This window comes from Carettochelys insculpta, chromosome 27 (genome assembly GCF_033958435.1).
Source record: "Carettochelys insculpta isolate YL-2023 chromosome 27, ASM3395843v1, whole genome shotgun sequence".
Classification (NCBI taxonomy): Eukaryota; Metazoa; Chordata; order Testudines; family Carettochelyidae; genus Carettochelys; species Carettochelys insculpta.
This window is the reverse complement of record NC_134163.1, coordinates 16,332,333-16,589,020: the sequence shown is the minus strand read 5'-3', so window position 1 is coordinate 16,589,020 and position 256,688 is coordinate 16,332,333. Positions and strand designations below refer to the sequence as shown.

At 43.0% G+C, this 256,688-nt stretch overlaps 4 protein-coding genes across 17 annotated transcripts; 3 read left to right on the top strand and 1 right to left on the bottom strand.

Annotated features, from left to right (window-relative positions):
- Positions 1-23,641: 23,641 nt before the first annotated feature.
- Positions 23,642-40,022, bottom strand: HAUS8 (HAUS augmin like complex subunit 8). 3 transcript variants are annotated; one of them, XM_074978011.1, is made up of 11 exons: positions 39,887-40,022; positions 37,762-37,829; positions 37,337-37,392; positions 36,595-36,700; positions 34,344-34,421; positions 32,418-32,497; positions 30,221-30,295; positions 28,270-28,428; positions 26,514-26,655; positions 24,826-24,967; positions 23,642-23,997 (listed from the first exon to the last, which is right to left on the bottom strand). In XM_074978011.1, the coding sequence occupies exons 2-11, from the start codon at positions 37,814-37,816 to the stop codon at positions 23,880-23,882; spliced, it is 1,011 nt and encodes a 336-aa protein (XP_074834112.1). In that variant the 5' UTR covers positions 37,817-37,829; positions 39,887-40,022; the 3' UTR covers positions 23,642-23,879. The 3 variants fall into 3 exon arrangements, with proteins under 3 accessions (XP_074834112.1, XP_074834113.1, XP_074834111.1); XM_074978012.1 differs by having other exon boundaries at positions 39,876-39,998; XM_074978010.1 differs by lacking the exon at positions 39,887-40,022 and adding an exon at positions 37,940-37,977.
- A 129-nt stretch (positions 40,023-40,151) lies between these two features.
- MYO9B (myosin IXB) lies at positions 40,152-123,094 on the top strand. Of its 7 annotated transcripts, none has more exons than XM_074977972.1 (42): positions 40,152-40,258; positions 56,434-57,327; positions 70,429-70,523; positions 82,142-82,204; positions 84,485-84,584; positions 85,308-85,408; positions 85,745-85,874; positions 86,429-86,518; positions 86,978-87,094; positions 87,434-87,568; positions 90,625-90,746; positions 91,387-91,528; positions 91,799-91,994; positions 92,582-92,657; positions 93,305-93,394; positions 94,597-94,710; positions 97,051-97,090; positions 97,755-97,877; positions 98,768-98,848; positions 100,462-100,572; positions 101,198-101,320; positions 102,020-102,169; positions 102,259-102,425; positions 103,510-104,487; positions 105,202-105,268; positions 105,688-105,818; positions 106,682-106,839; positions 107,854-108,044; positions 108,913-109,011; positions 109,619-109,795; positions 110,347-110,388; positions 111,228-111,339; positions 111,913-111,986; positions 112,684-112,876; positions 113,200-113,328; positions 113,933-114,038; positions 115,751-115,882; positions 117,853-117,976; positions 120,235-120,282; positions 120,816-120,955; positions 121,262-121,389; positions 121,534-123,094. In XM_074977972.1, the coding sequence occupies exons 2-42, from the start codon at positions 56,491-56,493 to the stop codon at positions 121,974-121,976; spliced, it is 6,675 nt and encodes a 2,224-aa protein (XP_074834073.1). In that variant the 5' UTR covers positions 40,152-40,258; positions 56,434-56,490; the 3' UTR covers positions 121,977-123,094. The 7 variants fall into 7 exon arrangements, with proteins under 7 accessions (XP_074834073.1, XP_074834078.1, XP_074834076.1 ...); XM_074977977.1 differs by having other exon boundaries at positions 121,262-121,401; positions 121,534-121,667; XM_074977973.1 differs by lacking the exon at positions 40,152-40,258 and adding an exon at positions 52,541-52,681.
- A 2,190-nt stretch (positions 123,095-125,284) lies between these two features.
- Positions 125,285-150,841, top strand: USE1 (unconventional SNARE in the ER 1). Of its 4 annotated transcripts, none has more exons than XM_074978020.1 (9): positions 125,285-125,401; positions 131,575-131,624; positions 133,401-133,479; positions 133,969-134,121; positions 134,667-134,685; positions 135,280-135,310; positions 135,916-136,078; positions 136,645-136,743; positions 137,265-150,841. In XM_074978020.1, exons 1-9 carry the CDS (start codon positions 125,300-125,302, stop codon positions 137,322-137,324), a joined length of 756 nt encoding a protein of 251 aa, XP_074834121.1. In that variant the 5' UTR covers positions 125,285-125,299; the 3' UTR covers positions 137,325-150,841. The 4 variants fall into 4 exon arrangements, with proteins under 4 accessions (XP_074834121.1, XP_074834119.1, XP_074834118.1 ...); XM_074978018.1 differs by having other exon boundaries at positions 136,645-136,757; XM_074978017.1 differs by having other exon boundaries at positions 136,645-136,764.
- Positions 150,842-152,336: 1,495 nt separating this feature from the next.
- Positions 152,337-249,507, top strand: INSR (insulin receptor). 3 transcript variants are annotated; one of them, XM_074977983.1, is made up of 22 exons: positions 152,337-152,696; positions 167,070-167,621; positions 214,911-215,226; positions 219,421-219,566; positions 220,122-220,266; positions 220,522-220,736; positions 221,333-221,459; positions 223,525-223,775; positions 224,831-224,998; positions 226,801-227,002; positions 230,244-230,279; positions 231,616-231,890; positions 232,319-232,461; positions 235,811-235,970; positions 236,814-236,913; positions 237,502-237,569; positions 238,737-238,966; positions 239,318-239,428; positions 239,519-239,678; positions 240,076-240,205; positions 240,423-240,557; positions 242,464-249,507. In XM_074977983.1, exons 1-22 carry the CDS (start codon positions 152,621-152,623, stop codon positions 242,816-242,818), a joined length of 4,101 nt encoding a protein of 1,366 aa, XP_074834084.1. In that variant the 5' UTR covers positions 152,337-152,620; the 3' UTR covers positions 242,819-249,507. The 3 variants fall into 3 exon arrangements, with proteins under 3 accessions (XP_074834084.1, XP_074834085.1, XP_074834086.1); XM_074977985.1 differs by lacking the exon at positions 152,337-152,696 and adding an exon at positions 153,518-153,620; XM_074977984.1 differs by lacking the exon at positions 230,244-230,279.
- The last annotated feature ends 7,181 nt before the right edge of the window (positions 249,508-256,688 follow it).

Here is a 256,688-nt window from a genome sequence, read left to right as displayed (position 1 = left end):
GCAACCTCTCTGCCCTGCCCTCATTCACCTACTTGTGACCCCAGTCACCCTCTCAGCTCCCCTGCACTTATCTTATGATCACCCTTGCTTCTTCTCAGTCCTAGAGAGCCCCCCCAGCATTAGTTTTTACCCCTCTGCATCCCTCACAGGTCACCCCACCTCTCCTCAAGTCCTCCCTCCACCACACTCCTCACCTCAGCCATAGAGCACGCAGGCTCAGCATTAGGGCCTCACCTCAGCCCTGCCCCCTTAGCTCTGGAACCTTCACCCCAGTCATCTCAGTTCTCCTCCCCTCACTCCCCAATCACCCCTGCTTCCCCACAGCCATTCCACTGGCTCCAGATGCTTCACTTTGCAGTCACCTGGCATCACCTCAGCCTTGAGCCCCAGCCCTCTGGCCTCAGCACTTATGTTTCAGCTATAGCAGTGTCCACGCATCAGCCTAGCTTACCTAAGCCCTGACCCTTAGTTGTGCTCTTAACGTTGACTCCACTCCAACAAATCAGCCCCTCACATCCCAGTGAAGACTCAAGTCTCAGCCATCTTCCTGGAACCCTCACACCCCACCAAGAGTTCCAACTCCTAGCTACCACCCACCCACCGACTGGAACTCCTCCAACCTGTTATCTTTCCTCAGCCAAAGGGAGTGGCTGAGTCACTAGGAGAATGTGAGCTGCCTGATCCTTTAAGGCTGGCTTACATCCAGTCCCATTGCCTGTCAATATTCCAGGATGTCACACGTACACTGCAAGTACTGCCAAAACATCCAAGCTTTCAGACCACCTGAAGCCTATCGAATCCAAGGCAAGGTCACAGCACAAATGGCTTCTCTCCACTTATTATCTAAACCTAGCAACTGACACTGCTTGGCAAGGTCTCATTAAGCATTGTTATAGAGGAAGAACCAGATTAAAGAGTTGTTATCTGACTTGCAGACCAGCGCTAGCATTATTGCTACTTGATGTCTCTCCATCACTGGGCCCTAAACCTAAACCTGGATTCCAGCTAGTAACTAATGCAGGCAGACAGGAGGGGGAGCTCTCGCTACATCTGATATTGAGGAAAGGGCGCTGTGGGGGAACACTTGCTTAGCGAAGCAGGGAAACTCCCTTCTCAGCAGGGGTACCATACTTCTCCCACAACTGCCTCTTTAATTACTGATTCTAGATTACCCTAACATCTTTCTGTGTCTACTTGATCCATCTCTATTTGTATGTACTGTTGATCAGTAGGAGATGCCCATATTGTCTATATTTTTTCAGTATCAGTACGTAAATTCTTTAGGACAGGGACTGTTTTGTATTGACAGTATCAGAGCACACTGTCCACTAAAAATGCAAACTATTACAATATTACTAATCTTTTTAAAAAAATAGTTGTAAGCAGATATTCCTCCACTTCTTGTGAAGAACAGGAGCAGATCAAAGTCTGGTCAGAGGCAAGGACAAAGCATTCATGTCCAAGACACTGGGGGTATTCTAGGATCACAAAATAAATGCCCAGGTTCCCTGTAAACACGAGAAGCAAATGAGAGCTCCATGCCACAAAAATGACCTAATTAAGTCTGTGTCAATTTGTCTAAAAGCAATCTCCATAAAACTATACCTTTCAGGGCAAATCACTTCAAGGCAGCAAGTCCAAAATGCTTCAATCCCAAGAGAAAATTAATAAACAGTACAAGGGGTGTAGAACTGGTTTCCAAGGTATTGACAGACTGGAAGACTCATGATGACAGGTGTGTCAAGTTTACTTGGCACCCAAATGTTTGGGAGAGGCTGTTTTCCCTCCAGTTTTCACAGTGACAATTGCTTTGTGTCAGATTAAATACATTAACTGAGAATGGATAATAGCACAGTTTACTAAGGGAAGAGGAGAGATGCAGAGAAGATGCCCATGTTTCTTTAGCTATCATTTTTCATTGTGATCTGGTGGTCATCATGTTTGTTTGGAAGAAAGCCAGGGAAGGAATGCTGCCTTGTGGTATCTTGTGGGCCTGGGAGGCAGTTCATTGCTCAGAACCACAACAGGTATAAAAGGAGGCAAGTCAGAGCAGGAGCAGAACACCAAAGTCTGGTCAGAGATCCCTCATGAAAGCAAAAGGATTTGGCCTGGCTGTGGAAGAGTTCCCGTTTTAGAAGACATCTGAAGAATGCAGCAAATTCCAAAAGAGCTGGAGGAGGAACAAAAGGGGAGCAGTCTGTAGAAGGATGTAAGCAAGTTCAGTTCTGGCAGTGTTTCATCCAGAAAGAGAAATGGAACATAGAGCCTTTTGCCATAAAGGCACTGGTTCAAATCCACCCAAGATCAGTACTGCCTAAATGTAAGACCTTCCTGTGACCTCAATTAAATGAGTCTGGGGGTCTAAGTCTCATTCAGAAAAAACAGCTGTCACCATCACAGTTAAAACAACATTGCAACCTTGGTACAGAGGACAAGGATTTAAGTAGGTTTTGTAAACTGAATTGCCCTCTGATTGATAATGACAGTCCTTCTAAGCAAGAGTTGAGCCATACTGAAAGGGCAGTAGTAAGGCTGTTTCTGCTGCAGCTGCCCATGATGGTTTGCAGATAAATAGAAGTCTCTCTTCTCCAGGGCTATTAATCCCCCATCTTTCACTAGTGCTAATTTTATGTACACAAAGCCCTGGATTTCCTAATAATTGAACACACTGTCTTTTGTAGAAGACCCTTGCTTCCTAGGCTAGTAGCATTTGAAAGGACTGCAGAAGCAGTACATTTCAGCCCCTTGGAAAAACTAGCTTGAGAGAAACATCTCTAGTCAATTTAGGAGTTGTGCTGATACGGGGCCCTTTTTCTGCCAAAAGCTCATTAGTCATAACACGTAATTTAAATGGATATGTAAAAGCCCTGATCACATCCCTTATTGGGAAATGGTAGAGTTCAAACTTCTTGGTCACTACGCTATACACATCCAGGAATACATAATCTCCACTAACACATTTTGGATTTGAAATAATTTATTTTGAAGCACCATAAAGTCACTTTGGCTGTGTCTACACTTACAAAAAACTCTGAAATGGCCATGCTAATGGCCAAATAGAAGAACACTAATGAGGTGCTGAAATGAATATTCAGTGCCTCATTAGCATGCTGCCAGCTGTGGCGCTTCAAAAGTGCTGTGATTTGCTCACATCACATCTCAGAACTGGAAGGGACCTTGGGAGGTTATTGAGTTTAGTCCCCTACCCTCTTAGCAGGACCAAACGCCATCTTTTTTTTTAATCTATTTGCCCAAGATCCATAAATGGCCCCCTCAAGGGCTGAACTCACAGCCCTTAGTTTAGCAAGCCAATACTCAAACCACCAAGCTATCCACCTGCAACTCATCTACATGGGGTTCCTTTTTCAAAGGACCCCCATGTAGATGAGCTGCAGGCAAGCGAACTGTGGCACATTCAAAGTGCCACAGCTGGCAGCATGTTAATGAGGCATTGAATATTCATTTCAGAGCTTCATAAGTATTCTTCAATTTGGCCATTAGCATGGTCATTTCAAAGTTTTTTGTAAGTGTAAACATAGCCTTTCAAGAAATAGTGACTAAGCCCTTAGGAAAGAGGGCAATTCCATAAATCCCCATTTCTTCAGTGGTCATCCCAATCATTTCATCTTAGAATTCTTTCTTTCTGTAAATATCTGACATGAGCTCTATTATTTAGTCTATCTTACAGGGGCCCTTCTGGTTCAAAACTTAGCTAAGAATCAGAGTCATTTCCCTGCAAGCCATGTTTGATACATGATCTTGCTAATTGGAGTGTTTGATTATGTATGACCGTTTGCTAACTCCTAAAATGATTTCAATAACCATAAAGCTAAGGAGGAAACCCATACATAAAGCATTAATGAGCAAGTTTTCTGCCACTCAGTCCACTGTCCCAAAATACAGTAATAAAAATATTGGAAAAAAACTATTAAACTTGTAAAAGAACATGAAAATTCAGCACATTAATTGTGTATTTGGGGATGGTTACAGACTGGTTTCTTGTTTAATCTCTGAGGGATGATCTACTGATTTTTAATATGACCACCATAAAATACCAGTAAATAGTTTAATAAATTTGCAGTATTCCTCTATAACTGATGATACTTACATTGCTTGATGCAGCTTAATTTTTCTGGTCACCCTACCCTAACTTTGGTTATTTCCTTATCATTTGTGGCAAGACATATTGAATCTAGGTAAAAAAAAAAAAAAAAGACAGCAGATAGCCTAAATGTAAAGCTTTGGAGGCACATTTAGGAACTGGTTAAGAAAAGAGCTAGGCGGGTACTTAAAAGAGCTGCCACAACTATATCCTAAAAGCTGTTATATGCTTTCATATCAGGGAAAGCACCAAACAGCTTGATAAACAAAGATCTTTAAAATCAATGGACTATGCACACTAGCAAATAATAAGCTGGATAGTATTTGTAGTACTGGGCCCTAAATTTTTACTGTTTTCAGAGTACTTCACTGTAGTTGCAAGGAACATACAGTACAGAGAATTCAGAAACTGCCATAATGTCCCACACACAGTTATTTAAGGAAAATGCATGGAACAAAAATCCTTCAGGGAATAATGACACTAACCTACATTTTATTCCAATATTTTGCAAATGGCTTAGTTGGGATGTATATATCCAACATTTTAAAATAACAGAGAATTATATTACTCTTCTGAAAGATTGTAGTATTCCAACATCTATATCTAGGATCATGTGCCCGGGAATCCCTCACTTGACTATTCCAAGGACATCCAGAGTCACAGGTGTTTTCTGGTCTCAGATACACAGTTCACTTTTGTTATATAATATAAAACAAAAATGCAAATCTTAGCTTTTGTCTACTCACAGGGCCTAGTAGAAAGCAAATGCTTAGAATTTAGTAATATTTGAAAGACCTAGACATTTGTAATACAACAGGTCCCCGTCATGGGGTCTTCTAGATTAGTTAAAAATAATACTAACAATAAAGAATCTACCTGTCTTAGATACTTAGATCTCCACCAATTATGAATCTCCCGCAATCTATAAGGTATTTATTCTCAGAACAATTCTGAAGTAGGAAAGTGCTATTAGTGCCACTAGACAGATTGGGAACTAAGGCACAAAGTCTAACTTATTTACCCAAAATCTCACAGGAAATCTGTAAAGGAGCAGGGATTTATGCCAATTGCCAAGAACTGAGCACAAAACATGGAGTAAATTGTGCTAGAAGAGAAGATCATTACAGGAATATTCATCAAGGGGATTTTGAAGAGGATGCCGATGTCTACAAAACAGGGTGTTGGTAGGAGAAAAGGAGCAATGTTAAACCTAAGAGAAGGATATGAAAGCAGTAATGAAGCAAGAGAAGTGATTGATTGTAGTAGGATACTATCCCAGAGAACACCCTTGCAGGCAATCTGCCCTCAGATCCCTCCAGGTTCTTGCTGTAATTCATACATACGCCAGAATATTTAAAGCAGGACTCACTTTGAGGGAAGTTATTAACTTTCTTGAACACACTCTTCAGATCCTTGATTCTGCATCCTCCTCCTTGACTGAGGAGTCTCACAAACCTCCTCCTTGGAGCTAGTCTTCTCTGTAAGCTGTCTAGCCTCTCTCTTCCTTTGCTTTTATCATCTCTGGACCTACACTGATTTAGGCACATTACCTTCCTGTCATTAGCTACTTAGTTTTCTACACTTCAGGAGGACAGTGGAATGAGTCATAGGTAGGACTGGATCCCTTACTTACTGAATGGGCAAATCATGTCATTAAATTGGTGCCCAGGGGATGAGTCCCATGAAGTGAGATCAGAGAACCAGGCAGGATGAAGTTAAGGAATAAGGAGATACAATGATCAGAAGGTTGACCAGATAGTTTAGAACCTATGTGAAAACAGCCAGACAATAAGCAGCCCCTTTCCAGCATGATCAAATAATTTCTGATACTGAAGCTGGAGTATAGCAGTATATCCAGCAGTCTATTGATTCCCGCATCTTGATGGCCTGACTCTATATTCCCAACATGCCTCAAACTCCCATTGAGTGCATAAAGAATGCACAATTATATATGGGCTCAGATCCTGAAAATTTATATATTTTTTCATTTGGACATAATGGAGGCAAATGAGTATCAGCTTCAGCAAGCCCTTATTTGTGCATCATTTAGGACCCTTCTTGTCAGCTGAGGATGGGGCCTCTGAATAAATCAGACTATTTAAGCCTGTTCAATAAGTGGCCAGGAACAGTGGAATTGCTCACATTTCTCATTTTACGTTATCTCCCAGTACTCTGTCTCTTCCCTACAATATGAGCGCTCCCATTTTTCAAACAAAACCCAGTACCAAGCCTTTGGTGTGTTTGAGAAACTGGCCCTCTGGAAGGGGTGGGCTCCATTTTGAGAACAGAACATGTATCAAAAGTTAGTTGGCAGAGGTCTCAGAGGGAATCCCAACAGCTGATTGTCAGGAATGTCAACTTAAGGTGATTTTCGAAGTATTTTATTGGGAAAATAGAGGCTACTCATAATTAAAACTCTTCTAGTGAATACTAGGACCCCAAAACTGAATTGTATGTTATATTAACATTTTTAAAGGGTGTGATATGATGCACTGCCATCAAGCTCAAAGTATTAGCACCCAACTCTTGTCACCATTAGGCTAAGTAATTGGCTTTCCATGTGACTAGTCACGGAGTTAGGTGCTATTCAATGCACTAAAATGTCAGTATTAGTCTCAGTGCTGAGTGTCAAGAGCTACAGAAATTGCTCACAGCTTAGGGAAAAATAACAACCAGACATTTTTTTAGCAATAGCTCACATGTGGGATGATGTCCCATGGCAGCTTTCATCTCATAAACAGCTTTCCAATGTAAGGTGAATCTATTTTGATTGTGGTCCTGGCCACTCGGGCACATGTGCTCCCCTCTTGCTTACTTCACTGTTCACACATCTTCACGTGATTATTACCAGCATGAGAACAGCCAGGGCACAGCGTCATTTGCAAGAAATCCAGAAAAGGCCTCAGAGTACATCTTATGAGGAAAGTCCTTCTCTTTTGACTTTTACCATGTCATAAAAGTATGATCATAGACCAGGGATGGCCACACTTACTGACCTTCTGGGCCACATATGACAATCTTCAGAGGTTCAAGAGCTGGAGCACGCCTGACAGAGCTCAAGGCTTCAGTCTTACTCCTGCTGAAGTCCTGAGACCTGCCTCCCTCCTCGGCAGATGTTCCTACCTCACCACTTCACTGAAAGGTAGAAGTCTCAGTTCCCCCTTCAGTGTGGTAGGTGGAGAATGAGGGGATGGGGAATATGATTGGGCTCCACAAGTCACACTTTAATGGTAAAAGAGCTCATGTGGCTCATGAGCCAGTTAAACCATCCCTGCCATAGACTAACAACATGGTTATTCTTCAGCACAATGCTACTATTGTGTAGCATTGGACAGTCATTTTCCTGTGTAGAATTAAATACAACACATACTATTCAAATTTCATAACTAATTTAAGATGTGAACTTTTCTACTAATTTCTAGTAAGTGCATTAATTTTGCCTCTCTCAGAAATGAATGCATGGCATGTATGGTCCTAGTCACAAGTCACTTCAGTTACCTTGGGTTACTTAACAGAGGTTGCATTTTAAATTGTATAAACTTCTCCTTGCTAAATTAAAAAACATTTTGGGACATAATTTGCCCCTAGTTTCAAACTAAGCCATGAATTAAGTCAGCTGAATTGTCTAGTGGAACACAGTGGGCTCTTTCATACCTTTGGCATTCTTGTTGCATTTCTTGAAACTCATTCAAATTATAGGACCACAGAGGACATCTTCTGTTTCACTAATTAAGGACTGTTAAAAGTCATCTTCTAAAATATAACATGAAAAGGGAAGAGTTTAAAACAATTGGAACAGAATTGAAACATACATGGAGAATGTTCAAAGATTTGAACACGTGTCTGGAATTCTGGGTAAACAAGGTTGATTCAGTGGATATAGAGTACTTGGACTTTCAGAAAGCCTTTGACCAAATTCATCATGAAAGGCTCTTGAGCAAAGTAGGCACTAAATAAGAGGAAATGTTCTCCTATGGATTGGCGACTGGTTTTGGGAGGGGAAAAAAAGCAGAAACAAAGAGGAATGAAAAATCAGTTTTCACAATGAAGACAGGCAAATAGTGATGTCCCCAAAGATCTGTACTGGGTCAGTGCTGTTCAACATGCTAATAAGTGATCTGAAAAAATGAGGTAAACAGTGAAGTGGCAAAGTTTCCAGACAATACTCGAGATAACTAGGTCCAAAGGAGACTGCAAAGAATTACAAAAAGATCTCACAGAACTGGATGACTGGGAAACAAAATGGCAAATAAAACAGTGTTGATAGAGGCAATGTAATGCACATGGGAAAACAATCCCAAGTACCCATTCAAAATAATGGGGTCAAAATTAGCTGTTACAGCTCTAAAGAGATCTTGGAGTCATCGTGAATAGCTCTTGAAAACACCTGCTCAATGTACAGCAGAAGTCAAAAAAGCTAACAGACTGGTAGGAACCATTAGGAAAAAGATGACTAATAAATCAGAAAGTATCAATGACATAAATAAATCCACAGTAAACCTACACCTTGAATCCCACTTGCAGTTCAGGGTATCCCATATAAAAAAGTATATTGAACCTGGACAAAGAGAAAGGGAACAAAATTATTAGGAATACAGAACAGCTTCCATAGGGGGAGAGATCAGAAGACTGGCACTGTTCATCTTGAAAAAAGATGAACATAGAATATGTTAGAATATGATAGAAGTTTATAAAATCTTGACTGTTGTGCATAAAGTGAATAAGAAGAAGTTACTCACCTGGGTAGCAATGATGGTTCTACAAGATGTGTCTCCATGGGTACTCCACATCAGGTGTTGGGCTCGCCCCTGTGCTGCAGTTTGGAGATTTCCAAGCTGTAGTTAGACAGACTGAGCATGTGTAGGAGTGTGCTGGGCCCTTTGCGTGTTTTTGGTCACGTGCACGATCCTGGTCCCAGCCAGTTCCTCAAACCTGCCTCTGGAGCATCTGAAAAACATAAAAACAGAAAACTCTGAAGCGGGGAGGAAAGGGTGGGTAGAAGAGCACTCATGGGGACACATCTAGAAGAGCCACTGTTACTACCCAGGTGAATAACTTCTCTTTCCTCTTCAAGTGGTCCCTGTGGGTGCTCCATATCAGGTGACTACACAGCAGTGCCCCTAAGACATGGAGGACGGTACCAGAGTTAGATGCTGTCTGCCACAGAAAGCACAGCTGTTGAGAGTCATGCATCCTTGGTCATCTGGCGATGTATCACATAATACTTGGCAAATGCGTCATAAGACGACTGTGTTGCTGCCCAGCAAATGTCCTTCAGGTAGACTTCTCTGAAGAAGGCTGTGGAAGCCACCATCACTCTGGTAAAATGCGCTTTAGATGGAGCTGGTGAGATGGCTTTATGCAATGAGTAGCACATTTTGATACAAGATGTGATCATATTTGAAATCCTTTGTGATGACAATCCCTTACCGTTTGATCTTTGGGCGAGAAACACTACAAGTCTGTCCATTTTTACGGAAGGGTTTTGTTCTGCCTATATAAAAAGCCAGAGCCCTTCTTACATCCTTTGAATGGAGCCTCATCTCATGGTTTGAAACATGTGGTTTAGGGTAGAAAGATGGCAATACTATTGGCTCACTTATGTGGAATTCCTTGCAGACTTTGGGAACAAAAGCAGGATGTTAACAAAGTAGTACCACCTCTTTAGTGAATGTTGTATATGGTGGAGTTGCCATCACTGCAGCCAATTTGCTAACCCTGCAAGACGAAGTGATAGCCAGTAGAAAAACTGTCTTTAGGATCAGCAGAGGGACTGAAATAGTAGCTAGTGGTTCAAAAAGTGGTCTGGACAACGTGTCCAGCACCAAGCTGAGGCTCTAGGGGCATGAAATGAGTTTGCGAGGATGGTACAGGTTTGCAAGACCTTTCAGAAAGCGGACTGTGATGGAGTGTGCAAATACTGTTGATCTTTCTATCATATATCTAAAGGCCGATATAGCTGTTAGGTGAAACCTTAGGGACAGTAGGGTAAGTCCTCCTTTTTCAGGTTAAGCAAATAGTGGGTATGGGTGCCTCCAAAGGTGTAGCTGTGTGGAGGAGCACCAGGAGACAAGTCTCTTCCATTTATAAACATAAGTCTTCCATGAAGACTACTACACCTCAACACATTTTTGACCTGCTCAGAACATAGGTCTTCTGAGGCATTGAACCAAGTGTCAGCCATGCCATGAGGTGAAATGTTTGTGATTGTGGATGCGTCAGAGCCCCTCGATTCTGTGCAAGTAGAGCTGGAACAATAGGAAGGGAACATGAAGGGCAAGATGACAGCTGCTGTAGAACTGGGAACCAGTGCTGACAGGCCCATGCCAGGGCTATGAGGATCAGATCATCTGTCTAGACTTGTTTTTTCCAGAACCTTGTGTATGAGTACTGTTGGGGGAAAGGCATAAAGTAAGGGCCCATTCCAAGATATGAGGAAGGCATCACCAAGCAAACCGTAACCAATGCCCACTCTGGAAAAATAATGGGGGCATTTTTTGTTGTTGCAGGTTGCAGAGAGATCTATATGGGGAGTGCCCCAACTGCAGAAAATGCAGTGAAGAATGTCAGAATGAATCTCCCACTCGTGGTCTGGTGCAAACTGTCTGCTAGACAAGTTTGCCATGACGTTGTTGATGCCCAGTAAATATGAGGCTATTAGAGTTATGTCGTTTGCAATGCACTAGTTCCATAGGTGGATGGCCTCTGCACAGAGACCGTGAGACCCAGTCCCACCTTGCTGTTTTACATAATACATTGCAGTGATGTTGGTGAAGATTCTGACCACTGTACCACGGATAGACAGTGGAAAGTGTTTGCATGCATTAAACGCCATTCTGAGTTCCAAATTTATGTGCAGGGCCATCTCTTGTTGCAACCAGCATCCCTGCACTGATTTGTCACCCATATGGGTCCTCCAACCTATACTGGAAGCATCTGTATTTATAAGGGCAGAAGGCCAAGGTAGGTCGGCCCAGGTCGTATCCATGTTGGTGATACGGCTGCCACTGAGAAGGATAATTGTAATGGCTTTGATAATGGTAGTACCTCTTTCACCGAGAGGGAGGGTATACATACCCAGTGTTCTTAGTGCTATTCTAGAGTAGGACTGTATTGGTGGGCTCAGCGAACAGCTTTCCTTTATCAAAGGGAAAATCTCCAACTTTTGTTTGTAGCTCCTTGGGTACACTCGACATTTGTAGCCAGGAAATCCGTCTCATTACCACAGCAGTGCCAGTGGAGCACCCAACTGTGTCAGCCACGTCCAGGGCTATTTGAACCCCTGTATGTGAAGCTGTATGTCCTTCTTGAACTATAGCCTTTAAGATAGGCTTCTTATCATCCAGGAAATAGTCCATCAGAGCTGTCAATTTTGTATAGTTGCCAAAGTTATGGCTAGAGAGGTGTGCTGCATAGTTAGCCATGAGTAGCAGTAAGGGAGAAGAATACACCTCTTTTCTTGAATAGATCAAGCCTTTTTGCCTCCTTATGAGATACTGTAGATTTGTCCTGTGGTGTTTTTGACTTCTGTTGGGATGACTCCACCACAAAAGAGTTTGGTTGGGGATGGTTAAAAAAGAATTCCATCCCTTTTGATAGAACAAAATACTTTTTATCCTCTCTCTTATTGGTAGCTAAAATAGAGGCAGGGGTCTGCCAGATGTTATCTGCAGCCACTGTCATGGCATGGTCCAGTGGAATGGCTATCTTAGATGATGATGGAGGCCTCAAGTTCTTTAAGAACTTGTGTTGTTTTTCCTGAACCTCCAAAACTTGGATGTCTTGTGTCTGGGCAAGCCTTTTGAAGAGCTCCTGAAATTGCCTAAGATCACTGGGAGGGGAGACGTTGCCAGGTACAGCTGCCTTATCCGGGGAGGAGGAAGAAATCTCCATACGATAGGCCCCTGCCTGCTCCTCCACAATTTCTTCTGACTGTTCCTCCATAGGTTCTGAGGGAGCGGTAAGCACAGTCTCAGGATGATCTCTAGAAGAGGAAAATCAGTGTTGCGGTGATGGTGGAGTTACTGAATATCTGTACGGAGGACATGAGTCTGGGGATCTGTCCCTTGACCTATTAAGATAATGGTGTCCCTGGTACCAGTCCTTGAGACAATAAGAGTGTGGGTAGCAGTGGAAGCAAGACCCTGGTGAAGATGAATGGGACCATGAAAGCCTTCTGTGACTATAATGATGGAAAGAGTAAAGCAAGTGAGATTGCCTTGATGATGGAGGAGATGGGGATATTTGATGAGTGGAGCTGCAAGGATAGTGCCATTGTTGTAAAAATGCAAAGGAGGCTTGAGAAAAGGAGATGGAGGTCTGAGGAAGGGAGATGTAGGCATAAGAAAAGGCGATGGAGGAGTCAGAGGCTGTTCAAGTATGGTTAGCTCTGGACGTGAGTTAGGAGATAATGTTGATGTCATAATAACCAAGTCAGGAGAAGGGCTACGGTGCCATGTTTTAGTTTGAGCCTTCCTGGGATGTTGAGACAACTGATTGCTGGAGGCTAAGGAATACAGTGATGAGAAAGTTGACACCATAGTAGGTGCCATTGGCCTCAGTGCAAAATCCAGCAGTGCTGTGGGTCTCAATGTTAGTTCTGTTGGTGCCAATTGTGGTTCCTTCAACCTCGGTGCAGGCACTGAGAGTGCTTAAGTTTGCCGCGCCATAGGCCTTGATTCCAACTCCATCAGTACCAACGTTACTGTCCTTGGTGCTGGTGAGGACTGTCTCAGTGCTGTACTATCAGATGCTGGCCTCTTCGAGGTATGAGAGCTCCTTGGTTCCAAGGTGTTTGTGCGCCTGGGTTGCAGCTGCCGATTTTTTTCCTCTTTGGATCGTTTGTCCCTGTTAGATAAGGAGGGATCATAGCTTTCAGACTAACTTGTCTCACTCACAGATAGCACTGGCAAAGACCAAGTTTGGGATTACTTTCTTTTCTTGTGGCTAGGCAAAGCCAATGAAGCAGCCTTGCACTTCTGAGGTGCTGGTGACCCCTCAGGGGGTGTAAGCTTGGAGGTAGTAGGCTGAAGAAACTTATGCAAGAAGACCATCCTTAATCTCGTCTCTCTATCCTTCTGAGCCCTTCAAGTGAGTTTAGAACACTGGGGACATTTTTGAGGCATGTTAGCCTCTTCCAGGCAACGAATGCATTTAGCATGGCCAGCAGAGGCCAGCACTGCTTCTCTGTATGACTCATGCTTTTAAAAACCTGCCACAGGCATTTCCAGTTTAGATTGCTTAACTGTATTTAACAGTACTTAAGAGTAGTTAACAGTTCTCAACAGCAGACAAAAACTCCTAAGTTTTCAATGTAACAGGTCTCTCTCTTTTTTTTTTTTTTTTTTTTTGGTACTATAAGAGAACTATGTACAGTATAAAAGTAGTAACATTCAAAAGTTAGAAGTCAACTATTAACATGCAAAAATTCTTTCCTTTTAGACATGCTGTTGGAGTGCAAGTGAGAGGAACTAGCTCAGACAGGATCACGCACGTGACCAAAAGTGCGTGAAGAGCCCAGCATGCTCCTGCACATGCACAATCCAGCTAACCATAGCTTGGAAAGCTCCACACTGCAGTGCTAGGATGAGCCCAACACCTGATATGGAGCACTCCTGGGGTCCACTTGAAGAAGGAAATGTTATTGGCCCCGTCACAAAACATAAGAACTGGGGAATGAAATTAATAGGCAGCATGTTTAAAACATACATAACAAAATACTTCTTCACATGACAGACTATCAACTATCAACACGTGGAACTCAATGCCATGGGATGTTGTGAAGACAAAAAGTGTAATTGGACTCAAAAAATAATCAGGTAAGTTCATGGCAGATAGCCCCATCAAGCCCTATTAGCCTAGATGGTCAGGGATGTGATCCAACGCTTTGGGTGTCCCTAATCTTTTGATAGCCAGAAGCTGGAATTGAGTCTTGCAGTGAGGTACTGCAGGAGTCGAATTCTACAATGCTGAAATCAATGGGAGTTTTATCTGTATGAGAACTCAGTCTTCGAGGAGCTGAGCTGCACGATCCAACAGTGTAATGCATGTAACAACAGACATTGTAAATTATAGACACAGTAGATCTAGTGCAAAGTTTTAAAGAACACTTTAGCATTGAGCATTTTTCTACCTTACAGAAATTTCCATTTGATATTTACTGGCTCTATGAAATAAGTCAATTAAAACCTCTAAAGAGTACAAGCTGTCTTCTAATTATGAAACTATGTGCTTTTTCTACATAAGGTTGTGATCAGCAAGGTCTGAAAAAAGGAGGCTTTAGATATCTTTTTTGAACTATTTAGTTACTAAAATGGAATTTTCAGTGCTTGCCAAAATGAATCCTATTCAGTATGATGCAACAGGTGTTGGAATTCCAGCAGCTGCCTGCAAGTCACATCTGGGAACAGTTAGAAGTTTAAAGGGAGTTCTATAAGAACTGCTTATTTATAAAAAAAAAAAAAATATTTATTGGTCAAATCTATAGGTAATATTCAGCCACCACTTGCATTGCACATTGCTCAGATATTTTATGTAGTTCCCAAAAAAAAAAGTGCCCTGGAATTCTGCTTTTCATTAAATTGCAGGAATCACAGGCACTGTTTGATAGCATGTGTAATTAGTGTGATGGTGTTTGTGTGGCATGGAAGGAAAGTAGTTTATTGTACAAGGTGCAGATACATATAAGTTGGTCTGAAGAGATCTAAATTACATACTGACTGTATACATCCAAGGCCACCCCTACTAATATGCAACTGTGTAGGGCACTATGAAATTTGAGGTCCCACATTTTGAGGTGACCTACACAGCTGCATGCTGCGAGCACCATCCCTCAGCTGGCCCTCCCATGGGCTGAACCCATCAGGACTGTCCCTGAGTGGATGTGGGGCCCAGGAGTTGAGTTTGGTATCTGATTAGCTTCAGTAGGAAAAACACAGTTACTCATATGACCACCTTGTGGATGGCTTACAATTGCTAAGGAGGATGTGCACCATTTGTTCCAAACATGACTGTTTGATGGGGTTTAACGACAAAGCTGCCACCCCATCAGACCAAAGGAGCAAGGATCTGGGTGGTGGTGATGACCATGGTTCTGCATGATGAGATCCAGAAGCAGGGTATGCAGAATAGGAGGAGCACCAAGAGCTCCATCAGTGTGGGGTACTCATGCTGACGAGCTTAAGTCGGGGATATCAGGATAACGTCTGCCCAGTCCCTGTAAACCTTGAGGAGGCCAATTGGATCGTCACTTTGGGCATGTCCCAGATGGTTCAGGATGCAGTGTACAAGGAGCCTCTTTGGGTGGAGTCCATACAGGTTGAGGGTCCAGCAGTGGACAACTAAACAGTAGCCGCAGCTGCCACGGGGGTAGCCGAGGATTGAGGCTGGGAAGGAAGCTTACTGCCCTGTACCTGATGGTATGCCCAAGGCATCCAAAACTGCCATGGGGAGAAGGCCACTGAGAAGCTCCCATGTCCTAGTGCAGATAAGAATCCCCTGGGGCTGAGCAGTCAGAAAGGACAGAGGCCTCACAGAAGGAAGCAAGTGAAGCCAAGTGAGAAGGCCATGGTGGTACTGATACAGCAGGAGCCATATGAGGGAGTCAAGAGCGGGACCAGTGTAGAAAACAGAACTGGCATGGAGATGGGGACTGGAGTACCACAGGAGATGAGTACTGAGATTAGGATTGACGAATCGAACAAGAGAGGTCTGCCAAGACGGACCAATAAGAAGATCAAGACCTGCATGCCAAGTGGGAATAGTGTTGAGAAATGCCTGCAGGTTCTGGAGAACAGGGCTGAGTCCGCTGGCCACAAGGACCGGCACATCAGGGCTACGTCTACACGTGCAGCCAACATCGAAATAGGCTATTTCGATGAATAACGTCTACACGTCCTCCAGGGCCGGCAACGTCGATGTTCAACTTCGACGTTGCTCAGCCCAACATCGAAATAGGCGCAGCGAGGGAACGTCTACACGTCAAAGTAGCACACATCGAAATAGGGATGCCAGGCACAACTGCAGACGGGGTCACAGGGCGGACTCAACAGCAAGCCGCTCCCTTAAAGGGCCCCTCCCAGACACAGTTGCACTAAACAACACAAGATACACAGAGCCGACAACTGGTTGCAGACCCTGTGCCTGCAGCATAGATCCCCAGCTGCCGCAGAAGCAGCCAGAAGCCCTGGGCTAAGGGCTGCTGCCCACGGTGGCCATAGAGCCCCGCAGGGGCTGGAGAGAGAGCATCTCTCAACCCCCCAGCTGATGGCCGCCATGGAGGACCCGGCAATTTCGACGTTGCGGGACGCGGATCGTCTACACGGTCCCTACTTCGACATTGAACGTCGAAGTAGGGCGCTATTCCTATCTCCTCATGAGGTTAGCGACTTCGACGTCTCGCCGCCTAACGTCGAAGTTAACTTCAAAATAGCGCCCGACGCATGTAGACGCAACGGGCGCTATTTCGAAGTTGGTGCCGCTACTTCGAAGTAGCGTGCACGTGTAGATGCAGCCCAGGTGAAGGAGTCCAAACTGGAGTAGTCCCAAGAAGGGTGTTGTCCTGAAGTGACATTGTGCCAAGTGTTGGTGTGGTGGGCAGAGTGTGTCAAAGATCCGATGCCAAGCCAGAACTGTCTGCCACAGAAGCCCTTGAATGGGAGTGGCAATGTGTGGAATGGAATGGAGAGTGGTGCTATGACAGGACTCTGAGTGGAGCTGGGACTCTTAGTGGCACTTGTGCTAGAACAGGCAGACCCATCAAGGCAGGCTTGCCCCTGGAGATGCACCCAGGGACAGAAGCCTCAATCTGCACTGGGGACTGCATCATTTCAATCAGTACCCACTCCATCTGGTACATGTCCAACATGTAGGAAGGGCTGACTGGAACCAGGTCTCCTTGGTGTGTAAGGAGAATCAGACTTGGTGCATAGCATGCTGAGGCATCGGTATCATGGGCCCTTGAGCTTTCACATTGTCACAGCTCTAAACTTAGAACTATAGAATACTAGAATTGGAAGAGAGCTCAAGAGATTGAGTCTAATCCCTTGCACTCACAGCAGGACCAAGCACTGCCTAGATCATCCCTAACAGATGTTTATATAAACTGCACTTAAATACCTTCCTAGGCAATTTATTCCAGTGCTTAACCACCAGGACATTTAGGAAGCTTTTCTGCAATTTAAGACCATTGCTTCTTGTCTTACCTTCAGAGGTTAAGGAGCATAATATTTTACCCTCCTTCCTGTAACAACTTTTCAGATATTTGAAAATTATCATATCCCCCCTCAGTCTTCTCTTTTCCAAACTATACAAACCCACTTATTTCAATCATCCCTCATAGATCATGTTTTCTATACCTTTACTCATTTGTGTTGCTTTTCCATGGACCTTTTCCAGTTTGTCCAAATTTTTCCTGAAGTGTGGTATCCAGAACTGGGCACAATACTCCAAGTGAGGCCTAATCAGCGCAGAGTAGAGTGGAAGAATTTCTTTTCATGTCTTCCTTATTACACGCATGTTAATGCATCCCAGAATCGTGTTTGCTCTTTTTGCAACAAAGTCACACGGTTGACTCATATTTAGCTTGCGGTCCACTATGACCCCTAGATCCCTTTCTGCAGTACTCCTCCCTAGACAGTCACTTCCCATTTTGTATGCATTAAACTGGTTGTCCTTTCCTAAGGGGAGTACTTTGCATTTGTCATCCTTTTTATTTCAGACCTTTTCTCTAGTTTGTCCAAATCATTTTGAATTATACCCCTATCCTCCAGAGCAGTTACAACCCCTCTCATCCACAAACTTCAAGAGTATAACCCCTCTGATCCACAAACTTCTACACCATTATCCAAGTAATTTATGAAGATACTGAACAGGATCAGTCCTATAACTGATTCCTGAGGAAGTCAACATATATACCCTGCCAGAATGACCAACAGCATAATCTTTGAGAATGGTCATCCAACCAGTTATGCACCCACCTTATAGAACTCCCATCCACTTTGTATATCCCTAGTTTATAGGTAAGGAAGTCATGCAACACTGTATTAAACGCTTTACTGAAGTCTAGGTACACCACTTCTACTGCTTCCCCCTTACCCACAAGGCTTGTTATCTCATCAAAGCAAGCTATGAGGTTGGGCTGACATGATTTGTTCTTGCCAAATCCATGCTGATTGGATCACCTTATCTTCCAGATGTTTTTTGCAGATGGATTCCTTAATTATTTGCTCCACTATTTTTCTTGGCACAGAAGGTAAGCTGACTGGTCCGTAGTTTCTTGGGTGGTCCTTGTTTCTCTTTTTATAGATGGGTACTACATTTGCCCTTTTCCCACCTTCTAGAATCTCTTCCATCTTTCATGACTTTTCAAAGGTGATAGCTAATGACTCAAACACCTCCTCAATCAGCTCCTTGAGTACTCTAGGATGCATTTCGTCAGGCCATAGTGAGTTTAAGACAACTAAGTAATGTTTAACTTGTTCGTTTGTACATTTGACAGACTGGGCTAAACCTTTGCCAAAAAAATAAATGGACACAAAGCAGACATCAAGAAACTCCATATATATAAGCTGGTCAGTGAACAATTCAATGGAGTGGGCTATTCGGTTAGAGACCTGAGAATTTGTGTCCTGTAGCAAAAAGAATTTAAAACGATTACAGTGAGAAATCTGAGTTGGGATACATATTCAGATTCGACATACCAACATGTGATATAAACAGACATCAGTTACCTCACACATTACAAGGACTGCTTCCCTTCCTTTGGTGCTTGTAATTATCTCAGGCAGAACAATTAACATCCCCCCGCCCCTCATCCACCTCCTTCAGTTCTATGTATTTGACGTGTCAGTTTTCATTGCCTTTTTTTTTGGTCCTCTGTACTTATAAATGTCAGTCTGTATTGGAAATGAGATGGATCTGTCCCACGAAAGTTCATCATCGAATAAATCATTTTGTTAGTCTTTAAAGTACTACATTTCTCCATCTAGTGGTTGGTCTTCGTAAATACATCCTTCACAATTCAACAGCAGAGATTTAGAGAGCCCTCTTATGAGCCGTACGTATCTGTAGTAAAAGATCCAGATTGTTGCCACCCAAGATTAGTGCCAGCAGGAGCATGAAAAAGCATTGTTCAGGTGGGAACTACTGAGTGCACATCCTACAGTTTTAGTGGAGTAAGTGCTAAAAGATTCACAGTTTGAAAGAATAACTTACTAACCTCTCTTAGGTTTTACTGCAGTAGAAACCCTTCATATGATACCAAAATGATACATAATAGGAATCTTAATGGATTTTTACGTTCTTTCCATACAAGGCATTGCTCAAGTTACAACACAGAAAGTGATGCAAAAATTTAAAAATGAATTAGGTCTCCATCTTAAACAACTTGCTGGAAAAAAAAAAAAAAAAGCTTGTTTGCTGTTCAAGAACAACAAGAAGTCCTGTGGCACCTTATAGACTAACAGATATTTTGGGGTATTAACTTTTGTCAGTAAAGACCCACTTCATCATATGCATGAGTGGGGGGAGGCGTAGTTCAGAGGGGTATTTAAAGAGTGGAGTCCCAGTAAAAAAGAGGGTCAGAGCCGACCAGGTCTATTCAGTCAAGGAAGAAATGGCCCATTATCAGTAGTATGTACCAAGAGGAAAAAACAAGTCAGATCAGACAGTGGGGTGTGGCTCACTGTCAGAGTCTGCAGAGAAGCTGCTTTTGTAAGGGGCCAGCCACTCCCAGTCTGTTTAATCTTAGGCTGATGGAGTCAAATTTGCAAGTAAATTGCAGCTCAGAGATTTCTCTCTCCATTTGATTTTTGAAAATTCTTTGTTTTAGGACTGCTACTTTTAAATCTGTTACTGAGTGGCCAGGGAGATTGAAATGCTCTCCCACAGGTTTCTGTACATTACCATTCCTGATGTCTGATTTATGTCCATATATTCTTTAACATAGAGACTGTCCAGTGTGGCCAATGTAAATTGCAGTGGGGCATTACTGGCACATGATGGCATATATTATACCAGTAGATGTGCAGGTAAAGGAGACCCTGATGGTATGGTTGATGTTAGGTCCTGTGATGATATCACTTGTGTAGATATGTGAGCAGAGTTGGCAGTGAGGTTTGTTGCAGGGATTGGTTCCAGGTTTAGAGTTACTGTGTTGCTGATGAGAATTTGTTTAAGGTTGGCAGGCTGTCTGTCGGCGAGTACAGGCCTGCCTCCCAAGGTCTGTGAGAGCGAAGATCATTGTCCAGGATGGGTTGCAGATCCCTGATGATGTGTTGGAGAGGCCTTGGGTAGGGGCAATATGTGATGGCCAGTGATGTTCTCTTGTTTTCTTTATGAGGCCTGTCTTGTAGCAGGTGGTTCTGGGTACCCGTCTGGCTCTGTCAATCTGTTTCCTCACTTCCTTAGGTAGGTATTGTAGTTTGAGGAAAGCTTTTTTGCCATTCAGTCATTCCCTATACATTCTGTATTCATCACAACCCTCTTCTTTACATTTTATGCTCATATGCAGCAATAACCACCACTCTGGATGCTTAATCTTACTAAATTACAGACAGCAGCTGATAGAGACTTTCTGAATTTTTTCTTGAGTGATCAACACTCTTCAACCCTATTCTAGAACAAACCAGTCCAGTTTTGCATCCCCAGACCAGCAAATGGAAACTGCTGACTTGATGTCACTCCTCTGCTCCCATTTCCAGCCCTAGCAAGAATGACATTCTATCCATGCTTGCAGTTGCTGTGACATAAGCTCACTGAGCTAAGATTTGAATTTAGTTCTCAAGAGATGAAATACTACAGACCCAAAACCCATGGAATAATTAAATTAGCAGGAGTCCTTAATGGAAGGACAGATTACCCCACTTCTAACTTTGGCATTTCTTGAACCTTTCGCTGAAGCATTTGGTGCTGGCCACCCTTGGAGACAGGATATTGCACTAAACAGACCATAGTATGAGCCACAGTGGCAATTCCTGCACATTTAATTTTCAGCCATCTCATTAAAAACAGAGGGAGACAATTAAAATTTAAAAATCCAGGTTCAGAAATGAACTAGTCTCTCTCCTGGCTTGTTGAAGGAACCTTTTTCATGAAGATTAATATATACAATTTTTGGAGCTAACACTAAAGAGCAGGAGAAAGTTAAAGTGGGACAGACTAGAAATAAAACTAATTTATCATGCCATGGAGTATTTTGATCCCTACATGAGACAAACAATAAGAAATTAAAAGCTGCTCTAATCTGTTTACATTATTAAAGATATGGCAGCATTCTTTAATACTAAGTATTCTTTAGAGCTTTGCTGGATCAGAAAAAGAAAAAGCAGTGTTAAACAAGTAAACTCATTTTCTTTTAAGAAACTAATTTAAAGGGCTAGACTAATTGGAAGGAACTTACTGTAATAAGAAGAACCTGTGTCTGTTCTTTGCACAACAAAAGAGAACTGAAGATGAAGTTTTATTACTATGAGGGACAAGTGTAAAGGGCCAACAACTGTGAGGAGGTGCAGGAAAATACCAGAGAGTGGGGGAGGAAGATGCTCTTCATCTAGACTGCTCTGCTTATTTATAGCAGGAAAACAGCACGCTGGACAAACACAGCTTCTCTAGAGATGAACATACAACAAAATAAACCAAAGCATGGGATCAATGTTGAAGAGTATTCTCCACAGAGTTCCAAAAATGGTAGACAAAGGTGATGAAATCAAGTTGATTTCACATTGCTACTAATCAAATTAGACAAGGCTTTTGTATACTTAAAAATTCAAAGTTCTAAAAGTAAATATGCTAATCTGTACTCATACCTATTATAAAGTAAAAATAATTATCTAACCCTTTCATCTATACCAGTCCACATGTAACAAAATTTAAGTTGTCACCTTGACACTACGAGAAAATCCGAAGTATTTAAAGTACTGCTGTATTTAGGGTCTGTACATAAATTGATATTCCAAAAGCCAACAGCTGGATCTAGCATTGGATTTTAGAATAGACAGTAATGCACTAATTAGTCATTTGGCATTGTATTGAACAAAAATCACGTAACAAACTCTCCTTTGAATAGTCACAGAGAGAGAGCCATATTAGTCTGTATCTTTACAAAATAAGAAAGCATTCATGTAGCACTTTACAGACTAACAAAATATTTTATTAGGTGATGAGCTTTCGTGGGGCAGACCCACTTCTTCAGATTTGTAAACAGTCTCCTTTGACTACTAAGTGATCCTAAATTGAAGAATATGCTTTCTAGGGACCTGGTGATAGATCAGCCAATTGTAGAGACTATAACGATCTGCAGGGCTCTTGTTGACAGCCCTAGATTTGAACTTGAACAGGAAAGGAGGGATACCCAGGAGAGGATCCCTGACTGCTCCTTTTCAGGACAGAGTCAACTTTTTCTTCCCTAAGGAATTGCATGCCTTTGTTTTTAGGCTGTGCAGGTCCTCTTAGCTTCTCCCTCCCCCCAAAGATGAGAGAATCAAGCTGTTACTAGCACAGGATGATTGGGTGCAAAATACCTGGGAACAGTGAGCACTCTCTTCTGGCCCTGACACAAGTCAATCAGCCCCACTGCTCCAGGGATGCAGACAGGGGATGGCAGAAGGAGACAACTGCCTCAGGCCTGGCAATTCAAAAGGTGTCAGGGCTCCCAGCTGCAGCTGCTGCAGCAGTAGCTGGAGCCCCAGTTCCTTTAAATTCCTTCTAGAGCCTTGGGAGCATCCCCAGGCAGTACTGAAGGGCTGGCAGGAGGAGGCTAATGCTAGTTTCACCCCTTCTGCCCAAGGTATTTCCCCAACCAGGAGCATCAATCCCCCTCTCCCCACGTTCCCAAGGGTCCAGGTAGTCTGTTGGCCTCCCTGCACACCTAACACCACATAACTGTGTAAGCATGTGACCATACAGAGACTTCAGAGACCCTCAGGCAGGAACAAGACTACAGGTCAGTCACCCCTTATAGGGCAGCCACTTCTGTGGGGACTGCAAGGTCCAGCTGGTGTCTCTATTGCCATTACATACACTGCTTGAGGTACACTGTGTGCTGACCTGGGGAAGCTGGGTAGACTGGCATCTGCTACTGATCCAGTCATGGGCACTGGCGCTTCCTTTGGGGCACTCCAACAGCTTAATGGCCAGACCCCCTCTTTGCATTGGCCTGGACAGGAGTCATTAGTCTTTCTGTTGTCTTCCAATAATGTTATTAATTGCTGCCTGAAAATCTGTTGTAGTTTCCTTTTAAGTTTAATGAAGTGTACGCAGCAGCTAGAATTGGCTTTATGGGGGTCCATGAACAGTCTGGAGGGGGTGATTGGCAGTCTGCATTAGTGAAAAGGTTGGGAATCACTACAACAGGGGAAACACATTTGAGATATAGGGAGAGCACAATAGACAGTGGCACAGAATAGCTTTGAATCACGCTGTAAAAGGACAGATCTTTCTGCAGCACAGGATATACACTGGCTTTCCCTTCAAGGCATAATGATGTAGCTTGCTCCATTACTAAAAGCTTGTTGAAAGTAATAATATGGAGAAACAGAACAGTTCAGGAAATAAGTTTATTTTACATTCGTGTTTACTTAAAAAGGCTCTGAGAAGTCATATGCAACCGTCACTAAGACCTGGCAAAAATAAGAACCATACAATAAGACCATTAATGACAAGAGTAAGTTTAAGATATTAGATCTCCTTCAAAACAAAACCAAAGGAATAGAATAAAGTTAAGGACAATCTCACTGGCCTTGGCTTAGTGTCCACGGGGTTTAAGACACTTAGGAAGTTTTCAAAAGTACCAGTGTTTCAGTGTCTCTATTCCATGGGTCTCTTCACAGATTTTTTGGTTATGTAAAGAAACTTCCTTACTGACTTCAGAGGACAGGTCCTGCATCTGCTTGAAGCTCCTGAAAATAAGTCAGACAGACTGAAGCAATTACTATCGCTAAGTGTAACTTCATTAAATAAGCAGTAAAGTTACAGAAGATGGAGGGTTTGCTTTCCAACAGAGGAAGAACTTGGGTCTGTTGTAGAGGGAGCTCTCCCTGGGTACAGTCATGAACATCCCTGAGACACTACCCACCCCCTCCACCTCCAATTCATGTTATTTCAGCTCTAAACTGTTTCTTATTTACCCTACTGCATTATGTCCCACTCCCAGCTTTACTGAAGTAGTGACTTGTGGGAAACAGACTGGATCCAGGATCCTCCCATTGACATTAATTGATGCAGAGGGGACACATAATTCATTATTTTAGCCTCTCTGCAAAGCCACCAGGAAGAAAGGGAGAGAACAGGCATATTCTTTGCATTCTTGTTCGTGAAGACAGTGTTGTACAGCCACACCGCTGATTCCTAGTACCTGCAGTAGTCCTGTCTTTCCAGACTTTAGGACTGCTATCCTTGGTTGAAATTTGTTTGTGGGAGTCAGAATGGGTCATGCTAACCACCCCCCATCTTGTGAACCTTTTTCCGTGGCAAGATGTTTCCTCACTGACCTCTGTGTGCGGATAGATTTTGGAGATGGGAGCGAGGGGATAAATAAGGGTTTGTTACTTGCTTTGTAGAGGACGGGGTGGAATCTGGGCATTCCTGGCCAGTTCTAAACAGGTACAGAGCTAAGCTTAGTGGCACCAGCTATTTCATAAATAGATTGTCTGAAGAGGTTACACGATCTACATATTTTTTTTAAATCCATTACAGAACTGGCGCCTCCAGCTTGATTTGGTAAATACCTTTGAAGTTCTGCATCCATTTTGAGAGCAACTTCCTTAAGATCTTTCAGTATGGGGAATACTTTGGCATTTTCTTCCAAGTAGCCAGGCTCAGCTTCAAACAAAAGATTATGTGTGACAGCTAACTGCTTTTGTAAGTCATCTACAAAAGAACGAATGTTACAGCTAATATCACTGAAGGCACAATGGCATCTGTTAGTAACATAAATTTTAAGGACATCAGCAGCTTGACTGATCATACAAGTGTCTTGAAGAACTAAGAACATCTAAGTGTACTGGTGAACATACAGCCTTCAGGAAAAGGTAATGACAGGATATTGCTATAAAAGCAAAATTATCCTGAATTAGATTAGAACTAATCACAACAGGAAACTAGGTAACTTGCTAAATCAAAGTTCTATTTGGGATATTCATAACTTCTACAAAAAATTAATTGCTGTAACAGGAACATAAGCTTCATTTATTCAAAATTCCTTGACTAGTCGTATGCTGCTACTGATATTATCAACGTGTCAAACCTTGTAGATATTGTCAGAACTAACCAAGCCACAGAAAGCATCATCCAAATGCTACTAATCTGTTCATTCAAAAATTCCTCAGGCAAAAAGAGTTCAAGTTTTTCATCTACTTTCTTTTTGTTAAGTATTAATCAATGCTCATAATTTAAAAAATTAAAGACCAGCATGAAGTTGTGTTGAGCAGGCCTCCCATGCAGTTCTAGATCATGATGGAAATGTGTTGGCAGAACAACTCCTTGCCAAGTCAGTTTAATGTCCACTCAGTTATACTTGTGCATACCAATTCCCAACTTTATACATCCCAAACACTTATCTGACCCTAGTTCTCAGAGAACAACAATCCTATCCAGAGGTGCAAGTCATTGATAAGCCAAGTAGTGTCTCTTGAGCTAAGATTTTAAATCCATCAAGTGATAAACAGCTGAAGACACTATCCAAATTTTTGTATCCACCTTGGTAAAAGTTATCATTGACATACAGGGAAGGAAGGTGAAGAGGACAGTTGAACCCCCAAAACTAGAAATTACACATAGTATGAACCCTAGATTCAACTAGACAATGAATGAAAGAAGCTGCTCAACTCAGTTTACAGTGTGGAAGACAAAACAGCATTTTGAAACAAAATAGGACTAAGAGCACTTTTGAAAGGGAGTTTTCCTTTTGAAGGAACCCTGTCCACACGGCTGCTTTTACTTCCAGAAATGGCTCTTCTGGAAGCCAGATCATGCCCAAATATGCATATAAGGCATGAGATATTTAAATCCATACCTCATTTGCATTTCTGATCTCACTTGTTTGCACGTTCCTTCCGAAAGGGAGGGACCATGTACATGCAGCTACAGGGTCTAGGGAACAATAACTATTTGGCAGTGCAGAAACATGCCAAAGACCATGTTAAAAATATGCTTAGTTTAGAGCGCCGTGCTCATCTTACAGAAAATGAAATTGGATGGATGCAGCTTATTAAATACTGATGGACAAGCACATAGACAATATAAAGCAAGGCCTGGGCCTAATGTTTCAGTGTGATCTTCACAGAAAACCCAAAGGAATGAACAAGAGTCATGCTGTGGATTTAATAAGGCTAAACTTACATTTCAGGTCACAGAAGTACAAAAGAGTCAAGTATAATGAAAAATGCAAAAGCCTGCAAGTATGGAGATTTCATACCCAAATATTTGTGTCTGTTTTCTTCTATATGAATGTTCTTCACAGGAAGCTCATGTCTTGTGGCATCCAGGGCAGTTGCAAAGGCTTTATACTCTTTCTTAAACAATTCACAAGCAGTAACAAGAGGTCCAAGCACTTCAATCTGAAAACAGAAAGGGACACATGATAATCCCACATCTTGATGCAGAGAAGCCACTCTGAAAGTAGTCAGAATTTGTTATCTGATTTGTGTCTCCAGGAAGAATAAAATGAGATTTGAGTCTAGTTCAGAATTTAAAAACCCAACATCAGTATCATTTAAAGAGATCAATAAATGCTGCATCATTGTCATCTCAGATTCCTATTTTTAAAAGTGCTCCCTCCACTGTGTTTATTTTCTTTGTTTGAAGCGCTGCTCATAAACAAAATAAATAATATTTTGTTCTAACCTGTTTGGGTAATTTTAAGGAATACGTAATCACTATTAAAAAGATTCTTGGTGTTTAATTGTATTTTTACAATGTTGTCATGAATGAATACAGGGAAAGGGTTAACCTTCACAGAGACCACTCTCTGCAAGGGGTGGCCAGGGAAGCCAATGGGAGAAAGAGAGATTTTTCTCAGTTCAGAAATAATCGCAGTCTGAGGGGTCTTGATCTGCATGACTGATGCAGAGGAAACAGAAATGATTACTCCTAAGCAGTTGGAATGAACCCAGTAAACCCCCTGGTGCTCTCAAAATCAGCCAAAGGTATGTAAGCAGAAGGGAAATGTGTAGACAGATGCCAACAGGTTATGGTTATTTTGAAAATGGCGGAGACATTTTTTGCAGTCACTCTGGTTAATAAATTGATTCTTACTGCTGTACCTTGTAACTTCTAAGTTGACTTCCAGGGAAGTAATTCTCTGTGCTGTAACCAGTATGATTGAGTTATTTTCCCTTGTTTTGTGAATAAATTACTTTTTTTAAGGCAATAATTTGATGCTTGTGTCCTAGAGAAGAGTCTGTGTATATTCATGCAGTAGACTGAAAGGTCAGCTATCAGATTACAGATCTTTGTTTCCAAGCTCTCTCTCTCCGAGGGAAGGTTAAGAGCTAGAGTCTTACCCCACAGGGAGACATCCCAAGTATGTTTTCCTGGGCTAACGTATTTTTTTTCTAAAACACTTGTGGTGGTGGCGGTGACAACCACCCCCCCAGGGTCAGGGAATCTTTGACCTTGGGGACCTTTTTAAGCAGAACCTCTATAGGCAAGGTATTTTAAGGTCTCTTGGGCCCTCACTTTCTGCACTTGTGTCAGAGTGGGGAGGCAGCCCTGACAAATGTGGTCCCAGTAAGTGATGTTAAAAGTTCCCTCTGCTACCAGTGCCAAGGTGGAGCTGGTATCCCAATGCATCAAGGTCCATTGCAGCTTTCCTTATGCTGATCCCATGACTTAAAACAGAACACACACAGCAAAGAGATGCCATTATGTTACATCCCACAACCCCGGAGATGATCAATGCCCCTCCCCTAGCCCCCATAACTGTAGTAGCAGCTTAGCACCCTTCCCACAGGCCTCCATGTGCTTCCTACAATCCATACATAACAGGCTACCAAACCTGGTGTCATAGGTATTCTCTCTACTCCACACTGCCTGAGAAGCACAAGGCGCCACTATAGGGTTCAAATCTGATGCTCTCTTTGTCTGAGGCACAAAATGCATCTAAATGCCAGAGGCTGCCTCTTCAGAACACGTGTAAACTGCAGAAGAAGCATGAAGTGTGAAAAATTAACCTGTTTATCTAGCATTTCTTCAAGCTGTTGCTCTCTCTTGTTGAGCAGTAGTTGGCATTTCAGGTCATACAACTTCTTCTGGTGTTTTTCTTTTTCTTCACACAAGATTGCCAAGTTTCTTTCTGCTTTCTTCTCCAGCTGGGAAATGTTTTTTTCCATCTATGAAATCCAAGAGTATATTTCGAGGCAATATTAAACCACAGCTAAGCAGTTCAAAAATATTTTGGAAAAAACTTTAACACACTTTTAAAGTGGAGAAATTCAAAAAAGTTTTAATTCAGAAGTTAACTCACGGTATGCAATGATTTTCTGAACCTTATATAGTTACTAATATGCTATTATATTCTGTAAAGAAAAGTTTTAATTATAATAATTTAGTATAGGTCTCTGAAGTCAAATTGGCAGTCAGTCTAAAAGGGGCAAACTTTGCAAATTTGCTGGGACAGAGAAAAAGAATATATCTGAATTTTCAGAGAGATGTGTCACATGCCTTACACAGCCCCTCTGACCCTGGCCAACCCTTCTTCAAATATTTTCACAGACTTCCCCACATCTTCTGGATCACATTGAACAGGCCTTCAGGATCCTGTACCAGTCTCCTACCTCCACCTTGTCCACTTCACTTCATCAAAATCAAACATTTAACACTCTTTAAGGTGGGGTGGGCAATAATTTTTGTTGGGGTGGGGGGAAGGGGGAGCACTCCAAGATTTTAGAAAGTGGTCCAAGGCTGAAAATTTTTATAGAGTGGGTGCAGGGTCTGGGATGGAGGCTTGGTGCAGAAGGGAGCTCAGGGTTGGGGAATGGGGCACAGGAGACAGCGGGCAGTCTGACAGTTTGGATGAAGGATAGGTTGTGACCTGCCGCAGGTTATTGGTGTGCATAGGCCAGGTGGGCGTATGGGTGCAGGAAAGGATTCTGGCCCGGGGGGAGGGGTGTAAGAGTGGGTGAAGGGCCTGGGTAGGAGCTCAGGTGTAGTGCCAGAGGCAGGCTCTTGACAGGAGGCACTTACCTAAGCAGCTCTCAGCCAGATTTCTCTGACTGCCACCAGCTCCAGTCCAAAGGCTGTTCTATGTGGCTCTATGCACAGCGGGGCGGGGGGGGGCTACCTACTCACACCCCAGCAAAATCTCTCATCTCCTATTGGCCAGAAACCAGCTAATAGAAGCTAAATTTGTGCTGCACTGCGCCTACCCTCAGCAAAATCTCTCAGTTCCCATTGGTCACTTTTGTGGCCAATAGGAGCTGAGAGATTGGGCAGCGTAGTCCATTTTCTCAGCTCCCATTGACCAGTTTCCAACCAATACTGCTGAGAGAATTTCCCTCAGGGCCTGCTGCAGGATAGATTAAAAGGCTTTGGAGAGGTCTAAAGAGGGCCTATCTTGTCCACCAAGGCTCTAAGAGAGTAGATGACATTTTGCTTAATTTTCCATACAGCTCCTAATAACCAAGCCCCTCATTTGACACTACTCTCTCCTCCAAATTCTCTCCCAAACATACTTCTTCCATTAGGTTTGTAAACCATTATACTATATTAAGAAACAACTATGTAAGTCTGTATCATTTACCTCAGTGACTATGTAACCTACTGCCAGGTCTCTTGTTCTTCTAATCTTGTATTCCCATCCCACTATGTTGCTCTTCCTCCTTGAATCACCCTAATTTAGATTATAATCTCTTGGGAACAAGGGCTCAGTATTTTCTTCTATAGTGTACCAGGCACACTTATATCATAGCAGAAACAGTCATTACTCCAAGTGTATACTTTGTCTGGAAATTGGAGGCTTCTATCTCAGAAGGTCTCTGAGCTTGAAGCATGTGGGAAGCCATACATGGAGAAGTGCCTGAAGTGAATCACAATTGCATAACCAAGGCTAATGGAAGCATAAAGAAAAGTAATTTCAGTTATACTTAGAAAGATTTCCAGTAAATTTGATTATTTGAATCTTACCTTGATTGATGCATAGGTTAATAGCAATGCCTGAGATTCCATCATCCCAATCACATCATCAGGATCAGAAGATTTCTTAAGGAAATCAATTTTTTTTAATCTATGATAGCATGTATATTTAGAAATTCAACACAGACAAGTATTTCTAAACTAAAGTTTGAGTCCCCATATTTAAGGTAGCATCTCTACTTGTTTGCAACCAAAGCCAGCCATATTATCACTAGGTGTCAGCTACATGCAGGCTTTTTAAAATGGGCAATTTCTTAAAATTGGAGCATTTCTCACTTAACAGCATTTAGCCTGGTTAACTCTTAACTCTTTTTTATCCTGTAACTCTACCTAGCGTATTCTCTGCAGGGTTCACAATACCACCAGAGAACATGAAATTTCTGTGCTGTGTTGGATGAATCAGTCAAGTACCATGCTACACAAATTGTAAGGTGTAAGTAGCCTACATGCAGATCACTGGGGCATCCTTAGAAAGTCTTGGTAAGAGTACAGCAAGCTGAAAGACTAACTTGAAAACTAACCAAAGTAGGAGTCTGTTCTAAGAAAAAAATGGAAGCCGGACTCACAATGGAGTGGTACAAAAAGCAAATCCTCACCAGCAGAAGCCATAGGAGTCTTTACTAACTGTAGCTGTGTCTACAAGTGCACGCTACTTCGAAGTAGCGGCACTAACTTCGAAATAGCGCCCGTCGCGGCTACAAGCGTCGGGCGCTATTTCAAAGTTAACTTCGACGTTAGGCGGCGAGACGTCGAAGTCGCTAACCTCACGAGGGGATCGGAATAGCGCCCTACTTCGACGTTCAATGTCGAAGTAGGGACCGTGTAGACGATCCGCGTCCCGCAACGTCGAAATTGCCGGGTCCTCCATGGCGGCCATCAGCTGGGGGGTTGAGAGATGCTCTCTCTCCAGCCCCTGCGGGGCTCTATGGTCACCGTGGGCAGCAGCCCTTAGCCCAGGGCTTCTGGCTGCTGCTGCGGCAGCTGGGGATCCATGCTGCAGGCACAGGGTCTGCAACCAGTTGTCAGCTCTGTGTATCTTGTGTTGTTTAGTGCAACTGTGTCTGGGAGGGGCCCTTTAAGGGAGCGGCTTGCTGTTGAGTCCGCCCTGTGACCCTGTCTGCAGCTGTGCCTGGCACCCTTATTTCGATGTGTGCTACTTTGGCGTGTAGACGTTCCCTCACAGCGCCTATTTCGATGTGGTGCCGCGCAACGTCGAAGTTCAACATCGACGTTGCCAGCCCTGGAGGACGTGTAGACGTTATTCGTTGCTACATCGAATGATGTTGGCTTCACGTGTAGACGTAGCCCATAAGTACTAATGGTACTTATTCACCCTTTAGAGGACAGGTATTGCTTGGTGACATACTAGGGCTAGACCTTGTTGGATAGTGACATGAATAAAGCAACAGACTGCATTACACATTCTCTCTTTCACCATTCAAAAATAACACCAGACTGGCGGTGATCATTGAGACATGGCAGCTCTCAGAACAAAGGCTATCTTCATGATTTGATGGAAGTTTTATAATGCTTAGGATAGGGTGCATTTCACTGGCAAACCCACAGACTTTTCTTAGTAACAGAGAGTAAGCCGTGCTAGTCTATATACTATCAAAACAAAAAGCAGTCAAGTAGCACTTTAAAGACTAGCAAAGTAGTTTATTAGGTGAGCTTTCGTGGAAGTGGGTCTGTCCCACGAAAGCTCACCTAATAAACTACTTTGCTAGTCTTTAAAGTGCTACTTGACTGCTTTTTGTTTTGATAGACTTTTCTTAATGTACATTTTTTCATATAGGGTTGAGTTTAGCATGGTATAAATAGGTCCAAATCCAAAACTTTTTACACTCACGGCTGAATTTAGTCTATTATATTGTCTTGTGAGCATTTACCAGACTATTTTTAGTGGAGCTGCTTATACCAAATGCTTTTAATTTTATAGGCAGCTTCTTCTAAGCCTTTGGGAACTACTGCATGAAACTTCTACAACAGCTCTTCAGCCCACAATAGTCCATAGTGCTTTTAAGACCACAAACTACAAAAACACTGGTTACCACATGGTCTCTAGAGACAAGTCTTAAGACTTCCTGGGAAGACTGAACCCTGGCCCCGCCAAAATCAACGATTAACAAAACTGCTTATTTAGTACCTTCCCAGTGTCAACTTCCAGCTAATATAAAGTGTCACTTACTGACTTCTGCTCTTTTTTTCTTGATCTTGATTCTGTGAGGACAGACTTTGAACCAGAAGTCTTTTTAAACAGATTTTTGTCTAAACAACAAAAGAAATTTTATTTTTATATTAGTGCTTCTCTGCCAAATGCTTTGAATTAAACAGCCATCAACTTCTTACATATTTTTAATATGATTTTATGCGGGGTGGATGAAAACTGATTAAATTCAGGTTTCATTTTAAGACATTTAAACAACAAGAAAAAGCTGATTAAAAATTAGTGTAAAGTTACCGTCTCTTAAAACATTTCAGTGAAAAGATATGCTGAATCCATCAGCCACTAGCTAAAATTGACTTAAAGGCTAATTTTCCATGTAAAGAAAAAGTTCTGATTCCAAGGTCAAGCTTTATAAATATGGCACGGTAGGGCTGTGTCTACACATGTCTCTCCGTTTCGGAAGGGGCATTTAAATGCCAGATTGAAACTGGGTAATGAGGCACCTATATGAATATTCAGCACCTCATTAGCATAACAGCAGCTAGCCACACTTCGAAAGTGCTGCTTTCAAAATGCAAACTGGTCATGTAGACGCAGGTGTTTCAAAATAAACCCCAGACTTCAAAATTCCCTTATTCCCAATTTGGGAATCAAATTTCTTAAACACTTTTGAAGCGTGGCTGGATGCTGTTATGCTAATAAGGTGCTGAATATTCATATCAGTGCCTCATTACCCAGTTCCGATCCATGTAATTTAAATGCCCCTTCCAAAAGGGAAGGGAATATGTAGATACAGCCTTTATTTTGTACTATATTAAGGGGTGCTTTGTTTAGCAGAAATGAACTTTACATAGTCTTGTGTTTAATTCTGGTTACCATCCTAATGTAGTTTGACACAAATTACAAACAAAAACTGAAATCATTTTCTATCTTCAAACATACTTAAAATGTACAATTAACTTATAAGAATCTGAAAATACTTAGCTATATATGGTAAACCTTCCTACGTAGCAAAAATATACATATAATCTAATGCACAGGATTTATTTAGCTATAAATGAACATCTTTTAATGGAACAAAAAAGCAGTCCTGTAGCACTCTGAAGACTAACAAAATGATCTATTAGGTGATAAGCCTTCATGAGACAGACCCACTTTAGATTTGGAAGAAGTGGGGGTCTGTCCCATGAAAGTTCACAACCTAATAAATCATTTTGTTAGTCTTCAAAGTGCTACAGGACTGCATTTTTGTTTTGTGAAGATACAGACTAACATGGTTACCTCTCTGTGACTATCTTTTAATGGTTATATCAATGAGAATGCATGTTTCCTTAGAAAAAGAAGGAGTACACAAATAGAAATCCTGACTAAAATCCATTATTTAAATCAAGTCTTTTCACGTCAGCAAAACAGCAGAAAGGTAGCACTTCAAAGACTAATATGGCTACCTCTCTGCTTCTTTTCACTTCCTAATTTAAATTGCTGGTTTTAATTGCCTTGATTTATAAAGATAAGAAAGCATATTTCTGCTTGGGCTCTATTCCAGGTTCTGATCCTGACACTTATGAGCATGACCATGCCATCTTTTGAAAACTAGCCTTTGATTTTACTACTTTTTGACACCTGGAGCATAATTTTCATGTGTGAGTGCTTATCACAAATTGAATTTGTTACTTCTAGTCAGAGTGATGAATGCTCTGAAAATCAAGTCTGAGGAATCTAAAAGTAGGAAACCCCCCAATCTGTGGGTTTGAAGATTAGAAGGCACATTTAACAAGGTGGGTACCACCTCACTATGTCTGTTTCCACAGATATAGAACAACAGTGACTGTTACTCTCTTTTGTATCATGTTTGAGATATTCACATGAAATTTGATAAATACCATTAACACACACTATAATTTCTAACATAAACAATGTTAAAAGGAGAGTTAAAAGAGAATTTACCATTAATAGCTGAGAGATCCAGGTCAGGACGAGCAATTTTATGACCCTCTAATAAAGTGGACTGCAAGTCAGTAGTGCCTGTAGAAACGGACATGTTACCTTACTTCTGCACTAAAGAACCCACCCCAGGGTTACACGCATATGTATTTTATTAAATGTCCCTACCGGATTAAAGGAAAAGGCGGGGGGAACTAGCTTACAATTTTACACATACATACATACATACACACACACACACACACTTTCCTCATGCACACAAATGAAAGCTCACTTTAGAAAGAATAATTTCTTTCACAAAAGGAATAGTCAGTATTTGTTATAAAACTCACAGTATTAATAAACAATTTCTTATTAACTTACAATACTTAATATAAATCTAGTAGCTACCACAAAATGAAGTTCATGAAACAAAACAGAATGATATAGAACAAAGCTACAGCTAGAAAACAAAGCTACTGTTAGGAAGAGGACTTAAAACCAACAGTGACTGGAAGTTACAGAACTTACATCTGCATTGTACTGGACAGAGCAGAGGCTTTATACAACAAGAAGTAGGGCCATAAAATTTTTATGGCCAATTTTGGCCACCTTCATAATCATAGGATTTTTGAAAATCGCATATTTCAGCTATTTATATCTGAAAATTCACAGTGTTGTAATTGTAGGGGTCCTGATCAATGTTCCCTCTAACTTTTCCATCCATGTGCAGAATAAATATTATGTGCAATGAGGCACATGCAAATGTGCACCACCCATTTTAAAAAAATGCTGCTGGCTGTGGGTACTCTGGGCACTCAGCTAATCAGGTGAGCAGTATTTGAATCTCTTCCAGATGGCCACTCTACTTAGCAGGAACACTGATCCTGATCCAAAAAGGAGCTGTGGAGAAGTCACAAAGGGGATTGCAGTATTGCTACCCATCCTTCCATGCTGCCAGTGGTGCTGCCTTCAGAACTGGCCAATTGGAGAGCTGTGGCTGCTGGCTAGAAGCCTGGCTCTGAAGGCAACACCTTACCAGCAGCAGCTTAGAAGGAAGGACAGTAATACTGCAACACCCTCTACGATAACTTTGCACAACTCCTCCCTGGGGTCAGATCTCCCAGTTTGAGAAACACCGATCTTCCTCCATGAATCTTGTATTGAATGGTCTTACGCTGTACTTAAGAGGAGATTTCAGGCAGGAAGACTTGATTTCCGAATCTGTGATGCATTTTTCATGGCCATGAATTTGGTGGGGCCCTGAATGCAAGTTATTATAGTATGGTAGAATTAAGTGAAAAGCCCAGAACATTTAGGGCTTGTCTACTTTGAGGAGTAAGGGGACTTCGAAGTTGCCCGGGGACTTCAAAGTATCGGTGGGTGAGCCGCGGCTAGACGCATGCCAGTACTTTGAAGTTTAAAGCTTCCAAGTTGCTGCGGGGGTGCAATTTGCTTAATGAAGTGCTGCCTATGCACAGCAGCACTTCATTAGTAAACCCCCAACACCCTAATTACCATCCTTCCTTCGAAGGAAGGTGGTAGTATAGACAAGCCCTTAGTTCCACAAGTTTAAATGTTTTCACAAATAGCTCATTTATTAAAGAAAAACCTTCCAGAAGTCAAACACAGCAGGTATAGCTTACTGCAGAGTGCTTTTTGGCTGGCCTTCAATTTATTCAGAACACTGCTATCTTAGACATTTCATAGCTTGCAAACAAGAGCAGAGACCAAATTAAGTGAAAGGTAATGCATCTGTGATTAAAGCCCTAGAGAAATAATACTGAAGTAAAATAATTTTAAAATATTCCATGTCAACAGACTAAACTTGACAATTTCCTGGACAAGAGTCACAAGATCACTTTACAACCATGTAGATTTGTAATTAATGATTTATGAGTTGTGGGGGTTTATTGTCTGTCCATCTAGGTTTTTATAAGAATTATTTGAGGGTATTAAAGTAGAAGCCCAACCCATCTACAGAATGACAGATACCTGTATATTCTAGAGAATTAATATGGTGTTTCTCTTACAGTGAGAACATGTAGAACTAATCTACACATATTATATTAAATCCATTGGCAATAAACACCAACACAAAGTTGCTATATTGTCAGATAAGGAGGAAAAAGCTTTTTTATGCTTCTAGACTATCTACAGAAAGTTTCACAGTCGTCCCTGATACTCTGGTGAGCTATAGCAGCACAGGTTGAGAGAAGTCCATGAAGAATAATTTTTTATTGTTTTCCTTTAAAAATGCACCAAACCTACTTACCTGTGATGGCTTTGCATTTCTCAAGACCGCCTGTTCTTCTGGTTGGGGTTTCCACCTTTTCCAATCTTTTTACACAAGAAATTACAGAGGAATTTATGGAAGTGTTCTGCCAACCAGAAAACAGATATTTCAGATCAGTAATGACTGAGGTGTTATGCCCTATCTTAGTCCAACTCACATCCTACTGAGTAAGGTTCACTGTCCATTGTATTGACACCCAGACAGATTTTAGCTTCAACTGTAGAGACTCATGCACTAAGTTCCAAAGGTCTCAGACTCAAGTCCACTTATGGTGGTTACGTGGGCTCCTACTTTGTTACAATATTTCATAGCCAATTAATACTCCCACCCAAAAAAAACCCAGCTGTCTTCAGGCATCATAATGCTTTACAGTCACATAAGAGACCTGGGTTTGGTTTTAACACCTTATACTGATTTTGCTGTCTGGAACTTGGTGAGAGCTCACAGGAATGCAGGATGGATTTGTGTCAGTGACCAGAATGAAAGAAACCCTTATTGTTTAGCCGTAGGCAGAGTAGATGCACTTACAGCATCAGAAGCTGTCAGGCTTATTTCTAAGACATATTCTAGAGGTTTAAAAAAAAAAACTTGGTTTTTCACTTGAAGTCTCATTTTACACACACACACACACACACACTTTTTTGCCTCCTAAAAATTTTCTTTTATTAGATTAAAAGCCAGTATTTTTTTTAAAAGTAGGCCATTTGAACCTAGATGTCACCTTCTTAACAGGTTTCTTATCATATTGAAGGTAGCGAGCCTTCACAATTCTTCCTCCTAGAAAAGAAGTGGGGGCGGGGGAAGGAAAATTTGACCAACAGGAAGACTATTTATCTCCAAGTAAGTCACACCAGTCTCGGCACTGCAGCACATGATACAACATGCAACATTAACTATAACAACTGAAACTGAACTATTAACTGAAATCCCACATTTCAGGTCCAGGGTAGTTACTAGCCCCGTACTGAACAGACACAGCAAGCAAGGGCTACGCAGAGGGGTGGCCGATCCCCGGACGCAGGCTCGCCGGGGAGCAAGAAGAACGGCCAGCGGGCTGGAGCAGACGTGAGACTCTATGAGGAAACCGGAATCAAAGGATTTCCAAGCGGGGCCCTCCAGGACCCCGTCCTCACCGCCCCCGCCTACCTTTGGGCCGCGTCCCCGTAGCCTCGGAGCTGCGATCCAGGTCGGCAGCTCCCATTCCTGGCGGACCCCTGCATAAAAATTGCACAGGGTCAAAGCAGCCCCACGAGCAGGACGAAGAGTCAGATCGAGCTCCGCCTGGCAAAAAGGAGCAGGAACGGGGACACCGACGCTCACTCACCCCAGCGGGCTTCCCGCCGCCATCCCAGTCAAACTGCCCGCGCAAGCGCAACCCCTCCTCCGCTACGTCGTTGAGTTTCTAACGGAGCAAGCAGAACGCCCACTACCGACTCTCGCCCCCCGTCGGCTTGGAGGGGGAAGGCAGGGAGAGCTGCTTCCCGACCCTCCCACCGCACTCTACATCCTTGAACGTTCGCCCCCACGGACAAGCATAGGACAATGCATTGGCTGTGACCCCTTAGTTCACTAGCCAGCTCATGGTATCCTTAGGGACGGAAAGGGGTGGGGAATCATCCCCGCTGCTTATAGGCTGCTAGGATTGCTACTGATCCTGAGCCTCCCCTCTGCAGCAGGCCAGACCCAGCGTTGCCTACCCTAAATGTTCAAAATCAGGAGTCACCTCTGCCACCAAAATCATGAGCTAAAATAATGTGTCTTTCTTAGTCTTTCAAAGTGGGGTGGGGAGCATGTATCAAGGTTTATCTCCAGTCACATATACTAGGGATTTGTCTCTTTTTAAAGCAAAATCTTGAACTTTTGTGCATTAATGCTGGGATTTATGACATTAAGGAAAACATCTTAGTTATCATGAGATTCGAGTTTAAAATCCTGAGCATTGACAATGCTGTGGATGGGAGAAGGCTCCTGATTTTAGCCACCCTATCCTGCAATCTGAAACTCTCTAAGAGAGATACGTAAGGGATGAAGATTGGGATGATATGCTGCATCCCACAAACTGTGGTCTCAATGGACTGAGGATAATCTACAGGTGAAATCAGAATGTCTGAGATCACGTGAGAGAGGAAAACTACCAATTATAGCCCCTTTTCCACATTGCCAGGCCCAGTCTAAAGGCAGAAGGGGCAGCATGGACCTGCCTCTTGCTGCTGAGCTGCCACTTGGTGGTCTAAGTGCAACTCAGCATAAAGCAAACCCTAATAACGGATGATGTGCTGGGACTCAGCCTTTTCAACATTCATTAACAGATACAGGAAGCCCAGAAGTGTTAGAGCTGTGCACTGCCAAGCCCAGAAATGCTAAGGCTCAGTCCCTAAACAAATTAAAACACCAGCAAAGCCCAAAAGCCTGCTCCTCCACGCTACCCGCTCTTCCCAATCCCCTGCCTCCTGATACCTCAAATATTGCCTTCCAGCTGCTGAACTCTGCTGCTTTCTAGGAGGGGGTGGGTTGACTGTTTTTCACATCATGTTCAGATTTGTAAGAGTCTCCTACAGAACTTGGCAATGAAGCAAGGACAGTTGGAGTAATCAGCTGTGTTTTACAGCTACCTGGTAACATCACCACCTACAACAACAGCCTGTATTTTTTTAAGTAATGCTTTTTAAATGGCAATTTCATCAAGTATATGTTTAATTCCTCCCTCTGAATGCATCTCCTTTGCTATACTGTAACGAAAAAGGGCAAGAATAAATTTGATTTCTTTATTGGGGCCTACTGAAAAACTGGGAAAGTGGTCAAGCACAAGCCTGCCTGCTGCTAAGGCTTCTCTGCCAGCCTAGTGGAAGAGACCACTCGTGACAAGCATCAAATGAGCATGGGGGACAATTAACGGAAAACTGTCAGAGGGCAGGTCGAAGTGATGTGGGAGAGCACTGAACAGAGAACCCCCAGATAGCACCCACAGCTCCTGGAAGCTGCCAACAGCCACCATCCAGAGGAACTCTGCCTGGAGACATGACATCAAGGGGGAGCAACAACGGGCCCCCCGGTCCCAGCATCCTCTCCCTGGTGCTGTGGCTGGAAGGTGGCCCTGGCCAGGCCCCACAGGAAGTTGCCAAATAGGCCCTGACTTTGAGGCCTGTACGGCGGCGGACGCAGAGTTTTTCTCTGCCGGCCCCGTAGCCTATCCCAGTCCCCACGCTCCTTTGGGGGCGGCAGCCCAACCCACCGCCCCCTCCAAGCCGGTAACCGCCTACCCAGGCCGCACCAGAGACTAGGCTCCCACAGCCGAGGCACTCGAGCTTATTCCTCCCCAGCCGCACTACCCCACGCAGGGACACTCGCGCCCGGGATCTGTAGGCCTCGGGCGATGGGCGCTAGGCCCCGCCCCCGCCGCCTCCCGCGGCTCGCCTCAGCTGCCAAAAGCGATCACAAGGCGCGCAGCTTCTTCGCGCATGCGCAGTAGCGACTCGGCGCTCTGTAGGCTTTGCCTGGCAATTGCCCAGTCTCTTCCTCCCCCCCTTCCCCCGATGCGGAAGAGAGCGGGGCCGCCGCCGGGCTGGGAGCGATCAGCCCGTCCGCGCCGCCGGAGCAGCCCCATGGAGGGCGGGCCCGTGCCCCACCTCACTCCTCTTCCTCGGTGGGTGAGCAGGAAGGGGCTGCTCGGGGGCAGGTTGGGCGGAGTGCGGGGGTTGGGGGAGGCTGGCTGGGTTGTGTGGGGGAAGGGGGCGGAAGTGCTGTAGAGGGTTCTTCAGGTGGTAATTGCTCCGTGAAAGCGTGTAGTGGAGAACTGAAGAGTGTCATGGGGCCCCGTCATGCAGGGGGCGATGGTGAGAGGAGGGTGGACTGGGTCACATTTTCTATAGATACACGGGGGATCTGTAGCTGGTGCAGGTCTTGCCCATCGGATTTGGGAAATCAGGGAAAGGACACGCTCTGGTTGCTCCAACTCTCAGGGTTTACTTGGGGAATCCAAGCTATTCGATTCCATTATTAGCAGCGGAGTTTGGTGTCTCAGCTCATAGCTGTTTCCTAAGCTGTTGTGGTGCCTGGCCTTTGGGAGTCAACTGAAGCATGTAGGTGTGATTGTGGGTGTTTTCTGCTCTGCAATTGGACCAGTGAACAGGAAGCACGACAGACCGTTTACTTCACAGGCTGCCTTAGGTCTGGGGTGATGGGCAGAGTCTCTACACTGTGCTCAAAATATAAGGGAAAGTGCCTGTAGACTTTACTATGCTAGATACCTCTATCTGTATTGATGGGTTGAGCAGACAGGATTGCAGAGTGTTTACTCCTGGCACTGTCTCATGTCCAAAGAATGTTAAGGTCTTAAAGCTAAGAAGCATACTGTTTTTTCCTAGCTTCCTCTGTTTTGACTGGGAAAATGGCTGTAGACTAATATGCACATCATACGCAGTTCCATTTGTGAACATCATGGGGAACTCACAACTTAGACTTTCTGAATTTGGTGAGAAACACACACTGCCCGCAACAGTTCTACAATTGCTTTTTTCCAAGATGGTGGTAGCATAACAGAGGTCTAGGAGATGGTCTTAGATTTCTGACGTGATCATTTTTGCAAAGATGGGGGCATCAGCACACTTCCTGTCCAGCACTTCAGAGTGGATTAATATCAGTTTGCCTTTTGTCCTATCTGCAGGTAAAGCATTTATTGCAAATATTCAGAAGGGCTCAGGAGAAGTTGTCCTAAAATTATCGTGAAGCAACCCTATGTTCTAGTTAGCATGTGATTAGCCACACCTGTTAACTTCAGTAGATGTTTGGTTTCTTTATATTGTATCTCATCAGGAACAGATTTAAATAGGAAAAAACATTGAAGGAAAAACAAGATAGTTGTGTTTCATAATTCTCCACAGACTCAGAATTTTGTAGAGAAGAGTATATATGTTTATTTGCCTAAAAAGCTGCTGCTTCTTCAAAAGTTTTCCCTTTAAAATTGCATGATGTTGTTATTCAGAATTTATAAAAATAGTGCCTCTAAAATTACAAAGTTTTAAACACTTCCTTTCCTAAGAAAAGCACTAAATTCAGTTATTCCAATTGGGTGTGTCATCTGATTGCAGTGTAACTAATACATTAATTAAAATTAAATAGATTTTAAAAGCAGTTGTTGCTTCATTTCAATTTATTAACTCTTGCTATGCTTACATTGCTTAGGACTCTGGCAGTATGCTCTAGAACAGAGTTCCTTAAAATTTGTGAGAACAACAAACAATAGAATTTTTTTAATGCGGAATACCTATGAAAATGTTCTAAATAAATGGTTGTCAGAACAAAAAAACAACCACCTCCAAAACAGCTACATATACAGCATGAACAAAACATCTGAAGAAGTGAGTTAACTCACGAAAGCTCATGCTCTAAACTTTTCTGTTAGTCTATAAGGTGCCACAGGACCCTTCGTTGCTGCTACAGATCCAGACTAACACGGATACCCCTCTGATACTAAACAAAATTAAGTAATTTAATCAGGTATCATAGAAATGAAGAAGTAAGAGTGCATCTGGTTTTAATGAAAGAAAATACATACCGTCAGTATATTTTTCCAAATGCTCGTGGCATACTTGCAAGTTGTTCACAGAACACCAGTGTTCCATGGAACATAGCTTAAGAAACACTGCTCTAGAAAGATAGCACTGACCTGAAGTTTTAGAGACCTGGGTTCTTTTTCCAGCTGTTTGGACTGCTGGGTAATCTTGGACAAGTCACTTTGCACCTCTGTGCCTCAATTCCACCATTTGTAAATGGGGGATAATGATGCTGGCTTGCTTTCTGAGCTCTAGTAATAAACATTACTGTAACAGAGTAAGAGGTGGTGATGGTATTATTAATCAGCATCCTGTATTTAAATGCTTTCCTTTTGCACTAGTCACTCAGTTCTATATTTTACACTAATGAATTTTGGTGATGGAGGGGCTGATTCTCACTAGAGTCAATGTGGGAGCTTCTTTTTTATTTATCATGCCATTGCAGCACCAATGCGTTCTGTTTGCGTTCTGTTCTCCCAAATCCAGGGAAACACCTAAATTTTAGTTCTTAGTGCTCAGGTTTAATCCCAAGCAGGGGAGAGCCCACTATGATATGTACTAGAATTGTTCTGCTTTGCTTCCTCACTGTATGAGGCTGAAACATGCTTTCTTGCTATTCTTGCGAATGAATGACTGGCCTGCCAAAGAGCTTTTTCCAGAAGTTGATTCAGTTATGCTGTAAGCCAGTGGCATGGGGCACTCCAAAAACTCAGATGTCCTAGCCAGCATAGGAATAGGGGAGTTCCAAAGTCTCTGTTCCAGTTTTGCTGTGGAACTTAAAATGCTTGTACCACTGAATAATTTAACAACAGCAAACACAGCTGATGAAAAATTTAAATGAGACTTATCCATAATTGAAACTTCTTACGAACTGAGCTTTATGACAAATAGTGATCCAAGCACTAGACGTGTTGAACTATCTGATGCATGAATAAACTGTTTTGTCTGACTCATATGCTTATGACCAAGTCTGCTCAGCTTAAAACTGACCTTCTGTTAGTTAGAAGGACAAATGTCTTGTTTCTCAGATCTTAGGAATTCTGAAAGAAAAATCCTTTAAAAATTGAGACAACCAAGATTACATAGTTAAACTTTTAACTGATTTTATATCAAGATTGCAGGATTTGGTGCTTGTTTTTACACATTTATGGGGTGGAATATGTGTGTGTTTTTTAAAATAACACAAGAAGAATTTCTGTAGGTAGATTGCTTATGTCCCAAATAGAAAATGTCTTTAGCTTTAAATCTCAAAGACAAAATATTTCTCTTTAAAATTAATTTGGTAATTCTTACTTCTATACTAACACTAAGAATTGACATTATTCTAGCCTTTTTAAGGTAGAGCTGATTGGAAGGGAGGTTTAGGTTGGACATTTGGAGAAAGTTCCTAACTGTCGGGCTGGTCAAACACTGGAATGATTGCCTAGGGGGGTTGTGGAATCAGGAGATATTTAAGAACATGTCAGATAAATGTCTGTCAGGGATGGTCTAGACAGTACTTGGTCCTGCCATGAGGGCAGGGGACTGGACTCGGTGACCTCTCAGGGTCCCTTCCAGTCCTAGTATTCTATGATGTTTATATATAAACTGATTGAAGTAGTTTTCTTGGCATTATACAAAATATATAAATAATTGCATTTCTAGGGACTTAAAGATAGTATAAAATAAGGCCTTTAAATAGATATTATTTGAACTATTTTAAAATAGACATTTACTGTCCAGAATTCCTTTCTGGTCTTTTAAAGAATTTGTATTTACTCTGTTAATATGGTGATAATTACAGGAACTTCTGCTCTTAAATTACAGTTGCTTGGCTATATAGCCAATGTCCAGTACTCCTCCAATAGAAAACTTGTGGATGAGATACATTATACCACTTCAGCACCCTCCCATTGGTAAACATACAAGCATCCATTTAAAATAAACTTGTGCACTTTATTCCTCTGGTGCTATGAACTTTAGCTGCTAGAACTAACCTTCAAGGCCTGATATTTCCAGTACTCCATTCACAAATATGAGCATTAAAGTAGATTAAAAGCTTTCTAGAAGTCCTCTCTATCAAGCGGAGAGAGAGAGCTCTAGACATTAATAATACATTATCATATAAAGTAACCTAATGAAATAATAGTGGATGGCACATTTGTGAGAGGATTAGTAGAACCTGTCCATTTTGCTCTCTGACTTGCCTTCTCACATAGGTCAATTTCTCTTGTGTGCTTTTCTGTTACTGATTAGATCAAGTGCCCTTTTAATACGTTCATCCCTCGTTAAATGAGTACTTTATTTACGAGTACTCGCTTAAACTAGGGACACGTATACTTCTCTTAATTCACTCAACGAGTGAACTCCCTCTGCTAATACAAGCCTAGCCCCCTCCCCGCGACTCCACCCCCCACATAGTCTGACCCAGCCCTTCAGCCCCAAACCACAGCAGCCTGACCGGCCTTGCAGCCAGACCCCCCTGCTGGCCCCATGGCCCCATACAGCCGCAGCCAGACCTCCCTGCTAGCCCCACAACCCCATACCACAGTAGCCTGATGCCCTGCTGACCCTGCGGCCCCAAACCGCAGCAGCTTGAATGCCCCGTGGCCCCACAGCCCGACCCCCCACCCCCTCCAGCCCTGTGGCCCCAAACCATGGTAGCCTGCAAGCCAAGTGGCCCCAAACCGCAGCAGCCTGAAACCACCCCCCCACCCCCACCGGCCATAGACCCAACCCACCACCAGATTTTAACCCTCCCTCCCACTCATGGCCCCAAACTGCCCCCAGCCTTTAACCCTCCCCAACCCAAGATTCACTTACGTTTCAAAAGCAGCGCCACATGCTGCCACTTCTTCCCCGAGTTAGGAGCACTAGGAAGCAATCAGAGACTTTTACATGTATTTCAGTGGTAATTTAGCGTCTCTCTTACGAGTTTTCGCCTACGAGCAGAAAGTTGGGAACCAACTGTGCTCATATAGCAAGGGCTGAGTGTAATGAAGTGGAGCATGTAGAGCTGGATTTACTTAGGCTTTACTACATGCTACTGTATGCAGTATTGAGCATTTGGTAACATGATGCAGATCTTTGCATAGATAATGTCCTCTGCTACTTGAAAGAGAAGCAGCCTTTATCAGCACAGTACTTGCGAAGCTGTTTCAGATCTGCCTAGATTATGGGTTGGCTGAATAAATTTTTAAATCCACGTGAAACTTAGAGTGAGAAAGTATCTCAAGTGACATTTCATTGATCTCTTTCGGGAAGCTAGGCCCTAAGAGAGTAGTACTAATAGTATAAAAATCTAAGGGAAACTCAACATGGTTTTTATAAAGGGAACTCCTGCCTCACCAATCTGTTAGAATTCTTTGAGGGGGACCAGTAAACCTAAGGCCAAGGCGATACAGTAGGTGGAAAGTACTTAGACTTAGAGAATATATGTGACAAGATCCCTCACTGACTCGTAAGTAGGCAGTCTTAGGGTCAGAGGGAAGGTCCTTTGATGTATCAATAACCGATTAAAAGATAAGAAACAAAGGGCATGAATAAATACAGTAAACCCTCGATTTAATGGACCCTGATATAATGGACTTTGGAAATAATGGACACTGTCTGCCAGCCCCCCTGGACTCCTGCCCCACTTCCCAAATAAATGCTGGAGACTCACCAGACCACTGTTGGGGCTAGAGGAGCTGCCAGAATGGGTGGGGTGGCCACTGCAGCAGCTGGGGCCACCATGGCCAGAGGAGCCGAGGGAGTGGACTACAGAAGGTCTCATCCCGCAGCCCAGCATTCATGGTGTATGTTGCCGCCAAGCTAGCAGGATGGGGTCGGCCATGCTCTACCTGCATGTGAGCGGCTTGGAGCCAGGGGCTGGAGGAGCTGCAGCACTGAGAGCTGCAGGAGGTGGAAGAAGCTAGGCTAGCATTCAGTTCTTTTCCTGGTAAATGGGAGAGGGAGATGGAGTTGTGAAGAGAAGAATGAGGCAGGTGGGGGGCAGAGGACAGGAGCAAGTGATGGGCTAGGAAGGTCATACAGTACAGTGAGGTCTCGGAGTACACAAGGGTTCCATTCCATGCACCCTCGCATAACCCAGATTTTGCCCAAGTTGTGGTCTGGCCTTTTCCCTGGCAGACCACACGTTCTTCAGCTGGGGAAGCAACAGAAAGGTAAGTCCTGGAGTTTGGGGCGGGGAGGGGGAACAGGTGGGTTAAGCCTGGCAGTGGGTTGGGGCCATGGGAGGTGAGTGGGGGGGATAAGGTTGGAATGGGTTAGGGCTGCAGGGGGGAGAGGGCTGGAGTGAAGCTGAAGCTGTGTGCGGGGTGGTGAGGTAGGACGTGGTGGGAGGTTGAACTGGAGCTAGAGCCAGGCATGGGCGGTGAGATGGCAGGGGGTGAATTGGAGCCACTGTGGCAGGTTTAAACCGGGGCAGGAGGATGGAAACGGGGCCACATGTGAGAGGTTTGCATTGGAGCTGCACGTGGTGGGTTTAACCCGGGGTGGGGAGTGGAGGGTGGTCCGGAGCCACACGTGAGGGGTGGTGAGCCAGAGGTGAGGGTGGCAGGTGAACTAGAGCTGCAGGGGGTTGAGGTGGAACCAGAGCTGGGGGTGGGTGGTGAGCTGACATGGGGGTTGAACTGGGGGTGGGGTGTTGAACTGGGACTGTGCATGGGAGCCTGGGGGGAGGGGGTTGAACCAGAGCTGCGCATGGAGGATTTGAAACGGGGCTGCATGTGAGGGGTTTGAATTGGAGCTGCGCGTGGGGGGTTTAAACCAAGGCAGAGGTGGAGTGTGAACCGGAGCCATGCGTGAGGAGTGGTGAGCCAGAGCCACGGGTGGGGGTGGCAGGTGAGCCAGAGCCACATGTGGGTGGTGAGCCGGCAGGGGGTGTTGAACGGGGACCAAGGAGGTTGAGTCGGAGTCGCACCTGAGGGGTGGTGAGCGAGAGCCAGAAGCAGGGGTGGGGGCGTGAGCAGGAGCTATGCGTGGGTAGTGAGCGGGGGTGGGAGGCTGAGCCCGGGCTGTGCAGAGCCAGTGGGGTTGAGCCAGGACTGGGGGAGCAAGTTAAGTGCAACTGGAAAGTGTGCTACAGGGTTTACAATAGGAATTGGGGTCAGTCGTGTGAGAGCAGGGTCACGTATTCTGATTTCGCATACTCTGAGACCTTACTGTATAACCATTTGGACATAAGACTTTCGGCATTAACGGGCAACCCTTCCCGCCCCCATCAGTCTGTTAAATCGAGGGTTTACTGTAATCATTTTTGACAGGAGAGAGAGGTAGATAGCAGGGGCCACTAATACTCTGTACTGGGACAGTCCTGTTCAACATATTCCTAACTGATATGGGAAAAGGGATACAGAATGAGATAGCAAGAGTTACAAAAGGATCTTGCAAAACTGCATGATATGGCAATTTAAGTAGCAGGTGAAATTCAGTTTTGCTAAATGCAAAGTAATACACATTGGAAAGCATAATCCCAATTATACATACAAAATGATGGTGCTTACATTTGCTCTTACAACTCAAGAAAGAGTGGATAGCTCTACGAAAAGATCTGATAAATCCTCATCAGCTGTCAAAGAAGCTAACAATATTAGTAACTGTTAGGAAGCGAATAAATAATGAGACAGCAAATACCATAATGGTACTATATAATTTCATGATCTACCCTTGAATACAGCATGTAGTACTGTTCACCCCATCTCAAAAGAGATACATTAGCATTGGAAGAATTACAGAGAAGAGTATCAAAATGGTTAAGGCATCCATATGAGGAGATTAAAGAGACTGGGTCTGTTCAGTCTGGAAAAAAGCCCAAAGGAGAGAGAATATAGATCTTTACATTTATAAGAGTTATAGGGAAGCGTTATTTACCCCTTCACATAACAAAGGTACCAAGGAACACCTAATAAAACTAATAGGCAACATAACTGGGCTCAATAGAAAATTGAGTGAGTTCATGGACTATAGATCCATGAATGGCTGTTAGCCAGGATGCTTAGGGACGATTATCTCTAAGCCTTTGACTGCCAGAAGCTGGGTCCATACGATGGGATGGATCACTCAATGACTGCCCTGTTCTGTTTGTTTTCTCTAAATCAGGCTGCCATTTGTATGTTCTTAAGAAAATCATCAGTTAAGACAGTATTAATATCCAGGCCATCTTGATTCACCAACCTTGCCTCCCAATCTTTATATCCGAATGTGTTTCAACTCTCCCTCCACACACACATCCATTTTACTTCCCCCATGCAACTACACACATCTAACTTGCCTGACTCTCATTTAATAAGCACTGCAGTCTTAATACTGATAAAAAATACTTTAGATTATAATACCACAGATTTTTGAAGTAAAATTATATCCGGTAGGGCATCTTAATTTAGTTGTGTTCAGAAATAAATGTGTATTCAGAAGAGTTGTGTGTGTGCCTTGTCCATGGTTTGTATGAATGTTGGGAAATGGGCAGAGTGGGGCTGTGATGCTGGGGCTCGAGGGTCAGTAAAGAGTAAAGGGTAGTTGAGAGAGTGATGATTACTGTGCGTTATCCAGCACTGAGCAGCAAAGCTGAGTTTGGGGTGGGGATAGATGAGGCAAGGAACATGCACCCTTCCTTTCCCCCTGCAGCGTCCTCAGTAGATTCCACCCTGTTCTCCGTTAGGAAGCCCATGGCAGAGATTCTTTGTCCCTTGGTTGCTTGATTACACCAGTTAAGAAAAATGCAATAGCATTGTTAAGCTACCATATACTTCTTTCAAAAAACAATTTGTGATGGTTTTTGAGTCAAGATTAGCTAATGTGGGAAATTACAAATAAAATATTAAAGTTGATGTGAATCCAATAAAATCTTATATTTGCACATAAAGTCTCCAGAAAGAAGGATTTCAAGATGCTTAGCCTTCTCAATGTGCAGCTAAATGTAATATGAATGTTTGCAAGAGATCTGAAGTTTGTTTCTGTTGAAAGAAGTGATACCAGTTTGGACGGCTCAGTGTTAATTTAAGGAATTTAAACCTTGCTTGAAGTGGAAAAACTCAGGGCTGCCTTGGAATTGTTGGGGCAGTGCTGTAATATCTTAAAGGAGACGAAGAATTTCTCCTTTTCATTTACGCGACAGGGCTGATGTAGTAGTCAATAATTGCATGTTGTTGAAGCAAAGAAATAATTGAAAATTGGTGTTTCACGATACCCAGTGACATTAGTATCTTGTAAAAGCTGATGCTTGTGCTTTCAATTACATATTTTGGCTCATATTTGGCTTTTGAGGTTAGGCACATATTATTGCTATCTTCATGTTGAAAGTACATAACAATAAACACTTTAAAAAATCATCCATCTTTGAAACTGTGAAGTATGATTAAGATACTTTATGTTACATTTTAAAACAATTTTTACCAGAAAAAAATCCCATTTTATAAAAGGTATTATTTATTGTTTCAGATTTCATGCCCTGCTTTTGTATAATTCAAATACATAAGAATAACCTTTGTTATTGGGGAAATACAGAACATTCCATGAGATATATGTATACACAAGTGTGATATATAAATGTGTGGGGATATGCAAATCTGCCAGCTGAAGTAAGGCCATATGTTTAGTGTAGAAGATGCTCCCAATAAACAGGCATCCATGCAGGCACTGAAGTGCATGCACATCTAAGCATACTGATGAATTTCACGCCCCTCGCCGGTGTATACATTTCAAGCCATTAGCAGGTAACGGTTTAAATATTTAAGGCACTAAAATGGAAAGAAAATGAAAATCTGTGTCATAGGCTGTGTCTACACTAGCCTAAAACACACATTCAGCGCCTCATTAGCATGCGGGTGGCCGCGGCACTTTGAAATTGATGTGGCTCGTCCGGACGGGGCTCCTTTTCAGAAGGACCCTGGCTACTTCGAAGTCTCCTTATTCCTATCTGCTCATAGGAATAAGGGAACTTTGAAGTATCCAGGGTCCTTTCGAAAAGGAGCCCCATCTGGATGAGCCACGCGGCGGCGAGGCGCATCAATTTCGAAGTGCCACGGCCGCCTGCATGTTAATGAGGTGCTGAATATGTATTTCAGTGCTTCATTAGTAAACTTCGAAATGGCCATTTGCATGGTCATTTCGAAGTTTTGGGCTAGTGTAGACACAGCCATAATGTTTCAGAGCACAAGCTTAAAAAAAAAAAAAAAAAAGAGGAAGGATGAAGCTGAGGAAGGATGAAGCTGAGTGTATGTGCTACAAATGGTGGGGCCCATAGGCTGATAGTTCTAAGTCTACAATAGTAAAATGTTTATTCAAATGAAAAGGTTCACGTGGGGATTAGAGAAATGTTTTCTTAAACTCAGAAGTAGCACTCTTGATTATAAGGAAGTCCAAGTGTACATGAAAATGGAAAGAGCTGAGATAGATGAACAGTTATTCCTGGATATTTTTGTTGTAATGGTAGCTTTCCCTATTTAGCTTTAGTATGATTCATTGGATAAATACGCAGCTTCAAATTATGGCCTTATTTAAACTAAATAGCTACCCTGTGATAGTTGGGGCACTGTCTTGTTTTCCCGTAGTTTACCAGATTGCAAAATACAGTTCATTCTTAGCATTTTCCAAAACTTAATTGATATTATTGAGGCTCAAGAACAGTTTGAAACTATCTCTGTAACTACACATTGAATATTAGCCTATTTTCCGAATTCCAGTGTCTTTCTTTTCATGTTCCCTGTGGAAAAAGAGAATTGAAAAAGGTCATGCTAATCACTTGGTAAAATTAAAGTGTGTTGCTTCCCCTGTCCTCCACCCAAAGAAAATAATTGATTGCTGTAATGAGATGTTGTTTTTATCCAGTGATGTAAATGGCAGCTACTCCCTTCTTCTGTGAATGAGACATTCCCATGTTGAATAGCTTGGGGAAATCTTCAGTATACTCAGTGCTGAGCAATTGCATGTACTTAGCATAAAAATGAGTACTGGGTTAAGCAGTGCTCCGTGATAAATTGATTATATTAGTGTTAATTGTAAGTATTCTGTTCATACTTTGTATGTTATATAGTAAGAAAGGGGAGAGGTATGAAAACTGAAACAGAAAAAAAAATTGTTTTTTTTCATGTTCTGTTGCTTTTCTTCCAATCTGGCAAGTGTACTTGTTCCAAATGTGTTGGTCAGAGAAAGAGAGCCTACAATTTTCTGTAATTTCTGCTTCAGTTTACCTGCCTTGCCCTATTGTTACAGATTCCATTTACCTCCAATCCCAGCAGTCACCTCAGTTTGGCTTGCTGCCACTTGAAATTATTTCCAAAATATTGGAGGAGGTAATAGAGATGACTGAAGTGTAGCGTTTATAATAGCATTTCAAGCTGTGTTTAAAAATAGTGAGCTATCCTTTGTGTACTCCTTTGCAGCACACAGATCTCATTCCTCTACTTACGTCTGTAGGGGCAAGAGTCTGGTGGACTGAGAGCCAAGAATTCCTTTGTTCTTTGTCTTAGCCAGTGACCACAACCAAGTCACTTATCTCTGTATTAGCTTCCTCCTCTGTAAGATGAGAGAAATACCTGCCTCATAGCTTTGTTAAGATTCATACTTCTGTACAGTGTTTTGAAGATATGAGGGGCTAAATGTTATTTAAATTAATAGTTTTTAATGTTGCCAAACTCCTTTTGTATTGATAAAACTCTGTGAAAGAAAAGTAAACAAGAACAACTGTATGTGAAGTCTAAGACAAAAGGCATTTGTTGGTCCATGATGTCAGCCTGTATTGCCCACTTGCTAAATGTTCAGACGAGTATCTTTAGTACTTTTTCCCATACTGCCCCACGGGCTTGTTAGGTGCTCCCTTAAAACATCCACAAAGCTACCATGCCATTCTCCTTTAAATTCTTCCTTAGAATTCTCGTGTTCTATGACAGTGTTGTTGCTGGTGCACAGAAACCACTGCCTGTAACAATATTGTCTCATGGTTTTCTTGTACTCCCCAGACTGTGGGTGGCCATCTGTTGTCTTTTGTCATATACTTAGATTTTAAGCTGTTTGAAGCACAGGTATTTTTGTTCCATCTATGACTAGGGCTCCTTCAGTGTCACTATAATGCAAATAATAAAGTTGCTTGGGTCAAGTGGCAAATGTCCTACTTTAAATCAATAAGGAAATCAAGAGAGGACAAAGAAGATAATGTTATATGAAAATCTGTGTTTTAGTTTCTTTTGAATGAACCTAGAGATCCAGTAGTTCTCTAGTAGTTCATCATGAATTCAGTTCTGTAATGTAATCTACTAGCTCTAGTAGACTCATGCTTTTTCCATTTGAAATTCTGCAGGTTAAACCTCTCTAGACCAGCACTGTTGGGACCTGACTGGTGCTGAATGACAGAATTTGCCAAACCACAGGAGGTCAATATTGTCTAGCAGCATTACAAACACTTCCACTGCATGCTGGGTTCTTAGAAGATATTTAGGGGTAAATCACAGATAAGTAACAACACAGAACACTGAGAGCCAGGACAGGTGACTGTAAACAAATTTCATGGGACCACAGGAAACTTGGACACATCCTTGGTAAGTGATCTTCTGGCTCACTGAAATCATGCTGGATTGCAGATTTTGTCAGATGAGTGTGCTGGACTAGAGAGGTTCAGCCTGTAGTAACAATCAGTGGCAACATACGTTCATTTTAGTAGTCTAATTTTCTTCTGTTTTCAATGTCTCTGATATGGGTCACCTCAGTTTTGTGCATCATTTAGGACTCTGTTCATGCTGTGATGATAAGTGTCTCTCTCAGTTTACAAATCTGTTACAGGCAAATTCAGAAACAATTTTTAAATATGGTTTGCATGACCATTGTTCACTAGTTTCTACCAAGTCTAAAACACGTGCCAAAAGACTCACTGGTGTGCAGAAAAGGCCTATCTATTTGGGCAGTCCTTGGAGCTGTCACTGAGCACAACATGAGGGGGAAATAAATCCAGACAACCCGCCAAACCCATTGCTAGGTCCCATAGGGCTATAGGGTATATCTCCTCTTGGCTTGATACCTAGGCTTATTGAAAATGTTAGATTTCTCCTGTGTGAGTGATTATAAATGTTTATCCCAAGAGAAATATATTTCAGGCTGTAGGTTATGATGTAGTACTACCTCTGAATTTAAAGGCAGAGAAGTCTTCAGGAAATCAGTCTTCAGCTGATGGGGTGAGCATGAGTTGCATCTTTTGCTGGGATCTTTAAGCAGATTAATGGCTAGAACAGTAGATATTTACATCTTACTTTATTGATTGCCTGTCACTTCACAGAGCATCCATGTTCCTTTCCACCATGCTTTTGGAGATTTCATGAGACCGCTTTGACCCTTTTTAAAGGGATGATATCGAGATAATTGGACCTAACAGTTAATGACATTGCATTGAGGTTCTCCTCCTGTTTGTATTTTGAGTGGATTATTGCAAAATTGAATTTCGTACCACTCTAAAGTGAACTGTGACATTTGAATTTTAATGGTTTTGGTCACCTTCTGGCAAAGAAATTATTGAATAATTTTATCTGCAGTTTTCAAAGGTGAATCAGTTCAACAGGAATTCGGTGAAAGCAGGGTACCTAATTCCCTTGCAGTCCTTTGAAAATCTCAGCTTTTAATATTAACATAACCTTTAACAGTAATATTAAATAACAATTTTGCATGAGGTGGCTGTTTCACTAGGAGGAAGAGGACTTCAGAAAATTCAGCACCATTAAAATAAAGCAAAGCGCATCTGGATTTCATGTTTGGTTGAAATGAAGCAACCATTATGGTGGCTGTTCCTATTTTCTCCCTTAGTGAATGCATGTAATAATCATGTTGCAGCAAGTTCATTTCACTGAAGACTCTGTGCCATCCCAATAAGGAAACAGAACTGCCTTGTTTTATCCTTAACGCCGATGCCTGTGGTGACTGCACATTCTGCAAATCTGCCTAGCATAAATACTTTCAGGTTGAAGTCTATCATATGTATGTCACTTTGTCAGTGGTCCACCTTCCCCCGGATGAAAAATACAAGTTTTTCAACTTTCCCAGTCTTGGACATCTCCTAAGTTGAGACCACCAGCTTTCCACTAAACAAGCAGTGTTTTATGTTACAAAGGGCCTCTTGTCTTCCATGAGCAGATTTGAGAATAGTAGTGTTCCATTTCTCCCAGCATAGTAGATGAGGTTACGTGGAATTCATCGACAAGGTCAATGCCTAGGTAAGAAAAGCAGCCTCCTGGCTGAGAAGGGAAGGTGAAGTGGTCATTCTTCATCTTCTGTAGCCTTGGTGGATTTTTGGACCCTCTTCTGTGAATAATTCTAGGATCTCTCTGTTGTTTTTGACTTTCCCAAGCAGCTGCAAGGTGAAATTCAGATTCTTAGTAGTTTCACTGTTGATGGGGTTCTGAGTACTGTTGTGAAAGTCTTATAAATTTCACTTTGCTGTGTTTGGCATAGCTTCTCTCTTCAATATAGGTACTGCCTCTCACAGTGTGGGGTGACACACCAACAAGAGCCCTCTCCTGTTGCTTTAGAGCATCTTTTTAAAAGTGCTACGGTGGCAGAGCTGCACCAATACAGCTGTGCTGATGCAACATTTTAAGTGTGGACTTGCTCTTGCCTAACCCTTTCACCTTTGTGGTTAAGTTTCTGCCACAAGTCAAAAATTAGTAATAATTATATATTTAAGAAGTGGAGGGGACTTCCTGAATCATCTGAGCCTGTGTGAATGTCACAACGAGCCTCTTGAGAAGTAAAAGATAGACTTAATTTTTGTGCAGAATCAGGAACCATTCTGGAAGGGATCAAACCAGAGGAATGCCATTTTTTGTCCCCTTTTGTGTTTCATTTGGTCTCTTATTAAATAAGTGTGAACTAAAACCATCTAAGAAACTTGCATAACAGGAAATGTTTCAGTAATTCTTGCTTCTATGCAGAATTACATAGAAGTGAATTTCTCCATTGTTAGACTATGTTCATGAGTGGCAGAACTGTCATGTGCTTTTCTGGAGTGATTCATTGTCTGCCTGTGGTGGAAATGTCAATGGCAGAATGTTTCAAACTTTCTGTGTATCTTAGTGGTGGAACCCTTTGGCCTAATGTTATCTGCCATTGAAAATGCCTGCGTGTTAATTTGTAAACTTAATTGACTTTTTTATGTTGTACTGTGTTCTAATTTAATTTTTGACTTGTATCTGGGTCATGTTCAAATAGCATCCTCTGAGACACAACAAAGATAGAGCTTCATTGTCTGTCTGCCTAAGCTGTAAGGTTTCCCTTAGGAAACTGTTCACCAGTGATAAGTTGATAATGGAGGTAATTGGATTCCGGATACCACAGTCATAATGGTTTAGACTTGTAGTGTTAGTATTATTTTTCATGAAATTGAGCTAGATGGCAGTTGAATGCTGGGTGAAGAACCACCCTGGGTGAAGGACAGTGATTTAGCATGGCTTGCAATTCCAGTAGAACAGACCAGCATCCTTTAACCTGGCCACCAAGAGGTGAAGGTTGACTACCCCCTCAAACTCATCTTATGGAAGAGAGAGCAAAAGCTCAATTGCAGGGGTGCAGCAGGGACTGAGGATGGGAAATCACGGTAATGGGAATCGGTGGTAGTACAGGAGCTTCATGCATAAGGAGCTTGAGGGCAGTTGAAAGGAGAGAGATGAAGCAATAGCTAGAAAGACAAGGTTAAAGACATGAATGAAGAGGGGATTCTTTGGTTGTGGAATGACAGTTCAGAGTTGTGAATCATAGGTAAGCTAGTTACAAAATTGTAACTGAAATGTGTTTTAATTTAGACTAATTTTAATTTCTCTTCCTCAAACAGGAAAAGGAAAAAAAATACTTTTGGAAAGCAAGGATGTGGTGGTTGGTTGTTAGAGTTAATTTCCTTGGGTACATTATATTACTTCCCAATAATTGCTGTGTGTTTTATAAAAGACATAGTCACTGTGTTCCTGTGCTTGTGTGAGGAGGGAACTATCTGAGAAAATTCAAGCTGGAAGTAACAGCTTGTGAAATCCAGATGCTCAAAATTTTTTCCACCCCAACTTCTGCAATCTGAGTCTCACTCACAAAGCAAACTTTTCCAACAAGAGATCCCAAGTAAAAGTGGGCAGTTCCAGTTTGGAATAACGTCACTGATGTTCAGGAAAATACCTTACTTTGTATATATATTTGACTATGTAATAACTTCATCTTATATTTCAGATAACTTTTTATTTTTTTGTTTCCTTACTTTTCTATTTCAGAGGAAACCTGTTCAAAAGGATACTTTTTAACATCTCTCATCACTCTCTTTTTGCAGATAATGGGCATTGAGCAACAAGCTGGGGCGGTATGCTGAAACCAGGTTGGGGGCAGAATGAGTTTAAAAGATGCTGGCAGTGCAGTTTGCCAGGAGAAGGCGGCCTATAATCTTCATATTTACCCCCAGCTCTCGACAGAAAATGCCACCTGCTGTAGAGTGACTGCAACTAAGGATAGCACCACTTCAGATGTAATCAAGGATGTGGTACACATTTTGAACTTGGATGTCTCAAAGCATTATGTGCTTGTGGAGGTGAAAGAATCAGGAGGTGAAGAATGGGTACTTGATTTGAATGACTCTCCTGTTCATAGGGTTTTGCTTTGGCCTCGCCGGGCCCAGGATGAGCATCCCCAAAATGATGGATACTACTTTGTTTTGCAAGAGAGGGAGGCTGATGGGACCATCAAATACGTCCATATGCAATTGGTGTCGAAAGAGAAGGATTCTCGACGGTTGGTTGAAAGGGGTTTTCTTCCATGGCATCAGGAAGACTTTGATGACTTATGTAATCTCTCCAATTTAACAGAAACAACACTCCTAGAGAATCTCAAACGCCGCTTTCTAAAACACAAGATTTATACCTATGCAGGAAGCATTCTGATTGCTGTCAACCCCTTCAAATTCTTGCCCATTTATAACCCCAAATACGTCAAGATGTACGAAAATCACCAACTTGGAAAACTGGAGCCCCATATTTTTGCCATAGCTGATGTGGCTTATCACACAATGCTTAAAAAACATGTCAACCAGTGCATAGTCATTTCAGGTGAAAGTGGATCTGGAAAAACTCAGAGTACAAACTTTTTAATTCATTGCCTCACTGCACTGAGTCAGAAGGGGTACGCAAGCGGTGTTGAGAGAACTATTTTGGGAGCTGGTCCAGTACTAGAGGTAAACATAGGCTGAAATTTTTGTTTGCACAAATAACTTCTTAAAATATTTCCAAATAATCACTGATATGTGCCATATCTAGTGAGGATTTTAAAAACCTTTCTCTTGCAGAGATATTTAAAATCCATGTTGATGTTGATCTCTTTTGAAAACAGATTTTTAAAATTATTTTTGTTTCTCATCTCTAATAGTTCCTTTTAACTAACTTTCTGTCTAAATGGAATAGACCATTTAGTATTCCTTTGATTACACTATTACTCTGATTTGCCTTTGCAAGTTACATTTTTGTCTTCAAGGATGTCCGTTTTGAGTGGTTATATTTTTACAGCCAGAACAGGGATGTAAACATTTAATTAGTTATACAGTTATTTTTTCAACTGATATTTACATCCCTAAGCCGGAGCTCAGTGTGCTGGGGTGAAGGATTCACTGGAGTCTCTCATTAAAACACTGTTGATATCTGAGTTTAGGGTCAAGCAGAACTAGTCACTTAGTTCCACTGAATTAGGAATACAGTGAATGTTTTTGTAACTAAATAGCTCTCCATTGAAGAAGTAATGACTTTCAATCTGTTGGTGCTTTTTGGTATGATCAGAAAGTCTAGCAGTTCTGTTGTGAATTCCCTTTCACGGGGATTTATTTCTCTGCTGTAAATATTTTTTTTTCAGGCTGAAGCATTCTCATTTTGGGGAGAAATTCTGATTAACGCATAAATATTCTGAGCAAATCTTGTCATATCTACTATGTAATTTCCAGTGATAGGAAAAACAGAAACCATTGGTCTCCTACAGAGGTGCAATAGTCTAGAACAGTTGAGATAATGAGAGAGCACACATTAGGACTTCTTGATTGCAATTTCTTCAATTTTTTTCCAAATAGTAATTTTGCAGGGTGCAGATGATGGTGTGTGCAAGATCATACAAGTGATGGAGTGAGCATTATTGCATCCTTTTGTCAGATACTGGATGAAACCATGCCTGGTTTTGTGTCCACATGGGACAGAGAACATACAATATAAAAGGAGAACTTTTTGGTTTAAATACCCAGCGAGTGGCCTGTCTAGTCCGTGCTGAATCAATTATCTTTTAGTGTCTAGAAAAGTTAAAAATTTAAGCTCTCACACTCACCTTTGGAAGTTGGTGTGCAGGCTTCATTTGAGGATGAAGGCTGAGAATTCAAATATGATTGTTTTGTGAAAAGTGTTCATAACCAGTGTTTTTGTCTTAACTGACTCACATAGAAAAAGGATAGGTGCTTTTGAAAATTTTATCCATAATGCTTTGCAGAACAGGGAACATATGCAAGCACTTTGCCTTGCTGTTTGTACTTGAAAGCAGAAGTAGATTTGAGGTTTGCTAGTTGCTGGAGCTCAAGTTTGCAGTTTAGAACAGAAAACAGGAAGGGGTCACTGTGGAAAGCACTATTCAATCAGCTAATCTTGCTGCATTTGATACTGTTAACTTTTTTGGATTCTAGTTTGCAAGAGGAGATACAACATAATCAGGTCAGATAGAGAGGCCTGAAGTCACGTTATATTGTGCCAACTGAAATACAAATGCAAATTTAGCTGCTGACATTGAGTAATTTCTAAAATTGCTGTTTTAGAGTCAATTTCTAAGAATGATTGACTAACTTCCATGTTAGATATGTCAAAGAATGACGTCTACCTAGATATGACTAAAGATTGAAAACTAAACTCAGAAATTTTCTAAATAAACCTGCACATAAAGGTGACATTTCAACATATACCATCAAAAATTTAAGCTTTATGTTCATAGAATGATAGGGGTGGATGGGACCTCAAGAGGTCGTCGAGTCCAGCCGTGTGCTTCAAGCAAGATCAACCCCAGCCAAGGTATCCCAGCCACGACTGTGTAAAGCCAGGACTCAAAAACCTCTAGAGATGGAGATTCCACCATTTGTGTAGGCTCAACACATTCCAGTGTTTCACCACCTGCCTGGTGAAGCAGTTTTTCCTAATATCCAACCTACTGCTCTCCTTCTGTAACTTCAGACCATTACTGCTTGTTCTGCCATCTGTCACCTCTGAGAACAATTTCTCTCCATCCTCCTTAGAGCATCCCTTCAGGAAGCTGAAGGCTGCTATTAAATCACCCTTTAGCCTTCTCTTCTGCAAACTAAGCAGGCCCAAATCCCTCAGCCTTTCCTCATAGGTCATGTGCTCTAGTCCCTTAATCATTTTCATTTCCCTCTACTGAACCTGCTCCAGCATATCCACATCCTTTCTATACTGGGGGGCCCAAAACTGGATGCAATCCTCCAGATGTGGCCTCACCAGTGCCGAATAGAGGGGAACAACTACTTCTCTAGATCTGCTTGAAATGCTCCTCCTAATGCAGACCAATATGCTGCAGGCCTTCTTGGCTACAAGGGCACACGGTTTACTCTCATCCAGCCTTTCATCCACCATAATTCCTAGGTCCCTTCCCACTGCGCTGCTGCTTAGACAATCAGTCCCTAGCCTATAACAGAGCTAGAGATTCTGCCATCCCAAGTGCAGGACTCTACACTTCTCCTTGCTGAACCACATCAGATTTCTTTTGGACCAATCCTCCAATTTATCCAGGTCACCCAGGATCCTACCTCTACCCTCCAAAGTATCTACTTCTCCCCCTAGTTTGGTATCATCCACAGACATGCTGAGGGTTCAGTCCAGTCCCTCATCCTGGTCATTTAATAAAAGTGTTGAACAACACCATCCCTTGAATTGAGCCTTGGGGCACTCCACTTGAAACCAGCCACCATCCAGATATTGAGTCATTGGGCCCGACCATCAAGCCAGCTTTCTATCCATCTTATAGTGCATGTATCGAATCCATACTTCCTTAACTTACGGGCAATAATGTTGTGGGAAACTATCAAAAGTTTGCTGAAGTCAAGGTAAATCACATTGACTGACTTCCCCATGTCCACAGAGCCTCTTACCTCCTCATAGAAGCTAATCAGATTGGTCAGGCATGGTTTGCCCTTGGTAAATCCATGTTGACTACTTTTGATCACTTTCCCCTCTTCCAAGTGCTCCAAAATGGATTTCTTGAGGATCCCTTCCCTTATTTTCCCAGGTACAGAGGTAAGACTCAGCAGTCTATAGTTCCCTGGATTGTCCTTCTTTCCTTTTTTAAAGATGGGCACTACATGTGCCTTTTTCCAGTCATCTGGAATCTCCCAATATTCTTGTCTTTATGTTTTTGAAATACTCATAAAAAGAAACTCTCGAGTTTTAAGGGTCCCTGTCAATCACACATTTCAAGCTAAATTCATATCTTGGCATGAACTTTGTTTCTTAACAAAAGCAACAAAATGCAATACTGCTGTATCCCAAAATGTCTTGCAAAGCTGAGCAGAAGTTTGTATGAAAGCTGTCACCTCATCAGCTTGAAACTAAAAAGGATTAAATAAAGCATTTGTAGAAGCATGAAAGTTAATAAGCCAGCACAATCCTGTGTGTAGAGACGTTACTAAGGCACCTGTGACTCTAATCAAGAAACATTTGTAGGGTTATTTTTAGGTATGGGTTAGAACCCATAATTCTCCAAGAGTGCAGTTTCAATGTCAATGGGAGGAGTGAATATTTGAAGTATTCAGACAAGTCTAATTTTTACAGTAGTGTTAGACATCATGATGATGAAAACTGCTCAAGTCCTGTCTGTATTCCTGCCTCCATTGTTATCACAGCTGGAGTGATCTGTTGGAGAATTTTTAAATCTAGTTTTCAGCATGTGGCTGTCTTCTAATCTGTATGATGACAAATTCTTAAATCAATTGAGTTTAATAGAATGCGATGAGAACTTTATAGCAAACTTTCTGTCTTACAGAAACTGAAGTCTTAGCAGTGTCCTGTTTCAGAGTTGGTGATTTGGCTACAGTGAGTGTCACCTGGGCTTTTCATTTAATAGAACCAATCAAAACAAGGGGATTTTTCTCTTGAAAATTAAGTTTTCCTGGGAATTTTGGTGCAGAAAAACACTTAGAAGGAGGTGTTAGTCATTTGGAAGTACTCTTTCATTTTTTGCTATGTATTTTGGGTCCTTCTGAAATTGTTTGTAAATAGAAAAGCCATCAATGTTAATGAAGTCTTCCTGATTTCAGTAAGACTAGGAACCTTTTTCGGTAACTTCTTAGGTTCCCAGGCATCTACTTATGGGCTGACCTTTTTCATAAAGTTGAAGGGAGTCACATCAGCATTTTTAAAGGAAAAGGTGAATGGTGGCATTGTACTGACAAGTTGAGCCTGTAGTTGTCTTAAAAATTCATATACTTCAAGAGTAGCATGTCAGAAAACCTGCAACTACATTGTTTATTCCTTACCACGTTTGTTCATTTTGCATGAAGGTTAGCCAAAGATAGCAACTCAGCTTTCCTCAAGTTAGTAGAAAGTGTTGAATAATCTAATCATTTGCTCAGAATAACCAGACTATAAAAAGTATAACTAAAACTATACTTTGCCATGGGATTAATTTAAATGTTTCTTGCATTTACTTTCTCCGAAGTCTGAGATGTTAGATTTGCCAAAATGATTCAGAGGTGTCATAGTTAATGATTAAAGACATTGTGTATCAAATAAAAGAAAAATCAGTCATTGGCAGTGTTTCTTCTAATTTTTTCCATCCATGTGCAGAATAAATTTTATTATATCTACTGAAGCATGTGAAGATTTGCCCCACCAGTGGAAACACACATACTGTGGATGCTCTGCTGATCAGGTGGGCAGCACTGGAATTTCTCCTGGATGGCCACCCAAAAGCTTAGCTTATCAGGAACACTGGTGGTCATGGTTTAACATGGACTTAGTGCGTCAAAGATCATGGCTCTCAGGAATGTAAGTTAGTCAGAAAACAGACTGCTGTTGCTTATCCTTCTACAACACTTAACCAAAGGAAATATAACAGGAATCACTTATCTGGCATGCTGTCTTCATAAATAATTTTAGCAGGGTCTATTTTCTGCTACATACAGTAGTACTATAGCAATCACATGTGATATCATAATAGGCTTGAAAAACATTACGGGTTTATACTAGGGATGTAAAATCCCGTTTAATTGGTTAACCAGCAGGTTTGCTTCAGTCACCGCCAGTTAACCATTAACATCCCTAGTTTATACTCCATAGCTTCCTCGTGTGTATTTCTGTGTAGGAAATTGTCAAGTGCCATGCTGAAATAGTCTAGTAAATTCTCAAATAGTAACATGCTTAGGAGGCATATTTGGTTGAATTTCCAGCTTCTAAGAGGTAGTTGTTAAAGGCTGTTTAAAGATTGCAAGGGGATCTTGAACATTCAGGATTTAGTAGCTATCATAGAGCTGCTGGAGAGGAAAAGTTAGTCAACTGAAGCATTTAGTGCTGAGAAATATAGCCAATAAGCTGGCAAGTACATCAGAAAATACTGGGGCTAATTGAAAGATTTTTTCAGCATAACTCCTTGTCTCCTTCTCAGAGCTCAAACCAGAAGTCGAATAGTTTTTATTGATGACATTTGCCTGCCTTTACTGGGACAGAACTCGCCTAACTATTAAACTTTCAGGCAGCTTTGCCTAGGTAACTTTCTTGATACTTTTCCTGTCAGCTTCTGCTCTTGAAAAATAGATTGTGAGGGTTCTAATGATTCGTTTTCTGTGGAGGACAACATTGTGAAAATGAACTAATAAATCTTACAGTTTCTCAGAGAGAGAGAGAAAAAAATAGACTGAAATATTTTCCTTCACTGCACAGCTCTTGTTAACATGCAAATCCTAACAAAACACTATATTTAAAATAAACTATTACTTTTTTTTCTTAAGTAATACACTGATTTCAGTATATCTATGTGTAACATATTGTGGACTATCAAAAATGCTTTTTTTTCTCTCTCCTCCCCACTCTCAAATTGGTGACTACACCTGTGAAGGTAATTTTAAAACTGTTTTGTGATAATGTGCAAGACACTGGTTTGAAAGCAAATTTAAGAATTCCTAACCTTCAGGCAAGATGTGACCCGCCTCCTAACTGATGAGGCACCTGTATCTTACTTGCAATGGGGATCTCTCTAGTAGTGGACCTATGTCTACAGCAGAGGGTTTTGTCAGTAAAACCCAGGGAGTATCCAGATTCTCAAGGCGTTCTGTTGACAGTAAATTGACAGAATGCAGCACTTCTGTGGATAGTTAAGCCTGAGGATGGGGCATGGGTTGGTGAGATGCAGGGTAAAGCTTGGGGATGGGGGGATTTGGGGGCTGAGGTGGGTAAAGCCTGGAGATGGGAGCCAAGGGGGATAGTGCCTGGGAATGGGGAGCCATGGAGGATTGATGTGAACATTGCTCCTTGCTGCTTGAGAGCTTTAGTTCATTATCCCCAGGTGCAGTAGTTTTCTTGTCTTCATTTGCTCTCCAGTCCAGGGGTGAAAGTAATATAAAGATTTTAACTGGTACAAATCATTGTGTGTGCGCTGTTCTTAAAATAGGGGTGACAAAAAGTTCAGTTTGATGTTACTTATTAAGGACTGTCTCATACTCACATGCATTGTAGCTCTTGAAGTATTGATTTTTGTAACTGAATTTGAAAAAAATGGCTCTTCTTGGTGTTCTGGTTGCAGACCCCTGGGCTAAATTATAAGAACATAAGTGCTGCCATACCAAATCAGATCATGGTCCATCTTGCCCAGTATCTTGTCTCTAGCAGTGGCACATACTGAGCTTCAGAGGCAATGTACAGAAGCAGCAGCAGCAGCATACTTGGCTTAATCTAATTCTTGACTCCACCCCCTTCCCCGCCCTTCTACTCTCTGATTTGCTCACCTTGATAATTTTTTTTCTGATTTGTCAATGTTGATTACTATTTTTGTTTCTCTGTGCCTTAAATATTGACTTTGTTCTGGTATGGCTATGGTCTGAAGAAGTGGGTCTGTCCCACGAAAGCTCACCTAATAAATTATTTTGTTAGTCTTTAAAGTGCTACTTTACTGCTTTTTTGTTTTGATAGTATATAGACTAGCACAGCTTTCTCTGTTACTAATGTACAGAAGAGGTCTGTTATGGAGTGATGTATCCCCATCTCCCTCGGAAAAAATTTGCATCTCCTTGGGACCTTTTTATAAGGACAAATTTTGGGTTGGTTAATCAAACTTTTGCACTAGACCTGCTATAAACTGAAGTTCAAGGCTTATTCCCAATGATTGGGAATGCTTTACTTCACTGCATAATTTTGGAACCCTCAGTAAATTCTGTATGGTCACTTTGTTAAGGGAAAATGTAATACGTGCAGTGTTTAAAAGACACACAATGTGCTAGAGATTTTGTGAGATTGGTAAGAAGATAAATACTGGCCTTCTAAAATGCTGATAAACTTCACTGGGAGCAGTTTCACAATAAAAGCCATTCTTGGCAAACTAACTTGAATAATTTGGGAGTGGTAGAAATTCATTGCAAATGCCTACTTTTGAAAGACTCAGCTAAAAATCAAGCCAGCTTCTGAAACCAAATATTGGTTCATGTGAATATCTTGGATTCATAACAATAATGGCCTTCCTAATCCACTGAAATAATAAAGTGTGGTGCCTCTGAAGTTGGAGGGTGGTAGCAAATACTTTGGAATAGATTGATTCCTGTCTTAGTATGATTTGATAGGAAGATTCCAGGTTATTCAAAGGTATTATGGAGATGTGAAATGAAATAAAAACAGCACTAAGCAATGTATTCCTGAAGGCATTTTCATAAGACTAAATTTTCTTCAAAGGATGGTTCCGAAGAAGCATAGCCCAAACTATTAATACTGCCTGTGAGTGTTTCTCTTGTCAGCCATGTTTTTTAATAAAAATTGCATGAAGGAACTAATGTGACAGCAGAACCCCAAAAAGAAAAGAAGTGGAACTTCCCAAAGCCTAGCCAATTCGTACGAGGGAGAAGTTGCTAGATTTACTTACGGAAAGTAAAGTTCTCAATTTGCCAGCCCACTAGGAATAGAAAACAGTAAAACAGGCTTGCTGCCAGCCCTCAGTCTCTGTTATTACAGATCTGCTGAGCCTGTGATGTTGGTATGAGGTGGGCCAGACTAAGTTGTACTTGAGCTTTGGTCCATTCACATTTGCCACAAAAGCCCACATAATATATCCAGTGGGTGTAGACTAGGCTCTATTTAAAGTAGAAACATTGTTCTTTTTTAAAATAACCATATTCACACAAGGCATGGGAGTTCCCTTTTTTCATTCACTTAAACTTCAACAGCTTTTTGTAGCATGATGTCAAATGTGGCCTGGCATGTAGGGTTTTTATCCTACCGATAAAATACTTTTGTCCTTAACTATACTCAACACATAATTTGTCTGTACTTCCCTACATTCAGATACCTAGCAGTGTTCACGTAATTAGTCTTTACAGATCAAGGCTGCACTATTCTCTCTGCTTAAGAACAGAAGTATGGCCAGGCTGGGTCAAACTGACCATGGCTAGTAACAGAGGAAGCTGTGCTAGTCTATACACTATCAAAACAAAAAGCAGTCAAGTAGCACTTTAAAGACTAGCAAAATAGTTTATTAGGTGAGCTTTCGTGGGACAGACCCACTTCTTCAGACTCAATATTGAGTCTGTTCTGGTCTGGCTATGGTCTGAAGAAGTGGGTCTGTCCCACGAAAGCTCACCTAATAAACTATTTTGCTAGTCTTTAAAGTGCTACTTGACTGCTTTTTGTTTTGACCATGGCTAGTGTCACTGCTTCAGAAGAAACGATCAGAACAGGGCAACTTATCAAGAGAGTGCATTCCCTGTCATTCAGACCCACTATCTGGAAGTCCGAAGCTTAAGGACACCCACAGCTTAGGGTTGCCTTTCTGACCATTTCTAGCCATTGATGGACCTTTCCTCCATGAACTCATCTAATTCTGTTTTTGAACACAGTTACAGTTTTGGCCTTCAACATTTCCTAGCAAGGTGTACCACCAGTTGACTAGTAACAGAGAGGTAGCTGTGGCAGTCTGTATTCTAACAAAACAAACCAGCAGTCATGTAGCACTTTAAAGACAAAATAATTTATTAAGCAATGAGCTTTCATGGGACAGACCCGCTTCTTCAGATCAATAGCATTTCCAGTACAGACTGACAGTTACATAGCACAGAGGTCCTAAAACATTCAATACTTTGACTATCCATTGGCCCTACTTCTTGTTTCTGATGTACTTTCTTAAAAAAACTAGTTTGTGTTTATTGCTAGTTGCTCTTCATATTCTCTCTCTTTTTTTTTGGGGTGGGGGGTCACCTAATTATTCTTATATAGTCAACTTGCCCAAGTTTGTTCCTTTCTATTTTCAACAGTAGGATTCAACTTCCAATTTTTAACAGATATCTATCTATAATGGCTTCTTTCATTCTGTTCAACTGTGGTGGTGTATTTTTATATTTAAAAAAAAACTGGGAATTTTAAACAGTTTAAACCTCTAATTATGGTTTCATTGATATTATTCCCTCTCCCCCCCATGTTAAATTTAATTATATTTTGGTTTCTATTACTAAGTGGTTCAGTTAAACTCCCCTCTTGGACCACATCCTGAGCCCCACTTTTTACTAAATCAAGAATCGCTTCCTCTCGTGTGTGTTCCTGGCTAGCTGCTCCAAGCAGTGGTCGTTAATGGTGTCAAGAAATTGTGTATCTGTATCATTCCTGAGGTGAAATGTTCTCAATCAATGTAGGAATAGTTGATATTCTTACATTATGATTGAGTTTTCTGTGATCATATGGTGACTAATTCTGAAATGCTCAGGGAGATTAGAGAGCCTACAAAAAGAAGTGAAGGCCTGGATGGGACCTCAAGATGTCCTCTGCTGTATTCCCTTGCACTCAAGCCAGGACTATGTAATAAGTAGACCATTTCTGCTAAATGTTTGTCAAGCCTCTTCTTAAAAACTTACTGTGATGAAGAGTCCACAACCACCGTATGGAATTTGTTCCTAGTGCTTAGCTGCTCGTACAATTGGAAATTTTTCCCCATGTCCAAACTAAATCCCCCTTGATGCAGTTTAAGCCTATAGCTGCTTTCCTATCATCAGAGGTTCACAAGAACAAGTTTCTTCCTCCTTCTAAAAACCTTTTGTGTGTTTAAAGATTTTTATTATGTCCCTGTGTTCTCTTCTCCAGACTGAACAAGCTCATTGTTTTCAGTCTTTCTTCATAGGTCATGTTTGCCCAAATTGTAATGTGTGTTGCTTACGGTGGTCTTAATATAGTAGACCCCTGACTTACACAATTTTGACTTGCATGTTTCCTGGAATATCGCAAGTCGAAATCAGCAGTTACTTCCCAGCTGCTGCGTCTTCCCGCTGGGCTCTGCTGCACCCCTTCCACCTTCAGCACACCCTGGCTGCCCCTCCCGCCAGGCCCTGCTGCACCCTTGACCCCACCTCCACTTGCTGCTGCCCATCTGAAAACTTAAGGAGCTCAGCAGCTGCAGCCAAAAGTGGTGCTGGCTCTGTGCACCCCCATGCTGGAATGGTGGCACTGCTTGCAATGCTCACCCTGCTGTTCTTGCAGCCCTGATCCTGCATGCGCTCCATGCACTCGCTGGCTGGCACAGCGGTGCTGCTTGCAGCATTCACCCGTCTGCTCTCACTGCCCTGGTCCTGGCTGCATCTGGCTCCCTGCTCCCATCAGCAGTGGGAACCTGGAGCCAGGTATAGCAGCACTGGTCAGTTTCCCAGCTCCTGCAAGCAGAGTTGAGCTGGGAGCTAGGCACAGGTGCTGGGAGCTAGGAATGCAAGGGCCTTGCTGCTGCCTGTTTCCTAGCTCCTCACCACTCACAGGAGCCAGGAAACTGACCTGTGCTGCTGCGTCTGGCTCCTGCAAGCAGCAGGGACCCTGGAGCCAGATGCAACATCTCTGGTCAGTTTTCAAGCTCCCCCAACCAGTGGGGTTGTGGGAACCAGGCAGCAGGTGAGCAACATGAGTAGTGCCACCGCACTAGCTCATCAGTGCATGGAGCCAGCACCATCTTTGTCGTAGTTGCTGAGCCCCTCCACCATTTGCAGCCCTAGCCAGGTTGGACCCGAAGGCAGCAGGGTGCCCCACTGTCTGGGCTAACTCTTTGCCCTTCCGCCCGTCCCAACTTACACAAAACTTGACTTATGAGTGGTTGCCCATGAGCACAACCCGCGTTTTAAGTCAGAGTTTTACTGTACATCCTAGAATGATTTTTTTCAACAGTGTTGGTTCATATTTAGTTTGTGGTTTACCATAATCCCTTAGATCTTTCTGCAGTACTCCTTCCTAGGCAGTCATTCCCCATATTGTATGTGTGAAACTGATTGATTGTTCATTCCTAAGTGAAGTCCTTTGTTTTGTCCTTATTTCATTCTGTTTACCTCAGATCATTTCTCCAGTTTGTCCAGATCATTTTGAATTTTAATCTTATCTCTCCAAAGCAATTGCAACCTATTGCAGATTGGTATAATCCACTAACTTTATTAACGTGTTTTCCATGCAATTATCTAAATTGTTGCTGAAGACAATGAACAGAACTTGATGCACAACCAATCCCTCCAGGACCCCACTCAATGTGTCCTTCCAGCTTTACAGTGAGCCTCTGATAACTACTTTCTGGGAATGGTTTTCCAGGAGTGAATCCACATTATGGTAGCTCCATCTAGGTTGTATTTCCCTAGTTTGTTTATGGGAAGGTTAACCATCCTGGTCAGGTTGTTGGTAGTATATTGCTGTTGCTAGAGGACTATTGGAGCATGGAGTCTCTCTCCATAGAGGTTCTACGGTACAGTTTGATTGATTTAAAATGTTTACTATTTTTAGCACTGCTTTTTCACATAGTGCCAGTCCCCTACTGTTGCAACCTACTCTGTCATTCCTGTGTATTTTGTACCCTGGTATTACAATGTCCCTTTGATTTATATTTGTTCCACAAAGTTTTTATGATGCCTGTTAGATCAATAGCTTTATTGAATGCCAGACACTCATGTTCACCTATCTTAGTATTTAGACTTTTTGGTTTTGTATCAAATACTTACAATATTTGTTAATATTTAGTTGTCTACCTTTGATACAATTGGATAGGACATTTTTGTGGGTGGGAGGAGATTGTTGACTTTAGTTCCTAGCTGTGCTTTTTCAACTTCCGTACTTGTCCTCTCCTCTTTAGTAGCATATAGTGTATCTCCTTAATAAATCCTCCCCTAAAGGACACGTTTGGCTGAACCTTGTGCTCCTCTGCCCCTGTCAGCTTTCCTTCAGCCCTTAGTTTAATACTCTTGTATGACTTCTTTTAATTTTACAGAGTCGGGTAGCAGGGATGAAACCCTCTGAAGTTTGTGGCAGAAAATTGAAAGCAAACTAGTACTCTCCGATATCTGAATTCCCCTGAGGCTAAGGCTAAAAGCAATAAGATTACTGCTGCAGTATTTCAGTTTGCAAGTTTAGCTGTCAAGGTTAGGTAATGAAACTAAACTTCATTCATGAGTTGACAAAAATATGATGAAAGGACCAGTTCACTCTGAGAGCACTTCCAGGATGAGTTTCTGCTCGCCAAAGCCATTTCTGTGAACTTTCATTTTTCATACAAGATTAATTTGGATGAATCCTCAGAATTCAAAAAGGCTAACTTTCCAAAACAGACTTAAATTTACTATTTTTTCTTTAAAGACAGAGCAGCTTTTATATTACTTTGTAATGGAGGTGAGATTCAATTTTGGGTACAGGAAGCTTGCTAACATTGCAGTTTTGACAACAGGAGGGGTACTTCTTTGCTAGTTGCAGCTTTCTTCCCCTGTACAAGAATCTCCTCTAAGCTCTTAATTGCTTTCTAATGGAATTCAGACTGTTTAATTGAGGTATCCTGTGTTAAGCTTTCTTCAGTCTTGACTGTTGTATGGTAAAGTAATTTCTAATAAACTTCCCTTTCTTCAGATCCTGAAATATCTTCTGATGATCAAGGTAGGACAAAAAGTCATTTTAGCAACTGTTAATGATTACAGCACATGCATCTTGCTCTTTGATTAGGATTTTGGATGTTTTGTACCAACCAGTAGTTGGTTGAACAATGAGAAGTTCAAGCTATGTACTAGTTCACTTTGTTTCATGATGAGAAGATAGACTCATCCCATGCTTTGTTACAGGCCTTCGGAAATGCAAAAACAGCCCATAACAACAACTCTAGTCGTTTTGGAAAATTCATTCAAGTTAACTATTTGGAGAATGGTATTGTCCGAGGGTAAGTATGGCCTTAAGTTCTTTCTGGGGCTAAATTGTATGTTGTGAAAACTTTTTGCAGGCTGGATATAATCTTAAATAGCTTTTCATTTCAGCATTCCTCAGGTGATTGGTTTCTGTGGTTGGTGATTTCAACAGTATATAACATCATTCATTTGGATTTGTCATGGCTTATGTTAAAACAATGCCTGCTGCTTTTCCTCAGTATATCTGAGGTCAGTATCCATCTCATTATCCCAGTTTGCTGAGGCACAAACAGGGGAAATGGCTTGCCCAATCTCACTCAGCATGCTACTGGTGGTAGGAGTGGGAACAGGTTCAGGTGTCCTGAGTCCAGTCCAGTGCTCTGTCTGCTAAGCCATATTGGCCAAGATAATTAATCTTATTCAAAAATATCCCTACAAAGCTATAGTTTAATAACACAATTTAAATTAGTAGTACAATTAGCCATTTATTATTACAAGTTAAAATTTTATCTAAACATAGTAAAAGAAGCAGAAGCAAAAAGACGTCTTTTAAAAATGGACATTAACTCCAGTTGAGGTAAATAGAAGGGGGCATAAAGTGTAAAAATATAATTATGGAGGCGAAAAAAGAATTTAAAGAACAACTAGCCAAAGACTCAAAAAGTGATGTCAAAAAAGTTTAGCACATCAGAAAGAGAGAGTCTGCTGAGCAACCAGTGTGACCACCTGATGACTGGGTTGCTAGAGGAGCACTTAAGGAAGATGAGGCCGTTATGGAGGAGCTAAATGAATTAGTCAGATTAGTCTTCACAGCCGACGATGTGAGGAAGATTCCAACACTCGAGCCATTCTTTTTAGGTGACAAATGTGATGAACAATCCCAGATTCAAGTATTATTTAACAGCAATAAGTCACCTGAACCAGATTGCATTTATCCAAGAATTCTGAAGGGACTCAGATGTGAAATTGCAGAGCTACTAAATGTGGTATGTAACCTTAATTAAATCAGCTTCTGTACGGATGACTAGAGGACAGCTAATGTGATGCCAATTTTTTAAAAAAATGGTCCAGAGGCAATCCCAAAAATTACAGGCCAGTAAATCTGACTTGATCAGATGTTTTCAGAGAACTATACGAGGATTCCAAAATCTCAGTAGCAGGCAGAATAGCTGAAACTAAAGAAAAGAATTGTCAGACACAGATGAACATCATTTGTTGGGGCAGAGTCAACATGTTTCTAGGAAAGGGAAACTGGTGAGGTACAATCTAATAGATTTCTTTGAGAGAGTTAACAAGTATGTGGACAAGGGTAATACAGTACATAGTGTGCTTAGATTTTCAGAAACCATTCAGTAAGGTCACTCACCAAAGGCTCTTAAGCAATGTAAATTATCGTTGGATAAGAGGGTAGGTCCTGTCATGCGTCTGTAGCTGGTTAAAAGATCGGAATCCAAGGGCAGGATTAAATGATTCGCTTTCAAAATGGAGAGAGGTAAACAACAGTAACTGTAAGTAAACAGTGGTAACTGTAAGAGGTTTAGTACAATTCAGTGTATTCATAAATGATGTGCAAAAAGGGGTAAACAGTCAGGTGTCAGAATTTGCAGACAATATAAAGCTACTCAAGATAGCTAAGTTCAAAGCAGACTGCGAAGAGTTACAAAGTGGTGTCTTAAAACTGAGTGACTGGGCAACAAAATGGCAGATTACATTTATCACCATTGAATTTTGAGTAACATGCATTGGAAAACATAACTAATTATATATGCACACACATATTGGGATCTAACATAGCTCTTTACTGCTCAAAAAAGAGATTGTGGAGCCACTGGATAGTTCTCTGAAAACATCCACTTAATGTAAAGCAACAGTCAGCAGTCAAAAAGCAACAGTCAAAAAAGCCAAGAATGTTGAGAATGGAATATCATATTGCCTCTATATAAATCCATGAATATTGCATGCCGATGTGGTTGCTCTATCTTAAAAATAGATATATTGGGATTAGAAAAGGTATGGAAAAGATTAACAAAAATAAAGGGTATGAAACAGCTTCCATTTGAGGAGAGAGTAATGAGAGTGGAACTCTTCAACTTAGAAAATAGACAACAACTGGAGGATGGGGAATATGATAGAAGTTTATAAATTATTACTGGGGTGCGGAAGGTAGGTAAGGAAGTGTTGTTTACTCCTAACACAAAAACAAGGGACCACCAAATGCAATTAATAGATACAGTCAACCTGCATAAGTCCTGGACACAGGGACTGTTGCAAAGGCCAAGACTACAACAGGGCTCGAGAGAGAAGTTGATGGAAGAGCAGTCCATCAATGGTTATTAGCTAAGATAGCAGGAATATAAAACCATGCTGTGAAGTATCCAGAGCTTCTTGCAATGGGGCGTGACTCGCTGCCCAAGTGCCTTTTGCTGCTTGCTAAAGGAATTAGCTCAGCCTAGCCCTGAGGTGCCCTAACCTGGCTTGTGTCTCATCTACTGTTACCTGTTAGTTCTCCCTGCTTGTAACGGACCTGTATTCCTCCCAGATCACCATGCCCTTTCCTCAGGGTGCTGCCCCATGGCAGCACTCCACATTCTGGGGTCCTCCCCTTCCAGACAACTCTAACCCCATAAACCTACCTTGCCTCAATGATCCACTGTCAGTTGTCATCTAGCCCTTGCCTAAGGGGTACACTGCAGTCTGAAATGGCCTGTCATCATTGGCAATGGGGTAGGGACCTGCTGCTTTCTTCTGTCCTGGCTGCTTCCCTGTAGCCCTAGTACCCTCAGGCCTTGTCTCAGGGTTTGCAGCCTGAGAGTGGGGTAAGACCAGAGCTCCCCAGGTCAGCCTGCTCTTCCTCAGCCCCACTGTCTCTCAGGGAAACCCCTGTAGCTTCCTCAACAGTCAAGTCCCTTCTGCTCCGTAGCTGGAAGAAGAGCTTTACTGCTTCTCTCCTGGAGCCCCTTTTATACAGCCCTAGCTGGGCCCTACTTGGCAGCTAATTGCCTCAGCTGCTGGCTCCACAATTTAACCCCTTTACAGCCCAATTCAGGACAAATCTCCCTGTCAGACTTCTGTTTGCCAGAAGCTGGGAATGGACAACATGATAACTTGACCTGTTCTGTCCATTCTTTCTGCAGCACCTGGCATTGACTACTGTTGTCAGATAGCGTGCTAAGCTAGATGGACCATTGCGGACATTGGCCATGTCTACACTAGCCAAAAACTTCGAAATTGCCATGCATTTGGCCATTTCGAAGTTTACTAATGAAGTGCTGAAATACATATTCAGCGCCTCATTAGCTTGTGGGCGGCCACGACACTTCGAAATTGACATGGCTCGCCACCGCGTGGCTTGTCCAGATGGGGCTCCTTTTCGAAAGGACCCGGGCTACTTTGAAGTCCCCTTATTCCTATCTGCTCATAAGAATAAGGGGACTTCGAAGTAGTCAGGGTCCTTTCGAAAAGGAGCCCCGTCTGGATGAGCTGCGCCAATTTCAAAGTGCCACGGTGGCTCGCATGCTAATGAGGCGCAGAATATGTATTTCAGTGCTTCATCAGTAAACTTCGAAATGGCCATTTGCATGGCCATTTCAAAGTTTTTTGGCTAGTGTAGACGTAGCCATTATGTTGTTAATTTTGCCTTTATTTAATTTCCTGTTAAGTGGTAGCTGTTCCATGTCATCCATTGTCCTCTCCATGTTGTAATTTAAAATCATTTCAACTCTATTATTTGTAGAGAGTTTGGTAAGAAGTGAAATACAAGTGAGGAAGTCTTGCTTTTTTTTCTTTAATCAGAGAGGTAGCCGTGTTAGTCTGTAGCTTCGAAAACAACGAGAAGTCTTGTGGCACCTTATAGACTAACAGATATTTTGGAGCATAAGCTTTTGTGGGCAAAGACCCATTTCATCAGATGCATGAGCTGGGGGGGGTGTTTTCAGAGGGGTATTTAAAGAGTGGGGTCCCAGAAAAAAGGGAGGGCCAGAGCTGACAAGGTCTATTCAGCAAGGTGGCAATGGCCCATTATCAATAGTAGGTATCATATTTTTCTGGGACCCCATTCTTTAAATACCCCTTCTTGCCTTTTTTAGAGAATTCACACAGCAGTTGAAAGACAGGAAGAAGGTAGTTAACACTGTACAGACTAACCCTGCTACCTCTCTGTTAGTATGTACAGATTCTTCTTCAAGTGGTCCCCATGGGTGCTCCACAATAGGTGTCGGGCTCGCCTGGCGCCACAGATCGGAATTCTTCTAGCAGTTTCTATTGGATCGCGCATGCGCCGACATGCGCCGCTCCCTTGCGCGCCCCCGGCCATGTGCGCAATCCGGTCCCCACCAGTTCCTTCTCAACCGCCATCGGCGGCAGATGGAATCTGCTCCGGCTAAAGCCAGAGACAGATAAGATAGTTGTTCTTATGTGTAGTTTGTTTGTTTTTGTCACTATCAAATAAAAAAAAAAAGAAAAGAAAGAAATTGAATATTAGACAGCAGAAAGAAGAGGAACGAAGGAGAGAGGGGCGGACAAGAAGGCTAGTTAAGCCGTCTGCTGCCCCGCAGGCCGGTGAATGTTATTTTGGGTTAGAAAGCACTGATTAGTTGCTAAGTACCCTATTAACAGTAAAGACTCACCATGATGGCCGCCTCAGGGTTTTAAGAAGTGTGAGTCAGGCCGTGAGGCTATGCCGGCCTCTGATGGGCATAGTGAATGCATTCGCTGCCTGGGAGAGTCACACGTTACCCAGAAGTGTTCCCACTGCGCTAAGCTTACAGCCAGGGCCAGGAAAGACAGAGAGATGAGGCTCAAAATCATCTTGTTTGATAAGGCTCTCCAGCCAGAACCGCCGGAGAAGCCTCGTGCAGAAGGGCCCTCTGAGTTGCATAAAAGGAAGGCAGCCTCTTTGACCCCCTCGGTGCAGAAGAGGAGGAAACTCTCCCCGGCTTGATCCTTGCCGGCGGGCCCAGCGGGCAGGACGAGCGGAATGCAAAGCCCCCAGCCGCGAGCTCATGAAAGCAGCAGCGCAGCAGCGCACGTGGCAGAGGCTGAGCCTCCAATTACACAACAGGCGGCATGGAAGGGGCCGCGAGCGCCAGCGAGGCAAGCGCCGGAATCGGTGGCCGCCGACGGCGCAGGGGCACCCAGCACAGAGCCTATCGGCGCCGGAGGAAGCTACCTGCATGGCACCGCCGCTGACTGTGCCAAGCGTGGCGCCAACAACAGGGCCGAGATCCCCGGCACGGGAAGGGGCGGCACCCACCCCGCAGGGGAGGGGCAAGGCAAAAACAAAAACTCGGCACCTCAGTCCATCTCCAGGCAGGGCTACGCTGCCCTTATCTTCTAGCCCCCCCTGCCCCCCCCACCGAGATACACACACCGCACCAACGGGCTGTAAGTCCACCAGCTTATTTAGGGCCTCCTTCTCCGTTCCTCCAACCAATTTTGCCATGGCTTGGGCCACCTTCACCATTTCTGGGCATGGACCCCTTGAATACTATCACAAACCAGCTTCACCACTATCTATGTCGTCGCGGAGGTCCCGCTCTCCCAGACATCATGGGTACACTCCCCAATCGTGGCCCAGGTCTCCATCACCGGGCCCTTGCCCATGCTGCTATGGTCGTCCTCATCACGCTGAACACAGACACCGCAGGTCTAGATCCAAGGGCAGGTCCTACCCTGCTACTCGTCAATACTCCCGTGTACACTCTCACTCTGGGACGGGAACACAGTTGTCTCGGGGGAATTAGGTCCAGAATCCCGAGACTTCCCTTCACAGTCCTCCAGGGAGCAAGTATATCCCCGAACTTGGGAGCCAGAGGATTTGAGGGAGGTGTACACCAGTGGTTCCTCCTCATCCTCCCCAGATGAGGCCGTGGCCCCCGGGGATGTTCCCCCCGCACCCCCCGGATGACCTTAAACAATTCCAGGAGCTGTTCAAAAGAGTAGCTTTCACACAGGACATTCAAATAACAGAGGTGCAGGAGAAGCATCATAAACTCCTGAAAAATTTGAGACCCCCAGCTTCATCTAAAATCGCTATCCTGCTGGACGAAGCCATTTTGGAGTCAGCCACTAACATATGGCAGACCCCGGCCTCTATTCCTCCTACAAACAAGAGAGCGGATAAGAAGTACTTCATCCCAGCCAAGGGCATGGAGTTCCTCTTTAGTCACCCGCAGCCCAATTCTTTGGTGGTCAAATCGTCCCAGCAGAGGTCGAAGACGTCTCAGCACAAGTCGGGGGGCTCAGATAAAGATGCTAAGAAGCTAGAGCTGTTTGGCAGGAAGGTATATTCCTCCTCTACCCTATTATTGAGAGTGGCAAATTACGCGGCACATCTGTCAAACCACAACTTTGACAATTACTCTAGACTCACTCCCCTCATGGATTCACTCCCGGAGGACAAGAAGCCGGTGTTAAAGGCGATTGTCCGAGCGGGCTATGCGGCGTCGCAGATGGGAGTCCAGATTGCCCTGGACGTGGCGGACACAGCGGCACGTTCAACAGCTGCAGCAGTGGTAAAGCATAGGGAATCCTGGCTCCAGACATCTGGTATCCCCAGGGACCTGCAGGCGAAGATCGTGGATCTTCCCTTTGATAAGCAAAAGCTATTTGCGGACTCAACCGACTCAGTCCTCCACTCCAGCAAAGAATCGAGGGCCACACTTAGGACCTTGGGTATTTATACTCCCCCATACAAGAAGAAGAAATTTTATCCTCAGCAAAGACGCTACGCTTACCAACCACAGCGTGCTCAATATCAGCGAGGCTACGACCAAGGGCGCCATCAACAGCAGCAGCAATACAGGACTCCCAGGCGACGTTCTCAACAAAGCCATACACCCTCGGGGCAGGCCCAGAGACAGCAAGTTTGACGGGTATGTCGGGGGCTGCGCTATCAACACCATCGCTCAATGCCACTTTCATCTCATGTTCCATCATCGCCTCAAACCATTTCACTCCCAATGGCAAAAGATCACCACAGACAAATGGGTGCTAGAAATTATAGCCACGGGTTACACGATCCCTTTCCAGTCACTTCCACCGACAAAGCTTCCCACCAGGCCTCATCTCAGGGACGCTGTCCACGAGGCGAGGCTCAAGCAGGAGGTGGATGACCTCATGTTCATAGGGGCAGTGGAAAGAGTGCTGAAACAATTCCAAGAGAGAGGTTTTTATTCACGCTACTTCCTAACAGAGAAGAAAACAGGAGGCTGGAGGCCGATCTTGGATCTACGGGGCCTCAACTGTTACTTGCACAAGCAATGCTTTTGGGTGATCACAGTTGCCTCCATACTTATGGCACTGGACGATGGAGACTGGTTTGCAGCCCTTGACTTACAAGATGCTTACTTTCATATAACAATCCACCCGGCACACAGACGCTTCCTCCGCTTCACGGTCGGCAGGGAACATTTCCAGTACAGGGTTCTTCTGTTCGGCCTATCCTCGGCACCCAGAGTCTTTACTAAAACCCTGGCAGTAGTATCAGCCTACCTGCACAGACAGGGGGTGTTTATTTTCCCATATCTGGACAACTGTCTGCTGAAAGGGGCCTCAAAGGCAGAGGTCTTACGCATGATACGCATCACCGCGAACACATTTACTTCGCTAGGCCTAGTTATCAGCCTCGCAAAGTCAAAGACCGAACCCACACAAGATATAGAGTTCATAGGGGTACGCATAAACTCTATCACAGCAAGAGTATACCTGCCCAATGCCCGCTTCCGCACCATCAGCTCCCTGGTGCAAGTTGTGACGTACAGCCCCACGTCGCCGGTCCTAAAGTGCCTGCAGCTGTTGGGGCACATGGCGGCAGCGACGTTTGTGGTACAGAATGCCAGGTTACACATGCGAAGCCTGCAGCATTGGCTGGCGAGTGTTTACAAACCGGCATCCCACACTGTCCATAGGGTAGTGTCGCCCACAACGGAGGTGCGCAGATCCCTAGCATGGTGGGGAAAATCCCAAGAATCTGCTAGTAGAGGGTGCCTTTTCACCAACCACAAATTTCTATCTTTCTTACTACCGACGCCTCCCACATAGGATGGGGAGCGCACATTGGCAGCAAGGTGACGCAAGGGCTATGGTTCCCTGCGGAACAGACACTGCACATAAATATACTGGAGCTCAGAGCAGTGTTCAACGCATGCAGACATTTTGGAGATTACCTGAATGGCAAAGTAGTTGGGATCAATACCGACAATACCTCCACTATGTTCTACATCAATCGACAAGGAGGGGCACGGTCCCGTGCATTATGTGCGGAAGCAGTCCGATTGTGGAACTGGTGCATTGCCAACAACATAACGTTGAAAGCCTCATACTTGCCGGGTGCTCACAGCGTGAAGGCAGATCAGCTGAGCAGGCGCTTCACACTGACGCACGAATGACAGATCCGCTCCGACCTGCTACGGTGCATATTTCGTACATGGGGGTTTTCCCCAAGTCAATTTGTTTGCTACCCAGTACAACAAGAAGCGTCCCCGGTACTGCTCCAGAGCAGGAATAGGGCGGGGGTCCCTGGGGGACGCATTCATGATTTCATGGAATGGCCCTCTACTCTACGCGTTTCCCCCCAAAACGCTTATCCACAAGGTTCTGCAGAAAGCCAGAAGGGAGAGAGCTCGCATGATACTCATAGTCCCAACTTGGGACCGGCAACAATGGTTTCTCTTGCTTCTGCTCATGTCGGATCGTCCACCACTTCCCCTACCGGTGGCGCCGGACTTACTCACGCAGGCTCAGGGGTCCATAGTGCACCCGCACCCTCAGGGTCTGCGCCTACAAGCATGGTTAATCGATGGCTCAGCGCCTTAGAGAGCACGTGTATGGAGGGAGTACAACAAGTCCTGGAGTGTAGCCGAAGGACCTCCACCAGGAGGACTTATGAACAGAAATGGACTCGATTTATAGCCTGGTGTTCCGCCAAGCAGTTAGCTCCCCTTGACATTCCTATAACCGTAATACTAGAATACCTATTGGACCTCAAACGAGATGGGCTTTCTCTATCCTCGCTAAAGGTCCACCTCGCTGCTGTATCAGCTTTTTGGCATACAGAGGAAGGGCCCACTGTATTCGCCCACCCTATCGACATAAGGTTCTTGAAGGGGCTGGTAAACCTTTACCCCCCTCGAAAACCGCTTCCGCCGTTGTGGAATTTGGTCTTGGTGCTCAGCACGCTATCGGGACCACCCTTTGAACCATTAGCCACGGTGCCCCTCCGACTCCTTACGATGAAAACAACCTTCCTCCTTGCGATTACATCAGCCCGCAGGGTGAGAGAGCTCGCAGCAGTGATGGCAACGCCACCCTGCACAGTATTCTCAAAGGAGGCGGTAACCTTACGGTTACACCCAGCCTTCGTTCCAAAAGTTTCCTCGGAGTTCCATCTTAACGAACCAATAGTTTTACCCTCGTTTTACCCGAAGCCTCACAGCTCCAGCAAGGAGGCGCGCCTACATCTCCTAGATGTGAGAAGGGCGTTGGCCTTTTACATAGACAGAACTAAGTCCTTCCGGAAAACGGACAGGCTCCTAGTGTCTTTCACTCCCAGGTCGAAAGGGGAAGGCCTCTCTTCACAGAGAATTTCAAAGCACATTGTGTCCTGTAGAAAAATGTGCTACGAGCTTCGAAAGACCCCTTTGCTGGCCCCGCCTAGGGCTCACTCCACCAGGGCGGTGGCGGCGTCGGCGTCAACAGCCTTCTTCAAGGGCATCGCGTTAAAAGACATCTGTAGAGCGGCGACCTGGTCATCCTACGACACCTTCGCCAAGCATTATGCCCTACATCAGGTATTCGAGGAGGATACCCGTCTGTCGACAGCAGTCCTCTCGGGGGCTAGCTGCACATGAATCGATTACCCACCTCCTTACTTGGGTTACTGCTGGGTAGTCACCTATTGTGGAGCACCCACGGGGACCAATTGAAGAAGAAAGAGAAGTTACTCACCTGTAGTAATGATGGTTCTTCGAGATGTCTCCCCGTGGGTGCTCCACCACCCGCCCATCCTCCCCGCTTCGGATCTCTGTCTAGTGTTTTTCAGGAGCATTCGAGGCGGTTGGTCAAGGAACTGGCGGGGACTGGGTCGCACACATGGCCGGGGGCACGCAAGGGAGCGGCGCGCGTCGGCGCATGTGCGATCCAACAGAAACTGCTAGAAGAATTCCGATCTGCAGCGCCGGGCGAGCCCGACACCTATTGTGGAGCACCCACGGGGACACATCTCGAAGAACCATCGTTACTACAGGTGAGTAACTTCTCTTTCATTAGTTATCACTTGCACTCTGCATTTTTTTTTCCCTCAATACCAGTACTTGCTGGCACTGAGTACTAGCACCACTGCAGCCCCAGCTGCAGGATTGGGTGGCGTTGGGAGGTGGGGAGCTGGCTGAGTACTGGCTCCTTTTCTTTTTTTCTTTTACTTAAAAAAAGGCTCTGCTTGCACTTAATAGATCTGAAGAGAAGTGGAAGATTCCATGTATCTATATACAGTACTGACAAAAAGTGTTCCCAAACGCAGATTGATTTTAGCTGGGATATCATAGTAAAATATAAATTGAGCTCTGCAATAGACACTACACATTGCAGATCACTATTTGGTAGTGCTCCCAGCCAAAAGTGGAGTAACTTGATATGATTTGATATCAGATGTGTAAAGTGATTAAAGATTATTTATCACAACTGTAATTAGATTTAATAATATATACGTCATTACGAGTGAATAGTTGTGTCCAAAAGTTGCTTCCTATATGATGTCTTTGCACTTAATTATTCATCTGATGTCATACACTGAATTCTGTTTGTCTTGGTGAATGACCTTTGTGTGTACGTATGCAGAATATATAGCAGTGTTATAGTACATTGAAGTTTTGCTTTCAAGAGGTGGATTGAGATGGTTTAGAGCATTAAAAGGGAGTTCTGGTTTATCCTGCATACCTGTGTATATTATGCCAGATGCTGAAACTATAACAGCTAACCATTTCTATGGTTCCAATTCAGTGTTCCACTGAGAAATCTTGTTTGTCATTTCTGTTTCTTAAATACATCAGAGGTGAACAACAAACCTCTGCTCTGTTTCAGTGTTTTGAGTATTACAGTAAACTCTTTCATATCCATTCTATCATCCAGAAATCTCTAATAACCAGCATTTTAACCGTAAGTAAACTTTAGTTACATTTTCCGTAAGTACAGTATCGTGAAAGTAAATTACAAATAAATACAGCAAATACAGTGTAAGTTTACAGTGTACAATACTACTGTTGTTGGTAAATAAAGTAGTCTGCATACATTTTTGTTTGTTCTTAATATCTAATTTTATTTTTCTTTAGTGTTATTCATTGCTAGGTACACTTCTCTGTTTATCCAGAATATTTGACTATCTGGCAAACTCCTGGTCCCAAGGCTGCCGGATATGAAAGACTTGATTGTATTCTGAATAAATCTGGCTTCTTTACAGTTCAAGTCACACCGACTCAGGAGATTGGTACCATGTAAATTCATTTGTTTTCTGTCTTCAGCAAGAGAAATGGCTACTTTTCAGCTCTGGCTTTATTCTTTGTCCATTTGTATCCCCTGTGTAAGAGTAGATTTGATATGCAGATGCTCTATTTGACACTCTTGACCCATTCATGTTTTATTTTGGGGGGCGGTATTGCAGGGCTGTTGTCGAAAAATATCTGCTTGAAAAATCTCGCCTGGTTTCTCAGGAAAAGGATGAAAGGTAAGAGGAGATGTATAGATTGTACCGTTTGTTTGAATGTATTTTGCTCAGTCAGTCACGTCCACCTTTCTCTCTGGGTGTGTCTACACTTGCATTCTTCTTTCGAAAGAGGCATGAAAATGAGGTAAATCAAAAATGCAAATGAGGCATACAATTGCATATTGTGTGCTCATTTGCATGTTGTAAGTTCGAAATAGCTTCTTTCGAAAGAAGAAAGCCAGTGTAGATGCTGCTCTTTCGAAAGTAAACCCCATCTTCGAAAGAATCCTTCTTCCGTTAAATAAAGGGAAGACGGATTCTTTCGAATATGGGTTTACTTTCGAAAGAGCAGCATCTACACTGGCTTTCTTCTTTTGAAAGAAGCTCTTTTGAAATTAGAACATGCAGATGAGGCACTGAATATGCAAATATATGCCTCATTTGCATTTTCGATTTACCTCATTTGCATACCTCTTTTGAAAGAGGAATGCCAGTGTAGACGCACCCTCTAAGTTCAATCTTTTGAAATAAATGAAATGCCCCAATAATTGTCTGATTTCTTCTGTCAAGAAGAGACTATATTACAATGAAAAGATTGGACTGAATTGTTGGTAGGTGGGTTGTCAACAGTTTGTGTATCTGTCAAAAGGCTGGATTGAACCCAAATTAATACTGGCTAAATGTGTAGTAATCAGAGCTCTCTATAAATATACTCCTAGGAGCATGATGTCTGTCACTCCTGGGCTACGTCTACACGTGCACCCAACTTCGAAATAGCTTATTTCGATGTTGCGACATCGAAATAGGCTATTTCGATGAATAACGTCTACACGTCCTCCAGGGCTGGCAACGTCGATGTTCAACTTCGACGTTGCTCAGCCCAACATCGAAATAGGCACAGCGAGGGAACGTCTACACGGCAAAGTAGCACACATCGAAATAAGGGAGCCAGGCACAGCTGCAGACAGGGTCACGGGGCGGACTCAACAGCAAGTCGCTCCCTTAAAGGGCCCCTCCCAGACACACTTTCATTAAACAGTGCAAGATACACAGAGCCAACAACTAGTTGCAGACCCTGTATATGCAGCACGGACCCCCAGCTGCAGCAGCAGCAGCCAGAAGCCCTGGGCTAAGGGCTGCTGCCCACGGTGACCACAGAGCCCCGCAAGGGCTGGAGAGAGAGTATCTCTCAACCCCCCAGCTGATGGCTGCCATGGAGGACCCCGCTATTTCGATGTTGCGGGACGCGGATCGTCTACACGTCCCTACTTCGATGTTGAACGTCGAAGTAGGGCGCTATTCCCATCCGCTCATGGGGTTAGCGACTTCGACGTCTCGCCGCCTAACGTCGATTTCAACTTCGAAATAGCGCCCAACACGTGTAGACGTGACGGGCGCTATTTCGAAGTTACTGCCGCTACTTCGAAGTAGCATGCACGTGTAGACGCAGCCCTGATCAGATAACAATGATAACTTTCAGTTGCAAAATACAGTTAGCTCAGTCATGTCATGGATCGGTACTTCTTACAAATTGAACGTTAAACATTTTAAAGGTGACTCACAAGATTTTTTTCACAAATTGGGCTGTGTCCTCTTTTTTTCTTTTGCTGCTTATGACTTGTGTAGGAAGTTTTTCAGAGCTCTTTTCTGCTTCCTCAGTTGTTTTTACCTTAAGTATCTGAAGTATAAACCCTGGTTTCACTAGAAGAACTGTTGGAGGCCGGGATGTGTCGGTCATCCCTTGTGAGCTCTTTGATGTTATCAGGAGTGGAAGTATCCAACATTTTAACAAACAGTTGAAGTTAAAATGCAGTTTCTTGCCACTAGTTTTCCAATCATCATAAAAGCAAAAAGGATGCCAAATCTTTTCCCTTTGCAAGTTACCTTTGAGCTCCTTTCCTTTGTGTACTTGGACACTGTTCCGTACAAGTGAATTGGTGACCTTGTAGCCAGAAGGAGGAAATACTTGAGCCATTCTGAGATTTCCAGATAAAGTAACCCTTATGTGAACCAATGCTGCTTATCTGAGTGAAGATACCAGGAAAGAAAGATTCTGCACTTTTGCTTTTTTAAAGTACATTTTCTGCAATAAAAGTACAATTCTTTATTACTTCTAATAAAAAAAATTAAAGGATTAGAGTAATTTTCTTAGGATTTTTTCTGAAAGCTGTATGTGTCACTAATTATATGAAATGTAGTAATTATGGCAAAGTTGCCCTTTTATCAATTTGGAAGCACGTAAGGATTAAAGAGAAACCAATGTCACGTTTTCATTAAGTAGAAATATGTTTTATCCTGTAGGAACTACCATGTGTTTTATTCTTTGTTGCTTGGAGTCAGTGAGGAAGAACGTAAAGAATTTCACCTCAAGCAGCCTGAAGATTATTTCTACCTCAATCAGGTAAACGTTGGCACTCGGTGTGTAACTTCAGTGATGAAGGTGCTGTGTCCTCCCTGAGGTCTTGTAGTGATAAAGGACACCAGAGCAGAGAATCTTTGTTTCCTCTTGTGTCCTGTGATGATTCTCTGCTTAGAAACAATTTCAAATGGTAAAGGCAACTTTTTGACAAAACTTTGCTTTTTAGCTATGCGGCAACATGAGCACCAACTACACAAACTGTAGTACAAATCATTCATTACTCTTCTATGTGGACAAGACTTAACTATCACCAAACTTATCTTCACTTCAGCTTTGTAGGCCCCATATTAGAGATTACTACAGGTCCTAAAGATGACCCTAAGAGCAGCATAATGACATGACACAAAATTACCTTTGTACAACTATTTTAGAGATGTTTTCAACTGTAGCAGCGGTGGACAGACTGAACTTTCTCTTTGAAGATTTGGGTGGCTGTTGAATTGTGCTTATAGCCTTATTCAGCTGGATAATGGTTGGAGGAATGGGATTGAATATACCTTTGAAGTAAAATGTTAGTCTTACAGTTGCTGTAAAAAAAAATTGAAAGAAACAAAATTCTGCACTTTGTTAGAGCAAATAAAAAATTGCTTCAGGACTGCACTTTAGATAGTACATTTTCTTTCATTAGAGTTGTTGCAGAAGAGTTGTGTCAATATCTCTGCTTTTCAATGTGTTTATATGAGTTATTTTGGGACTTTTATGTAGCATAACTTGAAAATAGAAGATGAGGAAGATCTCCGCCATGACTTTGAAAGATTAAAACAAGCCATGGAAATGGTTGGCTTTCTTCCAGCAACTAAAAAACAGTAAGTAGAATTTCTTAGCCTCTTCCTGGAGTACTGCAGTGAAACTGATGTGAAGTATCTCTGTATAGCTGTGTGTTCTGTAAAATGCACTATGAACAGAATGGTGTGATGTGTGCTAAGGTGTAAGACATCAAACCAGTTTACTTTGCTAAGCCCTTTAGGAAACAAAGAAAATAGAAGGCTGTTTTTGTGGACTGCTAAAAGCCAGTTGTATTGCCACAATCTCTTCAAGGAAAAGTGGCATGTTTCTGTTACATACTCTGGGCATATTAACATGTTGTTGGTCAACTTCAACCAAAACATTAATTTTTTTTAAAAAGTCACTTTTTTCTTCAGGATCTTTTCAGTACTCTCAGCTATTCTGTACTTGGGTAATGTTACCTACAAGAAGAAAGCTACAGGTCGGGATGAAGGGTTGGAAGTGGGACCCCCGGAAGTACTGGACACCCTCTCTCAGCTTCTGAAGGTAAAGTATTCCCTTGAATGTGTGCCGTAAATATTAGGCCAATGTCACATTTTCCCTCAGTAATTTCATGGGAGCATTTTGTTTTTTAAGTTCAGCATTCCCCAGAACAGGCATAGTAGTATTGGGGCCATATCTTCTTGGAGGAAGAGAACCAGCTTGCTATGCTGAAAGGAATGCACATTCTGCGTCTGACTTTCTTGGGATAGAGAGAGAGAAAGGGATAAAACATATCCCAAAAATATGGTGGTAATAAAATCTGGTTACTTTATTAGCTCTTCAGCTCTGTATCAGGATCAGAGGAATGGTGCTTGGCTTGTCAGCAGTGGGGCCTTTTTGTCACAAAAAACAATCCTAACAGCATGTAAACTGAGAAAAGGATTTTTAAAAAGCCCAAGAACTTGTAAAACTTATTCAGCCACAGCTGTAGTTGTCCTAAGGTTTTGACTTAAGCATCTGAGGAATTAGTAACTACCTCTGGTGTCTTATTGCTGTTTGTCATGTATCTAATATTTAAGATTGTCAATTATTTTGTTGTTCTTCCTTTTTACATGAAGGTCAAACGAGAAATTTTAGTGGAAGTGCTGACAAAAAGAAAAACAGTGACTGCTAATGACAAACTTATCCTGCCATATAGTCTCAGTGAGGTGAGTGTTTAAGAAGGAATTTGGCCATTTACCTTATAGGTGACACTGCATTGTGATTCTGTAAGTGTTTTTTTAAAAAAAAGTGGAGGGGGCAGCTAGACCACTTTTCTTGGACTTTTCTTGCTCTTTGAAATCACTAACCAGATTATATTTCATGATAACATCTAAGCTGTGAAATACCATGTTATTGAATCGTTATGGGATTTTTATTTTATTCATTTAAAGATATATTTTTAATAGACATGGCCAAAATCTCATTGTCATGTAGTGATAAAAAGTAGTGAGTCACAACAAATGAATGTTACAATAAAAACAAACCCAAAGTTAGAGCAATGCAAAAGCCCTTATAGTGTGTCAGTGAAAGGTTCAAAGGCAGAGTAATTCTATCTTTTCTGACTGCACCACTGTTGGAAAGTCAAGTATTTCAGGGCAATGTAATGAACTGTTTTTCATCTGCAGGCTATAACAGCACGTGATTCAATGGCAAAGTCACTGTACAGTGCCCTGTTTGACTGGATTGTTCTGCGAATTAATCATGCACTTCTTAATAAAAAAGATATGGAAGAATCTGTTACAGTAAGTTCTTCACCAGAAATAATATCCTTCTGTTCTGAGCTGTTGCAGTTCTTCACGTAGTATTACCAAAAATCACCTTATAGGATAGTATGCTGAGGCATGTATGGTGAAATCCTGACCAAGTTGATGGTAGTGGTAATATTCTCAATGACTTCACTAGAGCTGGTATTTCAGTATAGGTGTTAAAAAGGCAATGATAGCCTATAATCTTGAAAAGAATTTGTTAGAATTGTAAATGCCATTTATTTTGGAATAGACAATATTATTCAAAACTATAGTTGTATGATTAAGTCAATTTAATCATGCCTGTATAAAAATATTTCTGCATAATTTTCTTAGTGCTTGTCCATTGGCGTGCTTGATATATTTGGCTTTGAAGATTTTGAAACTAACAGTTTTGAACAGTTCTGCATAAATTATGCAAATGAGCAGCTTCAGTATTACTTCAATCAACACATTTTCAAATTAGAGCAGGTAAGAAAGCACATATTGAAGGAATAGGTCTCCCAGCAAAAGTGTAATTAAGGATGGTCTGGAAAACCTTTTATTCGTATATTAACTTCTTACTTTATAAAGCACCTAATCATTACACAAAATTAAACGCATCCCTGCTCCAAAAAGTCTGTGCAGTAGTATTAAAGTTGTGAAAGTACTGAGTAAAAACCCTGTTTTTGCATCCTTGTTTATTTTGTAATGTGGGTTTGTATAATGATAGAGGTCCTATTCAGGTACCAGCACTGTACATGCACAACAAAACAACTCCTACCTCAAAGGGCTCACTATAAATAGAAGATGGGAAATAACAGCTGGATACAACACAGATGAGGGAAGCACGAGGTAACAATAAGACTAAGTTACAAATTTTGAGACTGAAACTCGATCAACTTCCTGTAGCCAAAAAGGGAATTTGGAAAGGACTGTGAAAGCTGTTGCGGTTCAGTTCAAATTATTTCATCAGTTCGTAAATACTATGTGCTTGTACGTGGATATCCTGCAGTGAACTAGTCTAAATGCAGTTAAAATAGATGGGACATGCTTTTGGGTGTCCTGCATACAGAGTGAAATTACCATTCTGGGGCATAGGGTACTAGAGGCAAACAAGGCGGCTTGATGGTAGTGGAGTCACATGTATACACTGGCATATTTTTCATTAAATACAAGGTATCTGGTAAATTTAAAATAGTATGGTCAATAGTCTAAAAGAGTAAGAATGAGGAGATTCAAAGTGATGCTTCTCTGTGTGTCCATAATTTGGTTACATTGCATAAAGATGTGAAACCATTGAAAGCTGTTATATTTGCCATAGCACCTAAGAGCCCTAGTCCTGGACCAGGACCTCTGTTCTGCACAAACACAGAATAAAAAACCATAACAATCATAATAAATCAGATTATATACTATATAAGCAAGAGGGTGCTCTATGGTTACCACAGAGTGGCTGTGTCTACACTTAGGAAAGACTTGGAAATGGGCACGCTAATGGCCAAATTGGAGAATACTAACGCGGCACTGAAATGAATATTCAGCACCTCGTTTGGAAGTGCCGTGGCCAGCAGCATGCTAAGTGCTGTGTTTCGATTGCATACGGCTTGTCTACCTGAGGGTCCTTTTTGAAAGGACCCTGCAAACATCCTATCAGGGGATGTCGAAGTTTGCAGGGCCCTTTCAAAAAGGGCCCCCGTGTAGACAAGCCATGTGTGATTGAAACGCAGCACTTTTGATGTGCTGCAGCCAGCAGCATGCTAATGAGGTGCTGAATATTTGTTTCAGTGCCTCATTAGTATTCTCCTATTTGGCCATTAGCATGGCCATTTTGAAGTTTTTCTTAAGTGTAGAAGTAGCCAGGATGTAAATTTCTCTGTGACTTTAACCTCTCTGCAAAAACTTCGTTGTCCAGAAGTCTCTCGACAGGTGTTTCTCCACTCTCAGTGACTTCAAAAGCTAACCATATAAAAGTGGGCTAGCATGGCTGTTTTTTCCTGTTTATTCGTTTCTTTATTAACTTGTACAGAACTGCTGTAAAAGGCTTGAGAAAAGTCTGCTTTGATTGCTAAGTGGGATAATAGAGATTTTATCTTTCTGTGCCCTAGCTTTCACTTACGCTAGATATGGCATAAAAATTAGTAATCTTTCAATTATGAAATCTCTACAGCATAGAAATAGCACCCAATAAAAAGGTACACTGCATCTTAGGGTTGCAAAACAGATTCCTTTCCTCATTTCAAACATTTTCATTGACAAATTCAGTATTTCTCATTGCTTCCCCCACCACTCCCCCAACCAATGCTTGTTAGAGAATGTGCTTAACTGCATGGATACTTATCAGTTACTTGTGTGTCCTGTAAAATCAGCTAATGCACTTTGTTTGTGCGTGATACTTGATATTACCAAATGCTTTGAAGTGTGGTGCAGCATTTGAGGCTAGAATCTGGTCTTGTGTCCTCAGGGTAATGTGAGTTTTTTCTTTGTTTTCTTCTGCCATTAGACAAAAAAAGCCAAAAGCATTTCTTGATCGTGCCAAAAAAAAAAATTGTCCTGTGGTCAGTCTTAGTGAGGTATTGACTTGCTCTGTATTATGTATTTTATGAACAGTGTGTACACAGCTTTACACAGAAAGTAAAGGAAAAAGTTGCTCCAACACACACATTTGACATAAACAGCAGAGCCCATAGTGTAGTAACTCACAACAGGAGTTACAAAGCAGTCTAACTAAACAGGAGAATGTACTTGGGCTTTTCTAATTCTGTTTTCCCAAAGAGCCTTAATCCTTCAGTAATTAATTTTCCATGTTTCTCTGTGTGGATTCACTCGGGAATTCTTTGTATATCTTTTTGAGAAGAGACTTGACCGTGGAATTTAAATACCAATTTATGTTGTGTGTTGTGCATATAAATCACACAGAAGTCATAAATTGGACAGATTTAGTCTCACCCAATTGAAAAAAGTGACTTTTTCTAAGATCCCTCCTGTGGGAAGCACCATCTTGTTGCATTCTGCTGCTTCTCCCTTTTTGAACATGCACTTCCATTTGACATTGAACCATAAATACATTTTTCAAGAATGTAAGTGTGTTACCTCCAAACCAATTTGCCTCTGGCATTCACAGCATGAAGAAAAGCTGATTGTGGAGCTGGCATTGCTACGGTTTTTGGCCCAGGACTATACGTGGGAGTACTTTGCACAGTTTTACCAAACAAAACTCCAAACCTTCTAAACCAAGACAGTACTTATTGTGGGCAAGACATATCAGCCAGTCACTATATATCACTCTCCTGTTTTGTAGGTCTAGTTAGTCTGTTTTATGGAGATTATTATATGGAGATTAAATAGAATATTAATCAGAGAATCTAGGTTTTATTATCTATAAGTGAATATTTTTTGCTGTTTCTAACTGCCCCTGTATGAACTGTAAACTTCGAACCTGGCAAGATCTATCGAAGGAAGCCCTGATATGGGATGCAGTGTGTAGTTAGCAATGCTGGACATGGTTGGCTGCGGTGGTGACATGCAACTTTTGTTGAGTTGAACAGGAGGAGTATCAAAGTGAAGGGATCACTTGGCATAATATTGATTATACAGATAATGTGACCTGCATTCACTTAATCAGCAAGAAGCCCACTGGCCTCTTTTATCTGCTAGATGAAGAAAGCAAGTAAGTATCAAGTTTCTTCCTGGTGATTTGCTGTGTGTGTCAAAAGGGAAAAGGTCATAAATAGCTACAAAAGTAGAGGAAGTTAATGGTTATGGTAGGTCACAGTTTGTGGGGAGGGAGGCAGGTTCTTTGTATATGCAACGTACAGCTAAATCAGATTCCTTTTTGAGAAATTACTCTTGTATGTTGGTATTCTCTAGTGTTGTAAACAAAACTTAGCTTAACTGCAGAAATTCACACTTTAATATTATGGGGTTTTCACAGTATAATTATGCAGATAGAACAAAGCAGATGGCTGGGGAACTTAATTATGAAAATTCTGTAAGATGTAACTACTTAGTACAAGTGCTACAGAACTTTATAGTGGAAGGTAGGTAGAAAATGACTCTGTACAATAGATGTTTCTAAATATTCTGCTTTGCTGTGGACTGCTTTCTGCTTAAAAGGTAACTCTGTAACTCACTTCTCTAAGTGCCATAACATGACTACCCCTGAGTAGGGCATATTTATCTAGTTTGTCACTACTATTGATATCTTTGGATTCTACCAGCCTGCACCTCTCTGTATGAGCAGGCCACCTTCATTTGTGCTAAGAAAGCAAGAAGCTGATAGTTCCCACTGTTTCCTACTTTGTCTCTAGCTTTCCACATGCCACCAATCACACCCTACTTGCAAAGTTCAAGCAGCAGCACGAGGAGAATAAATTCTTTGTTGGAACACCAGTGAAGGAACCTGCTTTTATCATCCGGCACTTTGCAGGGAAAGTTAAATATCAGATAAAGGTACGCAGCAGATTTTTGGATGGTCACCAAAGGCCTCTGTCCTTCCCTTTTCCCTTTCCTGTCACACAATTCAGTATAAATAGAAGACTTGTTTGGTCTAGTTTAAACTTGGTGTATAACTAGACTTGGATTCATTTTTTGTCAGTCTTGGAGTGCAGACCAATACCATGTTAAGAATTATTCAAGCTGACCTATCCCCTTAGTTAAAACATAATTCCACAGGAATCCTTTGTGCTTTAGTGTTGAGGGCTTGATGATTCTGTTCTGCAGGATTTTCGAGAGAAGAACATGGATTACATGAGACCAGATATTGTTGCTTTGCTGCGCAGTAGTGACAGTGCCTATGTTCGGGAGTTGATAGGAATGGACCCAGTAGCTGTGTTCCGCTGGGCTATTCTGCGGGCAGCGATTCGAGCAATGGCTGTCTTTGCAGAAGCAGGACGTCAAAGAGCCCAGAAAACTGCAGGTACTGAGCACAGAAAAATCACTCTGGAAAATTTTTTTGAATAAAAGCAATTGCTTGTTATCTTTATATTACTCTAAGGGATTTTCTCTCCTACAGATGTAAGATATAATTATCAAAGCTGAATGCCAAAGGGGAAACTCATAGATGTTGTTTTACCTGAGTCCAGATGTTAGGAATTCCTGCCTTTAAGCCCTATCTTATGGTTACTCCCAGCCCAAAAGCCTTTTGTCACCAGTGCATGCTTTAGAAACAATGTGGGAAATATGATAAAATATTTTGTAAAGCTAATTGTGATATAAGTAATTCTAATGTATAGCAGGTAATCGCTGCCTGACACTGCTTATATAAGTGTGCTTCATCAGGCTTCATCCCTTCTGAGATTACAATTTTATAAACTAGGTTGTTTCCCCTTTAATACTAATGCTTAGTCTTAAGAATATTCTTGAACAGATGAGTTCACCAGTTATAGCTGTAGCAAAACTTAAAATCCACACGTATATTTCCGTAGGCATTGAAATGCTGCTTGTCCTATTGTGTGAATAAATTAATCAAAATTAACGAGCACTGTTCTTTACTTTACACAACAGGCGTAGTACGTCATGGACCTCGGGTTCCCTTGGGAGAACTCCAGAGAGCAAATACACCAGTAGAAAAAGTTTATCGGTGAGAGACACATACTTGGCCTTTAAATCAGTCATTTACAAAGAACAATGGGCAGTATCTTAAACATAGTAGGGAAGAGTTGATATTCCCTGTGGGGAAGGGCACTACGCTGCTGGGCCATGTTGAACACATCCACAAGCTAGGCTGACAACTAATTTGTTTAGTTAAGCTCTTGACAATTATGTTCGGTTCTTCCTATTCATACAGTTGGATGTAGTATTAAGCAATAGGAGATTCATTAAATGAGGCATAATTGCTCTCTACTTAAAATGCTTAGGCTGTAACAATTGTGACGAGAAACTCAAATTGTTGTTCACTTGGAATATAAGAAACTTGCTGCCAAATATCACTGGCATAAAGTCTGAACCCAGCCTTACCACTAAGTTTCTAAACTCTCCCTTCTGTAATTACACTATGTTGCTTTCTGTGTTGTACATTTCTTCTTATGCTGCTGGACTCTGAAAACTGAAGAATCCATAAGAGCGCCTATGTTTTTGTAGCTTTTGTTTCTAGGCAATGATCACTGAAAATGAAGTGGAGTGGTTGGGGAAAAAAGGAGATTCCTTACAGAACTGATTCCGATCATTCTTCTGTCTCTAAATATTTACCTTTCCAGTATTGAGGTTCTATACATATTCCTTTTGCAGCTGCTCAGTGCTTGATTTCTCATTTGATTGCTCTGAGGATTTCGATATAAATGCTTTTGAAGACATCATTACTTTTTATGAAAACAAGAAGTAAGTAGAAGTGAGAAGACTTTGTAGCTGAAGATCAGAGAGGCACATTCCTGGGCAGATGCACTTTCTGAGCTCAGGGTAGAAATCAAGCCTCAGAGAGTTTACACATAAAATAACTGGTTCATAGCAAATTGAACAATTAAACCCAAGTGCACGTGAAGTCCATATTGAATTTTTAATAGGCCTATAAAACTGTCAGCTATAGTTTCCCTCATGTTCTTTGGATAGTCAATGAAAAAAATTATCAGCTTGCTTAGAAGAACTTTAAAAGGAGCTAGAGACAATGAATGAATGAATAACTTCTTAGAAAAAAAAAAGTTTGGTGATGCCTCATTCTGCTGCTTGGAATGGTGATGGCATTTGATGCTCAGAAGTGACTTCTTACACTTCTGTTCTATTTTTGGTTTTTGCCTCTCTGGAAAGTAAAGAAGGTAAGTTTTTGGCAAAGTTGTGACACTCCCTAGCAGCATGCTGCATGGATAAACTGATTGATTCAATCACTAATTAGAGACCATCCCAGGCTGACTTTTAAAAGCTGAACATAAACATAAAAAATAACTTGAAATGGAAATAGGAGAAGTAAAACTTCATTTTGATGGCATTTCAAGTACTCTTGCAACATCTAGCTTTCTGCTCTAAGGAGATTGTGCTAAGCAGACATATTCTAACATTGACACAAACTGAAGCTATTCAAGGAAACAATTAACTATTGCTAGACGAGATGCAAAAAAAGTCTCTAAAAACCATTCAAATAACTCACAAAATAGCTTCTTTGTGCATGGTCGGCCATTTAAAAAATGTGTTTCTCTACAAGGGAGCAAGTCCTAGTTTTGAGTGATTTTGCTCCTTGACTCCTAGGTGTGTGTTTGTTTGCATACTGTTGTCCTAGGCTTGCTGCCTAGGTTGACTTCTGTTGGTGAAAAGCTGCGGTCCACAGTGCATTCAGAACTGATGTCCCAAAAGTGTGCATTAGACAGATGGTAGTTCCTGGAAATAATTTAACTGTTTACACAGGGGCACTAATTGGTATGTCATTTCAGCACTTTCTCTTCCAGAAATGTTCATGTTCATGTTTAGAGAAAAGTACGCTGGGATGGACCTGATGTTTTTTAGAGCATACTGGGTGATGGGACTTTTTTTTTTTTTAATCTTCTCGTTTTCTCCCTTGTGACTGTCTTTGTCTGTGGTTGTGGATTGTTTAGAGACTTGCATGACCAAATCATCAAGAGTATAAAAGGACTTCCCTGGCAGGGTGATGACCCCTGCAGGCTACTTCGATCACTCAGCCGACTTCAGCAACCTCAATTACATGTCCTGTGAGTTTTGGTGCTCTAGGCATTGCTTTGCAAGTGCAACAGTAACAAAGCAGTCCAGAACAAAATGGTTATTTTTATGAGAGTAGAACAAGCTTCTCTGAAGATTAATTTAAACAAAACAGAAATTGTGAGCAAAGTATTTCCTCTGTAAAAGTGCACTACCTGTAGCAGCTGCAGAGAATACTACATTGCCTCCTTTACACTAGCTAATGCTAAATTCTGCTTTTAATGCCAACTTGCCCTAAATACCAAGTTGTGTAGAACTAATCAGTTATTGGAACGCTGCAGAAAACTAAGTCACTATATATGTACAGTTTGTGTAGTGGTGGTTCTGAGCGCCATTGAACCAAACTGTATACCCTATAGATAGTGAAAACCACTTCAAGTCAGGAGGTGCAGCAGCATTCCCTACTTCCAGCTAGGGATGTAAAATCCCATTTACTGAGTTAACTGGTTAAATACCGGAACAGCCCCTATCCTCAGTGACCCAGCCTGGGAGCACCACAGGTAAGGGCACTCCAGCTGTGCTGGAGCAGCCCCAGTCCACAGCAGGTCCCTCTTTCCCTTTCGGGCAGCTGCAGATGGGAGCTACTCCAGTCATGCGACAAGCTAACTGTAACCAGTAAGCTTCATCCATTTAGGATGAGGCTCACTGGTTAACGGATTAATTGTTCACATTCCTACTTCCAGCAGCCATGAAGACAAGCAAAGTTTCCCAAAGTGCAAGACACAGCCTTGCAATATATAGATTCCGAGATCCAATGTCTTTAACTGTGTGTGTGTGTGTGTGTGTAAGTAAAAGTAATGGGTTGCATATTAATGGAATATTTAACAGTCTGACTCTGGTTGAGGGCATATCTTATACCAAAGTTGTACACATACAACATGATGGGGTCAAATCTAGATACGACAGATCAGGAAAGGGATCTTGGAGTTATAGTGGATAGTTCTCTGAAGACATCCACGCAGTGTGCAGCGGCAGTTAGTAAAGCAAATAGGATGTTAGGAATTATTAAAAAAGGGATAGATAATAAGACAAAAGATATCATACTTCCCCTATATAAAACTATGGTACGCCCACATCTTGAGTACTGCGTGCAGATGTGGTCTCCTTACCTCAAAAAAGATATATTGGCATTAGAAAATGTTCAGAAAAGGGCGACTAAGATGATTAGGGGTTTGGAACGGGTCCCATATGGGGAGAGGCTAGAGAGACTGGGACTTTTCCATCTGGAAAAGAGGCGATTGAGGGGCGATATGATAGAGGTATATAAAATCATGAATGGTGTGGAGAAAGTGAATATAGAAAAATTATTTACCTTTTCCCATAATACAAGAACTAGGGGACACCAAATGAAATTGATGGGTAGTAAGTTCAAAACTAATAAAAGGAAATTTTTCTTCACACAGCGCACAGTCAACCTGTGGAACTCCTTGCCGGAGGAGGCTGTGAAGGCCAGGACTCTATTAGGGTTTAAAAAAGAGCTCGATAAATTTTTGCAGGTTAGGTCCATAAATGGCTATTAGCCAGGGGTAAAGTATGGTGCCCTAGCCTTCAGTACAAGCGCAGGAGATGGATGGCAGGAGATAAATCACTTGATCATTGTCTTCTGTTCTCCTTCTCCGGGGCACCTGGCATTGGCCACTGTTGGCAGACGGGATACTGGGCTGGATGGACCTTTGGTCTGACCCAGTATGGCCATTCTTATGTTCTTAAAGGGCTAACACAGCAGCAATTTTCAGGGAGTGAAATGCAGCCTATTCCCACGGGATACATTTTCCAATTCACTCTCTCATTTGTATCTTTGCCCACTCCCAGAGAAGATCCCATTAGTCAGACCTCAGAATTCCTAACTGACATGTTGGGGCATGTGCTGTCCAGCTCTGAGCAGCTCCATGTTCTCAAAGTGCTGCTAGGAACAGCAAACGTAGTCTTTTGGTAGGGCAGAAGTGTGGTAAGGAGACTTACATTGACTGTACAGTTGGTTGTATAGACTAATAGCTTGTGTTTTGGTTGTGAGATTTTTAAAGCAAATACAACATATGCAGCTATTCATATTTCTCTAACAGCTGTGAATTATATTTATGGACAAACATTTTTGTTAATACTGTGGGTATTGGAAATTGTGAGGAGACTGTTTTGCCAAAGTGGCTTGCTTTCCCTGCATGAATTAGTTATAAGGAACTCCGATACATGCATGAACACCTCCTGCAACTGTTGCACTCATTCTCTTCTTCTCTGAGTCTTAGCATGGTCTAATTTGCAAGGCATGCCTAACTTGCTTAAATAACAAAAATATTACACATTTTTTCCTTGAACAATCTTTAATATTTTAACAGGAAGAGCAGAGGTACCAAACAGAAGCAGATCATTCCCAAGGTAAACTTTATTCAGCACATTATAAGATGTCTTGGGTTTTGCAAGTAATGAATATGCATCTTGTGCCAGAAAAACAATGTTCTAGAATATAGAGGAGTCTCCATCTTCTTTTTACACCCAAAAGATGAGTTTGCTCTGTGGGTAAAATTCATTCTTTCATCTGAAGAGAGGCACAAGTATTTCTCGAATCTTCTCTCTGTGAAGTAATATGCATGTAACTGGAATACTTATGGAGTAGCTAAATGTGTGGAGAAAGCACATTTCACTGCTCCTAGAAGCCTGGAACAATCAGAGGTAAAATTACTGAATTCTGAAGCTTTGTGTAGTTTGGCAGAGTTCACAGGTGATCTGTGGCTCAGCCTGGCAGTGAAGACTACTGGTGGATGTAACATACCTGCATTGAGGCATGGCAGGGGATGGTACATTTGCAGAGCCACTCACTGAGTAACCCACAAGGGTCAGAAGTATCAGGTAGAAGGCTGTTTTCCTTTCCTGTCTTTGAAGAGGAAATGGTTTTGGTATTTGGGAGAGGATGATTTAGGTTTAAAATAAAAACCATGAGACTCACTGAAGGCTTCAACGTTTTCCCTTTAGCAAGTGTGATCACTGTTTTATGTAAGTGTATCTTGCCTGAGAGTGAAAACAGCGAATCCCTCTGTTCTAGAACTTGCTCGACTCCAAGTCTCTGAAGCTTATAGTGAGCATGACTCTGCATGATCGGACTACAAAATCCCTCCTACACCTGCACAAAAAGAAAAAACCACCTAGCATAAGCGCACAGTTTCAGGTAAACGAGTATCAGAATTGTAGAGAGAAATGTTTCAACCTTCGTAGAAACTACTGTTGTGCTATGGAGCATGCAGTGAGTGCACACCACTGAGGACTCTGTTCCTGAACAGATCTGACTTCTGGGTTATTTCCTAAGCCCATTTGCAAATTCACTATATAAATGATCAGCTTGTTCTTCTAGCCTTCATGAAGTCTCCTTGTGGTCTGCTCTGTGTCACCAAAAAAAATAGGATCTTCTGGCATCAGCAGTCCCTAGGGTAGACAATGTTAGGGCCATAATAGGCTACATAAACAAACGATTCTTGCCATTGTTTCATTTTCACCAAGGATTAGAGATGAAAGTGTCCTTCCTTTTTCTGCCAGCCACAGTTTAAAAAAAAACAAACCCTAACACGAGATAAAAGGGTGGCACTTAAGACCCCCATTAGATCAATTGTGATTTGATTAGACTAGAGGGAACTTGTACTCAGAGGAAGAAGGTCTGATATTGGTGGAAAAAACATCATTAAACACACACACACACACACACACACACACACACACACACACACACACACACACACACACACACACACACACACACACACACACACACACACACACACACAGTGTCCTAAGAACCACTGTGCCAACCAGTGACCACAAGTGACAGCATCACACTAGGCCTCATGCAGTGAAGTTCCCAGGGCTGGCTTTAGCTTATGAATACCAATCTCTAGGCTGTGCCAGGTGGGATCAGGTGCATTGTTGGTGACTTTGAGAGCATGATGTACATAGTTTTTTTGTCCGTTCTGGCAATACTACTGAAGAGAACATTCAAAGCTGTTGCCAAAGGCAGCTTAAAGTAGGGATATTTGAAGAATGAGTGTATTGAATATCTCCTTCCAGAACTCCCTCAATAAATTACTGGAGACCTTGGGGAAAGCTGAGCCATTTTTCATCCGCTGCATCCGCTCCAATGCTGAGAAGGTAGGTCACTCTGCCTCCGAAAACTAAATTGGACTGATTACTGGGGACGCACATACAGCATCCCCAGCAACGTACAGGTGTCAACATATTAGAATTTAGTTTGCATTAAGGCAGCGTGCAGATAGCTTCTGCAGAGGTAAATGGTGCTTTTTTGGTTACTTAATAAAAATCACTCAACCCTTTCTTTGGTTTTTGAAGAGAATGTAATGAAAGCAAGGGAATCTTGTATGCTGTGTGGCAGGATTCACTGACTGTACCCATCACCAAATGGCTTTTGTCAAAATCACAACAGCAGCCCTCTTACAAAACTTGTCATCACAACAAGTCTTGGGGGGATTATGGGTCTGCCTGGTGCAGAGGACTGGTAACTGATTCTATCTCTGCTCAGATTGGTGGTGGCAGGATGCAGTTACCAACAGATAGGTGTTGGGTGGCAAGTGTGGAAGGAATAAGTGGGTCTCAGTACAGTTCTGTAGGTGTAGATATCTGCACTTCAGGAATGGCCATTTGGTGGCAGTTGCTCCCTTGTTAGTTCTAGCAGAAATACCAAGAAGACTCCAAAGGCCAATAGTAACAAGCACACAATTCTTTGTATTCTTCCATTACTCTGGTTACTTTTTTCTCTTCGTGTGAAGTGCTGTTGCTCTTCTGTCATGTGGGAGTAGATGCCAGGGTCTTGATAGCTGCTTTCTCCTTCTCCAAAGGGAAATCAATGTGGAGTCTGGATATTTTCTTTCTGCAGCTTGTTCATGTACAATGTAGACACCAGTCCTTGAAGAGAGAGAGTCACAAACTGCATGTAGGTAATATTCTTATTTAGGACTGTTTAGTCCAAACACTATTGTGCAGTTCCCAGAAAGCAGCACTACTCCAAGAACACTAATTAGAAAAGTTAAGGCTGAGAGCAAAAATGTCCATGTTTTCTCAAAGAATCTGCACTACAGAATTAATATATAGTAGAATCTCAGTTATGATCACCTGAGTTACAGACTCTGGTCAATTAAATACCCTCTTTGGAACTGGAAGTGCACCGAGAGCAGCAGATCCTTCCCCTACTTCTCCTTTGAGGTTCCACTGTAGCATTTCTTGAAAGGTTCTGTACTGCTCGCATTCTAAAAAGACCTTTAAAAACTGTATGCAACAGTGCCACTTTTCAACTCCTGCCATAACCATACTGTCTCCAGCTGTGTGGATCTGCAGGGAGAAATGAAAATACTGTAGGTGAGTAGAAGAAAGGAATCGCTGACAGCAAATCAGTTGGTGTAAGTTCTCATTGAATGATCTTGTCTTAGAGGAATAGTGACAGAGAGAGAGCTGTGTTAGTCTGTATTCTCTCAAAACAAAAAGCAGTCAAGTAGCACTTTAAAGACTAACAAAATAATTTATTAGGTGATGAGCTTTCGTGGGACAGATCCATTTTTTCAGATCATAGCCACACCAGAACAGCCATGATCTGAAGAAGTGGGTCTGTCCCACGGAAGTTCATCACCTAATAAATTATTTTGTTAGTCTTTAAAGTGCTACTTGACTGCTTTTTTTTTTTTTGTTTCCTCTTCGAGGAGATAGTGTAAATTGTGTCTTGTATTTAGTCTGTTTCCCGCTGTCTCTTTCAGAGGGAGCTATTCTTTGATGAGGGATTGGTGTTGCAGCAGTTGAGATACACTGGCATGTTGGAGACTGTGCGAATCCGGAGATCTGGTTACAGTGCCAAATATACATTCCAGGTACTTGGGGTGCAGTGGGAGCAGATGAGTATGATTTGGGAAGCATCTGCTTCCATAGAAAATGCACACCCCTTATGAGATGCGCAGGTATTGTCACATATGAGTCTGTGTAATGTATGCCCCTGAGGACCGCATGGGCTCTTTCGATTACTGCACTAGAAAATATCTGCTTACTCTAGCTATGAAACCTCAATGAAATGCTATGTAAAAGCATGTTCCGTTAATCTAGACAGGTCCTGTGTATGCTGACAAGGCACAGTCTCAGCTGCTGTGCGGATTATCCATTATTGTTCCATTTATTGCGTGTAGAGAATCTTTGTTTCAGCTATATGTATTTCAGTAGACCTTTCCCATTATAAACTAACAGACTTATCCTCTGGATACAGCAGATATACACACATGTCCATATTACTAAGCATTAACTTGGATGTGAAACTGGAAGGAACAGCATTTTACAAGTTAAAACTATTATTGGAACTTTGTAAGATTGATAATAGTGCTTCTTGAAATTAGGCTAACATATTTGGGCTGCAATGATTTGGAAGCTAGGACTATTTAACACTGCAGACAGCTGAATTGTCTGCTAACTGTGGTCTCTCACTATCTTTGCTTGTTATCTACTCAGGATTTCATAGACCAGTTTCAAGTGTTACTGCCACAAAATGCCAAAGCCTCAAAGGAAGAGATCTCTGCTTACTTGAATCAACTGAAACTGGACAAAAGCAACTACCAAATAGGAAGGACCAAGGTCTGTAAAATATGTTCTCCACCTCAGCCCTGTAAGAAATGCTAGTGAGTGAAGTCAGTAATCTTGCTGGGAAATCCCAATATATTTGATTTTTTTTTTCTTCTGTCCCCTGAAAAAGGAACCATTTTAAAAATTTTGCTCTGTCTTCTCTAAGATATCTCAGTTGCTTGTAGCTCTTCCCGTCCCAGGTTAAGACAGTGAAGGGCAACATCCTGGACTTGGTGCAGGGCTGTACCCTGCAGAGACAGCCATTACACTTTTAAAGGCATTGGTTCAGTGGACAAAGGAAACTTAAAAAGCAATTCTTGCTGCCTTCACTTCAGAGAATTGTACACTGGAATCTGAACAAGGGATTGTAGTCAGTAAATAAAAACTTAAAATAGACTTTTGGGAGGCAGATATTGGGCTTTACAAGTGAAGCAGATTCCCAGGCCTGTGTGGGACAAAATTGTGGCTAACTGTTCGCCATTTACGTTTAATGCCTAGAAAACTAGGAAGTGGAGTGTAAAGACTTATAAATGTATCAGAGGTAATGAACAGGTGGCAGCCCTAGCTGTTTTGACAAGGAAATGCAGTACTCTTGTACCATGAAAGCAAAGTGTATGCAGCCCCAAATATATTATCCCTGGGATATTTCTGTCTAAGACATGGACCGTCTGGTACTGATTAATGCTTATGTGATCTTTTTATACTGACTAGGTGTTTATGAAGGAGGCTGAACGACAGATGCTACAGGACATACTACATAAAGAAGTGATCAGGAAGATTGTTCTCCTTCAGAGCTGGCTCCGGATGGTTTTGGACAGGAGACACTTTCTCAGAATGCGGCAAGCAACCATTACTCTGCAGGTATGTGCTGCTTTGTTTTAGGAAGAGCTGCAAATGTCCACCAGAAACACTGCTGTGACCGTCTCTGATCAATGAAATTTTGCTTCCAGACTTATTGGCGTTCATACCGAAATAGGAAGGCATTGGAGAGAACTAATGCTGCCATTTACATTCAGTCGGTGTGGCGAGGATACAGGGAGAGAGAATCCTACCATCAACTGAGGAAGAGAATTTCCCTAGTGCAGGCTCTTGTCAGGGGGCACCTACAGCGCAAGAGGTAAAGGGAAAGGAGTGCTCTGGGTCAGCCAGGCCTAAATTCAGATACCGTTCAGGCTGTTTCGGAGCTAGTTTGCTATGGTTGCAGGAATAAGTTCTTCATTACTGGCTCTACCAATAACTGGTGACAATCTGATCATCCTCCCTTAAGAAAGAAGAGTAAAAGTTGTATGTGGCCAGATTTAAACTGGGGAGCGACAGCTCAGGCACTGAGTTTTTGAGTTAAGTGTGATACAACCCCAGGCTTGTCCCCATGGGTCCCTGAACTACATGGCAGTTTAAAAGTAGCCACAGAGGCCCACTGTGTTCCTCAGTCTGCCTCCTGTACTTTCAAGGGCTCAGTTCTCATCATTGGCTAGTCCAAAAATGCAGTCTTTTCAGTGAGGAGGCCTGTGCCTTGCCTCCTGCTCCTCTAGGGCTGGCCTGATGTGTGGGGTGGTCTGGGAGGAACCCAGGTTCCGGCTCAGGGTCCCTAGGCAGCTGTGGTAGGAGGGGCTTCCCTCCTTGGGCATTCCTATGGCCACAGTCCGCCTCCCTGGGCCACTTCCAGCAGACCCCCTCCCCATAACACAACCCCAGTACCTTCTTCCAATAACTGCATCTCTCCACCCTAGTGAACCTTCCCCAGTCCTGGTCTGTCCTCTATCTTCTTCACCCTTCCTTCCTGGGGAAAGCCTTTTTCAAGGGCTCCACAGGCCTTGATTGGCTGCACCTGCTTAATTAGTCCCAGGTGTTGACTTGCCCTGGTGTTGCAGACTGCTCCTTCCTGGGCTTTAGTCCTTCGGGAACAAGAAAGGACACATCCAGCTGCCTGTATATCTCCCCTCCCACAGGGCGCTGCAGCCAGCTGTGGGCCTGGATCTGTCACACAAGTCAGAGTAAACAAGCAGGCTACAGTGGCAGCTTACAGATGTCATAATCGTTGCTCTAGAGCTGCAGCTTGCAGAGGCTCTAGGCAGCCAGACTGGGACTTCAAATTTGAGGATACCTGCTAGTTGTACTCTGTGAGCCATGCTTAACTCAGCCGTGCTTCTTACCCAGGTTCAGCCTTACGCATCCTGTCTTTAATATGTGTTTTAACCTAGATTTCAACAGATGATTGCGGAAAAGGGAAAGATCCAGGAAAAGCAACAGGAAATGCAACAAGTTCAAGAGGGAGGGGATAGTAAAAGCCATGAAGATAGTACTGAACTGGTATTGGAGCAGTTGTCTGTAAAACCTGAAATGCAGCTAGATCAAGATATTGAACTGATGACAACAGGAGTAGATCGTGATCCGAATGATCAAGATGAAGAACGGAACCGAACTACAGAAAAGGCCATTCCTTCTCAGAAGAGCGTAACAGATGGCCATGAAAAGGTCACAAGCAGTCGAGAGAAACGGGAATCTCGACGGCAAAGGGGTCTGGAACATAATAAATTACAGAATAAGCATGTCCTGTTCCCCCTAGAGGAGCAGTCTTTAGTATGTCATGAAGAAACCACAGTTAAAGAGATTGCAGAAACAGCCCAAGAGCCAAACAAATTCACCACTGAAGACAGGGTCCTTTCACAAAGTACAGAGGGAGAGAGAATCCCATTGGAAGAAAACAAAACACTTTCAGACACACAGGTCCCGGGTGAAATACTGAACAGTGATGCCTCCTTTCCCACACAATCCAATGAACCAAAACAGGAAGTACTACATGATAAGGAGATTGATAAACTGAAAATTCAGGAGAGCCAAAAGAATCAAATAAAAGGCAGCCAAAGCTTCAATTGTTCTGAAAGGCCATCAGATCTCTCACTGAATGTTAAAAATAATCTTGCTGCCACCAGAAGCTTTCAGACTGCAGATGAACATTACAGAAATAAGAATAAACACCAAACCTCGAAGGTGGACAAAGATCTGGACAGCCCCACCTCTTTCCACATCCAGAGGTATCTGGATGACCCAGGGAAACTGAAGGACAAGCGGGAGAAATGGAAAGGAAAGAGACAGTCAGAGGCTGGTCAAAATGATGTGCTGAGTCAATCTCTCGATGAAAGAAACCAATCTGGGCAATCTCCTCAGACACTAGTAGAGTAAGTACAGCTTTCCCAGTTGCTTTGATGATTCTTGGTCAATAACAACTAACTTTAGAAAAATCCATGGTAAAAATATTTAGGCTAGGATATTGTGGCAGCCTGTGCTCCTGGCCCCAACTTAGGGCAAAGGAATTCTGTGTGTGCTTACAAATGTCCTGAGTTCTAAGGCCGCCCTGATCCTCAGTTAGGTCTATGTGTGTAAAATCTCATATTCTTGCTGAGCTACCTTGAAACTAAAGCATTTTCCAAAGGATCTGGTACTATTTTGTGGATCCATTGTGAGCGTAGAGCCTTACCTAGTACATCAGTACCTGCTGTTGGTTCACATTTCTCAGAGACCTTCCTTTCCTGTACCAATAGATAAAAAGTTGCTCCAAAATAGCCAGTTTCTTCAGACCCCCAGCTTTGGCTCCATGTTTGTGATAGACAAAATTTAAAGTAAATGATCTTTTATTTTTAAATATAAAGACATTATAAGAGAGACCCACATTATTGTAATCCACAAATTAAGATGATCCTGCACAGATTAAAAATCAACACGAGATTTTTTTTTTAAATGCTTAAATCTGAAGGATTTGCCAGTATACGTTATAACTGTTCATCAATGTGGGTTAGATATTTTGTCCTGAACAGTCTGAAAATAAGAACTTTGATCCTTGAGTAGAAAGTCTGTTTTTTTCAATGAAGACTAATACTCTTCTAATCTTACAGAAATAAAGGGACTACTACTTCGCTGGATGATATTGCTAGCCGTCCTCAGTCTGTCACCATGATTCAGGTATTTGCACTCTTCAGAAGTATATTTCTGCTTTCCTTAATTGCCTTGTTAGGAAGGTGAAGCATAGAATTTTGTGTGTATTTGAACTGCTGTGTGTACTGTAAGTCCAAGTTCCTTTTAAGTCTACTTCTGCTTAATTTTCATGTAATACAGTAGGTTTTTTTTGCCAACTATTACACAACATGTGCGTTGAATGTTATATATTTTCACAAATGAACCCCCAGATGAGGCATTATATATAATTGGGCATTGCGTTGCACAATGAAAATACTACAAATTGAACAAAGCAGATTCTTTCAGTTGTTGTACACAAAAAAAGCCTGGTGGATTTCTTAGACGATGAAACTTAAGTACATAAGTTAGCACTTTCTTCATAGGCTAGATTTTAAAGGTGGTTTTATTTCTTTAATATTCTGTAGCCGTCTCTAGAAACAATGGCAGTGGAGAAGCGTAACAAGAAAATGACAGTGCAAAAGAAGTCCAATGAACAGTTATCACCCTTGGATTCAGCTGCCTCAATGCAGCCACCTAGCCAGCCAATAGATGCCAAGTATGTTTTGTGTATGTGTGTCTCTGGGATTAACGTCAACCAACCGAACCAAAGAACATGCCCTTTCCACAGCGTACCCTGTTATGCCAAATCATTGCATCTGTGTCTGTGTATGAGTATAGTGCTGTGGGACAAGATAAGGAAAAATTAAAAATATTTTTCTCTGCCAGTTAGCAAAAAAGTGTTAGTATCAATAATAGACATGAATTGCATTTTTTTGATTGTGCATTCATTGTTCTTGGAACTTTGGTCTACCAATAGATTTTTGGAAAAGTTGTGAATTATCATTTATTCTCCTTGACCTCTGAGGCTAGGATAAGAAGCAATGGGCTTAAATTGCAGCAAGGGAGATTTTGGTTGGACATTAGGAAAAATTTCCTACCTGCCAGGGTGGTTAAGCACTGGAATAAATTGTGTAAGGAGGTTGCAGAATCTCCATCAATGGAGATTTTTTAAAGAACCTCTCAAACACTTGTCAGAGATGGTCTAGATGGTGCTTTGTCCTCCTGTGAGTGCAGGGAACTGGGCTTGATGACCTCTCAAGGTTCCCTACAGTTCTGTGAGTCTATGATAAACATCTATAACTTCGTGATTGACCATTTCAGATAATGTCTCCTCTCTTCATTCTTGAAAGCTGTGTGGTAAATATAATACACGTAGACATTACCTCCTTCCATTTCCTTCCTCTTGCTTTACCTTGTTTGCACTTGGAACTTACATTCTCAAGATTTTATTCCTCACTGTCATGGCCATTAAGTGTACAGCTGAGCACACCCTTTCCCTGAAAGCCTGTCTGTGGCTGTATAAAGGAAGCTTCCATTACAAAAATGGAAAAGAAATGTGCAACCTGCTTTTACCTTCAGATCCACATTTAAAAGTCCTCTGCGCAGGCTGCTGGGAAAGAAACCAGAGAAGAAATATGGTAAAGAGAGTCCAGATGTAATGGAGGAAGGAGAGCGTCTTGCTATTCTGTCATGTATTCAGATGTCAGAAGCAGTGGAGTCACAAAAAGCATTAGAAGGTGAGTTTACTCGGCTCTGGTTCTTCCAGGAACAGGCAAGCAACTAAATGTACAATCTTCACAGCATTAGAGCCACAGTGACTATCTTAAAACTTGTCCTTTTTGAATTGCCAGAGGTGCCTGTGGATGGCAGCTTTCCCTTCATGTGTTCAGTGAAATTAAGACTCTGCAAATACTAGAAATGTTCTATGATCAAAATTATCTTCGTTTTTCAGAAAAATCATATATGATCAAAGCAAAACTTTACAATTCTGTTCTGATTCCCATTGAGGCAATGTGGGGAAGGGGTAGCTCAGTGGATAGAGCATTGGCCTTGTAAATCCAGGGTTGTGAGCCCAGTCCTCAAGGGGGCAGGGATGGAGATAGGTCCTGCTGTGAGTGGACTCTTAAAGTCCCTTCCAGTTCTATGAGATATGTATGTATGTCTATATCTCGCTTCACTAATGTCACCTGATGCCCTTTTGCTGTCTAAATGGAAGCTGAAGTCTTCAGCAAATCAGTTGCCAGCTGTAGTTGCTGAGCACTTGGAAACTTGTCTCTAAGCTCTTTTAAAAAGGGGCTAGGGGATAGGTTAGATTTTAAAAAAAATGTTAGGGATAGGTCCTGCTGTGAGGACTGGACTCAATGAGCTTTTGAGGTCCCTTCCAGCTCTATGAGATACGTATATTTCCATGTTTCTGATGCCGAGAGTCTTGTCCAAGTCTCAGCTTGGAATCCAAAGAAACTTCTTCAGAATTGCATTTGGTTTACCTTCTCTTAAAAGTTTGTGCAGAGTACAAGATCATTGTAGACTTCTTTGTTACTTTACATATTTCTGGTGATACAGGTTTGACTCAACCTTGTGTTTATTGGAAATTGCTATGAAATGAATTGTTTAAAAGCAGTTGCTGTGATTACAAAATACAGTTGTGACCTGTTCCATGCTTTCCATGGTGCAGTGCAGGGGAGCTGAGGGAAATAAAGCTGCAAAATTCTATCTTCCTGCCTAAAATAGATAACAATTATTTTTCCTAGCCTCCTCTGGATACCCAACTCATCCCCAAGCAGGAGAGCAACTGGTGAAAGAAACTAGCAAAGGGAAGAAAAACCGTGCTATTAAAATCAGCAAGATTTCAGCAGTGTCTGAGAAGTGGCCAGCATCTGTGTTCCGTGAGATAACAAATGCCAATGAGCTGAAATACCTTGATGAGTTCCTTCTAAAGAAGGTGAGATGCAGTGAAGTAGAATGCAATGCAGATCACTGTTGTAGGACAAATTATACGATTACAGTTCTTCTCACTCCATTTTTACTTCTTGTTGGCTAACATAAATTGGAGTAGAAACTTTTTATGATTTATATCTTATGTATTTTCTCACCTTTTAAGATGTTTTAGTGCCCAGACTTCCAGAGCAGGTCAACTTAGAAACTCTTATGTGAACAGACCTGAGGCACTTCTTTCACCCCTGTTCTGTCATTGCTGTATGTGGGGATGTCCTTTTGACCAGGAGTTCCATGAACAGAGTGGCCACGACACTGAGTCTTCAGCTACCTCTTACTCTTGTGACTTGCCACTGCATAAAGAGCTGCATCTTTTTTTGTTTTCTCAAAATGTAAATCGGACATTGCTACTAGAGGGATCTCATACAAAAATGCAAGTGCAAGTGCTGAGCAGAACTATCAGATTGTTTTGAATGAATGTTTTTGCCACTCTAATAACTTACTGTGGGGTTCAAAAAGTTAGGGAAGTGATTTAATAACTTGACACAAGATGGATTTTTTTCTTAGTCCAGATGTTCCAAATACATATAGTGCTCCCCTCCCATGGCAAGTTACCTTTGTTCTTGTATTCAGGCAGTAAGCTAAAGTTCACAGGAATTTATGGATAAGAACACAGTCATTGGAGAAGGAGACAGACAAGTGTTATCTTCCAGGTGTGACAGAACTCCTTGGTATTTTCTAGCTGCATCACAAAATCCCATTTTGGACCATTAGAAGCTTCTGAAATCTCTGATCCAAAAGGGTTAGCTTAAATTTAGTACGGCCTGAATGTTCTCTTCTGAAATAGGTTTGTGACAAACATCATTGCCTTTCAGATAAATGATTTGAACTCCCAGAAGTCTGCTATTGAATGTTTATTTTTTGAAGCCACAGAAAAGTTTAGAGGAAATATCAAAACCATGTATTCTGTTCCCGTAAGTAACGTAACTTACTAGACCTAAAAGCAATGTGAATATCACACCAGCTCTTTGCAAAATCAGTTAGAGCTAAGCATTTAAAATGAATGCTCTAGCTTTGCTTGTTTGTGTTCTCTGTAGTCTTTCAGTATGCAAGTAGGAATTTCTAACAATGATTTAATATTTCATTACTTTTTTATTTTCATGACAAAAGTAGGGTGCAAATGCAAAACTCTGCAAACTGATACTCTTCAAGAAGATGCATTTTTCTTTTCCTTTCTCATCACCCCTCTGGCTGTCGTTACAGTGCTGCTGCAAAGATGGCTGGACTTTACTGTCATCAGCTCATTTGTGTTGCTGCATTAATTCCCAGTGGATGACCATTAAAAGTTATCCAGCAGTGTTTCAACATGAAAGTTAATGTCTGGGGAAAAAAAGAACAATGCACTGTATTATTCTGTTTCAGTGGAGTAGCTGTGTTAGTCTGCACTTTCAAAAAAACCAACCACACACAAGCTCATTACATAATAAATAAAATTGTTAGTCTTTAAGGTGCTACAGGACTGTTTGTTTTTTTGTATTACACTGATTGTTCATATTTGAATAAGGCCTTTACTTCCCCTAGAACGGGCAAATCCATGTAGGCTATAAAGACCTGATGGAAAACTATCAGCTTCTTGTTATAAATCTTGCGAAAGAGAGAGAAGAGGAGGACGTCAAGCTGGTTTTAAATCTCTTCCAATCTCTTCTTGATGAGTGTTCCCGAGGATATGCAAGAAGAGACGAGTTGGAGCAGCACAAGGTATAGTACTTGCTTTCCACTAGTCAAATGGTGTTTGAAAAAGTTTTTTTAAAGCTGTTTAGAGAGTTAGAACCATATTTTTCCTAAAATTGTCATCATAAAGAGTCCGTGTTACTTTCTCACATATGTCCTTTTCAGAAATTTTTTTTTTTCATTTATTAATCCTGAATCCAGAATCTGGTAATAGATTCTTACAGACTTTGGACAGTATATTTGAAAGTATTTCTCATCCTTATGCATTTTTTTAAGATTACTGAAATACCAAGATTAATTTGGGAAGAATCTTTGTAAAATTTCCCAAGTTCTTAGTATGTACGGTTCCATAATGCTAGTGCTTTATCACCAGACAATGACACACACATACCCCTGTGACAGATTCAGGAGATGGTTTGAAGTGTGAGAGGAACCCTGTCCAGCTGTGTTAAGCTAGCAGATGGAGGCTGCAATGTGGAACCTCAGATGAAAGAGATGGAGTAGGGACTATGAAGTTGAGAGGGGAGAAGAAATCTTTGGAGTGCACATTTAACACGTCTTTATGTATCTCATTGCAGCAAAACAAAGGCCAGAAAAAGAAACGAAAACAAGACCGTGCAGTGAGTTTTTTTTAAATTGTGGTAATGCATGAAATCCGCAGCCATGGTTGACTAGATGCCACATTATCCTTCTCTCACAAAAAGTTGCTTAAACTAATGTGACTTCTTGGGTGCTTCTACACTAGGAACTAACTTCAAAGTTAGGCAGTACTTCAGAGTAGCCAGCAGTAAGTCTACACACGTTTTCCCTTACTTCAAAGTAAGGGAGCCTAACTTCAAAATCCTTTCTCCATTCCTGGGAATGGAGTAGTGCCCTACTTTGAAGTTGTACTTCACAGTAAGCAACTTTGAAGTTATTTTTGTCTTGTAGACGGCCCTTAGGTTGCATGCTAAACTAATTTAACTGAGTCATGTTGCTCTGGAACTGTTGTCTTCCATGTTTCATCAAGGCAGCAGAATGATTCTTGTGGTATGCGAGGTATTTTCAGAATCACTTAATACCTTAAAAAAAAATTTGCTGAAGATAGTTACCATGATTTGAAACATGAGGACAGATATAATTTACTGCAGAGTAGTGCACGCTGGAAGGAACATTGAAATTCCCGGTAGTAGTTATTGGTATCTGAACGTTAAGTTACCTCACATGGAAAAGCTCATGGCATTGTTGTGGATGGCTCCATGAAAATACTTGTACTGTGCACAAAAGCCACCAGAAAAGAGAGTAAGAAAACAGCTGCATTAAAGGATAGAGAAAAATACTGCATCAAAAATTAATGCCAATTCCTGGTTTAAGGCTGTAAGTTGTAATTGTGGACAAGAGAAGAAGTTAGGTGGTGACGACTCCCTTTATTTTCTTCAGAAACAATCTGAGCTATTAACTTTTCCCTTTCCCCACCCAGATTGAGGAGTACAATGGCCACGTGTTCACCAGCTACCAAGTGAGCATTCGGCAGTCATGTGAGCAGTGCTCGTCCTACATCTGGCCTATGGAGAAGGCATGTCTTTGCAGTAGTAAGTGGAAACGGTTCATTCTTGCCCCTAGTTTTTAAAATCGCAGAGCCCTTATAACTTTGGGGGTGACAGGCACAGCCTCATTGGGGATAATTGCTGGGAATGCTTTGCAACTGATGGTGCCTGGACAGGTAAGATCTTGCAGTTGTGGAACACCTAGATAAGTTGCCATAGGGGTACAGTCACAAGCTAGCTGGCACAGGTGACAGATCCTGCTCCATGAAGGGCATCACGCAAAACAACTGCATGTCCCTTTTCTGTGGCTGAAGAATTCAGGGTGAGGTGAAGTTCCCACTTGAGTTTCCTAATAACGTGAAAGAACATTGTCAAATCCCAGCTGGAGCAACCTTACAACTAAGAATAACGTGAGAGAATATTGTCAAATCCCAGCTGGAGCAACCTTACAACTAAGAATGTTTTTCCATCTTGCTGGCGAAAGGTAATTTGGGTTTGGGGGGAAATGCCAGGCTGCAGCTTTCTCGGACTATAGAGAGACTAACAGCAGAGGGGAAACAGAGGAAACTTAGCATTTGAATCTGTTGTGATGTTTGTAACTGTCCCTCTCCTCTGCAGTTTGCAAGTTGATTTGCCACAAGAAATGCATGTCCAAAACTCAGAGCTGCTGCACATTGCCCTGTGGGAAAAAGGTAAAAGAAGGCCCATCCTTAGAGTACGTCTGTAATGTGTTAGGCAATGATTGTACCAACAACTGAGAATCTCAGCCAGTGCTCGACCTCAGGTGCCATTCTCACTAGTGGATGTCCTGTAACCAAAAGTTATTAACGCACATGATGTGATGAAGTCACTGGTCCAATGCTCTGGAACTGCTATGTATGAAGCCAGGCAGGACTCTGGGTGGTGTGGCTCTCCTTGGGGCATGCCGTTCAGACCCAGGAGCCTCTTCCATGAAGGTCTCCTTGGGTCTGGCCCCCAAGCATTCAGTGCTCCATAAATGACCCTGGGGAAGCCAGATGCCCTGGACTCCCCCTTCTGTGTCCCTGGCCATCTTGCAGCAACCTAGCTTCCAAAATCCCTTTTGCCCCTCCTCCTGGTCTCTGTCTCGTTTCATGAGCAGAATGTACCCTGGTCACATCCTCTGTTTGGTTCTCAGGTTACAAAGGGCCATCCTCCATGCTTATGTGCAGGCAGTGGGAGCTGCCTCACTTGCTTCTGAGGGTCCCCAACCCTAGACACTGGTGCAGTACACACAGAAACTGAAGCACACAGTGCAAAGCGCTGAGTCTCACATAGGCTCAGATACAACATAACAAGCAGGGAGGGGGAGAAGCCTATTGTGACTTGGGAGCTGGAGTCCAAATGACACTTGATCTACATCAATTCCAGGACAACCAAGGTGTAGAGTCCCATCACTTCGGAGTGTGCGTGAGTTCCTTAACCAGCGATAAGAATTCGGTCCCAGTTGTCATGGAGAAACTACTAGAGTATGTGGAAATGCATGGCCTTTACACGGAAGGAATCTACAGGAAATCGGGGTCAGCAAATCGCATGAGGGAGCTGAAACAGTTGCTACAGACAGGTATGTCTAAATAATGTTTTCAGCCTTTCCTGCTTCCCAGCACAGAATTCAATTGTCCTGCTATTCTGAGAGCATCTGTCTTTCAAATCAGAAAAATTGATCTGCACTAAACTGGGCAGCATGGAGCTGATATTATTGATTAACTTGATAATCTGTTCATGCTCATAAATACATCTCTCTCAGGTACATTTCGAGCAGCCACTTAGGCTTCACGGGAGTAGATACACTTGTGCTTTAATTATTTGTAGGCTCCCATCTGTGCAAGCTGATTGCGTGCATCAAAGACATCAGCTTGGCTAACTCAAGTAACTCTCTCTTTTCAGATTCAAATTCAGTGAAATTAGAGAATTTTCCCATTCACACCATCACTGGCATCCTCAAGCAATGGCTGCGGGAATTACCTGACCCACTCATGACTTTCGCACAGTATGGTGACTTTCTGCGAGCAGTAGGTGGGTTTTATCAACCATTTGTAGAGTAACAGCAGTGCATTTTCTCTTCCTCTATCTTGAAGTAGGGCTTAATGCCCCAGCACTGTGTATTATGTGGTCTCTTCCTAGTAATTTGTACAGCAGTCTGTCTGTCCTAGGGAACAAAAATTTGAGGTGGGGAGAGGGGTCCATTTTTGGCTTTCTGGTGTCAGAATTCTTTTATCTCTTTTCAGAATAGCAGCCTCTGTAATGATACTGCCCTTTCTTGAGGGGAAAACCAATGAGTGGATTAAGTTAAAAAAATGCGGACAGTCTGACAGTCCTTGCATTTGTCGCTGTGTCCTTACCATGCTGTGACAAGTTTGTGAAGAAGGGGGGAAACTAATACCATCTGCTGTGTGCTGTTTTCTCTCACTGTACTGGTGAGTAAATGAAGTGACAGCCACAGCTTCCGAAATATTAAGTAATATGAGAGGTGTATAGGTTCAGCGGTGCCTTTAGGTTAAGGTCATCAGATCCCTCCAAGAGCAATCTAATGTTCTGGAGTTAATTGTCTGCTGCTTTAGCATTGCTGTGGGCTCCTGAGCACCTTGAGATCTTGCTGTGCTTGTCTCTTCTTATGCAGAGCTACCAGAAAAGCAGGAGCAACTTGTTGCCATTTACAGTGTCCTTGAACAGCTTCCACAAGCCAATCACAACACCCTGGAGCGACTTGTCTTTCACCTTGTCAAGTAATAATCTTTCCTTTCCTTTGAATTTTATCTGCACTGGTTCCAGTCTCCCTCTGCTGTCACCTTCCAATTATTCTTTTAAAAAGCCATATGACAAAGAGATAAGTATATTTGTCATGTGGAATTTTTAATTTGTCTTGGAAGCTTTCTGACAGCCTGACCCTTCTTGGAATCTGAGTAGGGATTTTACTGCTTTATGTGAAAGACTGACTTGATAAAGGTGAGAATTTAGGGTTGGTCCTTAGCATGTGCACAATCTAAAAATGGAAATGGCTTCCTAGGAAAGGAGTATTGCAGAAACGGATCTAGGGGTCATAGTGGATCACAAACTAAATATGAGTCTACAGTGTTGCCAAAAAACCAAAATCACCTAATCGTTTGGGGATGCATTAGCAGGAATGTTTTAACTAAGAAGCAGGAAGTAAGTCTTCTGCTCTACTCTGTGCTGGTTAGGCCTCAACTGTAGTACTGTATCCAGTTCTGGGCCCCACATTTCAGGAAGGATGTGGAGAAACTGGAGAAGGTACAGAGATGAGCAAAAAATTATTAAAGGTCTAGAAAATATGACCTTTGAGGGAAGATTGAAAAGAACTGGGGTTTTTTTAGTTTGGAAAAGAGAAGACAGAGAGGCAATGTAAGCTTTCAAGTATGTAAAATGTTACAAGGAGGAGGGTCTCCTTAATATCTAATGATAGGACAAGATGCAATGGGCTTAGATTGCAGCAAGGGAGATTTAGGGTAGGACATTACGAAAAACTTTTATCAGGGTGGTTAAGCCTGGGAATAAAATGCCTAGGGAGGTTGTGGAATCTCCACCATTGGAAATGTTTAAGTGTAGGTTAGACAGACACCTGTCGGGGTGGGCTACAATGATGGTTCTTAATTCTGCCATGAGTGCGGGGGGCTGGACTCAATGATTCAAGAGGTCCCTTTCAGTTCTCATTCTATGATCCTTCTCCCCATCTCTCCTGCCATCTGGTCTATTTGTATCAGGTGAGCCAAGCAGTGTTAGCTGGTAAGTGTAACTGTAGGTCGTGGCTGAGTGGTGGGTTTGAGCAGCCTGGAATGTAGGGATTAGTGTGGTTAGAGGGCAGATACTGTAGGGATGTTAAATTGTAACAGAGAGGAAGCTGTGCTAGTCTATATACTATCAAAACAAAAGAGCAGTCAAGTAGCACTTTAAAGACTAACAAAATAATTTGTTACGTGAGCTTTCGTGGGACAGACCCACTTCTCCAGCTCACCTAATAAATTATTTTGTTAGTCTTTAAAGTGCTACTTGGCTGCTTTTTTGTGTAGGGATGTTAGTGCAGTTGAATGGCAGAGGCAATGTGAGCACTGCAAGTGCCTATACATGTTCTAGTGATGAGCTGGGTTACTGCTGGCAAGGCGCATGAAGTGCAGAAGACCTAAGCAGGAGTCTGAAAATAGGGTAATAACTGACTCACAATAGAGGCATTGAATGGCTGGCCAAGGCTCATCCAGGCTGCCTCAGTAGATGTGGATTCATGGTTTTTTTCATGCAACAAGTTATAAAATTCACTTATTTAAAAAGAAACAAAAATCCTTATACCCTCTGCCATGTTTTGAACTGCTCTGGAACATCTCCCACAGCTGCTATGCTGAGACGGCAGCAAAGTGTCATCAGATTACTTGTTTTCTAGCAACAGTTACTAAGAAATTTTCATTTTGTTCCAAACATTGAATTTCAGAGTGGCCCTGGTAGAAGACGTCAACCGCATGTCAGCCAATGCCCTGGCAATCGTCTTTGCTCCGTGTATCCTGCGCTGTCCTGATAATTCTGACCCACTCACCAGTATGAAGGATGTGTCAAAGACAACCATGTAAGTCACAGCACTCAGTGTGCTGCAGAGGTCTTTATGCACTGAAATTGCCCCACCAGCCAGTGCGTCTCTCCAATACTGTTGTGTATGTCTTGCACTTTAGTCCATGCTAGAACTATCTGATGGAAAAATTTGAGCCCTGTAACAGGCTGCAGGATTGAGTACAGAATTAGGAGCCTGCACATCCTGGCTACGTCTACACGTGCACCCAACTTCGAAATAGCTTATTTCGATGTTGCGACATCGAAATAGGCTATTTCGATGAATAACGTCTACACGTCCTCCAGGGCTGGCAACGTCGATGTTCAACTTCGACGTTGCTCAGCCCAACATCGAAATAGGCACAGCGAGGGAACGTCTACACGCCAAAGTAGCACACGTCGAAATAAGGGAGCCAGGCACAGCTGCAGACAGGGTCATGGGGCGGACTCAACAGCAAGTCGCTCCCTTAAAGGGCCCCTCCCAGACACACTTTCATTAAACAGTGCAAGATACACAGAGCCAACAACTAGTTGCAGACCCTGTATATGCAGCACGGACCCCCAGCTGCAGCAGCAGCAGCCAGAAGCCCTGGGCTAAGGGCTGCTGCCCACGGTGACCACAGAGCCCCGCAAGGGCTGGAGAGAGAGTATCTCTCAACCCCCCAGCTGATGGCCGCCATGGAGGACCCCGCTATTTCGATGTTGCGGGACGCGGATCGTCTACACGTCCCTACTTCGATGTTGAACGTCGAAGTAGGGCGCTATTCCCATCCCCTCATGGGGTTAGCGACTTCGACGTCTCGCCGCCTAACGTCGATTTCAACTTCGAAATAGCGCCCAACACGTGTAGACGTGACGGGCGCTATTTCGAAGTTACTGCCGCTACTTCGAAGTAGCGTGCACGTGTAGACGCAGCTCCTGAGTTCTAACCCTGGCTCTGACTCTGGTTTCTGTGGTTTTGGCACAACAGATCCCAATCTTCATGAGGGCATCAGGCTACAACTGTAACTGCATTAATAACAAAGAGTCTTAACAATTCTGAATTCAAACTAATGATAGAAAATGTTATGGATTTGCTTCCTTTATTTGTTTTGCGAGCAGGGCTTGCATAGTTGGAGAGGGATACGTTACAGCATGGTGGGTTAAATCTGTCTATGTAAAATAAAAATCACAATTGGCCAAAAAGTAACACCATTCACATATAAACAGCTATCATATAGCTGTGCTGAGAACTATTACTTATATGGCAGGGCACAGAAATAAAACACTGTCACGTGCCCACCTGGGAGGCTTTCAGCTTTTACCTCTGAACCTCTCTGATTTGAGGATTGTGCCCATAGGCTCTTTGTGCTAATCACTAGCATTGCTGGCTTTACTGCAGCTTCTCTACCACTCTGTGCTTATCACCACCCTTGCTACACTGCTCGCCTTGGACATGCCTCAGTCATTTCAAAGAAAGAGCCAGAGCAGAAATGAAAGAAGTGGTTGAAAAATAATAAAGCATTGGCTTTTTCCAACTTCTGATTCAGTTTCTCTTCCCATGGGTCTGTAAAGCTGGAGAAGGGCAGTAAAGGGAACATTCTGTCCCCATCAGTGTCTGTGCTGGAGCAGGGAGAGGACAGCAGGTAGAGGAGACTAGCTAGCAGCATGGGTGATGCGTGTTCACTTCCCATTGTTGCATGGAGTCACAGTGTGCAAGGTTTGGATTATCCAAGTCAGAACATTCGCCATCTGCAGCACTGCTTTTGGTTGCATCCAGTCCTGCTTGTCTGTGGAGACTTTTCATCCTGCACTCATACACACCAGTCTCTGGAGATTTTAGTTTGAGAGAGGACCATCCACAGTTGTGTGTGACATCCCTGAGCTAAGTGTATTCACCAGCAGCATGTTGAATGTCCATATGGTGGTGATGCATCCCATCCCACATGGTTGTTCGTAAGCACGTGTGGGTATTCAGGCTGCTGACTGAACTCTTGCACTTTCACACAGGTGTGTGGAAATGCTAATAAAGGAACAGATGAGAAGATACAAGATAAAAATGGATGAAATTAACCAGCTAGAAGCAGCTGAGAGCATTGCTTTCCGACGACTCTCTTTGCTCTGTCAGAACACGGTAAGCACTATGATGAGTAACAGGCCTCACATCACAGTGGGGCTGTATAGCAGTTCCCTTGAGGTGGTAGAAATTCACTGTGGCCTGACCCTTCCAACCTAGTCAGTGCGTTAATGACCAAGTGCTAGTTACTGACCTTGGATTATAATGAAAAGGCAGCTGGCCCAGCCCTGTGTTGCAGCGGGAACTAGGCCTCTGCCATGTGAAAGTCTGAATTTGAGTGAGCTCAGTGTGCTGAGGAGGAAGAACCTCAGAATGATGTAAGTACAGAGAGCATCTGGGCACCAGTCCAGCAGCTCCATAAGTAGGCTTGTGAGGCAGCTGTGCCTGTGTGTTGCCTAGTAACCTACAGAAGGGGAGCCCTTCATTTCAAAAGCTATGGCAGTTCACTTGTTCAGAGTGTGCTCTCGCTGCAGTCTCTGGTACTTCTGTGACAATCTCAGCTACAGTTGTGTCAAAGTCACCTCTGCAAGCCTGGCTGTGCAATGGTACAGACTCTGATCAAATGGTTAGTGTTTGGGAATAGGACCAATCATAAACTTTATACTAAAGAGAGTTGATACCTTTTCTCTGGCACAGGGTGGTTTAGTATAAAACATGAGTCACGTACTCCGAGATCTCGATTCTGTATCTAGCTGCGCAAACAACAAAACTCTGTGTGCATCTTTGAGTAAGTTATGTCACCACTGCCAGGCTCAGTTACTGCTTCTTTCAAGCAGGAGCAATGGCATTTGCCTCCCAAAAGGCACAGGTGCTGGAACTAAGGGTGCAAGAGCAGCCCCTGGCTTGAAGTGGTTTCCACTCAATAATGGGGTTTACAGTTTGATTCAGTGGCTGTCAGTGCACATGCACACTGTAAGCACTGCTCCAGCTTCCTGCCAAAAGAAGGGATGTGGGGCTTTCTTAAGAAACTTTGGAATGCAGAGAATTAAAGCCCTTGAATGGAAGATGTGGACCTACAATTTCTGGCTCCTAGTCACAGTGTTAATTCTCAGTTGAGGGGAGGTGGTTAGAGAGAGCAGACAGATGACCATTCCTTCATCAGATCCTGGTTGGCTGGGACCAGGGGACTCCAGAGATGAGTGTGTAGCTTCATGTGTGCATACAGTACAGGCTGTGAGCACTGGGATCATTGTCAGAGTAGTAATTCCTACCTACGCTACTGCCCATGTGAGAAGAGCAATTTCCAAATGTGGGAAAATCAAAATGGAGGGCCTCCAGGACACTTATTTGGGGGCAGGCTCTTTCCCTCCTTTTTTGGCACTGCAGTGGCTTGAAACAAGATTGTTTTGTATAATTAGTAAACGTGAATTCATGTCCTGCTTTATGTCAACGGCTGAATAACTTGGATAGGGTGAGTCAATAACACAAATTTTGCTTTAAGCAGGGGCCAAACCTGGAAAAATTTTGGCTCCAGAGCTGGGGAGGTTTCATAAAGCTATGAGTGACTGAAAATGGTTGGCGGATATCATGGAAATGCTGTAGAAACCCCAACTCTAGTTGCTCAGCATGAAGTAGTGCTTTACAAGAGAGTCCATCAGTCTCAGACACATGATCATCCTAGCCCCAAAGGACTTGTAGTCTAACTGCACAAAGAAAGGTTCTTAGTACCAGACAGATCTTGCACTGAGATTTCTTTATGATTCTTTGGCCTTATCATGCTGCTGATTTAAAATAATAATAATAATTAAAGCAGAGCATCCTTCAAGATTTCACCATGGAGTGCTGCTTTGAAATCAATGGGATGAAGAGAGCCTGTTGATTAGTTAAATAGTGTTACACAAATATGTGTTAACCTTGCATGGCTGTTTTTAATCCTATATGTGAGAATTGTGACAGCCAAACAGTGAGATTCCACATATGAACCTCAGGATGTTGGCTGATTCAAACCTGATACAACTGGTCAGTGTACTCTAGAAATCTGACAGAAGTGAAAAAAATCAGTTTTTTTTTTCTTTAATCAAAAGGTCCTAAATGTGTCTGACCTACTGATTTGATTCTGGCTGATACTGCTAACAAGATGCTTTAGCAGAGTGAAATATGTACTATGGAATAAGAAGGTCTTTGATAATGAGAGATCAAATACCTCTGTGCGTAGGTAGATTAAAATGTTTTTAATGCCTTAAATATTACCTTTATGGACCCTCCTAACACATACATTGCAAAATATCACAGTGATAGAACTGTCCAGAAACAAAAACAAAAAAATTTTTGAAGTTACCATGATGTAGTGAATTTGGGTCTTCATCTTTCTCTAGCTCTGGCCTGTAAAACTTGGGTTTTCTTCTCCCAGTGAGGGGGTGTTGGTACGTACAAAAACTGATGTGTTTAGAGTGCATGGTTAATTTTCTTATGGCATCACGGCATGATGGGATATTTACTGCTTATTATAACTTACATGGTATGAAATGGATTTTAAAACAATCCAGACTGCATGCATCACTTCTGCCCTTTCCCCAGAATGCATGCATCATTGCTGTCCAATTCCTTCCTCACATCACCATTCCTTATTGTTATAATATGTAGTTACAGATTTGTAGTTAACTGTCTCAGCTAAACAAGTGTTGGCAAATGTTTTCTCTATATTGAACAACATGAAAAAAAAGTTATAACAAATGAGGTGAAATTAAACCTTCAAAGCAAATTAAAACTACCATGTGACCTATTCAAAACTATCTATCTGTATATGGAATGGATAACAAAATGAGTCCCTCTCTTCCTTTCTTGGACCCCTTCACTCACCCCGTGTTCACGTGCCCATCCTTTATAACTAACTTGATGGTAGTGTGGGTTATTTTTTTCTTCATTATGAAGCATGACACATCAAACTTTCTTACAGAGTAAAAGTCCCCAAGACAAGGGAAATGCCAACAGCATCCCTGAGCTGGGATCCCTGCAGGAAGAAGAAGAGGTGTCTGATGTTGATAACCGGGAAAAGGAGATTCTGATAGAACGCATACAATCAATAAAGGAGGAAAAGTGAGTCCCATCTTCGCATTGCCAATGAAATCCATTGAGCTAGTGCCTCATGTTCTGGGAGGTGATGCATCATGCTGCGTTATTTCTTTGTTGAGAGTCAAGCGTAATGTACAAAGTCAGAATGGAGAGGCAGTGAAGGTTAACAGTCAAAGGAAATATTCTGAGGTGTAATTTGGTGAGGTGTATGAGCAGGACTGCTTGCCACCAAAGTCTGCTCAGCTTAGAACTGTTCATGTTAGCAGCATTGGTAAATATTGTAAGTCTCTGTCTCTCTGGAGTGCTCTAATCTACATGTGTTTGATGCAGGGAAGAAATAACATATCGATTACCTGAGCTTGACCAGCGAGGCTCTGATGAGGAGAATCTAGACTCTGAGACCTCTGTGAGCACAGAGAGCCTACCAGAGGACCGAACAGGGCGGCTGGATACTGAAGGTCAGTATTAAGGTAGTGTGCGCTCTTTTTATTACCCTCTACGTTACATTTTACATATTTTTGAGACATCTGGTCAAAACCAGTTGTGTCAATTTACACTTTTAAAAACGCACTTTAACTTCCACATACTTTCTTTCTTTAAAGCCACTGTGTTACCTGAATCCTGGGGCCAGGGTCAGTGCCCCTGTGTGCCTGCCAAAGACGTTTGTAGAGGCACCAGTGCTTCTTTTCCACTGGCCCCTACAGTCTCCTATTCAGTTACAAGGTGCAGACCATCCTCAGTGCTGATGAAGATGAAAGTCCCCTGCCGAAATCCAGTGATGCCCACAGCAAATATCAAACTTCCTTATGGGATTCCCAAACTGACAGAATCCCATGGCAAAACAGTGGTTATTGAAATGTCCCAGCAAGTGGTGAGACGGAGGGACCGGCCAGCAAGGCGAACGGATAAAATTAACTCTGTGTACATTGCACAAGGGTCTGCAGTGGCCCAAGCTCAGGAACCTTTGGATGAATATGAACCAACAGCAAAAGTGAAGCGGAGGTTTTCAGACCCTTACTCACACATTGCCTGCACAGATGAATGAAATATTTAAAATGTTGGAATTTGTTTAAAATTGGGACTGTAGCTTTTGGCTCTAACCCTCCTTTACAGATTGTGAACTTGTGCACTTGCCCTAAGGAGTCCTTGGATTTGCAGTATGGAAATCTCAGCACTCTATGGGATAAAACAAGGAATATCCTACTCTTTGTACACAACTCATAAGGAACTTGGCAGGTTAGGTGGGAGTCGGATCTAAATCTGCTTTGGTCACAAAGTAAAATACTGGGACTTGAGTCTGCAGAAAGACTCTAGTGACCTCAGTTTCTTCTGCTGTGCCTTTTTGTATTTGCCTACGATGGGCTGTAATAGGCCTGAAGGTAAGTTAGTCTCTAGGCTTTGCCTTACTCCATTTTTTATGTTTTATGTCAAGTTCCGTTCTGGTTTACAGAATTGTTAATGTAATAGCCTTAACTGAGACCAAAAATATACAAAATGTTTATTAATACATTGCACTTTTTAAAAACATGCGTTATCAATGTCCTATCGCTAGTGTGTCTGCCCTTCCCAGAGAGCCCTTTAGTAGGAGAGAGGACACTTGATTCTGACCAAGAGTGGATCTGCTTTCCTGAATTAATGTCGTTTCCCCCCACTTCCATAACAGGATTTGGAGAGATTCCTGCAGGGTAAATACCAATCGCCCAAGGCCTTGTAACAGAGGAATGTTTCTGAGAGTTCAGTGCTTTGTATACAATTATAATCAAGTTGCTAAGTAAATGCAGTGGGCAGCTTTGTGCAAGGCTCTGTTCAGAATATGCTGTGTATCATTGTACTGCAAAAGTCACTGGAGGTCAGGCATGAACAAATGCAAGCACAAACAGCTCCTAAAACCTGAGCCAGCTGAGTCAGCCTTAGATTACCATTCAGTCTCTCTTCTACCAATGTGAACTGGGAGTGTAGATGGGGCAGCAGACTTTCTGGCTGATAGGACGAGCTCCACTTCCTGGCTTCAGTCAAGAATCCCTTCCAGTCTTCTACACTGCAGAGTGCCAAACATGACATAAATGTGCGTCAGAGACGGGAGGAAGATGGAGCTTTTCTCTATGGAAAATTTTGAATTTGTAATCCCCCCTCAAAAAATAGACCCAGTTTGATTTGGAGATGTTACGGTGTCTCAGGGGAGTTTTAATTGGCACGTCTCCATGCCATGCTCCTAATGATGTACCATCTCCTGTGATACATCAGTGTGTCTTGAGGGAGGGAGGAGAGGGTCATGCATTATGGCAGTCACATAGCTGTAGTGCACAATTGGAGAAGTCTAGCTGGAGAGCCTGCCCCAGGGAGAAGAATGGATGCATGACTCCCATGCGTTCAGTTTTCAGCTATTTAGACTTTCAATGAAAGAAAAATCAATTTCCTACAGACTACACCGAGGTTTACAGAAATAATTAACTGAAACCCCAATTTTCCATGCAAATAGTTTTGATGCTTGTCAGGCATCCTGATGCTTTAATTATAATAAACATGCTGCTGTAGCAATTAGTAGTGAAGGAACAAATTTACTTCTTAGAGCTGCTGCTGAGTCAGTGAGGACCCATGCACTGCCATAAAAAGCACTCTGCTTTATCCCAACATGAGAAGTTTGCTGCTCTAAAGCTCTGAGGTAAATTAGAAAATTCCAGCACCATATTTCTCACTAACTCTCCAAAGAGATACTGAATGGACTCATCAGACACCTCGGGCAGCATGAACAAAAACTGTTTTGTGTTTTTCTTGGCATATGATACAAAACTGGGAAGGGGGAGAATAATATTAAAAAAACAATCTATCTCCTGTCAGAGATCAGAACAGAATTAGTCTCCATGCTGTTGAGTACTAATTTTCTTCCACTGTGCACTGTCAGGTAGCCCTAAGCACAAAGTGAGGCAGGCTGGTAAGATTCTTTAAAATACCTTCCATATGCCATGACTTTTTTTTTTTTTAAATAGCAAAAATATATATAAAAATGACCAAGTCTTTATCAAGCAGACTAACCTCCACCTACTATTGCTTACTAGCAGTTGGGTCTGCGCTGTGCGGTAATATCAGGTCTGAATGAACAGAACTCAGCTGCAATGGAGATGGCTGTCACAGGAGCACAAGAAATCCAAGATGTCCTGTTGAAGTTTTTTGATCTTTCCATGTTTGGTATTGTACATCTAGGTATAACCCATCCTAGAGACTGTCCAATTATCAACTGACAGTGAATATTCTACCCTTCAGATACTGGAGCTATTTCACAGTAGAAACAAAGATGAAAGCAAGAGCTGGCTGTGCGCTAGCAAGATCCAGCCTAGATGTGCTGCTGAAAGCTGGTTTAGTGTTGAAAATTGTACCAGAGGGATAGCTGTGTTACTCTGTATCCATAAAAACAATGAGAAATCCTGTGGCACTTTGTGCCAACACATTTATTGGCATATAAGCTTTTGTGGGTAAAGATCCACTTTGTCAAGATGCATATGGGTCTTTGCCCATGAAAGCTTATGTGCCAATCACCCTGTTAGTCTATTACATGCCATAGCACTTCTCCTTGTTGAAAATTGCTCTCCAGAGGAATCTGCCACCTCGGGAACCCTGAGCAGGTTCCACAACTCTTCTGAAGACAGCTTTGGGCAGCAGTAGGTAATCTGGTTGCAGGGATCCCTGCCCTGAGCCCTCTGCATTCATTTACATTTCTTACCTGTACTGTCCTATCACAACCACCCCCTCTCTGCCCCGGGGGAGTAACTACGGCGTAGAGCACGACTGGTAAATGGAAGTTATTCACCCCGAAGGATCACTGCTTGAAGGCTGCACAGAAGAGAGATTTTAAGAAGGAATCATCTAAAATTAAGAGGCTTATGCAGCTTTGGTGTTGCACTGAACATCCTTCTTATGGAAACGTCACCGCTCTAGTCCACTCCGCTGAGTGCAGTTTAAATTTAAACCCATTTCCGGGTTAAACGCGCTGTGAGCGACCTTGCGGAAGCAGAGGGGGGATCTCTACCCGGCGCTGGCGCCTGAGGGGCCCTTAGACGTGCCAGCAGCAGCGGCTCACTTTGGAAATGCCTTTAGCGCATGACTGGAGCCGGGTCAGCTCCAGGCTCCCGGAGCCGAGCTGCGGAGCGCCGTTCCTGCCGCCGCGGTCGCGTACTGCGGACAAGCCGGGGCCCCTGCGCCCCACGCGGCAGCCCGGAGACTGAGCTGGGCCGCGCCGCGCCAGGCTCCAGCTGCTCCGGAACCTGGCTCTGCGCACGCGCATCACGTGCCCCTGGCCGGAAGTGTTTCCCTGGGTGGGCGCTGCTGGCTCAGACGCAGCCGTGCTTCGGCTTCCTGTTCCGGGTCAGAGCGATGGTGGCGAGTCGGCTGGAGTTGAACCTGCTGCGGCTGCTGAGCCGCTGCGAGGCGCTGGCGGCTGAGCGGCGGGAGCCGGATGAGTGGCGGCTGGAGAAGGTGCCGGGGTCGGCCCGCCGGGGGGTCGCCGGTCCTAGTGCTCCCAACTTGCCTCTGCCCTGTACGGGGTCTGGGTGCTCCCAGCCTCGCGTCCCGCCTCCCGACTGCCCCCTGGGCCGAGGGGCGCGGTAGCTCGTCAGTGCCTGGCTGCATAAGCCCATTCTCTAGGCTGGGAGCGGGTCCGAGGCCTGGTCGCGCGCCCTGACTAGAGACCCTGTGAGCCCGCTTTGTCTCCCGGCTCTTCAGAGGGGCGCGGAGTGTTGTGTCCTGGTTGAGGATTCAGGCGTTTTTACAGAAACGGACGAGCACGACTACGAGACCGCTGGCACCAAAACTGCATTGTGGCATTAGCTGTCAGTTACAAGCCTAGGCTGTAACCAAACTTAGTGTTTAGGTGCAGCTGGGCTTCCTTATAGTCTCATTCCCAAATCTTAACACGCTCCTGTGTTTGAGGAACACAGCAGTTACCCCAAGACCTGCAAATGATATGGTTACAGAGAGGCGGTACCATTGACAAGGAACTTGCTTTGGGTCAGGTTGGTCGTTGGAGAGAAATTTCTCAAATTCCTTGTCTCTGATGTTTTCTTGGAAGATCTTCTTTTTCCCTGTTATGGTGCCAGTCTCCGGTCATTGAGCTGTCCAAGGCTGCTGATAGAGTGGTGTATTTGGTTTCCTTGACTAGGCCTTCTGATTAGAAGCCATACTGAGCCTTCTGTGTTACTGAGATAAATCTAATATACATATCCCTGGATCTGATATTGAAGCAGAATTTAAAACTATATCCTGTTTTCTCCTGGAGATTACTCCAGCTTTATTCAAGGAGATCTTTATGTTGTTGGATCTGAGAGGAGATTTATGTATACTGTGTTGTAGTTTTGTCAGTCCCAGGAAATTAGCAAGATAAGGTGGATGAGACAATATGTTATACTGTATCAGCTTCTTTTGGGGAGATAGAGACAAGCTTTTTGTGGTTATACAAAGCTCTTCTTCAGGTGTGGGAAGCTTCAGTAAAAGGTACTACCTTGCCCAATTTGTGTATCTTATTTTTTTGTTAGACCGTTGATTGTTTGACTTGTTTCACTGTACAAAACAAAAAAGCAGTAAAGTAGCACTTTAAAGGCAAGCAAAATAATTTATTAGGTGAGCTTTGGTGGGACAGACCCACTTTTTCAGACCATAGCCATACCAGAACAGACTCAATATTTAACGCATAGAAAACCAAAAATAGTAATCAAGATTAACAAATCAGAAAAAAGATTATCAAGGTGAGCAAATCAGAGAGTAGAGGGGTGTAGTGGGGGGAGTCAAGAGTTAGATTAAGCCAAGTATGCCAAAGTGCCCCTTTAATGACCCAGAACATTTGTATCGTGGTTCAAACCACATGTTAATGTGTCAAATTTGAATATAAAAGAAAGTTCGGCAGCCTCTGTTTCCAAAGTACTGTGAAAATTCTTCAGTAAGATGCAAACTCTTAAGTCATTAACAGAATGGCCCACTCCATTAAAATGTTGGCTGACCGGTTTGTGGATCAGGAGTGTTTTTATGTCTGTTTTGTGCCCATTAACTTTTTGTCTGAGAGAGTTTGAAGTCTGTCCAAGATACAAAGCATCTGGGCGTTGTTGGCACATGATGTGATGTTAGTTGAGGAACATGAGATTGTGCCTGTGATTCTGTGACTAACCTGGTTAGGTCCAGTGATGGTATCCCCAGAATAGATATGTGGACAGAGCTGGCAGTGGGCTTTGTTGCAAGTAAAAGTCCCAGGACTGGTGTTCCTGCAGTATAGACTGTGACTGTTGGTGAGAATCCTCATGAGGTTGGGAGGTTGTCTGTAGGAAAGAACAGGCCTGTCGCCTTGGGCCTTCTGGAGTGTGGCATCCTGATTAAGGATAGGTTGTAGGTCTTTAATAATGTGTTGCAGTCGTTTGAGTTGTGGGCTGTAGGTAATGACCTGTGGTGTTCTGTTCTTGGCTTTTTTGGGCCTGTCTTGGAGTAGCTGGTCTCTGGGCATTCGTCTGGCCCTGTGGATTTGTTTTTTTATTTCTCCTGGCGGGTAGTTCAGGTTTATGAATATTTGGTAAAGATCTTGTAATGTTTGGTCTCTGTCAGTAGGATCAGAGCAAATTCGCTTGTACCTATGGGCTTGACTGTAAACAATGGATCTGGTTGTGTGTGCAGGATGGAAGCTAGAAGCGGGTAGGTAAGTATAGCGATCAGTGGGTTTCCGGTAGAGTGTAGTACCAATCAGGCCATTCTTGATTTGTACTGTAGTGTCCAGTAAATGTATGTCTCACATGGAGTAATCAAGGCATTAGTTGATGGTGGGGTGCAGATTGTTAAAGTCTCTGTGGAATTATTCTAGAGTCTCTGTACCATGGGTCCAAATCATAAAGATGTCATTAATGTATCTTAAGTAGAGGAGGGGTACTTGGGGACAAGAGCTGAGGAATCATTGTTCCAGGTCAGCCATAAATATAGTAGCATGTTGTGGGGTCATGCAGGTGCCCATAGCAGTTCCACTAATCTGGAGGTATAAATTGTCTCCAAATCAGAAATAATTGTGAGTGAGAACAAAGTGGCTGTGGTGACATAGGGATGGTATTCCTGATCACTTGTAATCCGTCTTCATGTGGAATATTAGTGTACAGAGCCTCTACATCCATGGTGGCAAGGATAGTGTTGTCAGGAACTTTTCCGATGTTTTGTAATTTCCTTAGGAAGTCACTGGTATCTCAGAGATAGCTGGGAGTGTTGGTGGCATAGGGTTTAAGGAGAGAGTCCACTGTAGTATTTCACTTGTACCTTCATAAACTTATTGATCAGTGGCTTCACAATAATCTCATTTATTCTGAACTATATTGTTGTGAGGACAGGAGAAGTTAGTCTGCTAGGATTTATTTTAAAGCTTCTTTATTTAATCATCCTGGCTGTGGCCACTGGAGGTCACTCTGACGCCACACATGCAGTGGATCTATCAAAACAAAAAAGCACTTTAAAGACTAACAAAATAAGTTATTAGGTGATGAGCTTTTGTGGGACAGACCCACTTCTTCAGACCGTAGCCATACCAGAATAGACTCAATATTTAGGGCACAGAGAACCAAAAATAGTAATCAAGGATAACAAATCAGAAAAATATTGTCAAGGTGAGCAAATCAGAGAGCAGAGGGGCAGAAGGGGGAGGCGGGGAGTCAAGAATTAGATAAAGCAAAATATGCAAAAGAGCCCCTGTAATGAGCTAGAAAATTCCCATCCCGGTTCAAACCACGTGTTAATGTGTTGAACCATAGTCTATGCCGTAGGAACACCAGTCCTGGAACTTTTCCTTGCAACAAGGCCCATTGCCAATTTTGTCCACGTACCTATTCTAGAGATACTATTACCTAATTTTTTTAGGACAAGTTAATATGAGCAGTAGGCTGTTCTGTGCCACAATGTGAGCAAGTTTATTCCAAAATGTGTGCAACCCATATCATTAATATGCATGTGCCCCTTGCATGTCAGTCCTGTGTTTGCCCAGGGAAAGATCTTGCTGTTCTATAGGAGGAGGACCATATCAAAATAGCATCTGGGGATTTCTGTTTTATGCTGTATACCATACCACTTTTTTCCTGTAGCTTGTGATATAACAAGGCTTTGAACTTATGAGTTCTTATTCAAAATATACATGTGATAGGTCATAAGGCACAAAAGCCTTTACCTAAAGATACAATTTCTTGGTTGAAAGATAAATGAAACTCATGGGGCATTAGTCAGCACCACTCCATGGCTTCTGTGATTATGATAAATAAAGCAGGCAGCTGTGGGAACACATGCTATTTAAGTTGTTGCTACAAATCCCTTTGAATTGAAGGAGTTTTAAGATTTTGTGAATAAACTTCAAAGCCATATCTTTGTAGCTTGGCTCATATTTCAGCTTTGTGGTTGGGCAGCATATGCAGGAGAGCCAGCAGTGCAGGTGTTGCTTCTCTCATGCCAGTTGTTCCTCTGTAATCTTCACATTGCATTTAGGAACCAGAGAGCTGTCTCTCAGGAGGGACTCCCTTCCAGTTCAGCCTGTCTTTTAAATTGGACTTTTGCTTCAGGGGGTTTTTGTTTCGTTTGTTTTACCAGTTTCTTTCCGGGCATGTGAATTCTGGTTCATTCGCTTCTGCAGGGGCACTGTAATGGATGGAAATAGCATGAACAGTTCTTAGCAGGAAATGTAAGGGGATGATTTCCCCATTGGATGGTAGCTGCAGCCAGATGGGCATCTCTTCACTTATCCACAGTCTAACTTGCCCAGTTTTGATACCTTCTTGTGAGAGCTTTCTTTCTGTGCCAGAAGGAACTGGTTGGTTGGACCATGTGGGTGGCTGCTTATGAAAACAAAAAGTTCAGAGACTGTGGAGAGTAAACTATGGGCTGGCAGGACAGACATTTGCCTGGTCAAAGAATTGCAGAAGTCAATCCCATTGCTTGGAAGCAGGATCCTTCTATTTAGGTCTTTTCTCCTGCTCTCAGGACTCCAACTTTACTGAAAAGATGCCTTATTCCTGAAGAGAAGGTGTTAGGGCTTTTGTCCCTTAGACTTCAGTGAACTATTCAGTGGAACATCTGGTGAATGGGATAGGGAACTGGGGATTAAAACCCATGACTGTTGACTATCACACAGTTAGGGTGCCAAAGTCTTCAGCTGTCTTCTGCTCAGTTGCCAAAAACCTCCTGACAGCATTGGCAATACACATGTGCACTCTTCTCTACTAAGAGTGGCAGAAAAACCTTTGACACCATAAGAAGTTAATAACAGAAGGAATCTTGTACTGACTACATTAGTCACGTTCCTAGGTAATTCAATAACCCTTTTCCCTCATTTCCAACTTGCATGATATTGCAGAATTCACATGTTCTAAGGCCAGAAGGGACAATAGTGATAATTTGTTCTTCATTAAAATTCTGAGAAATCAGAGGTGCTCACAGCAAGAATCCAAACCAATTTGCCACAAATTCCATTTTTGGAGCATGGGGGAAGGAGTTTTGGATACTAAAAATTCGTTTCCAATTTTAAAAAATTGCTTTCTGAAATATTTGGACCTGCTCATATTACTAGTCAGACATAGTCACTGTTTCTAAAGAATTAAGAATATTTTTAGTTTCCTAAAAACAGCCAGGCTGGGTCAGACTAAAGGTCTGTCTAACCCAGTATCCTGTCTTTTGACAGTGGCCAGTGCCAGGTGCCCAAGAGGGAATGAACAGAGCATTCAATCATCAAGTGATCCATTCTCTGACAAACAGGCTAGGGCCACCAGTCCTGCCCATCTTAGCTAATAGCTATGGATGGACCTACCCAGGAGTTTATGTAGCTCTATGAGAGTGTTATAGTTTTGGCCTTCACAACATCATCTGGCAAAGAGTTCCACAGATTGACTGTGCATTTTGTGAAGTAATACTTCCTTGTGTTTGTTTTAAACCTGATGTCTGTTAATTTCATTTGTTGACCCTGATTAGTTCTGGTATTATAAGGAGGTGTAAATTATTTACTTTCTCCAACACTCCATATAATGGAGCAGTCCGTGTGTTTTCTCCGTGCAGCCCATGGCTCTTCTGGTCCATGTGTGTGTTCAGCACAGCAATAATAGAGGAGAAATTCTTTTTAAATATTGTGAACTCCCAGAAGTTGGCAGGGATCCTCAGAGCATCTATAGCCTCTGAAACTTGCTAATTTGTTATTTGTATCTTGGATTTCAAGCTGCTGATTGCTGTTCGTGGAGCTTATTTTCATGTGTGGGAAGGAAATTTTGGTTTGAGAGTCTACTGGTGTGCCTTTTTTTGAGCTTTCCACTATGTGATGTGAGGGAAGATGTTGGGAGTATTCTACAGGGGGCTTAGTTTTATCGTATTAATTCATACATGCCATTGATAAGATCTAGCTGCCTACCTCTTCATTTTCTTTCATTGAGGCAGTAAGATGCAGGCTCTAAAGTGTGGGTGAGTTAGACAGATACAACTTTGTACAGCTAGCTTTTAAAAAATGAGCCACTTCAACACAGATAAAAAGAATAGTGGGTGATGCTTCCTATGAAAATGGTGACAGTCCTCATTATTATTGGTGTTTCATATCTGCACAGCCTTTACCACACTGTTTCCTGTTAATCCCATCTGTTACAATTGTCTGGTGTTTGGTTTTTTTTTAGTATGTATGTGCTCTTGAAGAGATGCTCCTGGTATTAAAGAAACACTCAAGGTGAGATGCTGTCTCTGAAACGGGTTGAAAGAAAATTGTGTTTCTTTTTACAGTAACCTGTTAAGTGTGAAATAAATGCAACCCCAGAACACTGAAACTGTGGCACATTCCACACATGGGGTGATAGCTGAATGGTTTGTGCCCTTGTAGTTGTAGCCCTGGAGCACACTTAGGTCTGTGAGGTATTCTATTGGTAAGGCATTTGAATATCGGTAAAGGCAGTTGTGGGGACTGTTGTATCACCAACACAGCAGGAACACTGAAAAGCCTCATTTATGAGCTGAGCCCCATTGTGCTTTATAAAGCTATGGAAAAACATGGCCCCAGCACCAGAGCCCTTAACAATGTGTTCAGACAAGCCATACAGGTGGCATTAAAGCATCAAATGTCTTACTGGGCATTTTAAACTAAAAACCTGCAGCATTTCCCAGGTGTTCTAGCAGTCTGCAATGTCCTTATTGTTCTAGTGCAGTGGTTCCCAAACTTTTCAGCATCACACCCCCCTTTTGATTTTTGAGAAACCCTCACAACCTCCCACCTCTTCTTTACCATCATCCAACCTCTTTAACAAAAAAAAAAATTAAATTCATAATTTAAAATAAACACAAGTGTAATATAAAAAGGTTATTCAAAATTAAAAATAAGCACAAATAATTTTTCTTGGCCCCTTGTGGTTGCCTCGTGCAGCCCCAGCTGGCCTGCTGCCTGAGCCCTGTGCCAGCCACCTGCCTACCTGAGACCTGCTCTGCCAGAGCTGCCCACCTGAGCCCCATGTGGCTGGGGACAGCCACCTGCTCACCCACCAGCTGCTGGGTCCAGCCATCCACCTACCCCCCCAGCCACTCGTGCCCCACACTGCTGGGACCAGCCACTCATCTCAGCCACGGGCCAGCCACCCAAGTCACCTGCCCAAGCCCCGTGCTGCGGGGGCCACCCTCCCTCCCACCCACCAGCCTGAGCCACCCAAGCCCCGTGCTGCTGGGGCCAGCCGCCCAAGCCCTGCTTTTCTGGGGCCAGCCGCCTGACCCCACGAGTCCCACAAGCTGGCCGGCTGCCCCCCGCCCCCCCACAAATCCATGTGAGCTGCCCACCCAGGCCCGTCTCCTGCCTTTCTACAAAACTAGGCACCCCCAGCCCCCATCTAACCCCATCATCCTCCCCCCAACCCGCACTCTCTCATTTGCAGAAGGCAGCTAGCTGCATGTGGGTTTTCACTGGCTGCCTGCTTTTTATAGCAGCTGCGCCGGGTCACCCACATGAAATGGCAGGGGCTGAGAGCCAGAAGCAAAGGCTGGATCTTTGTTCAGGTGCAGGAAATGATGGGGGTGGGGGCCTGGTTGCCTCACCCCCCCCACCCCCCCGGAATTTCTTCAAGCCCCACCGGGGGACACCCCCAGTTTGGGAAACCATGCTCTAGTGGGCTTCCCCTGCACTCTTGTCATCCCTGTGGAAATACATGCTGGTGTCACCAGAAAAGGTGGAATTTAAAGCAGCAGCATGGCAAGCTATAGCTGCCTCCTTTCCCTCCCATGCACATTAGCTGCTGAAGCTCAGCCCTGTCCTCGGATTGCTTCTAGTGGTGACACTTGAGCTCTCTGGCTAGTACAATGCGTTATCCTTCAGAAATTGAGTGAGGGTGACCCTAGTGCTCAGCTGTTCTGCTGGAAGATGCTGCCTTAATCTCTCAACTGTCCCCTGTGCATGTGACTGTCTGAAATACTAGTGATAAGGTTTGCTGACTCTCTTGCTGTTCATGGTTTCTTTTGACTCTTGCAGCAAGCCTGCCCCTGAACTGCTGAATGAATACTCCCGCAAAGTGGACTTCTTAAAAGGACTGTTAGAAGCTGAAAAACTGGTAAGAATCTTGTGTCCAGCTCAAAGTGACTTACTGAACATGCAGCTTTTTTGTCCACCTCCATATTGCATCTCAAAGCAGTAACAGGTGTCTTAGTGCAGACAGGCACAATCTTTCCCTCTAAATCATGAGCAAATGTGGTTTGGGAATTTGCAATCTATTAAATGTAAAGGGCTGATATTTGGAGTTAAACATACTCCTCCATGGCCCTAGTCAGAGATCCACTAACAAGGCAAGTGCTTCATGTGGGCTTTATGGCTTTTTTTCCTTTGTCTTTGAGCCTTTTGAGGCCAGTCTGTCCTTGTTCAGTATTGTTTGCCCTTTGTACAGAACTGTGTATGTCTCGTGAGCTATGTACTATTGATCAGCTGTGCTGTAGTGCCTTTTCACTTACCTTCCATTCTGCAGAAGGTAACAGCAAAAGGGGTCCCGTGTGATTCTCTAGCCTCCTCTGCAGAGTATAAGATTAATTTGGCCCTCTTTTTATAGTCCTCAGCAGCAGAAAAAGCCCTGGCAAATCAATTCTTGGCCCCTGGCCGAACTCCCACTATAACCAAAGAGGGAACGCCAGCTACTAAAATGGTTCATCTGCAGACAAAGGCTCGCTACACAGGCAAGATGAGGAGTGAGCTGCTTGGAATGGTAAGTTACATTCTGCATCTGGCTTTTGACAGCAATAGTCACAGATAGATAGCTACTCCCCTGGCACTACCCTTACAACATAAAAGGGATTAGGTTCACAGGGATTGCTGTTGGTGGCCCTGCCTAGTAGCAGTGCTCAGCCATCTAGTTCCAGAGTGGGGTAGGAGCAGGGCCAAGGGAGAAACCTATAGTCTCTGGAGAAATGGAATCTCTCAAAAACATCTTAAAGTACAATGCTCTGAAACCCTGTGTTCAGAGGTTACAACCAGACTTCTCCCCAGGAGAGCAGAGACTCAGCTGGCAGCACACTGCCTTCAGAGGAGGGAGCCACAATAAGGAGTGTGGGCTCTCTTCATCTCTTGTGCTTTACACATGGAGAGCCAGCCCATGCTTCGTTGTTTCTGATTTTTCTGATCAGAAATGTTGGGGCCAGAGGATGCCCTGGGGCACAGGGGTTGCTTGATGCAAGACTGCAGAGCACTGCTTTTGCATGTGTGTAATATTACTCTTTCTCTCTCTTCTCATTTGTGCCGTTGTGTTCCCAGGATCCCCTGTCAGTCAATGGTAAGTGCTTATATCAAAGCAGATGGCTGGAATGTGTGTGGGTAGGAACAAGGGGTGTTGAATCTTGCCTGACAAGCTATAGCATGCTGTTTTAGTAGTTTGCCAGCGTGGGACTCCTCTACTGAACTAAAAGATAACGCAACTACAAGTGTCTGCCTGGTTACTGAGATTTCAGTAGCTCCCTGTTTGGGTCAGGTGCCAATTGGGCCAAGTTCTGTACAGTTAAAGTCTCTACCATGAACAGTTTACATATCTAACTTAGGACAAGAAGCAACAAACCAGTCTTTCGTGTTACCTGTGCTTGTGTCTTCGTCCTTTCCATTGGACACAGGTGTAACATTACATGACAACTGAGCATGATGTCTGTCTGCCACTGGGAGGGGTAGGACTTTCTAAACCCTTGTTACCTGGTGCAGAAACCCAGAGAGATTTAAATTCTGCATCCTGTCCATGAACCTCTTACAGAACTAAAGACACTTTCTGCAGTTTTCAGTCATACTTGCTCAGGTTCCTGGTCCAGTAGCTTTCTCCAAGAGAGTCAGGTCTGGAAGTTTATCATTTGCTAAAATACAAACTTTTTTTTTTTTTTTCCAGAGTCAGAGGAGCTAAACTTACGGAAACGGAAGTAAGTCATAATTTAATATTTCAACTCTTTGTGATCAGAAACCAAGGGCCTTTGACTCCTGAATGTACTTCATTCACTCATCTAGAAATATTTCAATGCTCCTTTGTAGAAGCACCAAATGTGAGTACAGGTTGAACCTCTCTAATCCACCACCCTTGGGACTTAACTGGTGCTGAACAAGAAAATTTGCCAGACCAGGGAGGTCAGTATTGTCTAGCAGCTTTACCAATGCTTCCACTGGGCTCCAAGAAGACATTTGGGGGTAAATTGTAGCTAAATAACAGCACAGAACACTGAGAGCCAGGACTGTTGGCTGTAAACAAACTTTATGGTACCATGGAAAACTTGGCTATACCCATGATAAGTGCATATCCAGCAAACTAAAATCATGCCAGACCATGGAGGTTGCTGGACAACAGAGTGTAGGACGAGAGAGGATCAACTGTAGTTTATTAGCTGTTTTAACAAACTGCTGTTCTGACTCTTTTCCATCTCATCAAGTTTTGAGCCGTAGTGTAACTCTGACATTGTCTGCTAGTGACCTTAAATCACTGTGAACAGTCCACGAGAAGTCAGTCTTAAATCTCCTCCCTTGTGCTCTGTAGGGGGCTTGTATCTGAAGAGAAGCAGTCAACAACTGAGTTAGATGCTGTGTTACAGCACCATCGCAGCGTGCAGGAGAAGCTGGCTGAAGAAATGTTGAGTTTGGCTCGCAGTCTCAAAAACAACACCCTGGCAGCACAGAACGTTATTAAGCAAGATAATCAGGTAGCACAGATTGCAGTGTGAGAAAATCTCAGTATTGCAACACCTAGCATTTATGTGCCAAGATACGGGGTACATGTAAGAGCTGTAATAGTCTAAATATGACATGATGGGGTGGGGTGGGGTGGGACGGACAAGGAGTTTGCCAGAAGAACCTGTCATCCTTTGTACGGCAACTGGTCATTACTATCGATTCTTTAGGGCTTTTTTTGTAATAACCAAAACTTTCAAACCTGGATGCCTGATGTGAAAATGGTGTGGCTCTCAGGTGCTGACCACCCACAGACCCTGTTGAAGTCAGTGGGAGATGTGGGTAATTGATGCTTTTTTGACAATTGGAACACTTTCACTTGGGTGCCTTAAGGTGGCTTTAGAGAAGCTTCTCTTTAACTACTCAGACACCAGTCAGTTTTCAAATCTGGTATTTATGGCTGGTCTGATCTCTTCTCCAGTGCTGAAATATGGTTCCTGCTTTTCTGACTGCATCAACACAAGTGCTTGTGATTGATTAAGCCAAATTATCTTGCAAATCAACTTTGACTTACTGCTTGCTCTTATTTGTTCCCTAGACATTATCTCACTCTCTCAGGATGGCAGACCAGAACTTTGAGAAGCTGAAGGATGAATCTGAACGCCTTGAGCAGCATGCAAAGAAATCGGTCAACTGGGTGCTCTGGATAATGTTAATTGTAGTTTGTTTTATTTTTATTAGCATGATCCTCTTTATTAGAATTTTCCCTAAACTCCGATAACTTCCACAACCTGCAGGAGCAATATGGGGAAAGTTAGGCAGTCTGTGACACTTAATGCATTCCCAGCAAGTCTCTGACCAGTTAGTAAGCACTTACTGTCAGGCTGAGACATGCTTGTGACCGGACGGGTTACCAATGGCCTGATCTTTTGTCCCTTCTGTGTGCTTTTACAGAAGTTGGTGGGACACCTTATGAGAGACTGCCTAAGTCAGGTGCCTTCGATATCCCTTTTTGCTTAACTAATACTGTTGCTTGTCTCTTGAGAAAGGAATTTTAATAAAGATGGCACATTCAGCAGAATGTCCCTATCCTTCCCGGTGCATTGGCAGATATGTCATCCATTTGTGATGTGGCTAAGGCAAACTCCTCTGTAAGGGAGTTTGCTTTTGTAAGAACGATATTCAACTGAAGGATTAACAACTATGTTTGTTCTTTAGAAATCCACTGACTTCAACAGGACCCTTCCTGCAACTGTCTCTGTAACAAGTGTGGCGTGAGCATTGTTATTAACTCAGCCTGCTTGGCTCAGAATAAGCAAGAAGGTACTCCTGCCTGTTGGACACTGGTTATTGAAGTCTTTTGAAGCTATGGGAGAAGACAGCGGTTGAAAGCACCTAGTTTGGGAAACTTAAACAAATCTGCTCCTCTCTTCTTAAGATCACAAACACCAACATCCAACCAAAGTACAGTGTGTTTCATTCCTTCAAGAAGCAGCTGAGAGACAGACTGGCTGTTCAGTCCTAAGCAAGCAGTGCATTCTTCATCTGTGCAGACCCTGCCTGCCTAAGCAGCTGATTGCTTCTCTGTTAAATGAGGTTCAAGGAAGTTGATGTCTTGAAATAGGCATTTACTTAAGAAAAAAATTAATCAGTACCTTCTGAGCTGGGCTAATTTGTATGTTTGCCTCCCTTAACTCTTAACGATTTCTAGTGGAAGAGACCTTTGAAGTTTTCAGCCACATTCTGCTGTTGATGAAGTGCTGATATGCTATACTGGGTGAAAAAGAGTGGTATAATACAACTGCTCATAAAGGGTGAGAGTGAGTCTGTCTGCCTGCCTGCCCACCACTTAATTTTTAAAGCATCTGCCATTCTCCTTATGACAGATTGTTACAGTTGGTATTCTGTATATTGCTGTCTCTTTGGTACAAGATTGTATTGGTTTCTTTGACATATTTATTACTGTATGATTTTCATAACTAGAAGCAACTGCTATCTCTCTGCAGCAAGTGTTGCACAGTGCTGTGCTGCAGCTTCTGAGGTAATATGTATTCCTACAGGTCCTCAGATGTAACAGCAAACCCATCTGTTGTCAAATGTGCACCATGTAATGTCATACAAATCCTCCTTAACGACTTCACATGGTAAGAAAGCTGTCACTGATCCAAACTCCTTCCTTCATCTCTTACCTCTACAAAGGGAACTGAAAAGGGCTATCTTCCTAATGTTCTGTGAGCCATGTTTGTAGGTCCTAGATCCTGTAGTGAAAATTACATGGGAGTTCCATTAGGCCTCTGTGAGTGATGGGACTCGGGCTGGATTGTTGTCCTCATAGGATCAGGGCTGAAATGGCCTAACTTACTGACAGTAGTGTATCTTGCACCTGGTTACATTAAGGATGTCTTTGGTCCATGCTGTATTTGTATTGTTGCAAATACTTCATCCTACGTCATCTGGAAAATAGATGCAGTAATTTACTGAGAGAGTCATCAGTTACAGCCTGAGGGGGTTGGTAGGACTTTGTGATGGCATAAAGTTATTGTGTCCATAATCAGATGAGTGGTGGTGTTGAAATTACACTTTGATAGGGTGAGGGTGACTATGGTCACAGGTGTGTAGGGGGAAGAGAGGCTGAGACTTTGGAATCAAAAGCTGAGCCCAGAACTAGTCTTGAAAAGCACTCATTCCATCCAGGAGAAATCGAGTGTCCAGGCCCCAAGGCAAAGGGAAACTTTTGTGTGTATGCAGACCAGACCAAATGTGAAGGTCAGCTTGTGCAGCCATGACAGAGGGGCCAGCTTAGGGTGGGGCTCTGTATTGCCACCCCTACCCCCACCACCCGAGCCAGTGCTGGGCAAGGGTAGCCCACCCTTCCTCTGCTACCATCCTCCCCACAGGATCCTAAACCCCCAATCACTTCTGTAGTCCCTGGTCATAGCCACATTGGGTTTGAACCAGCCCCCATTGCCTCTGGATGGCATGGCTTCAGTGCCCCCAGGCTTCAGTCCTGTGGATTGGGCAGGGTGCCCTTGTGGATTAACTGGCTGGGCAGTGCAGTGGCCAGTCCCTCAAACCTCAGCCCCCTGCCCTGAGCACTCCACCCCACACCTGAATTTCTTACAGGTACTATTGTATCACAATCTCCTGATTGGAGGGCCATCACGGGGGGGATTGCAATACAACAGCACCTATAAGAAATTTGTTTCACCTCTGCAATACACAGACATTTAGTTTTGGCGTTGTCCCTGTCACTCACAAAATGATTCTTCAGAATTAGGCGGAACTTGCATGGCTCTTCCAAGTACAGTTGCTGGTGACAGCTAGTTAGGTGCCTCTGGTGTTTAAGTATTTTAAAAATCTTCTGTAAGTAAAGGAAGGAAATAGATCACTTTTAAGAACCACTAGGTGGCCATATTACCAGTGCTGCCTGCTATGTCTTATGAGCAGGAGGACTGCAATTATCAGAGTAAGTAGGAAGATATGACAGAGTACTATTTGAGGGCTGCCTGTGCAGACCTGGAGACTGCTTTCTTGGGAGAGGTGCTAAAGATGAGGTGTTTATAAAGCATTTTTTGATTTGTACATTTTGATAGACACTGGCCTGTGTTAATTCATAAATAAATAGATTACTAAACTTACTCACCATCCTATTGCAGTCACCCCATTAGCGCAGTCTGAGTGCCATGTTCAATCACTTTTGGTGGTAGGTGTGGCTGCCCAACCGTTTTCTATCACTCTCTCCCCTTTCAGACTTTATTTGCTCAAAAACACATTGTTGGGTGAGAGCAGAAGCAGGATATCTTTTACTGCCTTTATCAAAGCCAGTTGTGCAGGTGTAAGTAAAATCAAACTGCTGGCAGGAGGCTGTTGCTGATACTTTCTGGCTCTTTTTACATAAAACACCGACTAGTGTTTTATAATTTGCAGTTAGGATAATCACCACCACCAGTGCTTTTATGGCATTGTACCCAAGCTGACTAGATTGATGGCTTTGAGACCCCCTATAGACAGGTACTGTGGGGATAGTTCTCTATGGGACAGCAGCCCTGAGGGAGAGAGGAAGGTAGCGCTAAGGACAGAAAAGGCAACAAGAACGAGCTGGATCAGATATGAGTCTATGCATGTGTCCTGAGCTGTGGAACAAACCTCCTGACTATTCAGGTATCATAGTTAGAAGCATGGTGTGTAGCCTGATGTATTCGGGGGGGGTTTGTTCTTGTTACACTGCAGTTTGTTGTGCTACCCATCTGCTCTGAGAGCACGTGAATTTAAATCTATATAAATCAGGGTTTCCCAACCTACGGGTGGGGACCCAAACATGGGTTGTGATTACATTTCAAAAGGGTCGCTGGCTGGGCAGCTCCACAGGTGGCTGTTAAGAAGCCATTCGCACTCCTGAAGTGGTTCTCAACTTCTTGGTTGGATTAACAGCGGTCAGGCAGTTAAGCAAGTCAATTACATTGAGAACCATTTCAGCTGCATGGCAGACAACTACATACCTGGGAAGCAGCGCCCAGCTCACGTAAGGTGGGGGCCTGAGTCGGAGGTTAGGAGGGAGGGCATAGCTGATCAGCTCCCTGGCTTCTAGCCTCTTTAGGAGATGGGGACCCCCAGGCCCCAGCAGGGGTCCCACAGGCCGGCTTCCATATCTCGTCCCCCCCCACACCCCCAGGACCAGCTGGGGTTCATGTGACTGGCTGTGCTGACCTGAGCTCCATGCCCTAGCTGACTTCCAGCTGCAGGGGTCACTGTGCCTCCCCTAGCCCCCTCCAGCTTCTGAGTGACTCCCAGTGCCTGTGTGTGACTCCCCTAGCCCCTGAATGTGACTCCTGTAGCCCCTGATTGTGGGGTTTAAGTCTGCGGGGGGGAGCAGTTTGGGGATGTCTTTCCACTACCACAAGTCTGACTATAGTAAATGTAGTGTTTGTTAATATATTTCCCATTTTCTATTAAATAAGTATTATGCATATATAAATATGAGGAGATACAACCTTATATTCTTGTCAGGTGCAAAATTAGCTAGTTACAACTCTGCCTCTCTTCCCCCCCGCCCCATTTTTTAATTGCCTTGGACCACCAAGTCTTCCCAAATTGTCAAAATGGGTCCCTGTTTGGAAAAGGTTGGGAACTGCTGGTATAAATAAAAAGAATTACTTTAGAACAAAGGAGGAATTCAGTGAACCTTAGACTGAATATTGGGACATTTTAAAGCCAGGCTGGCTGAAGCAATTGTAGAGATACAATTCCTATGGGTAGGAGCAGACTAGATCTGACCTTGCTGATGTCTTCCATCTAACTTCTAATCCCTTTGTTGCCTTGAATTAAGGCTACGGTTGCTAATCAACAACAGGATTGTCCAGAAGGATTTGGCAGCATTTCCTGTGTTAACAGTAAAACACTGGGGCTTCTTTCCTTAGCACGTAAGGCAACAGGCTCATCACCCTCTGAGTTGGTTGTCAGAATGGGTGTGGGAGAAAGGAAGGGTCAGACAGGAACTTTGTCAGCTGATGACATGAAGTTGTTTGCATTCAGAGACTTGTCATCTGTTGGGGCAGCTCTGTGGGTCTTGGAACAGGAAGGGATGAATTTCCCATGGTCAGCTCTTGCACATATACAGTCACTGGCCTACTCGCTGAGAAGTCTACTCTGCCCCCCCTGTTCTGTGACATCCTGCCAGCAACATCTGGACTCAAATTCCTTGCTACAGCCTCCGTCCATGGCATTTCTGTGTCCGCAGAGGGTGAGCAGGATGTGTGTTACATGGGGAGATCTTGGCATAGAGGTGGAGCAACTTGTGCGTGCTCCTAACAAAGTGCCGCTTCCTGGAAGCTGGTGCAAGAATATTCCCAACAGTCTCGTTTCTTCTCTGCTTTTTCTAATGAGTTAAGCCACTTCTCCAACAGGGCAGATGGGTCTAGTGGGAAGAGTAACAAGTGGTGGGTAGGCTCTCCCTGCTCCACCCTTGACTTGCTGCATTACCCTAGTTTCCTCAGTCTTTCCTCAGGGAGTTGCGTGGGACAATTAATCTTGGCAAGGCTCTTGAATTTGACTGGATTCATGGTTCAGCCAGCCACTTCATTTGTGGTGGGGTCACAGGAGTGTTTTTTTTTTTTCCTATAGCAGAGCTTACCTAGCCTCCCCTAACAGTTCTTCAGCTTTTCCTGCACCTTGGGAGCCAAGGGGTGCTTTCAGTCCCTTCCATAAAGTACTATTGGGGCTGCTATATTTTATCTAATTGTGGAGGTGTCTAAATACTCCCTGAAGGGGATTTTGAATTTCCCAACGTGCAACTTTTGTCCAACAGCCGAGTGTCTCGCAGCTGCAGTCCTCCAGCTCTTGAGCCAACTTGGGTTCTGGTGGAGTCGTCATTATTGACCATTTTTAAATCCAGATTGGATGTTTTCCTTAAAGTTCTGTGCTAGGAATTGTTTTGGTGACAGTGTGCCCTGTGTCACGCAGGAGGTCAGGTTAGACTCTCAAAACAGTCCTCTTCTGGCACTGGAGTCTATTAATCACATACAAGACATGATTATCAATTACTGGCAGAATTTCTCTTATTCACAATCAAGTAGTATTTCTAAAATACCAGTCAGTCTTACCAGGCACTGAACTCCAGCCTGTCAAGCAGCTTCCCTCTTGTTTCAATCTCTTCATTTGCCGCAAACTGGCTTCATTTCTCTTGCTGGGACAATGCTGTTTAAAGGAGCTTGCAGAGAAATGTATTGGTCTCAGCCCTCATCTCTTTTTGACCTGAGCTGAGCTGGTTCCATAGCGATAAAGCAGGAACCCCCAAAGCCCTTGAAACCCACTGTTAATTCTGTTGAATCACTTTCCATGCAAAGTATGAAGATTTTGAAGCATCTCGCTAACACGGCTGTTTTGCCTCCAAAGGTCACAGGTTCACCCATCTGCATTCTCCTTCATGAGCTGCTGTTTGTCCAGTCCCAAAATAGAGTCCTTAGGAATAATGGGCAAATTAAAAAAGCGGTGGCCATTTTCTCTAGATAGCTTTAGGATGTGGCAAGGTTCTCTCTATGTGCAATTCACCCCTTCTGGTCCACACTGCCTTGTCTGAGGTCAGAGTTATGAGATAGCACTGCACTTCAGACTCTTAAACACAGGGGCCTGCTACTACAGAGTTCACTTCTACCCTGTACAGCTGTGCTTGTTGTGCTCCATCTGTGTCCATGTCTGTAGTTCCAGTTTAAGAGCACACCACCCCATCAACAACCCTCCTGCCTCCAAAGCTTGGAAGGTCAAGCTGGGCTCTTGGCTTACACTGCCAATCAGATTTGACAATGGTACAAGTGAAACCCTGCAGACCCTCTGCAAGGGGGAGTGACTGCACTCAGTGAGTCTGCAGGAGCAGGAATGACCAGCAACACGTTGTTCTCAAGTTCTATGCATAAGGAGGAAGAGAATCCAGCTCAGTCTCTCTTAGATGCATTGGCTCCAACAGGTGTGATGTAAAAAAAAAAGTATCACCTCAAATAAATAGTCAGTTCTTCTGACCCTGAACAGCCAGAGGAAAGCCAGTTTACAAAGTCACACTGCAGTGTGGAACTATATATTAAATCCTGTTTGCTGCTGCCTAGCTTAAGCCTTTTGCTAAGGGCCTTAGTGCCTGGGAGCAAAGAATTCCCAGTTTTGATGAGATTTGATTGGGCATGGCTACAACTTATTTCAGAGTCAGTTTGGTAAGTTCAGATGGAAGGTTTTGGAAGGACGATGAATGTGATTCTTAATTTCCAGTGTTGCAGAGAAGAGGAAGTCTGGTATGCAGCTGAGCTCTCCAGGAAAAGTCCTCAGCATTTGCAGACTGCAGTAGAACAGCATTCACTGGGTGTAAAAATTTATAATCTAATATATGTTGAAATACTTCTTCTGGACATGAAGCCAGGCCAGAGAGGTCATGTGTGAAATCTTCTAATCTGAAACAGCTTGTGTTGGAGAACATCAGTTCTTTGGCCAAAATAAAATATTCTTGCTTTTATACTGATGCAGTGCAGCAAAGGGAGAAGGAGCACTCTGGCCTGTCCTGGGTCTGGTTTGGAGATGTGTTCCCCTAATGACACGGATGCAGCTCTGTGAAAGAGGACACATCGCATGCGGCAGATAAATGCTATTTGAAAGGCCTGTTTCCACACACGCACGCAGAACTTGAGAGGGGCAGGCTGTAGCTTGCTGCCTGTCCAGTGCTTCAGAGCAGAGAACATTCAGTGCAAAGCAAAAGCCTGTTTTCTCACCTGAGCTTGCAAAAACCACCAGGCAATAGGATTGAGACCACAGGCTGCTTCTACTTGAAGAGCTTGGAGGGCCTGAGTGAACCAAGAGTGCAGTTGCTGAGATTTGCGCGTGGCTGGGACTAGCTCCCACCAGACCCTGCAGCTCCTGCATGGGATCCTCCATGTGGGAACCAGATGGGATGGTATGGCTCTTGTTGTGGAGCATGTATGTGGCTGTACATTCCAGGACTGCAGCTAATGAACATATGGAAACTGGATTTGTATGCCTCCCTCTGCACGTGATGTGGCCGTCCTGGCTCCGTGGCTGACCATCCAGCTCCCACCCCATGTTCACCTCTGAATTGTCTTCATAGGCCTTTTACTTTCTCTGCTGCCTCAGTGGCTGCTGTTACTTGTCAGGGGTTGGAAGGAAACTAAAATCTTTGGCCTGGCTAGGCTTCTTCATAAGTGAGGAGTCTCACTGACTCTGAGCACCTGCAGTTCCCACTAGATTCGGAGAGATCTGTCGGGGTTCCCTGTGAAAATGCCTCTGTGCAGCCAGCTGGTGCTCAGGAACAGACGTAGCAAGGTCTGGGGCTGGCTCTGAGTTCCCCAGGCTGACAGTCCCTAGGGGCCAGCCACAAAGCACCCAGTCCCCATGGCAGGTGCATGCCCTGGCCCTGAGTCTTAGAGGGCACCATCTCTGTATGTACCATGCTGCACCACATGCAGTTGAGATAAGCACTCCTAGTGAGCACACTGCTGACACAAAAAGCAAAGTGTGGGCATGCACCAGTGATGTAATTACTCCGGCAACTTCATTTTCTAATGTGGACAAAGCCTGAACTAAATATGTCAGGAAAGACTGTGAAAACAGAAGTGGTAACTTGATGGAGTGGGTCTCTTGAGATAGTGTGGGCAATTGCAGTTTAGATTGTATTGTTTTGTTTACGCATAAAGGGTTTGAAGGAAGCAATTAAAGGTATCAGGCAGTGTGGCACGTTATAAACTGTTGGAATATAAAAGCAGAATCCCTGTTAAATCTGAGGAATTTGGTGTCCAGTGGAGTTGTGAATTTAAATTCACAGTGTTACCTCACCTACGTGGTCTCTGTCATATCCTGGGACCAACATATCTATAATAACACTACAACTAACTTTCCAAATACATCAAGTGTAAACTCCTCATTGTGACTGTTGTGGTGATTGAGAATTTCCAGTTTCCCAGGTCTTGGGCTGGACATTTCTCTTACTGGTGCTTTACAAAGGGGCGTGTCACAGCATTATACTGCAATAATACCTTGAGAAGGAAAAGTTTTAAATACATAAAAGGAGAATGTGATTATCTCAAAGTTCCCCACTAGAAATTGTTAGAATATAAATTAATGATCTAGGGAAGTAAGCAACAAACAAATAGCTCATTGTTTTTTGGGTAGAGTTAGGGGGTTAGATAATTATACTTTTCATGCTCCCGGCTGCCTACATTTACTGTCTTTAGGGTGAAAGGGAGAGTGGGACCAGGGATGATATGGAAAGAATTTATGCAATCTTTTCAGCAGCATGAATCATTTGCAAATTCATCAGTCACTGATTGTTTGATACAGTTTTCTAACTTCTGACCTAAAGAGTTATTTAGTTGGGAGCCAGGCAGACTGTGTGGGGGATGTATGAGGATTCAGTAGGGATATCCTGGAAGGCAGCAGGATGGTATCTAAAGCAGTTTCCCAATTTTATTTGGCCAAGGAACCCTTTCAAATGTGAAAGAATTTTGTGGAACCCCATTCTCAGGCTCCACCCTCCCGGCCCCCAAACCCACCTCCCATCTCCAGAATTTACCGCCTCAGCTCTGACCTGAAATGCACCCCCTATCCCCAAGCTTTACCCCCCCATCCCACATACCTGGCCCCCTCATCCCCAGACTTAACACCTCTCAGCCTCAAACCCACCTACCCATGCTCAGGCTTAACCCCTCTCAGACCCAAACCAGCTCCTGGGATTGACCCATCCATGGTGTTGGCTGGGGAGCCTATGGTGGGTGGCCACATGCCCTCAGCAGCAGGAAGGCTGGCGTAGATGTGTTCTGCTGGCAGGAGTGAGCTGAGCCATGCCCACACAAAGGTGTGACTGCTTGGGTAGTAAGGCAAGTGAGGGGCTCTGTGTGGCTCCCTGCCCTGTCATAGCTGAAATAACAATGTAACTAGATTCAGCTGGTTTAATGGCCAGATCTCTCCCACCACCCTGCTGTCCGTTAAACCAATTAAATTTAGTTCTACTGTTTCAGCAGTGGCAGGGCAGGGCAGTGCAGAGGAGTCAGCTATTGTAATGGAATTTTCTTGTGGAACTCTTGTTTTCACTTTGTGGAACACCATTTGGGAAACACTGCAATAATGTATCAGCCAATGATTTTGGCAAAGTGTTTTGAAGTCTGTAGAAATTAAAACTGGAAAACACCTGCAAATCTAGTCCAACTACTAATGGAGCTGTAGGGGAAAAATGCATAAACAGAATGGCTCTGCTTCTCAGAGCCAGCACAGCTGCTCTCAGTTTATCTGATCTCACAGCCAATGTACTGTAGCATTAACATGTAAAACTGGCTGCATGGGAGAGATGCTGGGGAGATTGCACACTGATAGTCTAATCTGAAATCAGAAACTGTAAGTAATATCTTGGTGAAAGATAAACCTGTAACTTAATCCTTCTATGGCAAATTGCAAACTTGTATCAGTCACTTGATTGAAGCTGGAATAGAAAGTAGTAATGCAAATGGAAGTTGTCGTGCTGTCACAGGTGTTAAATCCTACATGAGCCAGGAGTTCTGAATGACACTAGTGCTAAGTCTACACTGCCACTTTACTGCACACACTTCCTGGAGCACAGCACATTACAGTGCTGTAAAGTGTCAGTATAAACAGGCTCCCAGAGCTGGGAGTTACTCCCCTCATGTAGGTGATTAACACAGCCATGGCCATACTTTCACTTCAGAGTGCTGCCATGGGTGTGCTTTAATTGTATAAGTGTAGACAAAGCCTTAATCTTACATCTTTCTGTAAGTAGGTAGCAGCAGCAAAAGTCACATGCTTTGTCCAAACAGTGGAGGGTTACTGTATGCGCTTTTAAGATTAAAAAAAAAAAATCTGTATTTCAGCTGTTTGCATGCATGTATTGGCCTCTATTTCCTGAAGGACTCTTAGCACTTTGACAAATAATGGAGTCTCAACAGAGAGCTGGTAACTTGCAAGAGTCTTGCCAGCACTGCTTTGCAATACTCTGTTTGTGCATGTGCATTTAGGTTGGAATTTAGAGGTTGTTTGCAGTGTAAAGCAATTGAAGGCAGTCTTGCTCATCTCCAGTGCTGTGTTTTTCATTGTCCAAGTAGACAGGATTGCAAAATGCAAATAAATTGCAGAAATGGCGATGGCTGAATAAGGCTTTAAACATTTTCAGTTTTAATAATCTTGGGTATTGTTTGAAACACAGAGCTGTCTGTTTAAAAAGTATGAGCTAAGATTTTTAACAGCAAATCATGATTTTCTGAGGGGGTGAGAAGATGGGAGAGTCCAACTGGAGACCCCTTACAGAATCTAGATTTCTTTTCCCCTATGACAAGTGCTCAGTGCTCTAAAAAAAATCAGGACACTTCAGGAGACCCTCAAGTGAGGTTCCCAAAAATGGGAGAAGGCCCCCCCCACACACACACACCTCACTGGAGAAAATCTGAAAATCTTGACTGATATTTTTTAAAGAGCATTCAATGTACTAAGTATTAGGAACAGACTTGCTCCTAACCTGCAGTCAGATCTGGAAGAAAATGGGATAACCAAAATCGGGTGAAAGTAAAGCTGAAGTTGGAGGGATAGACATGTTTGGTACACTGAATCTGTAACACAAGCCCAGGCTTAGTAGCACTCCAGTTTAGCAGACGTAGGGCTTGAACATCTACAGTCATTTGTAACCCTGGGTTATAAATTTTTGAACCCTAGGTCCAGGTCCAAACCTGGGGCTCCATCAACATTGTTACCTGAGCTTGACTACACACATACCAACTTTCCTAGTTCTATCCCAGGATGTGTCTGCCTTAACCCTTTGTTTGGTGCAGTATGGTAAAATGGTTGGCTTAAGGACTGTCCATGAGACATTTTTGGCAGACTCCCAGAAAACAACTCCAGTGGGGGTGTATCTACACTGCAGAGCAATAGGGCTTGAACCGTCCTCCCCTCCCAGGGGGTCATGTGAGTCAGGGTCTAAGCCCTGGGTTAGTGCCATTTGCATGTGGATGGAAAGGAAGAGGGTTAGGCTTGTGGTGAGTTCAAACCCAGGATTATACTGCAGTATAGACATATGACCGCTCAAGGAAGCAGACAATAGGCATACAGACAATATGACAATAGGAAACAGACTATGACATTTACAATAGGCATACTTTCAGTCTTCCACAACTCCGGTCTACTCTGGCAGTGGCTCAGCAACCCTCCTGGGACTTTATCTAGGGCAGAGAACATAAGAACGGCCATACTGGGTCAGACCAAAGGTCCATCCAGCCTAGTATCCCGTCTGCTGACAGTGGCCAATGCCAGGTGCCCCAGAGAAGGAGAACAGAAGACAATGATCAAGTGATTCCTGCGCTTGTAGTGAAGGCTAGGGCACCATACTTTACCCCTGGCTAATAGCCATTTATGGACCTAACCTGCAAAAATTTATTGAGCTCTTTTTTAAACCCTAATAGAGTCCTGGCCTTCACAGCCTCCTCCGGCAAGGAGTTCCACAGGTTGACTGTGCGCTGTGTGAAGAAAAATTTCCTTTTATTAGTTTTGAACCTACTACCCATCAATTTCATTTGGTGTCCCCTAGTTCTTGTATTATGGGAAAAGGTAAATAATTTTTCTATATTCACTTTCTCCACACCATTCATTTCTTAATAACTACTTTCTTCAACTCCAAGGAAAATATAGGTATGAACTCTTAATCAATTTTTTCTAGAGAAGCCCAAAGCAAGATCTGGTGTGTGCAGGAGAGAGCATTCCTACCAGGCCAGTTCTGTCACGTGAGTTTGCTGATAGAACAGCCGTGTGTCAGGCAAAAAGGCATACATACTGAAAAATTTGTCACTCATGACCTCAGAGAAAATCCAGTGTTTAAAGGGCACTTTTTGGCTTTCTAGCCACATTGTGAAGGTGAGGCCTGTTGGGTAAGTACCAGCAGTTGCTCCTGACTCAGTGGAGTAAAGAAGAGCAGAATTTGGGCTCGTGATCAACAGCCAAAACTCCCAGCCTTGTGCTCTAATCACCAAGCTGGGGAATCTAAAACCTTTTTTCACAGTATGGAGCACACCTGAATAGTCCCATGGACTAATTCTTCTGATTGTGTGTGAACTGTCATCCATTCATGAGTGTAATATCCCTGTGCTAAATGCAGCAACTGTTTATATGGGCAAGTAATGGTGGAAAACTATTTGATATAATTTTAGCTCTTTTAATACAAATTAGCAGATGGAGAGAGAAAAAAAGAGTAAAGTCATGAGTCAGTGATCTGTCAGTTGTTCATCAGTAGTCTGTGGATCATTGTTTTGATGGCCTCTACCCTTGGTCACTATCAATATTTATTGATAAAACTGAACTAAAAGATCTGGTATAAAGTAGAGTACTGGGGTAGGAGAGGCAAAGATTTTGAGAGAGAGTAATTGTTTACCTATAAATTATCTGTATGGAAAGAATTTGCATAACTCACAGTCTTGCAGGCATAAGACCATGCAAATAGCAGACAAAATTATTGGACGTAGTTCTCTTGGTTGCCAAGAAATGTGTTGTGATGAATCAGCGCCAGGACAAACAGCAGACATTTAAAGCATGACAGACAAGCACCGAGTCTGTATCCCACAGGAGCAAGTGGATGACCAGACCTGTGGAACAAAGATCTGGACGGTAATTTTGGACACTGAGAAGGCCAATGGTTAATGTAGCATATCCGCTGTACGATGTGCACAAGAGGGTCTTTAGTAGAACTGTGTAAATAATGCTTTTTTTTTTTTTTTGGCCTGGAGTTGATGAATATGAATGAAAGAATGCTAGTAAAATTAAGATTTTTTAAAAGAATAATATCAAATTCAAGCTGGCCTTTAGACAACTTGTGTAGGTCTGTGTTGGCCAGCTAACCAACATGAAAAACAAGTGACTGTTTTAGTAAGCTGTACATGTATGACTTATGCCTTTAGATATCTGACTTTGCCACTTCTAACTTAAGAATTTGAAGCTAGCATGAACACTAAATTTTCTTATTATAACTTGACTTAAATATCGTCCAAAAAGTAAACATCACCAAAACAATAAAATAAATAAGTAGTGGAGCATGCAAAAGCCAAACATTGCAATACAAAGGTCCTAAACTTGCAAAGACTATGCACTCAAACTAGAGACCATGCCCAGTTACCACCTGCTAGCATTGCATCCTAGATATTAAATCTAACTTCAGATTAATATGAAACTGTTTGTTATGATAAACAAAACATAAATATTGATAAATGAACTGGATGTGACAATACAGTAAACCCTTGATTAAAAGGACTAATGGGGATAAAGGGTGTCTGTTTTAATGCTGAAAGTCCATTATATCTAAATGCTTATAGTGTAAAATTGTGACATTGGTGAATTCAGTTATTTGTGAGTGGCTCGTCACCCATGCACTGAGGCGCTGTTGCTCCCCCATGGTGTGAGCAGCCATAGCTGCCTGTGTGGCGCTAGTGTTGCCTCCATGCGGCCCGAGGTGCTGTAGCCACCCGCTCAGGGTTGCTGGTGTTGGTGTGCATGTGCGTACATGCTGCAGTTGCCGCTGGGTGGGCATGGCTGTTGCCACCAGGGAGTGCATGGTGCAGAAGCCAGCTGGGTGGTGTGTGGGGCTGGTGGCGCTACCTGCACAGTGTGCGCTGCCTCTCTTGCTGCTGTGCAGGTGCTGTAGCAGATATTCATGAAATTCAACATTTGTGAGGGTTCTCGACACTGAACCCTTGTGAATGGTGTGACCCTACTGTACTGTATGGTGGTGCACTGACCTTCCCAGCCCATCGCTCACTCCTGTACTTGGCCCTTCCCCTCCATCTCCCTCTCCCAATTACCAGGAGTGGAGCTGAACGCCGGTCTGGCTCTTTCCACCTCCTGCAGCTCTCAACTCTGCGGCTCCTCCAGCCCCCAGCTCTGAGCCGCCTGCCAGAGGGCAGCAGCCTCCCACACCATGGATGCTGCTCAGCACCACTGCAGGCAGCTGACACACTTCATGCCCGGGGGCTGGGGAAGGAGAGTGCCTGCATCCTGCCACAGCCCCTGCTACAGCAGTGGTCCCTCCAGCCCTAGCAGCTCCTCCATGCCTGTCTGTGGCTCTGGTGAGTCTCCAGCATTGGGGGGTGGGGAGGGACAGGGCAGGCTCACAGACAGTGTCCCCTATTTCTGAAGTCTATTAGAGCTGGGTCCATTAACTGGAGGGTTTACTGTACATGTACAGTGTTGCATGGAGGAGGTGGTCGGTCTTAGTTGGTAATTTGCCATCAGTCCAGTTCCCTTTTATTCTCTTCTCCGTTGTTGCCCAGCTTGGCGGGCCAGTGGCTGCTTGCATGGGTCTGAGCTGGGGTGGGGGGGGGTGAGATTGTGCATTGCAGGGCTGGGACGCTGCCCGCCGGAGAAAGCGGGAAGGGGGCTCCAGCTGCCAGAGATCAGATGCCCGGGGCAGGGCTGCGTGGCGGAGGGAAGGTGGGGTGCAGCAGCCCTGCTCCGGGGTGGCAGAAGCTTGATGCAGAGTTGGCTAATCCGCAGGGGTGGGGGGGCTGGCGACAGGACGAGCTGATTGCGGGGGGGACGCGGCAGGCCTGGGGCTGCGTGCAGGGCAGGCTGCTCCCCGGGCAGCCGCAGGGCCCGGAGAGGAGCGCGGCAGGCGGTTGGGCGGGCCAGGGCCCAGGCCCATGTGGCAGAGCCCCAGGGCAGGCCGAGGCGCCCGGCAGGTGGCCGTCCCTCCGCGGGGCTCCGCCCCCGGCCGCGTCCCGTCCCGTCCCGTCCCGTCCCGTCCCGTCCACAGCCGGGCTCCGCACCGCCTCTTGCCGCCTCCCGCTCCCAGCTGGCGGGGGCAGCCACTTGTTTACCGGCCAGGCAGCGGCGGCGGCAGCAGCGCCGCGGCCCGACGGAGCGGGCGCCGAGGGGCAGGAAGGGGCCGAGCTCCCCGCTTCCTGCGCGCCCGGCCCGACGCAATAAGGGGGCGGCGGCAGCGGGCCCCGCCCGCCACATGTGGAGCCGGGCTCGGACCCCGCGCCAGCCCCGCGGGCCCTGAGCGCAGCGCGGCCCGGCCCGGCCCAGCCCGAGGGAGGCGGCGGAGCATGGCGCTGAGGGCGGCGCTGGCGTTGGCGGCGGCAGCTCTGCTGGGGGCCTGCTGCGGCTCGAGCCGCGGGGAGAGTAAGTGGGGGCGGGTCTGGTGCCGCGCGACGCGCCCGGGGGGTTCGGCCTGCGGGGGGCGGGCAGGTGCCGCGCGACGCGCCCGGGGGGTTCGGCCTGCGGGGGGCGGGCAGGTGCCGCGCGACGCGCCCGGGGGGTTCGGCCTGCGGCGGGGGGGGGGGGTAGGTGCCGCGCGACGCGCCCGGGGGGTTCGGCCTGCGGGGGGGGGCAGGTGCCGCGCGACGCGCCCGGGGGGTTCGGCCTGCGGCGGAGGGGGGGGCAGGTGCCGCGCGACGCGCCCGGGGGGTTCGGCCTGCGGCGGGGGGGGGGCAGGTGCCGCGCGACGCGCCCGTGGGGTTCGGCCTGCGGCGGGGGGGGGGGGCAGGTGCCGCGCGACGCGCCCGTGGGGTTCGGCCTGCGGCGGGGGGGGGGGGCAGGTGCCGCGCGACGCGCCCGGGGGGTTCGGCCTGCGGCGGGGGGGGGGCAGGTGCCGCGCGACGCGCCCGTGGGGTTCGGCCTGCGGTGGGGGGCGGCAGGTGCCGCGCGACGCGCCCGTGGGGTTCGGCCTGCGGTGGGGGGGGGCAGGTGCCGCCTGCCAGGCCGGGCGAGGGGTGACTTTACTGCGTCCGGCGCGCCCCGGCCAGGCTGCGCCCCGAGCTCCGGCCCCTTCGCCCTTGGGGGCGGCCCGGGCCTCTCCCCGTAGGCTGCTGTCCGCCCCCCCGCGCCCAGCCCCCGCTGCCCGACCCCAGGGCATGGTGCGAACCGGGCTGCGGCAGCCGAGCAGAAAACAGCCCCCTGGAGGGCCGGGCGTCGGCAGCGCGCCCCAGAGGTGCCTGCCGGGAGCCAGCCCCTACCCTAGGGACACGGCGGGCCTTGATTTTGAGCAAAAACATACCTGGGTAATCTTGAGTTCCCGCAGCGGCTGTTCCCATTTACTCCTCACAGGTAGTTTGCGAGAGGATCTCTCAGTCAGCTTCTGAATCGAGTTCTAAAACGGTTTCTCTTAAATGTGGCATTTGGCATGTACAAGGGGTATAACTGTATCACGTGTGCCTATCTATAGAAAATAGGGAGTTGAGAGAGAGCCCATGCTTTTCTCTTGGAAATTACCCTGCAAGTAATGCCTTGGTGGGTTTATTTTTGTTTCATATTAAAAAAAATGCCACTCTAGCCTTCTCCATGCCCTGTGAGAGGAGTCTAACTGTAGTTTCCTGTCACCCCCGTCTCTCTCTGTTTTTTTGGTGGCTTGCAGCACTAGTTATAGTATCAGAAGGCTCTTAGCTGAGTTGCAAAGGTTTGAAATTAACCACACAATGATACTTAGGGCTTGCAGGTATTAAAAGCAAGTGTGTGTGGACAAGTTGCATTAAAACCAATAATAGTATGACTTTGATGGAGGAACTGGAGAGACTCCTGAATGAAGCTCACAGCCATCTTAACTGCTGTCAGACCATGTTTTATGGCTGATTTTAACTAGGTAATCTTGCTTACAGAAATTTTAGGTAGCATTTACTGTGTTAATGGAGGATGTTTGTTTTTATAGAAAATGAAAGGAGCTGCTAGTAAATATTTGCATTAAGAGACTTAAGTGCTGAAGCTGTTCATTCAATAACTTTAATTGTGCTTGGCCTGTTTCCTGCAAAATTAAGACTGGTAGGGCAGTTCAGAGTCCAGGTATGATGAACTCATCACAAATACATACAATAATAAAGGGTTTAAAGCAGTAAACACCACTGACTGCTGGAAAAGTTAAGCTACTTGATTAGAAATACCTCTCTTCCCTGGTGAACTTTTTAAATTTATTAACTACAAAACTTGAACAGGCATACTGCTGTGGTTCTTCAACTAGAAGTTGCAAGACAACAAGATTTTTTCCTCCACTGCACAACGCTTTAATAGCAGTACTGATGTAATTTTAATTCAGTGACCTCAAAGTTCTTCACAAATTGTTATTGGTACCAACAAACTGCTGATACCATGGCTTTGCAGAGCACCATTTTTTCTTGCATTGCATGTGTTTATGAACATAAATTAATCCTCTCACCACCCTTGTGTGTGAAAGAGAGAAGTATTATTTCTGTCTTACAGATAAATGAGAACAATGCCTACAGAGTCACACCATAGCAGAGCCCAGAGTGGAACATAAGTGTATTAGTACTTAGTTTTATTATTTATACAGTGCCAGTATTGTCTTAGGCATGTTATGGATGTATAGGAAGATGAGGTCTTTGCTCCAGAGAATTTTTAATGTAATCTTGAGGCCCCTTTCTCTCCTATAGCCTCTAGGCCACACTCTTATTTGCAGAGCATTACAGTATGGATTGAAAGTAACATTTTAATGGAATGGGGCATTCTGTCAATGACCTAAAGGTATGTTGAATAGTAACAAAGAGGAAGCCGTGCTAGTCTATACACTATCAAAACAAAAAGCAGTCAAGTAGCACTTTAAAGACTAGCAAAATGGTTTATTAGGTGAGCTTTCGTGGGACAGACCCACTTCTTCAGACCATAGCCAGAAGAAGTGGGTCTGTCCCACGAAAGCTCACCTAATAAACCATTTTGGTAGTCTTTAAAGTGCTACTTGACTGCTTTTGCTAAAGATATGTGTGTTACTGAAAAGGCATTATCGCACCTTTTTGGAAAGGGAAACAGCCAAGCTGGCTTTTATATTCAAATTCGGCACATTAACACGTGGTTTAAATCGTGATGGGAACTTTGAGTCACTATAGGGGCTTGTCTGCATACTTGGCTCAGTCTAATTCTTGACCTCCCCTCCACTCTCTGATTTGCTCACCTTGATTATCTTTTTCTGATTTATCTGCCTTGCTTACTGTTTTTGGTTCTCTGTGCCTTAAATATTGAGTCTGTTCTGGTCTGGCTATGGTCTGAAGAAGTGGGTCTGTCCCACGAAAGCTCACCTAATAAACCATTTTGCTAGTCTTTAAAGTGCTACTTGACTGCTTTTTGTTTTGATAGTATATAGACTAGCACGGCTTCCTCTCTGTTATTATCCAAAGAGGTGTTAAGCACGTAGGTGAATGCACACACCATTGTTGTACAAACAAAAAGCGTAACATTCTTGAGAATCCATTTCCAACTTCTAGAAGCACATTTCTTAGGGATGTAACACTGTAAGTCTCCTTAAAAGATGTGCCTATTCCCCTTTGTTCTTTTAATTCTGTCATATCATGCTGAACCTCATCCTGGATATCAGCTTTGCTCCTGAGACTTTAGTCAGGAAGAGCCCATTGTCACCATGGTTGAGATACAAACCTTCTCTCTTGCAGTTGCAGGGAAACTGGCTTCAGTGTGCTCTGTCTGCTTCTTGGGGAAGTCCCATTTACCACCAACAGTAACCTGGTGGACCTTTCAGAACGCAGCCCTGGGGCTGGCCAACTTGCTGACAAAAAGTTAGAAACGGGCTAGGTGAGGGAATACCTTTTATTGGACCAGCTTCTGAGGTTGAGAGACATTTGAGTTAAGAACTCTTCTTCAGGCCTAGGAAAGTTTCAGAGAGCATTACAGCTAAATACCAGACTGAACAGATATGTGCTACTTAAACTACACTATTTTAAGGGATTACTCAAGATGTAGGGGCCTGTTAACACTCCTGTGGTCATAGGAGAAAAAGGAGGGTTAGTGATTGCTGTAATGAGACAATCTAGTGTCTTTAAGACCCTGATTTTTAGCATCAAAATTGTCAATTTAAGCTCCTAGGCTCATTGTTTCAAAGTTGGGTGCAATTAAAAGCTTTTCATTTGAGAGACTGACAGAATGTGTCTCCCTGTGGAGACTTGAAGCCTGACTGCTTCCTCTGGAGTCACTGAGCCTTCTACCTGTTCTCAAAAACTCTTAATATTTACCTTTACATCCCTTCATGGACTAGTTCTGAGCACCTGTAGATTCATCTTTGATTGTTCTGGCCTGTCCCCTACAGAAGTAAGTGACAGTCCAAGCATTAAAGAAGTAGGCCCCTATTATTACTAACACAGAAAACAAAAATGGTATTGAATCCCAGGTTTGGGGTAAAATGCAGAGTGCAGCAAACCAGACTATGGAACTAGTGTATGATTGGCACAGGAGAAGCTGTCTCCAGGACACACCCATTGCTCTTGCTCCAAGCAGACGTAGTCTTCCTTGTCTACAGGTCTGAATGCACAGCTGCCTCACAGGGTCATTTGAGTTGGGTTATGACTAAATGGACCCTCCTCAATAGAACCTGCTTCACCACACAGACATCACCATCAGGGAGCTGAAACTGAAGTTTAAAATTAAACTGTTTTAACTATTAATCTTCTGTTTGTTAACCCATTATAAAAGTAGGTTGGAAACTGGCTCTTGCTCTCATGCAGAGGTCTCACCTGCTGGGTAGCCCTCTTGACCTCGTTTCAGTAAAGCTGGGCACGTGTCAGGAAATAAGAAAACACAGAAGCAAGCCCTCTTTCGTCGTCTTGCAGCTTATTCCTCAAAAAAGTTTATTATGTGTGAAGTCATGTTTTTAGATTGACCAAAATGAATGTTCTGATGAAAAAGTCATCTGATGAAGCTGGTCTTTGCCCACAAAAGCTTATGCTCCAAAATATCCATTTGTCTGTAAGGTGCCACAGGGTTTTTTTTTATTGTCTTACTAACGCTGGTTGTATACATTTTAAAACCTGTAGCCTTGATGGTTTGTGATCATCTTTTCATGAGTTCTGCTATTGTCAACTTAGTGAATAAAGAAACAGAGCTCTGGAGTAGTGAGTCATTAAGGTTTTATCCAAGCTGTTTACTATAAATATGGTTTATGTTCTAGAATTTCTCCCAGTCACAGTATTTTGAAAACCAAAGCTGACAGATGTGGTTTTCCCATTTACTACCTTAAGGGTATTGCTGACAAACTAGTTTGTACAAGAGGCTCTGCCTGTCTTTATGGCATGTATTTTAGAAAAACTGCTGTGCCTTGCCCTTTAATTCTTTCTTGGTGGCCTGATGAGAAAGGACTAAAGTTACACTGACTAGCTTAATAACCCAGGATGCAGGAGTTTAGTTTTTAAACTCCTCCTCCCTTTTTGCTGTATGGTGGAGAGAGCAAGCATGCAACATAGGCTTTGTGTCTGTTCCCACTGCAGTTGCAGGTCCAAATTCATTGTGATGTTAGGGAGAGTTTGGGTCACTGGGAATTTTGTCAGCAATTTGTGCAGGAGAAGTGATGGAGCCTAGTATATACGCAATACAACAGAGCAGATATTTGAGGCTCAATCCCTTTTTAAGGTTTCAAACATCAAAAGAACTCTTTGTCTTTGAAAAAAAGTTAACCCTAAAGTTTCTTTCAGTAGCTAACTTGAAGAGTTTTCATATTCATTTGTTACTGACTTTTAGAAACAGGGTTGTGTGGTCACAGCCCTATTTAAAGCTGCATAGTGTATGTCTACACTAACTCTGAAACAATAAAAGGACTTGAATCATGAACCTTACTGTTGCACCCATGTACTTTGAAAAAAAAAAACAAAACACTGAACTTTTATTCTTGGTAGTAAAATTCTTTCCTATGTAAAGGACTTAATATTTACCTTTTCCCTTTCCTAGACATAAACTATGAATTTAAATTTAAAACAGAGGCTTGTGTCAAAGTAGTTGTTCTTGATAACTTTGTCTGCTGTAACTTGTTACCTGGGTATTTGGTAAGCAGAAAATTCAGTTGATTCTGTATTACCAATCCTGTTTTGGCTTATATATTCAGTATCAAGATACTGTATTGTGGTTTTTGGCTCTCCTTTTTGCTAGAGGAAACCTGTATTTTGAGTGTCTGGTTAAATTTTGTTAGTCCATTTATATTCATCAAGAGTTTGATTCTTTCCTTTAGCAATACTTCTGAACCCTTTTTAAAAGTTAAATTTTAGTGGAAAATACTCTTTTCCAACAAGACACTTAAGTCTACCAGTGGGAAAACAGCAAAAAAGAAAAAAAGTGCCGCCTTAGCTTGTGTATGTTCCTTGCTTCAAAATGTACTTAGTTTGTGAAGCTTTGATGCTTGGCACCAATTGCCCACTAGTCATGTTACTAGCATGCTTTTTTGGAAGCAGCAACGAGGTCTCAATAAAGTTGGTGGCCTCTTGATAGGGTCAGATTTTTAAAGCTGAATGTTATTTTTTAGATGTCTTGATTTTTTTGAATGGAAAAGTTATGCTTACAATATTCAGTCTAACAAAGCCAGACTCCTTGCCATGTAAATAGCCCCCAGTTCCTTCAGGATTTAGCTTCTTTTTAGCTATTGCCCAATTTATTGTGAGGCTAGTTACTAGTTGGCAGAAATAGTGGATATAGAGGAGATCACATGCAGCTCAGCAGTATAGTTTGTATGAAAGTAAGGCTCTGGGGAAAAGCCCCACTTTGCAATTATCACCTTCCTCCCCTCTTCCCCCCACGTGCATTTGCTGTCATGAAAGCATCTTTCCCTTTCTGGCTTGCTCTGAAGAAATACAAATCAGCAGTAAGGGATGTTTAACTCCCTCCCACTACTTCTGATGTTTGAGGTGCTCAGCGAGAGAGAATTCTGTTGATTCTGTCTCAGTTTACCCAGAAGTTTTGGTGCAGTAGAGAGGTTCTTGTTATCTGGTCAGTTTCCTGTCCTGCTTTTAAAGGCACACATTTGGACATGCTGTGTGTATTGCAAAGTTCTGCTAATTTTTTTGAAACAACTGAAATATGCCAAAAAAATCCCATTTAGCAATATTGCTCTGAATATTGCCAGTTTTAATTTGCAATGAATTAAGTTTATTAACAATTCATCATCAACAGCCACCATTGGCTCAACACCTATTGGTGTTTGGCTCCTTCACCATTTCCTTTCATCTTTCCCTGTGCAGTGCACAGAGGCTTAGTTTCTGTAAACTAGCTCTGCACCAATCTATCCATCCTCCAGGGGAGGAAGATCTGACATTCAAGCTGTCGATTGTGCTGAATACCAGGGTCTTCTCTCTTCGCTCATCATTCATTCTGCAGATATGCCTGGATAGCTGTAGCTTCCATTCTATAACTTCCTGCAACAGGTTTTCTTCAGCCATATCTTCCTATGTAATTCCTCATTGGTGACCTCCTGCATTCATCCTATTCTCAGGATCGTTCTATAAACAACTCCTCTCAAACACCAATATCCTTCTCTTCGAATCTTTCATTATCACCCATGTCTCACATCTGTACAACATGCTGCTGCATACACATTTTCAAGACTCAATTCATTCTTAAGTAAATTGCCTTGCTTTTCCAGTTTTTAAATCCAGTGCCTTCAGACTCTCTTGCTTTTGTTGTTCTAGCCTCTGTTTTCTTCTTATAGTCTAGATCATACATCACATTGCTGCCTAGATACGTGAACGTCTGCTTCGGTTTTGTCTACGCTGGTTTTCCTTATCGCCAAATACTATTGTCTTTTTAATTGATGTTCATAATCAGTCCATACTACTTGTGCCTCTAGCACCCAAGGAGTGTGGTGCGGGGAACAAGCCTTCCCCATAGCATATTCCTGTATGCTTTGAAATGAATAGCACAAAATAGAAGTAAGGAGGTTTTTTAGGTCTCTAATGCACCATGAGCCCCTTGAATGTGCAATTTTTAACATGTTTTACTGCAGGATCCTAAACACTAGTGTCTGATTATATTGGACTCAGTAAGCTACTGTAAGAGTAGAGGAGGTTCAATAGATGTGTTTGGACATTAGGCCTTATCTGTGTGGCTAGAATTCCATTATCATACGATGGATGGCACCCTCAGTCTTGATCCCTTTATAAACAGCACCTGCTTTCTATGGTAGAATACTTCAGTGAAAACTTGAATTAACACACCAATCAGAAAGCAAGCCAGATCTCAAATACTAAATGGCTTAGTATCTAGAGAGGACATCCCAGTAGCTGGGCCTTAGTTGCTTAAAAATATACATTTTTGCAGCCAGGCATCATATTTACATAGCTTTAAAATAGTGGCTTGCCTACCAGACCATACTGGCCCAAGATACTTGGACTTCATTTTGAATGTCTGTCTTCAGTTGAAGAGTCTCTCTTAGGAAACCACAGAAGAGAGTACAGAGTGTATTATTGTTGGCTGAAGAGTTTCTGAAAGACAAATCCGTAGTGGAGCTTATATGTGTGTAGTGTGACAAAGTGCCTGCTCAGTCTTGTTAACTTCCATATATTTAGGTGCATTGCTTGCCTCAGAGCAGCCTTCAGTTTAGGCATCCTCTCCTGCCAAGGGTGCTGCTTAAGCTACTCTCATGATTGGCCAGCATAGGGAAACCAAGTTCTATGGTTTCTATAGCCCCACCAAATGGTACAGGGCCAACCAGCCCCTGTACCAAAATAAGTTCTAGCTCCCTGCTGTAATGGGGAAGAGCATGGTGGGTAGAACCATAGCCCACTTTCTTCTCCAAGTTCTAGGCCAGGGACCCTCCAAATATTTCCAGTACCAGTTATATGATAAATACAGTTCTCTGGGCTACTCACTACCATCTTCCTTACCCAGCTGTTTTTCTCTCTAGTACCTGCTTGTTCCTCCAAAATCCTCCACTACCCCTTCTCTCCTTAGTTTCTTATACACACTGAGATGGAAGAACAGGAGCCCTTTTAACCCATCTCAACTGGTTCTTAATTGGCCCAAAGTTTTCTGATTAGTTTGACTCTTCCCTCTGGAAACCTCTTAATTGTCTCCAGGTACTTTAATTGGCTTGATAGCCCTGTTTGATTCTGGCAAGTTCCTGCTTGTTCTGCATTAGCCTCTATTTACCCTGGGGAACAGGGCCCTATTTAATCTGGGGCTGCTGCTTTCCTGTAATTCTCTGGCTTGACTCTACTGTAGTAGAGTGAAAGCTAAGATTGCTAGAAAAAAGTTCTAAAAGACATTGGAAGAGCTCTGTTTCAGACTGGAAAACCAAAGGTGGTTTTATTCTGTAAGAGAGCCTAAGAGATAGTTAAGTTTAGTGTTGCTAATGCAAATGCTACCTGTTAAAATTGCTTAATTTTATGGTTTGATTTATATTTAAGTGGATAGAAGATCTCTGTAGAAGTTAAAATAAAATCTTTGCATTCAGTCTTGTGTCACTCAGATGTTGACAAATACCCTTAGAGTGGTGGCTAACAGAAGCTTGGGCAGGAGTGGGCAATCATTTTTGATGGGAGGCTACTGCAAGAATTTGGTAAGTGGTCAAAGGCTGTACTCTTCCATGATATTAATAGAGAGGGTGCAGGGTTGGGGGTGGAGGCTGTGTCCAGAAGAGAGTTTGGGGTAGGGGAGTGGGATGCAGGACATAAGACAAGGTATGAGTGCAGGAGAGGATTCTCATCTGCAGGAGGGGGTGTAGGGTCTGGGAGTGGGTTGTGACCTGAGGTAAGGGTGCAGGGGTTGGGATCTGGGGCAGGGGTTTGAGTGCAGGGTCTGAGAGTGTAGGAGCAGGGGTGCAGAAAATTTGGGATATGGTGGAGCAGAGGGTTGTGGAGAGGAAGGGGCTAGGGTGCCAAATGTAGGCTGTGCCTGGGATGTGAGTGCTTAGGTGGTTCCTGGCCAGCAGGTCCCTCCTATGCTCCCTGCCTTCCCCACCCTTGTGCATTGCTCAAAGCTGCTAGTGGGATTTCTGCACCTGCAGAGATAATTTTTTACTGATATAGCAAAGCAAGAGGACAGGGAGTTATTCTCGGAGATTTGAAAGTTTATAAATGTATCACGTCTCTGAGCTAATCAAATTTCTGTGGAAAATTCTTTTAACACCCCAGTAGAAAGCAGGGATGATAGCTGTGATAGAAGTTAAAGATAAATGCATCATATGATTTACAGAAATTAAGTGGAGGCACAAAATGCTCTGTCTTGACTGAACATGCCTTGGAGGTGGTTTTAAAAGTAGCTAAATTTCAGTCTTGATTTTCCATATAGTGACCATCAGTTATAGCACTAATAGTTAATGCTTTAATTTGTGCAGTGCTAGTAGAGTGCTAAGTCGTCTACAGATAGTTACCATACCTATCTGTAAAACAGAACAGCAGGAAGGTAGTTATCTGCTTGTCACAAACAGTTAAATGAACATGGTCTTGATTCTAGAAACATCTCTCTTCTAAAGTTCTGTTTTGAAGGTTTTTATCATGTAGTGCCATAAATGTGCATGTTTACAGTACAGCTGCATAGGTCTATCCAGCTCAGGTGACCACCTGTCCCATATTAGGAGGGATTATCCTGTATTTGGGATGCCAAAAAGGCATCCCTACTTATTTTTTTTAAAGGGACTAAATGTCCCATATTTGGGCTGTCCCCCTGCAGCTGTGCAGGTGCAGCTGGTGGCAGGAGTCACTTCCCTGAACCTTCGGGAAGTGGGAGCATGGGCAGCTGCCATGTCGCTGCTGCTTCCTCAAGGCTCTGGGGGAGGGCCAGCAGCTGCTGCCTCCTTCCTGGCTTCCCGAGTCTTGGTGGAGCTGGGAGGAGCTGCCCCGCTACATATCTCCATCTCCCATATTTGGGACAGGGAGATAAGGTCACCCTACATCCAGCTAAAAGCTTAGTGTGTAAAAATCATCTTACACTTTTGCTTTTTTTAATTAAAAAGACCAAGAAGCTTAATGATCCCAATTCAGATTAAGAGGAACAGTTTCAAGTAATTCCATTTTATTCTGATCTGTGGTACTTCTCTAAAGATCGGAGGTAAAAGGGGTGATCATGAAAAGTGTTTACTGACAGTGTGATATGAGTTGTGGATAAAGAGTTTCAGGAACAGCATTTGATCTAAAGAATTTTTAGAAGTTTATTCTCTTGTAACTGACATTTTTTAAAGGGACTTAGTTACAGTTGACAGACTCCAAATTGTACTTTAAACTTCCTCTCAAGAAAAAAAACAGCACATACATGCAGTGATCCAGTGTTTTCTGATGCAATCAGAGCAGCAGAGATGTTAATTGAATTAGGATGCTGGCTCTGGATAGTGTAATTGAGATAAAAGTTCAGAATTTGCAATACAGTTGAACAATTGAGGTGAAAAAGTCTGTATGATGTTACATTTTGTTTTCATTTACTGGTACCTGCACTGGAAGATTGCTGATTAAGTACACAAGCAAATATACTGCTACATCCAGGTATGAAGTTAGACATAGAGGTAAATGTTGTTAATGCTAAACTAAAACAGTTATTATTTACATACAGTTAGATAGGTGATTGGTATAGGGATGTTACAACAATTATTTTACACAACAGCAGTTAAGTTTTATAAGGTAGGCCTTCTAACCTGGCCCATTGGCCTCTTAACAGCCACATTATTTGTCAGCTATGAAAGTTTTCTTCAAAAAAAAAAGTCAGACCAAAGAACAAACACCACATACAGCAAAAAGAAAATGAAGTGATTTTAATCACGTTTCATAGCAATGAAGAAGTAACAGTGCATCTGGTTTTAATAGCAGAAAATATATATGGTCACTGTATGATATCAGAAAAGTGTCAGATGCTTGCGGCACACCTGCGTGATGTTCATGAACGCCAGTATTCTATGAAACATAGTTTAAGAAGCACTAACTTAATACATACTCCGAATGCTAGGTTAGAATCAGTAATTAAAGGCATTATAACTAATACTGGGTTAGGCTTAATATGTCTCAGTTACTCACATTTTGGTTAGTAGGTTCTTCTCTGCAGATTGCCTCTTTCAAATAAAATGTAGGATTGATTGGATAAAAGCAACAAAGCCAAGAAAAAAATCCTGCCATAGTTAATGCTGATTTTCTGTTTTAGTAAGTTTGTAGCTCATTTTGCGCTGTTGTTTTGTGATGGCAGAAGGTTTACAAGCATCCAAGAATACACACATCACTCTAAAAGAAGAATGCATTCTAAGGGAATGGTAGTATCTTCTAGGTTATGTCAAGAACAGGTTAGATACAGCACATTGAGATCTGCTGCGATCACCTGACCTTTTCATTTTGGCCTCCTCCCCCATGCTTGCCCACCTGAAGCAACTTATTGGGCACTTAGGAAGTTATTTACCAGCAAGGGATGATTCTGCTGCTTTATGTGTCCTTGGGGATGCTGCAAAGAAGCATACTAGAATCTGGCCCTGCAGAGGCTGCAGACACGTGTAGAAGCCTCCTTGAATTCAGTGCTGTTCAACAAGCAAGTTTGTCCTGCTACTGGCAAAGCCTCTTGCACAACGGAATTTTGTTTTAATATTTCCATTAACAGAATTCTTTCAAGAGGGTTTGTGGTGCAAAAAGGGAGACTATTACCCTATCAAGCCTTCTTCCTTACTATAGGAAATTCAGGAGGATGGAAAAATGGTTACTAGATTCCATTTAGTCCATAATTTTAGACACCGCATAATTTTTCTTACAAGGTTTTATCCTATCCTTTTGAGAAGAGAAAAGCCAAGAAACAGCACATTTGTTAAAAATACAGAGAGCCTTAGGCTGATAACATATCCACCATATAAGTTCCATGCACATTTTTCTAGTGCATACAAATTTTATTAACTTGTAAATTAAGGTATGTGTTTTTTCTGGAATGGTTTCATTTCCCTTATCTCCAAATATCCTTTGTTATCCATCAGCCTTTCTCTTGCAAGGAGAGATCAGCTGTGGTTCCCTTTGGAATTCAATTTTGTAGTGTTAGTACAAACTGTATTCCAGATGATGGTGCAGGGAAAGATGAGGAAAAATAAATGTTTTCAATCAGACTAGGAAGGTAATTGAGATTTACGGAGGATATTCTGGAGGTTACAGTGTTAGCTGAAGATAGAAGAATTTTGCATGAACAGTCAGGCTTTTGTGAAGAGGGCAAAGCAGGATGACTCTAAAAGAACAGAGGGATGAAGCAAGGCCTGGAGAGATCAGTGACAACTTACAAGTCTGTGGAAGGTAGAAAAAACAAGGAAGGTAACTTTGGTTTGGTACTGAAATAAGTGGTCAGCCAGCAAAGCTGCTTTGAAGAATAAGGTGGTGGACTTGTGCATTCTGTTCTGGTAAGACAGAGCTTGTTGGTCACAGGGAACATAGAGGCATATGCAATGTAGTTTGTTCAACTAGAGTGGCTGAAAAGGGAAAGAAGAATCAGTGAGGGATATCTGCCACCTCTTCCCTGTTGCCTTGGGGAAGATGGGCTGAGTAAAGGTTCAGAATTTGCACCTGAACTTGTTTCCTTGACTTGACAGTGTGGCTAGACAGAAGGCCAGAGCTCTGATACAATAGTTGAGTGGATAAACTTCAGAAAGCCTATGTTTAGATTACAAGCTTCTGTTGGAAGCCTTGATGTCTCCTGACAGAAGTCTGCTGTTCTGGCAGCCTTCTGCCCACATCCCGGTAATCCTCACCCCACAAGGAAGAAGGAAGGTGTCGGCAGAGGGGATTTTCCTGACATTTGGCCCCATGTGGTTGGGCCAAATGTTGGGAAGGACTCTCCTGACAGACCTGTCAGCAGGAGATACGCAAATTGTGCAAATCATTTGTGTATCTTCTGCCAACAATTCTCTGCAGTCTAGACATAGCCTAATAGTTTTGTTTCAGGCTTTGCTAAACCTCTTATTTCTGCAGCAGGCTCTTTCAATTGATTGCCTTTGTTATGATACTGTGAGTTTCAGCCTTGTTTTGTAAAAAGACTCATTTGTGGGTTTTATTCTGTCATTCAGTCTTGTGCCAACTGTTGCAATTGATCTCCTGGTGAATTTTTTTTCAGTGTCTAGAATGGTGAATACATTTCTTTGGTGTCTGGGTCTTCTGTTTCTCTGTTTTTTCTTCCAATGTGAGCCCTTTGTAATTGTTCACACTGCCAGCTTCTTCTCTGGGTTATTGGTTCTGTTGAATAAAATGCTTAACCAGATATTGCAGAGAAAACGTTTCCAATCTTGGAATACAAATACAATAAAATAAATGAATCTAAAGGGAACACTTAACCTCATGTTCTCAGTTGTTTAGAAATATCATTATCACACCTCCCCCAGTAAAGGACAAACTGGAGAGAGTATGGACTATGTTTTTTCATTTTCACAATAGGTCCTTCATTTCCTCAATCCTCTGTAAACAATTCAGTATTGCCCAATTACTCCCATTAAATCCTTTTGTATTAATTGCATAATCTGACATGGGTAGGTATGTTGTTCTCTTTAAATATTTGCCAAAATCATCTGCTGAATAGATGCTTATGTCTCTTGTGAATGCCACATCGCTGTCTAAAATTCTGTTCCTTCAGCATGGAGCCTCTGTTCACAGCAAATATAAAATCCTAGAAATTTAGCCCACAAGATAAGCACATATATGCGAGATTGTTCCCTGCAGTATTTCCAAGTACTTGAGCCGTGCTACTTTGAAATGTACCCAGTCGTGTTCTGATTGTGCAGTGTATTGTAAAGTGATTTGAAGAACATAATATTTTCAGAAAGTTGTCAATTATTTCTGTTCCTTTGCCTTCCAGTTTGTGGGAGCATGGACATTCGGAATAACCTAACGCGTTTGAATATGCTTGAGAACTGCACTGTGATCGAAGGCCACTTGCAAATATTGCTGATGTTTAAAACCAAGCCTGAAGATTTCCGTGATCTCAGCTTTCCCAAACTGACGATGATTACGGACTACTTACTGCTCTTTCGAGTATATGGCCTAGAGAGTTTAAAGGGGCTTTTTCCGAACCTCACTGTGATTCGAGGAACTCATCTCTTCTTTAACTATGCATTGGTCATTTTTGAGATGGTTCACTTGAAAGAGATTGGCCTTTATAACCTGATGAACATCACTCGAGGTGCAGTGCGGATCGAGAAGAACAATGAACTGTGTTATTTGTCCACAATTGACTGGTCTAGGATTTTAGACTCTGTGGAAGACAATTACATCATTGCCAACAAGGATGACAAAGAGGAATGTGGAGATGTATGTCCAGGAACTGTGAAAGGAAAAAGCAACTGCCCACCTACTGTAATAAATGGCATTTTCATTGAACGCTGCTGGACTCATGACCACTGTCAGAGAGGTAAGAATAGAAAGTAAAAGAGGATTTTTTGTTTTGTTTTGGATACTTCCTTGCTGGCAGGTCCTGCATCATCCTTGCTGCCATTCAGTATTGCTGAGTACTAATATATTCCCTCATAAACTATCTTTATTTCAGATGTGGATTTATATTTTTCCTCTGATATAAAAAAGTAATACAGTAAAGAGTTTATGGAATTCTAATTTTTTTTGAAGGCTTGTGTCTTACTGCAGCTTCCTTTTTTTAAAAGGACACCATTCAAAATATCTAATAATCTAAGCTACATACCAAATATTTGGAAACGAAACATTCTCTCTTTAACCTTTCTGCAAATTTTTTTAAGCCCCCTCCCCTGTTTCTACCCAAATGTGTGGCTAACTAATGATAATTTCTTCCCAAAACAACATCCTCCACCACCTATCATTTAGCTTCCTTTTTTTAAAGAAAATTACTGGAATTTTAAATTTGGAAACAGCTTAATGATCTGTATTTATGTGCTCTTCAAATGAAAAATGTGATTGTACATAAATGTCAATGTCAGTTCTGTATTTGTATGGTAACTTTAGAAAGTGAATATGCTGGTTTCTTCCAAAGTCAGTTATGCATACAAATTTCCGTGTATATTTTCTTTTCATTTTATAAAACTTAGTCAAAATATTTAGAGTAGCAGCACTTGCAACTGACATCTCACATGAAAAACATCCTTGATAGGCTGTATTTTGACAAACTTATCTTTGAATTCAAGACCTCTGCAATTGATGTTTTCAGTAGGAATGTATACATATTCATACCTGCCTGCCTCAAAGTGGCTGTGTTTGTGTTTTGCTTTTGTTTATTGGAAGATGTTGTGTTTTTGATCAGTCATAAGTGGTGAAAGTGTTAACAAATGTGTATTAGTTTCCCAGTAACTATGGCAGAGATTAAATGACAGTCTTCAAACTTGAATGTTACTGGACCTTCTCTGCTTCTATCTGTGTGCAGTCCACAGTGTTCTTCAGCTAAAGTGGCCTTTTTAAAGTGTGTGTGATTGTTTTACTAAACTGAAGGTAAACTTGTATCAGAGGGGTAGCCCTGTTAGTCTTGTTTTTGTGGATACAGAAGACTTGTGGCACCTTGTAGACTAACTGACATTTTGGAGCATAAGCGTCTGTGGGAAAAGACATGCTTCAAAGCAGCTCTTTTCCCATGAAAGCTTATGCTCCAAATATCAGTTAGTCTATAAGGTGCCACAGGACTTCTTGTTGTTTTTGAGGTAAACTTGTGTGAATTGTATTGGCTTTCACTTGTACCTCATGGCAACTGCTGATGCCACAGATATCAGTGTCTTGAAATTTGATGCTCTGCATTTCTGGGTCTTACCTAGTGATCTCAAACAACTATTCATTGCCTCTCCGATCCCTCTACCCTCCAGTGACTTTCTAGACTTGATAATTATATCAGACTTGTTGACTTTTGCCTTTTTTTTTCCATTTTTCTCTTCTTTACTACTGAGGCTGAGATTAAGTGCAGTGAATTGATCTTGCGAGTTCAGTTGTGTCATTGTTTTGGAATAAAATAAAACTTGCTGTGATTTATATTTGGTATTTGATGAATGAAACAATGCAGGTTCTTCATTTTGGTATTTCATGCTTCAGGGTTAAACTGACGGGCGCTTTACGAATGCTTTTGCTAATTTTCTGTAATTTTTGAATTGTTGGCTTTCCCTCTTCCTCCTCTTTTGTTCATTGTTCTCTCTTGTAGAGATATTGTCATTTCTTGCATTGCAACAATTCCTCTAGCTACAGGACTCTTTCTTTTAGGGGGGAAAAAAAACTGTTGTCTCTGCAGCAACATAAAATACCTTTTGAAACCTCCCTCAAACTGTTTGCCTTCCCTGGGCTGAAGCATGAATAATTGGCATATTGATGAATACTTTGCTGTTCAGTGTTAGAGCTGGAGGGAGTAACATACTATGTGGCAGAATTCTCTCAAATGTTGTACACTCCTGGGAAGTTCAACATGCGTAGGGAGAGCAGCATCTCAAAGGTGAGCCCTAGGCCTCTGGGAAGAGAAATTATGTCCTTAGTCTACTCCACTTTTTCAGAGTATTAAGAAGGTGGCTAGTTGCTTTCAACTGTTTTTAAAGGTAGACAGCTCACAATATTGGATTCTTCCCCCCCTCCCCCAACCTTCTGGACTGAAGTTGTTCACCGTGTAGTGAAGTGTTCTGAATGGAAGCTATGCTCTGCCAAAAATCTGGACCCACTGGTGGATGCTGAGCATGCTTTTAAACTCTGGCCTTTTCACTAGAGGGAAGGTCTTGCAGATCATCCCTTAGGTGTCTGAGACTTAAAATTTACTGCCCAATTCCTGCCTGTTCCCCAAAATAGAGAGAGGCTTGATTCTAATTGTGAGTGGTACACAGCAGTTTATTTGTATAGCAGTTTAAAGGTATGTTGTCGCTCTTCCGGGAGTTGCTCTGCTGTCCGTGTGGTTCAGATTATGCTGTGATTGATGTTTGGAGGGTGGTTTAAATACCTCTATTCATCATGGAATTTCCCTTACCAAAGTTATACATTTGGAGTGAGCAAGCAGAGCTTTAATTTTCCAGGTATGCTGCTAATAGAGGGATCAGTGTTTTTTCCATTCTGTAGCAAATAAAGGAACAGCTCATTTTGAAATTGTACTTTTTTGTGCTCTTCTCCCCATTATGCTCTTGCACTTGGGATTTCTTACATTCTCTCTTCCTTTGTGAAATGTGGTCATGGTGTACTTGTTGACAAGGGCAATTTTCAAAGTTACAGTAAATAATTTTTTTGGTACAGGATACTGCATCTTCACAGGTCACTTCTCTTAATCATTACCTGTCTTGCTGTGAATCCAGCTTCCTGGATAGTTGTACTTGAACATTCATTTCCTCTCAGAGAAGAAATTCCCTGTGTGTCAAAGTTTACTGGGGGGTGGGGGAAGCAGTCCTGTAACACCTGAAAGACTAATAATTTTACTTATTAGGCAATGAGCTTTTGTGAGTGCAACCCACTTCATGAGATTTGGAGCAAAAATAAGAAACTAGGGTCTGGGGGTGGGAGTTGAGGAAGAAGAGGGGAAATAAGTGGGAGAGGAGGGGAATCACCTGTCATTACTAAGATCTGTGGGAGGAGTACATTTAAGTTAGAATCATAGAACACTAGAATTGGAAGGGACCTCAATAGGTCATCAAGTCCAGTTCCCTGCCCTCTTGGCAGGACCAAACATCATCTAGATCATTCCTGATAGGTGTCTATCTCACCTGCTCTTAAATATCTCCAGTGATGGAGATTCCACAACCTCCCTAGATAGGTAACTTATTCCAGTGTTTAACTACCCTGACAGTTAGGAAGTCTTTCCTAATGTCTGTTCTAAACCTCCCTTGCTGCAGTTTAAGCCCATTGGTCCTTGTCTTATCCTCAGAGGCCAAGGAGAACAATATTTCTCCCTCTTCCTCGTAACCCCATTTGAGGTACTTGAAAACCACTACCATGTACCCTCTAAATCTTCTCTTTTCCAAACTAAACAAGCCCAATCTTTTAGTCTTTCCATCATAGCTCATATTCTCTAGACCTTTTAATCGTTCTTGTTGCTCTTCTCTGGACCTCTTTCAGTTTCTCCATCTTTCTTGAAATATGGTGCCCAGAACTGGACACAATACTGAATTTGAGGCCTAATGAGCACTGAGTAGCGCGGAAGAATAAATTCTCATGTCTTGCTCACAACACTCCTGTTAACGTGTCCCAGAATCACATTTGCTGTTTTGGCAACAGCATCACACTGTTGACTCGTATTTAGCTTGTTGTCCACTATGACCCCCTATGTCCCTTTCCGCAGTACTCCTCACTAGACAGTTGCTTCTCGTTCTAAATGTATGAAGCTGGTTGTTTCTTCCTAATTGGAGTACTTTGTGTTTGTCCTTATTAAACTTCATGTTGTTTACCTCAGACCATTTTTCCAGTTTGTGCAGACCGTTCTGAATTATAAGCCTATCCTTCAAAGCAGTTGCAACCCCTCCCAGCTTGGTATAATCTGCAAATTTAATAAGCGTACTCTCTATCATAGAATCATAGTGCTGGAAGGGACCTCAGGAGGTCATCTAGTCCAGCCCCCTGTTTCAAGCAGGATCAACCCCAACTATGTCATCCCAGCCAGGACCTTCTCAAGCCAGGACTTCAAAACCTCAAGGGATGGAGAATCCACCACCTCTCTAGGCAACACATTCCAGTGCTTCACCACCCTCCTGGGGAAGTAGTTTTTCCTAATACCCAACCTACTCCCCTGCTTCTGTAACTTCAGACCATTACTCCCTCTTCTGCCACCTGTCACCACTGAGAACAGTTTCTCTCCATCCTCTTTAGAGCTCCCCTTCAGGAAGTTGAAGGCTGCTAGTAAATTAAATCACCCCTCAGTCTTTTCTTCTGTAAACTAAATAAGCCGAAATCCCTCAGCCTCTCATTATAGGTCATGTGCTTCAGCTCCTTAATCATTTTTGTTGCTCTCCACTGAACCTGCTCCAGCACATCCACATCCTTTTTGTACCAGGGGGCCCAAAACTGGACACAGTATTCTAGATGTGGCCTCACCAGTGCTGAAGAGAGGGGAACAACCACTTCTCTAGATCTGCTCTCAGTGCTCCTCCTAATGCACCCTAGTATGCTGTTAGCTTTCTTGGCTACACGGGCACACTGTTTACTCATATGCAGCCTTTCATCCACCATAACTCCTAGGTCCCTTTCCACTGCACCGCTGCTTAGCCAGTCAGTCCCCAGCCTATAACAATGCTTGGGATGCTTCCGTTCCAAGTGCAGGACTCTACGCTTCTCCTGCTGAACCTCATCAGATTTCTTTTGGCCCCATCCTCCAATTTTTCCAGGTCACTCTGGATCCTATCTCCACCCTCCAACATATCTACCTCTCCTCCCCCTAGCTTAGTGTTGTCTGTCTAATGCCAATATCTAAATTGTTGATAAAGATATTGAATAGAAGTGGTCCCAAAACACATCCCTGCAGAACCCCACTGTTATGCCTTTTCAGCCTGACTGCAAACCTTTAATAGCTACTTTGAGAATGGTTATCCAGCCAGTTATGCGCCCACCTCTATAGTGGCCCCATGGGATGGGTGCCTTGAAGTTGATATTACCACTAGATTACAAAGGGAGACAGCTGAATTGGAATTCATTTGCAAGTTTGACGCATTTAACGTGGGACTTAACAGAGAACTCAATTATCTTAGGCATTACAAGGACAATTTCCCCACCTTTTGATATTCATCGGAATGGTACCCCTCCCACTTCACAGGATCTGTGGAAGGAGTAAATTAAGTTAATATTGTGTAACTCTCCCTCCCTCCCCCCATTTTCCCCTCCTCCTTCTTCTGAACCCCTCACCCCACTAAATATATATCTGCCCCTGCCTCCGGATTTTTATTTTTTGCTCCAAATCTGATAAAGTGGGTCTCGCTCATGAAGGCTTGTTGCATAATAAATTAAAATTTAGTCTTTAAGGTATTACATCACTGCTGGTTGTTTTGTGTGACACTACAGACTAACACAGTTACCCCTGAAACTTTACTAGGTTTGTCATGTTAGGACACCCACTAGTGAACCTCAGCAGGTCTGCAAGAATTTTGGGGAAGCAAAATGAATAGGGGACATAGAAAAAATCTTTTGTGACTGGTGCAACTAGGGAGGCAGCAGACCTAGGAAGCAGGGCTTGTGTCTGTCCAATTTGCCTCTGCAGTTACATTCTGTACATGTCCAAGCCAGCTCCCTTTTCCCACACCACCTGATCTGCACCACATCCCTGACCTATTTCATGTTAACTTTTTATTTGTTTTTTTACTCTTTATTTTTATCAGCCTTAATACTAAAAACATTGACTCCTGCTTCATAGCAACTGTTTCAGTTTTCAGCAAATAACTATCCACAAGGCACATGTCCAAGTCTCTGAATCACACTCAAACAAATAACTAGCTCATGCCAAGAATGTTTTAGTTGGAAATCTGTAAAGTGGTGATTCCAGAGTAAAAGTAAGATCTCAGTCTCACTGAGGTCAGAGTTAAGGTTGTGCACAAGATCAGTTGGGGTAGACTGAGTACATGTTTCAGGGCAGTTACCTGTGGCAGGAGGAAAGGGATTGGTGGGAAAAGGAATCTGTGCGTGCGCACACAATGTGCTAGAATGTGCATACGTAGTAGAAAGTCATGTGAATTGAGATTGCTAGTTAAGCCAGGGTTCTTATGCTCACCCCTTCACAAAAATCAAAGACATTTATTTGTGCTACTGGGAAATCCAATTCAGTTAACTTACAATTAATGCTGCAAAAATTTGTTTTTGTGGGATGTGCTGTATTCTGAACTTGACTCTAAGCCACTGTGATCTTTCTAGCAGTTAAATGCTGACAGATGTTCCTGTCTTATATTGCACAGAACACTCAAATCTTTATCCGGTTCAGGAGTTGTATTTTGTAAGGCTGCTGTGCCTCTTCAGTTGAGTTTTGCAGAAGCATTGTTTTTTAAATAACATATTCACTTCCATTACAATGAAAATATAATTCACAGTTCATTTGCACTCTGTTCAGCCAGAGCTTGTTTTTGCCGAAAAAAATCGGGTAAAATAGTCAGAAGTACATAAGAATGTCCACGCTGGGTCAGACCAAAGATGTGTCTAACACAGTATCCTGTCTTTAGACAGTACCAAATGTGAGGTAGCTCCAGAAGAATGAACAGAAAAGGTAATCGTGAAGTGATCCATTTCCTGTTTCTCATTCACAGCTTCCGGCAATCAGAGTGCAGTGGTTCGTCTTCGCATTTTGTCAGACTGGATTTCTCAAATATCACTTTCATATTTTGCTTGTTTTCCATGCATCTTCCTTTTAACTGTAAGGCTGTGTGTATGCATACATACCTTTATCTCTTTAGGAGGAATGTTTCTGTTCCAAAACAGAATTCCCACCCAAGTCTTTGTTTTTTTTCCTCACATTTTCTTGTGTAATTTTGAGGCTGTTTGCTGTGCTGTGTCTCTCTTCTCTAAAGACTTTTCTGTCATTTTACTTGTGAACAAAGGATGGACTGTGGACTTTGTTTGTTTTTCAAATTGCTAGTTTCAGGGGTGATTTAAATTTGCAGGTAGGAAACCTTATTTGCGTAACCAGGAAAAAAAAATTCATATGTTTTTGTATAAGCAATTATATAGTGTTTAACTTTTTATATTAAAATTATGAATGTATTTAACATACAACTTGGTTATTTAATAAGCAAAATGAGTACTATCTGTAGTTATTTTGGTCCCCATGTCTTTTAAAATTTTAGAATTAGTAGATCTCACCCTTCTACACCTTGTTTGTATTCATATCGGAGCTGTCAATCACAGTAAACTCACAATTAACTAAAGTTAATTGGGATTAATTGCAGTTTTAACTGCACTATTAAACAATAGAATTCCAAGTGAAATGTATTTAATATTTTGGATTTTTATACACATTCAAATTGATTTCAATTACAAAACAGAATACCAAGTGTTCAGTACTCACTTTAGTTTGTTACAAATACTGATACTGTAAATGATAAAAGAAATAGTATATTTTTCAATTGAACTCACACAGGCACTACAGTGCAACCCCATTATCATGAAAATAGAAGCTAAAAGGTGTTTTAAGTAATTACTCTCAAACAAAACAATCTAAAAGTTTAGTGCTACAAGACCACTCACTCCTACTTGTTTTTCAGCCAATCATAAAACAAACAAGATGGTTTATATTTCCAGGAAATAAGATTGCCCCTTTTTTTTATAATGTCACTTGCAAGTGCGAACAAGTGTTTGCATGGGATTTCTGTAGCCAACATTGCAAAGTTCTTGCTTTCATGCCAGATATGCTAAACTTTCGTGTGCCCCTTGATGCTTTGGCCACCATTCCAGAGGAGAAGCTTTCATGCTGATGATGCTCATTGAAGGGGGGAAAAAAATCTTTAACTTTTGACTGAACTTCTTGGGGGGAGAACTGTATGTCTTCTCTGTTTACATCTATATTCTGCCATATTTCATGTTATTCGCTATCTTGGAAGATGACCGAGCACATATTGTTCATTTTAAGAGTGCTTTCACTGCACATATGACCAAACACAAAGAAGGTACCAATGTGAGATTTGTAAGGATAGCTACAGCAGTCAACTCCAGGTTTAAGAATCTGAAGTGTCTTTCTCAAACTGCATGGGAGGAGGTGCGGGTCTGCAGATGATACTAAGCTGGGAGGGGTTGCAAGTACTTTGTAGGATCAGATCATAATTAGAAATGGTCTGAGGTAAATAGGAGGAGGTTCAATAAGGACAAATGGAAGGTGCTTCTCTTAGGAAAAATGAGCTTCACCCATACAACATGGGAAGTGACTTACTAAGAAACACTACTGCAGAAAGGGATCTAGGGATCATGGTGGACCACAGTAGTGTGACGCTGTTGCAAAAAAAAGAAGACACAAATCTGGGTTGCATTAACAGGAGCGTTCTGAGCAAGACCTCAGAAGTAATTCTTCCGCTTTACTCTGGGCTGATTAGGTTTCATTTGGAGTATTGTATCCAGTTCTGTGTCCTGCATTTCAGGAAAGATGTGGAGAAATTGGAGAAGATCCAGAGAAGAGCAACAAAAATGATTAAAGGTTTAGAAAACATGACCTGTAAGGGAGGACTGAAAGAATTGGGTTTGTTTAGCTTGGAAAAGAGAAGATTGAAAGGGGACATAAGAATTTTCAAATGCCAGAAGGGTGTTGCAAGGAAGAGGGAGAAGAATTGTTCTCCTTAACCTCTGATGCTAGGACAAGAAGCAATGGGCCTAAATTGCAGCATGGGAGGCTTATGTTGGACATTAGGAAAAACTTTTTGACTGTCAGAGTAGTTAAACACTAGAATAAACTGCTTAGGGAGGTTGTGGAATTTCCATCATTGAGATGTTTCTCTAATCTGCTCTTAAACATCTATCAGGGATGTTGGTCCTGCTATGAGTGCATGGGACTGGACTTGACCTCTTGAGGCCCCTTCCAGTTCTAGTATTCTGTGATTCTGTGAGGGTCAGATAAGACAGTGATCCCCCCCACCTTATTATAAGGGGCGCAACCGTTGTATGTGCAAAAACGTAATACAATTTGAGGATCTTATAATCTACAGTAGGCTCTCAACATTTGTAAACTTACGGCTCACAAATTCAATTATTTGCAAGCTGCTGCTTCCCCGGGGCTCTGGGCAGGGAGTGCTGGCAGCCACCACTTCAGGCGGGGGCAGCTGCAATGTTCACAAAATTCAACATTCGTGAGGGCTCTCAACATGGAACCCTTGTGAATGTTGAGACCTTGCTGTAGTATGAAATATACGTGATGGCTCTTGAAGAAATTCTGAAACTGTGAATGTCTTCAGGGAGCGGGGTTGAATAGTAATGTTCAGAGGTGTGTGTGGGAAATGTTTTGTGATGTTTACTGAAGTATCACTTAGCAACAGCTTCTTACGATTTGTATATGCTGGGAATTTCTGTAACCATAAACTTGGTTTTATCACATTTGTGTGGGAAAAGGTCTTTGAAGGCTGTACAGAACAGATTTAGCCAATCTCCAGGGCAAGATATTTTTAAAGCTTTAAACACAAAGAAATGTTTCCAGTTCTTAGCATTTGAAGTGGAAGTGCTCTCTTTTTATTTGGAGATCTGATAAGAATTGGCTCTCTACGCCCACACCAACAAATGCCAGATGGAAGTTGACACCTGATAATCTCAGTGGGACCTCTATTCTGAAACTTGGCAAACCTCAGCTTTATTCAGCACATGCACTGCTAGTGGTTGAGGCTATTATGATGCTTGTAGAAGCTGGGCATCTTTAATTCAGTTTAGCTTATTAGGAACATTTTAAAATTTTTTTTATGGCAGTGCCATGATGTAACCCCCAAATTCTGTTGGGGGGAGAGAACAGGTAATGCAGAGAGAATGAATTGTCCAAATCACTTTGTTAAAAAGTGCTGTCTACTGAAAAGTGACACTAACAAAAACTCTAGCAGTGTGCACATTTCTACTTTGATTTCCTTAACCGTTTGCCTGTCAGAGGAGTCACAAGAGGAATAATCTGTGGGATTCCTGTGACTTAGTATACCCATCTCCCTCTAGCCAAAAGCTCTACCGTGCTGCTGCATGCAGATCCTGATTTCTTTCCACTTCTCTGGCTTCCTCGCAAATTCTGCTCTATCTTGATTTTTTTTTTATATATTTTTCCTTCCTATTTTTTCCGTTTAAATATACAAGGTCCTGTTGTTCACTTGGTTTGTCCCTATCCTGAAATTTCTACCTCTTGCAAGACCAGCATTTGTGACATCAGCCACCTTTTGATACATTCTTTCTAATGCAGAGTATAGTTGCTGCTCTGACACACAGTAGGAACACAGGTTCCCAGCCCAAAGACAAAGCTTGCACAGTTATGATTATCGAGAATTCTGTGAGAGGCTGCGTCACTGTACACACATCTTGTTGCAGCAGAAGGCCTTGGAGAGAGAGAACAGGCGTGCATTTGCCTCTTCTGCTGCAATGGAAGCTGGAGTGGTCTGTCTTCCTGTTTTGTTATAGCATGCCATTCTTTTTGGGTATGTCTGGACTCGGAGCTGGGTCAGTGATTTTCATCTTGAGAAGACATGTTTGTACTAGCTCTGATACAGCTGGTGCACTGAAAATAGAGTGTAGTCACAGTGCCACAGGTGACTGAATAGGCTAGATTCACTGTGGCCTAGACACTATCGTGTATAGACATTATCGTAGGCTGTCAGTCTAACTTGCCTGAATAATGTAGCTAAAGTCAGTGTACTTAAATCTACTTAGTGCAGCATCTTAATTGCAGGAAGTCAACAGCTGACACTCTCCCATCAACTCTGCGTATGCTTCTCATTCTGACAGAAGGTTGGAGTCCACAGCAGAGTGTATTTGGTGGTCAATTTTTCACATCTCTGCTAGATGCAATAAGAAGACTGATGTTGGATCAATTGCTGCCCATTGATCCAGCAGGTAGTGAAGAAATTCCCCGAATATGTATCTGTCTGACACCACAGACATGTTCTTGGGTGGCTAGCTCACCTTGTGCTTGCACTGCTACTGCAGTTTTTTATCATAGGATTGGAAGAGACCTCAGGAGGTCAAGTCCGACCCTCTGCACTGAATACTTTTTGAGGCTTACAGTCCTGCGTTTTTTCCCCGTAAGCTAAAATTACTCCTTTGAGTGAAATTGTGCCCACAACGTGGTAGGGGAGGTAAGGGGAGTGTTTTAGTGTGCTGTCTTGTTCAGAGCTGCTGAATGTGTATCGTCCAACAAAAATTCTGTAAACATTGCAGCCAGATGGCAAGGCGGATTGAAAGAGCAATGCACTCTGTCGATAGAGAGTGGCTAGACTGCCCAGCTGCTCTATCAGCAAAATGACCAACTTTGAGTCTTGGCAGTCACTTGATAACGAGTAGGACATCTTCAAGTCATCCTCCTATTGGTGAGTCCACTGATGGCTGATCAGCCTGCTTCTGGAGCTGCAGGTCTTATCATAGAAAGGGCGTGTGTTGGTAGCTGTTGGAGGGACACGGGACAGTTTTTAAAAACAACAAGAAGTCCTGTGGCACCTTACAGACTAACAGATATTTTGGAGCATAAGCTTTTGTGGGCAAAGATCCGCTGCTCTTAAATTGCACAATCCCCTCACAGATACCTCCCCTGGGAAAGGTCTTGAGTAGGGTTCTCCCAAGTGTGGAAACCAAAGCTGCACTTTCTCTTGTGTGCCTTTAGCACATCCTTACACTGCCACTGGCCCCCAACACTCCTCTCTCCTTCCTCCAACTTGAAAAACAGAATTTGTTTTGGGAGGCGCTGATCAGACAGCTGAATCACATGACCAGTTCAACGAATGTGTTGATGAATGATAATGGCTTCAATGCTGGTCATGGTCAGCTCTTCCAAGATGTTCGTGTCAGTGCCCCTATCCTTCCAAGAGAGATGTAGGATTCTCCTGAGGCAGTGTTGATGATATTGTTCAAGTTCCTTAAAGACTAAAGAATTTATTTATTATGGTCCTATGGACTGTTGGAGCTGAAATAGTGGTAGCAACTGATGGAGATTTTATTAAAATACTTGTAGTATCAAGCCCCTTTGGAAGAGACGCAACACAGACAAGAAACATCTAAAAATCAAGTATTTGCTTGGAGTCCTGTTTATGCAGATTTTGAAGCCATGTTAGCACTTCCACAGCATGGGAATTTTGCTTGAAAATGAAAAGATTTCAAATATTAATATAAGCAGGTTCTTATTGAAAATAATGTCCTGCTCATGTAGTGCTGCTATGCTGCTGCAGCATTAAATTACATGCATTTATTCATAATTATTTGATTTACCTAACTCTATACAGTACTTTTCACCTACGGATATACAGTTGCTTTACAAAAGGAGCTTGGTGTCATCATTCCTATTTTAGTAAAGGGGAAACCGAGTGACTAATTCCTGTTGAGAATCATGTAAGTGACTTGCCAAAGATCACCCGGCAGCAGAGCTGGAACTGAAAACAGATCTCCCAAGTCCCAGTGCGATATTTTAACTACTAGGTCACTCTACCTTAATGAAATACTCTGCAGTTCACTGTCGCAAGCTGATCAGTCCTTTTAAGTCTTACTAGGAGGCCAGGATTTGAAGACATACCACTTCTTCAGACTAAATTATTCTTCATATGTAGGTGATAGTTCTGGTTGTACAGGTTCCTAAAATAATCTAATCACTGTTAAGCCTTAAAAACACAAAACAAAAAAAACTTTTACTGACAAGCGAAATCTGGAGTTATGTTATTCAAAACATCTGATCAGGATGAAAAATGGAGCGCTAATCTACTATATTGGTCCAAGTTTATCACTGTGTAGTGGGAAACACCATGCTATCAAATCCAAGTATTAAGCAGGCTGAAATTGACATTGCATGCTCTTCAGAGTAATGCCATATTTGTTTAAGATGTCTATTTATAAACAGACCTTTTATGTGAAGCCACAATGACATGACTCAAGCCTTGAAGGAGGCATAAATGCCACACAAATCATGTGAATGGCACGGTAGATAACCTCTGCTTTCACACTACTGTAACCTTGGGGAGAAAGCCATCTCTATGTATTACATTATCCACCTCTTGCCTAGACTTCTCTGATCTTGCCATGGATGCAGAACCTTGCCAGTGACCACGGAGTGACAATCATTGTCTGTGTGCCATGGCAAATCACAGTTTCAGCTTCCACATAATTGCTTATTTCACCAAGTCAGCTGGTAACACTGCTAGTGCAGGTTATCCTTTAATGTCAAAAAGAACGCCAATCTACAAGTTTATGGAAGAACCGGTTGGAAGACAAGTCAACTTTTAAAACGCTTCCTTTCAAATGTATTTTGAAAACTCAAAACCCAGGTCCTAAGGTTTGTATTAAGATCATGCTGGGTGAGGCTTCTAGACTGTCAAACTCCATTTTGTCTCTGGCTTTTTGGGAGCTTCCTGAGGAAAGTCTCTTGGGCACATTCAGCTTGAACTGAAACTTTATAAATACTCTCAGTGCAATGCATCAGGCATCAGAAAGAAAACATTGAGAGGGGACTAAAGATAAGAAAAAAACAGGGCATGCTTGTTAATATTACTTATAATTACATCACTGTAAGCTATGTCACATATCTGTTATGTTGTTTATTTGTATAATCAAGCACCATGTCTCTGGGATTTGAATTTTAATTAATATTTTTACTAACAAAGTATTGAAAAAGAAATCGTATGATGCATTCAGCCTGCAATAATGCAATATGCATGACTTAAAACCAGCAGTCTTCCCCTGTAATTTGAGCAGAGAATGAAAGGCAGGTCTCCTCCATGTCGAGGCCCAGAAATTCCAGTGTAGCCACACACCAATAACAGCAGCAGTTCTGCATCTATTCCAAATGACAAGCCACGACCAGCAGCAAGCTGGGAACATCTCCAGAAGTCTTACACGTTAAGTGGAAAAACAAGTGATGTGAAATTCAGTGAACTACTGTGGAAATGAAACCATTCACTCTCCAAAGAAACAGCTCTTAACTATCTAGCCTCCATTACACATCTACTGGTGGCAATTAATATTTTTAGAATCCTGTCATGCTCATTACTCTTTAAAAGAAACAAAATTTCTGAGCATCCAGAAATACAGTGCATCACTGTGAAGCAGTCGTAGCCAGTGCAGGGCTATGCGGTATTAAGGGATTTGTGTAAGTAGTTCATGTTTGCACAGCCTTTTGAAGTGCTATCCGTGACTTTTAAAACAGCACTTAACAGTAGATTGTGTACTTGTATAAAAGAGTTGCTCATTTTCAAGATTAAAGTCACACTTAAACTCCTTTGCTGGTTGGTTGTTTCTCTGGCACCTGTCTAGAGCTTTAGTTATCTTCCAAAAAATAAAACATGCAGTTACAAAATTAAAATGAAAGACAGGGTTCAGTACAATAGTTTGATTCATCAGACTCTCTTCCCAGACCATAAACGATAGTGCTTCTTTCCCAAACATATTGGACCATCCAAATCATCCTTCATTTCTTACTCCTCTTTCTAGGGAACCCCCAGCCTTCGACGATGCCTGAGAAGAAGCCCTGGAAGTGGGCAATATGCCTGTTTAACAGATCAAGCCTCTAATGAGGCAACAAAGGAATTATGTGTCAGAGTCCAGGAGCTCCCTTCCCACCCACCCAAGAACACTCTGCCAGCAGCTCTCTCCTGATCTCATGGGGTTTGGTATTTGGCACTCCTGTCAGAAAAATTCCTACACATTTTAAAAGAATGGTAGTAAATTCCAAGGTAGAAAAGCCTTTAAATCTGCACAGAAGTTTGGAGATGTCAACAATTATTCTGTTGAATTATTTAAATGAAGCCTTGAAGATGAGTTGGAAAATCTTGTACATTCAAGTTACTATCCTCTTCACACTGTGTGTGTGTAGTCTGCATGTGGCAGGGTGGGGGAAGAAATCAACTCACAGCAAAAGCAAACTTAAGGATATCTCTGTAGCCTTAACTCATCTGCCACTAAGCTACCACCCTGTGGTCTTGTATCTGGAGATGGTACTGGCATGCATAGTTAACAAGCTTGGATGTTAACAGTTAACCCATAAGCCTCACCCTAAATGGATCAGGCTTAACAGTTACGGTTAACCAATGGGGGATGGAGCAGCCCTACCACCACTATGGACAGGGGGCTGCTCCAGCCCCATGAAGCCTAATGCAGAGAGGGGCTGCTCCAGCACTGCCCTCAACCACGTTGGGACCAGCCTGGGAGTGCTATGGATGGGTGGGGATCTCCAGTCCAGCTGGAGCAGCTCCCATCCACGGCAAGCTGGGCTGGAATGTCTCCTCCTCATGGCCACTTTCCCATTTAATTTAACTGGTTAATTAAACAGAATTTTACATCCCTTTTAACAAGTGAATCAGAGTTCAGTTTAGCGTATCTGGTAGGGATGCACTAAATCAATATCACAAAGAACCCTTGTGGGCACCGGTACTTCTGCTCCTCACAAATGCTTCCGTCAGTCTCCCACAGTGGAGATGGCATGGCAGCTCAAATTAAAATCAATTGAATCCAGCTATGTAATTGATACAGCTGGAATTGCATATTTTAATTTGACTTTCTCTTATAGTGTAGACCTGGTCTGAGCCACAGCATTTGAGTAAATTATGGGTATAGCAAAGATTTTTGACTCTTAATCAGAGTATTCACGACAGGAGCCTTTCCGGCCTCTTAACAATGAATGCTGCTTTTGGTCAAAGAGCTACAAGATGTCACAATTTAAATTAAAAAAAAAAAAAAAGTAAGTTCATTCACTCCCTTCCAATAGGAACTCCTACACAATTAGAGGATATCATTCGGGAAGTATGATCACTGAGCATTTCACCAGCTATTGTTACAAACATGAGAGAGGCTTGGTGTCATTTCCTCCAGCACCGACTACTCCTTAACTAACCTCAGAACAGAGTCAAAAGGTCCCCAAATCCTTAAGTCCTATGCTGGGAACACTTTGCTTTGTTCACACTTACATCACAGTGCTTCAAACACAGTTTATTTATACAAACAATGCATGTTAAACTGCTTTCCGGATAGAGAAAGATGCTTACAATAGAAAAGTCAAACTATTTCTTTTAAAAGGTACCAGTTCTTAAGACAACAGTCTTAATGTCAAAGATAAATAAGTCAAATTTCTGTCTCATGCTGCTTTTAAAGAAACAGGGTAAAAGCCTAAATTATTTTGGTAAGAAACTCAGAAAAAAGAACTCCCTGAAATTTCATGTATCTCCTATCCTACGCAACAAGAGCAATCCTGCTTGGACTTGTGAAATTAAATGACCACATTCAGAAATGATGTGGTTACAAAATGCACAATTAGAAGTGGAAGAAGGAACTAAAGCATAAAGAAATTTGAGAAGTTGACTTTTGCATTTTATAGGTACAAAACTGCCTGGGAACCTTGCTCTCGAAGCAGGGAAGACCCACCATTTAGCTCAAAATCCCATGCTGCAACAGTAAGACTTTTTTAAAAATGTGGCCTGAGATCACTTTGGCATTATATATAGTCTGCTTCCCAAGACAGAGTGCTGGCGTCCAGTTTTTACTCTGTGAAGTGCTGACACTAAAATAAATCCTTGATTGAGGAGCTTTTTAAGCCGAATAAAAGGCCAACACTGATGACAACTTGTAATTACTGAGATTAGCATTCAGTGGCAAAATTGTCAAAGTTGTCTTGTTTACAAGAACTAAGAAACTGGATTAGTCCTTGTTAGACAAAATAAATATGATTGGCAAGACAGGAGGCTAAAGTTACTACAAAATAGTACCTTGTGGGAGGGCTCATGGATACTACTTTCATTGAATAGTAACAGAGGGAGCCGTGCTAGTCTATATACTATCAAAACAAAAAAGCAGTCAAGTAGCACTTTAAAGACTAACAAAATAATTTATTAGGTGAGCTTTTGTGGGACAGACCCACTTCTTCAGACCATAGCCATACAAGAACAGACTCGATATTTAAGGCATAGAGAACCAAAAACAGTAATCAAGGTTGACAAATCAGAAAAATATTATCAAGGTGAGCAAATCAGAGAGCAGGGGAGGGGGGAGGTCAAGAATTAGATTAAGCCAAATATGCCAAAGAGCCCCTCTAATGTCCCAGAAAATTTGCATCCCAGTTCAAACCATGTGTTAATGGTGTCGAATTTGAATATGAAAGAGAGTGTTCAGCAGTTTTTCTTTCCAAAGCAGACTGAAAATTTTGAGTCTGCTTTGGAAAGAGAAACTGCTGAACTCTTTCTTTCATATTCAAATTCGAAACCATTAACACATGCTTTGAACCGGGATGCAAATTTTCTGGGACATTAGAAGGGGCTCTTTGACATACTTGGCTTAATCTAATTCTTGACTCCCCTGCCCTGCCCCTCTGCTCTCTGATTTACTCACCTTGATAATTTTTTTTCTGATTTGTCAACCTTGATTACTGTTTTTGGTTCTCTATGCCTTAAATATCGAGTCTGTTCTTGTATGGCTATGGTCTGAAGAAGTGGGTCTGTCCCACAAAAGCTCACCTAATAAATTATTTTGTTAGTCTTTAAAGTGCTACTTGACTGCTTTTTTTTTTTTTCTTTCACTGAATTTGCATTGACCAAAAGACAGAGGGTTAAACTCTACTGACAATACATTAGCTTAGGAAATGTAGTAAGAGAACCAAAAATTGCCACCATGGTTAAACAATAAGAGGCAATGAGAGACAAAAAGGCATCCTGTAAAAAAAAAAAAAAATGGAAGTTTAAATCTTATTGAGGAAAATAGAAAGGAACATAAACTCTGTCAAGTGAAGTGAGAAAATATAATTAGGAAGGCCAAAAAAAGAATTTGAAGAACAGCTATCCAGAGAGTCAAAAAGTAATACCAAAAACTTTAAGTACATCAGAAGCAGGAAGCTTGTTAAACAACCAGTAGGGCCACTTGATGGTTGAGACAGTAAAGGAGCACTCAAGGATGATAAGGCCATTGCAGAGAAACTAAATGATTTCTTTGCATCGGTCTTCATGGCTGAGGATGTGAGGGATGTTGTCAAACCTGAGCAATTCTTTTCAGGTAACAAATGTAATGAACTGTCTCAAATTGAGGTGTCATTAGAAGAGTTTTTGGAACAAATTGGTAAACTGAACAGTAATAAGTCACTAGGACAAGATGGTATTCACCCAAGAGTTCTGAAGGAATTCAGATATGAAATTGCAGAACTACTGACTGTAGTTTGTAACCTGTCATTTAAATCAGCTTCTGTTCCAGATGACTGGAGGATAGCTAATGTGTTGCCAATCTTTAAAAAGGGCTCCAGAGGTGATCCTGGCAACTACTGGCCAGTTAGTGTGACTGCAGTACCAAGCAAATTGATTGAAACTCCAGTAAAGAAAAGAATTGTCAGACAAGTTGATGAATATAATTTGTTGGGGAAGAGTCAACACGGCTTTCATAGAGGGAAGTCATGCCTCACCAATCTATTAGAATTTTTTGAAAGAATCAACAAGCATGTGGACAAAGGGGGACCTTCTTGATATAGTGTACGTAGATTTTCAGAAAGCCTTTGATAAGGTCCCTCACCAAAGGCTCTTAAGCGAAGTTAACTGTCATGGGATAGGAGGGAAGGTCCTCTCTTGGACTGGTAACTGGTTGAAAGATAGGAAACAAAGGGTAGGAATAAACAGTCAGTTTTCAGAATATAGAGAGGTAAATAATGGTGTGCCCCAGGGGTCTATACTGGGAACAGTCCTATTCAACATATTTATAAATGATCTGGAAAAAGGGATAAACAATCAGGTGGCAAAATTTGCAGATGACACAAAACTACTTCAAATAGTTAAGTCCCAAGCAGACTGTGAAGAGCCACAAAAGGATCTTAATAAGTTGGGTGATTGGGCAACAAAATGGCAGATGAAATTCGGCATTGATAAATGCAAAGTAATGCACTTTGGAAAATATAATTCTAACTATATGTATAAAATGATGGGGTCTGACTTAGCTGTTACCTCTCAAGAAACAGTTCTTAGTCATTGTGGCTAGTTCTCTGAAAACATCCACTCAATGTGCAGTGGCAGTCAAAAAAGCTAACAATGTTGGGAATTATTAAGAAAGGAATAGATAATGAGAGAAAATGTCATATTACCTTTATATAAATCCATCGTACGTGCACATCTGGAATACTGTGTACAGATGTGGTCGCCCCATCTCAAAAAAGATGGATTGGAATTGGAAAAGGTTCATAAAAGGGCAACAAAAATGATAAAGGGTATGGAATGTCTGCCATATGAGGAGCAATTAATAAGACTGGGACTTTTTAGCTTGGAAAAAAGATGATTAAGAGGGGATATGATAGAGGTATATAAAATCATGACTGGTGTGGAGAAAATAGATAAGGAATTATTTACTCATTCTCACAACACAAGACCTTTGGGGGTCACCAAATGAAACTAATAGGCAGCAGGTTTAAAACAAACAATAGAAAATATTTTCACATAACGCACAGTTAACCTGCGGAACTCCTTGTCGGAGAATGTTGTGAAGACCAAGACTATAGTAGAGTTTGAAAAAGTAGTAGATAAATTCATGGGGGATAGGTCCATCAATGGCTATTAGCCAGGATGGGCATGGACAGTGTCCCTAACCTCTGTTTGCAAGAGGCTGGAAATGGGTGACAGGGAATTGATCACTTGATGGTAACCTGTTCTGTTCATTGCCTCTGGGGCACCTTGCATGGCCACTGTCTGCAGACAGGATACTGGGCTTGATGAATCTGTGGTCTGACACAGTATGGCTGTTGTTATGTTAAGGTAAATGAAGTCACTTTTTTGCTACAGAAAAAGGTTGTACTGAGATCCTCTCTCTTTGCTCATGGGGCTTTACATTAGACCTTATTTTCTCTGTACAAGAGCCTGATGTGTGATATCTTGTGTTTACACACAACCCAGTGGTAAGTGACAGCTCTATTAACACAGCCTCAGCGGGGTAGCTAAGTAAGTCAGTAGCTTCATCAAGAACAAGCAGTCCTATAGCATCATAAAGACTAACAAATGTGTTAGGTTATGAGCTTTCATGGGTAAAATCTACTCCTTCAGATGATTGGAGTAGACCATTAAAACCCAGGGTTTATATTCGAGGGAGGAAGTGGGGGTGGAGGGGAATGAAGGGGGGAAAAAGGGGCTTCTGTACCTAGGAGGACCAGTAGATTAAGCAAATTAAGTTAAGTAGGATGTGTCCCATTCCTGAGAATGTAAAAAGGTGAGGAAATTGCTCTTATAATGCATAAGATAGTTGATATTTCTGTTAAGAACCAATTTAAATGTGTCAAATTTGCAAATAAATTCAAATTGAGATGTCTCCCTCTATAATCTTGTGGTAAAATTCTTTTGTAGAACTCATAAATATGACGGTGACATGAAGACGTCCTAGTCATTATCAAGTGACTGCCGATAAAGAGGCAGGGCTGCTTGTTGTTTGTGACGCTAGAAACTAACATGGCTACCCCTGTGAAATTATTGTAAGTGTAAACAAGGGATCAGCACCTGCTAGGCTTTAAACAACTTTCCTCTGGCGTGTTCCTGATAGGTTTAAATGACATAATACTTGCAATATTGGCAATAGCCAGTGGCCAGACTGCATAATGACACGTGGATGGAAGAAAATCCCCACGTGTATTTACTTTCAATTATTTTTAACGGATTATAGAAGGTTTAATAAATTCTCATTGATTTCGATTTTAATTTGAAATGTATTTTTAAAAAGAAGAATGTATTTAAATCAGACAATACAATTTAAATTCTAAAATCTCTCTCTTCAGTTATTAAAATGTTTGTTTTTATTTGCTTTTATTCACGCCATTTGTTCTGCACATTGATGAAGAATTGGTGTTTGAGAATTGTCTTCTGAAGACTTAGACATGTTATTCAACTGGAAATTCCTTTCATACTTGGGCTGTTAGCTACAAGACATAACCAGTATTCTCCACGACTTTTTTTTCCATCCATGTGGGGATTTTTTCCTTCCATGTGCAGAATTTTATTTATTAATAACAGAGAGGAAGCCATGATAGTCTATACACTATCAAAACAAAAAGCAGTCAAGTAGCACTTTAAAGACTAGCAAAATAGTTTACTAGGTGAGCTTTCGTGGGACAGAGCCACTTCTTCAGACCATAGCCAGACTAGTCTGGCTATGGTCTGAAGAAGTGGGTCTGTCCCACGAAAGCTCACCTAATAAACTATTTTGCTAGTCTTTTAAAGTGCTGCTTGACTGCTTTTTGTTTTGAATTTTATTTGTGTATGGAGGCATGTGTGAATGTGTACCACCAATAGAAACATAAAACCTAGCTGTGGGCACTCTGCTGATCAGCTGGGCAGCATCTGAATTTCTTCGGTGGCCAAAGAAGTGCACATCTTTCAAAGAACACTGGCTATAACTGTAATATTGTGCTTTGTAACTTGCTGTCTGCTGTTGGCCTTGGATTATGGTGGACTAGTGGCAGCTGACCAGCAGTGATCCTTCCACAGTAGCTAGCTGTAAAGTGATGCTGCCCTAGACCCTTTGAGCCTAGTTTCTCTCCCACTGTTGCTGTCCTAGTTACACGTCTGTCATGATGCAAATTAAAACCTTGTTCCTAAGCAGTGGTTGCAGAGGGACCAAAATTGGCATTGTAATCAATTTCCTCAGCAGCCATTCCCTGGCTGAAGTAATCTGGGTGGCATGCTAGATGACTATACGCTAAAACAATTTCTGCATCTATCTAACCTAAAAAAAAATCTGAGCTATAGTGATAGCTACATAGTACAAGAGTACTGTCACTCCAGATATTTCCTGGCAGTGTTGGCTCTTCAATGACATTTAACTCCTCCCTCTCCTAAAACCCCAGGGAAGTAGTATGTCACGGTTCCTAAAGTAATCCCACAGAGTTGTTGAATATGGAGTTTATGTACCGCTCACCATCATCATCTTTACATCTAATGTAATTTAGCTATAGAGATTGAAATTCTTCAGATGCTGTATCTGGGATTCAGAAGTCTGAAGAAGTGGTCTGAAGAAGTGGGTCTGTCCCATGAAAGCCTACCTAATAAACTATTTTGCTAGTCTTTAAAGTGCTACTTGACTGCTTTTTGTTTTGATAGTGTATAGACTAGCACAGCTTCCTCTCTGTTACTATGTATCTGGGATTGTGTACTGACTTTAGGCTTCTTTCTTTGACAGTTTTTAGCTTAAACAGAAGTAGAAGTGAGACCATTACTTAATCAGACCATGGTGAAGATTAGGCATATGTTTCCTTCCAAGGGCTGGTATTTGTTGGTTATTCTCATCTCCCTGAATGTGCATGGGGTGTATAAGTGTGTTTTTGTTTTTGTTTTTTTTAAATAGTCTAAGGAAGAGATGAGAATTGTAAAGCTGAAGACTCTGAGAAGAGTGCTTATCCATGACCATTTTTGCAAACAAGCTGTTAAGCTCTCCTCTTTCAGAATTTAGTCTAGTATCAGAGGGGTAGCCGTGTTAGTCTGGATCTGTAACAGCAACGAAGGGTCCTGTGGCACCTTACAGACTAACAGAAAAGTTTTGAGCATGAGCTTTCGTGAGCACAGACTCACTTCATCAGATGCTGAGCATCTGATGAAGTGAGTCTGTGCTCACGAAAGCTCATGCTCAAAACTTTTCTGTTAGTCTGTAAGGTGCCACAGGACCCTTTGTCGCTGTTACAGAATTTAGTCTAGTGTTTAATAGCACTCTTCACAAAATTGGCTAGGCAAGACATTTTTGCAACCTCTTATTTATTGCATTGATGTGTTCTTCTCTGGTCACTTATGCGGTTGCTTTGGGAAAATGTCTAAATTTAGAAAGAACAACAGAGGTAGCCATGTTAGTCTGTATTTTAACAAAACAAACCAGCAGTCATGTAGCACTTTAAAGACTAACAAAATAATTTATTAAGTGATGACCTTTTGAGACTAACAAAATAATTTATTAGGTGATGGGTCTGTCCCATGAAAACGCATCACCTAATAAATTATTTTGTTAGTCTTTAAAGTGCTACATGACTGCTGGTTTATTTTGTTGAATTTAGAAATGAATTAAGAGTTAGGCTAGGATCATACTTTAATTGACAAAAGCCCCTGTAATTAATGTTTAGCTGGTAGGTTTGTATGTAAATTTGTGTAAGTACCTAGGCTAGCACGAAAATTCTAGAGTTTAGTAATGGGGCTTTTGTTCTGAGAGAGACCTGCTCATTACGTGGAATGCTTTTTGTGGAACTCTTATGAGCACTCTGGCTTGCTCTACTACAAATGTGTTCTTTGCTCCTTTTTTGAGTTTTGCCATTTTCCTTGCTAAACTGCTCTCATTTTCCAACTTAATTTTGAATTCCATGCCTACAGTTCCAGCCATCTTTTCTCTACCTTGACTCTCTTCTTGTATCTTTCTCTCTTCCTGCCTTTGCTTCTCTCTGTACAGGATCTCCCAGACCTTGTCCAAGAGTAAATCACACAATAGGTGACCTTTCCCTTCCCTAAGTTTGTTGTCTTTTCCCTGCAGGCTGGTAAAAACCCAGCGTGTTTTTGTTTTGTTTTTTAAAGAAGAAATTGGATTTTTGAACTTGAAACTGGGCTTCTTTATTTGGTTTGTAATACATTTTCATTCTAAACAGTTTTATTTTTAAAATGTATTAAGGCATAAGCTTAATCTCTCAAAACATTCAAATAAACATACGTATGCTGAATCCATGATTTTTTTTGTCAAAAACTTGGCATTCAAATTTGCTTTTTCTGCATAGAAGTTGGGGAAAACATTTAATTTTTGGGGATGGGCTTTATAAATATGGTACAGATATATATAATAAGCCTTATATTAGCCAAACATTTTATATGCTGTTCTGTGTGTAATTAAATCCAAGTTACCATACTAATGTAGCCTTGAGATAAATTGTGAGCAAAATAGTCTGAGAGAGCTGTTAGTCTGCAGCTTCACAAAAAACAAGTAGTGCTGAAGAAGTGGGTCTTACCTATGAAAGCTCATTACCTAATAAAAAAATTTGTTAGCCTTTAAGGTGCTATAGGACTGCTTGTTTGTTGTGAGCAAAATATTAATTATCTAGTAAATAAGCAAATACATTCATTGTTCATTTTGACATACAAAAATGTACACTTGATAGAATCTCAAAATATTAAATATTAAGGTATTAAATATACCTTAATAGTAACTGTTAAGGTATATGATTATAGTTTGCCTTTCTAGGTAGTAAATCTATCCAAATGGTTCTTTAGTTGTAAATCCTTATATTTTAATGCTTATATTAACCAATGACAGTGCACCTTTCTTTAAAAACTGAGTACACTGTTTAAATTGAGGCTTATCATATATACATTTACATCCCCATGATTTTTAAATCAGTCCACCTTTCTTCCCCTTCTGTATTTCTCTTTTGCCGTTGACACACAACTCAGAAATTTCTGGTCTGCTGTCTTCTTCTAACTCCTCCAGTTGCCACAGTCGCATCACCCTTGTGCTCAGCTCTTTCCCTTTTGCTTACTCTGCTCCTTAACCTTTCATTCCCCTGTGATTTATAATTTTATGTAAGGGGAAAACTTTAGCTTCTTATTTCCACCTGTGGGAGAAGAGTTGAAACATGAGTGGATGCTATAAATATGCATTGTTTGGGATTCAAAGAGCCCATGAGGATATTTGGAAAACAAGTGAAACAACTTCACCAGGAAACGTCTGATTGTACTCTTTTAGTAGAAATGACGAGGGAAGTAAAGACTGATCTGGCTTTGAGTTCAGGTAAGTTGTTTTTATTCATTTAGGTCTGATACCATTCATTCTGACCTCTCACAGTCGTTCAGGGACTTAACCCTCCCTAATGTGATGGCGGCCCAAATGAAAGAATATGTACAATGGCAGTGTATGAGCAGAGCATCTCTTCATGTTTTGTGCATTCTAAAAATAATTTCTGCCACTGTGGAAGATCAAAACGGGAATCTGCCATGTAAGGGATGTACTGTGGAAATCCTAACTGAGAATGGGGTCTGTAGGGCTTCTCTGGCTGCGTGGGTTACTTTTTGATGCTGCAGGTGGGTTGGCTATAGGCATAGTTTACAATCTGAGCAAACAAGTGCCTGCAAGATGCCACTCATCCGATGGAGTAACCAATAATTTGAAGTTTGTTTGTTTACTCTGAGACTCGTAAAACCACAAAACAGAAGTGGAGAAATAAATCCTTGGGACTTGATGTGGTTAAAATTGTTTCAGAATTTCACATTTCTTATAAGAAACAATGCATAAATGTTCCTCAGGGTTGCAGAAGGTCACAGTAGGCAAATAGGAATGGTTCTTCTGACATAACAATTGCAACAAAATGTTTCAGACCAGCTTTTCTTCCTGACCTATGTTGTCTGGACACTTTCTGAGCTCAGCTCAAGCTGAAAGTGGAACCCAAGATAAATCCATCTTAAACAGTATAGAGGTCTGCACAATGTAAGCTCATGAAATTTGCCCCCTTTTTCAATGTAAAGAGAGGAGTGCACAGGTTTCTTTCTCCACCAGTCAGTAATTACTCTCACTTTTTTTTCACTAACCAAAGTGACTTGTATTAGGTATAAATAGGTTTAAGTGGCTGTAAGGGGTAGCAGACAGAACAAAATTAGTAATTGAGCAAAATAAACAAATATGAAAGCTGAGTTTAATACAATAAAGGATCGGGTTACATGTAAGATCTCACCCTAAATGTGGTTCTAATAATCTTCTTTGCAGGCCAAACATCCTTTTTATTTGGGCCCAGTTCCTTTTCCCAGTTCAGTCTGTTGTTTTCATCAGTCATCTTGGGTGGAGTAACTGGAAGAACTAACAACCAAGATTAGCTCACTCCCCATCCTTAAATAGTATTTGCATAAGGTAGGAGCCCTTTATTTAAAGTTTGACCCCCTGCTACCTTCTCATGGAAAATTACAGAACTCCAGCTGGGTTCCAGACAGTATCAGGTGACATGAACACATGTCTCTAGCCATTTTTCACAATCTAACCCATACATTCTCTGGATGCTTACGCTATTTTACAGTTCATAGTGTCTTGGTGACATCATTAGCACTGTGGCATCTTTCATTGTTGAGCTTGAATTGTCAGTAGTGGGTGCAACGTAAAGGAGCAAACGTGAAATTACAGATACTTAGGTCAGTATTCCTAACTTAATCTACAAAAATGATACATGCATACAGATGGGATAATCATTCAGTAAATTATATCCTCGCCAGTGATATGCTTTAGGGTAGGTGGCTCATGTAACATATCTCAGTTATGGTAAATATTCGTATCATAAACACATTTTCCTAAATCATGTGGAATATTACATGTCACCCTTGTCTGGCCGGTCACCTTAGTCCTGGAATGACTAAGTGTGGAGTGTTCATGGCCCCAATGTAATCCCTTTCTGTTTTCCAAGCAGTTATTCTTTTAGGGCATTTGCTACCTTGCTTTTGTGGAGCTGAAGTAGCTTGCAGTCTCCAGCCCTCCTTGACCTTTCCCTGTGTGTACAAGTGGAGAAATCATCCGTGATTGAAGTTTCTTCCTGGTGGTGACTAACTAGAAGTCTGTGCCAATACAGTGTCTTATGAAAGTTTGGGCCATGCAGCGTATTTTGGATTGGGAGAGACAGACAAGTCTACCTGCCTTCGTCCTGGTGCATTCTTTTCCATGTGCTGGGGTTTGCTGGGTGCACAACAGTAACAAGAAGCATCTCCATCATAGCTAAAATAGCATACGTTGGTAACCATTCCTAGCCAACAGCCAGTCCCTACCAGAAAAAGGAAATGTGGTCATGAGGCCATACCCCTTAGAGGATGATTTCCATATGGTCAGGATAATTGGGCAAACTGCTTTTTCAGCCTGGAAAAAAATGGAAAAAATACTGAGTTAATCTTGATATGTTTTTGAAATTTGTTCCATAAACACTATTACTTATTTATTTTTCCAGTCTAAAAGGCCCTGTCAGGATTTTATAATAGAATTACACTAAATGGACAATTGACAATGCAGAAATGTGCTGTAAGCAAAGTGTCTTAGTGACATTTAAAAAAATTACTCCAGGGCTTCTGTTCAGGCAATATCAACATCTTATAATAGGTTTGCAAATAGAATCTTAGACTGTGATCCTTTCTAATCATGTGTAATGCTTTTATTCTTTTCAAAAAAGAAAGGGGGGAAAAAAAAAAACCCAAACCAGCTACCTCTAGGTGGGTTCTTCAGGCTTTCAGTTTGGCCTAAATTACAGACATCTGATTATTGGGCTCAAGTTTGGAATCAGTTGTTTGATCTCCAAAATACTTTGCAAGATTAACTGCTCACACATTCGCATCCTCCCCAGATAAGGTAGGTAGATGATATTCTTTCCATTGTACAAATAAGGCAAAAGTTACTTGCCTGAGGTTGGTTGGCAAGTTGATGTCCAAAGCGGGACTAGAACTCAGGATTTTCTTGCCTCTTGGTCTGTAGACCTCTGAAGAGGAAAGGAAGCTATGGTTTTTCTTGAGCTGAAAGCATCAAAAGGGCTAAAAATAGCACAACTTGAAGTTTTGATTTAACATGCACATGCTTGTTGGGCTCTGATTTCTACTTGTGGATTTAATGTTTATTTTGAGGCTTGAATGTTTAAAAAAACAAAAAGAAGACTGGGATTGTAGCCATTTCCAGTCCTCCGCACTTCACTAAGCTCCCATGTGATTTTGGATACTGACTATAAGGAACAGGCCTGACCTGCTTGTCAAAACACAGCACAAGAGCTGAGTTGCAAGCACTAGTTAGTCCATTTCAAGCTGCTTATCATCATTTGTACTTTGACACTTGCTCTGCCTTTAGCAATGCTGCAATGTGTTGAAATCAAACTGCATGTTTTGAGATTTTGTGCTTGATTGCTGGGATTTAGTCAGAACTCTTACTTGGTTCTTTATCTTCTTGAATGGGATTAGGATGAGGGTTCTTCATTTTTTTTGAGATTTTTTTTTTAAATTTTTGTTTTAATGCACACATCCTGTCACAAACAACATGGGGTAAACCCAAACATAATGCCAGCCAACGGGGTCCATTCTGTCTGCGAAAACAATGGAAGCAGAAGAGCAGACCAGGACTGAAAACAAGGAAAGGAGGAGTCAACAGATCAAGAATAAGTTCTCTCAAATGACTGGCCATGCAGTGTTCCTTAAGGCTTGCCAGTATGTGGCCTGGTCTACGCTAGGGAACAAAGTTGATCTGAGATTTGCAGGATCAGCTTTGTTCCTTAGTGAAGACTGGGGCTCTTTGGGCTTGCGCCGACCTTCCTTATTCCACATGATAATGTGGAGTACCAGGGTCAGCAGCTGAGCCCACAAATGTGCAAAGGTTCTGTGTAGCTTCTGGCATGGAGATTCGCTTCAGCAGATGTTTTCATGATACTAGTTCATTGGCTTCTGCCCTCAGCTTCACTCTTTCAGCTTCCGTGTGATGCACAAGAGTTAGGCTGTTTTTGTCCCCATTCATGCTAATCAGGGTCATGTGCTTAAAGGATGTATTGCACTGACCATCCCCAGTATGTTTTGTCTGACTGTGCCTCACTTATCTCCAGAGGCAGTGCAGAGTGACGCATGCAGGAGCAACGGGCAGGAAAGAGGAGAGCTTTTGTTGTCCCCATCCCCCCCTGCTACCCCTGTCACCAGCCAGCAGGCTGTTGGGGCTGTGCGAAACTCCTGATGGCTGAGTGTGGCCACAGTGGTCGCATTTGAGAAATGCTGTGTTTGTGCCTTCTTGGAGTGCAAGTGGGTTTACTCCCTTTGCCCATAGCACGTTTTAGCAAGGCTCCATTAATCTTCTGCTTAATGCTGCCAGCTAATAAAACACTTTTTATATGCCTTTTAAATTCATTTCATTGGTACTTAATAGTATGACACAGACCAAACAGCAACTTAATACTCCTGTTAATCTGGGACTGTTAACTAGCTGCTGTACAAGGTACTTTTATTGGGAGGAAGAAATTGTAGCAAAGCAAACATCACTCATTTTATAAATAACAATTTAGTCCAATAGTAAAACCTTGACTTTATCTGGCGCTTTTTCATCATCAAGTTCATATGAAGAACTGAGATTCTCAGTACATTAATAAAGGCCCCTAGGCCAGGTGAGTAGGATTGCTACACTTTGAGAGAAGCTCTGACATGGTATCCAGTTGGTAGGGAATGGAGGATGATGAAGGCAGCCAAAGGCAATTAAATTGAAGACCATGAATAAGAAATACTAGACTTTCCCAGCACATCGTTGTGATGCTTGCTGGATTTGACTTGATGAGACCATAGTTAGTAACCTGGTCTTCAACAGAGCAGTATACTCTGTGCTAGTTGATGAACAATTATCACTTTGTAAAAGAAGTGCGTGAATCTGATGTTTTCTATTTTAGGGTTTTCTGTTTTTGTTTTGTTTTGTTTTTTTTAAATTTTATTCTATACTCTGGTAGACCCTACTAGTTGGCATACATGCTTTATGAAAGCTCTGCTAGCAACTCTTACGTACCTTGGATTTTATCTGTTGGATCCCCAGCGTTTCGTGTTGCTTCTGGATTGCTAAGAATGCTACAGTCACTGTAGCCGTGGCTTTCTCCCTCCCCTGCCTTCAGCTGAGCAAGTTGATCTAAACTCTCTCTGCTCTGTCTTCGGCCAGGCATCTGGGTTTATGCTTTTAGCTGTTATTTGGACTTATTTTTGATAAAGCAGCACTGGGAATTGATAGCCTTTAGCCTGGAAAGGGAAACAATTGGTAGGGTTTGGACTTCTGCTCCTCTGGCTTTGGTGACACTAAGAAATGGCTCAAGGAAACAGAGTGCAGTGCAGAGGGAGGGAGTTACAGGATACTGCTTTCCTTACAGCAGCCATCTTAAAATCTCTTATGAACTTGCTCCCCCTTACGGAATGTCTAATTCCATGTTCCACATTTGTATGTAGTTGGTATTTTATTAATAGGCTATGGTCTTCCACCTTTGACTTGTTCTTTCATAATCTAAAAATTCTCAATATTTCCATGGGATTCTCCCAAGTATTTAAAAGATAGTTGTACTATTTTCCATTTTCAAATTTTTATTCCCTTCCTTCCCCCGTTCTTCTACACTCCTCCCCCCAAAGCAGTATGTGTATGCCCTCAGTTTGGATACCATATCAGTATGTTGCTACTAAAAGTTTAAAAAAAAAATGCCATGACAGTTTATAAAAAGTGCTGTATAATTTTTTAAAAAATAACACTCTGCAAACATTAGTTAGCAAATGGCCAGTGTGGTGCCATCCTAGTCAAACAGCAAGAGAAGCAATTAAAATTTTTCTTCTGATTCGCTTGGCTTGGCAGCCAGAAAGTTCAGAAGATGAAAACATTTGTACGAAGGTGATTGTTTAAAGCAGAGCCCAGCCAATGCTAGATGCATGTAAGTCCTATGAAGTCACTGTTCTGAGCCATGAAAACATCTCACCACTCACTCAGGAGGAGGAAGAGTGAGTGACAGTTCTATTCTTACGTCCCCTCTGTCTCCTGGAGGATATTTTTGTTGTATTTTGGAGCCTCTTTCCATGGGCTGCCTGCTTCTGTGAGCTTCCCAGAAGTTAGACTAAAGGAAAAATAAAAGCCCTATCAAAAACAGGGACAAAGGGGTCCAATTGTGTTCTCAGCCGTGTCCCTGTATTGATTTCAAGAACCCAGGTGAGTCTTGCTGTTCTCATTACCCATGCTGGAGGGCAAATGCTGTCTGCCTTGTAATTGAAACTATGCTAGTAATAATTACATCTCAGCAGTTTGCAGATTTCCAGCAGAGATTACATGGCTTTGTTGACTGGGATTTCTTTTCTGAGAGAAATGGTAGCTGTGTTGTCAGTGGATTGTCCCTGTCCCAGGTGCCAATGCTTGCTCTGTCCATAAAGCAGGGTTTTATAATACGAGCAGCCATCCAATATGATGGCGCATTATCGGATGCTTTCAGAATCACAAGCGGCGTCAAACAAGGATGCATGCTTGCTCCGACATTGTTCGGGATCTTCTTCGCACTCCTCCTGAAGCATGCCTTTGGATCTTCAACAGAGGGCATCTTGCTGCACACAAGATCTGATGGGAAACTGTTTAACCTTGCAAGGCTGAAAGCTAAGTCTAAGGTGTAGGAAGGCCTCATCAGAGACATGCTGTTCGCAGATGCTGCTGCTGTAGTGTTTCACACAGAAGACCAGCTTCAAAAATTGCTGGATCGGTTCTCCAAAGCGTGCAAGGACTTTGGGCTTACCATCAGCCTAAAGAAGACAAACGTACTCGGTCAGGATGTTGCTGAATCCCCATCAATCAGCATTGACAACTATACGTTAGAAGTCGTCCACGAGTTCGTTTACCTCGTGTCTACCGTCACTGACACCCTGTCGTTGGAGACTGAGCTAAATAGGAGGATCGGAAAAGCGGCCACAACTCTGTCCAGACTCAGCAAGAGAGTGTGGAATAACAACAAGCTGTACACTCACACCAAAATGCAAGTCTACAGAGCCTGCATCCTCAGCACCCTCCTTTATGGCAGCGAGACTTGGATCCTGTATGCCCGCCAGGAAAAGAGGCTGAACGTCTTCCACTTGCGCTGCCTCAGGCGCATCCTTGGAATATCATGGAAGGACAGAGTGACCAACACTGCCGTCCTCGAGCAAGCTGGAATCCCAACCATGCACACCCTCCTCAGGCAGCGTCGGCTCCGCTGGCTTGGCCACGTCCACAGGATGAATGATGGAAGGATTCCAAAAGACATCCTGTATGGTGAGCTAGCCTGTGGCAAAAGACCCCCCGGACGCCCCCAGTTACGCTACAAAGATGTCTGCAAGAGAGACCTCAGAGAGGTAGACATCGAGCTGAACAACTGGGAAGAACTAGCAGACGACCGCAGCAGATGGAGGCAGGGGTTACACAAGGGCCTTCAGAAGGGCGAGATGAGGATCAGACAGCTAGCGGAGGAGAAGAGAGTGCACAGAAAGCACACTAAGGACTTGCCAGACACCCACCACATCTGCAAGAGATGCAGCAAGGACTGTCACTCTCATGTGGGTCTTCATAGTCACAATAGGTGCTATAAATGAAGTCCTCAATTGAAACTATAAAGGGCACAATCCATAGTCTATGCAGACTGAAGGATGCCGCCTACTACTACTACTACTGTCCAGAATAACTAGCTACTCATGGCAGTCACAATGCAACTGCCAGAACTCTGTGCCCTACAGATATCTGTTCTTTATTACCATGGAGATAAGTAGCTTAGAAACACACTATTGAAATCTCTGTTCTTGAACTTCCACAGACATTGAGGGGTCTGTATGGATTGTAAATTCAAATAGGAATATTTTTGCTTGGCTACAGGTTGTCCAGTTAATCTTGTAACTCAGGAGAAGTGCTAACCACTAAACCTGGTGATAGGCAGCAGCATAGGTGTTGGACTAAGGGTGTTGGGTGCTGGGGGAGTTCTAGCACACCTCCTGGCTTGAAGTGGTTTCTATCATGTCCAGAGTTTACAGTTTGGTTCAGTGGCTCTCAGCAGCCTCACAATACAAATTGTTCCAGCACTCCTGGGTTACAGTGCTCCAGGTAGGGCTACTGCAGAGTTGTGGGTCAGACCTCCTGTTAAGCCTAGGGTGGCTGCAACTACACTGTTTCTTTCCACATAAGAGTGCCTAGTTTACAGCACTCGGCCACTCATCTTGTAGTTGATGTCGTGTGTTAACATACATGTGTTGGCCTGCGGCTTGATCCTCTTGTTAGTTTACTTCAGATGAACTAGAAGCCACATAACCTCATAGTACCATATCTTTAGGTACATTCATGCATACTAAGTGCAGTATAAATAGAGGAGTGCTTCTAGTGGAACAGCTACAACGCTGGAGGTGGTCCTCAGAAGCAGCTAAATTAGCTTTCTGTGTTGGGAGGTTAGGGTTTGGAGTACTGAGAAGGCTGTGCTAAGGATTTAATTTCATTGTGTTGCCATGAATTGTGGGTGTTTGCATGTCTTTAGCAAAGCTACTCTGTGGATTACACTTGAAATACAAATTGAGTTTGTCAAAACAAAAAAGCAGTCAAGTAGCACTTTAATTAGGTGAGCTTTCCTGGGACAGACCCACTTCTTCAGACCATAGCAGTACCAGAACAGACTCAATACTCAATTACTTGACTACTTTTTTGTTTTGATAGTATATAGACTAGCACAGCTCCCTCCCTGTTACTATTCAAATTACATTTGTATTTTGCTGGTTAGCCGAAACAAAGGATAAACAGATAAGCAATGACAGAAGAACAAATTGAGTTTAAGATACTTTTCCTTTTTACATGTTTTATCTCAAATCTTTAAGCTGCAGATAAAGGCACCTGTGGTGTTTGTGTAGAATACATTCAGGCTCCCATATATAAATTACTCCTTGTTAGGGGAAAAAACAACCACATGATTTACAAAGGATGGTAATGTTCATTTTGAGAGTACACATTTCTAATAGCTGCAGCCTAGTACGATTTGGCTTGGCTTCCAAGATATTCCTTGCATATTTTCATGCCTATTCTCAACTCTTATTAAAGCAGCCAAGCCACCATTGGGAGTGAGAACAAGACAACTTCATATGTCGTATCGAAACAAACCTTTAATCAGGTCTGGCCTCATCCAAGTTTATATTTGTACTTCCTCACCATGCTGTGTATGGTTAATGCATTGCCTTTGACCCCTTTTATTGTTAGCTTAAGAAATATTGAAACAAAACCATTCATTTGTAAAACTGTTATGAAAACATAACCAGTTTTATTTGAAACCATTAGCAGAACTGCTTGTTCCTGTTTGTATCTCTGAATACATAAAGCTGGACTAGTAAAGTGTTTTTTACAAGGGAAGCAAACCTTCAAACTTCAGGGCATAAGTCAATCATTAACAGCTGTAGCAGAGTGGGTTAGGAGGAAGTGTCTGTTCTGGGTAGGTATTCCATAATTGCAGATTATAGGTGAGGCCAGAGGTGAGTTGCATTTTTATCTGGACAAGTTGCTAGTGACCACTCTTGGAGGGAAAATACTGCATTGGATGACCCAAGGGTCTGATCTGTGTGTCTTTTTTTATGAGCATTAATGCCTTATACCTTGTGAGGTAATGCTGCACCAGCGTTTGTTTTGCATGCCATGTTTGTGGCATTTACAACTCTTCCATAAAACATTTGCTTCAACTTGAAACTTGTTGTACATAGTCTTAGCCCAGATGTGTAGGTGCTTTAGGTTTTCAAATAATTCTTTCTCCTCCTACCTTTCTTGGCACTGGTTCCAACACAACACAGCTTTTTTTTTTAATCCTTTTAGAAAGCACGCTTCTGAAGTCATTAAAATTAATATTTAAGCATTTTCTTGTCATCTAATATGATATACTGAACCTTTATAAAACCAATGTGTCCCACAAAATGTGCAGAACATTCCGTTTTACATACATATGTGTCAGGGTCATTGCAGAAAGATTAATGTAATCTTTATATTTCAATTTACATAGATTTTTGGTCAACTTCTTTTCTAGAAGAAAACCCCTTTCTAAAATCCATGAATATTTAATCTGTGATTTACATCTTAAATGTGACCACTTCATGTGTTTTTGGTGTTTAGTCTTTGAATGTGCAGAATAAAAGAGTTGTGATAGCAGTAATTTCATTGTGTTGGGACTCTTCTTAGTTACCCGTAACCCTTTTGGATGACTAATCTCAGGTCAAAGATGGCTGTGGCTGCGTGCAAAATTCAGTCAAATTCTGAATGGTCACTTTTGGGTTAAGATAGGGTGTCATGGAAGAAAAGTCGTCTGGGCAACGTAGAGTTGTATTGTAGAAGTTCAAACAGAACATGTCTTGAGCAAGAAAAGATAAGCCAATTTTGAAGGAGGGGAAAAAAAAGTTGGGAAATCCCAGAAGTGAAAATTATACACCCTGCCCATGAGTTTTTACTAGTAATGTCAAATTCCTAATGACCTAAGTGGAAATTATGGCTACTTAACCCATATGAAAATTTGGCCACAACTGCAAACTAGAGAGTTGTAAAACACCATAATAAACACATTTATATTTAGTTATTATGCACACAAACCCATAGCATTTATTTAACGCAATGTGTGATTCCTCCGAGATTTTCTTTTTTGTTTGGAACAAATACTTTTCTCATTTAATTTATTGTTATTGACAACATACACGAGTCAAGAAAGTCAAAGCTTTGTTTTCCACAACTGTAACTCAATCAGTTGCATGTGTGTAAGTATATACAAAGGCAGAGAAGGTATTGCTGTATACAGCAGAATGGAAAACTGTATATACGTGAGTGGAAAGGGAGCACAATATCATGTTTCTGTAGAACGATGGCTTTGAATTGTGCTACTTTTGTCTGTGTAACATAGCACTGTAAAAACACACTAACCTGGGCTTTGGCGTTGAGCTGCATAGATCGCAGCCAAAACAAGCCATTTTAAGCTGTGTCAACATGGGATTCAATTTTTTTCCCTTCTGTGTGTTGTTTTTCCTTCTAGTTAAAAATATTCTTTATAGGTTAACATCCATGATGAGACTCTTGCCTTAAAACCATACATTTTGTTAGCACAACGTCTTACTGACTGGTACCCTGAAAACTATATAGAATAATACACACACAGTGATGATTTTTTTTCGTTATTCTCTTTGTCTGCAAAGGGTTAAGCATATGTTTGCTTTGTGCAGAGATAAAAAAAGTCATTGAATGGCTCCCTACCCTAGACAGCAAACTGCATTGGCTAAGAGTGAGGGCGGTGCTCCTGTCAGTGTTGTTTCCTGACCTGGAGTTCTGAGGAACTGGAGGCTTCAATTTCTCTTAAAGGTCCTGTTTATATTCAAAACACACTTGTGTAATTCTTTAAAACCTCCCTAATTGTGAAAGGGGACTTCTTTCCTTTCTGTTTCACTGGTCAAGCCTCTGTGGAGAGTTAGATGTTTGTACAGGCAGCGTTCCGACTGCCTAGTATGGATCAACAAGGGTCCATGTTGTTTGTGTTCAGCTACGTTGACATAGTATCACATGAGGAAGGCGTTTTTATTCAGACAGACAGAATGTTACTATCCCTGAACTAAACAGCCCTAAAACAGCACTTGTTGCTCACTCTCTTGAATATACAGCATCTTAAATGAGCTGCTGTGCACGTGACCTGTGATTTTCTTTCAATCTGTTTGTATAAATCATAAATATTTTGACATCTTTTAATTTCACCTCTACTGGTGGCTGCATGTTCTACTTTTTTGTCAGCTGAAGTTTGGCACACAACATACATGCCCAAATCTCACCAATGTTAAGGAACTCCAAAGAAATAGAATCCTGTCAAACTATAACCTTTTTTCTGACTTAGTGTGACACTTTGCTGCTAACAGTGTTGTTTTGTAAGGAAGCAGGAAATAAGGGCTAATGAGGACAAATATTTTGTATGATGCTTAAACATTCAGATTAGGCTACTGATTAGTACCTGGATTGTCTAGTGTTTTAACTGCATTTGGTGCTAGATATTGTACTTAAAAATCCCTTTTCTTGTTTGTATCTAGCAAGTATTTTACATTGTTGATATATTTTGTTTGCAGGTGAAGCACAGGAAAGTAATTTAGATAATGCAAAAGATCTGTAGGTTTGAAATTCCACTGTGTAGACTCTGCCCCATCTGTTCCCTCTTCTGGGCCTCACAGTATGATGAAATGTCAGTTTGAATCTATAATCAGAAATTTTGCAAAATGCATTGTTTCCAGAGTCTGAGATATTCTGACCTACAAGCTAAGTAAATATTCATCACTGGAATCACAGGTTTGAATCTCAACACCATCAACTCCACCTTGCTGTCCTCTGAGGGAGGTAAACCGTATGGTGCAGTTTACTATTTTTTTTTTTTTTTAGACGGGACATTCAAGATGGAAGAGTGCACTTTTTTTTGAAAGACTAAGGTTTATCTGGGTGTTCTTGCTAGAATGTCTCCTCCCAGCAGTAATGTTCAGGTTGCTCGCTTCTGATCTCTCTTTGAAAAGTGGTTGCATTTCAATGTCTTTGTACGGACAGGCGCCCCAAGTTACAAGCATATGACTTAGGAATATCTGCAGGTATAAACAAAAGCTCATCTTCAGCCTTATGCAGAGATATCCTTAGGATTTATGGGGTTTTATGCAGTACTATTAAGCTGTTGCCCAGTGGCACCCTGGAAGAGGGGAATGACTATTTTTTAAGAGATTGATTTTCAGCAAAACACTAATGGAGTATTTTTTAAAGCAAATTTTAAACTAAAGTCCTGTCAACTAACACAGTAAAGTCAGAAGCTGTGTATATCTGGGGTTAGCAAATGCCTGTTTAACTGTGTTGTTACCACTGGAATGGGTCTTTCACAGGTTCAATGTTCTGCAAATACGTCTGGCAGGGTTTGTTAACCTTCAAGTTAACTCATCCTTTCTGGAAGAAATAGGGACAGGAAGAGCTGGATGACATTGAGATCCAGTATATGAGAAGTAGCCCTGTTAGTCTGTATTTTTGAGAACAACAAGAAGTCCTGTGGCACCTTATAGACTTAACAGATATTTTGGAGCAGAAGCTTTCATGGGCAAAGACCCACTTCATCAGATGAAGCAGGTCTTTGCCCACGAAAGTTTCTGCTCCAAAATATCATTAAGATCCAGTGATACCCCAGATTTTCAGGTGCCCTACACAGCTGCATATTCTGCATACCGGTAAGGATGGCCCTGGCCTCAGGAAGTAGGAGGCACAGGTAAGGGTGAGCAGGGCCAGTGCTGGCTGGAGGACTGCCAAGAAGCATGGGTGGTTGCACTGCCAGCAGCTGGAGAGACTGGTGTTTTGAAGGGGAAGCTACCATTTATCTCCAGTAAACGGCTATACAGCCACCCCCTGCTTCTCCAGAATCCTCCGGTGAGAATCCAGAATAGCCAGAATCCTACTCCTGAGTAGGGGCTGGATGCAGCCAGGGGGATGCCCAGAAGTCTCCTACCTCCTCCGCCCCCTCTCGTTAACTTGCCTTTCCTCAAGCTCCTGCATTCAAGGTTTAAAAAACCCTATTTCTTCTGGTTTTTTCATTGCAAATATACAGTATTTCAGCTACATTGTTGGTTAAATAGGCTTTTGTGGCCTAGCATGGGAACCTAACTACCATTTATAACATTGCTTCTAAGGGGAAATGCATTCCAAGTTTCAAACAACTGACTTAAAAACAAACTTTTGGAATACACCCTGTTCATATGTTAGGGACTTCCTCTATTTCCAAAGCTCTTGGGATCCTTTTTCTCCCATCCTTTGCTGTGTTATGTCTCACTCAAGGGTCTCATGAAGAGGCTGGCAGACTTTCACCTCCTGGCTCCATGCTATCCTGTCAGTGCTGGCATTGTGGCCAGAACCTCCTACTCCCCATCAGTGTTCCCACTGGGGAGAGAGCAGTTTACCTCAGTTGACTGTGAGATCCTGTAATGCTAGATATATTTTTAAGTGCAAAGGAGAGATGGATCCGGGTGCATTGGCTGGCAATTCTGGGATGCGTGCGGAACAGTGCAGGAAGGAGCTTTTAGAATCATAGAACACTAGGACTGGAAGGGACCTCGAGAGGCTATCGAGTCCAGCCCCCTGCCCCAATGGCAGGGCCAAGTACTATCAAAACCATCCCTGATAGACATCTATCTAACCTGTTCTTAAATATCTCCAGCGATGGAGATTCCACAATCTCCCTTGGCAATTTATTCCACTGTTTGACCACCCTGACAGTTAGGAACTTTTTCCTAATGTCCAACCTAAACCTCCCTTGCTGCAGTTTAAGCCCATTGCCTCTTGTTCTATCCTCAGAGGCCAAGAAGAACAAGTTTTCTCCTTCCTCCTTATGACTCCCTTTTAGATACCTGAAAACCGCTATCATGTCTCCCCTCAGTCTTCTCTTTTCCAAACTAAACAAGCCCAGTTCTTTCAACCTTTTTTCATAGGTCACATTCTCTAGACCTTTAATCATTCTTGTTGCTCTTTTCTGGACCCTCTCTAATTTCTCCACATCTTTTTTGAACTGCGGTGCCCAGAACTGGACACACTACTCCAGCTGAGGCCTAACCAGCGCAGAGTAGAGCAGAAGAATGACTTCTCGTGTCTTGTTCACAACACGCCTGCTAATGCATCCCAGAATCATGTTTGCTTTTTTTGCAACAGCATCACACTGTTGACTCATATTTAGCTTGTGGTCCACTATAATCCCTAGATCCCTAGGGGTAGCCAGGGAGACTCACATAATTTGAATCCTTTTGAAAGGACCCCCGTCTACATGGGTGGCATGTGTTCCAAAAGTGGCACTTTCGAATTGTGTATGGCCACTATTTTGCTAATGAGACACTGCATATTCATGTCAGTGCCTCATTAGCATATTCTGAACTGTCTCATTAACATACCCCTTTTGAAAGGAGGGGGCATGTGCAGATGTAGCTATAGTAAATAGTTCCTTTTCCCAAATAAATGCCTGAGTTGTCTGGGCTGCCTGCTTTTCTTCCATGCTATTTATGGAAGTGTGAAAAACATTTACTATTGGTTTGTTTGTCTGTTTTTTAAATTAATGCTGCTCATTCTCTTCTGCTTCAAAACTGCTAAATGTATATTTAGAAAAATCTCCAGAACTGAGAACTTAACTAGCTTCTGCTCTGTGAATCCAAGCTCATAAGCCATAAAACATAAGCAAAGGAATTTGGAGTCTTGGTTTCCGTTACAATTATAAAAGCCTTGTAAGGCAGATTCTAAAATACAGGCTGGGTACATTGTCATTAACAGTCACAGCATGTTCTGAGTTTGGGCTTGTTCTTGCAAAATTACCTGCCCAAGGCATGAAGTCCTTGCTGCAGTTTTTAGAATCTCTTGAGAACTTTTTTATTTATACCTGGCCCTGCAGATTTCCAAGACCAGCATCTGATGAAGTGAGTCTGTGCTCACGAAAGCTCATGCTCAAAACTTTTCTGTTAGTCTATAAGGTGCCACAGGACCCTTCGTTGCTGTTACAGATCCAGACTAACACGGCTACCCCTCCGATACTTGAGAACTTTGTCATTCAAACCCTAGTAGGTCATAATAGTGTCAGAGTTTAAGGCCAGAAGGGACCTCCTTTGTATCACTAGTGACTACCAGCAGGGAAATCTGCTTTCATACAGTAGATCCTGACGTTTGCTGTTTAATTTTCAATGGCTTTCTTCAGCTTTGAAGAAGTATATTTAATAAGCACAAGAGCAGTCATACAGCCAGCACATCAGCCACTGCAGCAGTCAGAAATGTTATGGAAAGCCATGAAATCTGTGATTTCTGTGTCCTCTGTGACAGACAGGCAGCTCTAATTCTATTTTCTCCTTTTAATTTGTTATTAATTGAGTCCCATATCAGTTGCTCCATTATCTTGCCTGGGATCAATATCAGACTGACAGGACAATAATTACTTGGCTCATCCTGTTTACCTTTGTGAGATAATAACATCACCTTAGCTTACTTCTAGTCCTCTGGGACTGCCCCAGTGTTCTAAGGATTATTGAAACTCAATATGAGCAGTTAGTAAACTCAACAACCAGCTCTTAAAAATTTTTGTAGTTGTCTAGATGGGCTGCTTTAAAATTGCCTGATTTTTTTCTTACCTGTTGAACATCTTCCTGAGAAACCAGTGTAACAGAGAGAGTGGTATGCTATAACCGTCTATTCCCAGGTACAGAACAGAAGTATATACTAAACATTTCTGCCTTTTCTCCACTAGTGTATGTAATCTTACCTTTTTCACTCAGTTATGGACCAGTACCATTGTTAGAAATCTTTATTTCTAATATTCTCAAACTCCTTATTGTCCTTATCTCAGCTTGTAATAAATCTTTCCTTGTGTCCCTTCGTCAGTTTTCTATACTTCCTAGCTTCTAATTTATGTTCATTACTATTAACTTCCCTTTTCGTCCAGTTATGTATTTTTATAGCTGTCTTCACTCCCTCTCTAAAACCAGCTTTTTTTTTTTTTTAAACCAGTATGCCTTCCTGTGTTGATTTTTGGAGGCATCTATCAAAGTGTTCTTAAACAAGGCCCAATTACCATTCACCTTTTTTCTGATTAAATTCTTCCAGCTGATTTCTCTCAAACTGTTTTTCAGCTGTATGAAATTTGGCCCTCTTAAAACACTAAATATGTATGTCACTGGTCTGGACTTTATTCTGTTTGCACATGATCACTTGTCCCTAAAGGTGTGCCTGGCACAACAATAAAATGCCTACAGTAGACCTATGTCAGCTGATCTGGGTTTGTGCAGGGCTTGCCTGTCGATAAAATTGCAGTGTAGCTGTTTGGGCTCACACTGGAGCCTGTGCTCTGGAATCCCGTCAGGAGTGTTTTACTGCTGTGTAGACACTCTGTTCAGTTTCTTTTTATCTGAAGCCCAGGTCTAATACAGAACTGAGGCAGCAATTTGTGAGTTAAAAAATTGTCAACTGTAATATTTAGAATCCCAAGGATGTCTTATTGACCACATGAAACATCTACTGTATGTCACGCAAATTGAACTTCTTCATAACCATTCAGGTTCCCCCCTTCCCCCCCCCCCCCCCCCCGCCCACAATAGTTTCTGCATAGCTGTGTATGGAGCAGGTCATTCTGTTCCTTGGTACGATTTTGTGGTCTTTTAACAAATACCAATGGGTAAAGCACAGAGTGCCATAGATTATTGATCCATGAGTGTTCAATATAATTTTCTTCTTAGTTATGTGACTTGGAAACAGGTGTGCCAATTTTTGACAGTTCTGCTCCCCTCACTTTGTGCCCACTTAGTCCTTCCTTAATCAATCATAACCTTTGGTTCCAACGTTCCAACCCCAGGAATCCTTGTGTGAAATTTCGGTAAAGCTGGCTAGATCATATTTATGCTCCTAAATTAGCTACTCTAGTTCCTTTTGAAGTTAGGAGGAAAAATTGTGGAAGTATATAAAAGAGTTGATTACAGAAAATATCATGGGGAAACACTTTAGTTACCCAAAGCTTTCATCTGCAAACACTTTTTATTTTTACTTAGTTTATTTAAATAATAATAGTTATAATTAAGATGCCAATGGAAGGCTTTAGTACCCTAACAGATAGTGAGCACCACAAGAAAATCCCATTAGCATTATATTGGACATTCAGACACAAGCCCTACCAGCCTACCACCTAAAAAACTGCTGCTTTAACCAGGTTCATAAAAAATAGTTATTTTAGTTTTTGAAGATCAATTTTTATTTAAATGAAATATAGGGTATTTAAAAAAATTAAATTTATATTGAGACCTTATGTTAAGGCGTAAGCTTATTATAAATTTAAATGCAAAAAGTAACTTTTAGCAGTGCATGTTTGCTGCCAAATTTTAAAGCAAGTGAGACCAATGAACTGGTGGAAGTCACTGGCTCAACACCTGAAAACGAGTTAGTTGAAATTCTCAACCAGCTTTGGACAACCATTGCCTTTCCTGTCTTTTTTCATTTCGATTTATTGAACCAATTAATCTCAGAGACAAGTTAAGAAACTAGGTGGGAGTTGGAAAAAGCAGGAAACTATCTGTTACATTTACTAATAAAATAGAATTCATTTTTAAACAAATCAATTGGTTTTTAACCCCAAACATTTTTGATTATGCATATGTATCTAGCATATTTAAGGCAGGTTTTAGCTAAAAATACCATGTAGTTTTTGTGCAGTTGTTAGCCGATGGCCGGGGGGTGAGGTACCACGTGTGCCCTTATTTCATCTGAGTCTATAACTGCTAGGACGGAAAGTCCCTTCGCAGTGGGCAGCCAGGGAGGCTGACAGGTGCCCCAAAGGTTGTACTGAGAACCTCCTTCACCCAAGTCTTTGACTGCTAGGACAGAAAAGTCGCTTCACAGCACGCAGCCTGGGAGGCTGATGGGTGCCCCAAAAGTCTGCCCTGTGGAGGTGGCACAACTCAGTGCTCAGCTCTCAGTATGCCTCACCAGTGGCCACGCTAAATACAGCTGAAAACCGGCTGGCTTCTTTTATTTGTGTTTGGTTTGCACAGTAACAGGGAGAGTCAGGTTAAAACTTAAACAGTTACTATTTGTTTGATAAGAAGAACTTAACTCTTATGATTACAAGGTTTACAGTTTCACTTCTTTAGTTACAAGCAGCTAGCATATAACAAAAGTACTTTTAATTCATAGATCTATTATTAAATGCGTGCAAAAGCAAAACAAAGACACATAGCAGGTCTTATTCTCACCCCTGCATTACTCGACTTGGTGTGGCCAGCATCTGTCACTCAATCCCTCGGGAAGTAGTAGTACGAGGAGGGTGTCCCCTGGGACCTCAGGAAGCGAAGACCTTCCTGACAGGCAGGTAGAGGTAACTGGAGCTCAATTAGAGGGGGTTGCCGGGCCCTACTTTATACCCGTTGGGTCACGTACACTCTTCCTTATCTTTAAAGATGCCAATTGTCTTAGATTGTCTACTTCTCACAGGGAGTTTCAAAGGCTTAATTCACACCTGCGAGGTGGAGATAATTTAGACATTCTTTTCTTATGGGCGGGAGAGTCCTCTCCTGGGACAATGTGTAGGCGTATCAGTCACTGGTACTAGCCAAGGGCAGTCTGAGGCCCTGGTCATCTGCTAGCCTGTTTCTTTTGTTGTCTGGTTTCGGTCCATTCAGGGTCATGATGAGACAGTCTGTCTGTCTGCTCTGAGGCATCAAAGACTGTGCTTGAGATTAGCACATCTGTGCTCTCAGGCATTCCAAGACTGGACTGTGTCCTTTTGCTCCCTTGTGCTCTGAAGCACCTGAAAGAGGCAAGATGGAGTCGGGCAAAAAAAAAAAAAAGGGCAAGATGGAGTAGAGCAGGGGGGATTTTCTCCGGCTACAGCAGTTTAAGTTGAATTACCATGGAGCTGGACACACACAGAAAATGGTGACTAGCTGATTTTTACTTGCTATCATAATATAAAAGAGAAAAGTTAAGAATCTGGCTAAATATAAGTTTAAGCTAAGTAAATATTTATAGATATAGTATGACCTTGCTAACAAAAATGAAGCACCAAATTTAGTGTAAAAGTTGTATTTAGTAGCAAATGAATGTTTTAATGACTACCAACCAATGAGAGAACCAACTTTTTGTTAGAAAAATAAGTAAAACATTATAAACGTATTTATACGTTCTGATTTTTGAAAAGAACATTTAAAGTAAGGTTTCCTGTTCGCTGATTTAAACCATGATTAAAATCTGAGAGTTAAATTGGATTTCTTCATATCACCCCTTGCACCTCTTTTCCATTTTGGGAATTTTAATGTTGTAAAGTCTAGTTTAGATTGTTTGCTAGTAATTGTGTGTGATGTGTCTTACTTTACACCTGTATGTGTGCAGCTTAAAAATGGAACAGGGAGCTGTATATCTGGCTTCTAGTTTCTACACCAAGAGCACTACACTGCCAACAATGGTGAGACAGAACAAAACATCAAATTTCTCTTCCATCAGTTTTCACAGTTGATGGCTGTAGAATTGGTAGGTTTTATTGAGTTCAGTCCCAGGCTCTCAAATAACTTCTTTTTGATTTATTCTGCTGCCAATATTTTCAGTAAACGTCTGGCTTGTTTTTTGTAGTACTTGCCAGAGGAGTTAATTTAGGACCAGTTTCAGGTTGTTTGCTCACTTTTTAAGAACCAGTCTCCTTTTGATCTACAGTACTGCTCTATTAATTATAAGCTCTGACTTAACCCTCTGCCACAACATCTGTTGCTGGACCATGTTCTGTGTCTGTGGGCTGATGAGGAATTAGGTGAACATGTCTTTCCACAAGTTTCACAATTTATTTTTATGTTGAACCCAGTATAAGGATCCCCTGCAAGTCCTTTGTTTACCTACTTAACTACCACTTGTGAGTATCAGGTTCATAAAATAAGCACTATTGCTGTAGCAGTACAAAAATGTTGCTAATGTAAAAGGAAGTGAATCTACATTACTGTATTTTAAGTTGGAGTATCAGTTTGTTCTATTTAACTGCTTCTTACAATTATGTGGGTGAACTGTTTGATTTCAGAGATATTTGGTCCAACCTGCTTTCCCTCTGTGTTGTGACCACTGCATTAAAAGCTTCGTTGACTTTGATTACAAGTAGGGCTGCAGAACTGGCAGCTTATGCCTTTCAATTTCCATACTTTGAGCATAACTAAAATTTTTTTTGTTTATTGCCTTTGCCCCTTTAAGTGATGAAAGGAAGATGATTCAGTGGTGGCCAAGAAAAAACACCTCCCATGTAGGTCTTACAAATAAATAAGTAGATAAATAAATAAATGCAATTATTAAAGGGATTGTGATAGTTTATAGGCCTAGTGCATCAACTACACTTCATTGCCGTTGGACTGTATCATTGTGAATTCTGTGGCTTTCAAGCAAGAGTAATGGCGGTGTTCTGGTACAGTTCCATACAAAATAAAACTATTTAATTTGATGTGAAATTTCTTTTCCCATTTTTTTTTCTTTTGCAAAGTTTCAAGTCACATAAAAGTAGAAACAATCACCCATTTCTTCTTTGTTTTTTAAGTGAGACTTTGTAATAGTAGCCACTCGCTTCTGAAAGCAACAACTCTCTAGGGTTGCTTCACAGAAACCAATGAATAGAGGATTTGGCTAGGCTTGAATAATCTACTAAACTGAAAGCTCAATTTAAATATAATCAATAATCATGTGGACTTTTGCCATAGACATACACAGCACATACCATGCTGACTGCATCTCTCTTTCTGGTGCATATTCATGTGTGGAACCCACATTTACCTAGCACGATTTGTGCGCTATTTGGTTCCGCATGTGGATGGGATTGGTTTGGTTTTCTTCCTAGGCCAGATCAGCCAAAACTGTTTAGCTGTCAGGGCTCAAGCCTGTACTTGTAACGGACATTGTGGAGGCAAAGCATGCAACAACCTTCCCAGGGTTTAGCAAATTCTTTCCAGCACTGTTTCAACCCCTAGTGTGGGCAGGGTCATATATTGCTGTTGGATAATAGTGGTGGTGTGTGGCAAGAAGTGTCATGTGAGCCTTGTGGTGTTTTACATCTTCAGATAGTCTTATCCCTTGTTTAATATTGATTTGAAAGTCAGGTGTTTTACAAGTGAAGTATTTTATCTGTTCGGGGGAGGTTCATGCAAATTTTAAGTGTACATACAGCTTGACTCTTTCTGTATCTGTAGGTGGGTCCAGCATAAATATTTTGTCCTGACCACATAGTGGCCTAAAAATACCGCACAAAATCAGAACGTGAAAATTCACGAGATCCCAAGAATTTCACATTAGGTTGATTTGTTGGATTTCAACCACTTGGACAAAGGCCCTTCATCACATGACCAAAGCACTCACTAGCTTTAAAATAAGATCTAGTGTGGGGAGTCCTGTGCTTCCATGAAGAAGCAGTGGGCTACTTATAGGATGGGCCTTTGTCCTGGGGGATTTGGTAAAGGACAACAGCTATTCCTCTGACTGGATCTGAAGAAGTGGCTCTGCCCCTTGAAAGTTTATCATCTAATAAGTTAATTTGTTAGTCTTTAACGTGCTGCATGACTGCTTTTTTGTTTCACCTGGTCTGGTCTCCATAGACAGCAGTGGAAGTCAATTAAAGATTTCTTTAGGGAGTGGCACTGAGACCCATTTCTACAGGTGCCTTCAAGGGTACTCCTCAAACCAAAACCCCAAGCTCATTCCGTAAAGACAAAACATACATAGACTCCACTGACAGTAGGATCTTGTCCTGATTGGATGCTTGGCATTAGCAATGCAGTTAGGCCACGTCTACACTAGCAAGTCCTTTTGGAAAATCAGGCTCTCTGCTGAAAGAACAAGTGGAGCAGCCACACACAACGCACTCTAAAGCAAGTATTTTGTGCACTAACTGATCTGTGCAGACCCTTCTGTGTGCACTAGGACTTTCCTACTGCTATGTAACCTAGTAGTGTTTGAAACACGAGGGAGTGACTAGTGTGTGCAGAAGAGTCTGTCCAGTTAATATGCTTTAGAAATCACACACCCATAGGGTACATTATACCACCCTGAACAGAGGCCTGAAGTTGCAAAACAGGTGGAGGTGGGACTGGGGGGAAGTGATTCTGTGCAACAAGAACCTGGACTTCGGAGTCTTACATCAACAGGCTCTCAACTACTGCTCAGGTGTCTTTCATTTTTGTCTTTGCAGTTTGTCCACCTACTTGTAAGTCACAAGGCTGCACCTCTGATGGTCAGTGCTGTCACAGCGAATGCCTGGGCAACTGTTCAGAACCCAACAATCCTGAGAAGTGTGTGGCTTGCCGTAACTTTTATCTTGATGGCAAGTGTGTGGAAAACTGCCCTGCCAATTACTATCGCTTTGAAGGGTGGCGTTGCGTGACCTTCAGCTTTTGCCAGGAGTTGCACAACAAATGCAAAAATGCCAGGGAATCAGGGTGCCATGTTATTCACAACAACGAGTGTGTTCATGAATGCCCATCAGGATACATCATGAATTCCAGCAAGTAAGTTATATCCATGTGCAACAAACCCAATGTTTTATGTGTGGTCGGTTGTGTAACAAAGTGTGATACACAACACACCTGCTATAGCATACGATTGTAGTCTATATCTTGATTGAAAAACTACTGCAGGGTTCCATGTTATAGACTTGAAGGCCCAAAAGGACCATCATGATCAGCTAGTCTGACCTCCTACACATCAGTCACAGAACCCCATCCATCCATCCCTAGCTCATAACCTCTTGTGGAGTTACTGACATCCTCAGCTATGGATTTAAGGAACTCAAGTTACAGAGACTTCAGCTTTTGCTGCACTTCAGACGAGCACGTGGCCTCTGCTCTGTGCTTCAGAGGCTACATCTACACTAACCCCAAACTTCGAAATGGCCATTTCGAAGTTTACTAATGAAGCACTGAAATGCATATTCAGCACTTTGTTAGCATGCGGGCGGCCACGGCACTTCGAAATTGACGCGCCTCGCCGCCGTGCGGCTCATCCTGACTGGGCTCCTTTTTATTTTTCTTATAAGTCTTATTCAGAATGAGGGGACTTCGAAGTAGGTGGGGTCCTTTCGAAAAGGAGCCCCATCGGGATGAGCCGCGCGACGGCGAGGCGCGTCAATTTCGAAGTGCCGCGGCCGCCCGCATGCTAACGAAGCGCTGAATATGCATTTCAGCGCTTCATTAGTAAACTTGAAATGGCCATTTGTGTGGCCATTTCGAAGTTTGGGGCTAGTGTAGACACAGCCAGAGGAAGGCAAAAAAAAAATCCGAGGGTCTGTGCCAGTCTGATCTGTGGGAAAATTGTTTCTCAACTCTATACACGGCAGTCTGCTAGACCCTGCGAGCCACTGCTGGATATCTAGGAAAGAATTAAAAGCCCTCCTCATCTAATGACCGATCTCCAGCCGCTGAAGATATATGCTAATAGCCATTGTGAGTGGGCCATATGCCATTGTAGGTGATGTTCGTTTATCATAGTATGATGACAGTGTAACAAGCAAGTGTAGCACATGTCAAAGGGAAGATACGGTCTTTCTGACTATTCCCAGGGCTTTAAGGACACAAAAATAAAAATAATTTATGTACTTATGCTATTGATCACAGAAAACCTTGTTTCTCCCACAATAAAATTGCATATTGTGGTGAGTCACATTTCCTGCGACAGTCTGTACCTTTGCGTTCCCATACATTTGCTCCTTGATTATCAGTTGCAGAGAATTCATACTGTGGCTGGATTTCTTTAGTTTTATTTCCTGTTTTGTACTTCAGACATGTGTACCAGGAGTCCCAAACGTAAGTTCTGCATTCCTTGTGTAACAGCAAGGCCCTCCTCTCTTATGCCCTTCCTCACACTCGTCCTTCTACCCCTGGGACTTGATCACGATGTCCTGTTGCTTTTCCTAGAGGAGATGATAGTCTGCCTCTGAAATATACTGGAAGTAACTGCTGGTGCCACAAGTACAAGAACAACTCATCATTTTACTGCCATTAAAAAGCAGTCTCCTAGTTGCGAAACACATCAATAAAAGTGTTTTGTCTTTTTAAATATAGTTCTGTTTACTGCCTTCCTACTGCTGTTAGAGAAGTCCATCATGCTGTCCTGCTGAGCCAGAAGCTCTGATCTCCCCCAGCTGAGGCACAGGATTGGGGTAACAGCCCGTCAGCAGAGCAATACAGATGCTATAAGGCTGTTGACAGCACCCAAAAAAAACCCCCCAAAGGGACCAAAACCCAAATAAATACATATTACCTCTGTAAAAGTTTCACACAAAGAAGCTCATAAGGTTAACATCCTTCACCAATGAAAGACACACACAGCTATGGTGCTTCTCCCCTCCCCCCAGGCAACAGTTATTTACACTGGGATTGATTAAAAAAAAAACTAGTGTTTTTATTAAGTAGTGCAAGTGACAATAGAAAGATCAAAGTAATTACTAAGACAAAATAAACAAAACACACAAGCTAATTCTAATATGCTGAGAGATCATTACAGATCATAATTCTCACTCCTTGTCTCAGAAGCAATTCTTCACAAGCCAGAGCTGATGCTTCCCTGCTTAGCTCTAATAGCCCCTTCTATATCCTCTTTGGGTGGGAAAGCAGTTTCAAAGACCAGCTGAAGATGACTCTTATTAAGCAGAATTTCCCCAAGTCTCAGACTGCGAATCCTTTTTAAATTTCCCCATCGCCATAGAAAAATACCAGATTCAAGATGGATTCCCACACTAGATGGCATAGTCCACATGTTTTTTTAAGGCCAACCACAGTTTGGGCACCCAGGAAAAGCAAAACCATTCACAGATTGTTAGTTTGAGTACTAACCCATTATGTTTCTGAAGTATCACTAATGATTCTCCTTAGCACATTTAGGCTACATCTGCACTAGCCCAAAACTTCAAATGGCCATGCAAATGGCCATTTCAAAGTTTACTAATGAAGCGCTGAAATACATATTCAGTGCCTCATTAGAATGCTGGCAGCTGCAGCACTTGGAAATTGACGCAGCTTGTCGCCACACAGCTCGTCCGGATGGGGCTCCTTTTCGAAAGGACCCCAGCAACTTTGAAATCTCCTTATTCCTAACAGCAGACAGGAATAAGGGGATTTTGAAGTTGCCAGGGTGAGGAACCGCGTCAATTTAGAAGTGCTTTGGCCTCCGGCATTCTAATGAGATCATAGAACACTAGGACTGGAAGGGACCTCGAGAGGCCATCGAGTCCAGCTCCCTGCCCCAATGGCAGGACCAAGTACTGTCTAAACCATTCTTGATAGACATCTATCTAACTTGTTCTTAAATATCTCCACAACCTCCACAAATATTCCACAACCTCCCTTGGCAATTTATTCCACTGTTTGACCACCCTGACAGTCAGGAACTCTTTCCTAATGTCTAACCTAAACCTCCCTTGCTGCAGTTTAAGCCCATTGCCTCTTCTATCCTCTGAGGCCAAGAAAAACAAGTTCTCGCCTTCTTCCTTATGACTCCCTTTTAGATACCTGAAAACCGCTATCATGTCTCCCCTCAATATGTATTTCAGTGCTTCATTAGTAAACTTGAAAATGGCCATTTGCATGGCCATTTCGAAGTTTTGGGCTAGTGTAAACACGGCCTTAAAGTTAGATCCACGCTTCATATTTCTGTTTATAACTTCACATACATGTATGACACACACACAGAAATACAATCTGCTGAATGTATATATTCTAACTTTAAAAATGTCACGTGATGCATTTTGCCTAAAGCATCAAGCTATGCATATCCATAAGACAATTTTCATGTAGCAGGAAGGGGGGCATGACACTGGCATATTAGCAAGAAGGACAGTGAGCTGTTAGTTCTGGAAGATCTTTATAGTGTTTTGTCTCCACTAAATACCATCTGAGAGTACAGCATGCATACGTGCTCAGGTGAGAAGGAAAGTAGCTGTTACCTTACCTTTATCACTATAGGAATTTTCTTCTTAGTAGGACCAACCAGGAATATTTGTGTGCTGTGTGTTCTCTCACTCAGATTTCTCTGGGAGGCCCTCTGGTTAATTGTACTTAAATTACATAAAATAAGAAGAAAATGTCTTAAATTACAACAAGGGCTGTTCTGGTTGCACAATAGGAAAAAAGCCCTAACTGTCAGAGGAGTTAAGCACTGCAATAAACTGCCTGGGGAGGTTGTGAAATCCCTGTCACTGGAGATTAAGATCAGGTTAGAGAGACACCTGTGAGGGACAGGCTAAATAATACTTAGCTCTGGCATGAGAACAAGAGACTGTATTAAATTATGTCGCAAGGTCTCTTCCAGTCTGACAGACCTATGATTATATGGTATATTGTTGAGTTAAAAAATGAAACGCTGCTTAGACCACCAGGTCTTTTTATCAGGTGTCTCATTCTGGTTTTGATTCACAGACTGTCAAGGAGAAATTCTCCTGTGTCACAATATCTTGTATTCCAGTGCTGGGACATCAACCAAGGAAAGTGGTGTTTTTTGTTGTTTAGTTTTAAGCAATATTCAAGTGTTGTTTGAAGCTGTTTAGAAGCAGGTATTGTGTGTGATGTAAGTAAGCAACTCAACATAGTGTCAAAAGTACTATCGCCTTTTCAACTGATTATCCTGCATTTGTGAATACAGAGGAAGAGACCCCAGTTTAAGCTGCCCAGAAACATCTCTCATATCTTCCGTGCTCTCTTGTTTTTCAGCCTGCACTGTTCTCCATGTGCAGGGCCCTGTCCAAAAGTTTGTGACTACGGCAAAGAGAAGATAATTGATTCAGTTACATCTGCACAGGAGCTTCGTGGCTGCACCATCCTTAATGGAAGCTTAGTCATAAACATCCGTGGAGGAAGTAAGCATTGTACAACGGGGCTGACAGCCTCACTGGACCTCTGGGCAAGGCAGGTGGGAGGCCTGCTCTGTGCTCCCAGAAGGGGCTTAGCCTCTGGTGGAAGGGACAGAGCAGGGGCTAGCTTCCCCAGGCAGTCCTCAGTGCATGCGGTGTGAGGCTCCAGCAACAATTATAGGACCCAGGGCTCCAGCTGCTGTAGTAGCAGCAGCAGTGGTGGCCTGGAACCCCAGCCACTTTTGAATCACTGGGCCCCGGGATGATTGTCCTCTTTGGGCCCCCACCCTCACCCTTCTGTTGGTAGGCCGGGTGCCGTACGTTATGTGCTGCATCAGAGAGAACGTGTAGAATGTGAAAAAGCATAGGAGAGGGCAGGGAGAACTGAATGTAAAGAAGGCAGTGAGAAAGTGTCCATTGAGCCCAGGATCTCAGCAGGACTTTTAAAGCTGAAACGTAGAAAGCCTGCTTCAGCCTGCAGTGATTCAGGACTTAATCCCTCTTTTTGTGGTGCTCATCACCATGGCATTGGGAAGCTTAACCCCGTTTCCTTCTGCCCAGATAACATAGCAGCTGAACTTGAAGCGAATCTTGGATTGATTGAAGAAATCTCAGGTTACCTAAAAATTCGCCGCTCCTATGCCTTGGTTTCTCTTTCTTTTTTTCGTAAGCTACATCTGATTAAAGGGGAGACTTTAGAAGCTGGGTGAGTTTTTTTGTGTTTTTTTTTCCTTTCTTTCTATATGATGCTTCAGTCTCTTTTTACATATGGGGGTGCAATATAAGTTGTCAGGAGAATGTTAAATTATCTTAAATGGGTGTTTTTAATTGCTGTCTGCCCATAGTTAAGGCCTGTCCTTATAAGTACTCCATATGGGGAACTAATGTGATGTCTGGATTAATGTATGAGAAAAGCCAGTTTATGAATTAACTGATCCTCATCCATTCTCTCTTCTCACAGCAATTACTCCTTCTATGCCCTTGACAATCAGAACCTGCGCCAGCTCTGGGACTGGAGCAAACACAATCTCAGCATAGCACAGGGCAAGCTCTTCTTCCATTATAACCCCAAACTGTGTTTATCAGAAATCCACAAGATGGAGGAGATCTCTGGGACTAAAGGACGTCAGGAGAGGAATGACATAGCCCTGAAGACAAATGGCGACCAAGCCTCTTGTAAGGGAAGTTCATAATATGACGAGATTTGTGCTGTGTGCTCCCCTTGATAACCTCCTTGGCTAGTGAACTTCACAGGACATGGACTGTCCTGGCATTCTTTGTGTTAACGTCCCAGGCACCTCAGTTACTTTGTAAGCTCACTGTCAACTTGCCATGAGTTCCTGCCACACACCATTACCTCAGTCCTGACCAGGGCATTTGAGCTTTGTTGCTCTGCACGTGTTTAATCATGTCTCTTTTCTGTGTGATGAGAAGTCATACAGCGAAGTACACACCCCAAAATAAACTGAGGTGGAAAGAGTATTTCTGTTCAGTTCAGTTGGAGCAGTTGCTGTAACAGTAGATAGATCTCACAACAGACATCTTTTTGGACAGAGACTCTGTAAAGCAGATGTGTTGAACAAACCAATCCAGAAGCCCACCTGAATGGTTCAAAATCCCGTGATTTACAAATTGTAATGTAAAATGCTTCCCTGCTCTAAGCATTTCCCAAGCTTTGGTTCTAAAATGTGTTTATACAAAACGGGAACTTAAAGGAATCTCTTCAGTTTTAAAATAAAGTAAAAAGCAGTATCCTTTGCCTTTTGCTTTAGGTGAAAATGAATTGCTGAAGTTTTCATATATCAAAACAACTCACGATAAAATCATACTAAAGTGGGAGCCGTACTGGCCACCTGACTTCCGTGATCTCCTTGGATTTATGCTTTTCTACAAGGAAGCGTAAGTAGCTACATCTTTACAGTAACTTTAGGGAGATGCCAGCTCAGGTGACCCAAAGCCACACAGTTCCCTATTGGTCTTGTGTCCTTCCACACACTACTTCTGACCTTAAAGAGCAGATTTCACCCTGAACACTGTTACTTGTGTTTAATCTTTATGAATGTCTGATCATTTAATGTGTCTTTCCAATGTCACCTTTTTGCTGCAGAGGTGCTAATTAGGTTTCCTGCCTTAGCTCTGTCAGGAGCCAGCCAAAATACTCCTCTAAAGAGTAACTTAAGACTTAGAATTGAAACTCATTAATTCAGCACTTAATTACAGAAGCCTAGATTCTGTCACCTCTCCATTTCTGCTGAGGAGTGGGGCATTTGTGTTCCCTTTCAGACCGTAGCCATTTTTAAAACTCAGTGTTAGCAAAGTGGTCTATGCTGATCCTGACCCACCCTGTCACTCCCACGCACCCGTAATTTCTTTGTGATGTCATAAACCCTCACTTCTCTGCAGGCTCAAATCAAAGCCTTTATCAACTGGCAGAAAGCTTAAGTGAATTCATGACACCAGCAGTAAAATACAAATTTCACAAAATCGCAGGGGCTCCCACAATCTGGGAGGCACCAAGGGCTGGCTGCCCTAGCTACACCTCTTACTCCTTCCCAAGGTCACTGCCCACCCTAGGGCTCAGAACTAGGCCTCCATACACACCTTGCCCTGGGGCCCATGGCGGCTGTTGGCCCTGCTGGGTGTAGCTTGCTTGGGGAGCTAAAATGCACTTTAAGGAATGGTATTTCTAGACCTTTTGCCTTCTGAACTTCTGGAAAGAAGCATTTCCCTGTATGCTGGTTAGCTGGAGAGAGCTCTATAATACTTCAGCCTTTTTAAAAAAAAATGCTAAATGTGGAAATTCAGCTGCCTCAGTTTGGCTGGTAAGAAGGCAGGACTGGCCGGAATAACTGTTTGTTCGCTTCCTTAGGAGGGTAACTTCCTGCTGAACTCCCAGACAATGAATATTTCCTTCTCAATGTGCCATATGTTCTGTAGGGACTACCTCTGCCATGGGGTTAGAGTCTACTGTGGCTGGAAGAATATCAGTCTTTAAGTCTGGAATGGCTGGAGTGCCAATGTCCCTGAATTCAGTTTTTTAGAAGCCATCCAGACCAGTGTGAAAGAGCTCTGGGTTTCCTGAACCCCCTCTGGGTTCCTTGGGTGTTGCTGTGTTGTCCTCGGACATGGACAACGCAGCTAGTGAGAAGAACTAGGTTTGATCCTGGTGAGAACTGTTCTTTCCCCGTGGGCTACCTCAAGTAGCTGTTCTGAGCGTGCTATAACAGATCAAGTTACAGCCACCTTTATCTGGTTGTCATTCACTCTATAACTCTCAAAACCAAATGTAAATTGTTGCCTGTTCTTTAGCAGTGCAGTGGATGGAGTAGGGCACTGTTTGAAATAGGCTGTCTGAATGGAAGGGCAAAGGTGTTGTCGCCATATGTTGGGAAATGGGAGTAGAACTCCATTTGTATGTGGAAAAGCTTTCGGTTCTGGCTGTCTCCTGCTTCAAGGCATCAGCTCGCCATCTGAGGGTAATAATGCCTATTCCTCCTATCCAGTCCCAGCAACTTCATCCTGGGATCCGTGCGTAGGTTGGTTGAGGTTGGAGCATTTTCCTTTACCTGCAGCTTCCTTGCTGGTTGCTTTAGTGAGAAGAGCGTTCTCCAGTGCAGTGGTTTGCTCTGGTTTGGTAAATCCCATGTCTGTGGAGCAGTGACTATTTGTGGCACTTCTAGACAGCTGGATCTCAAGATTCTAGAGTTCCTGTCAGATTTCCTGTCCAGACAGACTTCCTTTGTCTCTCTGTGCTTCCGTTCCTCCAACATGTGTGTGGGGCTAATACCCCCTCCCCTGCCTGCTTCCCTGGATGTTGTGATGCTCTGTAAAGCTCTTGGCAATCCTGGAATGAAGGATTATCATGGTTTTTGGTGTTTCATAGCTGTTGTGATTATTTCTTAAAAACCTGAAGTTTGGTCGCTGTTACCTTGAGGTCTTTATCCCCCTCTTTCCTTCCAAAAAGGCCATACCAGAATGTGACAGAATTTGATGGACAAGATGCCTGTGGATCAAATAGCTGGACAGTGGTTGATGTTGACCCTCCCCCACGGTCAAATGATGCAAAAGTCCAGACCCACCCAGGCTGGCTCCTGCGGGGTTTGAAGCCATGGACTCAGTATGCGGTGTTTGTTAAAACTCTGGTCACCTTCTCGGATGAACGAAGGACATACGGTGCAAAGAGTGAAATAATTTACGTCCAGACCAATGCGACTGGTGAGTGGTGTCTGATCATTGTCGCCTTGCATGTGGCAAAGAAAATCATACCCACCCATTTTATGCCTGAATAGAGAGCTGTACTGGTTCTTGGTCTCTCCACTGACATGGTGTGCCTGATTTTAACACATACAGGCTCCTCACTCATTCTTTGGGTATGAGCATGCTCCCACGCTGGTGTAACCCTGCTGTGGTGTCATGAAGTGTGACTGAATCTGGGGATGGGGAGGCATGAATTTTTTTCCACGTGGGACGTTTCTCCTTTATTTCTGTTTATTTGCCTGGTAAAGCAAAAAGGTGAATGAGAACAAACCAAGTAATGAATGGAAAAACACCAGCCCTAATAATCCGATGTCTTGGGAGACTATAATGAAATAGTATGTGGGGGAACAACCCTTCAGTGAGGCGAGCTGAACTGAATCTCTAATTACTTACTTGAGAGCTGTGTAAAATATAAAGCTAGTGCCAGTCTGGAGAAGAGACAGGTGAGACCAGATGCACTGGGAAACCCAGAGTGAGATTTTGCCTTCCTGATTTGTGATGAGGATTATCAACAGTGAGCTCAGGGCCCGGGTCAGTTTGTGTGCGCTTCATCCAGGAGGCAGTGGCTCACCTGTACCAGACAATAGGTGAGGCTGGTACTAGTGCTGCTAGGAGCTTTGTGGGGGTCACAGAGTGGCTCTGACCCTCGTGTCTCTAAGGCAGGGCTGGCTGAGAGGGGTAACACAGGAACTCTGTTCTGGGGGCCCCAGAGATGGTCACGGGACAGACCGTTTAGGGGAACTGCAGGACAGGGAGAATGTTGGGATCACTTTGCAATGAGTAACTGGGTGGTGTAAGTCAGGGTATTCCAGGGTTGGCTATAGGCTGACTGTCAGTGTTGGGGAGTGAGCCATGATGGCCCAGCAGTGAGGGTACCCAGAGTTGCAGGGCAGGCAGTGACACCATCCTGCCTGGGTCTGGGTGAACCCCAAAGCACCATAGCAGTTTTTGCCTTGTTCTCAGTCTGTTTTCACAGAGTGGTGTGAGTTACCTGTGTCTTTTTCTCCCTTCAGTTCCCTCAGTCCCATTAGATCCAATATCGGTTTCCAACTCTTCGTCCCAGATCATTCTGAAATGGAAGCCGCCCTCTGAGCCAAACGGGAACATCACACACTACCTTGTGTACTGGCAGCAGCAGCCAGAGGACAGCGAGCTTTATGAACTCGACTACTGCCTGAAAGGTAGGTGCCTTTTTGCCCACCCCTTGCCTCCTGCTTATAACATTCAAGCTTACAGTCTGTTCTGGTCCAGCACAAGTGGTGAAGTTTCTTTCTCAGCCTTGTGAGAAGTGGGTGGGATACAGGATCATGGCATTTTAGTGGATGATTCTCTAGGAGCACACAGAGATGTAGGCAGAGCTTTTAAGGCTGTGTTCTCTCTGTCTTTTGCCTTGACCTGGTTGCTGTTACCAGGCCCACCAACAGAGATTGTAAGGAATAATTGGTTTGAACACCATAAACTGAGATGTTTTAACGATCATGGGAACCTCCTTCTGCCCTTGCTTCTCTTAATCTGGGTATCCTGTTTTATCAAAGCAAGCAAGCATGACATGAAATATTGTTGGGCTTCTGGAGACCTTCAGTCAATTAGTCTGATATGTAACCCTCTCCTTGGCTTCTAGAGCTGTCTTTTGGCTAAAGAGATTTATTGGTGTCTTTCAAGATCTACATCTGTCATTTGATTCTGTCCCTACTGACTGGATGAATTATGGTGAAATCCCCATTGACTTCAACACTGTTAGATGATCACATGATTTCTAAGTGAATAGTAACAGAGAGGGAGCTGTGCTAGTCTATATACTACCAAAACAAAAAAACAGTCAAAGACTAACAAAATAATTTATTAGGTGAGCTTTCGTGGCATGTTTGTTCCCAGGTAACAATGTCTGCTGCTGCTTTCCTTGGCTTTGAGGTGGGGAAATTTAAACTGGCAAAGTGAAACTCCAGGCCGAAGGCAGGGCTTGGTCATGATGCTGGTCTCTTCAGGGTTCTGTTTCCACGGCTATTAGCAGCAATGTCTAGATGGCTATGTGGTGGAGACTGGTGAAATGAGAACACCTACACCTGACGTTACCTCTGTTTTGGGAGACCCTGTTGTACTGCCTGTTCTCAGCATTCCCCTCAGCCTAACCTCGTAAGCTGAGAAATTTCAGCAAGTTATTAAAAGCCTGGAAGCTTAGTTGGTCTGAAGAAGTGGGTCTGTCCCACGAAAGCTCATTACCTAATAAATTATTTTGTTTGTGCTACTTGACTGCTTTTTTGTTTTGATTCCTAAGAGTTGTGACACAGCAAGTACAGATCAGGACCAGAAGCTGTTTCACATTTGCAGACCAGAGACTTCTAGCCCCAAGATGTGAGAGGACCACTCTGAATGTTTTCTGACTCCAGCAGCCCCTAGTTACATGTTATAGGCCACACACACACCCCAGCTGGCCAAACCATGTTAGTATCCCCTTGCGGCTACAGCCCAGAGCGTGCTGTGCTTAGTGCTAGTTTGAAAACTAGTGTAGGCAAGTCCTTAAACTAGTCACCAATGAACAATGCCCTCCTGTGTTCCTCAGTGTCATAAGCATCCATTGACTTTGTGAACTCTGCCTCATCTGAAACCCTGCATCTAGCCTCTGATCTGCCAATATGACCCCCATTTCAGGAATGAGGAGACTATCAGCTATGTTGTATGCTGGCCCAGCATGGCTAAATGGATCTGTCAATGTTCAGCAGTTAATTGGAATGGCTCCTCCCAGGCAGGATGGGACACTGCTGCTGGTAGACATGACAAGCTGTGAGCCAGGATGGTGCATCAAGATTTCAAGGTTCCATGGGGGGAGAGCATGCCAAAAGTCATGTCAGCTCAGTGGGTTTCAAGTAATAACCTGGAAATAGTTCTGACTCTTTAAAATCTGTGACTTCAAACTGCTGTGCCAACTAGCCAGTGACTTTTGCATGGGTGTGTGAGTGTGATGCAAGAATTCTTTTCTCCCTAGGACTAAAATTGCCGTCAAGGACTTGGTCTCCCCCTTTTGAATCTGAAGACCCTCATAAATATAATCAAAGTGAAAACGAGGACATCAGTGGGGACTGCTGTTCCTGTCCAAAAACTGACTCTCAGATACAGAAGGAGCAGGAAGAGTCAGCCTTCCGCAAGACATTTGAGAATTATCTCCACAATGAGGTGTTTGTCCCCAGGTAACAAACTCTGCGGCTGCTGCTGCTTCCCTTGGCTTTGAGGTGGGGAAATTTAAACTGGCAAAGTGAAACCTCAGGCCAAAGGCAGGGCTTGATCATGATGTTGGTCTCTTCAGGGTGCTGTTTCCACAGCTATCGAGCAATGTCTAGATGGCTATGTGGTGGAGACTGGTAAAACGAGAACACCTACACCTGATGTTATCTCTCTTTTGGGAGACCCTGTTGTACTGCCTGTTCTCAGCATTCCCCTCAGCCTAACCTCATAAGCTGAGAAATTTCAACCAGTTATGAAAAGCCTGGAAGCTTAGTTAAACTTGTGTGATGCCAGAAATGGCCATTTCTCCTGCCTGAAACTTTCTTGAAGCTTTAGTGCATTAGCCATTTAAAAATAAAAAAAAAGAAAAAGGGGTGTTTATTATGCCACAACCTTGTCTTTTACTGTGGTATGTGTGGTCTTCCGTGTACTTTAGCGTGGGAAATACCTCCAACACCCTGAGGAATGTAACTGCTGTGGGTGGTAGATGGCCTGTTTTGAATTGCATGCACTGTGTCACATTATTTGACGTTAAATGTGTTTGCACTTCGTATGAGTTACAGGGGATTCGCTATAGGAAGCAAGTTGGGGCTGGTGGTAATTTGCTTTCTAAACTATCCTAATGAGTTTCACGCACCATATCTGTGCTTTGCTGGTTGCACTTATCCAGAAAATATTTACTTGTAGCTCCCTGACAAAAGCCACATTATGACAATGAACGATTTTACTAAAAGTGCACTACTAAGCAGCATTCCTCTCTAAGCCTAAGGGAGTGATGCCTGCAGTTGGCATCTGGGAAGTCCCTTACTTTGCTGTTTCCTTCCTACTTGTTCTGTGCAGAGGACCAGGTTTCTGTGTGAAACATAGAGCTGCGGTGGATTCCCCAGGACCCTGTGTAGTCAGCAGCCAGATGGGATCCAAGCCATTGTCACATAGGCAATATCCTGTTGATCCAGGCAAACAGTTCTTCTAATGTGATTTTTTTAAATTATTGTACAGCCAATCCAGGATGCTTCTCATGTCAATTTCTGGGGTATCTAGTCTAAGAAACCAGTAAGTAGGACCACCACCGTCAGTCTGCTAAGGAAGAAACCTGCAGCCCTGTTATATTACTTAATTTACTAATACAGGGTTCTTTCTCTGTCTTAAGCCAGCAGCAAATATACCATCCTATTGACATGTAGTCTGCCTGCTTGGCTGGTTTTTTCTGATGGGTTTCAGTTAGCAGCAAAGTGAATTAGAGGTTGTTTTGCTGATGTTTCTTACCAACCACTCTGATCCAGGGCAACTTACACAGGATCTAGCAGCAGAATGGGATTTGAATCTACTTCCATATAGTATTTCCGGTGCCACTAAGTGCCAGTGGCCTCCCTGACAGTGTTGCAGAAACCTTATTTGAAAGCAGAGCCTGCTATTGGTCATGAGAAGGAAGACTAGGCCCTAGAAGGAAAGAGCCGGAGCCTTGTGAAGTTGTGCAGGGTTATAAGAAGATCGTTGGGTTAGTGGCACGGGGCCCATCTGCCCCTTGATTGGCTCCCTGTCTTATTGTCTCACTCACTGTTTACTCTTGCTTCCTTTTGGCTTTTTTTTTCCCTCCTCCTCCTCCTCCTTTTGTCTTCCCTGATTGTTACAGGAAACCCATTGCCTGGGCAGTGTCTGTGTCTGATACTGTGCTCTGCCACACACTCTTCCAGACAACCTGAACCCACTTTTGCTCTTTTAGTTTGTTTTGTCTGACCCACTCTTAGTACTCCGGCTGGGAAGGAGTGTTGCAAGGAGGTTGGGCTAGGTCTTGTAAGTCAACTTCCTTTTGTATTGACAGAACAGGGTAGGATTTCTAAAAGTGCCTGCCCATAGCCCCCTTCCTAGCCATCAGTCTCCCACAGCTGAACAAAGTGGCATTCAGAAGTTGATGCTTCGTTTCTTCTTTATTGTGTTTTTCTTGTACTGGAAAAAAATTCACACAGCTACGAGCAGCAATAAGGAAGAGACTTCAAAAGCATGTGGAATGTGAAAGCTTGAAAGTGGGCTGGGCTGATTTTCAGATACCTGTGGCACCAGGTTCACCTCCTGCAAGATATGTATGGCTGCAGTTAAGCCAATAAACGCTTCAGGGCATTCTCTGTGCTGCCAGCCACAGCCTGCTTGAGGACAGGGTGCTGGGCATGGAGACCAGAGCCGGGTGTTTCACACAGCAAACCACTGAGACCATCACAGTAGCTGTAGATTGTGTTGGAAAGAGAGGCTGGAGCAGCAGTGGGGAGAGCAGAAAGGATTTAGTAAAGGAGTTGCTTTCAGTCTAGGGTGGGGTAGTTGACTATTTTTTCCTCAAGATCCATATTTCTTGATCAAGTTCCAGATGTCAGGGAAAATAATAATAAACCCCCAACAACAAGTAATTAAAAAGACATCAGGAACTGCTCAAAAGTGTCTTGAGGTCTGGATTTGGCCTGTGGTCCACATTTTGACTCCCCTGATCTCGGACAATAAAAGGCTTGGATTTCTCAAGTTTGCAGCTTCTGGAGCTTTGCTGTTCTCTAGTGTTTCAAGAGTTTTCTGTGTTTGTCCATTGTCAGCTCTGGGCTAGAGGAGGGTGCCCAGTTGCAAAGCTCTCATCAGGGAGAGCCTGTTGTGAAAAACAAAACTACTTTCAGGCTTGGGGAACTGCTGAGTCAGCACTTTGTAAGCAGTGGGGAAGAGATAAATTGTGAAGCTTAAACAAGGTTTTAGTTAACCATAAAGAATCTTTGAGCTGAGTGGGAGGTGATCTGTTTTTATTGTGACCTACAATTGCATCTTTGAACTCTGCCTCATTGTTAGAGGGCACAGTTCAGAGCAATGTGCAAGTTGGGAGAACAACAACTTAAAATGGTTTCCCTGGAGTTAATTAGTAATTACAGGAAGAGCAATTTAAAGCCAAGAATGTGCTATCCTGAGCCTGCACAGACTGGTTTGTCCACACAAGGTATTGAACCTGTGACCATAGGGGTAAACCCCTGTGCTTTACCACATGAACTAAAAGCTGTCTGGCTCTCCGCGAATGCTATAGAGCAGAGACTTCATTCAACCTAGTATGTGGTCTCAGTGCCTTGGGATTATGCTTTGTTCTCTCGTGACTATGAATGTCAGTATTGCTGTGCAAAACATAATGTTAAATTTGTGGACATTTTGGATCTGCTTTCAAAGTGGTTGCATTTGTTTTTTCAGAAAAATTACAACAGGGAATGGAACTGAGGACTCTAGGTAATGACCTGATCTGTGCACTCACTTGCTGCAATTTTAATTAGCCAATCATTTGCTTGATAGTTTGAGGGTGGCAGTGAAAAGTTCAATTCAATTCAGCAGCAAAGATTTGCTTCAGTGTCTTGTTGCATTTGTAAACTGTGGAGGCATCCACAGTTCTGGTTCCTTTCAGGTGATTCGTTTTAATAGCAAAGATCACAATCATTCCCTTTCATACATGATTTGGATTTTAACCTATCTGGTCAGAGCAATAGAAATTTCCCATGGAGGGGAGCAGGGATTCCTCTCAGGCAACTAACATTGATTGTAACTTGGATCCCCCGATTCACTTAGAGTTCCCAGCCTGAAACTCCTGGTTGCAAATAGGACCACAGGATTCAACCGTTGAGTGTAACTGCCTTGATTTAACATAATGCTTTTGAAAAAAACAAATTGGGCTGGTGCTTGGTCCTGAATTCTAGTGAAACAAGTGTCCCCTTTTGTGGCTTTGAAGTTAACTAGCTGCTTTCTCTTACAGTATGGGGATTGCCAAGGTCATGTTTGCCAACTTGATAGTCGCAACAACAAGAAGTTGAAGCAAATCTCTGAACTAATATACAATAATTTGAAAGAAAGCCTTCAGTTAACTTCTGCTGAATGTTACTAATGTGTGCGATGTGCATCTGGCAGTACCGGGACCTTTGTTAAACTTTAATTCTTTAAAATACTGAAAAGAACATTCAAGAGCTGTTTGGTGTGAAAAGGTGAAAGTTCTTGTCATGTGTAAAACAGAATCTGTAAGTCTAGAGCACTGGATGCACTCCATTGAGCCAGGAAACCAGCCTTACGAATTCTATATGCGGATTTAGGACACCTGGAATATGCGCAGCACCAAATATGCTCAAACTCCAGGCTTAGGATATGATTCCATATGGTCAATGCAGAGCAATCCCTGAAGTGCTGAAGTCTTGTTCAGGCAACATTTATGTTTGTGGAACCCAGAGATTAGTAACATCACTGTTGTGTTCAGCTGTGCTGAACTGGGAGAACATGAGTCATTGCATACTTTGGCCTTAGCTTTTATTTTTTCCATGTACAGTTATGAAACAAAGGTAGATCGAGCCCACAAGCACCATTTAAAGGTAGCATTTTGCAGAAACATCGAGACGGCTTTGTGACTTCCTCGTACAGCTGAACAAAGTGTCATTCAGAAGATGAAAAATCTGAATTGTTTACTTTGTGCTGCATTCCAAGTGCACGCAGCTTGCACTTAAGTTTTCAGATAAATGCTGAACTCCCAGATAAATAACTTTTCACTACATATAGTGAATAATTTCTTACCTGTGTTGTTCTACAGGCCATCCCGAAAACGAAGAGATCTTGGCAGTGTGGCTAATGCCACTGTGGTGGTACCAACCTTCCCATCCTCAATTAATACCTCCTCTGCAATGGCACCAGAAAACACAGAGGAACAGAAGCCTTTCGAGAGAGTTAATTTCAAGGAGTCCTTGGTTATCTCAGGCCTACGGCATTTTACGGGGTATCGTATTGAGCTCCATGCCTGTAACCATGATCCCAAAGAATCCCAATGCAGTGTTGCAGCATATGTTAGTGCCAGAACCATGCCAGAAGGTGAGTTGTCTTCCCTTTGCCTCATGGGGAATCAAATATTTTTTTGAAACGGCTGTCTCCTCAATATGCTACGTGTATTTCAGACGATGCCCTGGGAATCTCATTCTGATGAATATCAGAGAGGTAGCTGAGTTAGTCTGTATCTTCAGAAACAAAAAGAAGTCCTGTGGCACCTTATAGACGAACATATTTTGGAGCACAAGCTTTCGAGGGAAAAGACCTGTTTTGTCAGATACGTGTAGTGAGATCTGATGAAATGGGTCTTTGCCCACGAAAGCTTATGCTGATGAACTGTCTAAGTATCCCTGTCTGGTGATTAGCTGGGAAAGGCTGACTTGTTGGGTTGGGCAAGGTTTGCATTTTGTAAGATATTTTAGAACTTAAAGCTTTTTCTAAACATAACTTTGAAAAAAATCTGTTGGTTTTAGCAAAGGCTGATGATATTGTTGGTCCAGTTACCCATGAGCTGGTTGAAAAAAATGCTGTTCATTTGAAGTGGCAGGAGCCAAAGGAGCCAAATGGGCTAATTGTGCTCTATGAAGTGAATTACGTGCGTCTTGGGGAACCAGAGGTGAGAGCTTCTTTCTTTCAGCCTGTTCAGAGATAATACATGAATAAATGTGCACTTTACCCACTTGCTCTAAAATGGGGAGCTAGGTGGTAATGGCATATCCTGACAGTCCCTGGACTCACCTCCTCTATATCAAGTGTCAGGACAAGATCAGAATTGAGGCTGTTTGAAGCAGAACCCACCAATTATCTTCATCCCCACTGGTTCAGTGGCTTTCTTGGTATTGACTTATTAGGATGGAAGACCAATGAATTCCAACGTGTACATCCCAAGGAATGCTGTGACATAGCCAGCAATCATGTGAGCATCAAACTTCAGGGGTGCAATAAAATTGTCTGATGGATGTAAACTAAATATTCTGCCAAATGCTCATTTAAAGAGTTAATCAGAGTGTGATCTTGATGGTGCTCTATCTTCAAGGAGATCACGTCCCTTTGGGGTTTGCTGTGATGATGATAGTGCCCTGGAATATGTCTCCTTGGTAGGGTGACCATATCTCCCCTGCTCAAATATGGACATGGGGAATGATGCCATCCCAGCCAAAATGGGATGGATAATCACTCGATCTGGGAGTCGGCTGCCCTGTGGGGGCTGTCACCCTCCCAGTGACGCTCCCGGCTTCCACCAGCTGGGAGCCCACTGTGCTGTCATGCCAGCTTCCTGAGCTGAGGGAAGCTGGTGGGGGGCAGCCATGGTGTGGGTCTGGCTCCTGGCTCTCCCAGCCATGGGGTGAGGGGGCAGCTGCACTGCAGCGGGGGAACTAGGGGAAGCTCGGGAGCTCCCAGCTACCTCAGCCAGGGGAAGTTGGGGTAGCTGTGGCCGAGTCCGGCTCCTGGCGCCCCCACCTTCACCCAGCTAGGGGGCAGCCACACCACCATAGGGGAAGCTGGGGGGCATCCGCGCTGCTACCCAGGTCCAGCTCCCCCAACAGGGGGAAGCTGGGAGTGGGGCAGCTGTGGCCGCATCTGGCTCCCCCAGCTGGGGGAAGCTGGGAGGCAGCTGCATTGCTGTGGGGGAGCCGAGGGGAGCAGATGGCAGCTGCAGGAAATAACAGGGCAAGCCCCTTGGACAGAATAAATTGGGGTGCCATCCTGGTTCCCAAATACAGGACTGTCCCTCTGAAACCAGGATGGATGATCACCTTACTCCTTGGCAACGACTGGCTTGCCCGTATGCACTCCACTCTTGCAACAATGACACTGAACCTAGCTCTGCCCGTAGGGTGGACACTATAGCTGTAAGTGGGGACTGGCTGTAGGAATTTGTGTAAACCTGCTGGGGAAGTGCTTATTTCCCTGATGTTGCTCCAGAAATGTGAGGCAGCCCACCCTGCCCTGTTTGTTGTAGTTTCAGTCCAGTTCTCTTTTTGCATGAACTTATCAGCCACTCTGTCAGAGAAACATGTCTGCTCTTATCTTCTAGGAGTGTATTCCATGGTGATGGGCAGCACTACAAATCTGTCTTCAGTAACTACTGCTCAACATGACTCTCACTTGTTGTCTTAGTGCAGGGATTTTAGTGCACAGGTGGTTATGGAAATGATATAGATATAAATCTCAGCTGCGTATTGCAAAACAATTAAGGTTACAGTTGAAGGATATAATAAAATGCAGCCCTGACCCTGCAGCTGGCACTGCATGGGCAGACCTTCAGTGCTTGTGCAGGCTTCCATCAGTGGGGTTTTGCATGGGTGACAAAGGGCTTGTGTGCCCAGATCAGACAGAAAATTGAGGTCCAGCGCAGCAAATGGCATGTGCCCCACGTGATCTAATACTACTTAACAATGAGATGCAAACCCAGGATATAACATTATAATGGGGATGAGCAGAGCATTCCAAAACACAATTATTTCTCTCTGCTGCTCAGGGAAATTGTGAGGGGGGCGTCCTCATTGTATTCCTACCCTTTTCAATGCTGTGGGAGGACTTTATTTGTAAGAGCTTGTGATTTAGATCTTGTCTTCCCTTGATTACTTGTTGTAGCCCTGTGTTTAGTGTGAGCTTCCTTCTGGGGAGAAAGCAGAATATGCCCCTTGTGGCACTAACCTTTGAACTAACAAAGCTGTTTTTCTCATTTGTTTTCTTGATCTTTGGGCAGCATGTTTTTTATGGTTCTTCTTTCTTTGCCTTTCAAATCCAGCTCTCAGGGTGATCCACAGCTCTTCCCTCCCTGCAGCGGGTTGTGTGTGTAGTGACATTGGTAAATGATTTCATAAATTAGTGGTGGTAGGAATAAACTACTGCTGGTCACTAAACTACTGTGGGTGTTAAATATGTGCCTAAGTTAGAAGCTAGTAGGAAGCCTGAAGTCTTAGCCATTCTGGTGCCCTTCCCTGACTGCCAACACCTTTTGTTTGTTTTGCTGCATTAAATGTTCATTTATTGCCAAATGAAAAGCCTCATTGGGCTGGGTATTGCAAGCCTCAGCAGCTTGCTAGACTGCTCACAAGATGCAATACATTTAAAAGCACCCAGCTGATTCTAATAAAACCCCTTCCTAGACATCTTCCTGGGTAAAGGCAGAAGGACTCTGGGGACTCATAGTGCTCTCCTGTTCTGACATGGAGTAAATTTGTATGATTGTGTATGAACAATCCAGGTGATAAGCTGCCATGCTGTGCTCTGGCTGCCTGCCCAGTAGTGTATTCAGATATGTAGTGATGTCTGCTTGGGCAGACTCAAATCCATCCCAAATGCCAGAATTGCTCTTCACCCACATACGGATGCTGGAAAGCATAACTAATCCAGGCTCTGTCATTGGGCGGGGGGTATAGGGAGGAATTTCCAGAATAAAGGGATAACCCTCACTTGCAGTACCCACCTATCTACATTCCATTGACAGGGCCAGCTCTCCCATAGAACCAGGTCCTGAGCAGCTTAGTGCTTTAGAATATATAGATTAACCCACCACCTGGATGCCCACTTGGAAACATGCAGGGAGACGGCATCAATTTGTGGTGCCTCATTTCGTCTTCCCGAGTTCTGAGGTGAGAAGGGCCTTGATTGCAAGAGGGGCAGTGGGTCAAAAAAGTACACATGCTTGTTTCATGACTTGGCCTCTGCTGCTGGAGCACCCAGTAGTAGCCTTAGGGCAGGCCGGGTCTGGGACCACATTATCCTTGATCACAAATAGCTATTTACAGCATCATCTCAATCTTAACAGCCAGTTAGCCCTCCTTCAGTGCCAGTCTCCCAAGGGACTGGGCTGTTGCGCTGTGCCCTCCATCTGTTGGGGTTCAGCAGGGGCTAGACAGGGAAGATTTGCAGATTAATCTGTTATGGGCCTCCTGACTGTTCTGCATTTTTCTAGAGACAATAAAATAAAGCTGTCACTTTCTGTCCTCCTACAGGAGGCTCACTACTGTGTTTCCCGAAAGCAGTTTGCAAGTGAACAAGGCTGTAAGTTACGTGGACTACAGCCTGGAAACTACAGTGTCCGAATTCGAGCTACCTCACTGGCAGGAAACGGGTCATGGACAGAGCCCACATATTTCTACATGGCCGATTACTGTGAGTTCACTCAAAGTTTTTAATAGAAATCTGAGCTATCCTCTGTAGGGGTGAGCACACCATGGAGTGAAGGGACTGGAATAGAAGTGCATGGGGAGAATTAGGATGACGCAGGGACTGCAAGTGTGTTGGAGAAACTTGAAAATCAGTCCTGGATAACCATACATTCCTTATATATGGGTTCATGGCAAAGCAAGCTGCCTTCCCTTTGATCTGATGAAGTGGGTCTGTCCCATGAAAGCTCATCACTGAATAAATCATTTGGTTAGCCTTTAAAGTGCTACATTTCTGCTATCTTGTTTTGCCTTCCCATGTGTGACTTAGAAACCCTCTGGGAAAGGGTTCTTCAAAACTGAAGAACTGCCTTCTGTATTGATTTGAGTAGTGAGAAAAACACTCCCATCCACTTGGTGTCGGAAAGGGTTGTGCTCTGCACTCAGATTTGGGAACACAAGAAGGCAGCAGAGATGGCGTAGGAGTCACCTCTGGTTCTGTTCCAAGTTCCCATGAGCAGGGATGTTCGCAAGCACTTTGATTTGCATGCGTTTGACGTGAGTTAGCTATCTGGTTGGATCACGTGCAGCCATCAAAGTAGTGCTGAGGTGCTTGGCTGTCTTGTTCCAGTTGGAACACAGTAGGTTTGGACAGGAAGAAATCCCTGCTTTGTTCATTGTTGGGTCAACTTCTGAGTGCCACCGAGCATCTCTGCCTCCTGTCACTTTGACAGGATCTCAGCCTGCAGTCGTGGTGTGGAGATGTTCTGGGGAAGCAGGATTTCAATGAAGAAAAGACTAAGGTTGTTGGAAGCCTGTGTAAAGCTTTCTCTCTTTCTTTCTCTCTCAGTGAACCCTCAATCTAATATTGCAGTTGTTGTTGTCCCAGTCATTTTTTCCATAATAATTGCTGGAATTATTGGAGCTGCCTACGTGTTTGTGAAAAAGAGGTGGGTGACTTGTATTGTTCTCGGCGGAAGAACAAAATATTTTACCCAAGAGATAAATTAGTTGCTCTTTGTGGCTTTATAAAAGAGGTAACGGAATGTAGCAGAACAACTGGATGAACTGGTTAGGAAACATCTTGCATTTGAAGATCTGAAATTCAGAAGCTGTTATCTGTCCTGTGCTTTGAGAGCTGTTTTAACAGTGTGGCTGCATGTAAACTCTAAGGGCATGTCTACACAGCAGCTTGTCCCCTGCCACTGACCAATGCCAGCTGACCTTGGCTTGCGGGGCTCAGGCTGCTCTTCCATTGTTGCCAAGAGGTCTGACTGCCCTTTCTCTGCCCCTTGTGGGGCCCGGAGCTGGGGGTGCCCTCCCATCTTGCCCCGAGGCCTGTGGCAGCTGTTGACACCACTGAATAGGAGGATCCCAGAGCTCAGGTTCCAGCAGGAGCCCAGATATCAACACAGCAGTGGAACAGCCCTGTGGGCCCAAATTGGTCCCAGGTGTTTCTGTGCTGTCTAGACAGTCCCTAAGGTGCCAGAAACAAAACTGTAGAAATTCTGAAACTTATATATCTGTCTTGCTTCCAGACAAACTGAAGGACCAACAGGACCTCTCTATGCATCGTCTAACCCGGAATACCTGAGTGCCAGTGATGGTGAGAGTGTGCTGTGGTTCTGACCATTCCAGTGCTTCACTTGATTCTGAATTTTGACTTGAGAAATGTGGATCAGCTTATAAAAACTTAAAGGAGATATTTGTCTATTCCTGGGTGGGCAGCTCTGCTACTAGAGCAATGCTAGGGTAGAGAAAAGGTTTGCAGTTAGTATAAAACCACTTCTGGGTTGGCAATAACTGTTGGGAAAGGGCATGCTCTTAACATGCTTGCTACTTTGAGCTGTGTGCTGCAGCGTGGAATGTAAGGCAGGTGACCCTGAGATTTTTTTACTGCCTCTCTTGACTGTTGTGTTTCTCCAGCTTGTTTTGCTCAAGGATCTCTGGTACACGGATTCTTGGCAAAGAATATCTAATGGGATCACGTTCAACACCTGCATGTTTTGTGGGCCCTGCGTGTCTCAGGGCTATCCTTTGTAATCCACTGAAAAGGGTTTGGGAAAGTTTCCTACCAGCTTGAACAAGCGCACTATGTTAAGCAAAGTGCTGTGCATCCAATTTCATTCTGCTAAAAGTGGCAGAAAGGAGACTGTTTACTGTAATCTGTCTTATTTCTTTACTGATGCAGTTCTGTTTGTCCTCTCACCCAGACTTCTGCAGTAGAGTTGACAGTGTGAGCACCACAAGATGCTGAGCTTTAGAACACTGTCCTTGTATCCATTGTTTGTTTAGACTTGTTACAGCTCCATGGAAAATTAGCTTAGTGCAGAATTTTACATCCAGGGCAGAAGTGGGGCGTGGGCAATAGGGTTAATGAATGCAGAATGCTGTCTGTGGCACCTGGCTTGTAATCACTCTCCTATCCATGTTGTGCACTTGCTGCTGCAGTTCTGTAACTCATCCTGCAGGTTCTCTACAAGACTCAGTCCTGCAGTTTGTTGGCTTTGCCTTTCCGCTTGTGCAGATATTTGCACCTGGGTGAAGTGGGTAGGAAATGATGCTGTCCGATTAGGCAGTTTATCACACCCCCTTCCTCAGCTGTGAATGGCTACACAAGGTAGGAGGTGAGATTGGCCCACAGTGCCTAGTCCAGCTCGTGGCTCACTGAGGTGGGAAAAGTCTGTGTGCTCCTATCGCCTGTGCCTGAGTGCAGAAACCTCTCTCTAGTAACTGCTCTACTCATTCAGAAATGTTTGTCTCCATGTGACAGTGTATGTGCCCGATGAATGGGAAGTCCCACGAGACAAGATTGCTCTTCTCCGGGAGCTCGGGCAAGGATCCTTTGGGATGGTTTATGAAGGGGTAGCCAAAGACATAGTGAAAGGGGAGCCAGAGACTCGGGTAGCTGTGAAAACTGTTAACGAGTCAGCCAGCCTCCGGGAGCGCATTGAGTTTCTGAATGAAGCTTCTGTAATGAAAGGATTCAGTTGCCATCATGTGGTAAGTGCTGTTTCTCTGCCTTCAATGACTTGCTGGTGAAAATCCCACCTCCTAACTTATGTTCCTTTGTTGCTTTTTAATGCTAAAAGGTCAGGATGAAAAATAGTAAAAGGGAAGCAAAATCAGTTGGTACAAGGGATGGGTAGCATCTGAAAAATGTGGCTTCTACTATAATTTCCTTTGTGCTTTTTCATAACCCCACACCATGAGAGGGCAACATGCCCCATGGCAGCACTTAAGGATCTTGCTAGAGAAGCATTGATTTCACTGTAAATGCTGTTTTCACAAATGCGTTATGCCCAGTGCATGCACAGACACAAAGCCAAGAGAATCCCCATTCTCTTTCTTCAGGTTCGCCTCCTAGGGGTGGTCTCAAAAGGACAACCCACGCTGGTTGTCATGGAGCTGATGGCACATGGAGATCTGAAAAGTTACCTTCGCTCCCTGAGACCTGATTCTGAGGTAAAGGTGGGAAAGAAGTGATAATGGGGGCAGGGTGACATATGAGAGACCAACTTGCTTTGGTTTTAATACTTTCTGACTTAATTTCAGAATAACCCTGGCTGTCCCCCACCCACTCTGAGAGAGATGATCCAGATGGCCGCAGAGATTGCCGATGGTATGGCTTACCTGAATGCCAAAAAGTTTGTCCACAGAGATCTTGCAGCCCGTAACTGTATGGTTGCAGAAGATTTTACTGTAAAAATTGGAGGTATGTAATGTGTGCTTCAAATCTAATACCAAACCTTACTTCTTGAAAAGGAGGTTCTGTGAAACCCTTGGCTAGTGCTACAAGCCAGCTGGTCTCTGTTGATTTGTACCTGTTTTTAAAGTTCTCCACCAAAGTTATCTTGTCTTTGCCCAATATCTTTTCCTGTTTCTCCTGCCTTGCAGAAGGACCTGCAGGTACTTTAGTAAGTGGATTATCTAGGTGAGCCTCACTGCAGCTTCTGTATTTTCTACTGCAGTGCAGTTCATAACTTCTAGTGAGAGCTCCTCAAGGAATGTCGTACTATTTCTTGCTTCCATGAGAACTGTGATGGAAAAAGTACCCTGTTCTTGGAGCATAAACTAAAAGGAATTAATACATCCTAATGTCGTCTTGTCAGATTTTGGCATGACCAGAGACATCTATGAGACCGACTATTACCGTAAAGGAGGCAAAGGGCTGCTGCCTGTGAGGTGGATGGCACCCGAATCGCTAAAGGATGGCGTCTTCACTGCTTATTCGGATGTATGGTAAGATGGTCTCAACATTCCTAATAGGAAGCTCATAGTGACAAACCTGCCTCTGCGTGTACAGTAAAATCAGCAAGTGCAGGAAATCAGATTTTTAAAGCAGATTCATAAATACGTAATCCATGTTCTGAAACCTTCCAGTGCCAAAAATAAGCTGAACTTTGGCTTCTCTTGGTCCCCAGTATCGCTCTGATCAGTGGGTCTGGTCTTTTCACAGGTCGTTTGGAGTCGTTCTTTGGGAGATAAGTAGTTTGGCAGAGCAGCCATATCAGGGACTCTCTAACGAACAGGTGCTAAAATTTGTAATGGATGGAGGATACCTAGATCAGCCCGACAACTGTCCAGAGAGGCTGTAAGTACTAGAAGCGAATGGCAACACACCACCTTTGGTTAAGGTGTGGCTGTAGTGACAGTGGCTGTAATTCCACCATGAAGACTGAGGGGAACAAAGCTGAACTGTGAGAGCAGGAATGTTGTCACCCCATCCAGAGTGAGCAGAGATGAAGAGTGGCAGCGGAGGACTCCACACAAGAAAACCAAACTAAATTAGGTCGTATGCATATAAAGAGAGAGAGAGTGCACAGCAGGGGACATGAAGGCCAGAGGTCTGGGGAAGTCTAAAATATACATTGGTCAAAATAAAAGGGCTTGTCCATCACTTCATTTTAATGCACAGTGGCTCACCTCTGCAGAGAGATGTGCTAGGTAAGGCTGTGCAGGCTGCCGTGTAATTCCCGTCCAAGTAGCTACAAATGCTGGGGAGAGGCTCGTAAATCAAAATGAAGTGGGTGCTCCAGCACAGTAGAAGCTGTGTGCAAATCAACATCTGCCTGGTTAACACCTAGCCGTAGGTCTGTGAGAAACAATTCCACCTGCTTGCTTCTCAGCAAGAATGGAGGCCACTTTGTTACCTTTCAGGAGTGCGTCATATGGTGAATGGAAAGGCAGCAAGGAAAACGTTCCTCCTCTTGTGTAATGTCCCCTCTGTTCAGCATAGCAAAGCACTAGTTAGTCTGTCCTGCCCAGTGGTATTGTCATCCCATTCGCCTTTTAGCCTTGTCCAGCATGTACTCAGGGTTTGATTCCATAGCCAGCCTCAAGGGAGCACTGAAACTCTCCTCCCAAATGATGGGACTAAAAATTAGCTCATCACCTATGGCTGTTCTGGTGGGGGGGATGGTGCATAGGAGTTGGAGTACTGAATGTCCTGCTGCCACAAGAGATCCCATCTAGAATGAGATGTGATGAGCTGATATCTCCAGCCCCTTGTTTTAATCATAGCAGTGGGACTGTCTGTATCCTGCTAACCAACCATAGCCTGTGTATTGTCTGACGTGCTAGCCAACTTCCAGAGCCTGTGTTTGGAACATGATCAGAGCCTGGGCTGCTCATGGGAGCAGCTGGGAGGAGTGGCAGGGCAGGTAGAGATGAGAGGAATGGGGATGGGGCAAACAGTGGATGTCAGAAATACAGGGAGACTCAAAGAAAACCTCTTGTAGGGAGGATTTTAGAGAACACCAAACAGATTTGGGAAAGGAGTAAAAAATTGGCCCTTGGTAAAATGAGACTGGAAACTGAAAGAAGGTCATTAGAGGAGTGAATTTGTAGAACAGCCTCTTGGTCGGAGTAGTGGGTCAGACACGTGAACAAGTTATAAAATGAAGCTCAGTAAGGTTAATGAACAGAGTTACATGATGGGAAGGCCTGCAATAACAGAGAAATGGGCTCCATTTCTTTCCAGTCCTCTGTTGCTACACTTGACTGAATCTTAACAGAGAGGAAACTGTGTTAGTCTATACACTATCAAAACAAAAAGCAGTCAAATAGCACTTTAAAGACTAGCAAAATAGTTTATTAGGTGAGCTTTCGTGGGACAGACCCACTTCTTCAGTCTGTTGGTCTGAAGAAGTGGGTCTGTCCCACGAAAGCTCACCTAATAAACTATTTTGCTAGTCTTTAAAGTGCTACTTGACTGCTTTTTGTTTTGACTGAATCTGAGAGAGTCATGGACCCTCATAGAAATTGAAGGGGAAGCACCTGCGGCTACAGAAGGAAAAGTTTAGACCAGGGAGAGAAACTGGGGAAGAAAAGGAGGAGAGAGAGACTAAAATGAAATGTTTGACCAGGGAATCAGAGCACTGACAGCTGTTGCAGGGAGTTCACCCCAATCTTGTCCGGATATTAAATTACACCAGCTCAGGTCTGTGCCTCTGAAAGCGACTTCCTGATACTGATTCTCTTCTCTGACCTCTTTTCAGGCACAGCCTGATGCAGATGTGTTGGCAATACAACCCCAAAATGCGCCCAACGTTCATTGAGATCATTGAGATGCTGAAGGAGGACTTGCACCCCAGCTTCCAGGAGGTCTCATTTTTCTACAGTGAAGAAAACAAACCTCCTGAGGCAGAGGAGTTTGAGATGGACTTTGAGAACATGGAGAGCATACCCCTTGACCCTTCCTCCTATTCGCAGAGGGACAAAGTCCTGGGGCGGGACAATGGGCCCTCCATGGGCCTCAAGGGGAACTATGAAGAGCATATACCTTATACACACATGAACGGTGGCAAGAAAAATGGGAGGATTCTGTCTATGCCCAGATCAAGCCCCTCCTAACACCTCCTCTTTGGCCCAAGGGTTGTATCTTTGCTTTTCTCCTCCATGAATCTCAGGACTATTGTTATTGCTGCCGCAGCATATAGCATACAGCTACAAACACTTTGTTCAGATTTATAATCATCCTATCTATGATTACGACTTTTTTTTTTTTTTTTGGACAAGTTGAGTGGTTGTCAATGGACTTATCTGTGAATCTATATGGCAAAGGTGCCCCTTTTGTAGCCATGGCTCAAAACAGGAACTGACCTTGTAAGTTGGTTAAAAGAAGAAAATCACATTTGCCAACAAAGAAAATGAAAATCGATGTCTGAGCTATGCTATAAAAGTGCAGAACAAAATTTCTGCAGTTCATAAATGTTCTTGGCAGAACTCCAGGCTTTATGGCGTCCTCTTTAGAAACATTTTTTCACTACAGCTGAAGGATTTTAACACCTATCAATTGGACACACTGTTTCCTCAGATTGACCAATAGCTGCTGCTTTCATACTTTTCTAATGAGTTAAATTGGAGTGTGTGTGTATGTGTGCGCGTGCAGTTTATATACAGAGGTGTATATATACAAAAATATACACTTCTTTTGTACATAAGTTTTGTATGTTCTCACATAAGCTTTTCTCTTCTTGGAAGTGTGTACTCCTCTTTTTCCCGGTTTCCTGGAGTGATCGAACTCTAAACAAATTATTTTTGTACTAAGGACTCTTGGGAGTAATTTTCTGTCATTAGCATATGAGAAAAATATACTAGGAGCCAAAGGAGTAGAAATCTGAGATTTTGTGGGTACTTTCAAGACCAAACAAAACAGGAACCCTGACCTGATATCAAACTTTCTGTCCTTATTATATTGAGTATATATATTGTTTGTTGTAACATATTTAAAATGTTTTTAGTTTTAAATGTTAGCTACCATATAAATTATTGACTGTTTAGGATCCTTTTGTGGGGAGGGGACTGGAGAGTTTGTTTGGTCTTAAAGTGGTCTTTGGATTTCAGAATGAACTGTATTTTAGCTGATTACCCTCTTAGCAATTCTGAAGCACATGTTAAGTTTGTACTTGACAAGGCTTTGAAGTATAGTCCCATGATTTCTGTCACACATTCAGCTGACTCCAGCGAAAGCCCCAAGATATGGTAGTTTGGACTTGACTTGTTTAGCGGGGGATGACAGACAAAGCATTGCCTCAGCCCTCTGTCTTCTGCTACTTCACTGTCTATCCCTTCCATGTGAACTTTTCTGCAGACGTTGGAGAAAATGGCTCCAGGTGAAAGAGCAAAAACAAAACAACAAACACTAACCCAATCCAAGGCTGGGAGTGCCAGGCTTTTGGTGGAGCTGAAGCTGAACGTGACTGTGGGAAGCTAGTCTGTGCCTGTGTGCAGCCTGCCAGGGCATTTGGCCTAGCGCAACGAGTGGGACTTCGGCGTTTTCCTGAGATACCTGCACCATGCCCTGTGGATAGTTATGAGGCCTTTTTGTTCTTAGCCAATCCCTCCAAGCTCTTCAGGATGCTAACTTTTGTGTGTTGGGCTGGGCTTTGTTTTGCTGCTGTTTGTATAAAAGACAAAGCCGTTTGGCTTAGGGTGTTAGAAAACTGTAATGAAACGATGTGTCTCTTACAAGGATAGAAGGGTGTAGTGCTGGGGAACAGGACTGAAGCAGAGGAAAGCAGACGTACCGTCAGGCTTGGAAGACCCAAACCTCCTGGATGTTGCAGGCCATTGTAATGCAGGTGATGGTTTCTAAGGGAGAGCAAAGCTGAAAATCAGCAGCCTTCCTTTGTGGACCGCTCAGGGAGCCATGACTAAAACAGTGACACCATGAGTTCCCTCTGTTAGGGTTAGATGTTGCAGTCCTGGCTAAGCAGAGCACTAGGCAGGTAGGTGCATGGCTGGTTTTTCCAAACCATACGTAGCTGCTTCATCCTCCCTTAATTGAAAGACCAATCAATAAAATGCGGGTCGACACTAATAGGAGGCGCATCACTGATGCCTTCCTGCTAATCCAAAACCATAGCTGCCTGGTAGCAGAGCACCTAGGTACAGGATTATGGACTTCCTGCACCTTCTGAAAGGAAGAGCACCCCCTTGTGCCGCGAGGGCCTGACTCAGTCAGGACAAAGGGGAAAGGTACAAAATGAGACACAATGTGTTGTACAAATCTGAGGTGAGAACGTTAGGATTCAAAAGGCCTCAGTTGCATTTTTGTGTGCTACAAACTAGTAACTATTTAGCAGCTCTAGGCTACGCTGCAGGAAAGATGTATTCATACACTTTCCTAATTGAGAGAGGGTTTCTTATTAGGAAAATTATTTATTTTAATATAAACTAAATCAGTGTAAAACATACAATTTGCTTTCCTAAAACATACAAAACGTGTACATTTTTATCTTTAAAAACTAGGTTAGAGGGTGTGGTGGGGTTTTTGTCCTGTTCTGGCACAGTCTACCTCAAAGTCCCTTAAGGATATTTTTAATATTGTGTATCTCTAGATTTGATGACATATTCTGGTCTGGACCTATTGTGAATTGGGGAAAATCGATATCAGCAGATTCCTATGTGAGGGACCAGTCACCAGAGGAATGGGAGAACAGTTAGTCATTATTTATCATGTAAATTAGGCAGTAATGACCAAAGGCTCTATTTATGGCTCCGCATACACAATGGCCAGATTTGACTGATGTAATCCTCTTAGTTATGTGCTCAGGAAAGCACCCTGATATGGACAAAATAGCAATTTCCGTGGCTAAATATTTTAAGTATTTGGACAGCCTGAGGTAATGCCCTGAAATATTAAAAATGGCATTTGTTCGGATTAGCGTGTGACCATTGTGGGCCAGATACCAAGAGCGGTTAATAGATCTAGTTTGAGTTGGATGGCTTGGATCACATCCATGTTCTCAGATTATACTAGTGTGAATCTGGAGTAAATGATAACAGGATGGGACCCCTAAAGTTCAGTTTTCTTACACTGTTGCTTTAGGGACATTGCAGAATTGGAGTGATTGTCTCTAGCTATGATGGGCACTGTATATACAGAAATCTTGGAACCCTGTCTTGGCTTTGGCTGGCTTTAGCTGGTTTGATTGACCCTGTGTAGTGCACATAACTTGCAATAGCCAGCTGATTGAAGAAGGCAGGAATGCATATTGTGTTTTGTGGTCCAGGCAGTCCATTCACAAATGTTCCTCACGTAGGTTACTTCAAACTACTTTTCTTTCTCTCTCTCTCTCTCTCTGAATGTGAGAAGGGGAGAAGTGGGAAGAGGATTTGAAATCTTGTTCCTTTTTTTAAAAAATCGGCTGTTAAAGTACTTAGCATCAGCTTTGAAAGTTTGCATTTCTGTAGAGGTGAGAAGCACCATGGAAAATGCTAGGCTAAAGCCCAAAGTTGGCTTTGGAACCATTTTCATTCTTAGCCCACAGTTGATACTGTGGTCCACACTGTTCAGATTATCTTTATCCTGTCGCAGGTTGGGGTTCAGAAGATCCCTGAAGTGCCTTGCTGGAAACTACTTTTGTAATTACCAGCCAAGAGGCAGCAGGGCCCATGTATGAATACAGTTGGTGAGATCTGTACTTGATGGATGAAAGTATCTGGTTTTGAGCTGTTCCTGCTAATTTGCAGAAAAGTGTTGTAGCAATAATTGGCTTGTTCCTTGTCCCGGAGGAGTTGCTGCTCTCATGAACTTAACAGATTCATATCAGAGTTATCTGTACTGTGACTGTAATAGAAGCACAGGCATGTGCTGGGGAAAAATCTTGCCTTTTGGTGAGTGGTGAGGTGGAAGAGGAGAACAATAGTCCAGGCCCCAGGCTGAAATTGCTCAGGATGAGCAGCTGAAGCACATTGATGAGAAACTCTGTTCCTCTTTGTCCAAAGCAAGTTTCTTTGGCTATCATTGCTACTGGTGACCACAGCATAGGCCTTGACATACCCTTGCTAACATTCCCCCCCAAAACAATCCTCATGCCTTGTGATGCAAGTAGGAAGTTCTCCACATCCCCCCCTTCAATGGGTGTCCAGCCTTATCAAGTAACACTACTTCAAAAGCTAGCAGAGCAGAAGAGACAAGCAGAGAGTCCCTGTGCACTGCTGTCTTTCTGTAACACAAACATGAAAGCGTGAGATCAGACAGGTTTCTCAGATGCATTTGCACATTAAATTCAGTTGCCACTTCCTGAATGCCTCTTGCAAAGCTGGTGGTACTTCACTTGCAATACAGTACACCTTGCACTGCAAAAACCTATCTGCTAGGTTCAGAAATATCTGTTGTGGCTGCTTGTAAATATTCTATCATTGTAATGTAGAAGAGCTAATTATCGTAAACTAATTATGCTGGCAGTGATTAGATTAGATTCATGATGTGAAATAGACCAAGCTGCACCTGCAAGATCTTTCTTACATTAAGTAGTAAAGCAGCTACATCAGATGAAAAAGGCTGCTGTTACGTTGCTAAAGGGTACTCTAAATTATAGACAGTATATCTGTTACCTGTCAAATTTGTATTGTTGTTAATGGGATAGTTTTGCTTAACTTTTAGTATGTTGCATGTAATAATGGTTTCTCTTTGGAAAAAAATCTCAAATTTGCTTCCCATGCTATTTACCGAGGATATGATGGAAACATCTAGGAGGCGGACAAGAATGAGGTAGATACTGTGCCAATTATCCTAGAGCCTCATGTTCTTAGGGGAAGGTGATAGGAGAGCAAATTCCTTCTTGAATGTCACTGTGCTGTGAAGAAGGCACCTGGAGGAGCTCTAAGCCTACATTGCAGGGCTGGTGCCTTCCAGATATCATTGGGACTGAACGCTTGTTTTACAAGTTAGAAATCAAACCAAAATATTTTGTGCCATAAATGTTGGCTAATGAGTTTCGTGGTGGGTGCCCTGTCAGTCCATGGGAGATGGATTCTGAGGCTCCACTCTGGCATCTCAAATAATACCAGAGGAAGCAAGAAAATGAGAGAAGAATCTTTGATCCTCTTGCTATTTGCCAGCCTACCTCAAAAGCCTCCCAACTAAATGTCTCTTGGAGCATCTCTTTTACTTGGAGACTAGGTGTGCAGGTTTTATGTCACGAACTAATTGCCTTTGACAGCACAGCTGGTGCCACCTGTCAGTTACTGACAAGTAGTGTCCAGGGAAAGGAGCTGTTGAATGAATTGGAGTTCTAACTTCAGAAATACATAAAAGTCTCTTGATAAGATTAGTTGTTGTTTCTGTGATATTAATAAGAAGGCCAATTTTAATTTATCTTCTGCTTGGCTCAGTGTTAACTCTGCTTGCATACTGTACACAAATGCTGATGTAAGAGCATTGAAATGCCTCACCCTGTTCTATTTTGGCTTGCCTTATTATGAATATCATAAGAATGAGGCCAACAGTAAATTTGTCCTTTGGAAGAATTTGTGTATTTGAAGGCAATTTTAAAACTTCTGTTTTTATCAAACACTTGCTGCCATGAAATATGTCCTTTTAAAAATAACAAGCCACTTGTCTTTCCAGAAGATAAGCACTTATTCTTGCAGTTCAGCAAACGTATGGCACCACAAAGCAAGTTATAAGAGTACAGGTGGAGACGTGGTGATTTTTATATTGTATAATAAAGTTAGTATTAATTTTTACAGTGTTACTCTTTTTTGCCAAAGTAGTTGCAGTCAGCAAGAAAGAACGTTCCTGAAAGTAATGTTTCTTCTTAACCCTCTAAACTGTCCAAAATCCTAGCAAATGTTTCATATCACTCATTCCAGAAAATCATGATTGGCGGATGCTTTTGCCCTGACTTAACTACATGCCTAACTTTTCAAAGTGCTTGAGTGACCTCATTGACTTAAATTTAGGCATGGGCTTGAGCAACTAGCTGAATCAGGGCCAATATTAACACTCTGAAAAATATATTCCTAGTTTAGGTCTGGCTTTGTATTACAAAGATTATTAAGTAGTGTGCAATACAGTGAACAGAAATATAAAAGACTGACTGGGAAATATTGACTCAACTAGAAAGTCCTTGGATTTCTCTGGTAAACTGATTGAAGTTCTCCCACCATCAGCCAATACCCCGTCCGCACTGATTACTGACTATACATGCCCCCATCCCCCAAAATAATTATTTTTAAAAGAATTTAATGATTTTTAACTTTGGAAGGTTGAATTCAAATTTTCAAATCCTATTTAAAAGTAAAACCCTTTACCTTAAGCTTACTATGGGGTACAACACTTGTTCAAGTATCAAAACAATACTTTGTGTTAGAGAACTCTGCAGATGTAGGCACCTGTCAACAGGTTTCTCAGACTCAATCAGAAGCGCATATTGTTCTGCTTGTACCTTAAATAAAGTGAAGGCAAGTTCAGTTACATGTTAAGTGAAGTTCTGTGAAGTCTTTATATTTTCTATGTTTAATCTTGCTGCTCCTGCCTTCCCTTCTGCACACAGAAGGTCCCAGAATTCTGATAGTCTTGCAGATACCTCTTTTTTGAAATAAAGTAAAGGATCAAAATGTGCCATGGTTTAAAAAGCAAAACAAAACAAAAAAAAAATTGATTTATTTTTTTCAATGTTTTCATATAAGAGCCAAGCAGTGACAAGTATAACAAACGTTGGAATATTAAAAATCTTGCTGTGTGTAAAATATTGAACAATTAACTGTTTATATTAAAATTCTGAATAAATTATCCAAGAATAACTCTGGTAATTTTTGTCTCTGCTCTCTGTCCAGTGCTGAGTTCTGCTTTACCACAGTTAAGGCATTAGGTTCACCTCTTGGAATAAGCGATACTTTCAGTGGGAAAATGAATGCTGTTAAGAAGAAAATCCAGACGTGCCAATTTATAGGCTTGTGGTTTGAGGTGTGTTTAGTTCCTCTGCGTAATTGCTTGTGTGATCTGTCTTGGGCCTTGTCCTTAGGGCAGAGAAGCGTGTATCATGAAGCTGTTAGATAAACATTGGCAAGAAGGAATTCCTTCTGCCAGGAGCCATCTAGAGTGGCCTGTCTGTTAAACCAGGGGAAAATTAGTTTTCAGTTTGGTTTGTTTTTCCTGCTTAGTTGCCTTTTAAAGAGAACATGTCCCACACAGGCAAGTTAAATAAGGCTGTTTCAGGCACCTCCATACCTAGCTGCAGAGTTGACAGAACATGCTGATGACCCATCTACTCTAGCACCCCTTTTCAGGCAGCACTGAATGCAAATGTAAATTATTTTTTTAAATTTATTTTCCCACTTGCACCTTGTTTTTAATCTGAGGGAGAAATTTCCTTCCTGCCCCCGGCTGGAGATCAGTTCCAGCCATGAAGCGGGAGAGTTTGTAGTTGCCAATATAACTGCAGATACTGTTTTCTACTAAGTTAAGTAATGGATCTTGTTTTGCAGTTTCTTGAGTTATAAGCCTGAACAGTTGCCTGTGCCAGACAGTTCTATACTGGGTGAAAAGTATCTGCTTCCAAAACATCCCTCATCTTTTCAACCTCTCTCTGTTTAACTTCCACTGAATCTTCTGGTGATTGGCATCTGTCTCTAGACCTTCCTTATTCCTGCAACAAGGAAACCCAGGCTGAATGCAGGATAGTCGGCAATGGGCGTGCCATCAGTTGCTTGATATTTTACAGTACAGCCTGTTTTCCTGAACGGCTGCTTAGTGGTGAGTGAGTGTATGCTCATGCCCAGGTTATCTTCCTGAGAGGCCCTAGCAAATGTGAAACCCATCAGTGTGTGAGAGGAGTTTAACTTGTCCCTTCCTTTGGGTGTTATCTCCCTTACTGACTGTACATTTCATTGGCTGCTTTGTTACTCAGCGTTCTAACTTGGTAGTGCCTTCTGAATCCATTTGTGGTACGCCCTGCTCTTTTCTCATACAGCCTGGACTTCAGCCAGAACATCCAGTTGCCTGTATTCTGCTCGTTTTTAAAACTGCCACCTGAAAACGTTACACCCGTAGGGCTGCCAACTTTCTAATTGCACAAAATGGAACGTGCTTGCTGCACTCCTGGAGGTCCTGCCCCCCACTCACTCCATCCTTCCTCCTCCTGTTTGCCCTCTGCCACTCTCACTCCCTTGCTCATTTTTCATGGGCTGGGGCAGGATGGGATTGAGAGACAAAGAACCTTTTCACCCAGTTGCTCCTCCCCTCCAAAAGCCTAGATTTAAAGTGCTGGAGGCATCTCTTTTAACTGGGTGGTACCTTCCACCTGGGGCTAGTAGCAAGCTGCACATTTTAATATCTTCAACCTTGTTTGTAGCCTGGGGGACCGTTTGTACAGGGCACTGTCATGTGGCATATAATGAGCTGTGGTGTCAGATGAGAGTAGTACTACTGGTGGCACAGACAGTGACCTGTGACAGGACAGAGCTGTTGGCTCTGCACTTTCCCATTCCCTCCTCCCACCAGCACAGCTGAAGCATGTGCCTCACCACCATGAGTGGCACTTGCCTGCATGCTTCACCCCAGTGAGAGCGGTGTGGGGGAGATGTCTGCAAGCACGGTGTCATGCACAGCCACCTGTCCTGTCCCCCGGGGAGCTGTGCCCCAGCCCCCTTCCAGATCGCTTGCCTGTTCCTGTAAGTACCTCCCACACAGATCCCACACCCCGCCCACTCTTATACCTTACCGCTACCAGACTCCACACCCCTACCCCACTCCTGCACCCTCTTTTCAGCCCAGCCTCTGCTCCATCACCCCACTCTGCTGCCTGGCAGCCCCTTCCCATGTGCTGAACCCCTCATTTTGGACCCACTGTGGAGCCTAGGGAGCCCTGCTAAATCTACCAGTCCAGGACCCCCAGAGAAGTTAATCCTGTCCTGCCTATGTTGTAAGTACTACCTTATGCTAGGGCTTTCCTGGAGCAAGCTGCAGAGGAAGGGTGGGAGGGGCATGTGTCTGAGTGACATTCCTGATGTGACTACTGGCTGATGCCATGAGTTATGGCACACCATTGGGAAGGTAAATTGCTTCTTCTGGAGCAGGACTCATCCATGTGTGCTTTTATCAGTCAATTAAATGTCACTGACTCTACTCTTACTCTTGTATCATAAGCCACGGCAGCAACTCAATAGCAGACATCACCCACCTGCATGGACCAGTCTTACAAGGCCAGCAGGTGGCCTGAGTAACAGTGAACTAATTTCAAAACAGCTGTGTGTGTCTGGTACAGCTGCCCTGCCCCTTTCCCAAGATGCTCTAGCTCCATTACTAGCTTGTGCTCATACAATGAACAGCAAGGCCCAGTCTGGAAGGCAACCAACTGCCAGCTGAAAGTGCTGGCTGGAAACAGCTGCCTTTTCATGGACTGCTTGCCGAGAGGAGACTCACTCTTGACCGACAGCAAATCTCAGCTGGCCCTGAGCACTGATCAGCCAGAGACAGAGATGCTATTCCCATGGCAGGGTGCAGCTCTGTTTATTTGCGGGCTGCTTTCTCGTATTCTTGCTCTCCTCTGCTAGGTCCTGCTGTGATCCTCAGAGGCCAGGTGGGGTGCTTCTGCTGGCTGCTGTTTAATGCCTGTTTGTTTTTAGGGCCTGCTCCCAGGCAGGTGGGAAAGGTATGCCAGTGAATGATGCACATCAGCCTGGGGCATCTCGGTTCTGGTTCCAGGTGTCGTCAGCAGCTCTGATTAATGCTGGGGGCTGCTGTGCCTTGTAGCTGCACCATCAGCTGCCTACAGGAGGTGCTTCTGGACTTCCCTGGCAGCTTGCTCCCCACTCTGCCCAGGCCAGTTGCCTGCTGCACCAGCATCATGTGTCTGGGCTACTGGTGGTGGGTTGGGGTTCTTGGGGATTGCAGTGCTAAACACTTCAGGCAGAATGTTCTCCAACCTCTTAGTCCTCCTGTTCTGCAGCTGAGCACCACAAATCTGTCCTGTTAGAGCCGGGCACACCACCCCTGCAGGGGGGCCCAAAGGCAGCTTTTCAGGACCCACCATGGTCAGTGCTCTCCAGTCCCTTCTGCCCAGGGTAGAGCCTCTCTCTGTGTTCATTGTGGCCCAAGCCCCTCACTGCCAACTTCTGCCTCACCCATCAGAGGCTGTGCTGGGTTCCTTCACTAGTTCCAAGAACCTGCAGCGTGTTCTGTCCTTGCATCACCCGGTTGTGGAGCTGAATGTCCCCACGTGCAGCCTACATCTGCATCCAGTCCTAGGGGATTGGCAGCTGCTGCTCTGAACTGCCCCCAGGCCCTGATGGCAAGCTCTGCGCTGGCAGTTGTGATGGTCTTGGCTCATGCTGCCCCAGCCCTCCAAGCACTTGGCTTCCATCCCCACAGGATGCTGGTCGCTTTGTACTGTTGTGAAACATGGGCAGCTTATCTCATTTCCTCAGTGTTTCTCTTACCCAGCAGCGCTGGAATCTGCCAGGCATGCCCCAGGGAGAGAATGCAAAGGTCTGAATGAGTACAGCATGTGTCCGATGCTGTCTACTGGCTCTACTGCTACAAGGAGAAGCCCCTGAGTGCACTTGGAGCTGGCTGCGAGCCTGAGCACTAGCCCTGACCCAGAATTGCAGCCACATTGCAAACTCTTCGATGTATGCCTTACGTACAAGTAGCAGAGGGATAGTCATGTTAGTCTGTATTTGCAAAAATAACGAGAAGCCCTTTGGCACCTTACAGGCTCACATTTTTTTTGGAGCATAAGATTTCCTGGACAAAGACCCACTTCATCAGATGCATGCATGTCTTTTTTGCTTAAATACAACAGCCGTGTCATCCAGCCTGACCTATAAAATAGACTGGCCCCGCCCCCCCTCATGATCTGAAGTGCCACAGGGCTGCTTGATGTTTATGAAATGACTGTTCATGATGCTAAGGAATGGTGGGAGGAAGAAGAGCAAAATAGATGATGGATTTCAGGAAAGCAGACTTCAGTAACTTAAGGAGCTGGGAGGTGAGGACCCGTGGGACGAATGACTAAGGGAAAACAACTGAAGACAGTTGGGAGCTTTTTCACAAGGGCATTATTAAGGGTGCAAGAGCACACTATTTCACTGCATAGAAAAGATAGGGAGTATAGCCACCTAGCTAAAGCAGGAGATTTTGAATGAGCTAAAAATAAGGAGTCCTATAAAAAGTGGAAACTAGGTCAGATTACAAAGGGTAAATATAAGCAAATAACACAAGTATGAAGGGGCAAAATTAGAAAGGCAAAGGCACAAAATGAGAGACAGAAAGGGAAACAAGGAAACAGTCTACTAATATATTAGAAACAAAGAAAACCAAGGACAGCGTAGGTCCTTTGCTTAATGCAGAAGGAAAAACAATAAGAAAACGTGGAAACTGTAGGTGCTCAGTGACTTCTTTGGACTGGTTTTACTAAGAAGGCTGATAGTGTTTGGATGCCTGCTGTGGTGAATGCTGGGGAAAAGGCGGTGGGTTCACAAGTTCAAATAGGAACAGCGGCTGGGCCACTCTGCCCAGTGTTGGACATTTTGAGGCAATGCTGCAGCTGCTCCAGCTCTAAACCAGGGCTGGAGATTGCTGGGTGCTTGTCTGGCCTTAGCTGGAATGCCTGATCACTGGATAGTCCCCAGAGGGGGGCAGGCCTGATCGCTGATGCTTTTCAGGGCCTTCCAGCCCAGGCACTGAATACTGGTTCCTCTTGGTTTCCAGGAGCCCAGAGTAAGATCTGTTCCAAGTGCTGCCTAAGCCACAGTCTCAGTAACTGGAGCGCGAGCAACTCTTGGTCTGATTAGGGCTGGGACAGCTTGTGTGCGCCACAGCATGAAACAAGGCTCACCCCAGTTAGTGGCACTGATGTGTCAGGAAGGAGCCTGAAATCCTGTTCTTGGCGACTCTAATCCAGAAACCTGTCTTGTCTGTGACACCCAGCAGAGTCACTGCCGGTGTTTGCAAGCAAGGGAGCTTCTTTACTCCAGGCAAGTCACAGGCCCGGGGCGGGTTTGTTTGTGATTCAGGAAAGGGGAAGTGGAAAGACGGTCGAGTCAGCGGCCGCTGCCACTTCTGAGATGAGCTGTGACTCGGGGTTTTGTGCCGCTACCGGGTGAAGCAGCCAGGGGCATGGGCTGATGAGCTGCCACCGCCGTGTGCTGGGAAGAGGCCCCTGCTGCCCTGGGTAAGTCATGCTGGATGAGCTTTGGCCTTGACTTCTTGTGCTTGGTTAACAGTTGATTGCTGTGATGGCCAGTGGGACAGCTGACCTGCTTGGGGCCCAGTGGGCTGGGTCCTGGGCTTTGTGCCTCACTGCTCCCCCCGCTCCCGGCCTTGCTGCAATGAGTGACTCAAAGGGCCTGGGCTGCGGAGTTCCACACGGAGAGGAGGCTGGCTGGGGCAGTGGAGAGAGCTTGAGGGACATGGCTGTCCCCTCTGACCAAGTCCTGGGAGAGCTGAAGGGATCAGGAGCACTGGGCCAAGCCAGCTGCCAGGGAAGTGGCTCTTGGCCTCAGGTAGCAAACTTTCTGGTGCTTCTTATGGGCACAGGGCCACAGTGAGCTGGGCGTCAGGAGCTGAGGTTTGGGCCGATGCTGCAGCTGCTCTGGTTCCAAAGCAGGGGCACAGTGTGCTGGGTGATTGTCTGACCCTCCTGGCTGCTGTGCCAGATCACCCCACAGGCTGTGGGGGAGGGCAGCCCTGTGCCCTGGGATGGCTTCCAGCCTGGCCTGGCCCTGATGCTCAGTCTGTCTCACCCTAGTGTAGCACCCTGTCGGCTGTGCTGTGTCCTAGCACCCTGGAGTGCTAGCACCCTGCTGGAGGGGCCTGCTCCTCTCTGGGGCCTGGGAGCAGCAAAACGGGCCAGGCAGCTTGTCTCTGTCTTGCAGTGACCCACAAGAGCCCCTCAGTTCGAATGGGGTGGTGCTGGTCGAAGCCTGGGCTAGGGGCCCAGGCCCTGCCCGCTTGGGGCGAGGGGAGGCGATGGCTCATGCACCAGCCGCCGGGGGCAGCAGAGGCCCTGCCTGCCAGCCGCACAGCAGGAAACCCTGACATGGGCAACCCCGTCAGGCCCACACATTGGGCAATAGGGTGTTATGACTCAGGCTTCCTCTTTCTCACAGCAGAGGGCTCCAGGCCGGGCGCTCTAGCGCTGCCCCTCCTCCCACCCCATTCCCCTTCACAAAGACCCACTGGCTGGCCTGCTGCCCCCAGGCACCCACTGGTGTAAGTGTGTCAGGAGCGCCACGTGCGAGCCCAGCAGCGAGGAGTGGGGCGCCACGCCCCATGCACTCATCACCATGGCACCATCAGCTCCTCCAGTCTTCCGTCAGCCCATGGGCATGGCTCCCTCCTCAGGAGCCCTTCTGTCCTGGGGCAGAGGAGGGGTGGGGGACACCTGTACTCTACAAGCCACAGGCTGGCACAGGAAGGGGAAAGCTGTGGGGCTGTCCCATGGCTCCTGCAGGAGCAGCCTCACTGGCCTCCAGGCCTCCAACACCCACATGCCGCACTGATAGAACAGAGGGCCCCAGAGCTGTGGCTGGGCCTCTGGAGGAGAAGCTGGCCTGGGACCTGGGGGACAAGCTGGACCAGCCCCTGGGCCTGTGCTGTCAGTCAGCTCGAGCCTCACACAGGGACTGGCTTCAGGGCCTGTTGCTAGGGAGGGTGACCGTGACCCCATGGGATGGTGTTGCCAACTCTGGTATCTAGGCAGGGGCAGCAGGGCCGGGAGCCCTGACTCCCAGCCATAAGCCACCCCCTGCTAGCTCCCCGGGGCAGTGTGTGAGGCGGGGGCTGGAAGCGGCTGTCTCCTCCGCCCTGCTTCCCGTGGGAGGGAGCCCTGTAATGGCACAGGCACTGGATACTGCCTCGCCATTTGGCCTCAGCACAGGCCCCGATGGGAGACGAGGCCGCAGGGCCTGGCCGGACGCTGCCGTGCGGCAGGTAAGAGGCCTGGCTCGAAGCAGCACCCGGCGCGCGAGTGAGAAGGCTCCTCTG

What these genes read in the sequence shown, in the direction of transcription:
- INSR (XM_074977983.1), top strand. Translation starts at nt 152,621, where the DNA reads ATGGCGCTGAGGGCGGCGCTGGCGTTGGCGGCGGCAGCTCTGCTGGGG. An exon ending in AATGGAACTGAGGACTCTAG is followed by an intron (nt 230,280 to 231,615) that starts GTAATGACCTGA and finishes GTTGTTCTACAG; the next exon opens with GCCATCCCGAAAACGAAGAG. An exon ending in CCCTGAGACCTGATTCTGAG is followed by an intron (nt 239,429 to 239,518) that starts GTAAAGGTGGGA and finishes ACTTAATTTCAG; the next exon opens with AATAACCCTGGCTGTCCCCC.
- MYO9B (XM_074977972.1), top strand. Translation starts at nt 56,491, where the DNA reads ATGAGTTTAAAAGATGCTGGCAGTGCAGTTTGCCAGGAGAAGGCGGCC. An exon ending in TCTCAGGAAAAGGATGAAAG is followed by an intron (nt 82,205 to 84,484) that starts GTAAGAGGAGAT and finishes TTTATCCTGTAG; the next exon opens with GAACTACCATGTGTTTTATT. An exon ending in AAGTTAAATATCAGATAAAG is followed by an intron (nt 91,529 to 91,798) that starts GTACGCAGCAGA and finishes TCTGTTCTGCAG; the next exon opens with GATTTTCGAGAGAAGAACAT.
- USE1 (XM_074978016.1), top strand. Translation starts at nt 125,300, where the DNA reads ATGGTGGCGAGTCGGCTGGAGTTGAACCTGCTGCGGCTGCTGAGCCGC. An exon ending in CTAAACTTACGGAAACGGAA is followed by an intron (nt 135,311 to 135,915) that starts GTAAGTCATAAT and finishes TGTGCTCTGTAG; the next exon opens with GGGGCTTGTATCTGAAGAGA. An exon ending in TTATTAAGCAAGATAATCAG is followed by an intron (nt 136,079 to 136,644) that starts GTAGCACAGATT and finishes TTTGTTCCCTAG; the next exon opens with ACATTATCTCACTCTCTCAG.
- HAUS8 (XM_074978010.1), bottom strand. Translation starts at nt 37,962, where the DNA reads ATGGCGGCGGGAAGCCCGCTGGG. An exon ending in ATAAGAAACCTGTTAAGAAG is followed by an intron (nt 36,701 to 37,336) that starts GTGACATCTAGG and finishes TCTGGTTGGCAG; the next exon opens with AACACTTCCATAAATTCCTC. An exon ending in ATGGATGCAGAACTTCAAAG is followed by an intron (nt 23,998 to 24,825) that starts GTATTTACCAAA and finishes ACTTATTTTCAG; the next exon opens with GAGCTTCAAGCAGATGCAGG.